At 45.4% G+C, this 288,358-nt stretch overlaps 2 protein-coding genes across 3 annotated transcripts; both read right to left on the reverse strand.

Annotated features, from left to right (window-relative positions):
- Positions 1-14,871: 14,871 nt before the first annotated feature.
- On the reverse strand, positions 14,872-187,846 carry RBFOX2 (RNA binding fox-1 homolog 2). Its single transcript, XM_042792194.1, is given in 15 exon segments — positions 14,872-17,668; positions 18,837-18,909; positions 19,866-19,954; positions 27,555-27,594; positions 32,951-32,984; positions 32,987-33,082; positions 34,197-34,289; positions 34,506-34,559; positions 36,935-36,995; positions 39,779-39,871; positions 49,223-49,276; positions 62,838-62,984; positions 73,421-73,645; positions 149,695-149,745; positions 187,354-187,846. Coding segments are annotated over 15 exon segments (1,365 nt in total). The 5' UTR covers positions 187,564-187,846; the 3' UTR covers positions 14,872-17,623.
- A 14,800-nt stretch (positions 187,847-202,646) lies between these two features.
- Positions 202,647-277,769, reverse strand: MYH9 (myosin heavy chain 9). Of its 2 annotated transcripts, XM_042792024.1 has the most exons (42): positions 277,624-277,769; positions 276,424-276,512; positions 261,481-261,834; positions 255,709-255,865; positions 245,392-245,419; positions 241,648-241,741; positions 236,287-236,379; positions 235,523-235,586; positions 234,860-234,958; positions 233,855-233,998; positions 231,519-231,614; positions 230,271-230,389; positions 229,024-229,176; positions 227,000-227,173; positions 225,988-226,161; positions 225,305-225,419; positions 222,806-222,999; positions 222,366-222,487; positions 221,920-221,989; positions 220,802-220,962; positions 219,947-220,055; positions 218,871-219,002; positions 218,016-218,222; positions 217,350-217,487; positions 216,725-216,848; positions 215,730-215,901; positions 214,938-215,150; positions 214,347-214,491; positions 213,601-213,807; positions 212,506-212,610; positions 211,136-211,288; positions 210,525-210,773; positions 209,720-209,932; positions 208,797-209,009; positions 208,281-208,442; positions 207,456-207,584; positions 207,023-207,111; positions 206,703-206,826; positions 205,423-205,631; positions 204,875-204,983; positions 204,364-204,536; positions 202,647-204,182 (listed from the first exon to the last, which is right to left on the reverse strand). In XM_042792024.1, the coding sequence occupies exons 3-42, from the start codon at positions 261,811-261,813 to the stop codon at positions 204,065-204,067; spliced, it is 5,883 nt and encodes a 1,960-aa protein (XP_042647958.1). In that variant the 5' UTR covers positions 261,814-261,834; positions 276,424-276,512; positions 277,624-277,769; the 3' UTR covers positions 202,647-204,064. The 2 variants fall into 2 exon arrangements, with proteins under 2 accessions (XP_042647958.1, XP_042647957.1); XM_042792023.1 differs by lacking the exon at positions 276,424-276,512.
- Positions 277,770-288,358: the final 10,589 nt, after the last annotated feature.

Raw genomic sequence — 288,358 nt, forward strand, 5'->3', positions numbered from 1 at the left:
AAGTGTGTAGGAGAGAATCAGCCCCCCAGGGGAAAGGAACAAAGCAGCGGAGCTGCTGGCAGAGAGGCGATGCCAAGCCGGGCTGCTGGCTCCCTCTGGAGAGAGGGATTTCCAGCCTGAGGAACAAAGCTATGGATACTTCCTCCGAAGCACGTTGCACTGGCTGGTATTAACATTTCAGGCATTACATACAAAACTGCCCTGGAAAGAAAAATCGACATGCAAGCGTATGAGCTCCTAAGTCTGGTCACTGGCCAAACAGCTCACCACAGCGGTGAGACACTGGGCAAGCAGGGAGAGGAGAGCTCTACCGTGTCCAAAGCAAGATGATTTATCAGCACGCCCGCAGGACCTGCCTTGCAGGACATCCGCACTATTGTGAAAGATGCTGCACACTGAGAGGGAGGGGGGAGATGCAAATCTGTAGAAAACACTGAGAGGGGAGAGCGAGATGCCAGCTTTAGTGTAAGCCAAGGCCTTAATCGCTCTACTCCAAATTATAACTCTAGGACTGGGCAAGCTCATGCACCCAGCTAGCCTTTCTGAGCAGATTATCACCGCCAGCGGGTGCAGAAATGCACAGCGTGAAGAACCAGCACCTAATCCCTGCTCCTGCAGTCAGTCAGAGCATCTCGTTCATCATTATTTGATCGTATAGGATAACCTGAGCAGATACAATAAGACAACAGCGTGAGCAGCGGCTTAGCAACTACGACTAACTACTGCAGGCAGCATATTTTAGCTTGGCTTTAGGCATTCTGACAGGAAACTACATAACCAAAAGCCATCACAGGTGAGAAGGTGAAGAAAAAGGAGAAGGGCCACCCCTTGGCAGGGGCGAGACAGTGAGGTTATTTATAAAACAGCCAGTGAATATGTGTCTTATTTATACAGGATGAGAAAAATAAAAGCCTCTACTGCTAGTACAAAGTTATCTTATGTTGAGTGGGATCATTTAATAACATACAATTGCTTCGTGCAGATTAAGACAGAAGTAATAAGAAGGAAGGTGGTGCTCTGAGGCAGAGTTCCCCTGGCGCTGAATTCAGGTCTACAGGGAAGCTCTCACTTGCAGACACTCCCGAAATCAAATCCCCAAACCTCAGACCATTTTCCCTAGCAGCTTGGCTACCTGCTGTGGCCTTTGAAGGAATATTTTAGGTTTCCATTTGAATCTTCATCCTCCCTACTTGCCTTTAACGTCTCTCTAGTTTATTCTCCACACAGCCACAAACTTTGGAGTTCCCTGCCCTGGTTAACATGCAAAGAAGCGTCCCCCCGTTCTTCGCGGGGCAGGATGCGAACCCCAGCGGCGACTGCCCGTGCGCGTCGCTGGGAGCCGGGGATCCCTGGGGCAGCCGCGCCGCTGGCCGCTGGCCTGCTCCCCGACCTAGGGCGGGACCTGGAGGTCGGGGTTCAGGAGTAGATTAAGGGTTAGAAGACCTGCCTCGGGACCAGAGCCGGGAACAAGGTCGCCTGTGAAACGTTTTCATCCGAAAGCGAAATCAAACCGTGTGAACCCCTGATGCAACACACTGCCAGGATGTCAGGAGGCTTTTGGCTTGCCAGGAACCTAAAAGAAATATTTTCAGCCTCAGCAAGGTTGACATCAACATTTTATTTCTCTTTTTCCCCGCTATAAACTCAGAAGTGAACCAGAAGCCACGGTTTCGGCCATCTCAGGAGTGAAATTACAACGGCAGCGAATGCTTTTTAAGTGCCCCAGTGAAGCATGAAACTTGCTCCTTCTTTTCTGCCTTTGCTCACGTGTGCATGCACGATCGGCCTCCCTCTGCAAGAGCATGACTTCCAGGGCTCTTGCGGCAGGAAAACATTAAACCGCAGATGCCTCCGGCACTGCCACAGTACACAGGGGCTGCATCACACCCGCATGGGGGGCACCCAGCCAGCCCCCTTGGGCCGGGGCCTCGGTGGCTCCGCAGGAACGAGAGCCCAGCGCGGGAGACAGCGCTGAGGAGCCCAGCCAGCTGGGGAGAGGTTGGGCTGAAGACCTTTCCCTCACCTCCACACGCACAGCTGCAATACCCCCAGCGTGTCCTGGCTTAGAAACTAACAGAGCAGATCCCCGCAGCGATGAACCCAGGGCAAAAAAGAAATGGAGGGGTATTTTGTGAAGGCTAAACACCCACGCCAGCTTTGCAGAAGCATTTTGCTCTGTAGCCGCATATTACCATCATGCTTAAGCAGCCTAATACTGACTTTTTGTTCATACTGTTTTTTTTTTTTTGTTTTTTTTAAAAAAAAGGCATTTGAAACAAAACAATCTAATTACAGAATAAATATTTAGCTTGAAATGAGCAGACAGACATTCAAAAGCATTTTCCGACATGACAGATGATCTGAAAGGATCTGTGCTGCGGGCATTGTACGCCGTTCAAACCCAATTTAAAAATACATGGCAGAGTAGCAAAAATAGACATGACCCTAAGCACAAACATCACCACACAGACAAACGTCTCCTGTAAAATGCCATCGGTGATTTGCATGGCAGCTGAGCCCAGCGGCAGTGCAGTAACGTTACCCACGTCCGCGGGTTGCTGCCGCGATAAACCCGTGCAAATATCACTGCAGCGACACGCGCACATTCCCACGGCGGGGCTTGCCCGGCTGCTCCAGTTTGGGGACCCCAAGCCGGGTCCCAGCCTTTCCTGAAAACCCAAGGGGAATTCCTGTCCCCTTATGCACATGACCTGACCTCCAACTCTTGGCGTCCTGGGAGAGGCCCAAAATGACTCTTGCTACCTCTGCCACATCTAAATTACCGTGACAGCCAAATGACAGGCGAGAGCCAGGTAGTGTGGGAAAAATAACCTTTTCACCCCTAAACACTGAGGAGCTCATGTCCAAGTGTTCACACCCTGGAGATGCTGAGGAGCAGCACCCCCGCCGCAGCTCCAGCTCCAAGCCCACACGGCGTGCCTGGAGACCCACCGACTCCAAACACTTTGGCTCAACCCCTGGTGCTCCTGAAGCAGCCCTGAGCTTGCAGCAGGAGGGGACGGAGGCACGACCCCCCGTGTTGGTGAAAGGGTTGGGAAACAGGAGCTCGAGGGCCGCACACCACCCGTGCCGGGGAAAACCAGCTGTGAGTGCCAGATCCCGTGCCAGGTCCCTAGGGGAGCGAAGGGCTACGAGCAGACGTGTGTTTGGCTCCGCATGGGAAGCACAGCCACAGGCACCACTTGGTGCAGTCTAGAGATGAGAGAGGTATGAGACACCCTTGCAGACCCAGCTCGCTACCCACATTCCACAGGTGGGAAACCAGCAGGGAACGTACGGGGTTAGATACAGAAGGAAAACCCTGAAGGAAGTAGCTCTGGGACAGAAAAATACAAGTGAGCAAATCACAGAAAACAAGAGTTGCCGTGCCTCCATCCTGGGAAAGACATTAACTAAGCAGCACAGTATCTCCACGAGGTCATCCTGACATCTAACGACCAACACATTTTGATATCAGAAATATACAAAATTGCGGCACTGGCAATGAAAACAGGAACGTCAATGGCTCCTTGCAGAAATGTTCTCCAGGGCACAAGTATCAATGAAGCCAACCTCAAGCGTGAGGAACTAGCTCCGTTTTTCGAATGGAAGTGATGGGCAGGAGGCACCAAGTGGCCATGTGAGTAGGAGGAGGTGATGCCTCCACCCAGAGGCCACAGCCTTTGCTCCATCAGTCCCTCCACACCAGCCTCCAGCCTCCTCCCCTCGGCTGTCACCAAGGCAAAGGGGGCTGTCCCTGCTCTCCTGTGCCTCAAGTTTGGGGTTAAACTTCACAGAACCCCTTCCTCTTGATCTCTCCTGGAGGCCCCAGTGCCAGGATGCTTCCCCAGGGCTACCCGGCCATGCTCGCCAGGCTGTGTGGTCCCTTCATCCTTTGGTCACCTATTTGACCTAATTTTTAGCATTAGAACCATGCTGGCAGTGCTTTGGTCTTCCAGATTACCCATCCCAGGGGCTAGTTCTGCTTGCATTAAGCTGTAATCAGACCATCAGCAGCCTAGATCTGAGACCGGGTCCTGGATTTGCTGCTCTTCGGTGGTCGGTGACTCTTGCAAGGCCAGAGAAGAGGAGAAGCCGGTCCCGTTCCTGGTGTGACTGCAGACCCTCAGCGATGCAGCGCAGCTCGGGAAATGGTGTTCCTGCACACGGAGAGCCAGGAGATCCCTGCGATATCACAGACCCAGGCACCATCCTACAGTTTTGGGAGGTGAGGGCTGATAACTCCAAGCTCTGGGGCTTCTCCAGACTGTTTGCAAAAACACTAGTGAGAGACAAGAGGTTTTAAAAAAATAAATTGTAAAATGAAGGGGAATAATAACTGTTTTGGGTAGAGGAATCCCAGAAACATCAAAGCCCTGATTGTCCTGGTGGGTAGGACACAGCTCCAGATGCTCAGGGCACTGACGAGTCCTGCAGCCACGTCCAGGCAACCCGCACACAGAGCAAGTCGAGAGGGGACGGTCTGTGTCCTGGGAGGCAGGCTAGACCCGGCTTTATTGGTCCTGGCTTCTCCTTTTAATTTTATCCACGTGAGCAGACTGTTAAAATACCACTCAAAATCTGCCTTTCTGCTTTTGCTGCCTTCATCCTGTCTGTTCAAAGCCCTGTCGTTCCTGTGGGTCATTCTTTTGGTCATATTCATGGCACATGGTTTCTCTGATTTAGAGGATGAAACAGTAGTCTTTAAAAGCACTCCTATTTTCCCCAAATCCTGGAGTGGCATTGAGGCCAGAAACATTTCTGGGCATGGCACTTGGCTCTGGGCGCTTTTGTCCTGTGGGGATTGCCTGGCTGCCAGAGGGCAGAAGCAAAAGGTTTGGAAAATCTAACTCGCCCTCCCTGAGCAGCTACCTACCAAAGGGCCAAGCAGCCAGGGGAGCGTAGCAGAGCTTAAAGCTCAGGACCTGACCATTTACAAAACAGAAGAGAGGAGATTCACCCATCACCTCTTCCCTCCTCCTGGCAACTCTCATTGTATTTTGGGCACGGATGCTCAGACTGGGTGCGGGTGAGTGATCTAGAAACACGTGGCCCCAGGAGATCTACGTAGCTGCAGTTGTGGGGCAGAGGCAATGTGGCGAGCAAAATCTCCAGGGTTCACTTGAAGGAAGTACTGTAGCAGGACCTGGTTGTTTTTCAAGACATGCTTTCCGCACGCGTCGGCTTGCCAGGATCTCAGCCTTGGCAGTGCCCACGAGGATCCCCCTCTGTGCCCTTGGGGCCTCTCAGCCGTGAGAGTCCTCAAGTAAGGGGACACGGAGCCATGGAAGGGCACCGGATAATCAAGAATCTTCCCGAGGAGATCTGAGCGTAAACCCACTGTGCATCTGCCCAGCTTTCAGGTAGGGCCGGGAGCTGCTGCCTCACAGGGAGAAGCTGGCACCGCAGCTCCATGGGACTGCCCCCCGTGCCATCAGCCGCCGGTGGGGAGAGGGATGCTCAGCCAAGGTGTTTCTCACAGGACCCCCTTATTTTTGTCGAGGTGTTTCATTCCTAGTGGAGAGGCTCGGGGAGAAAACAGCTGCCAGGGACTTGCAAGCAGGATGAGAGCATGCCAAAGACAGGCACGGCTCCAGAATACTAATTTGTTTTTCTACAAGTGGGTTTATTGCCCACATGGTAGGGAAGGAAGGGGGTTGTTGGTTGCCTTTTCTCAATATGAGAAACTGGGGGAGGGAGGCTTGCTGCTCACTCCCAGCCACAACTCAAACACTCCAAGTGCTTTTTCTCCCCCCAAATGAAAAACACCGAAACATGTGGGCAAAGAAGAATGGTGAACAAAGCTCGCTGCACACCAAGCAGCAATTCACCACCACCGAGATAAAATCTCCCCAGTTCCCTGCCGTGGTGTTGGGTCATACCCGGCCTGCAAGGCACGGAGGGTTTCCTGCAGGTGCCAAGATGTCCCACCTGAGGCACCTTCCAGGGGGGCTGGTGTGGCTCTGAGCACCCCAGGACATTGCTGGAAGCCATCAGGCCGTCACCGTTCCCACAAACTGAGCAGCTCCAGCTGGGCACAGACATGTACCTCCCCTGGAGTAGAATTCGGTTTCAGCCTCGTTTTTTTTTTTGTTTTCAGAGCACCGTTCCTCAGTGAAACACAACGCGCTTGAGCGCTTGAAGGCTCCAGGCTCAGCCAGACCAAAACCAGGAGGTCTGGCACCCCGTCCCCGTGGTTATTTACAGTCCCCCCTTAGCGCTAGGGCTGCCTTACAGCCACCTCCCGCACGCTGCTCCCCCGGGGGGATGACCGGAGCGAGCTCCCTTAGCTCTGCGTGCTGGGGTTTTGCCTGATTTCAGCATGAGAACGCTGGCTGATGGCAAAGAAGTGTTTCACCATGGCCCACGGCTCGCTGGTAACAGCAGGGGCCGGCGACTCACTGGCATTCAGGCCGCTCAGCAGAAAGGCCCCCGACACTTAACTCGTGCTGGTGTTGACAGGTCCCAACTCCGCATCGCCAGAGGTGTTTTATCCCACTAACAAGCCTGCGGGAACGGCATGTTTCACTCAAGTCTGCAGTTAGTCCAGGTATTTGTTCGGGTCCAAGCTATTTAAGAGCCCAGGGCTGAATAGATATGTTGCACAGCCACTCAGTGACCCGAATTGCCGAGCCGGGCTCTGCCTGGCCCCCCGGCCAGAGCTGACAGCCCTCTCAGCCAGAGCAGGACCTGGATCTTAACCAGGAATGAGTCGGCTTCACCACTAGCTGTCACCTCCATTGCTTCAGGGTTGTGTCACCACCCAGTTTGACCCTGAGGAGTTTTGTTATCGACTCGTCTCTCCAGGCCTCTGGCTGCAGCGGCTCTCGGCTCGGGGACAGTCACGACACAGCGTTAATGGCGAAACGAGGGGGGGTCAGACCCACTCCTGCACCACGAACCCCATCGCTGCTCCGCAGAGAAGAAACTAAGAGTGTCAGCCCCAGGTTACAGCCCCGTAGCCAGCTCAGCCCTCACCACCCCCCCCCCCGCCAAAGGCAAGAGTGCAAGCTCAGCAGCCACTGGCTTTTCCCCAACCCTAAACTTTTCATTTCCCCCCGCCCCAAACTTTTCATTCAGCCCCACCATGACACAGGCACGAAGCTTCCTACCGCCTGCACCAAGCTCTGCACGGGATGGTGCCGCTTTCCCCTTTTCCTTTCTCGCCCCACCAAGCCCCACAGCCGGGCGGGACGGCGGAGGAGGCAGCTCACCCCGGTGCCTGCCCACACTCGCGCTGGGGTGAGCAGAAAGCCCCCGAGGGCACGGGCACCTGCGGCCACCCTTCTGCGGGGGGGGGCCTGCCCCCGCGCTCAGCGAACGCGCGGGGACGGCCAGCGGCACCTCGCCCACGGGAGCCGCGCTCGGCCGCTTTCTGGAGGGCAGCTTCTCTTGCCGCAGAGGTGGCAGAACCAGGGTGCGCTGGCCAAAAAAAAAAAAAAAAGAAAAAAAAAAAGAAAAAGAAAAGCCCCGGTGTTTTGAATGCAGAGCGAGGTTTCCCAGCCTCCCAGCGGGGAGGACGGGCAATATCGTTGGAAGAATGAGAGAGGACTGCAGTGCTCTGCGGCAGAAGGGCTCCAGATGAGCGCAAAGGCTATTTCAATAAAACTGTAAACATGCCAGATCTGCTGTTGTTGCGGAGCTCCGTGAAATTGGTGATTTCTGAGCGGAGTTCAGCTGGGGGAGCTATAAAAAACAAAGTGACTTTGGGCTTCGACGCTTCCTCCTGACACACAAAAAGGTGATTTGTGATTCAAAAGAAGGAATTCATCATCAAAAGGAGCTGGGACAGAGCTCAGTGTTTACACATGGAGGAACAAGACAGGCACCCAGAGCGGATATATTTATACCAATCCATTAATAAAAGAAGCCAAGTCAACCATACCTTTGTGCTAAAGTTAGAGTGCAGCACCCAGCATGTCCTTAAAAAGGCAAGAAAGTTTCCGCAAACTGGGACAGCTGCTCCCGGTGCCGGCGCTGCGCATCCCCTCCCCGGCGCGCGGCAGCGGGGAAGGAGCCGAGCTCAGCGAGGCTTTTCCAGCGAGAAGGCTGACTCCTGGAGCCTGGTCGGGGCCGGTGGCCGCTGCATCCAAGTCGCCCAGAGGCCCCCTGCTCCACCTTCAGAGACCCGCAGAAGGCGACTGCCTTTTCGCGAAGCAAAAACTCTCTGGTTGCGTGTCTGGTACGCCCTTTGCTTCCCCGGCCACAGGGCTCGCACAAGCCGGGAGCCTTCGCCTCGGCTGCAGGAGAAGGCAGGAGGGCGTGCTGGCTGCAGCACGCTCGGCCCGGCCCCGTGGAGGAGGGCTGGGGTTGGTGGGGCTGCCTCCATCAGCCAGCAGAGGAAAGAGGAGCAGCCCCCCAGGGTTACGGGTTTGGGCTGTCGCTGAAGGGCCAGCGCGAGCCCGGGGTGACCAGGGAGTACCCAGGGCAGCGGATGGTCCAGCCCCAATGAATTTAGCAATAGGGTTGACCGGCACCAGTCGCTGGAAGCTCCTGCATTAGGGTTTGACACTTCTAAGTGCTTCAGAAATAATCGCAGGAAGTCCCTCAACCCACAGGGAAGGCTGGAGTTGTCTGGCTTCACCTCTCAAGCGCCAGGTCGTGTTACATCACTGCTTGGTAGGAAAGACCTAGAGAAGTCGGATCTTTGTTCCTTGCGAAGCGCTTCTAGAAAGCAGTTAGTTGTCCTCCTTCTTGACAAACAAACAGAGGAGCTCTCGCGGGTGTTTCCCCTCTCTGCCCCCCGAGCTCCAGCCCTTGAACCACGCTGGAAGCTCTTTGCTGAACCCCTCCCAGCCCATCCGGAGCCGCAGGAGCCAGCGCCGGGCGTGCTACGCCAGAAACGATCACGCTTCAGGCAAACCGAGGGCAACCACGAGAAACCGCATCTTGGCTGAAGCAAAGCGAAGCGCCTTGCCGTTTTCCTTCTCCACACCCCAGCGAAACAGCCCCAAGCGACAACCAACCCCGGCCCGTGCGGGGAAGGGAACAGGGCTGCGGGCAAGCGCAGGCCACCGGTCACCTCTCACCCCCCAGAACATCCCCCAGTGAAGTAGTTGGCGCTCCAGAATGCTTTACACCTCCAAGCTCGTGCCGAAGATGCCACAGTTACATGAACTTGACTGACCTCTGAGCAAAACGTGGGACTAGATGACCTCCACGGGTGCCTTCCAACTTGAATTATTCTACGACTTTGTCCTTTTCTGTATAAGGATAGAAATGCAGCGTGCAAATAACTCTCCCGCCCACACCAGCTGCTAAGCTCTCCTGCCAGAGGGATGCTCAGACCATCCCTAAACCAGGATAGTCAACAGCGGGCCAGCACCACAATCCTGAGAGCAGGTCAGCTTCGCCCCCGGCACGGGGATCAGGACTTCTTCCAGGGCTTTGGGGCTCAAATCTCCCGAAGCGGCTTGTCAGTGCCGGCCGAAGACCCAGCCTGAGTCAGCCAAACCTCGCCCTGAAGCTCTTCTGCCAATCCACTTTGAATTCACGAACGGTTTCAATCCGACCCGAACACTTCCCAGCAAACATTAGCATTTACTGACTAAACCCCCAGCAGGGCGAAGGCAGCCCCACGGCCCGGGGGCTCTCGGGCTGGAGCCCACGCCCCGGCTGTTACCAAACCCTCTCCCGAGCTTCTCCCTGGGTGCTACCCACACACGCCGCCACGGGCGCTGCGGCTTGCCATCGGCCGGGACTCATGTGATTTGCCTACTATTTATTATAATTACCTAACAGCTTATGGAAAGGGAACTGATTAAATCAGCAGCGCTCGTTTCCTTAGCCAACTCGCTGTGCATTCAAAGAACCCGTCTCAGCTTCCTCTGATGAGCTCTACTTCTGATAAACCCACACTGAGCAATTAAATAATATTACGACGACTTTAGTGACTTACTAGTAAATTCCAGAATGGGCCATTTCATGGCTTTGCCTTGACATGAAGGTAGGCTGGAAGACCTAGAGCACCTTGGCTTTCCTTGTGAAGCGTGCCTCTGCATTGCCTTCCTCCCAGAGCAGCAGAGTTTCATCGCGAGTGCTCTCCCGGTCTCACCCATGCAGAACCTCGTGACCAGCTCTTCCACAACAACTCCCCAGCCTTGATTTCCAGGCACCTCATTTTAGCAGTTACCGTTGAACAGTCTCTCGAGTTATTGTTAGAACGAAACGAGGATCATCTGACAGGAGCACATTGCAGCTCCTTGGTAAATAGCGGCAAGGAACGTTTCAGGAGCTCGCGTGCCTTCCTGCAGCGCTATCGCCAATCCGACCACCCGGGGACACACCTGATCCCACCCCTTTTGGCCCCAGCACCTTGCATTTCCAAAAGCAGTAAAGCCCCGCACCAGCCTCAACTCTACGAGGCGTATTTCGCTGCATCATTTTGCTCAGTTATCAGCTTCCATAATTACTTGCAAATTGGCCACAGGGATTTATTGTTATTTTTAGGATCGTTTCAGCGGAAAAGGCATCTGATTAGATGGATATATACTTGCACGACATCTTTCACTCGAGGATCTCTAAGCACTCCGTAGAATATGAATGAATTTCTCTGCTTGTCTGCAGTGATACTTCTTTTACAAGCAGGACAACAGGAGCAGTGATTAAAAGACATGTCCAAACTCCCAGAGGAAATTTATGCCGAGCACGGGAACACCGGCTTCCAGTTGTGTGTGTTAACTATTAAACCTGTGCTAACACGGACGGCGGGAGGTTGGCTACACAGGCATTAAAGAAAACGCTGCTACCGTAATTTGAAATGGTCGTCTCTCCTTCCACGCTAACGGGTTCAAGCACGGATTAGGCTTGGAGAGAGGGGGGAAAGAAAGAAAAAAAAAAAAAGAAAAAATGCTCCTTATCAAACACCAAACAAACAGCCCTTTTTTTGCTAATAAGCAGCAACGGGGAGAAGCGAAGGGCAGGGAAAGGCGCGGGGTGATGGAGAGCTTGGGGTATGAACAGGCAGGGCTGGGCTTTTGCCAGCGTGACTTGCCGAGGCTTCACCCTCTGTCACCGTTCGGCAGATCCCATCTCCCGCCTCGTCCTTCAACCCGGCTTCCCTCCCTCCTTTGCGCTTTGCCTGCCAGGGACACGCACCACCCGCAAAACGGGCCGAGAGGCACTGAAAAACAGACAACACGCGGGAGCCGGCAGACTGGTGTTTCTCTCTTTTATTTAAAAACAGTGCTTCATTACCATTTGCAAAGGGTTAGGAAGGGTTTCCCCCCCTTGCTTAGAGTTTATAAAAGCCAGCAACATGATCAATAATTTATACACATGGATAGTAATACAAAAAAAAGGAATAAAAGCTAAAGATCTAACTACTCCGACCTTCACAATTCCAGCTACTTGATAATAATAGGAATAACCCAATGAATACTGTATGGTCTGAAAGCTACTATACAATATGATACTTAACGAGGGAGGGCGGGAAGTTAGAGGCTGTCACAAAGCCCTGGGATGCAGATACTGCTTCTCCAGAGTCAGCAGGGAAATGGGACCCTGGGCAAGCGGCTCGGGCGTCCTAGGAAATGATCCAGGGGAAGGGAACGCATCCCGCTCGGGACACGTCCTGCTCCCCGGTGGTACCTGGCAATGGGAGGTGCTGGGGAGACGGCGTGAAGGGGCGAGTCCATCGCTGCCACCGGAGGTGCTGCGGCGTCTCAGCCTTGCACTGAAAATCTCCGAGTCTCAAGTAGATCAGCCTGTGAGGTCAGTAAAATACTCCACCAGCTCCGTGTCGCTCTACAGCCCTGGTTTTCATTTGCTATCAGCCCCAGGTTTTAGCTCCAGCTATGTACAAGCAGGATTTATCATATAAAAAAGAAGAAAAAAAAAAAGAAAAAGAAGAAAAAAAGGAAAAAAAAAGCAAAAAAAAGAAAAAACAAACAGAAAAGAAAAAACCCAAAACCAAATCATATCCCCTAGGGTAAAAGAGGATTATTTCGTCACTTGATAACGCAGCTAAATCAAGCTGCCAAAACTACAACACACGCGCACACACAAAATACTGTGAACAGAAAAAAAATTAGAAAAACAAGACCAAAACTGAAGACTACTAATGTGGGAAGCCCAATTTCTGTAAGGAATTCACTCCTCGGGGAAGCAACGAGCCCCTCCACCAGCAGAGAACTGGGAATCTGGCAGGATTTATTGACCCACTTCAGAACACGCACACACCAAAAAAAAAAAAAAAAAAAAAAAAAAAAGAATAAAAAAAGAAATAAAAACATTCCCAAGATGGACGAACGTTTTGCCGACCGGCAGCCCCAGTGGCTGTTCAGGTGGACGGCTCCAGGCCCCAGCAATCTCCTGGCAAAATCAGGGAAGGTTTTTAGCCGATGCCTCCTTGCTCTGCGGCGAGTTGGGGGGCAGCGTGGGGCGCCCGCCTCCCGGCCAGGCTGCCCGCTGGCAGCGCTCTCGGCCACGAGCTGCCTTCCAGGGTTAGCGGCGGCAACAGCGCCGGGCCTCGGACGTCCCGAGGGCCGGTGAGGCTGCCGTGGAGCTGCAGAGGGCCGGGGGCTAGCCGGGGGCTAGCGTGCCGGGGAGAAACGCCAGAGCCGACTTGAAAAGGGCCCCATTTCACGCTCTGGCTATCGAGACTCCTGCTTGCCTTGTGGACTGGAGTTTTCACTGTCGAAGAGAAGTTTACCGGGGTTGGAGGGCGGAGAGGGCAATCGGTAAGGTGGGGGTGGAGGGAAGGGGCTTTTCAGACATTAACATCACCAAAAATAGTGTTTTATGCAACAAAGAATCAAGTCTCACTGGTGTATACTACAAAATGTTTGACATTTTCCAAGAGCATGACAAAATAAAAACACAAAGAAGTTTACATTGGATGTTCATCTCGTTCACTAGGTCGGGGTTTGTCTCTTTTTTTTTTTTTTTTTCCCGCCCCCTCCTATTTTAAAACAGTGCAAACAGGTAACACACTTTAAAAAAAAAATCACCCCTCTGCACCAAGGACAGCATTCCCCCGACCCTGCCGGGCTGGAGGGCCGCGGGCAGCAAGCCGTCCACCACGCTGCCCGCCTGCTTTCCCTTTGGAGCTAGACTCAGCAAAAGCCCTCCCCAGAGCTGTCGTTTGGGTTTCCCTTTATTGAATTCCTAAGCGCTCCCCAAACCTGTTCTCTCCACTTGCTGCTTTTTTCAGGGGCCGGGACGGGCAGATGGACAGGGACGGCTTGGGGACAAGCGGGGGCAGGAACTGGGAGGCTCTGCTTTGTGTTCCCTGCCGCCGAAGCTCTGGGTGCTGGAACTGAAACCCCAGCAGCCTCTCTTTTTGGGCAAGGAAACGGTTTCTTTAAGCGTTTCACAACCAGCCCTCAAGCCAGCTATCCCGATAACCCTCCTCAGCTCTTGCTGGGGCCCTTCGCACCCACAGATCTCACGCTGGGCGGGAACAGAGGTTAAACTTTCACTGCACTTTAGGGACGGGGAAGTGAAGTCTAGAGTAGTGACAGGACTGCTCCACGGGGACCCCTGAGGATCACTGACTGAGCCCTGCCCCAAAAAACCACGGGTCTCCGACTCCTGAGCTTGAGCTCCCCCTCGGGTACCCAAACAGCCAAGCCACAGCTGTTTTAATACGTGGCCTTGTCTAGCTGAACTCGCGACACAGGAGCCACGTAACCACTTAACCTGGGGAAAGCTGGCGAGAGCGGGCTCCCACTGAGCTCCCTGGTGTCTCCAGGTCCCGTCACGGCTTTTCTCAGAAAAGCTAACCCACCTACAACAGTGCAGCCTCCCTAGCACGGGGACAGTGACAACAGTTTGTTAACGTGCTGGACATCAGTACAACTCATTCCCAGTAGAGAATATGCTATACCGGTAGAAGTCACCTTTGTACCAGCACAACTGTATCCATAAGGAAACACAGACCAGCACATTAAATAAATCAACTCTTCAATCTAAAGTTTTATTAGTATAATATCATGTGCTGGCCAGACCTATTGCAAGACAGTACAAACAGCAACACTTAAAGAAACATCTTTTCCTCTACATCGAGAGGAAACCCGGATGCCACCAGACTAGAAGGTGACAAACAGCAAGCTATTTGCCAGGCTGCCTGCACGGTTGCCCTCGGAAAGCCAAGCCCTGCTTCGCGAGGGACCTGTGACCGCAGACCCATCTGGGGACAAGCGCTAGCTGCCGTCGGTCAAATAAGCCAGGGCCCCAGTTTAATTCATTAAGTGTAATTAATTTTGCATAGGGAGATATAGGCTTTGTCCTCACTTCTTCAGAAGATGGATACAGCCACGACCTGGCTACCCTAAAAGCATCTCAAGCCAGTTCATAACGCATCCGTGTGAAAGCAGAGCCGTTTGCCAAGAGGGAAGAAAGGCCGAAGAGCTCTCCCACCACGGCACGACACTCGCTCGAGAAACCTCGCTGCAAAATTCCAGCTGGCGTGCAAGCTTCCAGAGACCTGGAAACCAGCGAGCTACCTCCAAACCCCCCAGCCACGCAAGCGTCCCGGCGTCCACGCTGCAGCTCGCTGCTGAGGGCAGGGAGCTGGGCTTATCAGCAAGGCGCCTCAGCGGGGATCTTGCAGCATGAACTACGGAGTCAAGGAGCCTGACAGGGAACCACCGGGCGCAGGCCGGGCTCGGATAGAGGAGGAATGGGGCTGGGTGGTCTAGAGCAGGCGTTACTCGGGAGACCCCGCGGCAGGGGACCACGGCCCCCGCAAAGGTTGGGCGCTTCTGCACTAAAACCCTCACACTCCTAAATCCCCTGGGGCGGGCTGAAGCTGCCGTGCATAGAACTCTGCTCAGAGGCAGGAACGGGGGGGGGGGGGGGGGGGGGGGGGGGGGGGGGGGGGGGGGGGGGGGGGGGGGGGGGGGGGGGGGGGGGGGGGGGTGGGGGGGGGGGGGGGGGGGGGGGGGGGGGGGGGGGGGGCTGGCCTCTCCTGACTGCCAGAGCGGCCAAAGTGTTAGGGCAGGGGGGGGAAAGATTGCAGGCGGCACTGCCAGGGCCGGGGAGGGCTCTCGGGGGGGGCCAACCCAGCTTTTCAGGAGCTGGGGTCAGGCCCAGCTGAACTGAACTGTCGGAAAGGGGCAGAGGGGCGAGCAGCCGCCGCTGCCGGGCTCTGCCCGCTGCGCTCCTCTCGCTGGCAGCCGGCAGACCCGCTGCGTGAGGAGCTGCCCGCGGCCCGGGGAAGGGACGGCCTCACTCGGCTCCTCGGCCCCCCCGGGGGCAGAGCCGAGTCCCGCAGAGGTTTTTTGCTGCATCTCGGCTCCAGAAGCCGCCTGGCTGCCCTGCGGTGGAAACGGCTCCCCTTGAATATGACGACTATTTCTACGCCGCAAGCCCTCCCTTCCCCTACCCCAACTCAGGCAGTAAAAGCCCCAAATATCCCGAGTCCCCTCATTTCCTAGATTTTGTGAAAGCCCCAACACCCTGTGCCCCCTCCCCATTTTCAAGCTAACTAAAATATTTATATACAAACAACAAAAAAAATTGTCATAACAGCAACAAACCAAACTTTGGCTTGGTGAAAAAAAAAAAAAAAAAAGTTAAAAACCAACAATAAAACCAGAAAAAAAAAAAAAACAGAAGGTGGCCAACAGGCTGGCAGTTTGGTGTCCCCTTTATCTAGCTATTCCTTCAGAGAATCGATAGCTTCAGGGTCTCTAGCTTAACTAATGGCTTCCCCATTCTTCCCACTTGAGGTGCCGCCTCTACACCCACAGAGAGGCTACGCTTATCCCTGGGGAAGAGCAAAAATTAAAAAAGACGCATGGTTGTGCGTGGCTGGGCCAGGACACCCCCCCCCCCCCGGGGATCTCTCCCTGTTGATGTTGCTTAGTGTTAAATGCAGGAGGTTTCCTATTCTGGTACCAGCAGCGGATGGAGAAGCAGGTGTAGGACAGGAGGCGGAGAGGCTCCACCGACAAACCCCCGCCCCAAGGAGCCCTCCTGGGGGGCAGCGGGCTCCCCCAGTACCAGTTGAGGGAGGCGAGGCGGCCTAATAAAACAGCGCTCCCACATTTCTCTGCCACATGGTTCGAGACCCTGCCCCTGATCACCAGGGGGGCACTGGGAGCCGGGTGGGGAGGTCTGGAGAGCAGCAACCCCCATCGCAGCACAGCATCGAAACGTGCTGGCTTTGAAACACAGCGAAGTCACTGTGCGTGCGAGCAGAAGGGAGCTGGTCTTGGGAGGCACGGAGCCCTCTCCTAAATAGGCTCGCTGCCTCCAAATCTTCTAATATGTAGTGTCTATATGGACTCAGCAGACCGAGTGCGCAGCTTGCTATGAGAGGCTGGGCCAAACAAACCCAGGGGCTCCAACGCAACTATGTAAGGGCCTGAAATCGCTGGTGGTGGGAAGTTCCTATGAATTCAGAGCTCGCGCTAGCTGCTTCTGCCTCCCCTTCACCTCCTGACAGAAACAAAACTACTTCAGGATCATGTTTAGAGATACGAAAGACCCTCTTCCCCCACACAAACCCACATGCCTGCCCCTCGCCTCAAGCAGCTTATACATGACTTGTTTTTCCTCACTCATGTTATTTGAAACAGATTACTTGCAGAAGTGCCTAAGCAGCTCAGGATGAGCAGGAGGAGAGACCTTGCACGCTGGACCTCGGGGCGCCCGAGCACGGCACAGATGCAGGGATCTTCTGCTAGTGTTCTTCCTCGCAAGGCTGCGTGAGCTTCACCTCCGCACGTTTAACCGCTTGCTGGCTGCAGCTGTCCGCAACAGAGGTATTCTGTGTGATGCTGCATTGCATCTGCGCTCCTCGAGGAAAGAAGGGGAGGAAAGGGACAGCAAGCAAGAAAGGTCTTGAAAAGGAGGAAGGAAAACTAAGATAATTACAGCCACCAGCAATGGACAACAATCAGCTAAAGTAAGTTGTGTGAGGGGGGATGGAAAGACCATCCTCGTCAAAAACTCCTTTCAAAGTCTTGTCCCCTGTACAGCAGGTAACAGCCAAAGTCTTTGGGCGGGTTGAAGAAATCTTCTCTTGCCAAGTCTAAAATCCTGACACTGCTGAAACTGTCCCAAACCTGTGCGCATCGGATGGTGATAAAAACAAGGAAAGTCTCTGCGTTTCTCCCGTTTCCAAATGTAAATGACTATTTCCCACCAGCATTTAGGTCCCAACCGCAGCCAAAGAGTGCTTCCTTCTGCAGACCAGAAACACGGCAGGTGGAGACTTCTCCCTCACGTCCTCCTGTCCCACAGGCACCAAGCACCAGACCCAGGGAAGTAACTCTGGCTGCGTGTTCCTGATCAATTGCATGATATCAGTATCTAACAGCTTTCCTTATCGCTAATTGCCTTTTCCGTGATTGGTAGGATAAGCTATGCACCAACATACAGACACGGAAATGCATTATTTTTACCACAGTTAAAAAAACCCCAAAAACGAAAACAAAAAAAAAAAAATGCACAATCTTTGGAACAAAAGAATTAAAGGCAGAAATTTAAAGAAAAAAAAAATACATATTCAAAGAACATAGTGAGGTATAAAAAAGTATTTTCTCTTTTTTTTTTTTTTTTGTTTTTGTTTTCCTCCTTGTCTTGCTATAGAGTTCCTCTACTAGTAAATATTGCAATAGCCAGGCCTCATGAACTGGGGGGGCTGTCCCACTTGCAGGGGGCTCACGTCACTTCAGTAGGGGGCAAATCGGCTGTAGCCACCTCGGTATAAACTCGCCTGTAGAAATTAAATGAGAGAAGAAGCGGTGGTTAGGAGAACTGTGGAAAAAAAAAAAAGAGGACAGCACTCAAATGCTCTCAGAAGGACTAACGGACACGTCCCGGCACTGACCCGCCACCATCAGCACCTCCAAGAAGCAAGAGAGGAGAACCTTGCCTGCAAAACCAAAGACAAGGCGCTCAGGAGGACGTGCTCATGGCCTGCCAGCTGGAGGTGAAGTCTGGCAAGCGTCGGTCGAAGGGAGTTCAGTACCAGCGAGCAGACTCATGAGTCTTAACCTCTGAGCCAGCTGTCCAGCCTATCTTTAGAGAGAGCAGAGACCAGGACTTCTAGGATGCTCCTCACCTCACCCAAGGTAAAGGTCTAAACTAGACACGATTGACCTGGTACCCTCGAAGTACCTGCCTTTCCTTCCTCGACCCTAAAGGGAATCCACGCAATGAGCTGAGGCTCAAACGGAGGTGCTACACTGCTGCTATCTATATTTAGGTGCCTTTTTCTCGGAAAGCGTTTGTATTCCAAGTCTTTGCAACAACACAGATACTGCGCTGGCTAGCAGATGGGCGAGCATGTGTTTTCAGCAAGCTGCTCCACTCGCCTCCCGTGGCAGCGTACCTCATTCCTGCCCTTGTGTAACTACTGCTGGCAGGCAGGACACCACATCCTTCCGCTAGTGGAAGAGGGAACCACGTGGAGCAGCTTTGCTGCAAGATGTCACGAGAACAACTTATTCCCTTGCTTCCCAGAACTAACTTCTTAACATGCAGCACGAGCCTTTCAAGTCAATGAAAATGGCAAGAAAGGGTGTCCTGCATCTCTAACTGTCGCTGATTTTTGCTCTATATATCACCTTGATACAGTTCTACCGACTGACTGGCAATGTTCTGGCCCCTGGCATTTCTGATCATTCTTCTACCGTCTCCTTTGTACTAGGTGATGTGCAAGACCAAGTAATAACTGTTTTCCTACAACTTGGCTCATTTGCTAGTACACACACACACACAAAAATATGAATGCAGAACAACTAGAAACCTGGCACTGCAGCTAAGGACCTCCTCCCCCAACAAAGTTTTTCTGGCTGAAGTTTCATTACCTGATACCCAGTCAACAGCTGCTCCCCACGCTGGAAATGAGAAAACAGCACAAGAAAGAAAATCCCACTTACCACAGCGCCAACTCCATAGCTAGCGGCAGGGGCAAGGGCGTGGTAAGGATCTGCTGTGTACACCCTGCCATAACTGAAGAGAGGGAGAAAAGATATAAAAAAAAAAAAAAAAAAAAAAAGAGTCACTTCAGAGGAGCAGAGAAACAGCTGTCTGACCGCAGGCAATGGAAGAAGCAGCATGCCCTTCTACACACATGTATGCATACATGCACACACATGCACGCAGGCAGCCCCTCTCTGCAGAGATGCTACGGGCATGCTGCCATGCATCGGTATGAGATGGGCGAGAGAACGGCCTGCAAGGAGGAATGTGGCAGAAGCCATGAGCTCGACCTGCAGGAAAAAGGTCAGCACCTTTGAAATGACAGCTAGTGCATCCCTTACCTCACGCGATGCAATTTGGGAGGAGAGCGATTGCTGGTGCTAGTGCTACTGGCACGGTGGAAAGCAGGGAGGGGTTCTCCAGAATGAGGAGGGAGTATCAACTTTCATGTCTCGCATGCGCTAGGGTTCAAACATGGCCTCACGGCACAAGAGATGAAAAAATCTGAAGGCGAGCACTCTGATGATGATAACCCTTTGCATCGACACGGAGCTGCGCGTTAAAAGCATCCTAGAGTACTGCACGAGCCGAGCGATTTCTACTTCATGGACGGGGAAAGAAATGCACCCAGTGCTCAAACCACCTGCCCAGAGCCACAGAGCAAGGAGCTAGCAAGACAAGCCAGGCCTTCTGACTCTGAGGCCGCAGCCGCGCCGCCTCCCTCCGTGCAGAGAATCACAAGGATAGGGAAGAGGCCAGGATTTGTGCCAGCTCACATACACCGGGGGGCAATACCGCCCGGCAGCAGCCAGACAGACCGTGCATTCGCGGCTTTCGTGTTGGGGCTGTGCATGCACGTGTGCGCGTGCGACTGCAAGTGAGACAAAGGAACGGGGAAAGAAGTAGGAGCACTGCCACGGATCAGTGCTCCTCGAATCCCTGAGCACAGCAAGCTAGCCCCCCGTGGACACCTCCCCCTTACATACCCATCGCTGTAAGCTGCTGCAGCGGCCGCAGCAGCCGTGGCTGCTGTTGCAGTAGCAGGCTGTGCGTATCTGTAGGCTGCGTATCCACCCTGCAGGAGAGAAGAGAACTGACTTTACAGATACCTGTCCACCCACGCAGGGCATAAAAAAGTAAAATTAAAAAAAAGTCACACACATCACAAGGAGAGGAAGTGTTTCAAACTGCATCAGCTCCCATGTTACGTCTATCACAAGCATCACCTGTTACCTCACGTATATTCCTTTCCTCTAAAGGACCAGGGAGCTCTTCCATTACCCCGTTTAGCAGAAGGAATAAACTAAAGCTAGCCTGAGTATGGTTATATCCCTGCAGGAAATTAAATTTGGCAGGGAGGAACTGAAAACCACAAGACGCTGAAATCTTGCGTGCAATGTAATTTTATGTCCCCCTCCTCTTATTCTTGGGGAAATTAGAGGTGGACACTTTCTGTAGAAAGGGGACCTTTTTAGAAAAGGGACCATTCAGAGAAATTCCCGCTTTTTTTCCCCCTCTATCTGCTTTTTAAGCCTGGAAAGCCCAAAAGGCTAGAATTTCACTTGGTCCAGATGCACAAAAGTATCAATAGCCAAGAGAAGCCAAAAAGCAGTTCAGGAAAAGATGGTCAAGTAAAGACAATCCCTGGTTGTTGCCAGCCCTGAGACCACCAAACTGACATCGATACCAACCAGACCATTCTCCCCTCCCTCCATCTAAGATGGAAATAGGTCGGGGGAAAATATGCCAGAACAGCCTGTATTGCTGCTGCATTTCTGCCCACGCCACACCTGTAGTAAAGGTCTTTAAAATGCTTACACTGACAAGAGGTAGTCACTAAAAACATACAGCTGGGCTGGCAAAACGTGACTCCCGACCCAGAGAAAGGGCTGTGAGTCCCCCCCGGCACTGCCACAAGGAGCTCCTGGGCAGAGGGAGACCTGGCTCAGCCAGGCGGCTCTGCAGACCCCGCAGGAGAGGAGGAGGGAGGCCAACCACCCTTCGGGCCAGGGGCAAAGGCTGCACGGCAGGCAGCAAAGAGGGCTCTGAAGCCCAGGTTAGATCTTCCCTTATTGTACATTTCTGAACGTGCTCTTGTTAACTTGGGGGGGGGGAACGGTAAATCAACTGTGGCTTTGATTAGCTAGAAACACAATGAACCATGTTATTTATTCCAGATTGCTGCTGGCTTTCCCCCACCCCCCTCAATTGACATTTCAGAGTTTGAAGGCCCAGAAGGCTGATTTATGCTCTTCACCTCCAGAACCAGCTCAGCACGCCTCTACCAGTTCCTCCCTTAAGAAGAGTACAAGGTCAGCTCTACTGCAGGACTGTGTGTTTGCTCAGCAGCGCTCAGTTTTGGGCTAGTTGGCTTTTAAATTAGAAGTAATGATTTCAAATTCATTTTGGTTGCTTTTGCCAGGCCTGCGTTAGGTCTACGAAGGCTAACGTGCTATCCAAAACATGCCTGGGGATCCTTTCCTACTCCAAGGGAGAGGGATTTACAACCTCTTCAATCTTCTTTTTAACAGAAGAAAAAGCAACACAGATCTGCAACTCTGAAACACCACCACGTTGCCTGAAAGAGAAGCCACGTTACAGTTTTGCCTTTTTAACACATCTAGTACTTTCAAACCCTGTATTTTGGATGACGGTTTGGGGAAGGTTTAGCTTGGCCTTGGCATGCTGTCACTGCACCGCCATGACCCCCACCTCCAAAACATGACAGAGATGAGAAGAATGAGGTGCAGCCTTAATCCAAATGAAACCTCCACTGAGCTCACCGAATCAAGACAAGACTCCATACCCGTATGTCATTGTGGTACCCCCTTACATTTAACAAGCTTCCTGAACTCTTGATGGGGTCTGTTGCTTGGGCACTGCGTACGAGGCGTTTTGCCTGGCTGTTATCCTCTGCAGGGCACCCAGCTTCAGTGTGCACCCAGCCTGCCACTCTGCCCCACACTCACCAGCCACATTTCAGATCAGAAGCCATTTCAAATGTGCCTGGCACATACTCTGAACATGACAGCAAGATGCAGTTTGAAACCAAAAAGGGTTATCATGTAATTCTCTTTTAACTCATGGTCTCTCGTAAAGGAAAACGAAACGAAACCAAAACAAAACAAAAAAAGAAAAGAAGAAGAAAAGAAAAGAAGGGTTGGAATCAGGTGTGGGAGGGGGAATGGCGTAACATTTATTAATCAAAATTAAAAACTAAGCATGCTGACATCTGGAGCTAGAACAACCAGCAAAGTCACCACGTTCAGACTCATATTGGCTAGTTCTATCCATCCCAGCATTCTCTTGGGACAGCAGTTCGCCCTAGGCTCTACCACAAGCTCAGTGAAGTACACAGCCTCAAGTACTAGAGCGTGCAGCCACAACAACCTGCTATTACGGAAACAGTCAGTCACCACTGGAGTTAACATTCCAACCTTAACGACTCCCGCAGCCTCCCGCCCTCACCCCCGGAATGGCTCCCACCCTAGCCCTGTCCCACACCACAATGTTAATAATTATAACAAGCAATAACCCATCTGTTATATCAGAGAAGGGAACAGAGACTCCACTGAGAGATTTAGAGCGGGATGTTAACATTTCTTCAGTCAACTGCACAACAAACAAAAAAAAACAGGAGAAATAATTCATTGGAGAAATGAAGTTAAGAAATAGCTGACATGTGTATTGCTTTTTAACCATGCACTGATGCAAAATTGAAGCTACTGTAATTTAAAAAAAAAAAAAAAAAAAAAAAAGAAAAAAAAAGTCACAGGATAGAGGTACACACGCACTGGCAGACCCGCTCTGTTCAAAGCGATCTGCAAATTCTACTTGTGTGTACTTCAAATAAAACCAAAAATGGGGATTATAATGGCCATGGTACGTTCCTGTCATAGGAGCAATGAGTGTGGACAGCTGGGGGATTTCTGACACAGGGATGTATTTAGCATGACCAGCAGGTCCAAATACACCAAAACAGGGTGAAGGAAAGAAGAGGAAAGTTGCAACTACTACTTGCTATTTCATAAATGCTTTCACCAAGCTCTGGGACCAGTACAGAGCAAAGGAGACACTGTGCAGGTTGCCTTACCCAGCTGATGCTCCTGTTCTCCATAACCCAGGAACCACCTATAGAATTCCATGAATGCGCCTAAAGCCCTGCTCAGCTTGCCCAATGCACCAGTTATTTTCTCCTGCTATTCCCGTTCACACACAACCTTAACTGGTATGCAGAGCTTAACTGTAGCCTCAGCTACATGGTCCTGCTACCTCTAGTGATTTCTGATGACACTCACTTCAGGAACTCTCGTACATATAAACTATAACAGAATAGAGCATCTTCAAACAACATAAACAGTCGTGTTTCCCAATAAAAGAAATAATAATTAAAAAAAAAAAAAAAGAAAAAAAGAAAAAAAAAAAGGCCCTTGCTAGCTGCACCACACTCCTCCAGTGCCATAGCCAAACTGCAACAGAAGACAACACTGAGTGGCATAGTGCCTGAAAGTCAGGACAGCCATGCAAGCTCCCACTCCATCTATTCAAGTGAAGTGATTCTACAGGGATACATTTACCCATCTAGGTTCAGTTTTTAAGATCTTCAGCCTCATCTCAAAAGAAATGACTGTGGCTGAACTTCTTGTGAAAATGTCAAGTCAGAGACGTTTCTATCAAAGGGACAGTTTCAATACCGTCGACAAGGAAACGGGGGAACTAAGGAAAAGGCTTCTGCATTTTTACTGGGCTGTAAGTAACAACCGAAAGGACTGTCTAAATCAAGACCGGTCCTTTCCAGTACATTCTTTTGGACTGCCTGGGGAGCATGCGAGAGAGATAAACAGAACCCTAAATTCTGCTTACTTGAATTCAAGCCTGCCTGTAAATATCCTGCCAGTGTTGCCAGGGCTGTGCTAAACCCCATTCCCCATGTGAATGTGTCGCACTTGAGCCTACAGATCTCAATTTTCAAACAACCATATTTGCTCAAGGTATTCATAAAAGTCCAAATTTAAAACGCCTCTTCTGTGATGTTATCGTCCTTGGCTTATCAAGGAAGCAAGAAAGTATTTTTTTTAAAAGGCCTTCTTTAACATTAGAGGGTAGCTTTTTCACTACTGTCACATATTCTCTGAAATAACACAAACATGGCAAAACAACATATACAGGAAGCTGCAATCCCAGCTAAAGCAGCATTCCAATTCCGAGCATGTTAATGTAGATAAATGAGTACTTTAGGACCACACAGTTCAGCTCAAAATAAGTCCATCTTCTCTTCCACTCTTCAGGTCCATATTAGGTGATCAATCCAACGAGAACATGAGGAAATCCAGAACTACAGCTTACTCTGGCAGTGTATCTTATGGTATAAGACCCCCTTTTCTTTTTCCCTTGCTGCCTTAGATGGGTGCACCAAGTGTGTTGCTGGCCCTCTTTACTCCAAAGAGCCTTTACGCCACTAGCACACAAGCATTTCTATACCCCTGGAAAAATGTGTAACTCGTGATTACCGCCTAGATACGTTTGACCACCTGCCACGTTTAGGCAGCAAGCCCAGATTTAGGATCTTTTGTTTGTCGTATCTCAAATGTGTCTTCTCCACCCCCAAACTGCCCTGTAACACAAGTTAAGAAGCAGAAAGGGCTAGAACCATTTCCAGTATTTCTGTATTAGAAGGGTGGCATATGTGCACCAGGAATGAGCATGAATGAATTAAAAGAGGTGACAGGACAACGGTGTCCATTGCAGCAGGTGCTTCTACATGGTAATGGGACAAGCATGACCTTGTTAACCCTTCCATTGAATTTACAGTCTTTTATTTTTTGGTTTTTAAATGAAATGCCACTCGGTGTGAAATCTGGACACACGCCGCCCTGCTACAGCAGGGGCTTGGATCACACGTGAGTCTGCGCTGCCCTAAAAAGCCTCTGTTCCCATCTCTAATGTGGTGCTGGAATGGTTAGTATAATTCAGTTTTTTCCACTGCAATCCACAATCTGATCGGTTGGCAGGTCACACTGGCACTCCTACCTGAGGTATTTTAGCGCTAATGATTGGTTCCTGTAAGACTATTCTATAACAGAACACAGGAAGAGCAGTTCAAAAAAACACAGCTGTGGAAAGAAACAATCATACAAACAGCCCGCGGCGGGGCTCACCAGCCTTTTCTTTCCAGTGGATGCAAGCACGCTTTTCACAGGCAGGAGCGGTCTTCGCACGGGTGGGTTTGTTTGGGTTTCCCCCCCGCCGCCCAGATTGACCCCATTGTAGAAGAAAGATAACCTTTCTTATGATCCGAAATGAAGCCCTCTGCATCCTGGGGCAGGTTGTTTTATGAATTCAGGTGTCTTGCCAGAGTGGGACGCATCCAACAAGAGATGGAATGCCTTCTTCACAGAAGAAATGGCTAGCAGGATGGTTGCCCCAGGAAAGAAAAAAGGAGTGAGGAAGAGGAGGAGGAGGAAAATGAGAAATCGATGCCTAGCACGTATGCAGAAAAAGCAGCCCAAGCTTGGGACACTTCCCCTTCATTGCCTACCACAACCACTCCCTGCCAGCTCAGCTCCTTCCCACCCTTCCTTGACACAACCCTACGGACTCAGAAGACGTCAGGGAACCTCAATCTGACCTTCCTCCCAGCCCTAACTGAAGTACCCCCTGCCATCCCTTCCACAGTCTGGACAAGCCTTTCACAGCCACCAGAGAGACAGAAGCACTGCAGTGCAAAGCACGACAAATCAGTGTGGCACAGAGACGCTGTAATCATTCCACCTGTGCCAAGCAAATTATCTGGAAGGGTAACTTCATGTTTGGATTAGGGTAACATTTTCCTGAGCCCCATCAGAGGGCTCAGGGCAGCAATAATATAGGAAAAAGCACCTTCATCTACCTGGATGAGTCCCTCCTTCCGTAGTCCTGCTTTCTGATAGTGAGACCAGGGCCACCAACAGCAAAGTCATCAGAAGTCCACCTAATGGTTCTAACCTGACTTGGGGACTTGGTTTTGTGTTACGTGATGCTACTGCACTGCAGCACCAAGTAGTTTATGGGGATTCTTCATTACTGGAGTCTCTGTCCTTAAAACACGTTAAATAAGCCTCTCCTACCAACCTGCAACGGAAGCTCTGAAGGAGCTTTCTCAAAAGAAATACGAGAAACCCTGGCCAGTCCTCCCTTTTCCATGCGACAGCCTCTTATATGCCATACTCCGAGGAGGTACAAAGCATTGCTCATTTGCTTGCTTACTCGCTGTAGCAAAGTCAGTGGTCTGTAAAGCTGGTGTTTTAGGCATTAGGCAGGAAAACCCATAACCCTCTGTAGTCCCTGACACAGTTTTATAAAGGAACACTTGACTAGGCAGATCAATTTTTGAAGGACTGCGCACACGACAGCAGGTGTAAGAATGAAGAAATGCACCCAATATCTCTATGCTCGGAGAGCCCATCTTCCAACTGCTGTAACTGTGTTGGGAAAAGCAACTTTACAAGACTTGACCCTCCACATAAGCCAACAAAATCCAAAAGCTAATTCCATCCATTACATTGAGTCTAATCCCAGGGACCTCTTTATAAAGTAGCACCTTCGGAGGAGCAGGGATGTGAAATCCATGCCGACAACTGTGCCAGTACCCTGTACAGAACTTCCCCAGCTCCAAAGAGCTACTACCTACAATGCCACAAAAGGGAACTCTGCTAGAGCTAGGCAGGCCACCAGCTGCGATGGCAGTAGTGGGCCTGAACGTTTTGGCTTTGAAAGGCATATTCCTACCGCAGCTGCTGTGCGAGAGCTCTCCGTTAGAGAGGAAACCACGGTTCTCGCTGGCCAGTCAGAATCCCTCCATCCGCAACCCAGGTCCACATACACAGGTGCCCTGGAGATTTGCAGTACAGACTGGCTGGGTACGACAAAGACAACGACAGGACAAAGTCTCCCGTGGTATCAGCGCTAATTCCCAGACAGGAGGAGGCCGCTGACTCTTCTGACTGAACATCTCCACATATTTGTACTTTACAATTCCCCAAAGAGGCAAGAGAATCTAGCCTGTTTAGGTAGCGTTTCTACCAGCAAAAGGAGATGTCAGTTTTCACTCTAGCATCTTGGTCTCCATTTTTAATCAGTCCCAGTGTCTTCCCCAAAGGGATAATCTCCACATCCCAGTGGCACACGAACATTTTTAAACATACAGCTTGCTCTGTTTAGCGTGGGCTGCACAAATCAAACACGAAAGGGCCCCAAGAGGGAAGAGAAAGGGGAGGGTGGAGGGGGAGAAGGAAAGGGAAGGTCTGAGGCTAAACCAGTCCTGTTATGTTTATATCCAAATTATGTAAACGAGAGAAGTGTTGAGAGAAATTTTAATTCACTAATCATCTCTCAGGTTGATTAGTAGCAGTGTGCATGTGGGGGACAGGACACCCAGTAAACTGACCCTGGCAATGATCAGGAAACCCAAAGGCTTAGGTCTTGCACCCAGGGGCAAGCGCAGTGACAGAGAAGCATGCTTGCATTCCTAAATATATAAATATATATATCCACAAGGAAGAAGAAAATTAAAGTAAATGATATTTAAAAAAACAAACAAAACCAAACAAACAAACCAAAAGGAAAAAAAAAAAAAAAAAAAAAAAAGGCTGGCTTGTCAGGGGTGGGGACGAGAAGGCTCCGGTGTGTGTACTTACATAGAGGTCAGCACCGTAAAATCCGTCCTGGTAAACCACACTGCAGAAAATCCACACAAAAACAAAAAAACAGAAAACAAAAAACAAAAGAACAGAAAACACATTCCGGTTATTGAGGACGGCAGCATGCACATGCGTTTTACACAGGCAGGTGATGTATGAATCCACAACCTGGGCTTTTGGCAGGAGCAAATCAGCGAGAGAATGTGTGTGCGCACGCACGCTAGACGGCTCCAAGTCATCTTCCATGGCATGCAAAGGGGAAGGGGCGGGCAGAGGGGGAGACAGTATGCAAAGGAGAGAGGGAGGGGGACCACCATCTTGTACAATAAAAATAGACTCAAAAAGATCTGATGTCCTGAAGAAGAGAAACAAGGGTTTAGAAACCTCCGCTCTGGTTATTCTCCTGGAATGATTTTAGTTACCCCCCTAAACACTTGGCTTCGTGAATGGGCTTGGGAAATCGAGGAGCCCCTCAGAAGGCATCTCACAGGGGCTGGAGTCACCTATGTCAGAAGCACTTTTCAAAGAGTTATGTACGATTACGTATTTTGAGCTTCACAGGGCTGCATGACTTTGTTTCTGACATCCATACATCACCTGCTTTCACCCTGCACATTAGACATGCGATAAGATTTGGCTGATCACACAAGCATGCAAAGTATTATTATTCAGCATCTTAAAGAACCGATGCAACACCTCAGGAAAACAAGTCAATCAACTCTGATCAAAGTAAACAGAGAAATGTAATTAAAAAGAAAAAACCAAAAATACCCACAATGCATTGCTTTCACAAGCAGAGATAATGAGCTAAAAAGGTTAGGTGACTGGTCCAAGGTCCGAGAATTGAAAGGTGCAGTGGGAGTCCCTGGTAGGAACGACCTATTCCGTAGCACAGAGGAGGAACTGGAAGGGTTTCCATGGGATGGTGCTTTTTCTGCTTTAAGCCATAGTTTTCTTTCTCTCAGAACTTCAAGCAGGGAAACTGTTAAACCGGAGCCTGGGGTTCCCAAAGAGCCACTCTTACCAGAGCATTCTCTAGCGTAAGACTACGCAGCTCGCTTTGGGGACAGGGGTCAGGGAAGGATGAGGAAGGAAGAGAGGGGATGCCCCCCCACCCATCTGAGTTCAATGTGTGCTTCATACTGAGGAATTTCCTCCTGCTTTGTCCTCTGAATAGCTCTGCAGAAACTCACTCAAGGCTTTAAAAAGCACTATAGCCCCACCGTTTGTGATGTTCATGGATCTGATGTGCATGACTTACCAGTAGCATTAAGGAAAAAGAAGGTATGGAACACTAGTGGTTTGGTTTTTTTGATTATCATTTTTTACTCATCAGATGGAACATGAAATGCTGCCAAGAGCCTGCCACCCTCAGACACCCACCTATTGTAAGACACGCACACACAAAAAAAGCCCAGCAGATCTTGCCAAAATTCTGCATGCTATTACTAAAAAATAAAATAAAATAAAATAAATCTGTTGCAGTGTTAGCTACTGCTTGAATAATTTAGTCTTGCTGTCTTCCCCAGGAAAAGTACACTCCATTCCCAATGGACAACGTTACTATGGTCTCCAAGAGCGCTGGGAGCAGATATGAAGATAGAGACCCTTGTTAGAGGAAGAGGGGAGCCACTTCAGCAGGGAGAAGCAGGCCGTAAGATCGTGTTTGTTGAAGCTAAATTTTTACAACCACATAACAAAGAATTTGGCTCCTGGGGCAGAGACTTACATTGCTGGGTTCTCTATCTAGGACCAGGAGTGTTTTAGCAGTGATACTCCACCTGCTCCTGCAGGAAAGGCAAACGCATGACAGAGGAAGTGACTGTTGGTTTATGAACAGGTTAGCAGTTTTAACAGTTATTCCGAGTACAATCAGTTGGAAGAATATAAGCATTACCACATTGGATCAGGCCACTAGTCCTGTAACTTAGAATCCTGTCAGCAGGAGATGCCAGCATCAACTCTCCAGAGAAAACTGCAAGGAACACTAATAACAGGTAAGACTACGACTTCCTGGGTGCAAACAACCAAGCACACGTGCATCCTCCGTCTCTCCTTCAGTTACGACTTGACTGACACCAACTGCCAGGGCTGAAATTTAGCAAGGTTTATTTATATGGTAGAATATCCATATTTGTGATTCTTAATGCTAGCGAAAACTGAGAGATTTCATTCATTTGAGAACCACAAAGACCGTTCTGGTTATGTAGACTGACCAGAAGCATAAAGCAGCCCAGCAGATCTCAGTGGCATCTGCAAAAAGCCTGCTAGCTGAGCTAAAACACATCCACAACAAAAATATGCTGGTTTTGTAAAGCAGCCATCATATCATTTAGGTGTACCAACAGTTGACTGTGTTGTAAAAGGAACCAAAAAACCACTCCAAACCCACAAAGCTCCCTACTGCATTCTATCTAGTCTGACTTTTATCTACTTTTGGCTTCGAGTCAGTGAAGCTTCTATATATTTACACTCGTAGACTAATTATTTTTTACTATGGTAAGCCTACTCCTCATATAGGTACTTAATGACCATGAACAAGTCAATGTCTAAGGTTTGAGAAATAAAATTGATCAAGCTTATTCAGTTTTGAGAGTTTTACAGTAGGCAAGGTTTTTTTCAGCCTGATTTAATTCTTACAGCTTTTAGTCTGAAGTGTAATTTGTCAGCATTCTTGTTTAGAAAGCATGGCTGCTACAAATCAGGGCAATATTCCAGTACAGGTTTTACTCATGCTATATATCAGAGGTTATAATGTCTCCTCACTTCCACTGAATGCCGCCTCGGTTATAAATTGAAGGTTACATTTGTATTCTGAGGTCAGGCTCAGGTGACTATCTAACATCCTCTCCAATGGTCTGAGCAATTGCTTTCGAAAGTGTGAATAGCCTTCCCTGGATAAATGTCCATGTCCATACATAAGCATGTACATTCCAGGTTGAGTTCTTGAAATAAATGTTAAAACTACTAAGAACGATATGATTTCTTGCACCTTCCTCTGGAGTATCCAGCACTAGATACTGCCAAAACTTACTCTAACCTGAATGGCCCTAAGGTCTGATCCAGTATGGCAATTCCAGTGAGTTTTTATTTATCTACATTCCGTATTTTTTTGAATTCTACTAAGCTCTCAAATGCAGTGATACCATTAAGTTTTATAACTTAAACACCACTGAGGTTTGTGAAAACCAATTCCTTCTACCAGGCCTGAGTTAACCTGCAGCTTTCCTTTACTGTCTTCTTCCACATTTCTCACTCTATCTTGATCACTCACGTGTTGCTGACTGGCCGTGTGGTGCCATCCTTCCACTGGCCAGGAAGAAAGCAACCGAGGCAGGGTAAGGTGTCAGGAATGTGTGCCTGCCCCTGACTCCATGGAGGTCAACTGTGCCCAGGTGAAGCGGTGGCTGTCCTACAGCTTACTGCAACATGGAACTAAATAGCACATTTTGTATGATTCCACGAGGAACCAGATTCTCACTACAAAATATCTTGCAGAGATCCACACTACGATGACAACAGAACACCAGAATTACTGATATCCCAGTGCTTGGGACTAGGGACAGTTCTAGGCCATTTGTGAACCTGCCTCGTTTACTGCTTCCCTGCAAACGTTTACTGGATAGTAGGCTGCCCATGAAGACATAAATCAGTCAACAGGGTCAGACAAACTCAGCATAACGTAAGTAAACACAGTCATGAGACAATATTTGGAAGGGATAATCATTGGAGCCTGGCTCATATTCCAAATGGGAATAAACCTTTTATATGGGACTCAGGCTGGATTTATATCAAAGACGAGCCTAGAGTCCCTCCCAGTGCACAGCTCGTGACAGCCTCCTGCTAGGAATGCTCCAGCTGTCACTCCCAGGGATGAAGACACATTCCCCTCCCCGGTGCAAGTATTTAATATTCTGCTAGACAGCAGCATTTAGCTCAGCTTTGCTTCTCTGTTTCACTGTGGAGCACTTCCTAATAAAACCTGACTGGGTCATTTTTAGAGCAACAGACAGGCAAGTTGCAGGTCAGAGGCTATGGTTAGAGGATATAGAATACAAACTGGGAGTGGTGGCAAAAAGAGGTGGATCCGAAAACAAAGAAGAAACACTCTGTTCAGAAGGCCAATGTGTTCAGACAAGAGGTTTCGTTTAAAGTGTTCTGGTGAATTAAATACAAACATTGCCAGATTTGCTGGAGAGCAGAGCTAGACGGATACATGATCACTGCAGCTCGCTTCCTTGAGCTCTACTTTAAATATCACACCAGACTCTAAAAAGAATGGGCCACAGTAGCTCTCACCACTTAATCTGCTACAGAAGGTACTGCAAGCTTATCCAGCATATATCAGGCCAGCTACTTGCACTGGTGTGTGTGGCTTCCACCTCCCTTTTTAATAAAAGACTTGTATTTATTTTCTTCCCTTTTGGGGCTAGTCTAAAGGAAAAAAGGGCCAGCCCACTTCTGTGTTGGAAGATTCATTCCTATTCCTATTCTTTCTGAAAATGTTGCCTGGAAAATATGGCAAGTAAAATTCCACAGACGGCAATATGAATAAAGCATCCTCAAAATCAGAAACAAAACAACAACAAAAAAAGACAGTCTGGAAGGGATTTCCTGATTCATCTGTCATTCCATCACACTTTTAAACAAACAAACAAAACCCCAAAACAAAACTCACACACAAACCTAGTTCCCTCTACTTTTAAGCAGCAGAACACTCTTTTGTAACTGCATCTATTCCACTATGTTACTAGTGAAAAGTCAGTGGGCAAAGAATGCTAAGGCCACCCATTCACCATTGCTTCATACAACAGTTTGAAGAATGCTGCACTTTCGGTCTCCCTATATCCCAAACACTCCCAGCTTTAAATTAATGGACTTGATTAATCTTTGTTTTAAACCTTTTTAAATCGTCTCCAACAAAGAAAGCAAATCCATTGTGGGTAACTGGCTCTTCTGTGTCCTACTGCCAGATGGTGAGGCATGAAGGTAATGGATAATATTCCTCATTCCTGGATATGAAAATGCAAATGGAGTGCAAAGAGCAGAACCTTTTCAGAAATTTTAAGACCTTCTCTCTTTGTGTCCTTCTCAGCAGCACTATAACATATTGGGTCAATAGTTGATGAATACCACGTAGACAAATTGAGAAATTATGAGAAGGAATCCACCAGCGCTTTAAGCTGTTGCGAGTACTGAAAATTGTTCCAGTCAAGAACTTAACACGGAAAAATTTAGATTTGCCCCTGCTGGATGCCATCGTGTGCAGAATGCTCTGGCACTAGCAATACCCTGACTCTCACCATCCAGACAATTTTAGTTATTTTTTGGTTAACCAATTAGCTATTTGACATGGTTGTGCAGAGCACTCTGCTCTCGTGACCAGTGCTTACCCTGGGTAGGCAGGGATGGCTGTGGGAGGTACGCCCGGACTGCCCCATACACTGTCCTTCCTCGGCCCCTCAGATGGGCTCCCCGAAACGCGGCTGCTGTGGTGGCTGCAGTTGGATAGGGGAAGCCTGGAACTGTAAAGACAGACAAGGTGGAGGGTGAAAAGGATCCGAGCTCCTGCCTGGAGAACCGTCTGCTTCAAAGTGACACAATAGCTCCACAGCGGTGGGACATTTTGCATCAATCCTGCAGAGGGGCATGCTTATAACCCAGCAAGCATCTGATACATACTTCCTGCTACACCATGGCCTTTGGGGGAGAGGGGTTGCAGAGAGGTTTGGCATGCAAGAGGTTAATGCTTTGGCATGCCTCACCCACCACAAACAGGGTACAAATCCCCCCGCCTTTTGACACCGCCATGCAGTCTGGTTAGAGTCTGAGAAGCGCAGAAAGTTACTATCAATGTAGCAGGCGGCTCTTCCAAAACTGCAGAGGCTCTTTAAAATAATTTGTCAAGAGGCCCTTAAAGTCAACCAACTTACATCAGTCTCTTCCCTCCTTTCCCCTCCCACTCTTTGCCACCCAATCCTCTGTATGTTCATTTTAAAGCCTGAAAGACAAGATAGCCCATATAACAGCAGCAGAAATTTCCCATAAAGTGCCAGTTTACTGAGAGCCCACCTTCATTTAACAAGAGTGACCAATGACTGGCTCCATACACAGCGGGGACTGCTCTATTATGGTTTACACTGGAGTAAACTGGCTCGTGATGAAACAATTGATGTTGAACCTCAAGAGGCATCTGCAAACCCGTAATAAACAGATACGGAGAGGGAAGGAGTCCCAGGGCGCAAACCCAACCCAACGTGCGTCCAGGTGCATGCCGCTAGGGGCCCTGCAGACTCGCGGTTCAGCAGCTTGTATAATATGTACTTTAGGGATTTGTCTGTGTGGTTTCTCTGATTTCAAAAGGGGGAGAGGCAGGGGAATGGCCTGTTCCTCAAACACCCCCTCCCCCTTGTTCTGCAGTCTCCCCATCACTCTGAAAGACTCATTCACCAGTACAGAAACACACTGCAGGTGAACCAGTTACAGCAACTGCACAGTATATGTTAGCTCAAAGTGAACTCATTCCCGACAAGACCCATCCTTTCAAGTATATATTATACAGACTGGAGAGAAGAAGGGTAACAGGTCATCATTAACTCAAGCACAGTAACAACACAGGGGCCAACGGGGGCTACTTACTGATTAAAGGAATGTAAGTGTTAATACCCCCCCTTCCTGACAGGGGCACTGCGGCGTCATTGCCCAGCGAGACATCTGCTTGAAAGCTGGATGCTAATTTAATTTAAAAAAAAGAATAAAGAAAAAACAAAACCAAAACGAAACAAAAAAAACACACACACAAAAAAAAAAAACAAAAACAAAACAACAAAATAAAACAAAAAAAAAAACAAAAACATATAAAGGTTATAAAGAAACAGCAGATTGAGAACATAAACAAACACCACTGCAGTTAAATGGCAGAAGTGGAAGTGTCTACTTAAGCTCTACCTGCATATAACTCAGGGCCGTACACCGCTCCAACCACAGGACTCAACTTCCAACCTGAAACAACAAAGACTGCAGTGAATGCCAAAATCTACACCAAGAGAAGGAGCGGGCAGCGTGGGTAGGGGGAACGGTCTCCTGCATGCGCCCCAGATTCACATGCACAGCTCTTGCCAATTTCTGCTTCGCCTCAATCCCCCTTGGTGTAGATGGAGGCCAACTGCCTTTTTTCTAATGTCAAGTTCTGGGTACAGGTCGCTGTATCGGCGAGAACAGCAAGACATCAGCTGATCCGCAGCACGGCAGAGGCGCCGCTGAGGGAATGCCAACTACCTTATATGCATATTCGCCACGAGCCCCGCGCGACCCTGCACGAACCTGGCTGCCAGCTCCTCCAGCTCCTCCCTGCTTTCACCAGAAATGCTGCGGATCCAAAACCTCTCTAAAGCCACCAGCCCAGACTGTCATCCCGGGCAAGTCAAATTGATAGCCTTGAATTCTCAACACACCCTTCCGCCTTATTTGCTAGGGATCTGCTAAAAAGCAACAGTGTCTGAATTTCCTCGTTAGCTGAGTTACATGACTACGGTGCAGAAAAGCAATACAGCCTATTCACTTCACATTTCTCCTCTCTGTTATTTAGTATTTCCTGTCTTCTTTACGCTGCTTTTCAGGCGAAAGCCCTCCCAGAAAATTGATTTTAGTATCATCTGGATAATTGGCAAGAACTGCAAATCTTCAACATAAAACCTACAACAGAACAGTGCTTAAAGTAGTCACCACTGGGGTACGAGAACAAACATGTTTCCAGTCAAATCTAGAAACCTATTTGTCCTCCCCACCGCCTTTCTACTGGGGGAGAGAAGGGGTGCAAAGCTAACAACATCATCTGGGGCTGGCTTCCACAAAGCTTTCCTTTAAGGAAAGATCTCAGCTGTTCAGCTAGCTATCACACAGGTATTTTTATTTAAATAAACCCATACCCTTCCTTTGTCTCGATGCTCTTACTGCACTCTAACCAGCCACTACTGCACCTCTCACCAGCCCAGAAACCATACGAACAACTCCGTGAACTGCAGCACATCAACAGCACCCCTTCATCTGCTGGCAGAGTACCAGTGAGAGATCCAATGCATGCTCCCTCCACGAGACTGGGCACGATGCCGCTGCGCTGCCCACCTTGATGGCCAAATACTCAAGTGAGTGGTGGCAATGAGGGGACTGGGATCAACCTTCAAGTTCAATAGCAGTCCTATGACCACTCGTCAGTATGCCTTAAGCCTGGCCTAATACTAAATACTTTTGCATAGCTTTAAAGCTGGCTTTAAATTGATGGCTGCGTAAGCAAAATATTCCTGTTACCACGGTTTCACAAGTCAATCAAGTTTTGTTACCAAATAGTCATACGCATTCTCTGCCCTTGTCTTTAGGGCAACCTGACATGGCTGTGCTGCCTTTTGCTACAAAATCTCCTGGGTTCCTTTCAGACTCTGAGATCCAGAATCCCAGTCTTTCTGCCTGGCCCTGTTTCCTTAGTTCTGTAACCGAAGGGAGATTTATTTGTCAGGAGCAACGCAACAAGTCAGTAGCAGAGCTGCAAATAAAATACGGATCTTCTGACTTCTGCGTCTTATGTTGTAATCAAAACGGATTATCACACTAGCAATTACCTATATGCAGCTTCCTGCCTTGTGGAAGCTGTTTGGGGACATTTTCAGACCAGAAAGAACTTTTCTGCCTGTTTCAGGACAACGACTCGGATTTAAAATCTCTATCAAAGCAGCATTCAGTTCTGCTGAGAGAAGAACGACTTTTTATGCTATATATGCCAATGCAATAAAATTACTGCACAGGCGGAACCACCAAGATATCCTGCTTAAACAGGATTGTTCATTACCCAAACAACTTGGTCTTTCTCTATTCAGGTTCACTGGAAAACGACTGAACACAGGCAGAGTCTGTAACAAAAGTGAACAAACAAGCAGCGCAATGCCTCTGCTTTCCCGGCTGCTTGGGGACAGCTGTACTTTTACAGTTAGAACCTAAAATGAGACATGTCCAATTATGTATCTTACACTGAGCTTCTGCATTTATATTTAGGTATTTACATGATGGCAATGAGACTCGGGAGTACTCTACATCCCATTGTACAGCAAGAGCTTGCAGTAGTCACAGGCCACCCATCAGTCCTTGGCTTCTTTACCCAGCTTGGCCATGTCGGGCATGTGGCTACTCCTCTCTGTCCCCACTTCTCCATCTATAAAAATGGTATTCTTCCACACACACCGAAGGGTTATACTGAAGAATAATTAGGGGTTGTGGGGTTTTCTGGGTTTCTCTGGGGGTTTGCTCCTGAGGAGAGGTCATGACTTTTCCCTTTTGTCTTTCTTCAAACCTTTCACCTCACCATTAGTACAAACAGTCTCTCTTACCATTTGCGTAAGGTGTGACCATCTTCTTATTGGTCATCACTCGCGCAGTGGCGTTGTTAACCTAAAAGTAAGAAAGGGGAGGGGGGGGGGGAAGGGAAGGAAGCATAGGACATTAGGGAAAACAGTGGAAAACTCAGATACCACACACACACACACACACACACTATACTTCTCTGAGCAAAAAAAAATTAAACAACTAATTTTACAAGAATGCAATATTTAAATTACTTTTAACAATTGCCATTTAATTATAAAAGTTACAGCTAAATGTGGCACTTTAAAATTATGCATTAAACAAAAGGCCAACGAGAGTAAAGTGCAGATTCTCCACCACCCTGCCACCCCTTGGCACATGCTTATTCTCAGCTCATTGATCGAAAGGGCAAAACTTCGGGACGTTTTGTCCAGGTTCTGTTCGAGAGGCACCGATCACTTCTGCAGCCCAGAGCAGGGGAACTGAACCAAGTGATGCACAAGCTGACTCATTTCTCAAGCTCACCGGTGGGACTGGGGCCCAGCAGGTTGCTGACAGGCATACGTTTTGTATAGAAAAAGGTAGCTTGGAGTCCATCAGCTTTAGATCTCAACTCTCAAGGCTGAAGGAGATTTCTGGAATGCCACCAAGCATTTGGACGGTCTACGTTCATCAATTTCCTCCCCATCATTTTCAAATCTTTTTTCCAGATTATTTTTATCTTGTCCCAAATCTCATGGAGCGAAAAGAAGAAACACGTAGCAGTAGACCTGGGTGTTTTTCTGGTTTTATTATGCCCTCCACCCTCTTTACAGAGCTCTGCATAGTTCCAAGCGGTTTGATTGCTCAAGCAAGTGGGGTGTTACCACAGAGATGGTGCTGATAAAGAAAAGATGGACCAGTTTGGAAGCCAAGTTACTGCAGCCCCGTGTCAGACAGCCTCAAAGTTCTTGCAAGGAGGGTGAAGTCTTTATACAACACCAGTAATTTATCAAAACCCATGCCAAATGGGAATTGAGGCCAGGGTGAAGGAAAAAAGAAAAAACAAAAACCAAACAACAAAGGCTATAAAAATAAAAGTTGCCTTGGGCCCTTGAGACTTATGGATGTGAGTGTACGCAGGGTGGGGAAGTCTGGAGCTACATTTTACTTTCGTTTCAGCCCCAAAACAATAGAAACATTACACATTTAAAAAGAAAGAATGGGAAACAACAATGATGAGACTGAGAGCATGCAGTTAAACACACACAGATAAAAGAAAAAAAAAACCAAAAACAAAAACAACCCCACAATTGATTCTGAGGGTGGGGAGGGGAGGAGGGAGGAGAAAGGGTCTCACAGACAATCATTAAGATGGAGCGAGTGCCTGAAATCAGCTGCTACAGCAAAGTGCAACACAAGCACTTAAAGGAAAAAATTGCCAGAACCGATCAGAAACCACCAGTCAGCAAAGAGACCAACAGCTGCATTTAACTGAGTAAAGAAATAAACTGGGGAGGGGAGGAGAGAGAGAAGAAAAAGAGAGAAAACAAACAGTAACAGCTACAAACAGGTCTCAGAAAGAGAGAGCAGCAGAAAGAAGGGGCAGGAGAGAGAAGAGGAAATGGGTGCATTAATAAAAACCAGCCAAACTGGAGTTCAGTAACTCTGAGTAAGATGTGCAAGGGGAAATCACCATGAAGTCAGTAATCAAACAGCTCAGACTGCTACAAAACGATATGTACATCCAAAGTCCAGGCGGCATTACTCAACAGCATTGAAAATAAAAGGGGAAGAAGGGGGAAGGAGGTGGGTGGGGACAACAAGTCAAATCACATTTCGTAGTGTTAATGTGAGATGGCAGATGGAATTTTTTTCTTTCTTAATTTTTGTTTTTTATTTTTTGTAATTTTAAGAAAAAATAAAAAAAAAAAAAAGAAAAAAAGCTTCTTCTCTAGCGCTTTTGTTTCACTTACCGCCAACTCGTACCATCGCCAGCATTGTGTATAGTTACCATGGAAAGAGTGAGTCAAGTGAAGGGCCCTAAACGCTAAACCATCGAAAAGGGAAATAAAAAAACAACAAAAAAAAAGGCAAAATATGCAGACATCTTACTCAAAACGGTGGCTTTTTTTTGTTTTAATATTTGTACTTTTTTTTTTTTTTTTTCCTTTTTAAAAGAAAGGAGGAGAGAGGGAAGACGCCAGTTAGCCTTCACCACAGTGGGACACCGAACTGGTCAACACCAGGCATGCCCAATATATGGCCATGTTGGCCAGCCAACATTAACCCTTCACTCCCCCGCGGTGAGAGCTACAAACTTTAAGGATTAGCTTTCACCGAGCTGACTCTGGACCACGTGCAGGTCAGGAAACCAGCGCTGGGTATAGCACAGCCCACTCAGGCTTCTGCCCCGTGTCTCCCCTCCCCTCCCACCATGGGCATCATCTCACACTTGCGTGGAGGAGAACTGGCCTCGAAGGAAAGAGGGGATACTGGGTGGCCCCCTGCTTTCTTTTTTGGATACCGAGTTAGAAGTTGGACAGTACTCTTTCAGTTAGTTTTATTCAGGCCTGGTAACAGGAAATCGGAGCCTCACAAACTGAAGCAAAGGAAAAATCAAGACAGCAGAAGGGCAAAAATTTGGAGTGGGTGGGAAAAAAACTTAATAAAGAAGAAAGAAAAGAAAAAAATACCCAAAACAACAATAAAAATATTCTGTAAGGGGTGTAAACTTTTATACATTTCAGTGCAGGGAAGTGAAGGACACAGACACAAACACACACGCACACACGAGACAGGGATCCAAATGTGAAATAAGTGAGGCAAGACACAAAAAGAAATCAAAAGAATAAATATAAAGAAGAAATTGAATTACTGAAGACATGCACCTCGATTTTACGGCCCTCTACCACGGTGCCGTGTAATTTCTCCCTGGCCCTGTCTGCATCAGCACTATTCTCGAAAGTTACGAACCCGAATCCCTGCATGCAGCGGGAGAAGGGGGGAAAACATGCACATCGTTATATATTGAAATACTGATCTCTAGGTAAATAGAGAAAAAATATCACAGTATGAAATCGACATCAGCACAACTCAGCAATAAACTCCTAGAGTCACATTGTTGGTTCATGCATGTTTCATAAATGAAAGAAATTAAATTTGATAAAATAAAGGAACTGTAATCATAATAAGAATAATAAAGAGTAATTAAAAAAAACAGGAAAAAAACCCAAACAAACAAAAAAAAAACCCAAACAAAAAAAAAAAAACAAAACAAAAAAAAAAACATAAAAGCAATTGAGGCCAGACCAAAAAGAAGTACAAAGTTACTCGAGACAATTTTTTTGTTGTTGTTTTTTGGTGTTTTTTTTGTTTAAAAACACATTTAGTGCCTCTGACATAGGCAAGCTGGTCAAGCCCAAGCAGGGCTTCTCTCCCCTCTGCTAATTAACACACATGCTTTGCAGGACCCCCCCACCCGCCCCGGACAGTACAGGACATCGACACTGAGCAGCACTTCGTTCTCTTGAGAAACTGCTACGAGAGCGAGCAGCGATCTGAGTTCACGCCTGGCACCAGGAATTCTGCGAAGCTTTGGGCAAATCAAACACTGAACCTTGCTTTTCCCACCTGTAAAACGGAGACAATAATAATTACCTACCTTAGAAAACTGTTGAGAGGAAGGGCTGTTTTGTAAAGCATCCCTTGTAAGGTCTTCGGGGCACAGCTCATGTCTACTCCTATGCCTGTAACTTCCCTAATAACGCATGGGGCCTTGAAAGGAAGCAGGGCTTCTAGGTGGCACCATCAAATAAACATTACTTAACATGAAGATTTAGAGTATCACATACTCTAGTTTCAAAATTTTTCCTGTCTGTGAGCACTGTGTTGGACTTGAGTGTAAATCTAAACACCCACCTACCGATTCATCGGTAAAGGCCGGTTTTGTCTGACACCGCTGGCCCCGCTGCTCCCTCCCACCCTGCCACCCCCCATCTTACTTGGCTTTGTTCTGAGATGGCAACCTCTGCGCCGGGGAGAGCAAACAAATCTAGGCCTTGAAGCTTCAGAAAAATTGACATGCCCTGCCTGGAGCAACCACAAAGGCTCGAGGACTACTGAAAATGCCTCTTTAGTTAGATGAATTTAGGGTTACCGCATCCATGCCCATCCCACATGCTCGTACTGCTGCCAACTCATGCGGTCACGTAACGGGGCAGGGTAAGAGATCATGCTTCCTTCCATGGAGATGAGTGCAGTGACATTAAACCAGAGCCAACATGACTAAGTGAATTAGGATTTTAACTAGTAACGGATGGTACCTTACCACATACAATGTGATGTGACAGCCTTCATGCCATTACAGAGAGTGGGGCCAAACAAAAAACGTTGTTGCCTTCTGCTTTTAGGGTATCTGAAGAACAGGAGTAACTGGCTCCTGTGGCTTGGTGTAAAGCAAATACTGATTTAACGTGCAGAGAGTAATCTCTGCGGGCTCTGATACCCTCAGGAGCGGAAGAACAAAGCTTGCATTTGAGGCAATGGAAACTCCTGATATCAACCGGAGAGTGATGTAAGTGATCTACAGCTGTGCTTTGTCAGGAAAAAGGCATGCTAGCCCTGCGGCCCCCTCCGTGCAGCTCGGGCTCAGTATGTAGGGACTGGACCCAAAGAAGAAAGAAAAAAAAAAAAAAAAAAAAAAAAAAAAAAGCATCTTGATTTCTAAGCACTGTTAGTAGCAAGACACAAGCCATCATTCTTCAAGTGCTTTTTAAAGGTCTTTGCAATACTAATCTTAAAAAGCCCAAGCCGTTTGCACATGCTGGCCTTTATCATCCACAGCTAGGTTTCCAGCACAAAACTGTTACACACTTGTAAAATGCAAGGTTTTTTTTCTTTCTTTCTTTCTTTTTTCCCCCCTGAATAGCAATAATAAAAGAACTGAGCCAAGTACTGCAATGTTGAGATCAACAAGAGCGCTCCTTTGGGCTCCAACCCAATAATCTAAAGCTTCAGATAATTTCATTTCTCCAGCTATAAATAAAAAGCTATATAAATAACAAACTGATGCCTTTTTTCAGAAAAGCATAAAAGTTTTCTGTTTAAATGAATTAAAATTGGAGCTACAAATGATAGGGGCTAATAAAACAGCCCAACCACACCATATAACTCTCAAATGTTGCAGGGAAACAGGGGGGATTGTGGGGAGTATAATAGCAAAGCTGATTATGAAGGGAAAGGGTATCGTGTCTGCTTCAAAGAACCCCCACAGAGAAAGGCAAGACTGAGAAATAGAGCAACACCCTTCCCTCTGGTTCTCTATAATGGGGAAAAAGCATCTTTAAAAGGTTGGGGGAGGAGAGGAGGTAAAGACTGCAATAGGAATCTCTATTTCCCTCTTCTCTTTTTACATTAAAAATTTCTGTTTGTTCTAGACAAGCCTGTGGAGACTGAATAAAATTTATGTCTTTGGTGATGATGTGAACTGAAAGCTGGAGAGCAGAGGGAAGGTAATTTTTCAGACATTAATCTGTTCAGGCTAGAACCAAATGAAGACTGTTTTAATTCACATTTGTTTGCAATTAGTGAAGTCTGTATGGGATTTTAAAAACCACATTACCATTAAATATTTTTAAATTGATTAGGAATTTGCAATATTTTTAATAAGTTAACTTAAGGTAGGGCACAATCCACATGCAGACTATATGAAAATAATTAACAATGTGAATTACAACAGAATTAAACTGATTCTGAACAACATAACTAATTAACCACAATTTTTGTTTTATTGACAGATCAGTCTTTAGCTTGTGCAACTCTCGTTGTTGAGAACCATTTAATGTCAATGCTGAATTAATGCTTTACATAGTTGACTACGGCAGAGTCAGAATTTGTGTCCCCTTGGTTTGTCGTCTTAATGCATCTCTTAGACATTCAGATTTTCATCAGGAAAATAGGTGAGCCACGCTTGACATTTTTGTTATTTCTAAGTTTAAAAACTAGCAATTATATATAACATATTTTTGATGTGGCAGAGGAAAAAAGCACATACATATATTTTTTATTCCTTCTCACAGATGACCTGTAAAGAATAGGGATTAATTTGTACCTAAATACATATACCACAACTCTCAGTTTTCCCTCCCAAGGTTGTCTTGCCCTTGAAAAAAAAAAAAAAGGAAGGGGAAAAAAAAAAAAAAAGAGGTGACAGATGTCCAATATTTTACTAGCTTCACTTTAAACTGAGTTGCTCCATAGTAGTAGGTATGGAGCCAGAAGAAGGGAAGATACAACCCTGGGTACAAAAAGACTTCAGTTTTCTAAAATTTAATTACACAAACAGCTTGGGCTTAATAATGTTGTTGTTATAACAAGGCTGAAATTTTCAACAGGTCCTCTCTACCAGCAACTTCTCCCAAGCAGAACATCAGTTTAAGCCTCAGTGTACCCAGCAAACATGAAATAACCCCAGCAAACATTTTTAGGACTGGTGAGTAATTTGCAGTGCCAGACTAACCCCCTTTTTTTACCCAAAGGTTTATTCAAAGGGCCTGAAGAGACCGAGTAACTGCCACCCTTTTAGTCTGGCCTCAGACTCTGCAATAAATAACAAGCAACATGATGAGCAGTGAAAAAAAAAAAAAAATGTATATATATAGTATTTGAACGTTTCCATCTCTGAAGAATGAGAAAGAAAATTTACCATGTAACCGTAAAGGGAGAAATCAAAAGCAGACGGTTCTCCTGGGTGTGGCCAGAACACAGAAATTAAACAAAAAACAACAACAAAAAATAAAGTAAAATAAAAAAAAAAAGAAAATAAAACCAAAGGAAACTAAACAGAGCCCCTTGAAATCCATGCATTGTTAACCCTTCATTTGTCATGGAGTTTAGACCAGTCACCTCAGCAGCAGCGTCTTTGCCTTGTACCACTGGAGCACACAGCCAGCAACCGGCCTTGCCGTCATCTGCTGCTGTGCTTGTTTTTAACCAGGTTTTTGCTTCCCCCCCCCCCACCCCCCATTTCCATAATAAACAAACTCTTAGGAGCCTGAAAAAATGGCCAAGGAGACAGCAGTTTAGGCTACCTGTTTCCAAGGCATTTGGAGGGAGTAGGAGGGTTTCAGCTACAATCCACCTGAGATGAGCAGGGCTGAATACACCGACACAAACACAGCACGGAATTCCGAAACGCGTTCTTGAAGTTACACACGCAGATGCACGCTTTAAATTGGTGAGGGAATTGACATAAACCAAGCCGCCACCATTTCAGCAGCTCTTCCAGCGCCTCCCCCTGCCTCCGTGCCGCACTTTGAGTGCATTAAGGCACATACGCATAAATCGCCCCTCCGCACACCTGGGCAACCTGGTGAATCAGATGCAGGAGTTAATCTGGCTAAAAAAAAAAAAAAAAAAAAAATGTCTTCAAAAAAAAAAAAAAACCAAAACCAAAACCAAACCCACCGCTGCAGGGGTATTTTTTAAACCAGATCATTTTTATCCCAGTCCAGCCTGTTGCGTTGCTCCACTGCCGGTCCCTCCTGCAACACCGAGGAGGGGGCACAGGCTGGGAGGGAGCAGCGCCGCTGCCCAGCCAGAGCTCGCGGCTTCAGGGCAGCTCCTGCCAGCTCGGGTCAGGGGCTTCACAGCCCCACGTCGTCCTCGGCTGTGTGCCCCCTCCTCCTGCCCCCAATCCATCATGGATCTCCCTGTGTGGCCTGGAAGGTCAGCTAGCTAAACTGGCAGAAGACAAGCTCGTTTCTCTCTCTTGCTCTCTCCCTGCTGCATCAGTTCTTTGCTAATTTAGCACCCGGGATTCAACTCCCTACGCAGTGAAACGAGCACTGCTGGGAAGGTGCTTCCACGGGAGTGGTAAATCAACTTATACTATCAAGCCATCAACTTCAGCCTTAATTACTCACGTTCAAATAAACCAGTTCAGCCTATGGACTAATTTAACTCGTTAGTTTAGTACTGCAGAGTTGAAGGCATAAAACTGTACTTCACTGAACTAGGATAAAGAGACACAGGTCATGTCTCCTTCATGCCACTGGCAATCATAAAGGGATCTGGTGACCTGAGAAAGCAATGCTGGTCTCTGGTACTTAATTTGTTATTTGCGTTAATATCACTATTTGTATTTCTGGCTCAACTGATGACATCTGAACAAAAATTATGAAAATAGAATTAAAATAAAAACAAGACCTCTAATTTTTAATTTTATCTAGTAAGAGGTCATATCTATTTCACTGAGTGGAAACTAAGTCCAGAACAAGAGTGGATCAACTCAAAGCACCTAATCCATTCAAAGAAGAAATAAATGCACACGAAAAAGTACCATCTTTTAGGCACAGTTATCAAAACCTAAATTCATGTTCTTATCTTACCCTACAGCTAACTGCAAACATATAAACCCCCTAAGTGTTTTCACACATCTTTCTGCAGAGGTTTTTAGTTAGCACAGGTTTACTTCTAGAACTCCACTCACCAACAGATGCAATTTCTTTGTGAAGACAAGATGTAAGCTCCTATACAACCATTTTTTTTTTTAATTAAATACAAAGAGCTCCTAGACACTTCAGTCCTATACAAGAACTTGGAGATCCGGGTCTTCCAAGTGGAAGGCAGTGAGGGATGTAAACTTACACTATCCTGAAACCACAAGCTTGCAATCCGCACTAACACGAACTCTTACCATTTACAAATTTAGGGGGGAAAAAAAATAAAAAGGCAAAAAGCTTCTTCAGCCAAGATTTTGCTGTGCACTTACGCACACTTGGTCTCTGAAAGTCACCGAGGGCACATCTTGGAATGCCACACGGTACGCAGCTGCTGAGCCAAGAGCCTGGATTCCCTTCCCCTGCAGCTTTACGAATGCCACAGGGTACTCAGTATGCAGGCAGACTGCATTAATTCTGCAAATACATCCACTTGTTCGGTTCGGCACAACAGTGCCAAAATATGCATCTAGAGGATGCATCTCCCCTAACAAAAGGAGCAGGAATCCTCTCTCTCTACCTCCTCTGGAGGCGTTTTATTCATGGTTCAGTGAAGTGCACGGCAAACTGCAACCATGAGCAGAATGCTATTTAAAGGCACTTATACAGGTCAGAACTAGAAATATAATGGTAAACAGGATAAATGAAACAGCTAGTTTCCTGGAAGCAAACAAAAAACCCCAAACACATCAAGGGAAGACCGATGTCATTCCACTGAACAAGAATAAACCAAAATTAAATTAAAGGGATGTTTAAAATTTGTATCTCATACGTAGCAAAGCATTATCAGCGTCAAGTCTACCAGGGTCCATATAGTCCTACTAAACAGATTGAATCTGGGCAGAAATCAAGTTGGGAAACAAGAATTCACATTGATTTGAGAGGAGAAACAGCAAAACTAATTATTAACTGTCTCCTACTCTGCTGTGATACAGAAAAATCAACAAATAACATTTCCTAAACCAAATGCAAGAACCTGAGGTATGAGTTGGCTTTGATGGACACACGCTGCTCTCTCTTTTGTCACCAAGCTTCCTAAACACACAGAGATCCTGAAGATGCAGCCAGTGTGATATAGTTCCCCCCCACACTGTTGAAGAAAACTGTCTGGTCATCTCAGATGGATTCAAAAGGAAGAATATAACCCACACACTTCCTCCAGTCCCTCCTACTGACCAGCACTGGAGCGATCCCAGCAGAGAGCTCCTGCCACGGCTCAGCAGGGACAAAGCGCTGCTCAACCCCATCGTAGGCTGGGTGGGGGCGAACCCAGGGCAGTTTGGGATTTAGCACTGTACCTTTCAAATAGTTACAAAACATATACACAAAACTCTACAACCCTTAGGAACCCAGGGAAAGGAAGGGAGCATTGAGAACACAGCACAAGGCAGGCAGCAGGAGCTTCTGCTTTCGGATTCCCAAGAGAGAGGAGGAGGAGAAGAGAGAGAGGTTTCATATCATTAGATTAGAATGGAAACCACAGGGCAGGAAAATGCATTCAGATTTTTTTCTTCCTAAGGTGGAGGAAGAACCCAAGAGCGAGTGAGTGGCCTCCAGAAAGATCCATTTCCTTTGCTTCACCATCAGATCACCAAACTGTTGTTTTTCCATTATTATGTGAATACCAGGTGCTTCGTGCAGCTACACCCCACTCAAACGCTGGGGCCTCCCATTTTCATGCTAAGCAGGAATAATCTTGCATTCTTTTTAAAACAGGAATTATTTTGGGTAGAGAAGGATGCAAAGATAACACAAAATTACTCATTGGGTGTTTTCTCATTCTGTTCAGATTCTGCCCCAACCCTCATATAGGCTATCAGTTTTGCAACTGCTTTTGCTGTAAGATGACAAAAAAGCAGTAGAAAACTGCATGGTCAAAGCCTGGAAGAACGTATCTTTGGATCACTTTTTTCATGTATTTATTAAGAGTAAATATTTGTCAAGGAACTCTTAAGCAATAATTTTTGTTTTAACTGAAAACCAGAAGCCTTGAGCTTTAATAACTGCGCAAGAAGGTACTTTTCATAGTCATAAGTCAAGCCTTCACAGAAAGCCTCCAACATTAGTGTTGCCTAGAAGGGAAAGGGCAGCCGTGGGTGTTTTATACAGGGCTGTATGGATGGGAGAGAGAGAGTGAAGTTCATGTGTGGAGGGGAAAACACTGTTCTGGAAAACACAGGCAGTGGGGGATGAAGGACAGAGCTCACCACTTGCCAGGCCAGTTATTTTTGTTCTTTCATTTGCAATTACATCCAAACAAGTAGGGATCTGATAGAGGCCAGAGGCTATTCCCAAAGGCAAACAGAAATTACTAAAATCAAGACTAATTCACAGATAGCTCTGGCCTATAAATATCAGAAGAACAGCAGAGGACAGAATAAATATTTACAAACTCAGCATAGCTGATTGTTTTGGTAAAGCGTATAGATTTTCATCCACACACGGAAATAAAACTCTTTAAGCAAGTCATATAGACATTTCCTTGTTCAGACTGTCTTATTAAAAAAAAAAAAAAAAAAAAAAAAAAAACACACCACAAAAAAAAACCCCAACATGGTATTAAAAGCACAAAGGATGGGGAGAGTGCTAACACTCATTTATTTTGTATACAGATCAACTGCTTTCTGGTTTCCAGCTAATACAGAGACTGAAGAATTTCAGAATGCATCTTGGGCAACATGGATGGAAATTTGCAGAGGGCTCTGAACATGAACGTACCCTGGAATATATGTTGAAGCAAAGAGGCCACCTTAAGACTGTGAACCTCAAATCCAAGCGAAAGGCATAGACTCTAAACCGAAACTGCTTAGCTGAATTGCAACTTCAAAATCTCTTGTGTGCATGCACACATGTGTGCACACGTGTGTGTGGGGGGAGGAGGGAAATTTTGTTTTAATTGAAAATGGGAATCTTAGCATTGATTAAGTCAAGCAGAGTATAGACATGCACTGTGCAAGCTTCCCCCATAGAGCTTTGGCAATGCACCTCGCTCCTGACCTGCACAACTCCCTGCTATTCCAAGTGCTGAACCTCCTGGGCAGAGAGAGAATCACATCAATTTGTCATTGTGGTGATACTGGTTACATGATGAGAACCAATTGCCAATTAGGACAAAGATCACTGAATCTCTCCGCAGCTGACCTAAGCAACATTTGAAATCTCATCTCCAGAGAAATAAATTACCATTAACCCTCAACAAAACCTCCCTCTTAATATATAAGATGAAAATAGGTGTGTGAATGCAAATTCAGTGGGGAGAGGCCCACATGGGGCAGGGCAAGTGGAATGAGGATGCTTATATTAAGCATCAAATATCTCAAACATGAAAGGTCAGTATCTCAGAAGTGCCCAGTAAGTCTGCAAACCAGCGTAAATAAAATCCTTTCACATATGAGATATGACAGTTTTTCTACAGAATTACTTTAATGCAATGAAAGTGGGGGGGGGGGGGGTTAGGCTTTGTTCTTACAGCCTCCCGTCACATAAAGCTGTTTTACCTTATCCTGCCTTCCCCACGGGGCACCCATTGCTAGTGCTTTGGGAAAGCGTTGGTATGAAGGCTCAAGTGACTGACTGCCTGTTTGTTCAAAAGGCTGGGGAACCTGATCCCACATTACAGACAGGAGTGTCTAGGAGCATTCGTACATGCTGCCCAGAAATGACCATGCTCAGAGTTTGGAGTCAAAGGGAACAGGAGACAGTCCCCAAAATAGCTTTTCCCTTCCCCCATCACACTAATTCCTGCTGATCTCTACAGAGTATATTCTCTAGGCAATGAACTGCCTTTTACTCTGCAATCAAAACAAGAGAAGCGGGTACAGGAACAGGACTTACCTTCGAGCCACGCTCATTAAAGATTATCTCTACATCAAGGATTTTGCCGAATTGCTGCAGAGAGACAAGGGGGGAAAAAAAGATTTATTTTTGGCAATCCATTTTTCTTACCTTTTAGGGGCTGGCTTAGTGCAAGAAGGGAGGTGAGAATATTTCCATTTCTAGCATACAGGTAAAGGCATAAAATCCCAATGACAAGACCCAGTTCTCTCAGGTTAGGACATGCAGATCCTCTTGGTCACAGATCCCAGGTTTTCTCTCAAAAGTCTAAAGGAAGAAAAACAATCTCCAGAAGAGTTTTAGGGATTTGAGGTGGCTTTCCACCCCCGCACCCCCCCCCCCCCAGCTTTTAATCTGAACAATTATTTCTTTCCTCATTCTACTATTTCATCTAAGACATGGTTATATGATTTCATCTCAGACATCTAACAACATTTCTCAGATGTAATTCTGCATTTCATCTTCCTCTTGAAGTGGCTATCACAAAGAGACTCTTAACAGTGATGATGTTCTTCTGGAAGGGATAGTCACAGAAGATTCCCAACCTCAGGGATTCCAAACCCTAATTCTCCTTCCCCACTGCTTTACTTCACAAATCTCCAAGCCTTCAAAGGAACGGACGGCATATTCAGAAACCATGATAATGGCCAACCCCCAGCAGTTCGCTTTCACAGAAATAAATCATTCAACTTCAACCTGTGACATACAGCAGGCTGTCGATAACCCATTCAACTTTGTCACGTATGATACACTTCTGACCTCTGCCTGGAGACCCCAAGGAGAGCAGGGCCCTGCTACGCTGCACTGTTTCAACAAATGGTTCCAAAGAGCTCCCTACTTAGCACAGAGTAAAAATGGGAAACAAGAGCTACAAACTCGAAAGGAGATCTACCACACGCTGTGGAACCATATACAGATCACCTCTTTCACCTCGGAACATATTAAAATGTTTTTATTGAACTGGCCAATCAAACCAGTAACCTATAGGTAAAAGCATCTCCACTTCAACAGAGCCCCGCAATGCTCTGTCCTCTGCAAGTGTCAATGTTGCATTTCCAAACTGGAGGTCTGCTCATCAGAGAGACAGGTCTAAGATCTTATTTTCAGGAGCATGTATACAGAGCAGTCTTCATTCTAGAGATGCAGACAAATGCTGTATCTGAGCGTTTTTCATACCCCATTCTTCACAAAAGCTTCAATCAACATGATTTTAATCTCATTGCTTGCAGAAGATTTAAAGTGGTAGCAAATGGAGGAAGCATCAACAGGAAAAGAAAGGATGATTTTACAGTTAGGAAAGATGATGACCACAGCCTCTGGGCACTGGGACACTCTCCACTTTGCCAAGGTGCTCTTAGTATAATATTTGTCTTTGTTGTTTTGTTGTTTTTTGGGTTTTTTTTTTTGTTTTTGTTTTTTTTGTGGGGTTTTTTTGTTTATTTGTTTGTTGTTGGGTTTTTTTTTTGTTTGTTTTTTTTTTGTTGTTGTTGTGTGGGTTTTTTTGTTTGTTTTTTTTGGGGTTTTTTTTTTGTTTGGTTGGTTGGTTGTTTTTTTTTTTTAATTAATATTTCCATTTGGTGTCAAAGGGGTATAATGTTCATTTTGCGGGTGCCCTGCCTGAAAGACTTGTGGCCAGATTTCCAAACATGGAACATCTACAACAGTGAGCCATGGTGGCTGAGGAAAAGCTCTGAATATGTAAAGCAGTAAAAAGCTATTAAGTCCCTAGAACAAGTATTCCACAACCGTCTTTAAGCAAACAAAACATTTCCAGCAATTTTAGCTATAGTTTCTGTCTGCTTCCATTCTTCATTCTTAAAAAGGAGATAGTTGTATTCTTTTACTAATGTTGGTTCACAGATGTTGTTTTTACTGTTCTATTGTTTAAGGACAATACTTGATCTTCTCTTCATCCCAAGAACAACTGAATTCACAATATCCCATGTTACACAAAGTTTGAATAATGCTAATGTAAACATGCGTCTTCCCTGAAACCTCAACATCCCAACAGTTTAGGCTTGATCCATGCTGGATCCTCTTTTGACCACTGCTGTGCCAATCACTGCTAAAATGCATTTTCTATTTCTATCCAATGCTTGGTGTGGGCTTGTCTATAAAGGAGATTAGCCGTTGATTGCTTTTTGTTGTCTTTGTTGCATATGGCTTGGGCACTGCCATGAAAGAAATCAGTCATGATTGCTTTCTTGGTAGACTATTTCAGTGTCATTACACGACAGGGGCTGAACCAATTTAACAGCTTGCAGCTGCCAAAGGGGTGTCCCTGCTCCCCAGTCCTTCCCTTGTCTGGTCTCACCAGCTTCCTAGGGCTGGCCACAGTTTTCATTCTCACCTGTAGTTAAACTGATACAGCTCACCAATCCCGCGAAAAACAAGCCCAACAAAAGGAATAAAGACAAAGTTTTTGACGATTTACTGCTCTGAAGTGGCTCAAAGGGTCAGGTGAGCATTAGGGCTCCAAGAAGCAAAAAGAAGTGGAAAGCAGCACAGCCTGCCCGAGAGCAGGATCCATCCCTGACAGATCAGCTCAGCTGCCTAGCCTTGCCACACATGCTGAAGCAGCCGGGCTCTTGATAAATGCAAATGCCAAAATTATTTTCAGAATCTTCAAAGCCATCAAAAATCACCCTTTCCTACTTCATTAGAATCATCTTGAAAGAGAACAAACTGTGCAGCTTCTGGTGCACAATTATGCTGTGCCATCTTCCCCTTTTTCCACACCCAGCTGGGCCTGGATCCTCGGGTATTACTGCCAGCACTGCCTGCCAGCCCTGCTCAGCTGAACTCACCGTGCAGGGTTTCCACACCGACAGGAAATCCTGTCTTGTGTGTTTAATTTCTTGTGGCAGACAAAAAGCTGGCGGTAATGCTGAATGCAAGTGATCTGACCTGGCTCCATGAGAGGCAGCAGGGCTGCCTCCCTGCCCTGTAGATGCTGGAGGTACATCGTTTCTTAGATGACGGAATTAAGATCACCAAATTACACGGTTGCAGCGAGCACAGGCTTGATGTCATCTGCCATGAGCTACCCATGCAAACAGCCCCAATCGCTTTTCCACCTGGGAGTCGCGAGTGTTTGAAGAAGCATGAGGGAAGAACCTGCTTGGGAGAAAGGGAAGAGACAACAGGGGCTAACTGCTGAACTGAGGTTTGCTGGGGAAGGGTTTCCTGCTCCGTGAAATTTCCTGGAAGAAAGCAGCATGGCCAAGAGGCAGGAGGGTGTGTGCTGGGCTCTTCAAGACTATGCTGTGGCTGTTGCCACAGCTGCTCTGAGAGCTAACACCACAGCTCTTGTCCTCACTGCTGCAATGGTTACAGCAGGTCCAGCACTGGAGGCACTTTTTTTTTTTTTTTTTCGGTTTGTGTGCCAGAATTTTCCTGAAGAATGAAAGCATGAAAAAAGAACTAGTTCATTTTAACAGTTTATATCTCCTTCAAAGCTGAATCTAATTTAGTGGAACATAAAAAGGCACTTTGTTCTCTGATGGTGCTTCCCCTACCAAATGTCAACAGCCTACTGCAAACAATGGAAGTTTTAAGAGCTCCTTAGCAAAAGGTCACAATTTTTGTATGGAAAATGCTAGGCCGTCTAAATACAAGGGTCAACACCAAATGCCCCCGTAGTCATTTTTAAAAATCATGTATACAGGCATGTTTGTATTTTCCAGCAGACAGATGGTCTGGCCAAATAAAACAAGATCCATGCTTAGGTCATCCATGAAGACTAACCCTCTAATCTCTAACCTTGAAGACATGAGTCACTGTTCTCACAGACCTGATTCATTCACTCAATGATTACCAAGAATGTCTACTTACAACTCCGAACAGCAGCAGGGGAAAAAAAATCCTCAGCAGAGTTTACAGCCTCTGAAGAAGGCGTTACAGGACTACACATCTCAAATGTTCAGGTTGTGCAGGAAGCCTCCTCCATGAACTACTCATACACATGCCATATGATGGATACACACACACACACACACGTGGACCTTCAGTCATGCCACAGCACAGGAGCTACAGCATCTTGTTCTTAGTCCCTGGAGTGACCTTGTACCAGCTTTTAGTCATTTTTCTGTAAAGCAGGTAAATGAGAATCATCTCCCCTACAATGGTAGCAGGGGCTGTTGGAAACAACAGTGTTAAGAAACATAAAGATATTAACAGACATCAGCTATGACCAAAACCCAATTTTCTTGCTTGAATATGATGTACCTTACGATAGAGGCAAGGGCATTATACAAGGAAGGGTATGTGCATGCTGTGTGTTTCTTTCCACCCAGATGACATGAAGGCAGCAGACTTGCCAGCATAGGCCGTAACTATATTATATATAATAAATTTGAGAAATCTGGCACCAGAGAGCTTTTGCCTTCCAAGGCACTGACAGTTTGGTAGGGCCCCTCTGTATGCACTGTTCCAGCTGGCCCTGTCTCCCCTCCCTGTCTAGAGCTTTCAAAATAAGCTCCAAAGTGCGCCAGACAAACAACTTAACCCTAAAGATGAAACAACAGGGAGTACAAAGTTAATTCTCTAGAAATCATGCAACAACAAAAGGCAACATGAGCCACCATTCAACAGTATCACATCCCTACAAGAGAACTCTGTATGCCCAAGCAGCTTTGCACCGGCCCTATAAAATCCACTTCGGCAAACCTCGAAGATGCCAAACAGCCCATCCTCAAAGACGGCTGAAATTCAAAAGAGCCAGGAAACCAACCTTTTAGACAGGAAACCATTTCAGGTCCTCAGGATCGAAGTACATGAGCAAGACCATTTCACATGCAGGCTAGGTCCATGCTGCAGAGAGGTCTTTACCCTAGCTCCCAGCTCCATGGGATATACTTTCAGCTGAGAACAGCTGGCTCCACCGTAGCATGTATTAGCCAGTGCTTAGTTACAGCAGCATGGGGTCTGCCAGAACTGTGCTGCTATCACTGCATGAACTTCTTCACCTAAAGCTGGGTCACATCTCTTTGAAACAGTGGGGCCAACTCTGCTACGGCCAACCCTGTTCAGCCAAGCGAGACCAGTATGCTTTGCTGACAGTAAGATGGAAGCATCAAAGATTTATAAACCAAAGCACTACCATAGTTTACCAACTGAACAGACAGTAAACAAGCACCAAGCAGCCCTTATTAGGGTTGACCTGTCACCCAGCAAAACACGTTTTCTAAGAAACAAGACTTTAAAAGGAAGCCACACAAAGGGTACAGATTTCTAACAGGATTTACAGACCGCAGCCACCCCAGCAAACAAAGTTATGAGGAACATAGTTTTTCAGTCATTTGTTATCCTCTGACTCACAAATAAAAGATTTTCACACAAAACAAGGGAGATGGGAGTGAACAGTACCACAGGGTACTGTTCCAGAGATCTTAACACCAGGCCAGCTGCCAAGTCTATGCTTCTAGCTCCTGCCTTGTGCCACCCCAGAGGTGTGACTGCACTGTAACCTGGTACTGCTGCCACAGAAAAGGTACTTGGACCCATGCCCACAAAAGCAGCATACATTCAAAGCTCAGTTTGAGAGGACTCACACATGTAGACTGAATTAATATAAAACTGGGTTCTAAAAGACAACTCCACCTAATTTTACCCAGACCTTTTATGCAAGTAAATCCAGATACAGCACAGCACTGTTTCCCGAATGATGTTCAGACCACTCTCACTGCAGACTCTTCCAGCAACTCATATGAAAACCTAAACAAATCTTAGATAAAAGTGCGATCAAGCCATCCACTGCCTTCCACCAGACAGTCACTACTGAAGTTTTTATGTCCTGTGGCGTCAGCACGGAGTTTTTGCAGCACAACACAGACAGTACAATAGCTGCTGACAGCTGCAGCGGCACAAGTACCCCTGCGCAGAAGTACCACGGCCCCCGGCACAGCCATGCAGACAAAGCACAATGCTCAAACAACTCTGAGTGCACAAGTCACTGCCACAAGGTGACTCCTGAAATCACACTGGTAAAGCACATCAGGGTAAACAGCAAGTGCCCCTTCTAACTCTACCCATCAGCAGCAGGAATAAAGTCCTGCCTTGGGACCGGGCTGGAGCTCGCTCTCGTTGCGGGAAGAGCTTGGAAACGAGAATCGTCACAAATAGGCCAACCTTGTGTCAGAACGTTTGTTCTCCAGTACTGGCACACAGGACTTGTTACGTGTGATCAGTGGCCAGTACTATTCGGAGATGAAAAAGCTAAAATACACGGTGATATCCACATGGCAGGATTTCCTCCTTCAGATGCCCGATCCACTCAGAAGGCTGAGTCCCTTTCAGCACCTTTCCCACTGCTGTACTTCAGGCCCCGCTGCATCAACACCAGCTGGTCACAGCTTCTTGGTCTATCGTATTATTTACCTACTTTAATGCCTAATGTGCAGTTTTCTGCCATTGCCAATACTTGTGTATCATGAATTACTTGTGCATTTAAATTTTTCTACTGGCAAATACAGACCTAAAATTCTACCAAACTCTTGGTGAGAAAGAGCTGTAGTCTAGCTTGTTATTGCTTTAGCCTCAAACTATAGGCTCATGGAGGTGTTCTGCACTCTTGACATCAGAAAGAAGCTGGATGAGAAATTACATCCACTGAGATATTTTAGGATGTGCAAAGTGTCAAAATGTTTCCCCAGTGGCCAAGATCTGAAGGCTACAAGAGCTTCCAAAAATATCTGAGTTCCCAGAGCTGTGTTGCTTGGGTCATACAAAGCAGTGCCCTACTACAAACATACACCATAAAGAACCTCACAATAGAGATACGGATTCTGCTTAGAGAAGGTGAAGGGTAACAAAATTACCTGCTTTAAAATCTCATGTTAAAAAAAAAGTAGCTACCATTCTGCCACCTTTAATAAATGAAGTTATTAATAACTTCATTAGCTGAAAGTTATTAAAGGTGGCAGAATGGTCACCTTTTATATAAAACAGCTATTGTGCATTATTACTGCTGTAGCTGATAATGCACAAAACCCCTTTATCAACTGAGCTGATAATGTTCCCCACCAGAAGTAGTTAACAGCCTATGAGCAGCAGCCATAGAATGAGCATGGTGTAAAAAAGCCAACGTCTCCGTCTGAAGACAGAGCTTGAGAGAATTCACACCTGCACGGTGCTATCCCACCTTCATCTGCAATCATCGTCAACAAAGTCCTTATTTTTATCTTATACTATCTCCTTTTTTAAAAATAGTAGGAGATTCTTGAGCAAAGAGCATTTTACCACAGTAAATTCTGAGAAACGTCAATGCTGACTCCTCATACTGTTGCTCTCACAACCAGTAAGAAGGGTTTAGTGCACAGACTTCTGTACACACAACCAAAACGATCCACTTTGCTTGTATTTGTGGAGACAATTAATGGACCAGCTTGAGAACAGATGGATTTTCCTCTTGCAGGTGGTCCAACCTAGACTCCATCTGACCCAGGAGACTCTGAAGCCCGGAACCGACCAGACTATCCTGGCTAATTTTATACTGGGAGGAAAACTGCTTCTTGAAGCCTAAGGCTATCAGCCATGAGGTGTAAGCACAGACACTGTTGTAGCACCAATCTGAAAGGACTGGAAACACGTTGAGGGAAACATGAGCTTTTCTTCAGCCTACATGGTCCAGTAAGGATGGGGACAGCCTACCAGCAGTTAAGGACAAGACTATCATCATCATGTCAGAGTCCTTAACACACACCAGCCAAAGAATGTCCCCCAGAAATTGTGTAATAAGATTTCGAAAAGAGTTGCTAACTTGTTTTTAATGGTGATGGCAACTCTTCTACTCCCTAAGTTTTTCTATTGTTTAAATTAGCCTAAATGACTACGAAATTTTCTCTTATTTCAAGGTTAATTGTGTTAAATCTCAGCTTCCAACTGGAAAATCTTATTATGACTGTAAACAAGACCTAAAACCCCTATTAGTAAGTATCATCCATGCATAAGCACCTGTACAGAACAGACTTGTCATCTCCCAACCTCTCTTTAAAAAGCTGAGTAAAACATGTACCCAACACCTTCAACACAGCTAAAAAGCCACTCATCTTCCAAGCCCTAGATTTTCTTTTTTGCTCCTAAACTGATCTCAAAACTGAACAAAATTGTGCAGTCTTTTCAACGCTGAACATGAACAAGATCACATTCCTCTTTCAGCCTGATACGCCCCTTTGCATTGTTGAAGCAACTGTCTTCGACGATCACTAGTACTCTCCCCAATCAGGGTTTTCCAAAGAAGCTTTCCATCCTACAAGCACAGTCCAATTCCCAAATACTCAGTACTCTGCAATAAGCTGCATCAAACATGTTTTTGTTGGATTTACTGTCAGTTAACCAGGCATTTCAAGTCATTCTCTAACAGTAACATTTTATTTCTCTTTCTGCCTCCTCAAATAGTTCTTCAACTGAAAATCTTACCCGCAAGGTTTTAACAGCTCTGTCTCCATGGGTTGATACAGATACTGAACAGGACTGCAACTGAAACAGATCCCTGGGGAAACCGACACCAGAAATAGTCTTGATCACTGATGTCTCCCCAATAACTACTATTTTTTTTTTATTATCTATCATTAAAGAGGTCTCCAATCCCTCTAATGTGTGCTCTGTTTATTTGAGATAAATATTCTTTTTCTTAAAAATCAAAACTGGTCACTTGGATGAATTCAAATAGTTGAGAAAAGCTCAGCTATATCAGTACTGCTTTGTACAACCTTGTCAAAATAGACAGTATTTGTCTGAAAAGATGTATACTACCTTATACAAAGTCACACTGAATAGCTATTAAACCATCTCTTTAGATTCAAATGTTTTTTAAAACGTTCCAAAATTATTTTTATCTTGGACCAATATACGGGTAATTAGTTCGTAGCTCTTCGGGTCATCTCTCTCAATTTTATCAGTAGTGAATCCTGGTGGGCAGCATTCAAGCCTTCTGCAACTCCCCTAGCTTACAATAATTGGCTAAAAATTAACATTAATGAATAAAAGAGCTCCTTGCTTTCGCTATTATCTTTGGATTTACCTTACCTAGAGCTGCGTTTTTTTAATTATTAGCGAGCACTGTCACATCTTCCTTTGTTATACATTACATACAAAACTAGATATGGTACAAATACCCCCTGTTACATCATAAACACAGCAAGCTGAGGTTTTTTGCTGGGTTTTCTGTTTGATTTTTTGTGCTTTGTTTTGTTTTGTTTCTTTTTTTCCCCAAAACACAGAACTACTTCCTAATTTTATATTGGACCTACACCGAGATCTTTTCTGTTTGCATGTAAAAAATTGACACCTTCTCTGAATCCACATTACTTACATCTCTGTGATTAGCACATTTCCTTTCTCACCTGCTTACGTTTACAATTATATTCACTGTCATTTACTTCCTCCTCCTCTTCATCCTCGCATCCCTATATGCAGAATGCTTTGTGTTTTATTAACACAGTTTCAATGACTCTGGAATCATGCCTTTTTGGCCATCAGCATGATTTTGTTGAATACTTTACAGCTTCCATTAACACTTCCCTTTTAAAAGGTACCTTTCTGGGCAGTTATCCTGCCAATTGTTTAAACTCTAAAAAAAGACTCTTCTAAAGCTCCTTACGTTACTGCCTGATGCCATATTCTGTTTGGACAAAGTAAATACAGACAAATAACAATCACTGGTACCTAGGCAACCGTGGGATTTCAGGTCAGCTATTAACTCTTCTTTATCTGCTAGAACAAGGTCAACTATTGATTTATTCCACAGTGGGTGCAGAACTGCGTGCATTAAAAAATGACCTGTTCCTTCTAGAAGCTTTCTGGAGGTCTTTTTATTGGCATCATGAAATGCCAAGTAAATATTACCTGTTTTAAGCAGCCTATTTTATTTGTCTCCCTAGAAGAAGCATATACAGAAGGAAATGTTTGTTCCATTTCTGAGGATATCTCGGGGACCTGTTACAAACAATAGGTGAGAGATGGTTTGAAACCTGAATAACTTGAATTTGTCAGGAAATACTTATGTCTGCAGCTTTCACAAATGGTGAAGGTTTGGAAAGTGTTATGTAATATCCATTTAACCACACATGAGACAACACGTCTGAAGTCCACCTCTACTCAAGTCTGGACAAAAGCATTAGCTAATGTTTTGTGCCCCGGGACTGGGCTGACCTCTCACATGCTGTTCCATCCTCAGGGGACTACTTTACTCCCTCCCTACCATCACATTTATTTCTTCTTCCATGGCTTTGCTGTCTATCCAATTCCTCTCTTTGTACAGTAGCTTGGGAAAAATCACTCCAGGCTAGGATTTTGAGTCTCTCAGATATGACGTTGAGGAGATGTGACCTGACACACAGAAGGGAAAGGGAGAAGATGGGGGTTACAAGATAGCCACAGCTGAAGATTCAGACAACTATGTGTCCCCTGTAGGAGAAAGGATTGGTTTCAGTGAGTCACCCAAGGGAAAGCATCCCGATCTTGAAAAAGAAATAGGAGCAGGGAGGATTCAGAGAGAAACTCTCCTGCTTGAGGCTCTGAGCATGATGAGAAGCAGCACTGAGAGAAAGAGAGAGATGTGCAAGAACCACTGATTATTACACCTTGGCAAAGTAGTAAAGGTCTCTATTACAGGAAAATGGCACTTTTTTTGTTTTTAGTTTTGGTTTGTTTGTTTTTTTTTTTTTTTTTTGGTGCCCCAAAAGATGAATGCTCTTCTGATAGGCATACCTCTCAGCAGACACAGGGCCAGGTGAACTAGCAAAAGGTTTTATAGGGGATTTACCATTTGCCCCAGTTAAAATCGCATCACTCCACTGGAACTTGAGATGATGTTTAGAGAAAAAATAAACAAACAACAAATGACTTGGGGAACACCCAAACCCAACATATACAGCATATTTCCCCATTTCTATGTACAACAAGTGGCACCATATGGGCCCCCAAAGGGCAGGAAACCTTAATGCAAGCAATTAGGCTGCATTTTCTACAAGTCACTTTTCAGGACAGCAGTTCATTCAATTACCTGGGTCTCCCAAACTGCAAAGCAGAGTTAAGTGTCACCAGGACAGGGATGTTCTTGTCATTTCCACCTCATCCCCATCCCCCACACAAGGAGGAACAGCATCAAGGTGAACAAGTGTGAAAGGGCCCGGTCATCAAGCCAAGCACCTGTCCCAAGGGAAGGGGCAGCAACAACTTGGAACAATTTATGCAAGCCATGTAGCTCCCAGGAGAAGGGAGCAGCAGTAGCACAGAGCAGGACGTGCTAAATACAGACTGTAGCAGGTGGTCCAAGAACTGGCTGTGATTTCAGCAACCGGTTTATCCAAACCGGACGGAACTGCCTATCGTACAGCCCTGCAACAGCAAAAAGCAAGCTAAAAAACACAAAAGCATAACAGGCAACTGAGAGGATTCGGCAATCACAGATTGCCAGGAGATGAGTCTCACCCTGAAAACATTCCCACAGATGTCAAGAGTGTGACAATCTAATGTATGAACAACACGGAAGCAAAACCAGGCCGCTTGCAAGAGAATCACAGAACCATAATTCTGTCTGGGACCTAACTCCACGGGTCATTTAGTACAACCCCTACCAAAAGCAGATCTAATGAGATCTGGCTGGCCAGGCTGTGTCTAGTCAAGCCAGTCAAGGATGGAGGTTTCCACAACCTCTCTGGACCACATGTTCCACTATTTAACCACCCTCACAGTAATCACAAAAATTTCCCAATATCTAATTGCAATTCCCCACGTTCCAACTCGTGTTTGTTGTTTCTCAACTCATCATTATACACAACGAAAAAGAATCTGGCTACATCTTTCCTGTACCCTCAAAAATATCCACCTGTCCGCCCGGCCCCCTGCCTTTTCTTCTCCAAGCTGAAAAGGCCCGGATCTCAGGCTCTGCTCACATGCCATGTTCTCCAGCCCCCTGACCGTCTTAGTGGTGCCCACTGCGCTTGCTCCAGTATTTCACCTAGATGAAGTACACTTCTTACCCTGGAGAGCCCAAATTGGACCCAGTATTCCACGTGCAGTCCAGCAAGTGCTGAAGAGAGGGTGGATCACTTCCCTGGGCCGGCTGGCTACGCTCCCTAACACAGCCCAGGATATGGTGGGCTGCCTCTGCCGTGAGGACACACTGCTGCTTGTGTCCGACTTGCTGTCCATCAGGACCCCCAAATCTTTTACTGCAGAGCATCTTCCTAGAAAACAGAGCCCCAGACTGTATTGCTGCAGGGGTTATTCCATCTCAGATGAAAGGCTTGAAAACTCCCTCTTGGTGAGCATCTTAAGATTCCTATAAGCCCATTTCTCCAGCCTGGCCAGGTCCCTCTCAATAGCAGCCTTGCACTCCTGCATTTTGATCACTCCTCTCCATTTGGTCTCATCCACAAAATAGCTTCTTATGGACACTAAAAGCTTCAAGAACAAAGAGCAAAGATCTCTCACAATATATAGCAACTCGGACTCTTGCTGAAGACCATCAGTGACATTTTTAACATTTCTGTACACTCTGTACTGTCCAACCTATGAACAGGTAAGCCCAATTCTTCTCTCATTTATATCAATCTAAGCTTGAAGTCCATGAATTTGACACATTTACATACTGTAACACTACCTGCCTGTGAGAGTGTGTGTCTATGTGCATGCATACACACCCACAGAGATGGCTCAAGAGATGCAACAATTGAAACAGGAACACTGCAAGATTTTGCAGGAGCAGCTGGCTATGCAGTTAGGACCAAGGTACACACTCAAAGGCTAAGGTGATAAGAGGAAGCTTAGCTTTGGTCTTTCCTGACCTGCGTCCTTTGCACTGCATCTTAAACAGGCAGCAACATTTCAAGTCTGTTAGCTTTGTAAATAATAAGAAATATTTCTGAAGACTTTAAAAGGTGACATCAACCAAGGATTTTACCATCTTATCAACATGTCAAGGATTCCTGATGATGATATATAGAGAACTTCACTTGAAGGTTAGGTCATGAAGCATCTAACTCATTTATCAATGTGTCCACATAGAATGAGTCACCACCAGTACTCATGTGAACAAACTCTTCCTCAAAGAGCTTATAAAACGAGAATGATGAATAGCATACAAAGATTAAGGAAGACAAACTATTTGGTCAAAAGAAACAGAATGTATATCATAGACAATGCAAAATACCATCCGACTTGAACTAGCTTTTCCATGTGCAACAGCTAGTCGGCCAATTCCTTACAGCAATTTTTCACCACAGAAGTGGATCATGAGGAAAGACAAATATTTCAACAAGTTTCTAAGCAACTGAAAAAACAGTGCTTTGCAAGGGATATATTAAGTCAATGTTTAATCCTAGCCTTTACTGGGAAATAAGGTGAAGTTTGGGTGGTTTTTTTTTTCCCCCAAAACCAATTGTTAGGTTACGCCCAACATATTGATATGAACAACACAGTTATAAGCTTTTGTATGCATCTAGCAGCTGCGGTAAACACTACCAATTGTCCTAGTCCTGTAAATATTTTACAGTGTACTGACTGAATTGAGGGGAAAGGGCTTTTCCTTCACAATGAAAACAATAGCACCACATGTCCCATCTGTGGGGAAGAAGAATCTGCCATGTCTTAAAAGGTGCTGGTAACTTACCCCAAACATCTGCCGAAGGTCAGGATCTCGAAAGCGGAAGGGAATGTTAGACACATGAAGTCGTTTTGGAGTGGATTTGCTCTCGGTATTCTCACTGCTCTGTGTCTGTGATTGCTGTCCATCTGTCTGTGCCCCTCCTTCTGTCTGCTGAAATCAGAAAGACAAAAGTGTGTGCATGAATAGAAACCACACAAATTCCTTTCGTGTACTTTGTCTATCTCTTTTCAGGTATTAGTACTATACTTGCGATTGCGGTATCGGAGCACTTGACAACTATTTTGATAAAGCCAGTAATGCTTAACAATTGATCTGTTGTTCTTCCCCTCCCTTTCCATGAGTAAACAGTAATGAGATCTCAACCTCCCTCCTCCTCTCAGATCACCTTTTGGTTTAGTAGATTTGCCTTTGGTCCTCTTAAATTGCTTCTCTCTTTTCCCTTGTTCTTCCTCCCTTCAGCTGCTGCCATATGAAAGCTCTAATGAAGAGGCGGATCTTTCATATCCTGAAGCTGGGAGGTAGTACCGCCACTCTAATCTCATGTGGCAGGATGTTCATGCAATCATCAAAATCCCACAGCTGAAGTGTCAGCTCTTCACCGGGCCCATACCAGAAATGCATCCCCAGGCAAAACGGCATCTGCTCTGTCAAGCTCCCTTCAGAGAAACATTACCCCAAAAGATCTATAATTAAATGGTAAAATCCATATATGAACAGCTTACGGATGTCTTTGATTAACTTTTCTCGTACATTTAAAAGTCAGCCCAGGGACAGGAAACAGTCATTACCACTGCAGGATTTATCAAAATTCCAAGTGCTACTGTCTGCTACCAATTCCACACCAAAAACAAGGGAATTTGTTGCAGTGTTTCCACGCACTGACTGGTACTGTGAAGCCAGGTCAAGGGTGGGGGCCAGGCGTACTTAGGCACAGATAAAGTACAGCAAGAAGGCAGAGGAATAAGGGAGGCCAATGTGCCAGAGGAACGACCTAATGCCCCCACAGAGACGACAGGCAGGGGAGAGGAAAGAAAGAGAACCTCAGTCACTTGTCAAAAAGTGGTAAAATTTGAGCACAGCACTAAATATAAAGGAAGGGCCCCTTTGCAAAATGGCTTGACAAGAAAATGGTATTTTTTGCACTTTAGTCAGAAAAATTACCTCAGAAACTCAGAGCTACAGAACAAAGACTACAGTTTGACTGGTTTTATTGCTCTGTCCCTTTCCAAGGCAAGCATTGACAGACCAATGTATTCAAAAAGCACCTACCCACCCACTCCATCTCCTGCTGCTTGCCTCAGCTTCCTCGAAGTCATGCTTTGACCACCTGTGTGATGCACTTTCAAGTGTCATTTCATTTCTTTAGATGCCAGCCTGACTTCTTTAACCCATCAAGTGAAAAGTTCTACGAAAAGGCAAGGACTGTGTAATTGCTAGATGCTAGACTTAGCCTTTTTTAGGCACCTTCAAGAACACACACAGGCCTTAAAACTAAAGATTTAAGAGTAGGAGGTTTTTTTATTCTTTGGGGGCCTTCCCCTCTTCCCCTTCTGCCCCCACTCCCCCTCAATTTTAAATGCACAATCTGTGTACCAAAGAGGAAAGAAGTCACAGGGGAGTTGCCTACGCTGACTCCCCAACCACTGACAACTTGCTAGACTGCTCTGTGCATCATTCAATATACGACACATCACGAATATTTGCAAAGAAACATCTCTCCACAGATGAACTAAACTGGCAACATTAAGAGAGCTTCTTCTGGCCACAAATGTCTCTTACAGACATGACCTTGAACTTATTTATTGGTTATAAAGCACTAACAGGAGCAAGCAAACAATAAGCACTGAGGTCTTGTCATGCTGAACAAACCAGTGGCAGCTTTCCATTTTATTTTAGTAGGACTCCACAGGCAGCACAAAAAATATTTGATCTGATTAATATAAATTAAGCTGTGATAGGAAGAAAGGAGATACTGCCCTGCAAGTATCTCTGCTCCCCGGAGCCATGCAACTCTCTAGAGTAGCCTAACAGGATAAAACATTTTTATTTGACTAAGACTCATCCATTCCCCAAATATCAAATTTTCAAGAACAACCTCTGAAACTTCCCTTTGATTGTATCATATATTGCTTCCCTGAGTTCCTCCTCCTCTCCTATACTCACTCCTATGACCAAATCTATCTCCAAACATCCACAGAGTGCACCCTAGGGGAAGAATCAATGCAGCTGGCTTACAATTAAATCACACTATGCTATTTGGTGGTTTTATTTTTATGACTCCATCAGAGTCCTTTGCTCCTCGGGGCAAATCTGTCCAAGAAGTACCAAACACAGGGTAGACCATCACCACATCACACAATGTCTGCAAGTAAGTGATCCAAAATAACTCCTCAAAATCATCAACACCCCTGCTAAAATGGATCTCTACAAGCCATTTTAGAGCCCTGATACTGCAATTTGCCAAATTGCATGCTTTCTGTGTCTCTGCATGGAGCTGGCAAGTAAGCAAACACCCATGCACACAGGTGCATCCTCAAACACACAAACGTGCATCTTCTGCAGTGTGAATGAGGAAAGGCACAGATTCTGAACTGTGACGGCACAAATATTTTAGTCTTTCAGTTCACATATAGGTTGCACAGGGCTGGATCTGCCATTTCCACAGGGGAGGAAGCCGGGAGGTCATTTGCACTCCTCTCCCACCTGTCTGTTCACAGGCAGAGGGCAGAACTCCTTTCTTACCAAGGGTGCAATGTATCATGTACAGTGGCCTGCTCAAAACCACTCACAGCTGTTCCTGCATATGGCTGAGTGCTGCTGCCTCACAAGAGTCATTTTGCAGAACGTGAGAGATGTACAATAAGGGAAAGGCTTCAAAGAGAAGAAACAATAGTAAGAACAGGGAATCTCAGTCCACTCTTACCTTTCTGACTACACTAAGAGTCTCCAAATGCTTTCCAGGCTCTCACATATTCTGTTCTTCAGCAGTAGTTTAACATTAAATATCTTTTCTCTCTAGATTCTGTAGCTCCCTCATTTCTACCATCCATGGCCCTAAGGTAAGATTTGAACTTTCAGCCACTGTAACATTATCTCAATACATTTGTCTAGGGCCACACATTCAGCTACAACATAAATGAAAGAAAGTCTCCTCAGATCTTGCCTTGTTTCCCCCCCCCCCCCCCCCCCCGTCCTTTTATAGTTACTCCTTGTCTTGATTCATTAGGAAGGAGATGAAAGGAAGGGCCTGGAGCCTGTTCTCAGACAGCACATAATGCAGACTGGTAACAGCACTACCCTGACCAAGCCAGGTGATAAAAGCCCACATTTCACTGAGTGCCCACTCCCCATCCTGACTCCCTCTGTACACCAAGTTTCAGCTCCTTCCTTCTGGCCTCACATCAACCCTTCGACAGAGAACCACCGGCCCTCTCCCTCTGCTGCAGATAGCAGTTCAGCTCGGAAGGGAGCTAATACATGTTCTCCAGGTCCCAGTGCCTGTCATCAGGCAACACAGAGACATGCTGCAGCAAAGATCCTGCGTTTAGAAACAGTATTGGATCCACATTACCTCCTCAGCATAGTCTGTGCAACATACGCTTATGCAGGTGATAATGTCACTGACGCCTGCACATGCAAGCTCTGAGCTCTGCTCAAGGTCACAGAGAAATGCATCAGAGCTTTAGACATGCGCAATATGTGCTTCGCTTTTAACTACTTGCTGCCTGTGCCCCTGTGCCAGCTCCTCCCTTACACCCCTCTGCAGTAAGGAAACCCCAAGCGAGAAGAGGCAACTGCAAGAAGAAGTGTGGACACGTGCACATTTGCACGTAAAAAGGGCGAATGACACCAGGCAACACGAGGCTGTTCTGGAAGGTTTAGGGGCAGCTCTACAACCACCTTCCCGCTTCTTGACTATGCTCTTCTGTCCTAAAGCAGCTGGTGAACAAGCAATTGCTGAGGATTTCTCCTCGGTGGGAGGGAGGCAGGGGCCCCAGTGCCACCGGAGCTCCAAGCAGATCTCCATCTGCATGGCCAGACAGAGGGCTACCTCCCCGACGAGCCAGACAAACAGCAATGCTACAGGCCAACACAGACTCTATTAATACTCAGCACATTCTGTTTCCATCTCCCACTTGCTTCAGGTCCAAGTTATAGAAAAGCAAAAAAACAACCCCCCGTCCTCTCTCCCAGGAAGCAGGCGGTCCAAAATGCTGTGAATCATAATGAGGAGGTTAAGAGCCATAAATCACTGCAAAGAAAATATTTACAAAATACAAACTGTAACTAATAACTATATTTAAAAGGGGACTTGGGTGGCTTACAAAATCTGGGAGACAGACTGTGCTCACTCCACTGCTTCTAGACCAGTCTTGGATCCAAAAAAAAAACCCAAAACGAAACCACCCCATAAAAAAAAATCCTGTTTGTATCAAGAGCTTGAGGAACTGTTTAGAGATAAGGACTGAAAGCTGTAACTGGCAAAAGGCCACCTTCCCACTGCAAACAAGAGTGCAGACCATGTGGGAAGATCTCTAACTTCTAGTGAAGAACCTGTGTCAAAACAACCAGTCACCCACCAATGAACAGATACCCACTCAGCAGGTTTGGTGGAGAAACAAGTGAAAAATCAGGCACTACACACAAAACCCCTCTCCTGCCCCACCACACTCTACCAAAGCAGGACTGAGCTCCTACACATTCAAGAGCAAAGGGCATGGGAACTTCTGCTGCTTAAACAACACTTGTTTAGCAGACAGAAGACCACAGGTCTAATAATCACCTTTCAACAGCAGTAAATATAATTTTAAAATTACATCCATGTACTTGATTTTGCAGAGATGCCAGCAGTGTTATATTAAAAAAAAAAAAAAAACTTGGGCTACGCTATAGGCACAATTAACAATGTGCCCAAGTACTCTGTATGACAAAAAGCAGACAAAACAAATTGCTAAGGACGTACGAATAACTTCTGCTAGGCTTTTAACTATTTTCAATATACTCAGATTAATTCAGGGCATTTTTTTCTGATTGTTAGTTACCTGTTTTCAGACATACCGAAGCTTGAGCCATTTTGTTCACTTTCCTCATTAAAGATATACCCCATCTGAATATGAACATAGGAATCTAACATAGGAAACTTTGCTACCTATCCTGCACAACAAAGACATCTCTGATGTGTCAGATAATATTTTCCATGTAGTGATGTTTAAAATTACTTTGTTTTTCTGAGCAGTGTGTTTTTATAGGTGCCTTTTTTTTTTTTTTTTTTGCCTCTCTCATTTTCAAAGTGGTGAAATGAAGCCCCCTGAAAGGCCTATTCTGCTGGTCACGATGTCAAAAGTTTTGTGAGCAGTTCCAGGCCATTCCTCACCCAGCAGGGATACCCTGACAAGGTAGAGGAGGCAGCAAGGTTTCCTGAGCTAGTGCTCACCCCTGGAACGCTCCATTGACAGTAGCACAACAGCCATCACACAATGACAAAGATCCATCCAGCCCACTGTCTTCTTTCTGACAGCAGCCAAATCTGTGGCATCTTTGGAAGGACATAAGAACGGGGCAAACGTTTAGTGACTTTTCTCAAGCACAGCCTCCAGCAAACTGAGCCAGTTGATGTCTCAACTTCCAAAGCATCCTAGGGACAGAAGCTCCAATGCTAAATTCTTCATCATATGGAAAAAAATAAGAAACAAAAGCCTGTTTTTTCCATACGTGGCACACAATTATTTCCTGCGGGTATTCTAGTAAGTGAAAATGGGAAAGTTCCCCATTCTATTTCCCATACCATTCAATACTCTATGTACTTGTCATATGCCTTCATTTGTATCAGTTCTTTTTGTAAGTGAAGATTTCATTTCTTCTCATAAAGAGCCTGCTACATCCCTTTCATCATCACTATTATCCTTCCCTGTACTACTTCCAGATCTGCTATAACCTTTGAGAGATATGCAGAAGTACCGCAGCTATATACTCTAACGTAATGACATTTGCTGATTTGTTTCTCTCTCAAAATCATTTTTAAATCTGCCTCACTAAACACAGGTCTACAAGTGCTGACAATAATCTGCCTCATACTCAAAATAATAAAATAATCTGCCTCATACTGAAAGCAAATTCCCGATGTTAAATGTCAGTTTGCTGCCTCGAGACAGCAATTTCCAAGCTGAGGTGGCCAAACAATTGGCAGCTAACTACTTATCTGAAGCTACTTCTTCCTCATGTCTACCTGCTCAGCAGTATCAGAAGACAAGCGAGGATATTCATTAAACATATTCTTCACCTGAAATACCACACATGAGCAATTGCTTTAATTACTGAAGTGATGAAAAATAATTACAGAGAAAAATTCCGCAATCTCAGACTAGGCAAGAAATACCCGAGGGAAAGTGATCATTATAACATCATCCATGTGTTACAGAAGTCAGTCGAGGAACCTTGGTGCCACTGGCTCCCTTCTTTCCAAACCCTTGCTAAATGTATGGGGCACACCCAGACGACCGAGCAGCTTCCCATCTTGCTTCTGAACTCGATACGTAGGGGTCCCCCACCACCGATGTGTCTCCTTTAAGAAATCAGAAAGTCAATATCCCTTCATGTTATAGCAGATGAATTAAAGATGTTTCAGTATGGCACATCAAGAAGCAGAGGCACAATGCTCTGTAATTAAATAATGCTTTATATTGGTTCACGACAACCTAACACCAAGGCGACAGCACCTGCCATTTTCATGCAAAGTAATTTACATAAACTTATTCCTCTACTTCTATACCTCCAGCTGCATTCCATAATTTATACAGACACACAAATTCTTCCCTCTGACATTAACAAGAGAAACGAGTTGAATAATCAGCTCACAGTATTAAGTGCATTGCGTTTACTATCAAGCAACCTTTTTTAGTTCAGCAGATGATTAATCTTCCCTCCATGGGTAGAGTACCAGGAGATGCAAAGAGCTGACAATTGCTCTCGGCTTCTGGCCATGCACTCCACACGCGTACCTTGCAACAACAGCATTTGCTGGATCCCTGCAAGAGCTGCTCTAATTCATTAACCCAGCAAAAGAATTGGACAGCTTTCTGCCAGGTCAGTGAATTAAAGAGGCTCACGTAAGGAATGCCAGAGCCAGTAAACAGGAGTGGGAGTTTGCGCTTGGAGCCAGATCTCTCCTTTCTGACAGCAGTGAATCTTTAGATCAGCTCAGCTGCCAGAGGTACTGCAGCCTAATTAGCATCTCCTCTTGCAGCTATCTGTGCTGGCTGTCTCCATTAGGGGTAAGCACGCTAATGTAAACCAAGCAGGGGGAAGAAACCAGGTGACCCAGCACCACAGAAAGTGAAATGCAGAGCATCAAGGGCTTAAGAGGCAGCCTGCAACAGGCAGACTGAGTAGGCCAAATATGGTCTGGTACCTCAGTCTATTTTTAATCTGGGTCTTTCAGCTGTGCTTTGGGACAGTATCAAGAGAAAGGACAGATGCTTGGAGATGAAGATCAGGAGACCCACATGCCAGGCAACAAACAAAGCCCCACAAATGAGGCTTGATCCTAAAATAAAGATTCCAAAATATTAAGCTGTTTGTATTATACCACCTAGTGTGCCAATTTGTTTTCCATGCCCCTGCTTTGAGAGCTTTAAATGCTTTCCACTACACTCAGACCTCTACAACCAAGCTTGTCCTCAGCTGATGACACCAACCAGGCATTCCCCTTTGCTCAGGGCTCTTAGACTACGTAGGAAGGCATGGACTTTGATCCTCAAAGTTTATTTTACTTACATTCACTGCTGACGTTTGACCTCAGGCTTCCAGACCACTGTCTGTTGAATCAGACTGAATGATCTGAGATTAGAGATGGTGTCTGACTTGCCTGCCAGAATCTGTCAAGTTTCTAAGAAAAGGTGCTCCTACCCAGGGTGTTAGGGACCTCGTTACACTGCTGCGTAACATCTTGCTGACCAGATGAAACTCCCCTTTCCGTGAGGGACCTTTAAGTCACCCCATATTCTCTGCTACTTTTGCAATTATCCTAAAGGCTACCAGCCAGAAAAGCAGGAAAGCTATCTGAGCACACCTTTTGCTATCTTGCTCTGTCCTGTCAACTGAACCAAGTACGGGCCTTGTTCTTAAAAGCAAGGAGAGGCCTTATCTGTCTGGGTGAAGGAATTTCTGAATCATCCCATGGGAGCACAGGCTTCAAGTCAACAGCTAAAAAATCCACCAGCTGTTCGGTCTGGGGTATCGCTTTCACACACATGACAGCAGCTGCGCTTGTCAGTCGCAGTAATGGGAGGGAAGGATCATGCATCACCCACGATGACTTTTTGCTCTGTTAAAGTTAGCTTTGTTGTTTGAGCAAGGCAACAAAATGGTGAAAGGAAAAGCACAGCAGTCTAGTCCACATGGACTGAACACGTACGTCAAACAAGTAATAACCCTCGTATGTGACGGACAAGATGCTTGATGTTAGCTGTAGACATTCAACTGAAATAACCAACCCGTTCTGCTCTATTTTAGTAGCATGCTTTAGCTTGAGTAACTACTGAGCCTTCTTCCTTCCTCGAGTTCCTACAACATTAATCAGTGTTCTGAGAAGGAGAAAGTTACAAGCAATTACATCCCAAAGCAGCTCAGAGAATCAAAATAGCTTCATACGGAAGGAGTCCTAGACAGAAAGATAAAGGGACTCAGAAGATCCAGGACCCTGTGCCCGTGAAAGCCTGGCATGTGCAAAACCCTCAGCTGAGGCGCCTTCCCCCTCCCCCTGGATTTCTTCGTGTGCCACCAGCTGGGATCCTCCGGGTTTGATCAGTCCCAGCCATAGCAGCCGCAGCAAAGCGCTCGTCCGCACCCTTACCCTTTCCCAGGTAGCTGTGGTCTGCGAGACCAGCTCTGCACACTCAGTTCACACATATTTAACCACGTCAAATGGTCAGACCAGACGTGCCCACCTCTTTCCAACAGCCAGTACAAGCGTTGCGTGTTATTCAGCCTGTTTCTCAGATAACCCCTGCCAGCCAGGCTCCCTCCACAGCCTCCTGGCAACACCGCTGCCTCCCAGCAACGTTTCTACCCTCGCCCAGATGGGCTCCTCGTCCCTCCTCTCAGGCTAGCCGGCCTTCCCGCGCGCTGTGGGCTCCCCTCAGAGCCGGCACTAGTTGACAAAACACAGAGCTCGACCCTGCAGCACCACAGAGATGGCTCCTAATATGGAAGAGGAGCAGGAGGGTTGGCAAGAGCTTGCATCCAAGGTCAAGGCTCGCATCATTTCCACTTGAAAGAAACGCCCTTAAGCTCTGGGCAAGGATGGGAACAGCAGAAAAAAAAAACATGGCAAAAGCCATTGTCCTGTCTTATGCCCTGTTCGCAGCTCTCCCATCCAGCCAGCAGTGCTCGAGGTAGCTGTTTGCTGGAGATGGGCAGCCCAGATCTTACAGGTTGGAACAACATCGGACAATCTGATACTAAAATGACTATTTGCATTTCTGCACACTGCTCTAGGTTTTATTTCCAGCCTGATCTTTTCTCATCTACATCTCTGTTTGCCGAGTAAGGCACGTGAAGTTCCTTTTACGCACTGTGCTTTTACGGGGTTTGTACTCTTTTTCTTCTTCAAGATGATGAAGTTGCCGCGTTCTCAGGATGAACTCAAAGATAATCTTGTCAAAGCCATAACCAGCGGTGTCATCCGTGCAGCCAGTGCCCACCAGAGAAGGAGCAGAAGCGGCGCGTGCCGGGAACCACGCACTCTCGAGTTGGCACTATCAGTTCTTCCAACCATTGGCGTTGAATTCACTCAGCACTTACTGGGGGAAAAATAACCTCTACAAGCCAAACACCCAACTACAAGTAAAACTGAAAGCATTAACAGATTAAGTCTGCCCCTGAGCGCCAAATGCTCTCACCATAAGGCTCTTTATTAGGAAGTTAAGTCTTAACAAGTGGCTTAAAGGGTGGATAAAGCTTTTCCTGGGATAATCTGCCAGCATGCTGCCCAGTGCCAGTTCCAGGCCATGTGAAGAAGAAAGCAAAAACGTGTAAGGTGAAAATAGTTGTCTGGCAACTGAGTGTCCGGTACCTGAGAGGTCCTCTCCTATCTTTGCCCCCTGAAGCTCCCTGCCATCTTCAGGAAGTCAAAGAAAAGTATTTTCTACTCTGCTAGTTTCCTGAAAAAATAACCACATTGGGATTACACCTACAACGCATGCGCTCACCCTAATCCTTTGTACCGTCAACCTTCCAGAATTTGCCTCCATCACATTCATTTGAATCATTCACCGATTAACACAAGGTAATTAACACTTTTGTAAAGGACTGTCTTTGGACAATGCCACCATAGTAAAAATACCATGATCCCAAGTACTACTGCTCTTTGCAGACACCTGTTTATGAGAGGAACACGCACAATGGGAAAGACAGGAAACCTCGTAATGCAAGGCCAGAAGCTATGCTTTGTTTGTAATTCTTGCCTTTCCAAGTCTACCGCTGCTTTGCCGCACACTCTTAATAAACAGTCAGCAATCTAATCAACGGCGGCTTCTTCCCAAAGCACGGTGCTGCTCTGCTGCCCCTGCACCCCCCTCTGCACTTACTGCAAGAGATCCGTTCTGCGTGCTGGCCGTGTTCGTGCTCTGCTCTCCGTGCGGCTGCGTGCTTCCGTAGAGTGTCAGATTGTGCTCGCTGGTCTGGCCTGCATAGTCCTGAGTGTGTGGCACCCCGTACTCTGCGGGAATCCCGTTCTGTGGGGGTGGCGGAAATGGGATTGTGGTGAATGGCTGCACCATTGCATCAGGAGTTGCTGCTGGCTCCTGGTTACCCTGAAGAAAGGGAAAAGGAGGAAACAGCTTTATACTACAGAAAAGAGATCAAAACATCAGTCTGAGAAATGATACACACACGTGTTTATGTGACTACCCCACCCACAGCCACCACAATATGGGAGTCTTCTATCATATTCTCTATCAAAAAGAGCATGCCGCTCTCCTCTGAGCCATGACACTGTTTTCTTAATCTTTTCTGGGCAACTTTCTCACTACTGGGTGGCATATGGAGACCAAATCACGGGGCTTGCAAATTGCAAACCCCTGTAATCTCACACAAGGGCTTTATGCACAGTAAGGCATTATTTTCGAAGGGGGAAGAGACACTGAAACATTGGAACGGAGGACGAAACACAGACAGAAGAACAGAGGTTTTTAATATGCCTAGAAGTACCCTATCTGGGTCCATCTCCTCCAGTCTGGTCCTCATGGCTCTGCTCACAAGCAAGCATATCGTGTGGTTCAGAGCACGCTCTTCTCTGTTGTGTTACAGTGGGAGAAAAGTAGTCAAACTAATTTTAAAACTGATCTATGCAGCAGCCCCTCTTTTGCTCCGGCAGCACTGAGTACAGAGCACGGGTGCTCAAGTACCAGCTGCTGAAACATCCATTTGTTTTGTGCTGACTCTGCAGAGACACCGAAGAGCTGTGGGACCTGAGCTGAGAACACAAGCCTGGAGCACGCTCACTCTCTCCCCAGTCCTGAGCATCACTACCACCACACAAGGCATTAATTACTCACTCCTCCCTCATCTTAGGGTATCCCACAGAGGCCTCTGTGCTAGGACAGTACTTTTTAGCAGCTTTTAGCACTGCCTTAGATGTAGCTGACACCAACCGGGTGACTCAGAAACAGACAGCTGACCATGCAAAAGATGTCCCCGAAAGTTGGTAAAAAAATCTACCCCATCATGCCTGAAAACCACCCAAAGCAAACATGAAAGCATGCAGTCCTGCCGCCGCTGCAGGGGTCTCACTGAGGGGGAGGCAGGGAGCTGCATTCAGACACCTGGGACGAAGGAGAACAGCCTTGACATTGAAACCCAACCCTGGGAAGCCCAGGGTGCTGTACTGCTCCTACTCCTTCCACCGCCACAGCAGGGAAAAAAAAAAAAAAATTCCATGGAAGAGATTTATGATAGGAGGGCTGTTTGATTTATGTGTGTGTCACCAGACTAATCCTGATTTTAAATTTTGGCTGCTGTTCCAGCCCTAGGTCCTCCCCCACAAAGCCCAGAGGTGCTCGAGCCTATTCTGACACCAGCATGCTTAAATCAGTGGCGTAAAAGAGAAGCAGACATTATCCTATGGATAGGAAAAGCGGAGTGGGAATTACCAAGCAGCCTTTCAGCAGAGAGCATGCAGAGGCTGACGGACCTCCAGTGAAGCCGGACAAACCTTTTCAGTCCCTTTATCAGCCTACCTGCAGTTTTCTCTTCCGGGCGAAGGAAACAATGATAAATGCAGAGCACCTCCAGCCAGCACTGGGTCATTCAGACACTGGCTGAATCCCAAATTTGCTGTGACATTAGTCTATCTGGTCTGCCTCCCCTGGGGGCCACGTGGCCATGCGCTCCCCGCAGCTGGGGAGGAGAGGGAAGGGCATTCAATACCACTTAGCGGAGCTGAGCTGCAGCCGTGGCCCGCGCCGAACGACAGACGGTTTCATTAACTAAAGTCCAGCCGCTGCAAAGCCTCGCTGCCTGCACAAACACAGAACTCCGCAGCCTTATCTGAGAAAGAAAAAAATTCAGGCAAGCACGCCAGCCACGGCCAGCGCTCAGTTCCTTGCACACACTCCCCAGGGCCGCTGCAGCCCTGCGTCGCGTGCTGACAGCTCTGCGGAGGTTTTTCACGCACCCAGCGCCTTTTCGGAAAGCAGGACAGAGTGGTGGTGGTGGCTGTTGTTGTTCCCTCAAAGGGGAGGTCAGCTCCACCAACCCTCCCCTTCTGCTCACTCCTTTGCCATTCACAGCTTCAAAGTAAGGAGCTTTGGCCTCAACCTAAACCACCATCAAAACCTGCAGGGCAAATTTTATAAAATGAGAGGGAGGAGGAGCTGAGCGATGGCTATCCCACTGCAACCCAGGTATCAGCAACCCCGCCACTCACCCACTCAGACTAGTTGCCCCCTGTCACGACAGCTCTACTCCATCCGCATACTGCCTCCTTTTCAAGCTTTTTCACTTACAATATTTCATTATATCCATTTGTCTGTGTGCTTCCACACAGTCCACATTGCCTGTGTGTTTCTTGTGTTTAAAATAAGAGCTAAATATGAAACCGATTTTTTTTTTTTTTTTTTTTAAATTTCAAAAATTGGTAGGATAACCCCAGGGTAGATGCAGTAACAGAAACTATTTCAAATTTTCTTAGAACAAGCTAGATTTACAAGCTGGTATTCCTTCCCCCGATAGGAGGAAGAGAATGCTAATTAGCCACAAACAAAACCTATTCCTGCCATCCTCTCAACAGCGCAGGGCTGCTCCCCAAAGGACATACTCCAGCATTTTGTTTAATCTCACTCTTACACTACTTAAAATGCCAGCCCATAAACCTTACATAATCTTATTTTCAACGTTTTTACCCCTCAGTTAATACTGTTCCTTCCAGTTTAAATGTATTTCACCCTTTTAAATATTTTCTCTCCCTTCTTCAATTATCTACAAATGCTTGAAAGATTAAAAATGCTTTCTCTCCCTTCTGTTGCTTGTGGCATTTTGATAATACGTATTTATTGAGCTTAAGCACACTTCACAAGCCAAAATATCCTGGTAACTTTACTACTTCTCTCTGATCTCCCTAAGATTTTGAAATAAGGGATTTCTGGTGCAGAATTAAATGTTTTTAATACCACTGCCACTTTTGCCCGCGCACCCCCCCCCATCTCACTGACATGCAAAAATTATATCTTTTATTACAAATTTATCCTTAATTTAATGTCTCAGGTTATCTGTAGATCTATCACCATTATGCTCCTCCAGGTTTCATTATCCCACGGAATATCTATACTTCAAATTATTTTCCTCTTGATATGATTATATACATGTGTCCAGTCTTAATTTTTTTTTTTTTTAATTTTCATTTCCTTTGATGCTTTAGAATAACTTTTTTTTTTCCTGTTTCCAACAGTATCTACAGAAAAGGATTCCTGATGAGATCTCTGCAGGTTTCATGGCATACTTATACCCTGCAAACCCATAGGAGACTCTGCCTCTCCTGTTATTCCACCAAATTTCAACATTTACACAACACTTCATATTTTCAAGAACTAACATAGAAAAAAAAAAAAAAAAAATCCCGCTTATCTTCAAACATAGAACCTGAACTCCTTTCCCTACTTCTAACCCAGCAGGGGAAATCCTGCAGTCAGAGGCACTGCTTTGCCCACTCCTCAGGAAGTACAAAGAACATGGAGAAAACCCCAAACTTCCTGGTGAAGGTACATACGTAGGAGGAGAGACTCCACTGAAAGTATTTCGTCTATCCAATCTTGGCAACATGTCTCACTGCATTGCCAGTCCTGCCTGTTTTAGCTCATGAAATCCTCTTGAACTCAAATGCAACAGCATACTGAGATGGATACATCCAAGAGTAGTCACCATCCCCAAACACATGCGAGGATGCCATCGCTAGGAAAGCCTAGCTACAGGTCCCCACAAGAACTATTGCCATCTTCAACTTGTGAGATGGCATGAAATAAATCTTAACTAATGTTCAGGAGCAGAGACACGCTTTTCTCAGCCACGATGCAGAGTGGCTGGCAGTCTCCAGGAGGGGAGCTTGAGGGACGCTTGGCTGCAGGAATAATTTCAGCAGTTCCAGGTTAACTGATTCCCTCCATGAGTTTGTGCTGCCGTGCACCGACCGTGCTATTTGCCATCCCACGCTCATCAAACTGGGAAAGGCTGTTCAGTGCAACTGGAACTCAATGTATTTAACACACTCGTTAAAAAAAGGAAGAGACTTCAGTACAATATATGGTAGCCTACGTATTTCACAGAAAACCAGCAATTCCTCTGTTTTCTATTTATTCTGTTGCTCTGCTCCCACAGAAATCACTCATCCACATCAGGTAGGAATTCAAAGCAGCTCCCCTCTTGCAAAATGTTGACATCTGATTCATCAGCACCCAAGCCCTCAGGGCACAAGAGGGATACAGGATACCCATCTGGTCTCCTTTTGCGGGCCCTTATTCTCAGCCCTACAAGGGTCCAGTCACGTCCCTGCACATGCCAACTTCCCTCCTTAAATCGGGGTTTTGCCTACACAGCTCTGTACAAACCCATCCCACATTTTGTTTTTTAAAAAAAAAAATTAGCTAAATTGGTGAAAAATCCCACACGAGAGCACATTTCTAGGAGTTTACACAGGTTTAACTTAATTAACAAACTTTATAGCTCCAAGCTAAGCAGAGAAATGGTAAGTAACCACACGTAGAGATACCTTGCAGAAGGGTGGGAGCTGTGGATGACATCTCAATAAGGAGCAACTGGTTCAGCAAACGCGACATAGGGTGAATTCTTTCAGCAGACAGCAGGTGGTGATCCAAGATCACGGCACTGGAGCGCCAAGAACGAACACCAGAAATGCACACAAAGGCCTCTTACTTCCATGAAACTGTCAAAGACCAGTCTATTTTGTGAAGGGCTGGTTTTGTTTTACTCATTATAGAAACGGGTGTCATTACAGGGATATGAAAGGAGTCTTACAGCAATGCAGCTCCAGATCCCTTCTGTATTGGTATGCCATAATACACATAGATATTAAAGCATAACCAATCAAATAAAAATTATAATCCTGGTAAAGCTAAACTGGTACAATTTCTGTAGAGACATTTCCATGCAAATTGATACAAGGTGAACAGTCTATGCCATCCATAACCCAACTGCAAGTCGTAAGCATCAGAGAAAGGTGCAGAGAAATGCTACAGCATGTAAACATCAAATATATCTCTTACATCTGCCTTTCAACTCTGGTAACCCCCAAATTATTGGGATAGATGTGAGTATGTGCTTATTAGTGGAGTTTCTAACAGGTATGCCTTCACTGAATTCCTTTATGAAACCTTGAAGCCACTGACTTGCAGCTGACAGAGACAATTAACCTGTTTGTGAAGATCGGTTGTGTTCCAGGCTACATCTGCTGCTCTCTGCGCTAACCTAATCCCTTTCATAAACAGCAATAACGGCTGTAGCTCGCAACCATTCGACCTGGAGCTGCTGCCTGCCCTCAGCTCTCCTCATGAAAGGGATCCTTGTGAGCAAGGAAGATGCGGGGACTGCGCTGTCCCTCCCTCCAACGCAGGTCACAGCCTCCTGTCCGAGCGGCTAACGTGACACACGGCTCCAGCAGAAGAGGCCAAGCTCTGCTCCCCAGCTCTACGCAGACAGGAGAGAAAGGGCCTGCCACACAACACTGCTGCCCAGCAGCAAAAGAATAATAAGGAACATGGGCTGGTTGGTGTTCCCCCCCCCCCCCCATTCTCACAGCTGAACACAAATTAAGGCTGCTGTAGCACGCTCCCCTTCCCAGCCCCTTCCAGCACAGCCTCCCCCCTCCCAGGGCTCCTCCTGCAGAAGCCCCGGTGGGACTTGCGCTCTCAGCCACCGTTCCAGGGGGTCTCTGCTGCCATCCCACCTCCCGCTGCGTGCTCCTGCCCCTTCTCCCCTGCCAGTCAGTCACTGTGGCCTCTGCTGAGCCATTTCAGCACGTATCCCAGGAAAAAAAAAAAAAAGACTAGCTTTTTATTGTCAGGTTAGTTTTGCTCCCAGTTAAGAGTGCTGAAATGGGTTGCAAGGAGCTGGAGAACTGGAGCCAGAAAGGAGAGGGGGTGGAGAAGCTGGGGAGGGAAGGGCCATGGGCACCAGCACTCGGATGAGCTCAGGCTGCCGGGGAGCCACAGTCTTCGGCATGCATTAACCCTCTCCCCAGGCAATCCCACAATTTGTCTGCTGAAAACAAACATATCAGCAAGAAATTTCTTCACAAATGGCAATAGATACAAAGCAGCATGACGGATGCTCCAAGACCCACCAGGAACTCGAACATTATCCCCTCCAGAAGACCACGGGCCAGGGCATTACCCTAGAGATAAACCCTAACCTGCCCTGGTAGCTCTCACAGCACTTGGAACCTAAGCCTTGACTTTAAAAATTGTGCTTTTGCTCTTCAGGGTCATGGAGATACTAAAACACAAGGCAAAGTGACATACAGGGTGATGAAGTTATGGCTTTCCAACGCCCCAGTCATGCCAAGAGTGACTTGGCCATGTGAACCCTGCAGGTGCCCACAAACGCCATACAAGCTCTTTATGCAAAAACACAATAATACTTTCTCTGTCACAGCCATTTCATTAAGGATTAGTTTCTGAATGGGAAGAGTGGGTAAAATGCCTATGGAAAGGAAGTTTGGAGCTGAAAAGGATATATGTAAAGGGTATAACCATCTTGTACTCTTCATCTTTGTACAGACCTGTTCCTGGATTCAGAGGGGTACATGACCCTAACCTGACACCCACAGTTCACGCTACAAAAGCATTTCTGTTACTCTAGAGAGCAAGACCGGCACGTCTGGCTGGCTGGTGACCCAGAACGATAAAATCAACACTCTTTTCCTTGATGTGGGTTGATCAAAAAAGCACCTTGAAGAGGAACACAGTAATAAAGAGGTTTTGTATTTCATCTGTATGTCTAGAGCTTGATCTTCATTTGATCTATGACATATTGGGGTAACAGAAAAGGATGCTGGACTTTGACTCTACTACTGTGGGCACAAGAGCAATTCCTTCTGAATCCTCCCAAAAGCAGCACTCTATGTATAGGTAGTTTTGCAAATGTTTGGTGGAGTTTTATGCTAGCTTTGTTAAAAGAGAGGAAAGTTTATATGTGTGATTTTTTTACATATATATTTAAATCAGATGTAATGATTTTAGGCAATGGTTTTTGCATTGAATTAACTTAAGCCTAAATTAACCTTCCACCAGAAAGAAGGGGGGGTGGGGGAGTGGGAAATGCCTGCTCTCAAGCTTGCACCTAGCTAACCATTTAAAGGCATGTTTTCTTCAACTTCCTGGTGCAAGCTTGCACTAGACTATCTAATCTTGCCCTTCCTTCTCCTAGATATATAAAGCAAGGGAAGAAAAAGTTATCTTCCAATATACACTCTATCATTCCAGGCCACCAAAAACTGTTCTGTAAAATAAAACAGCTGGCCCTTTTTCTGTTGTTGTTGTTAAAAATGCATTTAGGTACTTCATGAAGAAGAAGTTCAAGTCCCTCTTTTGCAGGAAAGGATGAAAGAAAATTATAGTCTTATCTTGCTCTTATACACAGGAAGCACTCACTCATCCCCACGCTGTCATTATTTTCAGTAATGGTCAACTTTTGCTCTACCCCAATGCACAAACGCAGGCTCTCAGTGCTGAATGTGTACAAGCTTAATTAAAAAGCCCCTGGGCAACCTGCAAAGAGGCTTCCTGTTGGATATAGACAAAGCTTTAAAGATACACAACATGAATAAGGCCCAGAGCCACATCTATTTACCAGCCTGAAGCATACCTTTCAGATTTAAAAAAAAAAAGCTCTGAAATCTACATTATTCCCCATTCCAAAAAAAAAAAAAAAAAAAAAAAAAAAAAAAAAAAAAAAAAGAAAAGAAAAAAAATAGTTACATGTTACTGACACGAAGACGTCCCAACAAACGCTTTCAATCAATTCATGCTCTCTGGGGTTGATTAGAAAGAGAATTGTGCTTCAAGAGACAACATCGAGGTCTCAACATCTGTTTCCATTCCATATTAGGGTTTCCATTCCATATTAGGAACGAAACTACCTCAAAGAATTATTGGGAGAAAGGGGTGGGGGTGTGGAACAAAGGAAAGAAATCACCAGGATGGATACGTCCTCAGCAGCAAAGCCAGCAAGTAAGAGAAAGGCTCAGGCTCAATTTTTTTGTTCCACACCTACCCTGGCTGTGTTCCTCCCACCTCTGCAATATTCCAAGTGATTATTTTCCACTTCACATTCCTAGTCAAATGTTCTTGGGAAAAAGATTTCCGTAAGACAACTAGCTTTCAACAAATCAGTATGAAAATAAAGTCTCAAAATACTACAAAACTAGATTACGTTGATGCAGGAGGCACCCAGAGCTGCAGAAGCATCTCCCACAGGAGTGAGATTACTGTTGGGCAAAGAGGGTTAAGTTTCTTCTTTTGGCCCAGAGTTCAAATGAATCATAGCTAAGAAAACAGCGTGCTGCACATGTGCCACGTATGTTTAATCCAAGCTAACCACGATTAGCTTTTCAGCGGATTAGCAAACTGATCCTACTCACACTTGCATGACTGTGGATCCTTACGCAGGGAGGCAGCAGGAACCAGAGGCCAGTGGTGGGGAAGAAGCACGGTACCTGCTCTTTCAGGAGTGGTCCATGGGTGCATCAGAGCACCTAGGCACTCACGTACAAGACTAAAATGTCACAGAGGACCTGCCCGTGTTGCTTTGCTGCCTTACTCCTGACTGCTAATAAGTAAAAGAACAGCTGCAGAACATGGAAATATAACTGGGAAGAGAATCCCTCCCGGTCCCATGGTTAACTCTTGACCAGGCTGTCAGGGTAGCATCACAGCTACTGTCACCTCAGCTAATTCTGCAATCAGATTGCTCGCTTCAGACAGCTTTGTTTCAAGGAAGGTGGTAGCTCTCCAGGTGACATCGTATTTCTAAAAATCAGTATCTGCTTCTCCAACCCCAATCAGGTACCTGAACTGGACTGATAAGCAATTTTTCATCCCATGTCCTTGCTCTGCAAACGGACTACTGCCCTGTATCTACAAGCACATCAGCAAATCTCAGTGAGTGTGGAGAGTTATTCCTGCAACTTCAAGAATTCAAACTGCTTTCCCAAATGTTTAAATCCTCATGAAACTCATTCAGCCCCTTAGAAAGATTTGTGTCTACTTTAGTCACAGGAATTTTTCAAAGCTCTTACTGTGTGACACAGCTATCTGTAATAGACCCCCTCCAGATCTCTCTATATATCCAGCGCTCTTCTAGGAAGGATTTTGAAGATCCCTATTGGCATCAGGCTTCCCTGTCTCCCTCTCCCCGGCTGTGATGGGAATGAGCTGAAGGCGGTACTGAGCCGTGCAGAGGTGCTGCTCTGAGCAGACTTGGCTCCTGGAGGACAGACAAACCTCAAAGCCCTGTCAGGCAGCTTCACTTATACAGGACTTACACAGGCCCCTTCAACTCCCCCTGTTTCAGTGGCCAGGAGGAAAGTCCCCCTGCCTGCCTGCGCTAACTCCAGCACCTCACAGGGGAAAAAGCAGCCCTGCCTCCGCTGCCAGCGTAGGAGGAGGAGGAAGGGAGAAAGTGCTGGGAAGGGGAGAGCACATCTGGAATCAATTGGAGAGTGCTGAATGCCTCGGAAAGAACTGCAGAGCTGGCAGAAACCATAGCGAGGAGCCGTGCGTTTGGACGTGACTATGGAGCAAAGGTGGGGGACAAGAAGCATACAGCATGCTTAAACACAAAACCAGAGCTCCCCTTGGGGCTCTTTTTTTGAACGCAAGCCGCTAAACATCTCAGCCCTGTCGCATTTTCAACTGCCACTGGCCCAGCACGGCTACGGTCAGGATTCAGTACAGAAGACAGGGGACGAGATGCGCAGGCCTCCAGCAAACGGGACTCATCTGTGTCTCAAGGGCCAGGACTCAGTAACACAACAACAATATTGTATCAAGCTGCTCTCAGGGTGCGCGGCGGAGGAAATCTGTAACTGACTTGGCACACAATTGAGAACAGAAATTTGACCGTTTAAAAACGCAGATTTCTTCCCACAGTTACTTTCCATGCCAGCAACGCATTCTCCTATCTCCTGCTACTCACTTGTTCCAGGAGGAGTTTTCCATTTTCAAGGAAGCCTTCACTATGTGTCCTGGAAAGCAGATGTTCGGGAAAGGAGCAGAGGGTCATGGAGAAGCAACTCCCCAGTGTAGCAGCCTGGTACAAGGAATGACTACAGATGACTGGATAGGTTACCAACAAGTAGGATGAGGAAAGCACTGCTACTTTGGTATGTGGCCTCGGCCAGATGAAAAATAAAACACATGCTTTCGCATATGCATTTTAAAAAGAGAATTAAAAAACTCAAAAGGGAAGAGCCACAAAAAAGACCACAAGATTGGAAAAAGCCTGTACATGGCTGTACACCGAAAAACTTGAAGCATCCAATCTATTTTGCTTATAATTTAAAAAAAAAAAAAAAAAAATTAAGTGGCAACTGATTATTTTGTGGAAGTATATTAATGGTGTGGAAAAAAGAAAGTAGGCAGTAATAATATTTAATCTAATGAACAAAGGCATGAAGAAAACCAATAGCCAGAAGCTGAGTTTGATAAATTCAGCTCTGGTAAAAGACACCATTTTATTTTGTTTACTGATTTCTAAATGACAGTCATTAAGTCAGCTGGTGAGAAGGACTCGGCCCTTTCCACCTCTTCATGCCTTCTTGCTGAAAACATTATGTCATTCAAACAGAGGTACCTGAGCAAGACATAATGGCCTACAACATACATACGGTCAGAAGAGATGACTTAAAGCCAGATCTATAGGCCAATAACCTGGAAAGCTCAGAAGAGCTGGTGGAAATTGATGCACATAGATTAAAGCAGATTAAACTAAGCAGCAGACATATTTATAAGTTAAAAAATTTCACCTTATGGAGAGGAACAAGCTATTGAGAAGTACAGGTGCAATTCCGTGTATCGCCCAACACGATAAACTACCAACTGCCTTCAGAAGCAGCGGCTCTGCTTCCCTCTCCGGCTGTCGGGGGATCTAGTCATGCCACAGCCATAGCCAGAAAACTAATCCAAACAACAGTCATCTGTTTTGGTCATAAACTGAACTGTCTCACTTTATATCTGCCTAAGTACGATGCCCAAAGCGGTGAGGAGGCTGAACATATGGCCAGGGCAGAGAGACGAGGGGGACTATTCTTCTCACAGCAGCACGCAGTTACGCTACATTAAGCGCAACTTGAAAATGCACCTGAAAGCCACTTCATCCCAGAACAAGAGGTTACATGGATATTTAGCATATGTTATTGCCACTACCTGCTTCACTTATGCTTAATTTTTAGTGTCCCCGTGTAAGCCAGCATAAAGGTGGTTTATACACAGTGAATTTGTCAAGTACCTCAGGAAATATTTTCCCTTTGTTATAAAATCCCTTTAAAGCCTCTTTCCCCCAGGCCTTCCAGCTAACGTATGTTTACCAAATTCCTGCTGTAACCACGAACCAGCATAGACTTCTCCCCTACACAGGCCACCTGTAGGGCTCCAAGGTGAAGCCTGAGGTGAGCAGTGCATTTCACCACCTTTCAGATGGCTCCTCCGGGCCTGAGCATCCTTAATGCAGCTGCTGCAGCCCCCCATGCTGCTCTCCCTTCTCACCACCGCATCAATGCCTTGGTACAGAAAACACGCACAGGTTTAACAACAGTGATATACCAAGTATTTGCATGAAACGATTGTGTATTAGTGGCAGTCTCACTTTTAAACCGTTCTGTTTTGCTGAAGCTAAACTGATAAACCTTAAAAGCTAACTTGATATAAGAGCATCTCGTTTCAGCGGCATGCCTGTCAGCATCTGCATCTCCATTAATATGTTACTGCATCAGTTCTTGTGAAATTTACCCCCCCCCATAATTCCCAGCAGACCTCCACCTTCCACAGCCAAGTGCATTAAAGGTCTTTTTTTTCCCCTCTTCACTTTGTCTGTCTGCTCACACCTAAAGAAAGACAAGAGAACGGGCTACACAAAACTTAAAACCCTTTCAGCCAGTCGGTCTCCCCTTCTGTACATCCCCTTTCACGCACACAGTGTCAGGCTAAACAAAGCCGCTAGCTCCAGGATACAGGCCTGGAAAAAAAGCATTGGCATCTGGCAACCAAGAGCAGCAACCCAGCATACGAGCCTGAGAGCAAACACAAGTCTCTGGCACCAAGAGGAAACACCGAGACGTACGCCTGACTGCTCCTGTCAGTCTTGCAGTGGGGGAATGCCCGATTATTATTTTTTTTTAAAGCATATTTTTATCTTATTACTGAAAGGAAATGCCAGGGACTGCTGCAGCCCCTGTCCCTTGAGGCTCTGCTGCTGCCATCAGGCTGCACTGCCTTTGCAGTGATGAATATTTAAACAGGGCAATAAATATTTCAGAGTGCATTCATCCCAGTGAGAAGCCTACTAGCATAAGAGACATGAGACAACCACGCAAGGCCGGGGCCACTCCCTGTTTTGCCCCTCGGGCTCCCTTGTCACCTGCCCTCCCCTCAGCCCTCCTTCACTCCAGCCCTCAACGGGCACCTGAGAGCCTCAAATATTCATGAACACAGCTCCAGTTACTTTCCAAACAAGCAAAAACACTGTGAAAAAGTAAAAAGGTGCTCTGCTTTCCAGAGAGGTGCAGAGCACAGCTACTGCATGCTTTGCTTTCACCTCTTCTGGGGCCTCTGACATTTGGGTGTAGTGCTCACACCAGGGAGAAAATAATTTGCATTAAGATCCCACATTAAAAATCTTTTAATATTGCACCTTGGAAGAACAAAAAAACCAAGACCACCAAACCCAAAAGCTCAACCAGCACCCAGTCAAGCGGGAAAGCCTGTCTCTTCCCCTCCCATCTCCTTCCCTTAATTGCAGCAGTGCACTTACTTGGGCATTTCTTGGTTGCTAGCAGCTCTGCTGGGGTCTCTGTGGGATGCTAACAGATGAACACAACTTGGCCATCACTGGTACAAATAACATTGGCTAGAAAACTGGTTTAGGACATAACAGAAAATGCATGCATTTATTCAGCTATCATCTGCACGTTGTTCGTGTACTGGAGACTGTTTTCACTTTCATAGTGCTAAAAGCTTGGGTTTTTAACTAGGACCGTAGCTATGCTCTCACTTATAAAGGAACTTTTTTTAAAAAGACAATTTCAGGTGGTAACTAGAGTTTTGCAGTACATTTTAAAGGAAATTAAAATTACATAAGACACTTGTTCAGAAGCAAATTTATAGGGCCATAAAACCCATGGCCATGATCAAAAATGGACTTTGATATCAGCTTCCACTGCATATCTCACTAGATTCAAAAGACAGAAGATATTTGCTGGAGAACATATGGAGAAGCCTTCAGCAACCAATTAAGCCTTCTCTGAGTGAAGGGAAGCCAAGAAGACACCCTCATAAAGAGGAGCCAGCAGCCAAAGGGTTATCCTAATTGACAGGCACAAGCTAGCCTGCCCTGGCTAACTGAGCTGCAACGCAGCATCTCCTTTGCAGGTAAAGGCTGTAAATAATAGTATATATAAAAAGAGGCATCTCTTCCTTTCCTGGTGCCCACATTTTAAAAGATGATGGGAACTAAACTGCAATCTCAGTGTGTCACATGCTCTCAAAGATGCCTCTTGGACTGCACAAGAAGGCACTCCTTGTACCTGGATTCGGGCCCAGCTTCAGGTACAAGCTGGGCACCAAATGGTTCAGCCCTGTCACGGCCTGGGCACTGCAGGGCGTGTGCAAGGGTATGCGACAAGTCAGCAAGCTCTGCAGATGCACAGTCTCGGAATAAACTGCTAAATTGCCCTGCAGTCTCATTTCAGCTGCTTTTAGGCCTTTGAAGGGGAACAGGCAGGTCTTTGCTCTGCACAGAAAGGGCCGCGCAGCACCTCAGGAGTGAGCTTCCTACCGCAAGCCAGAGCTGCTGCTATTTCATCCACAGTCCTCACGGCCGAGGGAAGAGACCAAAGGCAACATCCGAGTGCTGCGCAGCCTGCTCAGGATGGCTGCTTCCCTATTAATGAAATTCTCTCTCATCCCCCTGCTCTATGGCACGAATTGGTTCCAAAGTGAAGTATTGAACTGTCAAACAGTAAAACCTCTCTCCAGACAGCATTTCAAGGAAGAGCGGCTGAATACTGAATACGTGGCTCAATCACCTGCCGCCACCCTCTGTCCTTTCTGACCGAAGGCTCCTAGAAGAGCAGCAGCATCCCTCCTTCAAGACTGGCCATCAGCCATGTCACCAAAAAGACGCTCTTTATATTAAAAATATAAAACAGCAGTCACCGCAGTGTAGTTCAGAGTGACAACAATCCCACTGCTTTGTCAGCGACAAGTCCTGGGCTTTTGTGTCTCTGCTCCTAACCAGCACTCCAACTGCCCTTTATATATCAATAAAACTGAAGGAATCCAGTCAGGAATCAGACCCAACCTGGCCCAAAAGCCACCTTGTACTTTCCTATCCTATTAACAGACCTCACGCACAGAAAAAGTAAAATATCCTGGAAGATGAGCAATTACCTCACCAAGCAATTTAGAGCAGGAGCCACCATTTTGCAGCAGACATCAAAATAACGAGTGCTCCTCTGCTGAGTGTGCAGCTCTATGTTATTCCCATGATGGGTTGCATACCCAACAGCACACTAATATGGAAAAAAACAGCATCTGATCCCAGGCAAAAATGAAAAGATAATGTTTGCTACAATACAAAAAGTGTTAGGAAGCAAAACAACATTTAAGCCTGTGGCTCCTGAGGACCTCTCATGACTCAGAAAATAAATGCAAACAGATGAAAAAGTTAATTTGGATCATATCAGCCCCACTGGCTTGAAAAGGGCAGAGCAGGCACCCTGGGGAGAGGGAGGGAAAGATTTGCCATAGATCAGGTTACTATCACTGACAGCTGACCTAAAACAGCACAAGATTTCAGCAGAGTCTGCCAGTTCTTCTAATTTTCAAAGGTGCAACTGCCTCCTTTAAGAGATGAGAGGCGTGAAATGCGTAACACTGTAACTGAGGTCAGGGAGGAAGGAGATCCTGCAGCACAAGTATACAAACAGCCAAGATGATAATCCTCACTGCTTTAGAATGAGCACGATTAACTGAAGACAAGAAGAAAGCAGAAGTGAATTGTTCCTTTGAAGATGTAAAAGTTTCAATCCGAAGCAATGAGGACATAAGGAACCAGAGTTGTTTCTCATCAGCCTGAAATTATTACATAGAGCAGACAGACAGACAGTTGCTCTGTCCTACAAACATGCTCCTTCAAAACAGATGTCCCTCTGCAGCCCAACACACTCTTGGCTTGGGAAGCCAGAGACCCAGCTTGCTGGATGGGCTCCACACAACCATCTCCCAGATGGGCCAGCAACAGCCCACAGACATACTTCATCACTGTCAAACCTGAGAAATGTTCTTCAGCACAAGCCCTCGGTACTTGGTTTTAACCTCATCTCATCTGAAGGGCCCTGAACCACGCCACTCTGCTGGAAGCAAAGGGTAAGCAACACTGAGAACTTACAGGACCAGCCAGGCACCGAACACAGGAACAAATCAGTGCTTCGTAACCTGTTTTTCTGTTCTGTGAGACTCTTTCCAACTTCACAAATCCAGTCTGGTAAAGCTTATCACAAACTAAGCATCGTTTGTGTCCTATCAAATCTTTAGGAAGAGTTAAGGTTCAAAAGTGGCCAGTGACAGCATGAGAAGTAGCCCACAGCAGCCAACATATTTATTGTTACCTGAAGTCCCTCTGCTTTGTTAGGCCTTCAAAATGCACTAGAAGGTTCACAGGAAGACAGACACATGAAAAATTTCCTTTAAATCATTTTATACCTTCCCCTCACATGCCCAGGCCTTTCCAGAATCCTAGAATATGACACCACGGGGTATGAGGACCACCTGCATTTTATAGCTGTGGTCAATCTTTGCTGATCACAGAGGGAATGGTTTGAGCAACTGCCTCCGGCTTTGTGCTCTGCTTCAGCTGGGTACTACCAACACCACACTCAATTAACGGCCTCATCTGCATGCATTTCAGCAACAGCAGGGCTAACACACCTGACCTCACACGGGTGCAAGGGAGCAGCTCACACAGGCACAGTCCCACCCCGCCTCACCCCAGCAGAAAATTGGGATGGACACAGCTGAGGCCAATTCCCAAACCACTTCACAGCTGGACTGACTGCAGGAGGCCTGGCCCCACACTAACACTCTTCTGCTAGGAGTGCCAGAATAGTAGTCAAGAGGCTCATCACAGCTCTGCATTTAAATCATGCCAATCAAATGCGGTTCTTTCCTGCCACCAGCTTCTTTTCTCCTAGATTTAGGCCAGACAGTATCTTAGAATAATGGTGACACACAGAGCCTCACAGCTAACCTAGAGGCCTACTACACTCTTGAAAGCCACTACAGTCCTCTATCAACCCCCTAGATAAATTTATCTTTACCCTCCTCCAAAACATTAAGAAATTCCTATTACTCAGCTCTAGCTATTCTTCTCTGTGTTACAAGTAACATAGCTCAGAGTTTCCTACCCGCCCACTAAAAAAAGCCACTTTGGCTTTCTGGATACTTCTGCTTTAAGCGGAGGTCTGGCTGGGAGACACGTTCTTGGCCGCGTGGCTGAGCTGCCAGGCAGGACCCCAGCACCCACTGGGCAGGGAGGTTTGGAGGGGACGGGCACGGGTCTCAACAGAGAAGCTCAAGCCTGCAGCCCCTGGTGCAGCTTTCGCCTGACTCCTGCACCACACTTGCAGTAACTCCTGCAGCTCGTGGTCAAAACCAATTAAAGAGTATTCCCAACAACAACAAATAAAGTCCCAAGAAATCACATTTGAGCTGAAAGGGACAGTAACATCACCACCTCTCACCTCCTCACAGCAGAGCTTGTTTCTAGAAGACCTTAATTTTGTTTATGGCCAAAGTTGCCATCGGGCTGCTCAAAGCTACAGTTTCAAACTTGATGGAAAACATGTCTTGGGGATCTTTAATCTGATTTAACCCGACTTATTTAGATTCATCTCACTGAATAAGACAAGGCATTTGGAAGTCTTGCTTTCTGATAGAGCATCAAGCTCTCCACAGCATTTTTTTCCGCCTTTCTAAAGTCCATTTTACCAGATAAATTCTCACACCCCTTGCAGCATTTTGACCGAAAGAAACTCTGAAGATCTGCAGTCCCTTGGAAAAGTTCTTAGGATGAGGGTTTGCAACTGGCTTTGGATGACCTAAATCCTTTCTGCCACCAAGAGGGTCAGTCCCTCCTTGACTGCACCTCTCCATCAGTCACCCTTAGCATATGCTCATTCGCAGTCTGTCACTAATGTCCCTGTGAAGGACACCTGGAGCAGGGAACACACAGCACAGATTGGCTCCATCACACGGTCTAAAGTGACCCCAAAAAAACATCACCACCTCACCACCCACCCCTACTGTACGAGGGACTCCTTGAAGTACTTTTCCTCCCCATCCCGCTACTTTAAGACAGGAGAGCGCTTCATCCTGGAACGGGGTGGAGGCAGACCAGAGAATGGGTTTGCAAAGCAAATTAAGAACGTTCAACAGCTTCATCACACACACAAAGAAAAGCAAGGGGAAAAGTTAAAGCAAACTAATGCACATTAAATATTTGAACACCAAGCAAAGCTAACATACCACAATACCTCACAGTCCAACCAACAATCAACAAATGGACTAATTCACTAATTTCACCAAATTACCACACTCTTCCTCCTCTACCTCCCGATTCAGGCTGGAAGGATACTTTCTAAGATAACACAGATCTAAAACTCTGCCTGTTGAAACTCTGAAATCCTTTCCCCTGCTGACCTATTTATCTCAACCACATTCTGCAAAGCAGGAAGGGACACACACTGCAAAACAAAAGCCTTTCTTACTTTTGCTCCCTAATATTCCTAAGTACTCTGCATAACTGTTCAGTTTTGATAACCTCCTTTCATATGCTGGAATAGCAAAAATAAGAAAAGCTATATAAGAACAACAAATCAGATTAAGGGTTTCACTCTTCATGACGGGTACATGAGACAAAGGAAGACTAGTACTATCCAAGAAATCCAAACTCCTCTCCAAGGCATTTCTAAATCAGCCTTTTTAAGTAATTTAAAGCAGGTTTTGCCATTAGGACTGGAGGGAGAGCGTAGGCTTCAGACAAGGAGCCTCAGTGAGATCCGATAGGTGAATGATGGTCTATGCACTGCATAGGTCAAACTCTGATTATCTAAATCTTGGTTAATCAAAAGCAATTATCTGAAAGTCAAATATGCCCTCCAAGTCAGATAGCTTGGCAAGACCGGAACTTACAAAGCACACAGAAATCCTAAACTCCACAGGACCACAACTGCAGAGACTATAAATTTTAAGCAGGATAATGGGGAAGACAGTTCAGAGGGTTTTAACCGTACTCAAGACTCCCAGCCTGAGGGCAGTCTTCAGAAGCAGCTAGAAGATTACACTCACAATTACTGGGACATTTTTGGTGTGTCCATGCACCCTCAGATTACAGGCTACTTGAAGTGCAATTCCAGCTAGGTATTTAGAGACTACTCAGGGTGAAAGTCTCCATTACAGGCAGAGCCAGGCTGGCTGATGCTTCCCACTGCAAGACCCCGTTTTCAGTTGTTTATAATTCTAAGAAGCCATTTGAACTGAGATTTTTTTCATGCTGTCTGCATTTGATTTTGGGGTTGGTAAGTTTTTTTGTTATTTCAGACGTATCAATCCAACCCAAGAAAGAAGTAGGGGAATATTTTTGTCTTGTTTATGATTAAGGAGGTGGGGGGAGGAAAAAAAAAAAAAAAAAAACAAAACAAAAGACACACACACAACAAACCACCCCACACAGTTTGAAAAGCCTATGAGGACTTCATATTCAACAGAAAAAAATGCATTTGAGGGGCCTATATTTAGCAACCATACAAAAAAGCCACCAAAATCTGACCAACGTTATAATAAAACTATGGGAAACTACAGTGCTTGTCTTACACTTTATCAACTAATCTGCTAGTAAAGCCATATGATGGTCCAAAAAGTCTACAAAGAAGAAAACAAATCCAGTATGCAAAACCTGCCAAAAAGTAAAGAACCAATCCGTTTTTTTATTTATCATGGAAAGAACAAACAGTGACAACGAGCTTTACGTTAAACATTAGGAAAGACTTAGCAATGCTCAGAAAGGAAAGGACTTGGATTGTCAAGGCTGGCAGTGGCATCGCAAATGCTTTTAAGGCAAGTTACTGGCCATCAGGAATTGTTTAGACATGCATGGTTTATTCTAACAGGTAACAAAGGCTCTTGAGGGTGGCTGGCAGTGCCACTCGCACCCCATTTTCTGTGATTTCATGCTCTTATTCAGGGCTCATCCACAGCTTCAAGGGAGATACCAGACATGTCTGATCCAGGCAGATCAATGACAGCAGGGATATGATCCATCTCCTGTACTTTGCACCATCCCATTCGTACTGATCAAGTAACATGGAGTAGCAGTTACCCACCTCAAATCCGAAGAGCCCAAGAAACAGATCTCAAGTGTAGTGGAAGGAAGGTAAATTGGGACAAGAAGCCTAAGCGCCAGCAGGACAGACTGAGTGATGGGGGGAAAAGGGATAGACAGACAAGTTTGCCTGCAAGAGGAGCAGAAAAAGCAAACTAAATGAGGAATGCAAGGAGTGGGTGGAGAAGTTAAAAAAGCATATGACAAGGAGACTGTAGTGAGGACAGGGAGGAGGAGGAGAAGCAGCAGAGAAAGAATAAGCAGGCCCAAAAATCAGCTGTGAAAGAACTGAAACGATTAAGGTGAAGACATAGTATGCCAAAACAGGATGACATATAACTGAAGAAGAATGGAGACAGGGACAACACGGACATGGACTTGCATGGGACAAGCTACTGACCAAGGGGTCATGAGGAGAGAGCGAGAAAACGACCCATCCATGATGGATGGCAGAGGTGAGACAGGAGAAGTCATGCAAGGATGGAAGAGAGGGGAAAACGTGCCTACTGGTGCACACTCCAAAAACCTACACCAGAGCCCAATATTGCAAAAAGTCCCCATTCCTCTGCTGTTAGCAAATACACAAAACCAACTGGCAAACACAGATCAAGCTGGCCTGCATAGAAAGTGACAGCTAATGACACATACGGTGTAAGTGGCAGAGGTCTGTGGGATGAATCTGGGACAGCCAACCCTGCTACTGATACTTGCAGAGGTCATCATGGTGCCACATATACTGGAGCTGATGGGGATGGGTGGAGGGTTGTCTGGTTTTCCTTTCCTTTCTTGTGGAAAAAAATAGCATGCAATCACGTGATTAAAGACTATCATAAATAGACACAGAAATAAAGAGAACAAATGAAGGTTTCTTTCCCAACTTAGAATATGGAAATACCCCGGAACGGAAGAGCCTTCCCATTACCATCTTGATAACTCTCAATTCAGTTTGTGAATAATATTGCTCAATGGACAGTTTTGCAAAGAAGAAAAAAAAAATCAGATATTTTAAACAAAGCACACTGTTGAACAGGCCCAGCATTTGTCCTATTTTCTTTTATATAGGCAAAGTGCACTATTTCTTCAAAAAGCTTTCACTTGAGCATTAACTGCTCTAGCTTCTGTGAACCCTACAAAACCAGCCTATACATCTCCAGCCCTCACTGATCATAGCACAAACTCCAGCAGCCCAGAAGAAAAACATCCTGCACAGCACAGGATCATAAATAACTCTACAGGAGCAAACCAAAATCTTTTAGTAGGGAAGTTAACATTTCTCTACTCTGATTCCAGAGACCATGTCAGATAGGAAGAATACCTGACTATATCCTTTTAAATAATATTTGAGAGCAGACTGAGGCAAATTAAACACCTTCTGCCTGGTTCTTAGACCTCCAAGGGACATCTGTTAGGGAACTCTGTGACTTTGCAGCTAGGAGACAGATAGCTTAAGGAATTCACTGCAAAGGGGTAGCTAACTGCACACATCATCTGCTGAAAAGGTATCTAAAACAGGAACACTGAGCATTTAAGCAGTTAAGAAGACCAGAATCCAGGTCTAAAACACATCAACCCTCCCACGGCAGCCCCCTTTCACACTGGTGTTAGAATTTTATGGTAGTAAGGCTGGTCAATACTAATTAAGTGCAACGGAGCCATCATGAATTAATAACCTGCAGGGAAAGACATTGCTGGTTTTAAGGGCTTCCCTTCTCAACCTTCAACTTTCACTATTTTTTCGTAGCTCACTACAACCTGTTCACTAATCCAAACACTTCACAAATTAATAGTTCTTAAAATAACAATAAAACGGTATGTTACATTTACACAGCCTCGTCATCCGAATATGACAGCATGTACTGTGGCAAACTTAGGCATCCTCATTTCTCAATTCCCAGGTACCCAGGGATAGTTACCTAGTCACCTGCAGAAGAAATGCATTAGGGAGCAGCGAGGTTATTTCTAGGACAGGGACTTAAGGAAATGGCACTGCTGTATCAGGTTCCCTTTTACATCCCCATCCTGCCTAGGCAACACTGAATGTGGCCTCTGCCATCCCAAGGCTGCTCTGCAAGTGCCTACAGCGGTTCGCTTCTACTCCAACGCATCTGAAAGTGCTCAGCAAAGGTGGTAAAGAGAAAAGGACTTTAAAAAACACTCGCTGGGTTCTGACAGGCCCCAGTGATTTTTAAGCCCTTAAGCATAAGCCCTTCTCAACCAGCAGTTAAATCTCTTAAGTATCACGACAGTTACAGACACAACCCATGGGTCGACCTCAAGCAGCCACGTCCTTCTAACAGGGAAAGTAAGCCACACATCCATCTTTCAATTCCCAGGGGAGATTCTCCTGGAAAAGTGACTGACCAGGATTCCTCTCACACAAACCTCCACTGCTGACATGGTGTCTGCAGCGATAAAACAAAGTCCTAAGACAAACAGTAGAAATGAAGCAAAAAACTTGAGGATAGGCATAGGCACAGTATCAGGTACCACGTAAACAAGCACCGCTTTTCAAACGGCAAAGAAAGGGGAAGAGCACAAGGCTGTGTGGACAGCGAGCAATCCCTTTCAGACAGCTCATGGAAGTTTGCAAGGGTAACACCAAACCAAGAAGCAAATGGCAAAGACACTTGGCCCGAAAGGGAGACGCAGTCCTCGAGGCAAGGAAAGGGAACAGGGGAATAGTGGTAGCTCCTGAGAAATGTCAGAGAGCAAAAAAGGGAGCCTTCTACTATGCATAGAACAAGTTTTTTTGTTTGGTTTGGTTTTTTTGTTTGTTTTTTTTTTTTGTTTTTTGTTTTTGTTTTGTTTTGTTTTGTTTTTAAATTTTCTTAATTTATTTCTTTTAGAGGGGCAGGGGAATCCTGCATCCAGCTTGCCTGGAGGGGAACAGAACCTAAAGCGGACATAAGGGGATGGGAGGGGGGAGGCTGTTCTGGGACTCTGTCTCCCTTGCAGACAGTTCAAACAAAGGAGGACGGTCTCCTATAATGGGATGTATTGTACATTTTTAGCTAGCACAAGGTGGCTGTCGTGACAGGGCTCCCCGTCTCCTGGCTTCCCCCCTCCTCCAAATACACACCCCCCTCCATGATCCCAACATGGAGTGCAGACAAAGATCCATTTTATCACATCATTACTGTAAGGGGAGGTAGAGAAAGATATGGAAAGGGAATGAGGCAGAGGAACGAAAAGGAGACAGAGAGGCCTTTAATGAGTCAGCCGCTGCTCTGATTTAAATAAGATCTCCATTTAAGGAGCTCTGCGTTTGGTTGTGTGTGGTTTTTTTTTTTTTTTAATTAAAAAAAAAAAATCACTGACTGAGTGAGCAACTTTTGGCTGCACAAGGTTGTCTCACAGCTACAGACTGGGTCTGGGACGGAAAGGGTTATGGAAGGGGGAAGGGAAAGGGAAGAAAACCTCTGGAAAAAATGAGGCTGCTTGCTGGTTCATTTTAACAAGGACATAAATTAGTCTCAAAGCCACAAACGCCATCACCTCCCTGAGCCCTGGGCAGAGCGTAGCAAGCCAAACACGTGCCAAGATAAACGGCGCTAGCTGGAGCCTCCGAGGGGTGCTGGGGGGTACAAGAGGGGGCATGCTGGCAGGCAGGGCAGCAAAGATGCTTCAAATGGTGCCACAAAATGGAGACTAGTGATCCTACAGCTGCACAAAAGGGGACCTCCATGCCTACACCCGCATCAAAAGCTGGGAACTCAAGACAGAGAAAGAGCAAAAACGGGGTGCTGCAATTGGAAAACAGCAGCTCTCTCTGGTCTGGCTTTAATTACCACGAGCAGCCCTTCCTCCTCCTCTTCCCATCTTGGAAGAAGGCCCGCCAGCAGGCAGCAGCCCAGGTGAAAGGCTTCACTGCCGGCAGCAGGGAGGGGAGCAGACAATGGCGGGGGGATTCATTACAAAGGCACACATCCATCCATCCATCCACGCACACACACACATGCTCGCTCGGAACTGCCGGCTGCCACATGGGCTGGCAGGACTCCTTAAGGAGGCAGCAGCTCCCTTCCCACTCTCCGAGATGCTCGACACCTTCCCCCCCTCTCCCAGCCCTGATGGGAAACAGATTCTGAGGAAAACGCCAGCAAGGCACTGGGCTGTCCAAGAAAGGGAGGGCTTTGTGCTCCACGCAAGCCAGCAACCTCACCATGCACCACACGGAGAAAAAGCCCTTTAGCATATAATTCCCATCCACCGAAGACTCTTTCTTTTATCTGCAATTAGCACATGATGTACTGGGCCTCGTTTAACACTCATTTTCACTGATTTAGGATTAAGGGGGATAAGACCAGAGTACTTTCTCTTAATGAATCTGAGCTCTTGCTCTCATTAGCAATTTTGGTTTCCTCTTTTTCAAGCCCATTTCTACATTCCAACATCTCCCGTTTCTTCTCATCACTGTTTCTAGTCTTCCCACCCCACACACTCCCGTTTATTTTGTTTTACCAGCCCCTCACGCCTATACAGAGACTGATCTCACAGATTTCCAAGGAGGATGGGTGAGCTCGCTCCCTAAAACATAACAGAACCCAGACCAGGCAGGCAGTGTTGTCTGGAGACTGAACCAGATGATGGTAGCAGCGCTGAAGTCATTCAGCGGCAATTACCAGCTTAACATACCAACAACATTTACTTTCCATAAATGAGACAGAGCCCCCGTGAAATACATTCACAGGTTGTAAGGCCACTCCACTGCTTCGAATAGCACTGCAGAACAACGTGGCTGGCGATACTGTCCTGGAACATGCCACGCTCCTTCAGCCCCACACTGCCAAACCTGCAGTGAAGTACCAAGGACCAGCCTAGCAAGACAAATGCTCCCCCTGCAAGGAGCAGCACTATGCTACAGCTGAACTCACCTGTGCTGTCTTCCCCAACTCTGAATAAAAGGGCTATCCAGCGTTCATTCGGAGATCCTAACAGTTCAAGCTCTCCTCCCCTACTGGTTATTTTAATGTGCATCTACTTCAGGATCAGCACGCAAATATATAGCGCAAATCCTGCAAACCTATCCTAGGTAGTACATACTCTTAAACCAGCCATAATTCAAGGTCAACCAATACTAATAATGCATGGTTTGATGCCTCCTTTCTCACACCAATAAATTAACCATTTCTGTGGAAGACAGATTTCCCCAAAGTCTATTAGAATATCCCAAACCTTTAAACGAGTTTATCTTCCCCTGTTCCAGATCGTGCTCCAGCAGAATCCCATCCTTCCCAGCTCCACACATCTCCAAGCCAACTGGCTTGCGCTTCTGGGTGCTCGGTCCTAAGCACACACACTACACACTCTTGTGCACTGGTGACCCAGGCACCTTTCTGCACCGCACAGACACGGGCTATGTGCCTAACGGCTGTGGCTGAGCGCACGCTGCGATACAAGGCTGTGCAGAACAACTCTGTGAAATGTGCACAAGCCAATCTGCAGCTTAGGGACATACACCCCCATCTAACCAGGCACACTCTGAGCACGCAGCAATACACGAATGGACACTGACTGCAGAGACACAGCTTTTCAGCATCATTCGCTAAACTAAATATAGGTACAGAAAGCCTCAGGAGATTTCTGCAGAGCTCTTCTGTCTCAAAACAGAAAGCCTTGGTCCAGATAAAAAGGAATCAGTAATGGAAGGGACTAAATAGCAGAAGCAGAAAGTGGGGCTTGGGAGCCTGAGAAGATATCTTAAAAGTGGACAGAGACCTATTTTTCAGCCACTAACAATCAATGTGAGATGAGACATGGAGACAGGGTCAAAGCGGGTGTCACTTCTTGCAGCAGATTCATTCCAAGCCAGGCACCCATGAAAGTGCTGCCCCTTGCAGTGGGACACACGGGATCTTGGTAGAAGCTAATGAAGGGGGATTCAGCCAGGGCTAAGGAAAGCCAAGAAGACAGTATGCATCTAGTCTAAAAACCTGCAAAGCGCGACAGAAAAACAGCACTTATGAAACACAGATTTGAAGAAAAGTTCCTTCTGAGAGTCCTTCCCTCCACCCCCTTTGGGAATATCCCCCAAAGGTTTCCAGCTCCGCAAGGCACTGCGGGGGCATTATATAATGCCTAACTCCAAAGGATTCCAGCTCTGTGATGCTGCTCTCCTCCTCCTCCATTTGCCCCCTCCCTCCCGTGGCGACTTACAGATGCCATGCCAAAAAGAAGAAAGAAAGAAAGAAAAGAAAAAAGAAAAAAAAAAAAAGAAAGAAATCCAAATAACATATAGCAGCCTTAAAAGGCGAGCACTGGCTGATAAAATACCCTGTGCGAGGTGGGGAAAACGTGATGGCCCTGGCAGCTGGGTGCGCTCCCCAGGAAACGTCAGCCGCTCTCCCTCGGGAAGACACGGGCAAGCCCCACGCCGCCCCACGCCTGCAGCTACCTACGAGGGCTGCCCAGCCCTCACCGTGCCCGGCAGCCGGATGGAGAAACGGCTGGGAAGACCTTTGCCTTCGTGCCTGGCCGCGATCGGTCGTTCAAAAGACGGTTTTAGCTCAGCTCGGGAGCCGGGGCACCCGCACCCCCCTCCTCACGCATCTCTTCTCCCTAGCCCTAGCCAGGCTGCTCCGGGCAGGGGGGGACCCGCAGGATCCCCTTCCCCAAAGCGCCCAACCTGGGTCCCCAAGCGCGGCGGGGGGCTCCCTCCCCCCCCCCCCCCAGCGCCCGGCAGAGGCGACGCGGAGCCGCGGCCACCCCGGCGGGAGGCGACGGGGCAGCCCCGCACCGCTCCGCACCGCTCCGCACCGCTCCGCACCCCCGCCCAGACAAAGCCGGGCGGGCAGCCGCCGCGGCGCGGCACCGGCAGCCCGGCCCGCCCGCCAGCCTTACCTGAGTTACCATTTTCTTTTTCTCCATAAACCAAAATGGGGGAGCCCGGCCGCGGGGGAGGAAGGGGGGGGGGGGGGGGGGGGAGAGGGGAGAAATTAAAAAAAAAAAATAATAATAATAAAAAAAGAAAAAGAGCACAAAGCCAACCAACCGACCAAAAAAACAAAGAGAGAAAAAATAAAATTTAAAAAAAAAAAAAAAAAAAAAGGCAAGCAGCAGCCCCGTGGAGGCGGGCGGCGGCGGGTGCCTGCGCTGCGCTGCCTCGCCGGCGCGGTGCCCCCAGAGCCTTTTTCCTCCCTTTCTTCTCCCGTGTTCCTCCCTTTCTTCCCCCTCCCTCCCTCCCTCCCTCCCGCCCGCCGCTCCCCCCGCCGCCCCCCCGGCTCAGCCAGATGGCTGCGGGAAGCACCGCCCCGAATGCCGAAGGTAATTAATGCGAGCCGGGACCGCCCCCGCCGCGCCCCGGCCCCCCCCCCCCCCGCGGCTCTCCCCCTCTTGCTGCCCTCCGGGATACAACCCCCCCCCCCAATCCCTCCCCCCCCGCTCCGGGAACGAAGGGGCTCGGCGGAGCCCGGAGACAAAAGCGAAGGTGGCCCCGCTCCGCGCTGCTGCCGTCCCCCCCCCCCCCCCCCCCGTGGAGCCCGGGGCGAGGGGCAGCAGCGCCCGGCGGGAGGATGCTCGGGAGACAGCTGTCAGTTTTGCACAGACCTCCCCTCCTGCTACAAAGGGGAGCACGCGTGGGTGCCACGGTGCGGCGGATGAACCGGAAGCACTATCCGTGCCAGGATCTGCATTTCTTTCATCATAAAAACTGGAGACCGCTGGACTCCTTCCCAGCTTGCCTTTTTTTTTTTTTTTTTCCCCCCCCCCCCTCCCATTTATCTTCAGTAAGCATCTGGCCCTTAACACCTGAGCACGCCATGGTTGGCAGCGTTTGTTCTCCCGGCAACCCCGTAAAACACACTGATCTAGTGCTACCCCATTTGGCAGACGGGATCCAAGACGCTCTGATTTATTTTTCCCAACACTGCACCCACGGAAACCCACGGACACTGCTGAGCGCCGGTCTGCCAATCCCTCCGTTAGACAAGAGGACTGTGCTGATGCTCCAGCACTCGTGACATGGAGATAAAACCAGCTCAGGCAAGTTGCCCCTCTGATGTATCTCTTCTTGACACCTGGTACCAAAGAGACATCCCAGGCTTTAGCAGCAGAAATGCCAAATTACAGTGCAGTACCACCCTGCATCTCCATGTGTTCTCCTTTGCATGAATATGCCCAGTTATAATTTACACTGAAATTAAAAAACAAATAAATAAACAAACAAACAAACAAAAAAGCCTGCTGGTTTTGCTTCACGGGCTTCTGCTACTGTGCTGCTCTCCAGGCAGCCCATGCTAACCCACAGTGCTTTTCAGTTTCTGAATTTCGCTCACTGCAAACTGACCTCTGGCTCCCTCCCTCCCTCCCTCCCCCTTTCCCTCTGAATTCAGCAGAATGCCAGCAGGAGCGCTCATCCCAGCCCAGTTTGCTCCTCCGGTGTGAAAATCCTGAGACCAAGATACCAACAAGCCCCGACGTCCCACCCGTGCTGTCCCACGCGACCACGGAGCCGACGCTGGTGTGGGGTCCTCTGGGCAGGAGCCAGCCTCCACAGCTGCAGCCCACAGGGCTCCGAGTCCACGTTTTTCCAAGTTATCTCACCCTCTCCGCTACCTTGCATTTTACGATACTACAGATTTACAGGCAATATTGCAAGACCAGGGAAAGTATTGGATTTTTTTGTTTTCCCCTCCCCTACTACAAACCTGCGATTGTGGAGGATGATTCTGGGTCAAGTGTAAATTCCTTTTCAAAGCAGCAATAAACACAGTGAATCCCTTATACCTTTGCCATGACAAAGCACTGGGTTGCAGCAACATACATCTCATTCACCAGACCTCTGAAAATCGCTCGGGATAATCTCCTTACTCTCTCTATTTAAATTAACTGTTGCATTCACGCAGTGTCCTCTGTGCTGTAGGGTGGCAACTTCTTGTCCCAGATCTAGGGCTGTAGCACAGACTTTCAGGACAGAGAAGTGCTACCATCACCCACCACTGTTAACCAGGATAGCATAATTTCTAATCCATTGTGGCCTTTACCTTAGGAACCTCTAGAAATACTTGCCACCAGAAAGAATCCGCTAAGGAAAAAGAGGTGCCCAGCCACACACTGAACCCCCACTTGCACTGCCTCCCACCACCCAGTTGCTACAACTCCTTTGCTCAGGTGCCAGCAGAGTGGGAATTCCCTTCAGTGCCATCTACTGCTGGTCTCTCCCTTTCATCTCCATTGTAGGCCAGAAAGCAACTCCTCCCCCGTGCTTGGAATATATCCACCTTTACTCCTGTTTAGTCAAAGCAAAGACCCAATTTCCAATGGATGTGCTCAGGCAACAAGAAACACACGTCTGCAGGAGCTCCAATTGCCACAAAACCAGCTGAAAATGGACATCTGATACAGAGTTTCAAAAACTTCAAGACTACCATGGAAAACAGGATCAGCATTGATAACACCTGAGATCTTAGTTGTCTTGGACTCTACCAGAGCCCACAAAGCAACACCTGATAATGAACAAGGCTGATAAGATTCATCGGTGAATCGATGCAACTCACCTCTCCTCACTGAGGGCTGAGGGTTCAGATGACATCTCACGGCCAAGAGAAGTAAGTTTGGTGAGCCTCCACTTAGCTTTTCCTACGTACAAGTCATGGAACCGCTGCCCAATTTACCATCACCATTTGCCACCCTCTACTGAGGAAAACCAAAGACTCAAACTGCAGAACATGCTGCTGAAAACAACAGAGAAGGCACAAGTAGAGCTGAAGGTTGGAAGCCTGAAGAACATACAGCTGCGAGCCATGAGATCATCCCTTCCTACTTACTGCATTTATTCAAAAAGCAACGTATTCAGAACAGCTCTAGATGCCAATACTTATGGGTTCTCATGACTTCTCATGCATCACAGGCACATATGCGTTGAAACTTCATTACCAAGCTGTAGAAGTAGCATTCTAAAATAACTATGGGCAAATTTAACTAGTCTGCCTCTGCAGTGCCAGGGCACAACTTATCATGCCAGGCAAAGCTCATCGCTCCCACCTGAGCACGTCTCTGCCACTTTTACATTCTGGTTCTGTGTTCACACGAATGTACAATGATGGGGTTTGGTTAGCTCCTACCATTCAAATCCTAACAGAAAACAAGCCGGAGAACTAGGTTTACACAGCAGGCAACAGGACAAGGCCATTGTCATCACACTGGTGAGAGCACAGGTGAAGAACTAACCTCTAGTTCGACTAAGTGATCTACGTGTATGCCTTCAAATGCTTGGGTTAGTTTAACACTCATAAGGCTCGCGGAAATTGAGAAAGAAGAGAAAGCCACAAGTTCTCTGCTTTCAGTGAGTTTCAAGATTTGTTTTCCTTTTGCTTTTGCTACGCCTATAATTCCCCTTTGCTGCTAGGGGAAAAAGCAAGCGCAGCCTTCGATTTTAACATCCCATTACCTGCATTTCTGTGCTGGCTCAAGTTTAGATGGAGCAAACCTGCCAGCTGGATCAAGGCCAGAGGGAGGGAAAAAAAAAAGTTTCAAGTGCAAAGAACCAATTTATCAGGAACAAATCTTAACAACTAAAAGACACACTTCTGCTGGTGGATTCTATTCATGTGCGTAATAAAACCCCTGGTACAAGGTAACCTAACAAAATACTCTTTAGCGGCTATCTGATGTATCTCAGGGTAGATAATCTGCAACTGCTAGTCTACATTTCACGTTTTCTGGATAAATTTGGTGCCTGTGAGGACAAGGAATGCTGACACTGAATAGCCAAGGACTGTGCAGAGAACATCATCTTTCACTTGGCTCCAAAAGTATTTGAGCCTGACCCACGGCCTCTGGCTTCTCCAAGACTCCACACGCTGGGCCAGCAAATCTCACGTGTGTGCCAAATATAGCCCCCTCCCCCAGCGGCGGCTGCAGGGCAGGCTTCGCCCTGCCCCGAGCGCTGCGCTCAAACCCACCCAATTCCTCTCGCCCCACACATCCTCGCTGGACCTCCAAAAGCAAAAAAAAAAATGTCAACCGAGACTTTGTTGGAGGTTTCACGGGTGCCTTTAGAGGAGGGAGGAGGAAAAATAGGTGAGAAGCCACTCTGGGTGGCTTGCCATCCCTGCAGGACGGACTGCAGTCACGCGTCCAAGTCACACGCGCCCGGACAACGCAGTAAGGCACACAACAACATACTAGTTTGCAGCGCACGGCACTGCTGTCAGCTCAACACCCCCTAATGAGAAAAAAAAAAAAAAAAAGAAAAAAGAATAAAAAAGCCAAAAAAAAAAAAGCGCAAACCAAAACACACAAGTCTCAAACAAGACAGACCTTGGAGCTAAAGTGTCCAATGGTACTGTTCATGTGCAGGAGCCTCAGAGCCCTCCACAGACCCTCCAGGCTGCCGAGGCCTGGGACGGACCAAGCCAAGGAGCCCAGCACAGAAGCAGTGTCCTTCTACAAAATCAACACGTAAACTCCAGTTCTGCCCCAAGAACATACAGATCAAACTCCAAGACTCTATCAAGTTGCCACCGTCCTTTTGCTTACCTGGACAACTGGGTATTGGTAATCCATACAATACACACCATACATAGCCAAAGATCCTCCAGCTAAAGGCCAAATGGACACAGGACTAGAAGCTTCAAACCCGAGTCTCCGTCTTTCAGCCTTGTGGGAAGGACTCTGGCAGCCCCGCGCAGTGCTTGGCTCGGGCCTCTGGGGCCACTCAGGTTGACACTAGCTCAGCTGAAAATAAAAAGGAGCTGCCTGGTTCAGCTCAGCTCAGCCCCTCTCTTCTGGGATCCAGCAGAGCAGCACTCAAACCATAGGCGGCAGAGGCTCCTAAAATTAGAAATCCCCTATTGAAAATGGCCCTGCCAGCCTCAACTGAGGAGCGTCCTGCAACTCCCGGGCAGCAAAGAGAGGGACTGCCAGGAAGAGGGGGACACAGGATCTTCGCAGCCACCGCCACTGGGGATGGGAGGAAGCAAACAGCATTTAGGATCAGAAAAGAGCATATGTTCTGGGCTCTAGGTGCGTCAGCGGGAACACTCCCAATCCAGGACAGGGAAAAACATATGGGACTGTTCCTCCCCCACCCCTGTACCCTTCTTGCTGTCCTCGGCAGGGACAGGTGCTGGGATTAGCGTAGTAAAACCCTTTGGTGTCAGGGAGGGAAGGAGAGAGAGGGGAGAAGCCACACTGATACCTCGCGCTGAAGGGATCTCTTTCACAAGGGAGTATGTGCTCGTATCGTTTAACGCCTCTCCCTCCCTCCCTCCCTCCGCACTTGAGGCAGGCAGGGACAGCTGCCGGAACCGGGGCTGGCGGGGGGAGCCAGGCCCCGGGGGTGGCCCCCACCACCCCAACCTTGGGCCGGTGCGTTGCCCCCCTCAGCTGTTCCAGTTAAACTGGGGCTGGGGGGGATTAACTCCGCTGCAGGGGACGGGGAGCAGCGGGGAGAAAGGGGCGAGGCTGGGCAGGGCCAGTTGTTGTGCCCGTTTTAGGAAGCCTGTCCGCCCTGTTCCCAGGGAGGAATCCGTTCCCTGACCGACGGGGACAGATGGGGAGCTGCCGGGACAGAGGTTGGCAGGCTCACCCCGCCGGCCCTGCGTGCCGGGCGCATTACCCGACACCCGAGAGCCCGCTGCTGATTCTTAGAAGCCCCACCGTAGCTGGGGGGGGGGGGGGGGGGGGGCAACCTCCCATTCGCATGAGGTTTCACCCATCACTACGCCCAGCTGCGCCAGGTTGATGCCAGCCCGAACCTGGGCTCCCAAAGAGTTAAAAGCCCAAATCCACAAAAGATTCCCACCTGCCTCCAAAGGATAGCAGTGATAAAACCCCTTATTCCAAGGTTTCAAAAATAAGGGTGTTAACCCAAGATCAAGCCCAAGAAGGGCTATCCAAATTTTTCCTCTTCCCCCCTCCTCCCATTTTCAATGCATACAGTCGGGTATTTTTGCATTTCTAATCTTTAACTTTTCTGTACTGCACCACTAAATAGCTGCCTCAGCCTAGCTCTGGGGCAGCTGCCTTTCCATCATTACTGACAATTTCCTCCCACTCAGAAAGAGTTAAGATTTTTTTTTTTTTCCCCCAAGAGGTTAAATACATGGATCATTATCCAGCACAATCTGCATGCTTGGCACTTTGTAATTTAGGTAAGGGGTGCCTAATCCGCAGCCCTCTGACCCACCCAGCCAGGCAGGACAGCTCTTGGCTCATCCTCTGCCCTCGCTGCCCTTTCTTTCTGAGACGCCTCGGAAAAGGACAGCCAGGAGCTGGGTGAGTGGTTGCAGCAGCTGCCGCCCTCTCTCATCATCTTTCCTAAGGCCACGGGGATGCTTCTTCCTTACAAAAGGAGCATGGCCAATTTGGGGAGTATAAAGCATGACATTTTCTACATCCTAAAAAAAAAAAAAAAAAAAAAAAAAGTTTCTATAGCCATTGTTTCTGTGTGAAGATTTGCACAAAGACAGAAATTAATTACCCGTAAATGGGAAAGCAGCTATGCTTCTAGATCTCTTCACTGGGGAAAAAGGATGAGGCTCCCACAATGAACTTCCATCTCGTTCTGCCTCTGGCCAGTTTATTTCACCTCGGACCCAAACTAGCTTTCTGGAGCTCACACCATGCCTCCTCTCCCTCACCTTCAGAGGGCTGTTTGGCCATCTCTCAAGCACTCCTCCCACAAGCCCTGCTTTGGGGCTCAGATAATATCTGACTTCCTCTGAAAGACCACTAATTTTTTTTTTTTTTTCCCCCCCTTCTCCTTTCTGTAACTACACATCCAGTAGGTGCTTGCCCTTCATTCTTTTGCATAGCTTTTCACTATGCACTCAGGCAATTTGGTATCTCCAATAACATCTTTTTATGAAAAGGCATTAATTTATAAAAACCCAGTCTTTTCCACAGCCTGTTTTTGCTACTCCATGTAACTGCCCCAGGTTTTTAAATCCAAATCCTGAAGTTTAAAACCTGACATTTTTTTCACAATCCAATTCTTGTCATTTCTTAGTGTGGTTATCTTACTGTCTATAAATAACCATCAAATGGACAAAACAAAACAAGGAGGGAGAGAAGGGAGCATCACCCAAGCTCCTCTGTTGTTTTAACTACAGATCCAGATAGAACTGTCATGCTTTAAAGTTTCTGATGCAGATTTAAGTACTCTGCTTTAACCAGCATTAAGATACTGGGTGACATTTCGGTAACAAAGCATCACACTTCCTATGTCCCACAAAAAATTAAATTTCAAAAACTAGTTTTAAACTTGTATGTGCCAAGATGGATACAGCAGGACTTTATTGACCAGTAATAAACAACTGAATTTTCTGCAAGGCTGGCCATAATGGCTGGTTTACTACTGCACACTGATGTACAAATATTAGTCAAATATAAGATGGCGCTGCACTCCATAATTTTATTTTGAGATAAAGGCTCAACTGCATTACCATATAACCTGCTATGCACATGCATTTCCAGTAACACAAGTTAGGTAGCTGTTATAAAATCATAGCCTTGTTCCTGCAAATGCTTAGACATATGAATAATTTTTAAATTACAGAAATATTAAGACTGGAAAAGAACTCCTGACACATAGAATCAGATCAACTGCTATCATATAACATCATGTAATCTTTTAACAAAATTTCTCATGCTACATCTTAAAACTGGGTTTTGCAGCTACACAACCCCGGCCAAAACGCTGCTCTAGAACAGCACTCCCCAGCAGCTGGGATCTGCGGGTGTCTCCAGCTTCACGTTATTCCTGAGCAATTTCTGTTTGTTCTTGTGCCAGTGCTGTCCTCTGGCTTAACCATATTTTCTCTTTCTCTTACAATTAACCTTCCCCACGTATCCCCCCTTCTACTCATCTAAACAAGCAGCTGTTCCAGCCTTTTGTCACACAACGGGCTCGCTATTCCTCAAGCTCTGGAAGCCCTTTCTTGCACCTGATCTAGTCTGTGCTAATTTTACTACTTTTTTTTTTTTAAAAAAAAAAAAAAAAGACATTACCCAAAACAACAATGTTAGCTCCTAAGCAGTCGCTAAACTGCATCTTCTCTAGCCTCATTAGTACTTTCCTCTGTAGCATCACACCCGATTCTGTAGGACCCGCCTACAGTAAGCCACGTCATCCCATTAAGAAAAATGTATGTTACCAAGTTAAGAAAATTGGTTATCTTAAGAACAGACACCCTGATATGGCACAACCCTATTTCGGTGGATTTGTGTTGCCTTTTGCCACATTTTTCATCTGTGTCTAAGCCTTTAATTAATATTTTTGTGTCAGCATACAGCTGAGGTGTCGTGGTTTGAGGTCGGGACCAACAGGTCTGTATTTACCCGTATCATCCCCCACCACCGATAGGGCTATTACACTTTCCGTTCTCCAAACATACAGCACTTCTGATTTGATAGACTAAAACTTGTATCGCACCTGCAACCTCGTGAATCAGTTCTTTCACTTTCAGGAATGGGTACCTCCCTCCCCCGGGGAACCCTGCTCCTCGGCCCAGCCTGCACACACGAGGGGCTTGGAAAACGTGGTTGCTTCTATGGTATGTTCATGCCTGTCACCCCCCCACCTTGCCCTCGCTCCCATGATCAACTCTACTCTCAACGACAACAAAGATTCATTCAATTCTGTGATCACAAAAGTATCCTCGTTAACTACCCTATCCCCAACTCTAAGTGGCCCCACATCTTCCCTTCTCTCTAACTGTATTTTGAGAAACTGTCACCCATTTCCTTAGCAACATTTGAAAGGTTTAACTCAGCCTGATTTCTGGCAGTTCTCATTTAGTCCCTACTGACTTTAAAAGGCACAGCAATCTCTGCTGATAAATTCTCTTTTTGCACCTCACAGCCTTTATAAGGTGATTATGCCTCGAGTTAGGCTGAAGTTTCTTCTTACAAGTTTTTTCCCCTTTCTTTATATCATCAAGAATTTGTATCCAAAGTACCTCTAATAAAAAAACCCCCACCAACAACAAAGAAAAAACCCAAACCACACACTTCTACATTCAAGTCTGAGTTTTCAATCCAGTTCACTGACATCATTAAATATTTTGCTTCATGTATCGAAGTCTGTATCACCATCACCCCATCCAAAGGTGGGGACATGGAGGCTTCTAAACAGCTTGTTTTGCTGTAATCATCATAGCACCAATAATTCACTCACTGTCTCAACAACAGGTGATGCTGCTACAGTGACAAAATCTTTTGACCCCATTATTATTAGTGGCATTTGTTCTCCAAGCTATATCTAAGAAATTACAGCTTCTCACACCAATTTGTCTCTCTAATGGTACTGGGAGTAATATCATTTCAGAGCCTCAAGTTTGTATCCGAATCCAGTCCTATGTGGGATTACAGCAGACTCACAGTACTCCCTCTGGGATCTCTTTTACCATTCTTCTCCACAGCAATTTTGACCAGAAACAGATCCTGCATTATCAGTATTACTCTTCTTTCTTCTTTACAGTCTACTGCATTCAATACAGCCTATCACCTTTTGCATCTACCCTATCTGAACCACACATAATCTTGAATGCATGTTAAAGCCATGATTGCTATTCTTGCAGATTGATATTATCCCTATAATATCCAGTTTCATGTTCTGCACCAGTAGCTCTGGTTCCTCTACTTGTTATTTCTAATGCCAGGAGCCTGACAAAAGCCTTGATATGTTTGTGTATTTACCAATCACACAGCTCCCAGCTCCCTCAACTGAGAGTATCACCCATCCAGTTACTGCTGAATTTTATTATTCTTTTTATAACTTTGAATTTTATTGTTTTCCATCTTCTACCTACCCACTGCTTTGCCCAGAGATACTGTTTTACATGCTACTGTAGCAGCATTTACCTAATTTTCCTCTTTCTGTATACTAAGCAAGGCATGGAGATTACACAAGTTTTTTCCAACATTCTCAAAACCCAGTATTTTGCTTCACATGCACTGCTTTCTTTGATGTCTGAAGACTGAGGTGCATTTTTGGAAAATGCAAGACCACAAGCCCTGGGCTTTGCTTTGCCTCCTTTCTTCAGACTGCTTATAACAAGAATGCTAAATCACAATTACTAGTACAGCTATATGAACATAAGCTAGCTATAGTCTCCCTATGCCTGAAGTGCAATCATGGTGGTTCCAGACATTTTCTATGTACATTTTTTTTTTTTAATTGCTAAAAACTGTGGTATTGTGAGGACATAGCAATCTAGCATGGAGTCTTGAAATACTTCCATGCTGCACAGTCATTACACCGCATTGATCTTTACTAAGGAAATTACATCAACAGTTTCATTTTATAAACTGAATTTATAAAATCTTTAGTATAATTCTCTGTTCTCCAGACAAATTAATCCAAGCCTTATCTAGTTACTCCCACTAAAGAGCTCTTACCTCCGCTGATTCTAACTCTTCATCGCTAGAAGCCTGGCTGATGCTCTTCCTCTCACCCACCAAAAATGGCATCTTTAACAATTAGCCAATCACTACATCTGCTAAACTGGGTCATCAGGGATCTGATGAGCAGCTTACAATATGTCTCTGCTTTTTAAAGACTGATGTAAATGTAGGAAACATGCCAGCAAGCAAGGATGCATTTTCTGGCTGGGTATGTACTGATTTCCATAGCAGCTAAATAGATCAAGCAGCTCAGCCAGCTCATACCGGTGTTAGACAAACAGCACACAGTACCAACGTTACATCTTCAGAGCTGTAAGAGATTCTCATTCTCCACCAAAGCAAGTCCCATGTCCTGAAAACAAAGGTGGCTTTCACTCACTCTAGGTGAGAACTTACATTGGAAAGCTGTCATTCCTCTACAGGGCTACCTTTTCTGGGCTGTATTGCTTGGTTGGTTTGAATAGGTGTAACATTTTTCAAAAAGCTGCATGATTTTTTTTTTCTTCCCAGTTTTAATATAACCAACGACTGGAAAAATTACGTATGATCTAGTTGTTATTTTGACCCTTAAATCATTAGCGATTCAGTGGAGAGGACAAACTCAGGCAGAGCATGCACAGGAAAGCCCAATATTCCAAAACAGCAAGCAAAAGCAAAGATGATGACAAATAGGTGACTGCATAAATTCCTTTTCCTCACATTTCATAAACCTGGCAATTTTACATAGGTGTCCTGATCTCAAGAGCAAGAAGATCTGGTGGTGGATCAGACAGGCAGGAGAGAGAATAACTCAGCACCAAGTCAGTGCGTTATTTGCGAGTGAAACATGTTAAGCATGCAAATGCTGAAGATCAGGAACGAGATGCATTAAGCAGCAATGGAGCCAGCAGTTCTGGGGGATGTGGAGTAGAAGCAGAAGCAAATGAGAGCGTGTTGGATTAGTGTAATAAGGACAACACAGGAATGAATCTGAACACATTGGTAAAACCGTAGGAGCCACTGCTTGCCTGAACCCAGTCTGATTAGTTAGTCTACTGATTCCTCGTGTTCATTAGGATTAATGTTGCTAAAAGACATTAGCACAAATGAAATTATCAAAAATACACTTTGAATCCAAGAAAACTAAAATCCCTCTGGCAAAATGCCTAAGAAGCCAGAAGCTAGAGAAAGCAGCAAATACCAGGTTATGTGTTGCAGAGAAGATAGCCCCATCACACCCACTGCTTCTGCCAAGGAAATACCTCAGGCAGACAATGGAACCTCAGTCATTACACATTCTAGTTTTCATGGGTAAAATTCACAATTTCAAGAAAATTTAGGAGAGAAAAATACCAGAGACGATATTTAGTAAAATGGAAGTTCTGAAACAGCTCCCAGTCATGTCATCTCCCCTCAAAGTGCTGGAGATGTCCCTTTTCAATCTTCTGCGACACATTCTCCATTCGCAAGGCAATTTACTTCTGAGTGACAGAGTTTGCTTGCGTCTGCCTCTACCACTCTAAACACTCCCCAACCAAGCTTTGTAGCCCTGACACTGATCTAAAGTGGCTTAACAGTGAGGCACCGTGCATGCTCTGAACTATGGACATAAGATACCTGCATCCTGTTACCGCCCTCAGCTCTTCACTGCATCATCTACACATAGCTATTAAATATTAATGGTTTGTCTAGACTGGAAAACTAGCACAGTTTTAAAAAGCAATTACAAACACACAGCATAAAAGGACAGGTCAGAATTAAAAATAATTACTATTTAAGTACCACTTACTTTCAAAGCCTTGACAAATTCTGCTTTAGGGAAGGACACAGAAAACAGGGGCAACGCAAGGATACCACATTGGTCTGCTAAAGCAGCACATTGCAAGATCTTTGTTTGCTGGACGACTGGCTTGTTTTGTTTTGTTGAGATTTCTTACGGCCATCCAGTGGAATGGTAGCATTAGCAAACTCCAGAAACCTGCAGACCAAGCCAGGACTCGTGAAATCACAAGTCTGTATCTTCCTCAACCAGAAACCATGCTCTCTTGAGTACCCGAGCTATGCAGTCACAGCTGTCGAGAGAGACAAAGACTCTTGGTGAAATTGCAGGAGAGTAAAGACTCCTGATCCTGAAGTTAGATCTGTGTAGACAGAGTATTCCTGAGATTGGAAGTACAGATTCTGCCCACACAATTTCACCTGCCGGACAAGGACTCGGGAGTCAATTCAGGCAAAACTCAGATGGCCTAAAGTCTGTCTCTGGAATTATTACAAAGGAAAAAATGTAAGGCAGCGATGAACACTCATCTGAAGTTTGAAAAATCCTCTGTCAAAAGACTGTGCTCCCAGAACCAAGGTTTTATGCACAAAGCTAGCTAATGAGCTGGCTCCTAGGAAAGCAGCTTTAACAGAACAATAACTCACAAAAATGTATTAGTGATTAAGTTGCAAAATAAAGCTGGCGGCAGTCTGGATATACCAGCAGCATACAGAAAACACAACTTCAATTTTCATTTCTACCCCAGCCCATTGCTTTACAAGCATTAAAAAACAGGTTTTAATTATGCTACCTTGAGAAAACTTCAGCACACCTGAATACAACATGCGACAAGTCCAAAAGGATCTTCTAAACTCAGACAGGCTTCATTGCCTTAGTTATTACCAGAGGCACAGTATAAAGGGGGAAAAGAAAGTATACACAGATTTTCCAGAAAAAAAAAAAAAAAAAAGAATCCGTGTGTTGGGCCTGGGCCTCCTTTCAAGGAGAACTCTAAGTGCTTGGCACTGCTTCAGGAAGAAAGTAAGTGTACTTTTGGGCTAAGCCTTTTGGCAAAGAAGGTGATTGTAGCACAGCTTTCTTTTGGGACCACTTGTATATGCACTGATCTTGGTAATGCTACATGTCCATCAAAATGCTTTTTGCCTCTTACATGAAAAACAAAAAGGTGTCCAGATGCAGAATTTCAACATCAAAGAAGAGAAGGCATTTTCTCTTGGTAGTTTACACATTACATGACAGCCATGCTGCCTTTCTATATTCCTTTGGGGGCAGCAGAGAAAGGGGAAACAAAAAGAACAGAATTAAGGCAGTTTTCCTTCACTACAGAGGCTGCTAGATCTGTCGGCTCGCTCCAGAACCTCAGTCAGAGAAAAGCTGTGCCCGTTTTGTGTCTCATACTCCCACTTGGTTTTTCACTTAACAAGCAGCAGTAGTTCAATTAGCTGATCCTTAAGGGGACAACAGGGAGATCCAAAAAAGACTTGACTCTTCTATGAAACACGGCAGCTTAAGCCTGAGCATTTCTCTAGATCTATGCTAAGCCTACAAAAATTAAGGTTCATTCCTTAATTAAAGAACTATCTTCCTAAGAATAAATATTATTAAAAGTCACCAGATGGTAGTATCAGAGGTACTCTCACCAAGTATTTTTAATTGAATGAATCACAAACTGGGGCTAGACTGCACTGGCGATTTCCCTAGTAGTGTAAGTTACCTCGGCCCCACCAGCCACTCGCCGTGGGGCCGTTGGTGATACCACGCTCATGCACAGGCTACCCCAGCAAATGCTCGCAGGATAAACCACTCTCGCCAAGGGTTTGAGCTAACACGTTTCACCTCGCCTTTGCCTGGGGTGAAGGGAGCACATGATCAACTATCGCCGAGCATTTCAGAACGTGGCCATGCCTTACTCATCCAGCTGAGTGTTCGCTCCCTAACGGAGACGGTTTTGGTATGGATTTTCCTCCCCACCTCGCCTCCCGGCTTATCAAATTGCTCCCACGTGACAAACTAAAATAGAAAAAGGTACTTGTTCCAAGTTAAAGAGTGGCCACACAATAAATTACACTAGTATCGACTTAAGTTTATCCCTACCTTAGAGCGGTATGGCTTCCCAGCTACACAAACAAAAGCAGAATTTGGGGGAAAGGTTTCCATGGGCAGCATTTTGTTCTTCTGACACAGGAGCAAAGGCATTCCCTGCCCAACTTGGTTCAACTAGAAGAGCAGAGCAGCTGCCCACACACTGTAACCGTGCAAGCAAGACTCAAAACATGTCACAAATATTAAACTAAACTCTTAGTTGAATGGAAGTAAAAGAGAAATAAGCAGGCAGCACAGCCTACATGAGATAGCTGTGTCTGAGACTGAATTACTGGCAGGGACTGAGGAATTGGAAAACATCACGCAGGCAGGACCTTTAGCTGCCGCAACAGCAGGTCACCAAAGAAATATCAGGAAATCATTTGGAAACAGTTTCGGCGTGGCAGTATACAGAATATGACACCTTCAGCATAAATCTGCAAAGACAATGTCATAATAGAAGAATTACACCTGTCCGTTAATTTCTGTAGGCCTCAGTTCAAAATCTTGCTTGCCTGCTAAGCTTCAGATGATGAATCCTGCCTTTTCCCCCATTCCCATAAAAAAAAAAAAAAATAATCCCACACTCAGGCAGCTCAAAAGAGATTCAAGAGCAAAATACCAGAAGCGCTGCAGTTAAGAGTTCGGTGCATTTGCTGAGTGCACAGAAAGGATCCAGAAATAGCACGCAAAGCTGAGGTTTGGCAAGAATGATACAGTTTACCCTGAAAGAGCAAAGTCAGACACGCTAAATGAATGGTGACAGCAGCAAGTCATGATTTAATGTAGGGAATGACCCCAGGGACTACTCTTGTTGGGGCAGAGGTGCTAGTTATTGCTGTGTCCCTCCTCCAGTGGTTTTAGTGAAGTAGAAGTCTGTGGTGGTGAACAGAAGAGGTATGTTGAGACTATGACAGCTTTTAGGCAAGAGGTAGTCCTCGCATCGCTTTCTGCTTCAGTCTAAGACAAAAGTAGTGAAAGGCAGCAAACACCTATATATTGTTTGTTTAGGTAAAAAAAAAAAAAAAAAAAAAAAAAACAAAAAGCAACCAAACCCACCTATTTCTGAGAAAGCAGGAATGATCAGAATTCTGGACATCTTTTTCTTCTCACAAAGTCCCAAGATGTGGGCACAGAGGTCTGCTATGGGCAAATAAGCTAACTGCTACCCACACTTCTCCCCAGAAGCCAATAGGACTGAATAAAGCCTGACACTGCTCAGTCCAAAAGCCTTTCCTGCAGGCTAGCTTCAACTCCCAGCAAATTCTAAAACAAGCCACAGCAGCTGAAATCCCTGGACAACAACCACCAAGGGCTTTCTCCTGTTTCACCATCTGCATGATCGAGATACTTGCTCTTTTCAGCAGCTTTCTGTGACCTCTACAAAAAAATTCACACATGTTAATTCACCCCAGTTTGCCACTATCTGCATCCTCTGTCCCAAAACCAGGAAACCTTAAGATGGTTTCCTGGCTCCCATGAAAACCCTTATCTCTTGTTTTCTGTCACCATCAAGAAATCTCCACCACAGACTTGGCTCAAGTTCTCTGGACATCTTTCCAGTTACTCTGCAGGGGGCTACTCACTTCACGGTAATAGGACTACCAATGCAAAAATTAACTGCAACCCCTCTGCATTAGCGGCTTGGATATCAGCAGCACTCAAACTTCAGTCTCTATGGCTTAATGGGTCTCTTAGCATGAATTTAAAAGAACCACTTATCTCAGGCTAGAGATTCATGCGTAGGCCGGAGTTAAAGTAGGGCAATATTTAAGCTGCATCTCAAACTCACATTGTAATGAAGCAAAAACTGCAACTTCAAGCTCTGAAGGGACACAGCAGGCACACCTCCTGCAACTGCTCTGAATTAGATAGCTTCTGAGAAACTTGTGTGAATCTTGAAAATCTGTAGCTTCACAGCCTGCGACTGAACTGCTTTAGCAGGCAGGTCCAGCTGCAGCATCCTCCTTCACGTACATTACGGGGTCCTCAGTACGGTGCTGGGAATGAGACCCTTTTCTGCAGCAGAGGAACACGGGAGATGCGCAAACCCTGCAGGAAGCAAAACTTCAGAATGGCAGATTGCCAAAAACATCTCTGGGCAAAATGAAGAAAAACCATCACTGCCACCCAACTGCCCCAGATGGGCTGCAAGAGAGCAGGAAAATATATAACTGCCATCAAGACGAAAACAAAGAAAATGATGGCCACATGAAAAAAAAAAAAAAAAAACAAAAAAAAAAAAAAAAAAAAAAAAAAACAAACAAAAAACCAACACCACGCTTTCTGCACATTCTGTTCCTGACTTACCTTCTCTACAATTACGGGACATATCTAATAACAGCCGCTAGAAATCCAGCTGTCACATTTTGATAGTTCACGGATTGCCCACATAGATCTAATTACTTTGGCCAGTCCACATGCCTAAAACCTCATGCGGGCATGGCCATTCCTCAGCCTTGCCCCACCAGAGGTCTGGAGAGTGGAAGCAAGAGCCACACTGGAATGATCAGATGTTTTCTGAAGCCACCAAGGTCAAAGTAAAGGGACAAGAAGAAGGGAAACAGCTGCTCTAGCAATAGAGACAACAGAATGCTTAAAAACCTAGAAAAAGAATTAAACGAACTAATGAGCCATAGTTGGCTAAGGAACCACAGGTCAAGGAAGAGATAATTCCTCAGTGGGGGCAGAGGTGAAGAAGGGGAGCAGCTCTCCCATGTCAGGGCAGAGAGGGACCAAGTTAACAGTTCCACAGCGGAGCTGTGGCACGGAAAGTAGAGAGAAAGGGACATACCAAGAGAAGAGGTGATTTATTCTGGGATTTTAGGGCTGGAATAAGCAGTAGAAGATGAACAAAAGCGAATGTCTGTGGTGGATCCGAACAGGAGACAGGGGTGGGATGGCAATGCCACAGGGTTTGTTCTGTTATTGGGTTGGTTTGTTTTAAAAGGAAGTTAACAGAAAAACACCAGCAGCTTAAAATGCTCCAAGCATACAGCCTGCCACTCCTCCTGGGTTATGACAAAAATTCCCGCCCTGTAATGAGAAGGGCTTCTTGGGATCCAGCAGCCCTCCGACTCTTCACCCCCAGCTGGGGGGCCGAGGGGGTTCCCATATCAGTGGCTCAGCAGCACGGAGCTCCCCACGCTGGCACCGGCCGCCTGCCCAATTCAGACCTGTAATCTCCCTCGACTTTGATTTAATGCAGCAATTACTGGTAATGTGGTTTGAAGGAGATAAATGCCCAGTACAGGGCTGGCTGGCACTGACGCTCATTCCGCTCATGATGCGAGAACAGTTTTAATTAAAATCCCCTTTATGATAAAGGAGCTGCTTGACTGGATATTTCTGTGCAGCCCTGATACAGAGCCTCCTCCAAAGCGGATTAGAAATCAAAGTTTCCCCCTTCTCGCTACTGGCAACACACAAAAATAGGGAACACAGTCACCATGTCACCCCTCTGCAATTTCCTTAACCCTAGAATTGCCGGGGAAATGCCCTTGTTTGCTTAAAAGCAATTGCCACCTCTTGTCACGGCTCTAAATGTTTTCCGAAAATTAAGCATGTGAGCTGCTTTAATTAGAATAAACGCATCCAGACAGCTCATCCTCTGTGATCCAAAACCGGTTTCCCCTCTATCTGGTTTAAAAGGGAATCAGCTTGGCTACTTCTATAGCAGACCTATCCCTACAGCCTGCATTCTGGCAAGGAGGGAAATCAGACCCATGGTACTTTGGCAAGATTGTAGAAAGCTGGGATCTGGCTGAAAGGCTGGAAAAGCAGAAGCCTCTGCTGGGTGAGGCAGAGCAACACGGACAGGGAAGAGTGAAGGAGAAGCACTGCAAGATAAAGGCATAAAATTTGGCAGAGCAGTCAGGATCCCAGCACAGACATGTTCCAGAAATGATCTGTCAGCTCTTGATCGAGTTACAGCAAATGTAGCTGCAATTTTGGGTTGGTTTTCTTCTTTACAGTATAGGAAATACCAGAGATGAATACATTAAGCACAGCTAGTTTCTATTATTGCAAGTGCCAGGAGCAGATTGTCACAGTGAGAAATTGGCCCTGTGCATTACACAGAAAAGGCAGCACTGGGTTTGGAGGCCTGCAGACAGTGCAATGTGAAGATAAAGAGCCTCAAGTCTGAATGCGCATTATTCCTCTCCTTAAGCCATCGAACACACATAAACATAAAAAGGCTGATTTAAGCAGCTGAATGTCACCTTCAGAATGTATCTGTGGACCATAGGACTACTCAAGTCTTGTCTCAGGACCCCCCCCTTTTCAGATTGTTTGCCTCGTCACCTTAGGAGTGCTCCATATTCCCTAACACTGTCTTCTCCTCCATGGCCCTCAGTGACAGAGTCAATGGGACTCTGTTCCAAAAAAGCTTTTTCTTTAAAATAGGAAAGCAATTTGAAAGTGGCTCTCACGTTCTATGATTCCCCGGTCCCTTCACGCAGCACAACATCAAACAATGGATGAAAAAAAAAAGAAAAATTCTGAACGGAACCAGAAGGGATTTGGCACAACCGCTTGACTAGGTGACTCTGGCGGTCTGGTGTCTGCTGCTTCAGACTCCTGCAAAGGCTGACGAGGCACCACGGTAATGGTGAAACCAGCCTATGGGAGCACCTTGCTCCTCAACAGGATGAACACAGGGTAAAAACACTAGGTCAGAGACGGCAACATGAAGATTTGATGCGGTTTTGCTGGCCCACAAGGGAAAAAAAACGAAACCAAAAAAGGCCTGGTATAATTAACAAGATTAAAGGGGGATTTAGGATCAGGACAGAAAAGCAACGGGCCAGATTGATCCTTACAGGATTAAAGCTGGAATCCTACTAAGAGTCCAGTGGTTGAGAGATCAACGCAATGTAATGGGATTAAATCAACATCAGCTTTTGTTTCTACACAACTGAACCCCCAGTGCCTGTGCTTTTACCGCCTTGGATAAGCAGCGGAAAAGGTGACTGGTACCTACAGACAACCGGCGTGCGGGTCAGTCAGGCACTTCCCCCTTCAGCCCCCTCACAGCAGAGGAGCAATAGGTACTGCTGCTTTCAGAAACAAGGGCCGAAAAAAAAAAAAATGTGGTTTATAACAAATTGTCCAAATAGCCAAGAAAGCTGAAGATTTACCGAAGTCCGTGTTCCAGCCAGCTCTAAATTTATTGGTATCAAGTGTGATGGGATCACCCCAAGGACTGACGGATGGGAAAGCCAGGAGGACAGTCCCAGCTGCATTCAGACATGCTGTCGACGGGCAATTGGATTTTGATATTGTCTCTTGCTGGCGAGGAACAAAGGACGCAGTCTACTCTGCGGAACATATCAGCAAACACATTTAAGACAAATTGTCGCATGTCCCCGTTGCACAACAATATCCAAGAATTACAAAAGTGAAAAAAGCCTCTTTCAGCATGTATCATTTGCATTACAGCTGGTGCAACACATGCAGGCCAGCTGCACCTCTATTCCCCTGCCCCGAAGTTTCCAAAGCTTGCCGGTAATTTGAGTTAGTAGTGGGGGGGAGGGAAGGAGGGAAACAAGACAAGGCACTTGGTTCTTTCTAGATATGTAGACTATTTTTAAAGTTTTTATTCTTGTAGGAGAGAAAAACATGCATGTTTAAATGAGAGGGTATCCATCACCACCGTGCTCAGCTGAAGAAGGAAGGGGTGTTTATTGCACACCTGTTCGCAACAGCCAAACAGCTGCACCGGGGAGCAACACTCTCCATGCAAGGAAAGAGCATTAAAGCATCTCGTATTTCTACAGCACTTCTGAATCCTAAAGGTGTTTAAAACCAGCAGTTACACATACACTATATATGCTCCAGCAAAGTTTTTGCTGCAGAAGAAAAATTTCCCCAACACTACAATTGTGAAATGCAGATACAGCCCATTTCCTAAAAGGTGCCAGAAATCAATAGTCTCACCTATGCTGAATGTGCTTCTCCTTTTCAGCTGGTTGCACCAAAAAAAAAAAAAAAAAAAAAAAAAAAGAGTAATCGGCATTCACTGCTTCTCTCCTCACTCAAGCAGCAGCCAAAATCTCACTGTAATAAATCGGGGGTGGGGAATAACTGAAACTACTGCTGGATCCAACAGGCCTGTGAGCAAAGCTGCTCTGCAGTCTTACTGAGGGGGTCCTGATGGAGCTACATACCCCACCAATGCTGTCAAATAAACTTTGCCACCTTCCCGAGAGATGCCTCCTCTTTACTCAGAAGGGTTCTCCATCCAGAAGGTACGTCACGGATGCAAGCAGACATCACCGTAGCAATTGAGGGTGGGATGAAAAAGGAGGCCGTTACAAAAGAAATTAAAAGAACAGCAACAGGCTAATCACACTGCACGTTTTCCAATTTTTAGCCATGAATATATATACTTGAATTTCAGCGTTTTTCTGCATTTAAACTTTGTTTCAACACTGGATGATTTATAAATTAAAAAAACAGTACAGAGCAGTGTTCTAGTATCATCCTATGCCAGCTCCTTAAAGCACAATGAATAATAATCCCTAAGAATATCTTCAAAAATTGTCATCTGGTCAAAATATTTTCACTTCATGTCTTAATGTCCAAGATTCAATCAGAGCATTGTGTGGGGGACAACATGTTTCATTTGAGGCAGGAGGAAAACTAACTGTCTTTGCCCTGGATTCGGCTACAGGCCCAAGAACCATCTGGTAAAAAACCAGCCAGAGCATTGTGCAGGCAGTATATTAGTCATGAGACGTAGGACTCTGAGAACAATGAAACCTAAAGTTAAGGGACAGAGGAGGGAAACTTAATTACTTGCTTAAGCTTCTTCACAGCTTTGAGGAATCTTTAACAGTTTCAGCAAAAGAATTTAGCACCAGAGGGCACAAAGCACATCCTCAATTGATTTCTTAATTTTCTCCAAGCCTGTTTTCTCTTCCAGCACGGAACTATCTGCACTGGTCCATCAGCACAGCCTGCCTTTCTGATGCACAGCCAACAGGATACATCGTATCACCCTCGGTACAGGGTACCATCCAGAGCCACAACACTGAGGATACAGACCACAGATCCTCCTCCAAACTGACAACTCCCTGAAGAAAACATTTTGTCTGACCCCACAACCTGACTCAAACTCCTGCTATACCCAGTAGCCCTTGTTGAAGGACAAAGGGATCTCTTCCAGCTAACTGCACAAGCCATCCAATCATACTTTTGGTTAAACATGAACACATACACAGTTGATAACCTAGTGACTGCTTAGAGCTGTGGCAAAAACGACATCCAAATTCAGATCCGCTCAATGTTATAGGAAACATATATACATATATATATGTTTCCTATAACATCACCATAACCTTGGGGGCTAGGACAAGGGTAAAGTTCTGGCACTGCTGGAATTCAGATTTGCAAATAAGCACCATGGGAAGTGCAGGAAACACAGATGTTCAGTCTCAAATTGCTATTATCTGTGCTCTTCCTCAAGCTTTCAGCTGGAAACCAGGAAGGATGAGGTTTATTCTCTGATGGTTTATTCTCTTCCTTCCAAGATAAACAGGCTGTTTGGTGAAAAACTAACTTAAACAGGACCCGGTCCCTGTCAATCTCCCAAGACTTGGACAGGCTTACAGCAAACAGAGTCCCCGGTGCTCACCACTGTTTGGACAGGTGGGAATAGAGCAGTCAGGCAGAAGAGCCACTGGAGAAATTCACACCAACTCAGCCAGCCTACATCCCTTTAATTCTTTTGTTTAGACTCATCAGGGAAAGAAATTCCTGAATGTGATGGCAATGTGCTGGATGCTGATTTTACCTCATTTTATACTAACCAAATGTAGCCTACAGAATAGATCATCCTGATCCCAAATCTCCCTTCTCTGCAGCCAGTACCTTAATTTGAAATGCCTTCTCTTTTTGAACTGCAGTGGGCTTTCTTGCCTCGGTAGTGACCTTGGCATCTTCCAGGATTACAGGCTTGCAGGAACACAGAACTGGAAAAGATCACCTGGATTATCAAATCTCTAGTCCTCTAATAACACAGGCAGTCACATTATATAATCTCTTTCATAAACTCTTCTTTCTCTGTTTCCCAAATCTCCAAACCGAAAACCCTAGATGCAAATAGATGCAAGTTGCTTTGTCACACTAACCCCCAGGGGAACGCAATGCAGACATCCCCAAACCAGCTGTGCACAGAGCAGCTCGGGTGTGGAAGCAGTGTAACCAGGTTCACGAGGTGCTGCACCGGAGCTAATAAGCCTTATCGAGCAGCAGAACTCATTATCTCAGTTGCAGCGCCGGACAAACATAACTATATTACTTCTGGATTCAAGCTGCTCCATATGCATGCCACAGTATGGCACCGAGGGGACCTGCAGGCTGAGGAATCAGCTTACAGGCTACTAGCTCAGGGATTTTTGCATGAGCTCCATTTTATGATTTCCCAGGGCTTTCCTGCTCTGGAGCAAGCAACCAAAAAATCAGTGTTTACATTAACGTGAAATGCCTTTTACCATATTCACAGAAATTCATCCAGACCTGGCCTCTAACATGCATTGTGGAAAAACTCCCTGCACCCTCACGGCCACAGTCTCCCAGAGGTTACCACATCTGAACCTCCCTTAGCGTTGACCACCCCGTGCGTGTACTTTTCGCGCACAGCAACTGCACGCTCTCCATCCCGTCAGAGCTTCAGTTGATGGGTGACGTGTTTATTTGCCATTCCAACCAAACAGGTTCCAGCCAAAGACCTACAGGCACAGCCAGACTTCCCCAGCAATAGCTGCCCCAAGCTTGGCACCAGAACAGAGCAGGGAGGCCGTTTTCCCCGGACAGCCACTTGCTTTGCTGCTATCAAACACAGGCTTTGAAAGCCACGCCATAATGACCACACTTTTCACTGGCAGTAGCTACCTCTCATGAAAAAAAACCCAAACAAATAATAGAAAGATATGGTGTGAGGAAGAGCACGTTGCTAAGACCCAAGTTTGGCAGCAGAGTTGGGTTTCCAATCCCTTGGTGGTAAAGCTGATGAGCTCTGAGCCTAGAGGGAAAAATTATTCCCGTGAATGCAAAGAGAAGCTTTTAAGTGACAAAAAAGCAAGTAAAAGGCAGGTCAGGAAGAAAACCAACAAAAAAAATATTTCAAAATTAGCTTGGCAAGCTTACTAGCACTATTCTTGCTGTATGGTAGATAATTAGTAGGTCTAGGTAAGATCTTCACTTTCACAGGGCTCTAGAGAAAAAAAATAATTTCTAGCTGCAATAGGCAGCCAGCCCTCTCACAAACACTCAGCATGTACTCTGTACGTGGCTGTGAGAAATGAGGAAATTATCTATACCTGCTATAATCTGAGATCAGAGCCATGAATCCAGTGCTTTCCTACCAGAAGCCTAGCAACAGCATGGACCTCCCCTGCCTTGGTCCCTCCTGCCTTTGACAGTTTCAGCTGTCTTTGAGCACAGGAGAAGGATGGTTGATAAATTGCTTGCTAGGGCTGCTGCCCCTTCCTTTCAACCTTTCTTGTAACAACAGACCTCCAACAAGGCAACATTCATACATGCAACTCTCAGAACACATCATGCTCTTTAGAAAATACTTGGAATGAAATGACTCTAGATTATATCTTATGACTCACAGTACACAAAGATTCATCTGCTCATAAATGAAAAAAACAGGGCTTTCTTATCCAGAAAAGGGTTGAACACTTTTCCCACACTCAAACCACTCCGCTCCTAGCCGTCGCCAGCAGAACACCTGCCCCCATGTTGTCAGTACACACCTCCCTCCAAGCAAACACCCTCTTGCCTTCATAGCCCAGATTACTCTGTGTCCCATCCAGGGAACTGATGACTAGGAGCCCAGACAGCTATGGGCAAGTGGGGCTGAGTGACAGAAGAGACAAAGTAGATTTAGATGGTCCCCTACGACCAAAATACTCATCTGCAAAAACAGAACTCCTAGATGCATCTCCTTTACGCAAGGCAAAGTACCCACCTTGAGTTTCAACACTGACGATCAGATGTATGCACTCAAATAGTTTGCAACATCGGAAAGACTATCATACTGTCTCTGCTTCAGAAAGACTTTATACAACTGCATCCTACACAATAAAAGTGTTAAGATAAATAGTCTCTCATGATATTTAGTGGCACAGCTAGTCTGCCGCCTTCACTTCCCTCACAATGCCAAGCATTAGGTCACCACGACAGATATTTTAAGTTTCCCACTCTCCAGCTCTCCACAACCCACAATCCCCTGCAGTCTACAAGGCCCTCATTTAAGAGGATCCTGCAACAAGTTTCACCTGAGGGAATACAGTTCAGCAAGCAGGAATGTCAGTCAGAACCAAGGCTACACTACCACTTCATTTCAGAGGGAGCATTATAATCCGGGACTGTGATGCTGCAGGTAGACTGTACTTTTGGGTTCAGTACCCACACCATACTACAGCTGCACAGGAAGGTGTGTTCTTTTCATTATTTGTCAAATGTGACAGCATTCAATACGGCACAATCTCTTCAAGGAAGATAATTCTGTAACGTACACCCCTGAGGGGGGGAGAAACATTATGGTTGCTGTGGGAACCTTAATTCTGGATTTCAGGTCTTGCATATTTTAAACCTCGAATTTAACATTGCATTAATGTAGCTTCATGCATTGAATTAAGGAATGACTCAGTACAAATCTCCATGCACCTACTGAAGTCCTGACGTTCCAAGGACAAGAGGCACAGAACTGAAAAAACACAGCACAGGGATCAAGAAGGGAACGGGGAGGAACCTGTGAGCAGGGAAGCAAGAAACCAGCACAGCCAAGGCACAGCAAACCCCACATCAAACCAGATCTGTCACTCGGGGCTCCTTGTTCTCAGCACTAAGGGTTATGTAGCCCGTCAGGATAAAAAGAGCTTAAAGCAGAAACAAAAATGGGCATGGAGGAAAAGGTTCCTGAAAGGACTGAGGAGGGGAAGATTCCCCGAAAGTAGTAGGATAACCTGTACTGAGGAGGGAAAGATCATATCCAGATAGCACAAATTCACTAATTCTTTTTAATTATCATGGCACGATGCCTGGATGATGCCCTCAAAACCCCTTCAGCTATTCAAGCTTTTAACATTTATTTCCCCCACTCCTCTGGAGTTTAACTGCGATGCAAGCGCAGCAACAGCGCTGCCCAAAGTTCAGGGTGCAGGCAGAAGCAGCAGTCCACGGAGGGGTACTGGTCTTCGCCCGTCGGCAAGCATCCCAAAACTCAATCCTCTCCTAAGAATCCAAGGAAGAACGCTTTACCTTTTGGGCCAAAGCCGGTCTTTACGCAGAGTAACAGGGTAACTAACACCTCTGCTTTGTACCACAGTGCTCACGCACCCCTGGGCAGCGGCAAGAGGCGAGACGGGGGGCAACTCCCCTCAGCTCCCACACTCACCAGCATCCTCCACGCTCCAGCCGGGTAAGGAACATCTCCATTGTTTACTGCTTATCTAAAATCACCAGCAGCATGGCTGAATTACTTCTCCTCTCACCCCGCCCACCAAACCAAGAACAAATCTTAGCTGAGCCACAGGGGCCTGCCCGGCCTTTCTCGCTAAAAACCAGCACCCCCGATTTGGGGTCAAAACCAGCACCCCCCCAATTTGGGGTCCCTCAGGCCAGGCAGCGGGGCCGGGGGCAGAGCAGAGAAGGTGGACGTGCCTGCCAGCAGGGCCTGCTGGACAAAACCAGGCAAGTGTGCATACCCCAGCGCAGAATCAAGTTACCCTGCAACAAAGATTGTGTGTGTGTGTGTGTGTGTGTGTGCAAAGGAGGGGAAGTCAAATCCTTCTGCCTGCGTTCCAAGGCTCGCTTTGTTGCTAAAATAAACCACTGTTTGTTCCTGGGAGTGATGGGGAGCCTGACTCTAAAAGCAGCGGCAGTGAGAGCCCCCACCTTCAGAGTTATGAGGAGATTTCTTAAAAAAACAAACAAACAACAAAAACAAACAAACAAAAAACTGAACAAAATCTTGGGAACTGAATACTCTTCACCTCGCATACCTAGGTAAGGATCCCAAGGGCAAACTGCTGATCTCAAGGGTGCCCGGGAGCAGACAAAACTACACATAGACGACTAACTGAGCAGCCTAACAGCTGACTGCTCCAGAGGAAATTCCAGTTCTTGCTCAAAGCCTGAAAATATAAATGCTTCTATATATGCTTTTACTTTGCTTGCTTGATCTATATAACACTTTACACATGTTTTTCCTTACATTATTTTCCATACTCCACCAGAAACTCAAGTAACCGTGCCACTTCTGGAAAAACAACTCTGCATCCAACTTTTGCTGAAACAGCTTCTCCCCCCCAACCTCAAAGCCCCAAATTGCAAAACTATCTATTCACTCCCTGCTCCTCTCTTAACCTTCAGTGACTAGAGAACCCCTGCAGCAGCACTCCTCCACTAACTGGGATGTCTCTCAGTAACACCAAAATCCCGTAAAGCAGAGGCACATGGGAACAATCTTATGCATGAAAAAAAAAAAAAAAATATATATATATATATATAGGTCTCACAGATGGCAGACAGTGAGAAGCATTATACCAAAAATTTTGTCTCTGAGGCACCTGTCCAGAACTTCTCTCCAGAGGAACTTACAACCACAGGAAAAGCCTGCTCAATACCCAGTTAACAGAGTACTCGCTCTAAATATTATTTTTTACAAGGAAAAACTACAGCCCGCTGTGTGTAGAGCCTGCAGAGACCTAAGTCCAACATCGAAGGCCGCTCACATTAGTGCAGAGTCCTTCAGCTTTCCATTCCTTATATGTGCAAAGTGTGCAAGCCCTCACACACGCTTCTCTACTCACCCAGAGGTACATCATGTTAAGCCTGGGTCCTTCAAACCCAGCAGTGAGATGATCCGGCAACGCAAGAGGCACTTCAGTAAGACTGTCGAAACCGAGGTTGGTGGTTTGTGGTTTTTTTGGTGGTGTTTTGTTTTTTGTTTTGTTTTGTTTTTAAAAAAAAAAAAAAGAAAAAAATCCGAACGGCTCAGTTTGAGGCTTAGAAAGCGTCTCGCCTCCTCCACCCCCCTCCTCCAGCTCTGGCTGCTCTGCGCTCTTCTCTCGCACTTAATCTCTCCCTGGGAGTTCCCAGCCCCGTGTGTCTGTACTGGCGTGCACAGCACACACTCTGCATTCGCCTCCAGGGAATTTCTCTCTGTCATTCTGCTTCTAAAAACACAATCTCGGCCTCACAAGATTCTTGCAAGAGGCAGGGATGGGTGGGGTTAGTAATAAATGCAGCCGGGCTCCCATCACCCGAGCGTGCTTACTTTAGAAAAGGGATCTTTAGACATGAATGAGGCAGAGCGTTGTGCTCCAAAGTCACTGGGGGGAGGACCCGTTTCCCCCCAACCCGCTAATTGCTTCTCCAAGGAATCATCTGCAGATGCAGGAGTCGTGCACAGTGCCATAGGCAGGTTCTGCACGTCTTCATCTACCCTATTAGTCAACACCCAAAATTTGGTCACAATTCAGTAGCTGTATTTAATCATTAACCACTAACAGGCACGGAGGAGCACAACTACAGGGATCCTGAAGCTAAGGAGAAAATCAGTGGTGTGGCAGCCAGCCTGGAGCTCCCGCAGGAGAAACCGCCACTGTCGGCATGAGCTGGGGAAGAGAAGCGACTCACAGATCAAGGGGTTAATCTGCTTTCACAGGTGGCTCTGCATGAGTATTTTACAGACTTGCATATTGCTAAAGGGAAAGCAGCAGCTGGCTCGGGTTCCTCCCAGTGTATCGGGTTCCCACTTGCCCGGACGCAGCTTCCCCCCCAAATCTGACTGGGGCGAGCACCCTCACAGCCTTGCGCTCCCAGCCTGCTCCAATTTCAGGTTTGTAAAGCTCTGCCAGTGGGACGGCAGTCCCAGCAAAGGCGCACAGAGCAAAAGGCACTCTCGCCCCAGCTACCTCGACAAGCTCCAGCAAGCCCTTCCCCGCACGAGCAAATCCTCGTCCCATCCCCCATGCCTGATGCCACAGGACAAGTGTCACCTCTCATCTCATTAATCAGCTAAACCGCTCTTCCAAACTAGGAAAACGGGTTTCTCGCCCCCTTCCCTTCCCACCTCAAAATGAAGACTTGACTTCCCTCCCTGGGCTCCAAATGCGAAGTTAAAATTGGCCTCTTTTCAAACAGGAGAAAAAATATATATATATAAAAAAAAAAATGTTTTCATTGAGGCACTGGTCTCCTTGGAAATGAGTTTCGAAGAAATATTTTTATCTCAGATATAGAAATGGTGCTCTTTCACGTATCCCCTCTTCTCCCTTTACTTAGAGATGACTCAAACACAATCCGTGGGGCTCAGAGCAAGGCAAGCAGCCATGCAGCCTGCCACGCTCCACCCACAAGCCAAGCCCTGTCTACGTGGGATGACAAATGGATGTGCCTCCCGCGGCAGCGAGCGCGGGCATCCCAGGCGAGCTCCGGGCTCCCCGGGCTCCCCTTGCCCCCAGCAGCCCGCAAACGCATCCCAGGCCAGGCTTGTCCCAGCAAGCAGGCGGGATGCTGGCGAGCCCTAAGGAAATACGTGACCGTTGTGTTCCCGCATAAAAACCTGGAGAAAAGGCTTATCATCTCGACCGCGATATAGCAGCCACGGGGATGCACTCATTAAGAGACAGGCAGGACGTCACTTGGCTTTCCAGCCAGGAAAACCCCAACCCTGCTGCTCAGGGGAAGGAGCGGGAGCCACAGGTCGGGAAGCTCGGACATCACAAGGTTGTTCAACGTTTTTTTTTTCTCAGGCCTCCCATCTGCTCTCACCTTTCGGCACGATGGGTCAGGTCAAGAGGCTGAAAAGCAGTGTTCCTAAAAATAACTTACTGGACCAAAGCCTACTCACCTGAGTCTCCAAAGAGTAAAGCATATGATCCATAAACCTGTTCTCAAATGCTCCAAGAGAAGCAAAACAGCAGCAAGGGTGACATTTGCATCACAGTTAGACACTTCAGTTAACATTTCGGCAGCAGGGTCACACTAGCAGTAGCTACTAGTTCAGCCAGCCTGCAGACTCAGGCAGACCCTTCTGCACCAAATAACCTTGATGGTATTTTTCAAGGTTTTCTTCTGATCCAGAATCACAGTCCAAAAATGATCCATCATTTTAGTGGAAGCTGAGATTCCTTGTGTGCAGAGGAGAAAGTGAGAAGACGCATGGACCAGGTGAGCAAATGCAAATAAATCCTACTTTGTACATATTTCCATAAAAGACTTGAAAAAGATGAGTGCTTAAAACTAAGCTGAAGTGATTAACAAGCTCCCTAATAAATAAAAAAAAAAAAAAAGGAAAAAAATTCTCCCCCTTCTTCCCCAAGCTCTCTTATCCTTTAGGCCACTCTTCCACAGGAGAGAAAAGAAAAACTTGCAGGATAAAGCTGTTCCTTAATTTCAACAACTAAGACTCATTACAAACCATCCCATCAACTCCACAGTTGGACAGATCGCATTCAACCTCCAAAGCAAAACAAGACCTCTGAACCCTCCTCGTATCACTGAAATACTGGCTCAGAATTCAATTACCACTGTTGCTACTAGGCCACCACCTCTCCACAGAAGGTATACGAGAAGATTACTGAGAGCAGCAGACTTCTGGTGATGAAATACCCTCATCCTGGAGCGCTTTTTGATGAACTGCAAGAGCAGGTTTCTCAACACTCAATATTCTCAAGCAACAAGAGGGAATAATCGGTCAGGAAATGATGCTGCGGGATGCCTCTAGAGGCACTGCTGCTCTGATTCAACAGAGCTGCTGCTACCCAGAGGTTCAAACCAACACTAAGAATATGAAGTGCATGTCCTAGACCATCCACAGTTGCAAACAAGACAGTACCGGTGGCTGTGGGGTAACCATGTTAGCCTCAGATTATAAGCAAGAAAGATTTACTTGGCCAATAAAATTATGCAAGGGGGAAGGGAGAGAACTACATGAGCTATTAGGCCTTCTTTAAATTTTTATTCAGATTATATAGATTTTCAACTACATTAGCTGGTATGTGAAAGATATAAATAGAAGACATAATTTTTTCTGGAAAATTTATTCTAAGAAAACACAAAATATTCTGTAACTAGCAAGAGGACAACAGTATGTTAATGAGTCTAATTCCAGAAAAAGACAGACATGGCTAAAACAGGCTTCTGAAACAGGTAGCTAGGATCCTCTGCAAATGCTTTGTCTTAATCTTAACAATGGTGCTTTACAGGATATATGTCGGGGAACTTGGAAGGCTGCTGTGTGTGGAAATACACATGATCTCTTAGGGATCTTTCATGTCTCAAAAAGGATTAAAAGCAGAAAGAAAAAGATTTTAAAATATATACCAAATTAAGAGAAAAATGTTCAGAGCTGTAGCCTAGTGAAACATTGGTCCCTCTTCTCTGGTGGGAGGCTGTTGTGTAAATCAAAGTGAAAGGGGAAGAAAGCAGTTTGCAAAGATATTAATGCTTGTTAGAGAGGTAAAGAAGGTCTTAGCAAGTAACAAAAGGGGAAAAAGAAAAAAGGGAGCAAATAATTACCTATCTAATGTTGTATCAAGGTATTTGGCAAAATAAGAGGCACTGTTAAAACAGAAAAAAAAAAAATCCACCTGCTTCTGTAACAGTATCAAAAGCCTTAATTATACATAAGAATAATTCTGGCTTCTCAGTTATGTGCATAAATTCAATCCAAAAATACTGCTAGTACATAAATTTCAAATAAGCCAAATGCTTAAAAAAAAAAAAAATTTACAAAAAGTTCTACCTTATTTAGGAAAGATCTGAGTGGGCAAACAGGGAATGGGTATGGCACAGTTTCAAAATGACCTTATCCATTTCTAGCTGATTGTGTCTCAGAGGCATATGATTTCAAATGCTCATGGATTAACATTCTAGCAGATAAAGCTCAAGACAGGGTATGAGCTGGTGTGCCTGCCACACGCTACTGAAATCACGTTAGATAGCAGGCAGGATGAGGCTAGCTAAGCACCTCTTCATAACCGAAAAAAAAAAACCCTCTGATCACCAGGAATTTCACAGTGACACTTGCAGGAGACATTGGGGGGCTAATGCCAAAGAACACCCTCAAAATTTCCAAATACAGAAAACAATTTCTTAGTTCAAGAAGTGTTACATTGAAAACAACCAATTCCGTATTAGATTCCATCTTGACAGTAAAGAGCAATCAATCGTAAAAATATAAATTAGTGGTAGCTTAGGTAAAAATGATTGTGACAGTTGCTTTTGGATATATGGAGGGGGAATAGAGACCAAAGCAGTCTATCTACGTACAGACTCTGAATTTATCTAGAACCTGAAGCAAATTGGCATATCTTTCCAGGACAGAGAAATTGCTTATTGGGCTTTCCCATCACATCCCCAGTTTTGAACACTTGTATATAGTCTAGAAAGTGAAAAAAAAAAATAAATAAAAAAAAGCTGAGAAAAGGAAATAGAAAGGAAATTATGAAGGGAAAAAATAAAATTTACAAGGGAATCCTAACAACAGGAGGCAAAATCCACAGCCAAAGCTGGAAGATGATAATGAGTTTTTTAAAGCTTCTCAAGAATAGAAACCCCAGCAATTGCATCGACCTGCTACTACAGGGAAAAGGTAGAAACATCCCCAATACTAAAGAGCCAAAGTATTCAATATGTATTTCTGTTCTATTTTTGGAGAAAAGTCAGCTGTTGCAGTCTGTGATAACAAAATGCTTTCCATTCCAGCAGTAACTAAGGAAGATGTTCGAACAGCTACCCAACAAACAGCACTGTCATTCTCTTATCTAGCTCGAGCTTACAAACAGAAGGGACGTAACCAAATAACAAGGGAGTTTTGACCAAACTACAGCTGTGAACATATTCAGATGTGGGCACTTGGGAGGGCCTGCAGTGACCTGCATTTGCAGCTCTAATAAGCTCTAACTACAGCACCAACACTGAACTTGCTGAAAGGCCAAAAGTACAACTGTGATGCAATGACATCCCCAAATGCAGGTGTTTGTTGGAGCCCGTCTTATTAAAGCCCTGCTGCTGTTAGCTAAGCTCAGCCAAAAGCTTATACCTCTGTCAACACCAGAAGACTGCATCAAGAAAGCAGTGCTACCAGTAAAGCCACTAATACCAATTTTCGCAGCATCTGAATTTTCCTAGAAGCATCCAGGTTGGAACTCTTCCACTAATGAGAGCTAAAATAACATCCCAGTGCCGAGTAAAGCGAAAAATGAAGCGGGCTCTGATAACGGAAGGTTTGCAGAACAAAGATGCAGGTGGAAGGCCTCAGGTAGGGGAGCACAAATTAAATTGTGCAGCTGAACGTATCCAGGAGAGTGTTGGGATACATGAATGTAAAATACTGATCATAAAAATATCTACTCCTGATGTTTAATAAGGCTTCCTGGCAATCTGTCCTGTAAAACAAAACTATAAAATAGTTTTTAAAAACAGCCTGAACTCTAAAATAAGATTAAATTCTTTTACAGTTAATAAATGCTATGGAACCTTTGAGTTCCTCTTCACTGCACAGTCTTCCTTGGCTGAAAAGTGGGAGAGGAGGTATTCTGTGCTTGGGGCAGGTTGAAGAGTGAAATTTCATTTCAAACCAAAGGAAAACAGTTGTTCTTCACAGCCAAGAGCCAGACCAAGCTTTTACATTCTATGCAAAGGCTGGATTCAGACAGAGGATGAAGACTGGACCATTGTCCCAGCACAATAAACACTTCAAGAACCATCTACAAAAGGTCTGACTGGAGATGGGAAGGCAGACATGCTCTGTGGTGCTCAGAGGCAAGTTTCTCCAACTCAGTGGCTGCTTTCCACAACTTCTCTGACTCCAGCAGAACACCCCAGCAAGAGAACAGGGGAATTGGACTCACACAAGCTGTGGGGTTTGGGCATGCCTCATGTCTTGGTTTTTTATTTGGTTTGGTTGGTTGATTTTTGTTGTGGTTTTATTTAAAAAAAAAATATATATATATTAGAGATGGGGCTCGGAGCTACCTGGGGAGAGGCACAGAAGGCAGCCCTGAGCACACATGCAGTTCCTATGGAGATAAGATGATCTTCTTTGAGGCTGATTTACTCCTTTGGGTGCCACTGGAGACTACCTTGATGGCAGAGTACTGCTCATTTGTGAAGACTCCCTCTGCTCAGGATCCTGGTATTATCTCTGATTATCAGAATTTCTGAACCACAAGGTAGATTTCCTCTCAACATCCAAAAGGACTCCAGGAAGCCTCTTTCTGCATTATCCTGTTTGTGAAAGGAAGCAAGAATACAAAGCGCATACAATAAATCACCCAGAAAAATATCACAATCCCTTTTGGATGTTTTGCCAAGCAAATAAGCCAAGCACTGGCATACTACAAGAAAAAAAAACATTTCGTTATAGAGCAACCCATTTCATTACTGGAAAACTGGATTCCCTATTCTCCTGCAGACATGGTTCGGCTATGCAGCAAGAGGCTTCTGAAAAGGGATTACCTATTTAAAAGCAAACTATCAAGGGCTAGTTTATCTCCCAGAAAAAGCAGAAAGCCTGAAACAATAAAACACCTTGACATGCAAACAAAACCAACAACTTTCAGGGACTGTCCTGCTAGTGACTTCACAAAGTAATTAAATTTAAGTCCTTAAATAAACTCCAGGAGGTCTCAATTCACAGGCCTATTGTTCAAGCACGTAGCAAAAAAAGGAAATGGGTACCAAGAAAAGCTTTTTAGACTTTGTTTGGGGCTTTCCTCTCCTCACGAGTATGCTCAAGAGCAGTGTTCTGGAAGGCACTGTCAATCCTTCAAGAGAACCACAATAAGCTCAGTAACTAGGAAAGGTACTTTGCTGAAAATGGGATCCCAGACAAAAATACACTTTTAAATTAAAACCAAACAACATCCACATCAACAAAACTAAATTGTGAAGCCAGAGAATTCAAAGTTAAACATTCAAGAACATGCAAACATTAAGATGTAAGGAATTCTTACAGCTGCAGTATACTGATTTGGGCATTCATCTACAGTAACAAAATGGCCATGCAACCACTCTCAGGATACAGCAAACATGAGTTTGGGTAGGCAAGTGGGAATTTCCATGAGTTACACCTGTCAGCCTTACTATGGTAGAACAGGACTGAAGTCTGCAATCCTCCAGTACCTTCTGAGGAGAAGCTAGCAAGCCTAAGATCGACAGAAGAAAAAGCATCTCTGCAGCTGTGTTGCCACCCCAGGCTTGATTTTCAAGCTGTATCTTCTCCATTCTCTCACACCTGGATCTAGTCCATACTGAATTGGCATATAGCAGATACATTTAGATACTTGTAAGAGGGGATCGGAATAAGGTCTAACACTGGTATTCACACCTTTATTATTTTTTGAAGTTTAGATAACCAATGGCTGCCTTAATATCTTCACAGTAATGCCTAGTATCTCCCTTCGATTTTTCCATGAAGTAGCTGGAAGTACTACACAGCAAACTCCAGCAAAACTCCATTTTTAGTGTCAAATCAAGAGTACAATACCCAGTTGAACTGATAAAGGGCAGAAAGATTCTCTATGCTGTAAGACTTGTTTGCCAGTGCTAAAGAGGGTATTTATTTGGTTGTGGATTTTGAAGAGGAAGTCATAGGTTTTAAAATGCAACTCAGCTCCTACATCAACAACTTATCTCTTTACAATCCGCAAGGGAAGCTCTACCAAAGGATGAACTGATGGTGTCCAAGTGTTATCCTATGCAAGGTGGCAGGCGAGAAACTTGCCAAATGCCTCATCAGTGGAGCTACAGCAACATTACACTATTTTTTTGTCTGTGTCAAGAGGCTGTAACACATCAGCAGTTCATCAGCACGGCAACAACCCAGCAAATTAAGAAAGGATATGAAGATGGAAGTATTGCAGCAGTGGGGAAAGGAGAAGGCAGAGTGTAGCTCTCTTCCCTGGACCACACAGAGGTTTATTAATATGCTGAAACTTTGGCTTAGGCCTGCTGTTGATAAAGGGGAATACAGATGGCAAACAACACCATTCTGCAGAAAGGGACTCCTTCTGGCTTGTTTGTGCAAAGGAAGGTTAACAATGTTAGTGAGTTATTCAGGAAGTAATGGATACCCTCTTGCCCTGAGCAAATTCCTTTTCAATAACAGTAGTAATTTCCTAGGCAATACAACTGTATCAAGCTATAATGGCTACTATATTTATCTACAGAGGCCCTGTACTGCTGGGATCTAATTTACTACAGCGTAGAAAGCAGTTTACAAATCCTGGGATAGTAAAGTTGCTAGAGACAGGAATAAAATTGTCCTGTATCACTTGGTTTGAAGAGTGGGTTTTAACATCCCTTTTAAGAGTATAAAGTGCATTCTCTCCAACTCAGAAAGACTCAAAGACTAATAAACCCCAGAAGTAGACCTACGAGATGGAAGAAATCAGCTTAACAAATATTACATTGTGCATTTTTTTTTATCCTTGTCACAGCTGCTTTATTTCTTCTTTTATTCAAGTAACATTCTTTCATTTGACACTCTGAGAAGAAAAATAATCCATGACATTACCTAAAAGCCTTATGTACCTAATGAAGAGAAAACAGCTGAATGCCTGAAATACAGCTTCAGTATGAGAAATGGCACAAGGATACAATCAGCAAAGAAGAAAGGAATGACTCCAGCTAATGAAGAGGTAACACCAATAAACACTGAATGACGTCTCCTGAGAAACAACAAAACTAAATTGCTAAAAGACTTTGGTGGAACACAACATCAACCTGTGATAAGTAAGAGTGGGTGGCAAGAGACCAGACACAGATGTCAGGGGACTGCAGATACTTCCATTACGTAACAGTAGTAAGAAAATCCAGGCGAAATCACCATTAACAGAACTAAAAGCAAAATATTTCAACAGGAGTATTGGCAGTTGTCAAACCACATAAAGGAACAGCAGGCTGTTCAAATGCAAAAGGCATTAATAAAGCATAAGACAAGAAGCATAAATTGATATCAAATACAGAGGAAGATTTCTAGAGGACAAAAATGCTACTGGAAAAATTTAGTTAGAGAATACAATATCCCCAAACTTCAATTCACAATGATCAGCAAAGGTCAGTTGTCAGAAAAGCAATTCTGCTTCTGATCTCATTCCGAGCAAAGCAGTCCTTAACCATACCTGCGTCATCACCATCTAGCTGGATTATTCTCATGGCTGCTGCAAACAGCAACCTCCAACTGGTTCCTCAGCAAATTATGAGCGTAAGACAATATAGAAAAGCATGTATATGTAAAGACTAACTGCACTACTTTTTTCTTGCTTTATAAGCAAAAGTAGTCCATTCTTCAAAGTCTTTTAAGTGTATATATTTAGTATGGGACTTCCAAGAAGGCAGAGTACAGACAGCTACCTACATCTTTTAACAGGGCATTTTGCCATTCTGCAGATCTCACACACAGCGAGTACTGGAAACACCCAGAGTGTGTAACATGGGATGTTCCAACAAATTCAGATGTATTTCTTGGCACTTATGTCAAGTGACATACTTGATTCCGGAGGATTTTTGGCTCTCATAGGAGCAGACCAGCTATAGATCTGGTCTTCAGCATCACTCCAGTCTCTGGGGTGCAAACATACTGTGACTCTCAAACACCTTCAGCTGAAATCATATTAAAGCTGTTCCACCTCCCCTTCTTTCCCCCACAACTTGCCATGACAAAACAGAAAAAAAAAAAAAAATTCAAAAAACAATCCACGAACAACAACAACAACAAAAACAACAGTACTGTAAATTCAATTCTGATGCCTTTTCCAATCAAATCCTGGCAAAATTAGACTCCTCCATTAGAGACTGATTGCAACTTCCTTACTCTTCCCATCCCCTTCTAAGACAGACAAATTGAACGAGTAGCAGTTCCCTCACACTCAGTTTAGATGAGATGAATGGTATGAGGTAACTACGGCCACTCAACATGTGCAGTTACTGAGCCCTGGGTCCTACACTCTCATTTGATCTTAATCCAAATTTAAACTTTGAAATGTAGCCATACTGCCTGACAACTATTGTAACTAGAGAAAGTACTCACTTTGATAACAAAGCAACCAGCAACAATGTATCAAGTTCCTCCCTGTCCCCATATTCCCAGAAAGCAACAGTGACCAGAACAATCTTTTTTCATCCTTGTGTGACCTGAAGAATGCATGTTTCCTTTCAGATAAAGGCCTTGCTATGGTTATCTAATGCTAATGTCACTACAAACTGGATTAGAGACGCCCAGAAACCTCAAAATATGTACATGGATAGTCAGCTGTATCCTAATTCTAAGTCTGAAGGAAATCAAATGCTCCAAATTGTGCCTAATGTAGTTAAGTTTGCCCTTTAGGTAGGATAGACCAGTAAGAACATATTACACAGTGATTAGATTAATTCTTGAGTGAAATTCAGAGGGCTGGCTCTATCTGTCTATTGTGCCAGTATATTTCAAATTATTTCTGAGACTATCACTCTTCCCATGCTCTGCTCCACAGCAGCAGCTGCTCAAGAAATACAGCAGTTCTCTGTCTGGGGTGAAGTTGGCAGCAACTGGGGACAACACTGCTGTCAGAGTTCAGCTCCCAGTTCTGAAATGCCATTCTACTGGAAATACCAAAGAGCCTAAATCCGGCTACATATATCGCGGGATGTAAAATATCTCTATCTCAGCTTTCAACAGAAAGCTCCAGAGTCTCATGACATTTACTCCTTTGGCCCCTGTCAGTCTTTCTCCAGACCCTGCAAAGGATTGGAGCTAGCTGCCATAAATGGTTGGAAAACAAGATGTTCTCCAAGCACTTGGAACTGAGGAGCACTGTTTTAGCTTAGGGAGACCATGGCAAGGAGCCAGAGTGACAGGTGCCCCAGAAATAGAGCTGACGATCAAACCACTGCCAACATTAGCCACCACTGTTCCCTTGACCTGTAAGGAAGTGGACTCCCCAGTGCACCGGGAACAAGGGACCAGAAAAGGTGAGGATGTGTTTGATGGCAGTACCTGAAGTCTCTCCTCAATAAAATCCAACCGTGAAGGAATTTCAAGGGGTTTCCTCAGATCCAGTCCTAGTGGTCAACTTTTATTAGGCCTGGCAGGAAGCACAGCTCAATGCTGCCATGACATCAGAGTGCAGCTCATCGCAATCCACAGGCACCAAAAGAGTTAAAAACGCAGATTCCTGCTAAAACTGCCAAGAGCTACAAACCTTCTCCTGTGTGGGCGGCAGCAGCAACTAAATCCACTCCCCAACAATTGGCTGGCCTGAGGAAAGAGAGGCGGGAAGAGACAGGTCATGGGGGACAGCCCCCCCCCAAGTAAATAGCAGCACAGCATCTGCTCAGGTTTTCAGCTAAAATTGGTGAGACAGTTCTCTTCATTTCATCACCAGTCTCTCGAGACAGCAGCCTCTGACCTTTATCAGGAAGAGCACCCTTGTCCTCTAATCACAGACTTCCTGGAAAACGCAATCTAGCCAGCAATTAATTCAGAATGCAGTTTTAAAAAAAAAAAAAAAAAAAGCTTCCTAACATCAAATTACCACTGCAAGGTTTTTAAATACATATCCCCACCACCACCAAAATGGCAAAAGAATTCAAGCATGTTCTCACAAGCAATTTCGCTCCCACTAGCATTATTTAACAGCACTTATTAAGAAGATTTTCTCATCTCTCCCCCCACCAAAAAAAAACTGTCCCCCCCCAACTCTTGTTTTGCAGACATTGCCTGCAGCAGCATAGCTTCTTACTGTGAAAGCTTCAACACAGGTGTGCAGAGCGTGACCTGGGCAGAATTACATGTGCCATTTCCACTGGGAAATCTAAGAGACTTATTAAGCCAGGACAGTGCCGATTAATCTACTAATGGAATGAATCAAAAGTGTGTTCCTGGCCCTTTCCCTTTCACATCCCAAAGCCTCGGGGGAGCTGAAACCATCTGGCAAATGCCTGCTCCGAGCAACATTATGCTACTGCTGGAAATACCTCTCCCTTAATATTGAGAAGAATGAAACCATCTTCTATCCTGCAGCTATTCTCAGGAGCATCTGCGTAGCTTGCTGAGGTAGCCTGCTTGCACAGAGCATCCTTCCCCAGCCAATGCAGAGCTGCTCACTCACCATGCAGGAGAAGTCAGCAGAACAGAAAGCCATCCCATTCATTTACTCGGGGTCCTGCTGAAGCGGCCGGCACAAGCGGGGTGGTGAAGCAGTAACCGTACTCGGTGTAACGCACACAGGCTGCCCTCCCACAGCAGATCCCAACCACAGGCAGGCAGAAGCACGCTCCCTGCTCAGACTGAGGAAATGCTCCTGCCGAATTCTGTCTTTCCCTCATGCAACGGGAGTTGCAGGTAGAGTAGCAAGGAGGTGTTTATGTTAATTTAAAAATAAAAAAATAAGAATAAAAAAACATAGCTCCTCTAGGCAAGCTCGAAATGGAGATCTGGTCAGAGAGCTTAAAGGGAAATCAAGATATCAGGCAGCTCCAAGGTTCATACATGATACATGTTATTACTGTGAGACAGAGGGAAGGACTGACTCAGAGATGCTGAACACCCCGCACCCTTTGAGTAATAAGCAATCTCAGGAAGAAACAGAGCTATGAGGCAGCTGTCACAAAGAAAAGATCTCTGGCACTTTTAAGATCATACAGCAGCAGAGGAGCCTCCTATCTTACAATTTAAACACACATACACAAAAAAAAAAAAGTGAAAGGCCCTAGACAACAGCAGTCATACAGCTGTAGAATTATGTAGATGGCAACAACCGGTTTTTGACTGTCACAGAATAACATAAGTACAGGACAGGGGAGACAAGAGGTCCTCTGTGCTCAGAGGCAGCACAGAGCATGTTTAGACAAATATCCATCAGGGATTGCCTAACTTGTTATTACAGACTCCTAGAAACAGGAACTCCTGTCCCATAAATTACCATTCCAGTGTTTCACTACATTGAATTAGGAAATGTTGTTTTACCCCATAATATCCAATTTAAGCCTTCCCTGATGCAAATTAAGCTGCCCTCAATGGACATAGTAAATAATCAATCGCCATCCTCCTTACTTCTCTACTCTTCCTTTGTTTAAAGAAGGAGCAAGGTCGATATTCTCCTCCTATCTTAGGCTCTCTGAGCCTCCTTTTCTTGTTGTTCCCTGGACTTTTTCCAGGTTCTGCCTGTATCTTTCTTGAAGTGCCTAAAACTAAGTACAGTGCTCCGCTCACTGTGCTGAGCTCTGAAGAATAACTACCTTCTGCAGTTACTCGACACACCTGGAAATGCATTCCAGGTTTTCAAGATCACAAAAATGAGCACCACATACCCAGTGTGTTATCTCTTACTACCCCAGATCTTTCCTTCAGTATTACTGCTTAGCCAGGTATTCTCTGCTTTATATTGTCTATGCAGTTCCTTTTGTTAACACAGCTTGGATTTGTTTAATTTGTGGATTTCAAGACATTTCTACAATTTACTGTGATCATTCTGACATCTAATCCTACCTTTCAAAGGCTGCCAGCCCCTCTGCATACATATATTCAGTCACTATTGCATTACCCTGATGTTTGATGAACAGTACAGAAGAGCAGAGCAGGCAGGGCAGACCATGTTAATACTCCAGATCACACACACAGGGAAAAGCATGATATAATTACTTCAGATATGGTTTTCCAATGAGGTGTTCAGTCTTTTCCTTAATTTCACCTTTCATTTGCCTAGTTTATGTGAAGGTCATGAGGGACTAGGTCCAAAGCCCGTAGCTTTCTCCATCTGCCAGGCCTGCTGCCATGTCAGAGGAGAAAATTAAATTGATCTGACATGATTGGTCCTTAAAAATTAGCAATGTATGTCTGTTGTTGCCTTAATTTCCCTTAGTAAAGGATCTGACCATAAGCATCTAATCTTTTTCAGCATCCTTCCAGGTTCTGTAACTACACTGACCGGTTTTATTTGCTGGGATCTCTAGCCTCCTTCAAACAAAACAAAACAAAACAAAACGGATGGAAGAATAATATTTATTCATACACACAGACTCCTTTCATTTGCTTGAAAGCTGTGAGAGTTCATGAGATGCAGAATACACACTGGAGACGATGGATTTCTCAAACACAGCGTTTTTCCTCCTAAAGGAGGACATCTCTGAACCCTCACCGTCAGCACGTGTCCATCTTGCACTGCCCTCTAAGCAGAAGCGCTGCGGTGCAGCACACACGCCTTTTGATAAAACAAGCTTGGGGCAGGAGCCCGCTCAAGCTGGGAAAAGCACTAGAGACTGCCTAGAGCTCAGGCTCCCCTCTAAAACCAACTCTGTTATCAGCACTCCTCCTCAAAAATCCCTCCTGTATTTCCCCTCTGCTCACCCCTGAGACATTCTGGAACAGAGCGAATACTGGCTTTACAAAAACCTTTCCCTTCTGGAAGAATCAAATGGCAAAGCAGGCCCGGTGGAGGGGCGGCAGGCTCTGTCTCTGGCCTCCCTGGATGCTCCCCGTGCTGAGTTTAGGAAGTGACACATCCTCTCCACAGCCCTCTGAACAGAACTCCCCTTGTCAAGGACGGCCGTTCCAGAAACTTAAGAAAAGTCCCCCCCAAACCGCCCGCGGGTCGCAGGAGGCCGAACCCCTTTCCCTCCCTCTCTCCCTACGGCTTCAGCCCTCCCCCGCCCTAGGGCCACGGCCAGGGGCAGGACCTCAGGGGCTCGCCGCGGGGAGGAAGGCGAGGCGGCCGCCCCGGGCCGGGCCCCCGCGCTGGCGGGGCGGGGCGGTGAGCGCTGGCCGTGCGCCGGCTGCCCTCTCCCGGCAGCCCGCCGCCAGAGCGGCCCGGCCCCGCCACCGGCCCCACCGGCACCCCCCCGGCCCCACCGGCACCCCCCGGCCCCACCGGCACCCCCCGGCCCCACCGGCACCCCGCCGGCCCCACCGGCCCCACCGGCACCCCCCCCGGCCCCACCGGCACCCCCCGGCCCCACCGGCACCCCCCCCGGCCCCACCGACACCCCCCGGCCCCACCGACACCCCCCGGCCCCACCGAGCTCTCCGGGGCCCACGCCGGGGCAGGCCCCGAAGGCCAAACCGGAGCAGCCGAGCCCCCGCCACGCCGCAGCGGCGCGTTCCGAAAGGCCGCCAGCGGCTCCCGTTGGCATTTATGGGTATCTAGAAATAACTTTTGCAAAGTTATTCTAATCATCCTTCAGGGGGGAAAAAAATTACTAAATGCACACAAACCACTTATATGCTCTTCTCTTCTTTTTGTTCGTTTGGGGTTTTTTTTTCCTTCCAGTTAAAATCCTCACCCATGCAATGACAGTGCAGCTGGGCAAGCTGAGGACCCCAAGCCCCCGCCCCCCATCTCACACCTGAGAGCTTTAAAACCACTTCGGTTTCAAGTTAGCTGTGCACAGAACTTTTTCCCCATAAAACATACCTTAAGCAGGGGACTCGCTGCCGCAGGATGCTGCAGCTGCCAAAAATTTAGACACCATTTAGACAAATTAAATAAAGAAAAATCTATCACAGGTGACTTTTTAAAAAAAAAAAAAAATCTTCAGCCAGGAAATCCCAAAGCCATGGGATTGTTTCAAGAGTACGGAGGAGAGGAAGTATCACCAAATCTTGGCCGTGCTCCTTCTGCTTTAAGTGCTTGCTATTAGACACTGTCAAAGCCAAAACACTGGAAGGCAGAGACCTTCTGTCTGACCCAGAATAGCTGCTTTCATGTCCTCAACAGGATATATAATATCCATCAACAGGCTGTTTTCTCTACACTGTTTGGTTTTGGTCTTTCAACCAATCATTTTACAGACTCCTTCTAACACGTGCCACACTCTCTAGCATTTGTATAATCATTGAGAAGGAAAACCTAAACAAGATGCTGTCCCTCTTGCCAAAGTAACTGAGGGGCTTGAGAGCTTCCAAGACTCTTACAGACATCAGGTAACACCTCAACTGTCAAAAAGTACATCGCAGGAGGAAAAGTGGTCTCCTGGTCCTCTCCCAAGGATGACTCACATCTCCTCTCTTTAACCCCAAGCAGAGATGAAAAATTGCTTGAATCAGAGGACTCAAACATGAAAGGAATTTGTATGACATCACCCAGCCCATTTCCTGCCAACGCCTTACAACCCCAGAGCTTTGGCCGGACTATTCATCAGCAAGGTAATCGTTACTTCCCTTGAGAAGATGTTTATAGGACTGAAGGAGCTTATTGTCAGGAAGTCTTCCCATGTATCTGAACTAGATGTGCTCCTTAACTACTTCTTTGCATATAACTTTTCTCCACGTGGTTATTTCTTCTCTCGTTATAGAGTAACAGCATGGCACGAACTGGTATGGAGCTTGCTGGAGGTGCTCACGAAAAGTTTTCAAGGTTCCGTAAGGTCAGGGCTCCTTGCCTTGTATTCAGAGAGGCTAAAAAGGCAACGGATATGCAGGAAAAGGGAAATAAAGATACAGCCAGAGTGATCTGTTTGCAAGACACCGTACTTCCTGCATTATTCGAGTTTCGATGGTAGGAAATCAGCTAAACAGAAAGGAAAGGAAAGATTTGGGGGAACGTGGCCGATACAGGCACAGTGACTTGGTTCAGAGTAAAATTTCAGAAAACAGGTTTATAACAAGCTCAGTTATTTAGTGGTGCAAGCATTATAATTTTTTCTAATCCCGAATTTTTCCTGCAGTTTTAGTGATGTAGTCTGGCACTGATTAAACAAGGAACCACTTCTTCGTGCTTCAAATGGTCAACCAAGCATCTTACCAAGACAGTTCTAGATTCAGGGGAGAAGTATTACTAGATTAGTCTCAGTGGATCTTTCTCTCTCCTCTTCCAACTCATCTTTGATTGTTTGAATTTCAGTCTGTAACCAACTCCTTCAGTTTTTAGCTAAACACTCTGCTCTGTTTTCCTTCTCAGAGATCATGATTTACATTGCTTTTAACTCAACTCTCTCCACTCTATCAGCACTTTTTTACCTTCTGAATGTGCTGAGATTTATAAGCAGTGTTGGATGCAATCCGGTAAAGGTTTTCCAAACTCCTCCCCTCCTGCAGTGACAAATGACTTTCCATAACACATTCTAACTGTTCCACATCCTTCACGGTTTAGGTTCTAAACAGTCACCCTCTCAGCAGTTATCCCACTAGACTCCCCCTTGAACCCCTCTGCATGCAGCTGCCTCACAGATGCTTCCCATCTCCTAAATACGCTGGACATTTCTGCCCAGACTGCATTCTCTAAAGTGAAGCTCATTATTTTCAATGGGACACTGCAGTTAGGTCAGTAACAGAAAATCCATTTGGTCCTGCCTAGTACAGAGTGGAAACATTTCACTGCTTGCCTGAAGAGAGTCTGTAGAAGCCATGAAGCTGTAGATTTGGCAGTCTTAACCCTAATTCACCTCATTTTAAACTTAAGGAAAATGTTCAGAGCAGTTTCCCCTCATTAGCTTGGTCCCATCGCAAATTTTGGTCTATTTGCTTTCAAGCAAAGAGGTACTCCTCAGAAGCACCAGGAACAAACACCAAGCCTGGTCTTATCCATTTTACTTGAAGGACCTCAGACGCTTCCTGATCTTTGTCCTGGCTATTTATTCAAGGAGGAAGGTGTTCAAAAACTTTGTTTAAGGCCTTTCTAGCACCTCCCTCTGTCCCTCAGTTTAAGCATTTGTATTAAACACACTATTCAAACCAAAAGTGTAAGCAACAAACCAAAAAAATCAGAAACAACCCTCCTTTCTAGCTCCTGAATAACTTAACATTTCCACGGCCACAATCTCACCGGTTATGGAGCCAGTCAGCATGCACACTATACAGTTTATTGTCACGGTCAGTTACAAAGTAGGAAAACAAATTAAAAATCAAAACACTTTTGAGGAACACTACTTACAGATTTAAACTCTTGAGACAGGGAGTCTTTGTTCTAAGACACTGAAGAGACTGTGGCTGGTGCTATCATGGTACAAATAAAAACAAACGTGGCCAAACCATTTTCCTCCAGAAGGTCACTTTTTATTTGTTTTATGACAACAGCATCGCAGTCTGTTAATACTAAAACAAGAGATTTTTGTGGATATCCTAATCCATACTGAACCACTCAGCTGCTAATCAAGTTGGGGCAATATCCCCAAATTCACACGTCATCCACATGACTAAGATAGGTGAAGGAGCCTCAGACCACACGGACAAGAGGACAGAGGTTCCCTCCTCTGAACTCTCTGCCGAGATACCGCTACTTGCTGCAGAGAGACCACCGAGAGGAGCAGCCACCACCGGGGGAGCAGCAGTGCCTCTGTACAGCCGGCTCCAACGGGAAGCCTGGTGACCTGCTGTCCTACCTCCCCATGAGAGCTCATGCACACCCTTCACATCTCAGGATGAAGAGCTTCCTTGCTGAGCTCCCCACATCAGGATGGACTGGGCAAAGAAAACAAACAGGGGGAAAAAAAAAGCAACAGGGGAGGCTTCCTGTTCTCACAGACTGCCACCACTGCTGTTCAGTTCACCCAGACCAGCTTGTGGCCCGAGGGAGGGGAGTGCACACAGCTGCCTGTTGCCTATAATGCCCCAACAAATACTCCAAAGCAGCAAGTGAGTAAAGACCCGGGGGAACAGGCTGACAATTGGAGAGGATTTAACAGCATTTCACCTTAAGCTTGAACTCAAACTGAGGGGATAGAGATAAAGCTGTTCCTAGCAGTTGCCATGGGCACCCATGCTACCTTGGGCTGAAATCTCATCTACATACATGAGAACAACAGGTCAGGCCTGGTGAGTGCTCAAATGGAAAACCAGCCACCGAAATTAAGCTGTTGAAGGAAGTGTCACTTGTAATAGGTGACGATGTTTCCACCACATTAGTACCGAGCCAATGGTCCAGTTTGATTTAAGAATTGTACTCATGGAAGTACAAGCTTTTAAAAGAGGCTTCAAACCAACATAGTAACCTGTTGTGATAGCTGAGGATCACTTTCCATAACAGAAGAGGTGTAATAGCTCCAACATCCTGACCCAGTTCTGGTGCGTGCAATTACCTCCTGCTTCCACAAACTCTCTCTCCTCTCTTCCCTTCAGTGGCAGCTAAACAAGGTGATCTTGCTCATTTTGCTTCCTGTTGGAGAACAAAATTATTCTGTGCAGCTGCCAAATTCTGCCACAGAAGTGCTAGTATTCATCACTCAAATTTCAAATATCATGTCTAATACATATGGACATGAAAAGCACTAGAGCAATATGACATGGGCCTTGGCTGTACATAAAATAAGCTGGCACAGTTAGCATGGAATAGCTTTCTGGAAGCAGAGTATTAATTCTTGATGAGTTTGTCTATATGTAAAAGTGGTATCAGTATAGCCGTACTAGTCATTTTCCATGTTGAGACCAACCTCAGAACTGTTTGTCACAGCTTGGGAAATGAAGCAAGAAAGTCTTGGTTCACTGCATTTTAGGCAGGTGCTCGTGTTACGAAAAAAGAAACACTGTTTTGTTGGCAGGCCCAACAGAGGGATAAAGAACTGAATAGTCCCCAGAGAATAAGCTCTCCTCACCAAAAGACTTAAGACTTGGTTCTCATCACTGTTAACAATGTTACAGTAACACTTCCCTTATTTTCCCTTTACTGAGGGCTTCATCCCTGCCATCAGCCTAGCTTTGGGGAAAAGGAGGGGCACCCTGCCATTCCTCTATGTGCATTAGACATCCACAGAGCAAACCTTGATTTCTTGAGAATCCCAGAGCGCTCTCCAGGTCCTTACATGGCTGTAATGTAGACCCAGCAGTGCAACACCAGCAACAGAAAGCCTTCTCTTTTTAGGCAAACTTACACCGCAATGATTTAGCTAACATGCTCCCCAGGCCCTGTCACCACCGAAAGTTCAGTAAGCCAGCGCTCTGGCAGGGCAGGTGAGGAATGAGGGGGGCTGCGCAACAACCCAAAACTCTGGGCTATCATAAAGCAATCACACAACACCAGAATAAAGAGGAACACAGCCTCAACATGAACCCATCTCATTTGCCTCAGTGCCACGTCCCATGCATGATGATGACAGAATGCTTAAATATTTGGGAAAGGATTCAAAATAAACTTCATACTGTAGACCCTAAAGATTCCCAAATGGCCAAAGTGAGGACTCAAACCAATCACACATTTCCACTGGTAGGAAGAAAGACTACAATAGTCTGGAACATCTGGGTATGATTTAACCACTAGAGGGTGTAAAAACAGCACAGTGAAAGGTTTGCAGCCAGCAATTAACAGCACTTTAGAGCTTGAAAGAGCAAAAAGGAGATACAAACAAGTGAAGGAGTAGGATGCTATGTCAGGTGAAAGAAAGCGTAAATTGCATCCACAGAACTTCTGGCAGGACTACTGTGGTCACATGATGAGAAACCTTAAAAATAAAGCTCTGCTTTGATACTTCTGCTAAGGTAAAAAGCACAGTACAAGCATTTACAGTAAAGAACTGCAACAGGAAACAGCAAGATACAGAGACTTACACTCACCAGATCAATCCAGCTCCTAATCTGAGAAAATACAACACAATTGCTCCTGCATCTCGTAATTGCTATACATATTCCCACACCACTTCCTTCCTCCTTCCCCGGTACAGAAAGGCAGGTGATGGATCAGCCATTGCTGTCTCTCCCACACCAGCCCCAGTCTGTGGCAACAGAAGACTTCTTTCTCTGCTGCTATCATGTTAGAGGCTCCCAATCAGATTAGCTAAAAGCCTTGAAACCTCATTAGTGAAAACAGACCTGAATTTAAGCTGCTTCAGGGCCAAAAGCAAGACAGAAGGACAAACACTTACCACAGATCAAGATGTTACTGAGAACAGGGTGGCGGGGGAGGGGGGGGGGAGAGGGAAGGGGGGAAGAGCCAAAAAAAGATTTTTACAAGTATTTGTTAAAATGAAAACTCCAGAGTTAAACCGAAGCTGCTTGTCCACTAAGAAATTTCCATAAAGCTATCTGCCATCTGAAATACATATGCACACTTGCTAATATACATTACTGCCCATGCTCACCCGTACAGAGCCCTCCAGGGCTGCCCAGGCTGTAATTCCCATTTCACGCCCTGGCTGCTGTACAGCTTCCCAGGCCCATCTCTGCTGATCTGGTGACCTGCCAGCAACGGCAGTTCTGGACTTTCAGACCAGAAGAGTTATTGAAGAATGAGAAAGAGCAAACCTGTGAAGTGGGACATACTGGTAGTCACCAAAATGAAACACCCAAAGACACCCAAAACCACCCCTAAATGGGTACAGTGAAGTGCAAAATAAGGTGTAGAGGGTGCCACCAGAATGGAAAAACCAAAAGCAAATATGAACCGCTTTAAGGATCTGTGACTGCCTCTCAACCTAGCATAACTTACTTAGCCTGGATAGAATAGGAACACAAGTCTCACAGCATCCCAGCGCGTAATATTTATTTGTGCTAGTTAACAGTTTAATATATCCCAGTAGACATTCTGAATAATTTCCTCCTATATGGAGATTCATAGATGCAGCAGAAGCACCAAAGATTTGAGCTCTTCAGTTGCTGAGTTTTCACTATGCTACACTTCCTTCATAAAAACATCTCCCCTTAAGCTGTTGCTACATCTACCCAGTCCTCATCAAGATATGATGAAAATCACTTTCTTTATATAGCAGTATCTGAGAGTATTCAAGAATTTTTTTTTGGTTTTGTTATTTGCTCATTACTGAAATATGCTGCATTATTGATTTTTCCGTGCGTATTAATTTCCTGTTACACTAGTTCCTACTCTGCTTTGCAGTAGCACTGCAGAACACTGAAAAAAGACCTTCATTCTAAGACGGGATATTTAATGTGTGACAGTGGTATCTTACAACCCATTAAATTTCATTTGTTCCAAAGCATCTCCTCCTTCCGTCACACAAATTCATCAACTGGGATTTCTCTGTCTTCTGCTAGGAGGCAAGAGAATGCTTACAGATGTGATGCACTGAACAGTATAATTTTTACTACTGCAGAAGGAGAACATCCTGAGTAAAAGCAAGGGGCAGGGACCCTGCAGGACTTGAAAGGAAGGCAACAGAAGTGCACAAATACTAGTAACAAACCAATGGGACATCTCATTCCCTACTCCACCAGCAAAGCAGACTCTCACAAAAACTCAGTGTTGTTTTGCTCCCCAGATGCTAGAATTACAGCAGTAAGTATAAAGCAGGGCCAAGCATGCACTGGCACTTGAACATCTACGTTCATTATCACTGAGGAGATACAGTGGGAGCTTAGGACAGGGATTCTAAGTTACAATGTTTTTAAGAATAATTGTTGGTAATGTGGATCATGTTTAACCCCTTACCAGGCACATTGCCACATACTGCTGCAGGCCATAAAAAACATTCAGTTTACCACATATATCTCTAGCAGCATTCCACAATAGAACAAAACAAATTCCACTCCGTAACAGGACAGCCAGGAAGCTGTCAAACAAAACATCCATAAGTGTACAGAGACGCGTGCACACACATTTACTGCAATCAGACTCTTACTTGATTGTCTCTCGCTGGGTATCCATGATAACCTGAAGTCAGAGGCTCGTTCTGCAAGACAAGAAAATGAAGAGCAAATGTAGTAGTTACAAGGAATAGAAACCAAGGAATTATACGTCTGTCTTAGCTCAGCCAAAAACAAGAACCTGCATGAAATGGGGGAAGAATGAGCTAAGATTAAAGTATTCTGCTAACTTCCTATTTTCCATGTAAGCCAAAACACCTAAAATTCATTTTCAACTGCACATAACAAGTTGTGCAGAAGCAAAAGAAAAAAAGAAAAAGAAATCAAAGCCATAAAATAGGCATAAACTAATCCTACTTTACCCCCTGTAATTTCAGTTGTGTATAATTTTTGTAATTTTCCAAAGAATTTTTATATGCAAGCTTCATTTACCATCATGAAAACTGAACAAAACAGAACATAAAATTACAGAAGCTACTGCCCACCTTGCCCAGTCTTGAATAAATGTTTCCCTAAACATTAGCAATAAAAGCATCAATTTTCTCCTTTTCAAGACTGTACTAACAGTTTAACATGAACTTAAAAAGCAGTCGGTGTAACTTCAAACACCCCTGTAAGCCTGAGCAATGCCTCAAACACTCCCAACAGGAAATCAATCCTCTAGACTTTCTTCCTTCACCCCAGAAGGGACTCCCAAGCCTACACATTTTGTGTTACTGGCAACCCCATCACCCTGCTCTGCAGAAATATATATATCTCATGAATCTCCAACACTTCTGGAGTTTCTCCATGAAACTCCCAGACTCATCTCTACTTTAGCAGTGCAGTGGGGATTAAGACAACATACTTCACAATACTTCCTAAATGTTTATTTCTGTTACTCTCCCTCCAACACCTCCTATTCGAAATGGGGAGAGGGCACTCACACACACACCCCCTGCATCCATCTTTCTCTCTGGGTGGAGGATAAATTAAACCAGACAAGCCCTGTAACAATTCCACCCTGGTGCCCTTGTGCACTCAGAAGCAACTCCCAGCAGAACACCAGGAGGAAGAAAGGAGGCAGCCACCCTCCACAATCAGTTTTTAAGTCTACCTCTTGTTACAACTTATGAGGAAGAACTCCTAAATCAGCCCTGCACTTTCTCCAGCAGCTCTTAGTGAGAGAAAGGAAGAGACCCAAACAGGAAGACCCTGACAAAACACAGCAAAACAATCCCAAATTGTCAAAAGCAAAGACATTTTGGGCATGAAGCTGACCAAGATGTACAATGGATGTCAGAAAGAGTTTTTGTTGAAATGTTTTGGCCTTTGTGATGGGATATTTGTGTTAAACAGGCCAGCTCCTACCAGAGAAAGGCCTTCTGCCCTACACAGGGCATGTGGCCCCTGGCACAATTTCACAGTTTACATAAGAACACAACTTCTGCTAAAAAGCCAGGTGCTAATATTTCAATACAGTGACAAGCAATGCTATTTTAAATTTGTATTCATCCTCCCTCTCTTCCTCTTTACCTCAAATCTGCCCATGGGATTCTCCATGGAAACTTGCCAGGAAACATCCAGCCTCTCATGCTAAAGCTACAGTAGCATTCACAGTATGAGAGTTTTAAGGACAACAAAACTTCTGGCTGCCAGTTTTTGGGGATTAAGAGTAATTAATTATGTTGACCACCCTGTGAGTACATTCTTCTCAAATACTAATAGCCAGCAAACAGGTAAAGCACGGAACGCCATAAATACCGAAGCAGAAGGAAAAACACAGAAGTTGAAAGCAGCAAGTGGAGACTGACAGCACCACCCAAAGCTTTTGGGTTTTAACTGTGAACTTAACTTAAAAACAAGCAACATAACGACGAAAATGCATGGCTAGTACTTTTCTCCCCCCTATGCAAGTACAAATTTTAAGCAAGTACTGTGATTGTTTCTCCCACACTCTACAGTTTAGCAACTTAGACATAAGCGCCATGAACATCTACCTTGTATCAGGAGATTTGGTCTTCTGAAGACCATTCTGAAGACCTGAAGACCATTCCAGGCACGCTTATAACAGTACTTACACACACCTCTGCAAGTTCAGTACTTCAAATACACTTGTGTACCAGCCTCTCTCAACACTTTGTAAGCCACAAAGATTTCCACACAGAGAATAAAGAATAAATGGAGATACTACAAATATGGGCAGTGAATGCAAGCAGGAAGTTATAATGAAGAAAGGAAACAGAAATCATTATTTTGAGGATCATGTTCTTCACATCAGGGACCAACAAAAGGGACTGCCACCACAAGGCTGTGAAGGAAAAGAGACAAACTTTGTGGGACTTCCAGAAGTCAAAGGACCTGGATGCCAGAAATCACCTCTAGAAACAAAATGGTTTCATAAGTAGAAGCAAATCACAGGAGTGTGAAAAGGAAGAGAAAGATGATTACAGAGATCTGAGGACAGTCCACAGTATGCAAGAGGTCTGAAAGAAACAAATTGAGTGGAAAGGGGAGGGGGGGCGGCAGGAAAAAAAAAAAAATACACACCAAAAAACCAACACCATACAGCCAGCAGTCTCCACTTTGTTTTTTTGGAAGACAAACACCACAAATCGCAAGCTAAAAATGTTTGAGGGATATGATTGCATCAGAAGGTAAAAGAAGAGGTGAAAGAGGTTACATTAGGAAAAGCAGAGGTTAGCAAGAGGGTAGCAGCTGGAACACTGGAGTCACAAAAAGGCCAAAGATATCTCTGCCTTTAATACAGCAGCACTACCACCAAGGACTGAACTCTGCAAAATCCCCGCTGTGCGTATCATTGCTCTAATTGAACGTAACTCTCCAGGAGAAGGCAGGAAGCGCCTAGGGAAACCGTCCCCCGCCAATAATCTCCAGTGCTGCCAATTTTACAGGTCACTAATGGTGAATCTGGGGCCTGCTGCATGATTATTCCATACGGAGTTTGCTTTTGTTGAAAACTAAATGGAGCAAGAAGTGAAAGTGTTAAACTCCTACAACTGGAACAGGACAGTCCAGCAACACCCAGACAGAAATATCCTGTTAGTTAGCGGGTGATTTAAGGCAGCAGAGGCTGGGAATACAGCTCAATCTCCTTGTCTGCCTGCACACACACAAAACTAATCTCACAAAATGGAAGTGAAAAGAGAGAGAGGGAAGGTTTGACACAGATAAATACCCTGCTCACAAACACAGAGGGATTTTGTCTTCTGGTAGCAGCCTGGTGGGAGAGGGAATCCCCAGATAACTCCATCTCTCTCACAGCTCCCTCCTGCCAATTACATTTCTCTTTCAATACCAACATGTAACCAGACATTCGTAAAGAAATTGAGTTAGGCAGCGCTAGCCTGCAAAATCAAATCAACCTGACACTGGGATGGTTCATTACTTTGTTTATCACTGAAAGGCATTTCTCGGGTACTTGCGATTTGCTTAGCATGAGGAGGGGGAAAAAAAAAAAAAAAAAAAAAAAACAAAACAAAACCAAAACAACACAGAAGCTAATACAGTACATCGGATTTCTGCAACACACATTGTGCTTTTATGCAAACTGTATCGAGTATCTCACGCATGGGCTTCCACACTTCCGTAGGATGTGACAGCGTTGCGGTTGTACCCCAGTTACAGTCTCTGTGCCAGCCAACTGGATGAAATTCACAACTCAGTCAAAGCCACTAAACCTTTAACCTAACCTCTTTACTTGGGATTTTCCCCCTTCTTTAATTTCCTGGCCTTACCAACACAAGTTCTTTTCCATTGGCATTTGCAATGGTAAGGTCTGCTACAAACTGCAAGCCACAGGTACCTTCATGGGTCACCAGGTAAACACAGTACAGCCATTTGCAGATGACTGAAGAGCAAAGCAGATGCTCCTGCACTAGCAGAATAGTCAGCCTTTCGGGTCATTGGTTTTTTTGACACCTCTCAAAAAATTTCAAAAGTTGCTGAATTAGACACATCTTGAAAACATGAGGAATTGTCAACAAACCTGGACACCAGTCAGAAGCAATCAACTCTGCAGGTGCCATTAACTTATGAGAGGGCACAGAGGACTGGAGTACAGTCAGCCTTCTGGAGGAAACAGTCATGGTGGCAACACATGATGGAAAGTCTGAAAGTCCTCTTACCCCTTTCTTAAAAATAAAACTAAATTTTAGCTTAAAGAGGCAATAATTCTCTTTGATCTAACTTGATCCCAGAAGAAATTAATTTCATGTCACACTCGCCATTTTTCCAGGCACAACAATCAGTGAGGCTTGATTAGCAATTGTTTCTTGACAGCCAAACTAAACCTAAAGCCTGCAGATTAAAACTGCTGGTAGAAACTGTTGGCTTAATGAGTTCATCCATATTTCCCCAGCTGGAGAATCAATTCTTGCTGAATCCAGGCTTCAATTTGAAGTGCTGAGTCCTTTCGGTTGCAAAGATAACCTCAGAAACATGACCAAGCAATCTCTTCCCCAGATCTGCAGCATGCCTGTTTTCCTGATGATGCTGGGAAAAGTGGAGTGAAGTTAATGCAATTCTTTTGAGTTTCACAACTGCCTCTTGGGTTCTGAACAACAGCAGCAAAACCAATGCAAGAACAGCTCATCTGTCTCTGCTCCAGCTGCCCCGAGAGTTAGCAGCAGCACAGCAGCCTGGTGGCTTTGACAGAAGTGGCAAGGGAGAGCCCCAGGTCCGGAAAGCCAGAAACCCCTGGACTACACAGAGCAATGAAATGAAGGCAACAAATTATTTGTTCCTCCCAAAATCAAAATGGGATTTTGAAGTGGTGAGATAGCACAAGCTACACATTTATCAGAGACTTGTACTGCACAAACAGAAGCTACTTTTCTAGAACACAGAGTAAGACGTTTACCCCCGAAAAAGGTTAAAAACTGGCAACTAAGCTATTAATCGGAAAGTGACAGTTGCTAAAAAGTAAAGCTCATGGGCCAGACAGAAATCCCAGCACTGTTCACCACAGCCCTGTGGTTTCAACATCTCTTTTGCTTTAGTGCTTCCATAGCAGGAAAGACAGAAACCCTGTGCTGGGGGAGGCAGGGTGTGTTCTTGAAAAAGGCTTTTTAGTATTTTAACTGTGGCAGAGCACTAGTAAAACTGTAAATGCCTTGACCTTATTATCAGCTACCAAGAAAATAGGTAATTCTTCAACAGACCCTTACTTGCACAAATTATTTCATATAAACAAAATGGAAATATCTGTTTCTTTGTCCGAGTGAACCTGATGCATTCAGTCTGCCTTCTCAATTGTGTGCGCCATCTTCCTACCCCAAATTGTCTGTGGATAAAATTAATGGAAAAAGCAGCATCTAAGGCTGAATTACCAATTATTAATGAAAAACTGAAGTAGTTTTTAAATGGATCTTAATGTCACCCTTCTCCCTCGATACTTACCCTAATTTGACATATAGCTCTTGCTAATCACTCTGCAGTTTCAATAACTGCATCTATAGTGCGGGACGCTTCCCTTCGGCTGTCTTCACTTTCAATTAAACTCGTTTCTCGGCTTTGGCCAGTTTCCAGACACGCAGACATCATCTAGCAAAGGACTTCCATTTATTTGCTTCCTTGTTAGTGTCCTGATACCAACAACATGATTTTCTGGACGCAAGTAACAGGACTGACATTTTACTCCTTATCAATCTTTTTTTTTTTTTTTTTAGAGTGTATTTGGGGATTAAAAGCCTGAGATTTTGATAAAAGGCGCCACCCCAAGTACTCTGCGAGCCGCTGCCCTTGACGGCTGGGAAGATGCATGCCAGCTAGCACGGCCCTGGCTTCCCACACCCACCCGAAGTACCGAGGCCGCTTCTTGAGGGACAGAAGAACAGGAGCGGTGTGGCCGCCAGCGCGGCGGTGTGGCCACCAGCGCGGCGCTCCGGCCACCAGCGGGCCTGACGCCGGCCGCTGCCCCTGTGGGAGCAGGGAAGTGCCCACAGGCTTCCCCACTCCAGGGCCTGGAGGCCGGGGCCTGGCACAGGCCGGGATGGAGGCCCATCCGGCCCCTCTTCCTTCCTGGAATTCTGGCCCCGTTGCTGCAGCGGCAGCAGCCTCTGGCCTGTCCCCCACCCCCACCACTCCAGGTTTCCCCTTCTCCTAAAAATATCACGGTTTTCAGCAGGAATCGCACAACATCAGGCGCATGGGACAGGAGAGCTCCTGTGCCGGGTCCCCGCCGCCTCGCAGGGCTCCGGATTCCCCACGGTGCGCGGCCTCTCACCGGCTCCAGCCCCCCAGCGCAAGGGGGTCCCGGTTCTGGGTGCCTGCACCCGCCTCAAGGCTTTGCAAGCCCGTGGCTCTCCAAAACCGAACGCCTGTCTCTGCAGAGGGGACACAGTACCCCACAGCCCGCCATGGAGCCTGCAGGCCCTCCTCTCGGCCATCGTTCATGGGCAGGGCCCCGCTTGAGGGAGGCCAGGCCCACCAGAGGCCCCCCGGGCGGGAAGCCCGGTGACACAGTAAAGACGAGAAAGGAAGGTGATGTCAGATTAATAAAAATAGCCTTCTGTCCTGACCAGAGTTTGAATCGTTTGGAGCAATTAGCTAGGGAAGCCCAGAAGGTGGCCAGCAAGACAGAACAGGGCAGCTTTGGGGGATGCTGTTTCCCTGTTGAACAGAACCCTGGTGAAGCCACCCAAATGTGCCAGTGCAATTTTCTGTGTTTGAAATACATATTGACTTAACTCCAACCTCCTGGTACCTCTGTTCCGTGAAAACCCTATGTATACTGCAGGAACGATAACTGGTTGGTAACAAAAGCTGCAGAACAGAATACACACAAAGGTATGTCTGACCAAACCACACAGAAAGATGGTATTTAAATTTTCAGGTCTATTAAAAAATTCAGTATGCAACAAGTTTACAAATGCACACTCAGGTTTTAAGCTGACAGCATCCATATGAAGTTACAATACCGATGTCTAATTTTGCAGAGAGAAGGGGGACTTTCACACACAGAAAACACTTCCACCTCTAAAATGGAAGAGCTAAAAATTGAAGTATTTTACAGAGATTCTTTACAACAACGCAGATTCCTTCTGGACTTCAGGTTTGGTATTTTTTTTTTTTTTTTTTAAATAAAGTAGCTTTCTAGAGGTCAGATGGAACTTTCTACCAACTGGGTTTTTCATTTTCCAGATCAGCTAAGGGGTGTTTTCAGCTTCTGAAACAGATGCGGTTTTACTAATTTAATGTAATTTAAACATGCAAAACACACTTTTTTGGGGATTTCATATGTCAGCATCCTCATACTGCTCTGGGCATAAAAGAAATACAGCCTGCCTCCGCTGATCCATAACCTACATTGGCAACAATAGATCCAGTGCGAGTTAAAGCCCCTGGGAATACTGTGCACAGTGTGACGTCTATGATCTAGCAAATACAAGGACACTCTGCATACACAGAAGTCAATAACACACAATATTGATTTCCCTCCTCTTCTACGAGGCAGAAACATTTTAAAATGGCAGCTCATCTTCACTTCCACTCTTACTCAACAGGAACAGGACAGGGCTCACAACAAAGCTTTAAACCCAGCACTGGGGGCAACTTTGGATGCCGTAATGGTTACATGGGGCTGAGGAAGCATTTCACACATAATTCATGCTAAGCCACTCATTACAGGGCAACATGCTCACGGCATGAAAATCCAGCTTGCTCAAACATGATGGCTACAAGCTTTCACAAGGTGAAGAGGACTAGAGAGTTTTGCCTTAGCAGACAGCTTCATTGCTTCTGCTTTCTCAAAAAACAGGAGGGAGAATATGGGAAAGAACAGGACAAGGGAGATGGCAGACCTCAGATCCAGAAGGGAAGTCAGTTGATCACAAGCTTCTTGGCTGATTTTACAGCTATTCGGAGGCTGTTGCTCAAAGGCTAAAAGGAAGTAAGAGTACTTCTACTTTACAGAATGAAATTATAATTGTTGTATTACCTGCAGAAGAGAAGCTTGAAACTAATTTGTTGGTTGAGTGTAAAGAGGCTGTGATATAAAATCAAACCTGCTTTGCTTTTAGGGAAATTGGCACGAAAAAAGAGATAGATGCACGACAGCACATGATTCAGACCAAATCATGCTGTATACCAAGTGCTGCAGGCAAATAGGTGCAAGAGAAATTTTCTGTGCCCTGGACATGCTGGCCTGATTGCATAAGCCGCCCTAGTTAAAGAAATTATTTTCCCAGGTTCACATTACAAACCAGCTTCCCCTTCCCAAAAGGGATAATTTCTTTGAGCAGTCTAGCCAAATGCAGTTTCATCTCTGGGGCACTGCAAGTGTCCACAGCCGGCCTGAGAAAGGAGAGAAGCAAAGCAAGCAGGCTGACAGGCTGGAGCTGTGATGGCAAAGGGTTAAAAAGCCCAGAGAAGGGAGAAAGCACAGGGCTTGGGGCACAGGGTGAAGAAAAGGCAGGCTTCAGGAGCGCCTCAGCAGCCAGGGCTGTTTCTGATTAAGCCTGCAGGATTGTGGAGCTGCACAGGAAACGCTGAGGGGGGAAGCAGGAGGGGGGGCTGGGGGTCTTGGCCACCGCCATCCCAAACACACTAGAAATCTTTGTGTTCTAGCAGCACCATCTGGAAACAGTTAGAGAGAAACAACTCCCAGGCCTTCCCTCCCAAAATAAAAAAAAAAAAAAAAAAATCCACTTTTAAGACCATTAAGCTTGGCCTCTTCATCCCCCTCCTGGAAAGCTCCTCTCCCTGCAACAGCAGGGAACAAAAGGGCATCTATAAAAGAGAACGAACCCCCTTGAGTGCTGTGAGGGTGACTTGCACAGCATGGCAGCTCCCTCTTCTCACAAGGGGCATCCCAAAGAGGCATCACAAAGGACAGAGAAAGACCAAACCCTTTGCCTCCTGGGCAGCACACTGCTTCAGAAGCAGCACTGATGAAAGCATCCAGGGCATTAATTGCACCTAGTAAGACCAAGATGGGAAAAACATGGACAGCGAGTCATTCTGTAGCTAGAATATCCCCAGATGGGAGCCATGCATGTTGAAGGTTCACCCTAAATTTTGGCTCCTTGGAAACCTTAATTTCTGTGCCATAAATCAGCGCACGGATGTGAGAGAACCCACGCCAGCAGAGACGAATATTCCAGACACACGCAAGAGATTTAATTATGTTCTTAAGAGGACAGAAAGACCACGATGCAAAGCACGTCATCATGGTGATGCTCCCCTCCTATCTCAGAGGTACCAAGAATCAGAAGAGTGACAGATCCAGCCATTTCCAACCCCTGAGAGAGCTCCTTCCGATTAGGATTGGACAGCCCATTAGTGCCTCAGAACATGTCCTGGAGACAAAGAGGGCGTCTGTCTCCAAAATGCCATTCACCAGTATTTTAAAGGGGAAAAGAAGAGGTCATGACTGTTGAATTTTATCAGAATAAATCCCCATGTAACAGTTTATTAGAGAGGTACTCTCCTTTGCAAGGGCTGTTATCTCCACAACGAAGTAAAGCCTGGAGGGCTTTTACCCTGCCCTCCTTGCCTTTACCTTCATTCACCTCTCCCACACACATTGGTATTTTTCAGGGTTTTTCTTCTAATTAGACAGCCGAGTTCTGCACACTTGCCTACAAAAATGTAAAAACATATCAAAACAAAATCAAAGCTAACCTTTCAACATTCCAATTAAGCAATTACATATGAAAAGTAAAATGAGTGATATTCCTGCTATAACGCAATGGCATTCCACTACAGAAAACATGCCTTTGCTTTTCTTCTTACATCCACCGTGTAACTGAGTGCCATCTCTTTATGGGCCACATGGATGAGATGTGGCCACATGCCAAGGCCCTCTACAACCAGAGTGCAATTCATAAAAACGTAAAAAGTCTTAAAATAACACGTTTTCTCAGCCATTAACCAAGGACTCCTTGGAATCCACTTCTGTTAGACAAACCCCCCCACTGCTCCTGTGAAGCTAGCTATTGCTAAACATGATAACCTCGAGATGCCAGCATGGTAGCTGTGGTCACACCTCTCTCTACTGAGTATATGAAAAGACAGAAATCCTGCCTAAGCTACCAGAAATACCCACTTTAGACAAACCGTCCAGCACGGCAGTCTATAGCTGATGCCCCAACCCAGCCAAATAACATGCTGGAGGAATGAAGCATCCCTGTGCAGGCAATAGTCACAGCTAGAAAGGGGTTAAAACAGGGAGGAAAGGAGCACTAATCAAAGAATCTCCTTCCCTCCCAAAGGAGGAACACCTCTGCTCTGGAATAGTTTTGAGAGGAGTTTCAGTGCATGCTTTGTTCTGGAATTTTAAAAGAAAGAAAGAAAGACAGACCTGCGCTTTATTTGGAAGGGTGCATCCAAGAAGTTAGGAGCGTGCTCTGCAAAGAGAGGAAGATTCAAAACAAAACACCACCCAACCCAGCTATGGGGACAAAATGAGGCATTTACAGCAAGTAACTGCTTCCATTTCATTGCGCACAGAAGCAAGGCAAGGCACTCTGAAGGCGTTTCTAAGAAAGATCGTGTTACTGTGGAGAGCAAAATTATCCAGCAAGGTATCTGTAAATGGTCTGAATTCTTCAGTTTGGCCCAGGAGTTCTAGCCCTGCTTATAAGGGCAAAGCTGCTGCTGTATTCTACCCAAAAGGGTCAAGAACTTTATGAATTAACAGGAAAATAAAGTGAGAGACTGCCAGCGATCTCAGGCATTGGATATCTTTACACTACTGTTCATCCTGTGTTTAAATACAGCCATTAACCACAAAAATAAGATTGCAATTAAACAGCTAGAGGTCATAGGAACACATCAGGCCTGTGAAAGGTGAAGACAGGTGACAGATCCTTGTGGTGCCTGCAGCATTAAAGCGCCGGGCTGCTGCACCCCAGAGGCACCTGGGAGGCTGCAAGACCTGGGTCTGCCCAACAGGTAGGACACAGTCACAGTTCTTGCCTACAGCGTCCCACAAGCCTGCAATTACCAGCTTTAGGTTTAGCTAAAGCCTGGGAAGTCCTCAGAAACAGAAGACAACCTCCTTACAGAGCCTCAGTTCCACCCTATTGTCTTTACAGATAGTCTGAAGCCACTGGAAAAAAAGACCCACACCTCCCCCCGCTGCCCCAGGAGGTCTCAAAACCCCCGGATTGCACATTCCTGCCAGCACCACACAAAAGCAGCAAAGCCCCCCTCCCTGACCTGCCTGCAAGACAATGTAATAAACAAGCCACCCTACCAGCGCTGGAACTAACCGAAACTAGTTCCTCACAGATTTGTACCCTCTGCCCCCCCGCCTGCCTCCCGCAGCTCTAACCACTGGCCCCCTCGCCGTGGCCTCCCCCACGCTCCCGCAGGGCAGAGGGGAGCACACGCCGCGCTACCGCCAGACCAACGCGTCCACCTGCTCCACGCGGAGTGCGCAATCCACAACTCCCGACCACCAGCCCCTCCCCGTGGGGCACTTGTTTGCATCTCTCCCCGCCTCCACCCCATAACCATTTTTCACAAAGCTTTTAGGAAGGCGATAGCATTACAATTCTACCAGCTTTTAAAATACGACTAAAATTACCGCTCGGTTTGTAAGTATGCATGCGTGGGAAGGGATTGTCACAGCACATTCACCTAAAGCTTGTTTCCTTCACGATTCAGACTAAAAACCTCTTCTGCCTGCAATCCCTGGAGGCTGCTTTGCATTAAGAAGTTCCATTTCTCTCCCTGAGCCTACAGATGAAATGCAGAACAGAAGAGATCTAAAAACACTCGGCTCTTGAAATTACAGCATCGTGTATCTTCCTATGCGGCACATTCACAGATGAAGGAAACAAAAAAGGGAGCCACCCTCACTGAACACACAAACATCTTAAATTAGGTACAGAGAAACTAGCAGCGTAGCAAACTCCTGAACTGAAGCAGACCAAAGGCACCGTGGCAAACAGCAGATGAGAGGGCCAGTCAAAGCTTCAAACCACGCCAAAGCACCACTTGCCTTTTTTATGTCTCAAAGTTTCTTGTAAATCTAGCCAACATTTTTATTCAAAGTCCTAGACAGTTGCAACCTTATAAATTAAGTTCTAGTTGCTCCTTCCTTCTGCACACTTAGTAACAACTGCTCGGCCCAAGTATAAAGAAATTCAAACTCAACTCCCTTGAGCTACACAGTGATACAAACCTTTTAAGAGCATGGATTTTACAGTCAGATTAAGCCAGCCTCAAAAATCACACTGCTAAAGGGAATTGCCCTGTTTTTCCCCATCCTGCTCCCAAGTGTGCATCCCTACCTCATCTCTTGCATGCGCAGTACAGATCACAGAAGAACACAGTAAATCAGATCAGCTTGCTGATCCTCCTGGAAACTAATCCCTCAAAAAGGAGGAGGATTAGCTTCATGAACAAAGGTGGTTACGGGCCACGTAATCCCTAACACCTGTACATGGGAGGGTGTAGGACCACATGGTTGGAGTCAGGGAGAAGGCAGGGCTCCTCTTTTCAATGAGAGCATAGTCTTAGATCAGCTTAAATCAATGATGAAAACTGCAACAACGTGAGCTTTGCTGACAAGTCGCCTCCTTAGAAACTATCAATCCTTGACCTCCATGCATTTCAGAGCCTTTTACACAGGCATCTTTAACACGGCTTTAAGATTCAGAGTTTTTACTTCCTTGAAGAATTGATCAAAAGAAACATCAAGCAGTCATCTGAAAGAAAGTCTTATTTCTGATCACATTTCACGGCTTCCCTTCCTCATGCCAAAACGTCTCCAATACTGTATGGTCTAACCAGATACTCATATTTTTCTCCTTTGTTCATCCCTCAGAAGCAGGGAGCAGCTCAAGTCTGCTGCTGCTCTACCAAAAGACCGGAGCTGCTTAAGTAAGTTTTCATGAGCAAAGGGATACTCTATAGATAGTAGTCATAAGTACCCAAAACCAATTAATTATTTAGAGCTGGGAGAATCCAGGAAGGAGAATGCATTTTTATCAAGAAAATCTACCCACACTTGGTAGCTAGTTTTCAGATGGGTAATTGGGAATGACCTATAAAAACAGGTGCCCATTTCCCCACCCCCCACCCCCCCCACTGAATTTGCCAAAACACACATAAACCCCTTCTGTTTTCAATGCTTTGGATTTGTGACCTCCATGACTTTCAGACAAAAAGCACTGCTCTTCACTACAAGGCCCATACACCAATCACAAAGAGATCCCAAGGATTTGTCAAGACCAACCACAGAAGTATTGGCTGGCACCAATTCTGGGGTGGGTGTTGGTGGTAGAATGAGGCACGCAGAATAATTCACTGCTAGGCATACTAAAAGTATGCATCCTCTGTCATCAGAGCTATCCATATTTTAGAAATGTTCCTGCTTCTCAGCCTGATGCTACAGCCTTCAGTAAGAAGATCTGCACACATTCAGGAGCTGAGAGACTCTACCTCAGCTTGGAATATGACCTGGCTTCAATGATTCATGCTTTCATCACCACTCAGCTGGACTGCAGCATGGTGACAATGACAGCACAAAACTTCAGATTTTAGGATACTCCAAATCACACAGAAATCGGGGCTGACAATTTCATGCCCTGAACCACTGCAGTTCTCTGTACAAATGGCTAGGCAGATCTCAGGGTAAACATTTACACAGGTCATACTGCAAAACACACTATTCTTGAAGCCAAGAAGCGTTGCAAACCATCACACCCATGAGTGGCAGGCACATGCTTGCTTTAAATCCTCCCGAAAAGGGAAAATAAATACATAAATAAATGAAAAGGAAAAAAGGCAAAACCTCTCTCCTACATTAAAAAAGTGAACTGAAATATTCAAAAACTAATCTTGAAGGAGCATATATTGCTTTTCCTAAAGAGGACAGGAAAGACCAAACATGATCTCATTATATTAGTCACATTGCTTAATGCATTACAAGAAAGCACTCAAACTATGACCGCAGAAGATAACGTTGTGTACGTATATAAAATATACATTTGTGCACATATATTACACATATCTATAAATGAACCTGATCAAAACTGAAATGTAACAGACCCCTAAACTTTCTAGGCAATGGCCAACACCAGTGGGGATTCTGCAGCACTAAAACTTTCACAGAAAGGAAGAAAGGCCTAGGAAAGTTGCTGGACTTGCAGTGCATCTTCCTAGTGCCAAAAATCAAGTCTTGAGGCACCAACACTACCACCTGCAGTGTATAAACGTTTGTGTCAAAATGAAGCTTGTAGTCCTCCCAGGTGAAAAAGCCAACCTCCCAAATCCCATCCCATATGAAGACAGCATTGCATCAGTCAGAGTCTATTGAAAGATAGTGCTGGTGCCCAGAGGTTTACTTGCAGCTTTAAAGCAGCAGCAGGAAAAAAAAAAAAAAAAAAAAAAATAAAAGATGCTGGAATTACACACAGATGCTGTTGCTGCATGGGAAAGCTGTTATCAACCACACAGAAAGGCACTGTACAGATTCAGGACAGAAGGGTTGAACACATGTAAATCACAGACTGAATAAGACTGCTTCTCTCCCCCACTGTTCCTCAATCAGTTCAGGAGGATGAGGGAAGAATCTGGAAATCTGCTCTCTTCTGGAAACAGTGAAAAATCTCCTGGGGTAAGAAAAAAAAGAGGGAAGGAAGAATACAAAGTTTACCCTTTCTCTTGATGCCGTTGCTAAAGCCAAAACAGGTATGAATGAGAAGCTCCAAAACTTAAAATCCCTGCTACACAAAGATAATACAAAAGCGTATGGCCTCAGACTCTGGTGATGGCAATTCCAGCTCTCTCCTGCATCTTAGAAGCCACGTATTACAATAAGGCTTAGCCTCTCAATTGATTCCGTGTAGGCCCTGCCATTCATGAGTCCCTGTCCACAAGCTTTTGCATTTACTTGTGGAGGGGCTGAATGCTTTTGTCCACATCAGAAATACATCTGCAAGCTCTGCGTGCTAATGGAAAAAGCACAGCTCCAGACACTCCTGGTTACTGCATGACCACCACTGCAGGCTTCACACCTTTGATACTTCTCTTCTTTCCACTCATCCAACTTTAAAAGCAGTAGGAGGAAGCTTGTTTTAGACTTTACCCTTTCCTCTGTTCACATGGAATATGACACTTCTCTCCTGCTGGTATGAAGGACAAAACAGGTGATTTTATCCTCTGTTCCCCTCCTTCTAGCCCTTTTTCATTCAGTAACTAGTCAGTGCACATGTACACATGCAATGATCCAGGCTTTCCTGGGGTTTGTTTTGCTTCTCTCTCTGTTGAATCACTTCAAGTCCCCTCTGCTGCTTGCTGCAGAGAAGCCACAGCAAGCAATACTGCAGCCATCACTTCCGAGGTAATGGCATCCTCCATTGCTCCAGGCATAAGAGTCAAAGGGGGGAATAGGAGGACAGCACATCCTCCCAACCCTGGGTTGCCCATCACAGCCACACAATGCAAACTGAGACCAGGGAGACAATCAGCGACTCTGAAAGGCTTTGACTTTGGCTGAAGGGACGATGTTCAGTAGGAAAAGCTTTCCACTGGTTAGCAGAAAGGTACACCCCTCCAGTATTTGCACTGGTGTGAAATGACTGGGTTTCCTCACTGGAAGGGAGCTCTGTTCCCTCCAGCATCTGTCAGACCCAAGGGACCCCTTAGCACTTTATCAAACACTAAAGTCCCAGAGGGCTGTAACAGCACAGGATTTCAAACAAAACCAACAACAACAATAAAAAAAAGCCAACCCCTGACACTTTATACTCAGTTGTTTACATATCGCCTCTGCCATAGAAATCAGTTTTTTTGTGGGAAATTATTGGTCACAGTTCTGATTATTAACCCTCTTTCGCTCATCAGATACACTAGTTTTTAAACATCAACATAACTACTAAACAAAAATTCAATCCAATGTCAAGGCTGATTTATTCATCAAAATCACCAGGAGGAGATTCTGGACAAAGAGGACAAGACAAAGAAAGAGCTGATTTACATCATCCAATTAGAAGTGAAAAAACACTCCTCTGTGCAGCCAGGAGGAGGACCTGAAACTCCATCCGACCCCATCAACCAGGACCAGAGAGCACTCTGGTCAAAGGAAGCGTCCCCAGGGACCAGCCACCTGCTGTAATTGCTTAAAAAAGAAAATACAGAGGAACAAAGCAGAGGATCAACACAACAAAGGTGGTATCAAACATACGCCCAGAAGTTCTCGAAAAGACAAGTGACAAGCTCCTCCGAAAGTATAAAATGTGCCCTCGGTATGAGTTGTGGTAACGTGAACAGCAGAGTTCTTTTAAACGTTTAACAAAAAAAATTACTCAGATTAGTAAGACTAACATCATAGGCAAATGGTTTCCATTAGAATAATGAAGGAAACATTATTCTCAGAAAATGTGAAACATGATTGCTTTTTAGCACAACCATCCCTGAAAACTCAGGATGTGGAAAAGAGAACCTCAAATTGTGTGTTAAGATATAAAGACGTGGTTCACAGAGAAATCCACGCCATGAAGATGAAATACAGATAGGAGACCGTACCAGATACCACATATGGAGAGATGGTAGAAAAAAAAATTAAGACCCAGGAGCCCAGGCAGACTTCGGCACGGCTGCAAGGCAGAGCCAGATACAAACACACACGAACCTGCCAACAACCCTTCGAGCAGCAAAAGGGCTGGCGCCCACCTACATCGGGGACGGAAAGACCACAGGGCAACGCAGCCTCACACCAACCCACGGCTACAAAACTCCAGGGCGAGCCTGGTGCAGGCAGCCGCCCCCCGAACCACACACGGTGTGGGGTGCCCCCGGGGCAGGCGCAGCAACGAATTCGTCACCGGGTGCTGGCAGGGTGCCCCCGACGTGGGGAATTCAATAGGAACAGCAGGCCGAGCAGGAGTGAATAATTCAAGCGCTCCGCTCGCTTACACCGCGCGCGGAGGAAAGGCGAAGCCGGCTCGCATCGCCTTCAGCCACCCCGCGCGCTTACGTCCGGGGTCAAAGCGGGGAGCCAGCGGGCGAGCCGCACAGGGGTGGGCAAGCCCCCCCGCCGCCTGGCAAGGCCGCCGGCTCGCCGAACCGGGCCACTCCGGCAGGGGCCGGCGAGCCCTGCCTGCTCTTGCCACACCAGCGGGAGCGGAGCGCCGACGCGCTACACAGCGCCGCTTGTTCCCCTCGCACACAGCTCCCTGTGTCCCGCCGGGAAGGAAAAGCCACCGGGAGGGTCATGTGCTCCCCATCAGCCCAGCTCCCGAAGCTCAAAGCAGAAGAGGACAGTGGTTAATCTCTCGCAGGCACCTCTCTGCCCTAGGAAAGGCTAGCGTTAGACTAGTCTACCAAAAATAGGAAAAGCTGGGGAGGGGGGAAAAAATAGAGATATGGGAAGACAATAAAAAAAAAAGTGTTGGGGATATGAAAAATGTTAACCTTCAAAGCGACAGGGTTACTGACTCAACATTGCATCATGCAGCAGAGGAAACAGCTTTTGGAAAAAAATCCTCCGTACCGGTCAGCAATGCCTACTGATGACCAGGAGCACACAGGAACACTGGAGAGAGTCTGTCTCCTCCACCCAGAATGAGAACAGACACTGATTACAACTCAGCACACTCCAGAAACACAATTTCTTCTTGCCACCACTAGGAATGGGAAAATCTCATGAAGAACAGAAAGTATCTCTGGATTTCTTTCCTCCTCTTCCCACAAAAACACATGTGATGCTGAAACTGTTCTGCCAGACCTTGAGTCTTGAGGCCAGAAGAGACCTGGCAGATCAACCCAATGTTCTGGGTGCTCCCATTTTTAAGGCATGCCTCCCCCAGCACATGCTGCAACACGGCAAAAATGCCTCTAGCACGTAACAAGTGTGCTACCTCCTCCTCCAGTACATCAGCTAGCTTTGCCTCGAGACCAGTTATCCCACGTTATCCCACCAGCCAGAACAGACACACACCGAATTGGCCAGGGGATGAACAAACAGCAGCTACAGCAGCCGACGGCAAGGCGCAGCGCCTCATCGCATACCGGGCAGCTGATAACAGCACTGAGTCAGTCTTCACCATGAGGAATTGTCCCCCAGTTTCTGCTCTCAAGGACTTTCCCAGCGACTGATTCACCGCTGAGCACTTCACAAGGCAGCAGCGCCAGCCCTGTCCCAGCGAGATGTACTTCCCAGGCATCGCTCGACGGCTCATGGACACACTCAAGAAAACGGCGTGTGTGATGGCACTGGACAAGGCTAAGCAGATGGAGGTAGATTGGGTCCACTGTGCTCAGTAGGAGCCCCAGGGGGAAAAAAAAAATACCTCATTTTGCTATCTACTTCTTTTCCTGCACAGGCAGACGGACAGGGCATGCTATCCTAAGCACAGATGTCTGTCCCATTACGGATCTCCCCGGGGCCTGCCAGGACTTACACTGTAGTTCAGCAAACAAAGAATCCCAAATGCTCACAAGCCTGGGCAACAGCAGCAGCTTCTTTATATTTGCTGCATTTTTTTATATTTTGAAAATTTTTTTTTGACACTCTGCTGACTGTCACAAAGGTAATGTTTGGAATGTACAAATCTGCACCAAAAACTGTGCAGAGAGCAAACCTTAACAACTATATTTTAGCTGAATACAAACTGAGTACAGGGCATATTTAGATTAAGCCTTTTGACACTTCGTATCATACTGTAGAAACGCCTGCAAACCAGTAGCTCTTCATTTGTAAACAGAGGTGGGACAAGAGAGAGGGGAAAGAGGAGCATGAAGTCCCTCTCAGTCTAAATCTCTAGTTCCTTTTAACAAACAGGAATTACTGCCTCATTTGATTTAGTGCTAGTACTTAAAACCAAATCAGATTTGGCGAGAGGAAAATAAAGCTACTGACTCCTGACATTTGCAACTTCGAGTACATTAGACCAGCTCCTCCATTTATATTTAGGATACTGGTAAAGAAAGCAGCAGTCTCTAATTAAACAGATGCAGTATAATCTTTTCTGAGCGATCAAACGCACCAGAAACCTTCCTCTTCCTGGTGCCACGGCTCCCTGGGAAGCCAGGCTCTCGCACGCTGCGGAAACCATCCCAGCCGAGTGAGTCACCACTGCTATCCCAGTGGGGCCCGATCCGGAGGGCAGCTGGAAACAGCTGCTGGGAGATCAACTGAAACGGGGAGAGAAATTCAGACAAGGTCCCGATTTCGCCTGTTCCAAGAAGATTGTTTCAGTCTTCTCACTTTGTCTGGACTACAAGCCTCCCCTAGATGCCTCCTGGGATTGTCTCCCCATCAAAGGGGACCACGACCATCATTTTAGCTTCACTGACACCATGATAGACTCCAGAAGCCAGAAGAAACTTAAAAATTACACGCCTCTTTTTGGCCAGGGAGGGCCTCCTGGAAGAGCTTCTGTGCAGCGAGGTCTTAGGCCATTTTCTAGCACAGGAAAAAAGGAAAGTAGCACAAATTGGAGGGGAGAGAGGATTGCAATTTGGGGGTGCAGGGCTCTGTCAAACACTGCCAGTTTTTGGTATCCCTGATTTTTCACAGAAGCTACAGATTTGCAGCTCTCACCTACTTCCCCAACTCAAATATTTCAAGGAATTTATTGATTTCCTACAAGCTCCTCACTATAAAGCATTCCCTGTTTTTCTCATGTTTTCATCGGGCACAAACAGTGCTGGCACTGCTTGGGCACAAGCTGACCAAATTCAGTGAAAAAAGATGAAGGATGTAACTTCCCCCTAGCTTGAAATTCAGTATGAAAAGCATGAAAATACAGCATCTTCCATATGACCGCATGACACCTGCAGATACACAGGGGTCTACACACAGGTGCATAATCAATATGGCTTGGCCTTCCACTGGCACAGCAGCACACAGAACCAGTGACGCATCCTGAAACGTAGCTGACCTCAGTTTTCATAACCAATCCTCCTCACTCCAAGAAAATTGGAACTATTTTATATCACGACCTTCAACCTACAGGAAACTGCAAAGTAAGAGCAGAGAAAGAATATTTACAGAGAGGAAACAGCTGGAAAGGGGCCAGATGAGTATCTTCAACGTGTATAAAGTTTTCCAGCTCCCCATTTCAGTTCCTGGACCAGCTGAGAGTCACCCAGCAGCACTGCGCTGCGCCCAGCTGCAAACGTGAATCTCAACCCCGAGACTCCCCTTGACAATCAAAGGAAGGGTGGGAATCTCTCAATGAGCCTGCCCAGGAGGTGGAAATACGGCATATTTGGCCAAACCTCATTACAGGACATCTCCGGCCTTTCTCTCCTCTGCTGCTTGCTCACTGCGACAGCCGATCTATCAGTCATGCAGCTCATCAGCACACAGTCGCCTGTCCCCCCCTGCCCACATCGTACGCTCCCCAGCATGCAGCAGTAATTGCCTTTCCTATTAGCCCACAGCAACAACAGCTGCCATGGCAACTAGCAATGATTTTAATAAGTTTGGTCTGTTTTCAAGGGCAGCACACGCGTGCCGGCACACGAATGCATTGCGGACGCACGCAGAGGGGAAGGAGGGCCTGCCGTCAGCTACAAAGGCAGAGTTGAGAATGCAGTTCGTCGGAGAAGCTGCAGGCCAACAAATGTTTATCCCCCTCCTCTACAGGAGGAGAGGACAACTGCTCACTTCTAAAGCCATGTGTGTTTGAAAGGTCCACAGTGACATGGCAGTAAGAAACATGCAAAGGGCTCTCCCTGCAAGAGCTACAGATGCTGCCCAGGTGACAGAAGTGACATGAGGCTGTACTGTGGGTACAGTGTGCCATGTCAGCGTACTCACCGCTGCTCTCCGCACCACAGAGATGGGCACAGCAAGAGCTCGACACTAGCTTCCCTCTCAAAGGGGCAGCAGAGGCAACCCAGTTCTTTAACAGCTTTTCTTCCTACAACACTACCAGAGTCTCCTCTCAGGTCATTGCCTAAGTCTCCTGGGCTTCAGAAAGTCAGTATGGAGTTATTGGTTTAAAAAAAAAAAAAAAAAAAAAAAAAAATATTCAGTATTAAGGAGAAAAGTTTTGCCATTGTTGCTGCATGAACACACAGAAAAATCCTGCTGATCTCCTGCTTTGCTTTATTTTAGTGCCTCAACATCTGGGGTTACCCTTCATGGTGTCAGCTACAAGCATCTCCCTCCTCCCAACTGCACCCACGGGCAGGACCTTCCCAGCACCTGCACCCTTCCAGCACGCCGCAGCCCCCCAGGACACCCTGACTGCCCACGCAGCGGCTGGTGCCCCGTGTCCCTTGCTCCCAGCACAACAGCACAGAGGTCAGGCCTGCAGTACCTCAGGCTAATCCACAGATCAGTTTAAACTACCGTGGAAAATGCAGTTGCTGCATACCAAGAACAAAGTTGTGCATTACGGATAAACTACTCCAACACCTGACGGGATCCAAAAGGAACGCTCCCACACCCTTCCCCAAACAAACAGCGGGTTCACAAGCCATCCTCTTTTTTTTAAACATGACCTAGCAGGCAGACAGCCACAACGTCCACCACCGTGGAGTCAGCTGGATTTAGTGATAAACTTCTCTTTGACATGACTCATTTTCTATGAGATCACAAAAAAGAAACTCAGAGGCAAATGGAGAGCAGAGGGAAAGGATCATTTCCTTCAGCAGCTGTTTACCATCAGATCAGCTTAGCCTCCAGGTAAGGTTTCACACCACGCACCCCAACACAGGGAGTCACTACACAGGGGCTGTGCCTACTGTAGATACCCCACAGACATAAGCCTTTGGTGGCCCAGAGCAAAGGGCTGTTATCAATGAGACCAACCCACATCAGGCAGCCTAACACTGCTTAACCCAGTAGTACCAATACAACATTTGCAAGGCATAAATTTAATTCTACTTTTTTTTTTCCAAAAGTCTTTTGAAGGTTTGGCTTAATCAGCTGTTTGTCATCCACTCATCAGCTGCTACTGTCTGCTATAGGAACTGCACCAATATCTGTAAACTCCACACAAAAAAACCTGAAGCAAGCGAGCGAAGCAAGCACAGCATGGTGAAGCCCAGATTTCTAAATCAGCTGCAAGGCTTAGCACACAGTATCATCCCAGTCTCACAAGCTACACAGACTCATGGAAAAGGGCTTTAAAAAAAAAAAAGAGAAATCTATACAGCCTTTTCCACTATACCATGTATTTTGCACAAGCCTAAAGAAAGTATGAAACCCCTTTAACAACAGGACGCAGATCCATATGTGTATTTAATTTTAAGTGAATTTTGGTGCTAGGGAAGTATGCTGTAGTTAAAATACTGCAGAGGGTACCTTCTGTTAACACAGCAAGTGGATGCAGCACGAGATGGTAGCAGGGTGCAGCTCACCACACATTCCCAACACCCTCCAAGGACCACCCTTAGATGGAGTGAGCTACGATTAGGCAAGGAGGCCACCTAGCTCAAACTAGGAGAGGAAGGGTGGCCCGCTGAACCCAGCACTCTGAGATTTCCCAGGTGACCTGGTGGAGTTGTTTCATTCCTCTGTGCGTTACCTCGCACCACACTTCTTCCTAACATGAATGCTATGCAATTACATGCATTAGGACTTAAGAAGGGCTCAAATCCGTGATAATGGAGGCTAGGCTAAAGAATACAGGGATATTTAACCGCTAAAAACAAAGGATTAAATCTATAAACAGGAACCAAGAGATCTGTTTTGATTCCTGTAATGCTATCTGCCTTGAACAAACTCTGCAGATACATGAATCTCTGGCTAGCCCATACATGACAAAAACCCTCACACTACCTAACTCACTCGAGTGACTAAACCACGCTGGAAGTGGTGGAGGAAAAGGACTTCTGGGAACATTCTCTATTCCCTTCGTCCAACACCTGAACTGTGACTGTGAACCTCTCTCCCAAGCAATGACACTACTTCATTTTGCTGTACATCCCCCCCCTTTCCAAGCAGCATTTCAAAACAACGCTCCACCCTTGCCAGATTCATTGCTGCCCAGGGGGTTCAATACAGCAGCAATGAATTGACCAGTCTTGTTAATTTAATTCAGCTATATGGGAAATCTGTAAACAGAAGCAGAAGCCATGACATTACTATCAGAGGGCTTTGAACACAGCACTGTATAATTTGCTGTTGGTTATCACTGCTAGCCATGCAAGGAAGAACAAACTTTCCTACAGGACATTTTATATTTTTACTGTTTAAGCTCTTCCAGGTGAGAAGAAAGTTTCCTACAGGCACATCTTTTTTCTACCCCAACGATTAAGCTTCACAAATAACATGCTGAATTAGCATTTGACAAGACACACTTCCAGCAACTCCAACGCAGGGCTAATTTCACAGTAGCAGGAGGTGAAAGTCGCCCTCGAGTCACCCAGGCAGGCAGCATCGCCTGCCCTGGCTCTGCTGGAACGGAGCAGTCTTTGGGAGATGAGTGGTTCCAAATCCCATCCTCCCTTCCCACTGCAATCCTACTTCCACAGCGCATCTGTTCGAACTCAACCCATAGAAAATTAATTGAATTTTTTTCCAGCAACTTCATGGAGATAGTTGCTTCCATGACGAGCACTATGCAGTAACCATCTGTAGATAAACAGATCATCTGGGGAGTGAAGCTAACTATCCAACAGCCTCTGCACTCCAGGACAATACATACAAGATAGAAAAATACTTAGCTAGGAATTAAAGTTGAGAAGTGACCTATTAAGATGCTCTCCACTACTCAGTGTGACTGCATTCATCATCAAAATCCTGCCCAGGAAGTCAGAGGCAGAGAAACCCTCACAAAGGTAGGAATTCACCCATGGAAGGGGAACAATGCCACTTGTTTACTCCTGCCCAAAGGGCCCAGAGATTTAGGGATTGTCTTTAAAATCCTATTCTGGAAAGGAAAGTAAGAACTGCTAATCCCAAAACCAACCAGACATCTACAAACCTCTGAATCTTAATTGCAAACTCCCAAGAATTCAGGCATCAAGAAATTTGTGACCTAGAATAAGAAATTGCTTAGGAGAATGGACATAAAAATTGTATTTCAGACTAACCCTGAGGGCCAATTAAACCACACAAGCCAAACAAAACACGTGATAGTACAGTGCCATCAAGCCTGGTCAGTTTGTCCATTGTACTACACCTTTTCCCGAGTATTTGCATCGTATCTTCATCAAGCACCAAATCCAAGAGAAGCAACCCCACTTAATACCTTACAACAGATATGAGAGTCAAAGCATAGAGGTTTTATGCTTATAGAGTACACAGTTCATACAGGAGCTTGCTAACACTTTGTCAGCAACTGTAACAAAATAGCTGAAACCAGGCATTTTGGAAAATTTCACTGCACGAAGGAGTCAAAACCACCCACACCCTGCTACACCTCCTCAGGATGGTCAGGGAAAGGCACCACTTTGGGCAGACTGTCACCACGTTTATGTGGTAGCCAGAGGGTTCCTCATTTGGAAGGGACAGGACCACTCTCCCCAATTTGCCTGCAACCCCCACACCAACAAACACTAAAACCCAACAGAAACATTTTTACCCTAGGATGAACCAGACCTAGTGAAGCACTATCCATTCTCCATCTACATGTTAAAATATGCAGATTGACTAGTCTTTTCCCTATATATAGAGATGTCTCTGATTTTCAGGTGCCAGCATGGTAAGGAAGGAGGACCAGATCACTAAAGGCAAAAAATAGTGGCTGGTGCAGAAAGGATGGAACAAATACAGAAAGGATGAACAAATGCTGTATCGAATGCTGCACTGCAAAGCAAGCCAATCTCTCCATCAAACTCTAACAGAACTGCCAAACCCTGCCCCACGAAGCTACCAAGTCTGTGAGCTACTTCTATGGTAAATGCTTGCAGTAATCATGAGTTCCAAAAAATGAAACAAACACCAAGTTTAAAAAAAAAAAAAAAAAACACGCAAAAAAAATATCTTCCTGTTTTCACTGGAAAGGTCATGCCTATTTAAGGAAACCTTCCCAAGCAACATGGACATGCTCCATCTACATCCATCAACTAACAGCCCAGAGTTAAGTGTAATCACTCACCACAAAATTCCTAGTCCTTAAAGGAGTTGTGGTCCAAGCTTCGAGTCCTGGCATGCAAAGCAGTCATGAATATCTGATACCACTCAAAACAAAAGCATCGACTCATTGACCAGCAGAGGAGTAATCCTTACTCATCCCTTTAAGCACTGAATAATAGGAGGAAAGCACACAAAAAAGTCTCACAGCACCTTCCCCATGGGAAACACCCATCCCCAGGGGAACCTGTACATTGGTCACAGTCTGGCTGAAAGACACACTCAGACACATTCTCAACCCTATAGACAGATAGGTTTCTGAACAGAATACGAAGCATCAAGAATTCTTAGCGGTGCTAATTTGTGATGTATCAACAAAGAAATGCTGTTTTTCCAAATCTTCAGTATTTGGCACTGACCACATGATGCTCCTGTTAAAAGACGACAGAAGAGATCGGGCAAGATGGTGAAATGCAGCAAGTCTTTTCTGGATGGATGCAATCAGTGGGCACAGGCACACACAAAAACCAGACCTGATTACAAGCATTATTTCAATTTCCTGGCATAGCCACACACAGACATATATACAGACACAGATATCAGATAATTGGTCAGACCCAAATGCCAGTCTCCGTCTCATTCACCACATCCAAGTCGATCACAACTGTCCAGTTCTTGGACAACACTAGCTCACAGGTCAGAAGTGGGCACTGGAAAAAGGGTTGGACAAATGCTGTGCTGGTTTTAGCTGGGATAGAGTTTATGTTCTTCATAGTAGTTGTATAGGGCTATGTTTTGGGTCTCTGCTGAAAACAGTGTTGATAATTCAGGGATGTTTTAGTTACTGCTGAGCTGCCACACACAGAGTCAAGGCCTTTTCTGCCCCTCACCCCACCCCACCAGTGAGGAGGCTGGGGGTGCACAAGAAATTGGGAGGGGACACAGCCAAGACAGACGACCCCAACTGACCAAAGGGATATTTCATACTATCTGACATGCTCAGCATATAAAGCTGGGGGTAGAAGGAGGAAATGTTTGGAGTAATGGCATTTGTCTTCCCAAGTGTCCTGGGTTTGAGGTGCTCAAACCATGACACCAAGTAACAGTTACACATGATGGAGCCCAGCTGTCCTGGGGATGGCTGAGTACCTGCCTGCCGATGGGAGGTGATGAATGAATTCCTTGTCTTGCTTTGCTTGCATTCATGGCTTTTGCTTTAAACTGTCTTTATCTCAGTCCACAATTTTTCTCACTTTTACTCTTCTGATTCTCTCCCCCATCCCACAGTGGGGGGGCAAGGGGAGGGTAGTGAGTGAGCAGCTGTGCAGTACCTAGTTGCCAGCTGCGGTTAAATCATGACAGATGGAAACACCACAAAAAGTTAAGTCCCACTGTAACCTTTATTTGAAAATTGAAATCCAGTTGGTCCATTTCTTTTTTCTCTTCCCCTTCTCTTCTCTGAAACACAGCTCCTATCAGCACCTCGACTGCCGGTGCCAGGCTGGACGTTCAAAGGGAAGGTCCCCTCTACACATCACACAACTGATGCTATGTGGAATAAGTGGGGTTGCACTGATCACACAGCCAGCTGTTGCTAAGTAGCACTTATCCTAAATTAAGGATTTTTTTTGTTTCCCATGCTCTGCCAGGTGTACAAGAAGCTGGGAGGGTGCATATTCATGGGCCACAATGCCTTCAGAGATACACTTGCTCCAGCGTGGCCTTACCCACAGCCACAGTCCCTTCAGAAGCAAACCTGCTCCAACATGGCCCTACCCACGGCTGCAGTCCCTCCGGGGGTGTACCTGCTCTGTTGTGGGCTTATCCACAGCCACACGCTCCGAGATGCCACATGCTCTGAGGTGTCACCCACTTTCTCTGGCTCATGGTTGACATTTAACCACTACATAGACCGTACCGCTCACGAATGCTGCTATCACCTCCTGCTGAATCCATCTCACCCTGGCAAACGAGGGCCTTGCCTCCACCATTTGTGACTGCGACCTCTCAGCTAAGCTCTCACAACAGGAGGCACTTGGCATGTAGACCACCACTCTTAGGGAAATCTAACTAGCCCGGCAAGTCAGAAGTTTACAAGAAGTGCTTAGGTATAAAGGTCACAGAGAAAAAAATGTTAGATCCAGCTGGTGACATTAGCAGATGCCAGGTCTCCACAGGATTCATGTGAGTGCTGGAGAGGTCTCCAGTCTCACCTCCTTCCCTCACTTCAAGGCAACAAGCGCTCCTAGAATACATGCTGAGGCACAGAGAAGGCATTTCCAGGTTGGTCATTATCTCCTCTTGAGAAAAAGCAGTGGGATGGGGTGGTTTTTTCTCTCCCCTATGGCTTTATACTACTCCCAGTGTTGTAGTCTGACAGTCCTGGCAACAAGGTAGGGCATTCCAGTCCAAAATGCTGGTCTTGTTCTCCAGGGCTCTCTGCAGATGACAGAGCCCTAGCCATACAGCACATTTCTGGTCCTCAACTCTTCTCAGCACTGTACTCAGCTAAGAAGAAGAGAACAGATCCAAACAACATGCAGAAGCAATACAAAGCAGGCAGTGAAGGGATGCATCAGAGACACGTTATTCAACAAGCAAAAGAAAGGAGATATCAAGTCCATGATCACCGAACTACTTTTCACCCAAGACACCCAAATCCCAAGTAGCAGGATTGTTTTGCAGCCAAAATGCATCAGAAAGCCTCCCCAGCAAAATGTGCCTTAACTTGCCTCCCTCCCCTCCCTGCTAACCCCACAAGCACCCACACTGAGAACTGTGTCCCCAGGAAGGGAGAGAGCTGCCAGTCCCACACATAGCCAGTGTGGGGAGGAGGTCGGGAGCCAGTTCCTGCCCTTCCTGTCCACACCACAGCTTTCTGCTTGCTGACAGACCAAAATATGATTTTAACTCAAGAGACAAGGTAGCTACATTTGCTCCCGAAATAGCATTTCAATTGCAAAAGTCAAGGGCTGTGGATTAAAAAACACCTGCTACAGCTACCCATGCAACTTCCATTCTGTTTCCTCATGTGTAGGGATATTACAAGAAGTCAGGCTTATGTGCTATTTTTTTCCTGACTCCTGCTTTATTCAAGCCGAGGAAGTGCTGTGTTCTGAGCTGGAAAAACAGCTGCAGAAACCAAAAGGTTTGTGGTTTTGTAATTAAAGACAGGTGATATCCCTTCTACTTAAAAAGTTAGACTTCAAATCTCATCTTCCAAGTAAGGTTTTGCTACAATGATGACCAAGTTACTTAGTTCAAGCTTTTCCACTGTTTAAGATGAAGACATCACTATGCATTTGCCCAGCATGACACACGTAAGGATCAGCCCGTGGAAGTGGTGGGTATTCATACATACAGTGAAAGCTGCAGAGCGCTGTAGATCAAGTATTTAAACATTACCAAAACCCCATCAGCTACAATAAAAAAATAAATCAGGTTGTAGATGTCAATGGGATTTTTGCAAAACTGGTCTTAGCACCAGTACCTCAATTCCCCATTTCTACAGTAAGAGATAACATACCTTTTCTACCTCTCAGGAAAACTGCAAAAATAAGATCATTAGTATCCATGAAGTACCCACACTACAGTGGTGAGTACCATAGAAGAGACCATTAATAGTTCTGTATTCAGTGAAAAGTTTAGATTATCTGCACTAAATTCAGTTTGGGGTCACACATGAGATGAAAAGGAAGAAATGAAATATTGAATAGCTCTCAGTCCAAAGCCTGACCTCACACCCATTTTAACTGATAACAAAACTCCTGCTACATTTAATAGAGCCTCAGAGTTATCCGATGCACTTACGGAGATGAAGTCATCCCTAAAAACATCAAATGTATGACCACATAATTGAGAACTCACACGGTGCTTTCTTGTCACATCCTACTGTTGGGCACTTGCCAGGTACGAGCTTTGGCCCTTACCATGCTGGATGCACCATATATTAAATCTCCCCGGGTCACAGCCCACTGCAGCACTGGTTTTCACTCTGGCACGTTCTCTGTTTCCTCATCCCTTTGCATCGAGGAGGCAGCACCCAGCAGCTTCAGACCACCCAGGACAAACACCAACTCCCACACCAGCGCTGTAGGGTAACACACCTCTTCCCAAAACTGAAGCATTGAGGGTATTCTGCGTTTACACACACTTTAACTTCTGCTCCTGGACAAAACAAATAACAGGATGGGCAGGAGCTTCAGAAGTCAACTGATTTCTCCTACAGGCTGCCCAAGAGACATTCAGATCTCAGCAAACCAGCAGAAGTGATGCATACACTTTACTGCCTCAGTTTCCTCCACAATCCAGATCATTCCTGAGGCCAACATCATACATACCCCCTGCTTCCCACTCTCATAGATCCCACCAGTCTCAGGACATCTGCCCATACCATGCTGACAGCTTCCACCTCCTTCAGGAGGCCCCATGGTTCAGTCTGCTATGGCAACACCACAGCCTAGGTTTCCTTTCCTGAAGGAACAATTTGGATCTCCCCAGGTTGTTTGGCTGGTCCCACTCATGGGAGCAGAAAGAGCATCACTTAAAAAGAATCATCTTGAATCCCAAGAAACACCCCAGGTCGCTCCACATCTGACCTTCAAAAAGAAGTGGTGCCTACCAAAACATACTCCATCCTAGTCGACCTTCTCTCTAAGTCTACACAGGGCTTTTAACATGAAACAAGGATAGGAAAGAGGCCTCCTATGGACCTTCTCTCCAGGACAGGAGAGTACAAAGAGTAATGGAGAAACCCTTTAGTGCACACACTTCCTCTCATTCCTCCTTCCCACAAAAAGGAAGCAAAGCCACAGAACAGAAGAGATGGCTCAGAAGCACCACCTCGCAGTGGCTGCTCCAAGAGTCACGCCTGGCTACGCTGCCTGCAGAACCGGGACCCCAGGGAGAAGACACCCAGCCCCGCAGCAGGGCAGAGCCCAGCCTTCCCCCCAACTCACCCGCCTGAGGAGGGCAAGCGGGCCGGAGGAGAGGTGACCTTCCCACCTCTCTTTGGGTAAGGGAACGGCTACCACAAGCAGCAAATTATAGGCCTAGGATCCCAGCTACAGCCTCTCCTCAGCCCACGCAGCACTAAATCAAGGCTTTTAAATGACGCTTTGGTGGGATTTTCTTCCCAGGCATCGCCCCCAACAGTGACAACCACCCCAAGTGTCTGCAAGAATCTCCTACAGAAATAGCAGGGAAAAAAGCTGTGCAGAAAGCCTCAGCTAAAAGAGTACACTCCAGTCTCCTGAAGAAACCTGAGCTGGATCCAGATCCCAGGGCCTCAAAGGCCTCTGGGGAGAATATTTTGATATTTGCAACACACAGAAATGCCACATAAGGTTGCTTCTTTAGCCTCTCTATTCAAGGAAATTGAGCTATGTACAGTCAAAGGGTGAAAAGTGATGAAATGTTGGGTGTTTTTTTCTCCCCTTAAATGGTGCAGACTCTTCCCCACCTCTATGCTAATACTTGCATTATTGCTGAGGCAATTACAAGCAGATAAAACCCAATAAAACCCAAGAATGTGGTACAGAAAAAGCAACAGTTGCTTCCAGCTCATGCTCGTTGAAGCAAGCATCCAATTGCACAACAAACTCTCCTAGACAAACACAAGCAACAGTCCCGGGAACACACAGCCACTTCAAAAACATGCCAGGCTGAATCCCACTGTCCTACCCAAGAGATGCAAGTAAAAGATCTCATGACCTCTTTTCTAATTGTTATGAATCACAAGTACACTTTGCCCACACTCCAAAGGTTAGGAGGTAGGAATGGTATAGCTGATTGAACACCAATGTTGTACCAGCAGAGCTGGCAGAAACTGTCAAAGTTTCCTGCTCTGCCCAAGCTGATGCTGGATACAGCCCAAGTTCAGCTGTTGCCCCTCATTAAACAAGGGGGCTTTCGTATAAAACCTTTCCTACTTTGCAGCTACTTAAATACATCATATCATTGCTAAGGAGTTAGCATCCCATTTCCTTCAGTCCAGCAAGAAAGCTGCTAGGGGTGGTTTTGATCGATGATGTATGTAGGCATGACAAACCAAACAAGAAAGAGACTGGAATGGTTCACAAGCCTCTTCCCAAACACCCTGGAAATCCTCCAGGGCTGAGAAGGCAGGTTAGAAACTTCAACCTACAATGGACCCTTCTCAGCAAAGCCCAGCAGACAGCAAAGCTCTCCTGGGGGAGAGGTGCCCCAGCACGGCTCAGCAGGACAGCCTGGCAGAGCCCTGCCCAGGAGCGCTGCTGTGCCAGACGGTGGCACAGTCCAAGCCTGGTGAGGACTGCTTCGCACAGCCCTGCCCATGGTTGGGCTTGGCTCCTACAAACATCTCAAATTCAACCTGGAAAAAAGGAGATGCGCTCAGGAGAGTGAAGCGGGGGGGGGGGGGGGAAGCATGCTGGGGAAAATACATACGCATCTTTCAAACTAGCATTTTCTGGAATTTAGAAAAGATTGTTGGCAAAATTAAATTTACTGGAGGGCAAAGGGAGTTAAGGCCCAAAATGCAGTCAAGCAGCTCTAATCCGTAAATGTTGGGATTATCCCATGACAGCTTCACTCCAGTGTCCACTCAATACCACTGTAAAATGTAGATCAACAGAATGCTTCAATGAACTGGAACTCGTTACCTCTAATTGCTTCTTTCACTCCACTTCTGGATGTTCCTCTGATCCCCCAGTCACCACATTTCAAAAGCACACACACACACAAGGTCAAGTAATAACTGAGATGGGTAAATTAAATAAGAGGTTTCTGGCTGACCAAAACACCTGCCCTCCTCTTTTGCTTCATATGAACACTAAGGTTTGGCCCATACCACGAGACAAGTCAGCCGCATAGAGTATTAAGTTTTAAAACATCTTCAGCTGACATGATCCCTCACATTTTCCAAAGGGGCAGAGGTTCCTGTGCATCAAACCAAAGGCTGCTAGCAACAGGCTTTATTTTTCCAAGCTAACAGGGGTATGGCCTTCAGCAGCAGTCTCCAGAGAGCTGCAGACCACACACAGAATCCAGTTTAGGTCTGCCTTGACTTCGGTTTGGTTTCTCTACCGCTAGTGCAAACGAAGCAGGGTTTTTTTATTTATTTTATTTTATTTAATTTTACAGCTGCCTCCTTTGCATCTCCTGCATTCTGGTATTCCTGCTGCAACCAGCCTCACCACAGCAGAGCCACTGAAAGCCCTCAGTGCAGCCATGATAAAGCATGAAGCTAGCACAGCAACACAGCTGCTAAACCTTCAGTGACCAGCACTTCTTTGAGACAGTCTTGAAAACAGGGGTGTGAATCCCTGATGTAAAAGGGCGAGGTGGGAGCCCTGCTTGCTAGGGAGGAAAAGACAACTAAGGGCATTTCATCAGGATGTGCCTCGGAGAGAGGCACGCTGCTCCAAATTCAGCTAGGTGGGCAACCTTTTCAAAATGCAAGGAAGAGTCCAGACTTTCTGCAAAATGCCAGCGTGCTTGTGTTTCTAAATGGGAATTCTAAAAAGGGAAAATAAAAAGCATATGTCTACAGCTGGTACGCATACGCAGAAGGAAAACATCTCCATTAGAGCCAGACCTCTGTTCAGCTTCCAACCTCACAACCACGGCCATCACCTTTAAACACAAACCTCTGAAATCCAAAGAGAAATACCGACAGAGCCTGGAGGGGTAACTAAAGCATCCAGAATACTTTACTTGGGCTTCCCATTTTCCTGAATATGGCAAGAAAATAGCCAACATTAAAGAGCTCTCAGCATCTCTAAAATTCCAACTTTCAGTCTGTTTGCCAAACGTTTCCTTTGAACTGGAGACTACCTAAGTCTTCCCAGACTGTGTCAGGTCTAACTCATAATACTCAAATATTTAAAGAAAAAAAAAAAAAAAAAAGGACAAAAGGACAAAAGAAAACAGAGAAATAACAACAAACTTAAAGGCGATTAATTATGTCTCATCACATCAGCAATAGTCTGTCCAAACAGCATCCCAGGAAACCCCATTCTGGATCCAAGTCAGGGGTCAGCTTCTAAAAATTGTAATTTCATTTCTTTTCTAGAATATCACACAGTTCCTGTATTGCTCTGCATCTCTTTATGAAGATGGCTATGCCATGAATAATAAGAGGGAAGAAAAAGCCAACCTGATTACACAGCCTTTCCATAATTTACTGGCACTAGATGTTCTCTTCTGTAAGATTCAAAAACGTGGATTTCCATGGGGTCCCCCACAGCACCTAGGCAGTTATTCACCAGTCCCTTCTCAGGTCAGCCCTCTTAACTTGTAAAACCCAAACCTGCCTTTGGAAATTATCAGCAGATTGATTTCTTGCCCTCCTCTGGAGGGCCACAAACGGGCCATAGTTTGAACGAGGACACTGGTTGTCATGAAGCACCAGCAATGTCCCCTCTCTCCCCTTTCTGTGGCACGCTGCCGTTCAAAGTTTCCAGTCTCCGTGCTGGAAGGAGTCGAGCTGGTAGAGGATGTTACCGACCATCATCTGGCTTGCGGTAGGAAGAGAAACCACGGACTTTCTTGCAGAGCAAAGACTTATTGTCTATTACATCATTATTTAGTCACAGGGGACTGATCTCAACACCGCTAGTCATCTTTATGAACCCTAGGCAGACATGCCTGAATGACAACATAAAGTCACCACTCATCACTGCCACTAAAAGTTTACGTGGACTGGATGAGACACAGACCACAGCAGCATTAAGTGTCTTCCCTGATCAGTTAGCCACGCTCACGCTTGCAGAAGAGTAATTCCCCCAAATACTCAGGGATACCGAGCACACAAGTCATTTCTGAAACAGGAACAAGGATCAGCTCTGTTCACACCCTGCATCTAATTCCAACCACAATTACCCCTAGGTATAGTTTTAATTCACTAACCAGCCTACACCCCATAAAAAAGTTAAATTAAAATTCAGCTTGGGGACCAAATGAGGAGTTAACCTATTCAACCCCGTGCAAAGCAACTTGAAGATATTTTAATAACTTTCTTCAGCCGTGTAAGCTGGCTGGCTGGCTGGCACACCACTAGCACCTCGATGGGCAAGACAAACACAGCACACTGGAATTACACCCTTGTCTGCAGCTCCCAAGAGAAAGGAGGGACACTTCCTAGGTAGCCACAACATTTCTCATCTTTCATCATGTGAGGAACAGAGGAGGAGAGAGATTATTGCAAGGGTACTTTCTTTTCCATCTGTGCAGCAGTCAACCTCTTCTGACAAGCAGCAAATACAGCTGCATCAACAACCGCATTTCAGCGCAGTTTCACAAGTGACTTAAGCCAATATAACTCTTTTTTTTTTTTTTTTTTTTCCCTCTGTTGGGGACTATTTTTACCCAGATCAGCAAGCTGATCCAAATGATTCAACTCATCCAAGCCAGCAGAGAGCAAGCTAGTTCCTAGTTAGTATTTATACAGTTAAAAAGCAGCAGTACCTTTGGGGCCTTTCACTTCCAAAGCTTACAAACATATCCAAATACTTCCAGGAGACATTCCTGGCTGGTGGCGTTTGATTTTTGCCACTTATTGACCAGCAGGAGCTAAAAAGCAGCAGTTTGTGTGGGACCTTTTCCTCCCACGCCACGATTAACTGAAATATGCCCCAGAAGCAAATAGCAGCCATGATCCGATTTGTCCCAATCCCAACTCAAGCAGCTTTATACCACCCTCCTAACAAGATCAGCACTGGCCAAACACCATTTATCCGGTCTGATCAAAGATGGATTAGATAATGAAACCCTAACTGCATAAGCTGTCTGAGCATGCTGGCCTGAGACAGCAGAAAACAAGAAGCCCAGTAAATTTAAGGGCTACTTTAAGCTTTAAGGTATACTTTGCTCCACATTCTTAATAACTGGCTACTATCTTATCTTTCTATAGGCTAGTTTTTATATTTCATGTTAACAGACCCCCAAAAATGCTATTAGTTTTACAGTTGCACTAGTAGTTTCAACAGCTAAATGATTTATTACAGCATTACAAGCCGTGTTCATATCCTGAACTATCAGTAGGTAGGGCTTATGCAAAGAAGAAACCGTGGCGAGCACAGCACCCCAGGACTCCTCACTACCAGCCCAGAGACACGAGGTCACCAAGTTTACACAGCAACAGCCTGTGGCTCTGGAACAGGAAGTAGAAAATTGACAGGATCTGCAGGAAAAACAAGGTACAACAGTTGCTGGTGTTATTTCCAGCTTCCAGAAAGTCTCTAATAAATATGGGGGGGGTGGGGGGGGGGGGGGGGGGTGGGGGGGAGGAAGAGGAAAAAAAAAAAAAAGAAAAAAGAAATCAAAGAATAGGCTCTTTATTCCTCTTGTAAGCATTACATACAGTTAAACATAGAGAATTTATTAAAAGAGGCCGCTATTCTAAAATGAGGTACATCAAAAAAGTATGTTCACTATCTGAACAGAAATCCACATGAAAGGCAATCCTGTGTTTTGACTTTTAGGTAAAAAGACACTGAATTTTCCAAACATTAAAGAACACATTTTTCCTAGCTCTGATTTTATTTTTAAGTCTGGCTTCAAATTTGGTGTTTCTTGCTTACAACCATGAGAAGATTCTCCAAATAAATAATCCTAGAATGGTTTGGGTTGGAAAGGACCTTAAAGATCATCTGGTTCCAACCCTGCTGCCATGGGCAGGGAAACTTTTCACTAGACCAGGCTCCTCAAAGCCCCGTCCAACCTGGCCTTGAACCCTTCCAGGGAGGGGGCAGCCACAGCTTCCCTGGGCAACCTTTTCCAGCGTCTCACCACCCTCACAGCGAACAAATAAACCACACTCTTTAACAGTAAAAATGTCAAGGGAAACTTCTGGACAGAATGGTATGTGTGTGTGCATATATATATATATATACACACGTATGTTTGGTTTCATCTTTTATACCGAAAAGAATGAAAAATCTTTTCCATATATACACATAAGGAAAGATTAAACTTATGCTAAGAATACCAAGTAACTACAGTATGGGGGTCCCAATCTGAAGAGTAGTTACACTGACTATAAACACACTTAACTTTAAAATTGAACTCTACTAGTTGCACTTCTCCACCTAGTTTCTCCACTGTTTGCCAGCATTTCATATGGAAACAAAACCCAACTTTCTGCGAAGAACCACCATTGGTCCCTACCACCCTTCCCACCGGTATTACACATTGCTGTGCACGCACACTGTCATAGCGCCGTGGTTGAATGCTGCAATCTTAGTACCTTGTAATACTCATTGAACAGACATCAAAATGCCTTCCTCAATGTAGATATAGAGGGAAGCCTCTTATGTATACAGAAATTGTACTTGTCTGCAGTAAAAAAAATAAAATTTTAAGACAGTTTTGTTAAACCAGTTCAAGTTCCTTCCTGGGCAATTTTCAGTTGATTTGCCACTGGTTTATACCAACACCAACCAGTTTAACCACTAACAGCTGGTAAACTGGTGCATCTCCTGCAGCTACACAGGACTTGTGCCTGGGTTTGACTCCAAAGAGCTGGAAGACTTTCTTATCACCACGTTCATGCACTCATTCATAACTCCTAGCAAGACACAACGTATAAGCACTCCTTCAACGCTGAGCATCTTTCTCCTCGCAATTATACACATTGTCTGAGTCATACTTGACACCTACATGTGGGAGAAGATACTACTTCAAGGAATAAAAGAGCACGGTGAGGTTTTCGCTGGCCCTTGAGGGAGCACAAGCGGCAGCACTTGGGTGCGAAGCGCTAGCCTACATCAACACGCTGGGGAAAAAGCAGTGTTGTGAGGCGGAGAGATCACCGTGAAAAGCTGAACACCAAACAGAACCACAAACAAAACCTTCCTGCTGCAAGATGTTTAAAAAAAAAAGTCTTGAGCATGCAAACCGGGGACAGCCTGGGAAATAAAAAGGGAAGATCGTTGTCCAGCATTTGGCACCTAGAGGAGCAGCACGTTGGAGAGGACAGGATGCTCCCGTTGGAAACTATCAGCAGCGCTTAGCAAGCCAAGGAAAGGTGAGAACAGAAACAAGTTCAGGGGAATAAATCCCACTGCTTCCAAAGAGCTCCGATAGACTCGTCACAAGAAACGGAAGCAAAAAAAGGCCACCACACTTGCCATAATAAAACAATCCCGTACAACACCCAGACAAAGGAAAGCAGAAATACCTCGGCGGCATCACCCCACAAACACAAAAGCGAACACACCTGGGAAGAGCAACGTTTTGGGCGGCGATCAAAACGCGCTGCTGGCGGAAGACGCCAGGAACGCGGGATCCCGTCGGCAGCCCCCGTGCCGACCCCCAGGACGCCCACCCGACGCCCCACGGCCCCTCCCCACGCAGCACCCGCGATTTCCCCCGGCCGGCTTACCAGTCCCAAGGCGGCCCCCCGCCCCACCCCGGTGCCCCCCTGCCCAGCCCCGTCACCCGCGGCCTCCCCGGCGGTGCCCGGAGCCAGCGCCGGCTCCCTGAGGGCCGCGGCCTCGCGCCGCCGCCGCCGCCCCACGTGCCGGGCAGCGCCCCGGGACCGCCCGCCCCGGGCCGGGGACCCGCTCCCCACCACCACCAACCACCACCTCCCCCGCCGCTTCCCGCGCTGCTCCCAGCGGGGGGAAAGGGCCGCACGCAACGCGCTGGATCCCCCCCCCCGAGACGAGACGAGACGAAACGAAACGCGGCCCGGCCCGGCCCGGTCGCCCCCCCCCGCCCAGCCCCGGTGCGGGGAAGCCGGCGAGGAGGGCCCGCCCGGCCCGGCCCTGCCCGCTACCTGCATGCCGCCGCCGTCGGCCTCCGCCTCCGTCCGCAGCCGCTTGCTGTGGCCGCCCTCAGCGCCGTCCCCACCGGGCATGGGCTGCTCCAGCTCCGGCTCCCGCTTCACGCCGCGGGCGGCCCCCCCGCCGCCACCGCCGCCGGCCAGGAGCTGCGGCTGTGGCTGCTGCTGCTGCTGCTGCTGCGGGGGCTGGCCGCCCTCCGCCATCCGCGCCGCCGGAGCCCCGGCCGCCCCCCGCCGCGATCGCCCCGCTCTGTCACCGCGACGCCCGGCGCTGCTGGAGGAGGAGGAGGAGGAGGAGGAGAAGAGCGAGGAGGGCGAGCCCCGCGCCGCGACCGGAGCAGCGGGCGCGGCGGGCTCCGACCCTCCGGAGCGCCTCGGTCACGGGCTCGGCGGCGGCCGGGGAGGGGCCGAAGCCCCTCGTCAATCTCCGGAAACGCCGGCCGGGCCGCCGGAGCCGCGCGACCCCCCGCTCGGCAACCTTCGGCGGTGGGCGGGGCGGTGGGCGGGGAGGTGGGCGGGGCGGGGCGCGAGCCGCCCAGCAGCACGGCGCGGCGGGAAATGGCCGCCCGCCCGCCCGCCGGGCCCTGCCGCCGCACCGGAGCCCGCCCAGCCCCGCTCCCGGGCTTGCCCCGTTTCCCCCCCCCCCCCCCCCCCGCGGCCTGGGCTGGGCCGAGCGGGGGGCTGCAGCTCTGCGAGCGGCTGCGGAAGGCGGCCTAGTCCCTGCCTGCTCCTTGACGGCGCCGGTTTGCAGCGGGGCCGCGTCCCCCGAGGCTGCGTGGATGGGGGGGGGGGGGGGGGGGGGGGCGCCGGTGCAGCTTTTGAAGGGACCGCGGTGGGTGCGGGGCTGGGGCAGCCACGGTGCCCGCAGGGGTGCAGAGCCGCCCACCCCAGCCCCCGCCACTGGCACAGCTTCCCGTCCCCGCTCCCTCACGGTTTTTTTTCGGAGCGATGCTTCCGCGGCGCTGCTTGTAAGGAGCAGTCGTGAACTGAGGGGGAATCTGGGGTGATGGGGGCTGACTTGATCCCCTAATTCAGGAGCATCCGGCTTCTGGGGATGAGCTGCCCAACTCGGAACCTGACGCTCCCCCAGCCCAGCACAACCACCCATCGCGCGTGGCGTGTGTCCTTTCTGGCCTTTCCCTGGCTCCCTCCGTGCTGTTGGCCCCAGGGCTCACCTCACAGCCTCCCTCTGCATCTGATTTCTTGAGAAAGGGGGTGATCAGCTTTCCCCCTTCCTAACAGCCTCCGTGGGTTTCTCCCGCGTTTTTATATACAGCTCCTCATTCGTTCTGCTGCAGATGACTTCCAACCAGATGGAGACAACCGTCTTACAATAACCCGAGGGCTGTTCATCAGCCCTTTTGTGTGTCTCCACGTTTTTGATCTTGAGAAACAAATTTGGGATCCTCAACAGAAACATGAAGTGGATTTCATTACGCAGCTGCTGCCTGGTAGCACCAAGGACAATGTCTGCTCTAGGACAAGGAACGCACGGGCAGCCTGCACTGTCCTGAAAGTAGTCTGGAAGCCGTGGCAACTTGATGGAGAACTAATCTGCAGATCATAACACAAATCTGCAGTTGGCTTTATTACGGGATGGGAATGGCATTCTTCCTCTGCCTGCCAAGACTTTGGAGGAAAAGGAGAAAACCAGGAATGGAGGTGGTCATTGTGAGTCAACGCACATAGGAGGAAGCCCTTCTTGACTGCCTAACAAAGCCTGCGGACCAGTTAGGTTATCCTGGTGTGTCTTTACACATCTGCTGATCTTCATGAAATGATAGAGCCTTTGGTTTTGAGTGACAGTTACAATACATGACTCCAGTCTTCCCTTACACCACATTTTTCCTGTGTCAAAAATAGTTTTCAAGGCCACGTTAAAAGCTATTTTAAGTGGTATGTTTTGTGCTGAGGTGCCAGCTTGTCTCCTCCAGTGACGGGGAAAATCTCCTTTTTTCAAAATGATTACAAATCCCCATGGAGTGGCAGGTACCCAGAGGACAATTACATGCAGCTTTTGTCTGCTCACCCACCAAGGGTAAACACGTGTCTCATTCGTCTTGACTGGGTTTGATCAAATGCGCCAGACTGTCAAACAACATTGAAGGAACGTGTTCAGTCCACTCTTGGCTTGAAAAGAAGCTGAGATTCTCGTGACTTGGATGCTACTCGTTCAGAGGAAAGCAGCGTTTCTGCATTTGTCTTTGTCCTAATTTTAATGAGGGGTTCTAGATGAAGAGTACAGGTTAAGATGTTGCCCGTGGGGTGTTGCAGAAGGCTTCAACCTGCAGATGAGTTAGGAGGAAACAGTTGGGAGACAAATCTGTGCACTTGGGAGCGCCCCTCAGGCTCTGATCTAGGCATCTGTCTGATACTCCCCCTGAGGGACACCGAAAGAAGGAGTTGCTCTACAGTGCCCAGCTTCACTTTCTCTTACTCTTCCCCTAGCCCCATTTCCACCATCTCCTGCCGTGCAGGTGCCAAAGCTGCTGCCAGTTCCCGCTCGCATCCTGCGTTCGCGTGGCCTGCGCCGCAGAGCGGTGCCCCGGGAGAGCTGGCGGAGCCGTAGGCTGGTCCCTTGGCGAGGCGTTTTTGGCTGGCCGTGGTCTGCACCCTGCCAGCGGAGCAGCCGGGGCTGCCGCAGAGCGCAGAGCACCCTCGGTCATGGCGCGGGTGAAAAGAGCTGAGGCTGGGCACTGCGCCCTCCCTGCCAAACTGACCTGCCGTTGCCGCCGCCACACTCCATGCTATTGTTTGCTTTCTGTCATTACTGCCTTGGTATTTCATACTATTATTTCTCTAGCTTTTTCCATTTCCTCTTAAAAAAGATGAATGAGTCAATCTTCACGGTACGCTTGTGGGATAGGTATTATCTCCATTTAACAGATGGAATATGAGGCATTCCTGAAGTCACAAAAAAGCTTTTGAGCTGGGACTACAATCTTAATCCCTTGATTTCCTTTCACACAACCCAGCTGCCTTCTAGGTATTTGTATGTGACATCTGAGACATACTAAACAGACAGCTGACTCCTCCATTAACCCTTCCGCTGCCGCACAGCGCTCCTGCCAAAAGCTCCCATGCGCCATGCTTTTATGGACAAGTTTGCAGAGCGCTCACCAGCGCTTTGACAGATCAAGAAGAGGCAACTATAAGAAACGTTTTACTTCCAGAGAGCTCTCGGAAGCTGGTATGAAGACTATATCTTTCCGAACAGCTTCATATCATTTTAGAGTAAAGCTGTGGGGTTTTTTTTCCGGCCCCCTAGAAAGACACGCTCTGAAGGGATTCTTTGAAGGAACATGTGCTGGTTATCCCACTGGGCTGGAGATCAGGCGGCGTCAGGATGCCAGGTCTGAAACGTCTATGGAAGTACAAAGAACTGAGTCCCAGGACGTGCGCGGGTGGAGGAGAGGCAATGACTCACGCAGGTTCTAAGGCACAGGCATGAAGTGAGGCACAAACTTGGCTGTTAGTCTTTGACCCGAAGGCACAGAAATCATTAGAAGACAGTTCAAAGCAAATCTCTCCTCTCCACCCCTACAACTGGTAACGATTTCATGCTGCTTCCACCATCTACACATGATGTCTCATCCTGCTGACCAGCTCCCTCTTGCCCTCGCAGCCTCCCGCAGCTTTGCCCCTCTCCTTCCCGGTGGATTCAGTCCCTTTGCTGAGCAGGTCAGGGGAGGTTCAACTCCTTGCCCAACCCTGCTCACTTCTGCTGTTTCTGTCCTGCCAGCCAAGCTCCTGGAGCCAAATTCTCTTCCTCCTGACAGCAGTACTCCCACAGGCAATGAAGTGCCATCAAGGTAAAGTTTCAGCCCTGCACTTTGGTCCCGGTTTCGCAGGAAGCAGCGATGGAGCCTTCCGCAGCAACGAGCGTGGGTAAATGTTTCTCCTTGCTTATCTCGGGCCAGCTCTTTGCTACAAAATTGTATTAACAGAAGCTGCCTTTTCTTGTCTACAATTAGGACACAGCCAAAAATACATAACCTAAGTCAACAAAACCCAAAGGCCTTGTCACGTGGCATAAAGCCTCTGCCAGAAAGATGCCAGTCCCCAAAGCAGTGGCAGGAGGCCAATGTCAATATGTCACTCTGACGCAAGGGTGCTGGCAGCTGTCAGTCAGTGGGTCAGCACCCACAGTGCACCCGGTCTTTTCCCAGTGCCACCCCCTGCGACGAGGACACCTGGCTTCAGCAAACGCCACCGCGCACCTCGGCGCGCCGGCAGAGCGGCACTGTCAGCAGCTGGGAATCAACCAGAGAGCTCGCAGCAAAACTTCCCCGGCTCATTTTCTTGCCGGCTCCGAGCATCGCTGCAGCCGATTTATCGTTGCTAATTGCTGCTTGGTCTGTGGTTCAGTGAGGTTTCGTCGCGTACAGAAGTTGTGCCACTTCAGGTGTACCGAGGCTGCTAAAGCAGTACGACACCTGCAGTGCAGATGCACTTATCTGCATATATGCAGTTAGCATAAAGATGCCATCCGCCTGCACCGCTTATGCCTGGAAGGGTGGGGAATAAAGTAGGTCCTTCAGCACCTCTAATATGAAGGAGCTTCCCACTCTATCCCCAAAATATGGAATAAGAGGGAACTGTGTGAAGAGCATGTCTGGGAAACAAAAGGTCTTTTGCTTTCCTGTTGAGACAGTGAGGCTGACCAGCTCAGGAGAAATAGCGTGAGCCACGGAGGTACCGCAGGGAGTCCATGGGGACGCAGACCAGAAGAAAAAAAAAAAAAACAACAAAACATCTGCTCTCCCCCACCCTCTGGGTGCCAGAGATCAAGAAACAGGGAAATACCTGGCATTTATTCCCCTCGGCTGCCTGTCGTGACTGAACAAGAGGTTGTTGGAGACTGGAGTCTACGTCAACGGGGCAGCAGTGACAGCTGTTGGTGCAGGCCACCGCCAGCCTGGCTGGAGCCACAGCCCCTGCATCAATACATCCCCGGCCATGCCTCCGAAGTACCTCGGGGCTCTGCCACCTTCTCCTCTCTCAGACGTGAGTCTGTGGCAGCCGGGTGGACAGGACGTTATTATTCAGCCCACGTGGGCGCCCAGACCAACAGGCGGTACAAATCATCACTTGCAACTCCTCGTTTCCAAATAGGCTGGAGGCTGCGCAGCCCGGGAAGGGCAAGCGCCCCGCCGGAGGCCGCGGTCGTTCCTGGTGTAACAGGCAGACGGAGCGAAGGGCAAAGCAAAACACCCGCTGTGGTGGCTGGGCACGTCACGCGAACAGAACGGGTGTTGTCGCGTAACTCCTGTTCACTTTCAGGGAAGCACCCTATTTATTAGGGCCCCGCAGCCACAACTCATTTTACTACGTGGCTGGTCTCTGGAGTCGAGGCTGTTTCTTTCTCCCTAATCGGTTTATTGAAAAACATCTGAAAGTGCATGGTTATACACAAAATGCCAAACTAAGCTGGTCCCTAACACAACTCGACTAACAAGAGCAGCCATCTCCCAGGGCAGGGAATAGCTTGCAGATATTTTCTACAGTGATCCCTGTATCACCTTTCACTTCTGTGACTGATGCAGGGATAAAGAAAGAGCGTGCGGTTGAAGCAGGCCCACACCCTGATGTCTCCCAGCTGTTCAAGCCTTCCCTGGAGACAGCCGCCGTCTGTGCGAATTACAACAGAATGAATTACGCCTCGGGATCCGAGCCACAGGAGCGTTTCCAGGATTGCTCCAGCTTTTTGCTATTCCAAACATTTTGCAGGCCCCTCCCCTTCTGCTGCCAAAGTTTCAGCTCTTTGTGTCCTCTGCGCTCGCAGAGTTTTCCAGTTCCATTCCTCATATTTTCCTTGGTCTCGGCTTTCAACTGAAATTTCCACGTGTCCAGTCGTACTTATTCAACTTTCCAGATCGCAACCCATACATTATGGATGACTCCACCTGCTGGCTGTTCAGTAGGGCAGCATTCGTCTCAGAGGGGCTATGAGACACGTAGGACTTATGGAAGAATCATCACAAAATCGTGCCCTTAGATTCTATGTTCGCTGCAAAAGATTATCAGTTTTCCTTTGCACAGAAAAGTGCTATGTGAATTTATGATACCGATAATACCAATAAGCACTTGCAGTCTGATTTTACCCTTTCATGATGCTATTTGTTGCTGATACAGCACACACTTCAAGATTTGAAAACATAGTTCTTCTTTTTTAATGTGATTTTTCCACTCTAGAAATAGTTGCTGCCTCTTTGGCTTCAGATCCAAATTAGAAAACGGCAATAAAGCACAATAAATATTCAGTATACGAGCCAAGAAGATACTTTCAAAGTCAGGCAAAGCCCAGTTTGTAAAGAAAATCCCCCCGTATGTGCTACATCTGCATAAATACTAAGAGTTTGCATAAAAACCTGATGTGTGCACGGACACAAAGGCAGCTAGGTCGAAAGAACTGACTCTGGCAGAGCGCAAAGAAATCCTTTTCTTGTGATTCAGCGTGACATTTAAGCACTTGCTTAACTTTAAGCATGAGAAATATCATTGCAATCAATGAGGTTATTGACACACTTCTGGACAAGGCAAGTACTCCGGTGCCGGGCTGAGTCTGGGCTGTGCAAGTTGCAGGCAGGGGAAGCTGCCTACATCTGTCCCGGAACATGTCCATCTGCTCTGCCAGTTGCCAGTACTCCCTTATCGCCAAGAAACTGGAATTATTTTGAATGCAGTTTGTAGCCCCCCACTGAAAAAAAAAAGGCAAACCCTCTCTCCCAGAGTCATCTGAAACCCAGACAACACAAAATCCACTACAGGAAATATAAATGCCTCATGCAATTTTATAGGTGGCTGGAGGGTGCCAAGTTTGCTAGCCCACACAATAGGTTGCAGATTTCTCTGCAGAAAACAAAAAACTGGGAAAAAAAAAAAAAAAAAAAAAAAAAAGGTGTGGTGGGGAGGCTGGACTGCAGCTCTTCTCGGTGCTCTCTTCAGCTTCAGCTGTGGCTGCTGGCAAGAAGGGGCTGCTAATCCCGCAGTCTGCAGCAATCAGAAACACAGCCATATTTAGTCATGTTTTCGAGCAGGGCTACGGAGTCAAACCAAACTGAAACGTTACCAGCCCATGCAAAATTCAGAAGGGGATAGCCACAGCCCTGCCAAGCCGATGATAAAACCGTGGTGGGAATCCCTGCCTGAATGACACTGAAGCTGGCCGGGGACAGCAGCCCTGCACCGTGAGGTCCGGCTCATCCAGAAATCGGCTGTATGACTCAGAATTACCACCGCCGTGCTGGCCCCACTCCCTCCAGAGGCTTGCCTCCAACTTTGTTAATACCACTTTTCTTCACCCAAGTTGCACTCAGATGGGGTTAGGATGGTTTGGGTAACATGGGTTAAATATGGAATGGGGAAGTTGCCATAGTGTCCCAAGTACGTGCTATAAATTCAGGCAATTTAGGGCGGAGGGGAAAGTTGGAAGAAATCTGAGCGAGTTAGTCAGCAGTGGGAAGGCACAGATAGGGCACCCAAATAAATGTAATTGCGGTACCAGGCTATAAGCATGTCATTCTGGACGAGTCACTTTAGTTTTATCTCCTGGACTCGCTGACACTGATTTTTAAAGACACAGTATCTTTTCCTCCCCTTGATTCCCGTTCTCCAGCCATCGGCCTGTTTGGGTGCCTCAGCTGTACATCTCTTACCCTAATACACTTACCAAATACACTTTGTATTTGATCTCAACACTGAGTTTCCTCAGCTTGCAGTATGTATTTAGAGGTGAATTACAATATCCGTGTGAGGGACTTTATCCTGGATAACATCCACATTCTATTTAATGCAAACTTATACACATGCATCTGTTTACACCCATATATAAGCTTGTATGTACATGTGCACACACACACACGCCCCCCCCTGCACACACATACACGTAAGGGTTTAGGAAAGCCTCAGCACTGATCTTTTCTAGTCCTTCTGGGCGCTGCTCCGTGCACACAGGCTGCTCGCCCCTCACCGGGGCCTCTCCCGGGGCCTCCAACAGCCCCAGCTGCCCATCCCACCGGTTTGGGGGGTGCTCTGTGTTCCCCCCCCCCCCATGCAGGGCATCAGGCACCGGGTCCCAGGGGAGCCCCTGGGATCCTGCTGTTAGAAGGCCACCAGGGATTTGGGAGCACGTCCTCGACTTGCAGCCTCCTGAGCAGCTCGTCGCTGGCCCGGACTGAACCCAAGCCTGGATTTGGGGAGTGGGGGGTGGCCGCCCCCCACTCCCTCGCCAGCATCCCCCGTGCCTGCTCCAGCCAGCCGGCCCTTTGGAGGTCGCTCCCCACCCCACATCCCCCAGCCCTCCGCTTTTGTGGTTTTTCTTTTCTGCAGCAGGAACTTTCCCTTGGGAGCCGTCAGTAGGGGGAAGGAGAAGGAGGAGAAACGAGAGCCAGAGGTTCAGACTGTGAACAGGCACGAACTCACCCCTCCTCTGCCAAAACCTCACTGAAGGCTCCGGAGCTACCAGGAGCACGAGCCTACAAGCCGAGAGCTCGCTGCCCTGCCTCTGCTCAGCCCTCTTCTTCTTCCCCAGCGTTCACCGAGGTCTCTGCAGCGTACCCAAAATCCCTCCACAGCACGCCCAAAATCCCTGCTCGTGCTGCCTGCGGCCATCCTGTGTCACCGAGCCCAGAGCTCTGCTAGCCCAGACATCACACCAGGTAATCCCTGCCATAAATTGCTCGAGCTCCAACTAAAAAACCACCGTTAAAGCGGTTTTCATCTCCTCTACTTGTACAGGGCAGCTGCTTTGGAATTAGTTTACAGCAAAGCTCTCCATTTAATACAAAGCTATCATCAAGCCATTACTTGGTTCTGAAAAAGTTCACCTCACGCTCTCAGCTCTGTGCTGGGATGAAACGCCAGCTTAAGTCACAGCACCGAGCCAGTCAGAAACAGGCCAAAAACCCATTACCGGCTGAAATAAACTTCCCCCGTGTGCTTTAATACTGGTAGGCTAGCTGGGAGGGGGGGGATCCCCGACCCGCAGAAACCAGCCCCCGCTGCAGCGTGCAGCCGGCAATCACATTTCGTCCCGGCGCTGACAAATTCCTTTTGCGCTTCCTCCGTGCCGCCGAGCGCAGCACGCTCGCCTGGGAGAGCAGATTATAATCAAGCTCAGCAGGGCTCATAATCAGCACAGGTAAGTACACATCGCATCTCGCTCCGCTTCTGGAACAAGTAAGGTGACCCCTTTCCGCCGGCTGTATTGGTGATAATTCATCCCCTTCCGCTGGTTTTTGACCCACCAGAAATTTTCTCAGCTGAAACCATTCTTCACGAGATTTCTGAGGTGCTTAATTTTTAAACACATCCCAGTCCATCAGTCACAGATCTTATTCTCCATCCACAATTTCCACATCATCCTCTAAGGCTGTAATTTAGCAATAGGACCCTACCAGCTCCACATGTTCCCAAATTTTATCTGACAGCTTCTGCTTAAGCCTATGCCCAGCTGCAGACAAGGGTGTGAGCATTCGGTAAAGGCAGGTTTTATATTTTCACCACTGGTCTTTCTCCCATCAATGTTTGTTTGTTCATTTCTTTCCCTTTTTTTTTTTTTTTTTAATAAAGAGGACAGAAGTTCAAATTGCAGAGCAGAAATTGCCACAAGCACTTCTTATTTTCTGTGAAATGTTGTGCTACGACTGGCTCTGGCATCAAAGCATTTGCTGGGTAGTTCCAAGAGGAGAGGAGAAAGAATGAAAAAAAAAAAAAAAAAAAAGAGAAAAGAGAGTAAATATTTTATCTATTCACTGCTCAGCAAAACCAGAAAGCAGTAGCATCAAAACCACATGAGAGCAGTCGCCATCCTGGCCCAGTAGCTGCCCAAGTTACCAAGAAGGGCTGTGTGGGCTGCAACCAGGGGGGAGGAAAGGCAGCACCCAAAAGCTTAAGCAAGTAAAGGGAATGAATTATGACGAAGAAAAACTTTCCTGTCTGCGCAGCCCATTGCTGCGGCTTGCTTTGCTCTCACCTGGCGGTTTAAACACGACGGGCTCGCCCTGCCCTGTGTGCAGAGGGGTCCCCAGCTTCAGGCACGACGCCGGGCGGGTACGGCGGGGGGAGCGGGGCAGCCGGGATCATCTCGGGTGAAGGAACTGGGGGGGGGGGCCTTACACCCCAGGCCTGACCCCCAGCCTAAGCCCCTCGTTTTTTTTGTGACAGCAGCGGGGTTACCTGCACGCTTAGAGGCAGGGGCCCCACTGAGCCGCCGGGAGCGTGGCTGGGACCGGCCGCAGGGATGTCGGGGAGGCTCTAACCTGTGCTGGGGGAAACTGGGCGCCGAAGGGAGCTGAGAGCTCTTCTGGTCGGGCCCGGGCTGGGTGAGGGTCCCACCAGCCCACCGCGGTTCCCAGGGAGCGCTCTCTGCCTTGGCGGGACGGGGCTGTTCAAAACTCAGCTTGAGCCCAGAGCCGGGCGCAAACACGGCCCCCTGGAGCTGTTGGTGCTCGGGGGGGGGGGGGACTCGACCGGGCGCCCGGCCACAGGGCAGAGCTCAGCCCCCTGCTTCGCCTGCTGCGGGGAACACCGGGAAGCGCGGCCGAAGGCACGGCGCACCCTTCGTGGGGTGTATTGGCCCCTGCAAGAGCCGGGCAGGAGGGTTCCCTGCTTCTGAAATACACCAGCGCCGGGCTCAACCCCACGCCCCGGCAAGCTGGGCTGCGGCCGAGAGGTGCCCCGTGGGCTCCCACCCGGGCACCCCTCACCCTCCTGCAGCACAGGAGGAGAGCACCGGCCTTTCCAGCCCCGGCTCTTCCCGCCACGGTGCTTGCTGCCGGGTGTTTCCTTCCTCCACCCCAGCAGTCAGGAAAGGCCTTGTCCGACCAGGGAAACTGGAGTCGGCTGCCTGTAGCCAGGCTCCTGCCCGCCCCACCGCTCGCTGATGGAGAAGTGGGTCTGGGGAGCCCCCCGCCAGCATCACCCCACCACCACCTCCCGGGTATCTCCCTTGCCTGCCAATACAGATCAGCTTTCCCAGGAAACGAAGGAGCCCAGCTCGCGGTTGATGTTTGGTATGAAAGTCCCGTGACAGTTTATTTTAATCGTCTTGCTGCTTTTAATAGCCCGTGGCAGTGTCGTGAGGCAGCCTCTCCTGCTGGGTGAGCCGTAGGTACTGTGGCCCTGCGGAGAGCAGGCGTCCTGTAGCACAGCTCGCAGAGGTGCTGGGGGGATGCCGAGGGAAAATTTGGGGGGGGGGGTCTGCTCTGTCAGATCCTGGACAGCTGAGCGGGGACCAAGACCTTGAAATCTCGCTTTGGAGAGAGGCTATTTCCAGACTATCCTGCGTGATAAACCTGGGTGCAGCTCCGTCCGTGCTGTGCCCCACGTCCACGCAGTGGGTGCCCCCCTCCTCTCTCCATCACACACCTCTCTGCTCCCAGGTTATGAGAAAGGGGCTACAGAGAAGCTGCAACCCAATCGCCACAGTTCTCTCCCTAACCCTCAGTCATCCGCTGCCCAAAGCAAACGAGTCAGGTCCCTTCCCGGGGACGTGCTGCCGGGCTCTGCTCATCCTCAGTGTGTGTCCCCCCCAAAAAAGCTACGCCAGGGCCGTGTTACGCCCGGTGACGGGAGGCCCAGCCCTGCAGGCCACGCCACAGGCGGTGCTGCACCCTCCGCTGCCGGAGAGCCTGCGCCGGTCCCAGCCGTGCCCTGACGTGTCCGTCGGTGGCAGCGGGGACACGTGCCCTGCACCACTCAGCCCCACAAATCCAGGCGCGGGTCCCCAGCCGCCCCGCCGGCTTCTCTAGTCAAACAACTCCGGTTTTCTCACCTTCTGCCCGGGGAAGCGGCGCAGGCAACCGACCTCCAGCGTAGGTGAGGTTTTACTCTTGGTGTAGATTTCCCCCTACGCTGCAGAGATACCGTACGTTACCCTCCGGCAGGAGGGGCCTGCCATCCCTCCTCTGAACCAAACTCCTTGGCTGCAGCAGAGCGGTGAGCGCTTCCCTTAGCAAAGGAGAAGGGTTGGGGAGCAGATAAGCTCCCTTCAGCTTCACAGCAAGGGCCTGAGTAAACACGGGCAGCACAACCCTGGCGCCTTTCCTCATGTGGGGTCCCACTGCAATTTCTTAACTGCAGATCCTTGCTGGAGCGTAAGTCATCTCCTTGAAGTCGCCTCCCAGAAACTTCCCAGGTGAGAAGGAGATGGTGAGCCAGGCTTCGAGCAAAAGCTGATCAAGAGCTTTATCTGTGCCTTACCCAGAAGGACACAATCAGGGCGAGACAGCTGGGTGCCTCGACCTTCCGAAAACGATGAGCTGGCTCACTGCAAGCTGCGCAACGTGCGATCCCGACAACAGCAGAAAGGATCAAAAGCCTGCACAGCAAATTGGGCCGCGTGCTACCTCATTAAAAGCTCTGCTGCAGAACCTGCTGCAGATCCTAGCGACAACATTAGCACTTCTTATGCAAGCCGAGAACCTCGCCTGAGACTGGAGCTGGTCTCTCCTCCAGAGATGAGCTCCTTGCACCTGCACCAGCTGCAGGGGAAGCTTTGGGAAGCAAAAACAGTGTCTGAAAGAGTCGGCTCCAACTGAGGATGAATTTGGCAGCATGGGGCACAGTGCACGCAGCCCCCGTGCCCCTCTCAGCCACCGGTGGGGAAGTGCTGAGAAGGAAACGAAACAAGCTTTCAACACATGCTCGCAGGCCACAGGGCAGCCCGGGTCCATCCAGCAGCCTGCAGGGTCGGGAAGTTTCGCCGGGGTCCTCTCAAGCCCCAGGGACAGCCCAGGATTGAGAGAAGAGTTCTGGGAGGGAAGAGCCTGGGCTAAGAGGAAGGATGTTTCCCTTGCTGTGGCACCAGGAGCGATCAGCGCCAGGAGTTTGGGGGAGGAAAAGTGAAAGGTGGGCTCAGATCTGATAGGATGCTGTTTCTTTATAAAGCAACCCAGGGAGATGTTTCCCTGGATACAGTGAGAAATAAGAGCAGGAAGCAAATTTCTTCGATCACAGCTCTAAGGGTTTGCTTTTTCCTCACACCCCCCCCCCCCCCCTCCTTTTATTTCTCCATCAAGTCATCCCTTCACCCACAACGCTGGTGTAGGCTGCCCTGCGGGGCCGGCAGGTCAGCGCATCTCTTGGCTATACAGTTCAGCATCTCGCTGCTTCTAGGCAGGTCTCTCAGCCGACCACCCCCAGCCCACTCCACCACTACTTCGTCTCCAGTGAGGACTTCTCTGGCCACAGAGCCCCACTTTAGCCATGGCTTTACACAAGATCAGCGATCTGAGTGATGGCTCCTCTCCTAAAAAGGAGCCTAAGGAAGCAACCCGTTTATCCTGAGCGATACACCCTGCCCTAACTCCCTCTTCCATGAGATGCTGCACGTTTTCCATCAAAAGCCGATTAAGGCTGTAGCGAACGAAGCCATCCACAGTACAATTCCAGATTAACTAGCAGCACACGACCGCTTTACGAGTAGCATGCCAGTGCCAGGCCAGCCCCTCCGTCATCATCAGTTCCCCGTTTCCTGCCTCGTTGTTCCTGAGAGGCCGGGGAGCTGAGCAATAGCGAAACCTCCAGGGCAGACCTCTCCCGGGGCACGCGTGCACCCAGGCAGCACCGCGTCCCCGGCCGCCCTCAGGTGAGGGGAGAAGGCAGCCCCCCTTCAGCGCTCCTCCTGCACGAGCGAGTGACTGCCCAGTCCAAAGCATGACCGTTCTTTCACCTCATCGACTTTCGAGTGGCCTTCTCTGCACATTTTATCCGAATTGAAAGCACCCCAGCCTGGCCCTCCCCAGGCTCGGTGAAGGGAGTTGCCCCACCGCGGGGAGCCGGCTTGAGAAGGGACTCCAGCACCCCTGCACCCCTCCTCTCACGGGCCAGGCCGTCGTTGCTCGAGGCATTTCACGTTTTCCTCTTCCTCCTGCTGTGCTGCTGCTCAGCTGTTTGTTTTGCTCAGCCACATCGGCTCAAAACTGTAGTAAGGACAGGAGAGTCACAAGTTTAGGACAGGAGGAGTTTGTTTCGTTGTTTTTTTTTTTTTTTCCTCCTTTTCCTTCTGCTTTTGCTCCCACTGCTGGAGCATCAGGGAAATGAAAAACTAGGTACACAGAGACAGCAGTTATCTACTAGCATTAGCTGTTTGTCCTGGAACTGGGAATACTATCACCGTCTGTGCTTGGAGACAAGGTTCTAAAGGACGTGCCCCGGCCAAGTTTGGATCTGGGCTCGTCAGGGAAAGCAACGCAGCTGGAATCTTGCCAGCAGGGTTGGGACAAAGCCCCTCCAGAACAGCCTGAGTCGCCTCCAGGACTGGGCTGGGCTTCCAGACGGGCCCCAGAGGCGGCGGGGATGGGGGGGGGGGACCCACACCAGCTCCAGAGCTCCCTCCCTGCGCCAAGCACCACGGGCCAGGCTGCGGATCCGCGCGGGTGGATGCTCCCGGACAGGACAGACCAACAATCGCTACTTGAAATGCCCCCAGGGCCTGAGCTCCCTGCTCCCTGGGTGGGCTGCAGCAGCCTGCATTTTTAGTTTCAGATGGCTCACGCCGCTGCCGGGAGGCAGGGAAGGCCGAGGTTTCCCCACAGTAGCTCCCTCCACCCCCAGCGCCCACCCCTGAGGCGTCCCAGCAACACGGGCCGGTTCCATCTGCCCCCCAGGGTCTGACCCAACCCCAACTCCTCACTCTTTCTCATCAAACCCGAAATCTCTGCCGCCCGGGGATGCGAGGGTACAAGTATCAGGTGCTGGTGTCGCACTCCAGCTTTTTGCGCCGTGGCTGTAAGCGCCCCAACGCCTGAGCACCTGGGGCAGTACAAGGGGCCGCAGGCCAGAGGATGGACACAGCCTGAGTTTCCTGATTCAATTTCTAGCAAAAATGAAACAAAAAGTAATTTCCGGGGGCCAAGCTGGAAGATGAGTGAAAGGCAGTTTTGCCAAAGTATTGCTGAAGTAGACTTTCTAGACATGCATCTCACCTCCTCCACTAACGTTACCTTCCAGTGACTGCAAATAAAAGCGAAGGGAGTTTGTTTGCAGAGTTGCTCGTTACAGACTCGGAAATACCACCTTCAGGCCAAGACCAGAACTAGCTCGGCTCCCGTTCCCAGCCTCCTGTGTTGAAATGGGTAGGTCCCTGCACGCACGCCAACAAGGCGCTTTGTCTTCCCTCCCAAATCCCAGCGGGCACGGCCAGCGGCCCCCCCGGCACTGCCGGCGCCCGACTGCAGCCACAGGGAGCCCCCCTGGGCGGGGAGGGGGCTGCGGTGCTGCTGGCAGGACAGGGTCGTCACGGCACCGAGGGGAGGAGGGAACGGCAACGCACGCACAGGGGCTGCAGCACATGGATAATCTTTATTGGTAACATCAGTGGAGCACCAGTAAACCATTACTGACTGTAGTGGTGACACGCAGCTGAGGCACATGCTAAGGCACTTTTATTATATATATATATAAAAAAAAAAAAAAAAATTTAATTTTTTTTTTTTGTGACAGCAATCGGGACACGAGGCTCCTGCATTTAGAGCGCTTCAGGCATACAGTATGGTGCTTCATATTTAATTATTTTTACTTTGCTCATAAGTAGGTCTAAATGCAGCATATACAATATGGTTAAGAATACAGGTAAATCCAGCAACCAGTGTACGGTGTAGAAAAGTAAAGACTATCTATATATAACCATGGTCCCAATAGAAAGGCAGTGATAAAGACCTTTATTTTTTTTTCTTAATTACTTATTACGAGAGATACAAAGGCCTTACATATATCTGTGCAGATTAAAGGGTTTTTAATATACTCTTAGTCAATGGTGCACAATAACTAACCCCAACCCCTGGTTACAGAGCAGGTGCAAGAGGCTTGGACATGTCAATGAAAGAGGGATTTCCTTCCCCTTATCCCCACCCTCTGCCCACTACCCTATTAAATTCCTCTAGATTCCATCTATTACTATTAAATATATTTGGTCCCCCAGAGATTCTCAGACATTGTTCCGCTTCCCCGGCCTGTCATTAACTACTGGTCCACACTCCTTTAGATGAAACCGCTCAGAGGCAGAGACACTAACAGGACATCATTGCACTTCAGAGATCTGTCCAGACAGTAAGAAGAAGGGGAGGGGGGGGCGGGAAAGACAACTTTGGCAAGTCCTCCAGGTAACAGGTCCTAAGAGGAGCTTCCCTCTTCACCCCTCCCTGGAAACATGGGAAAGAAGAGAGGGCAAATTGCCATGGCCAAAGCACACCGTTTTTCCTGAAACTGCTCCCAAACCGTGTGGGTGGGCAGATTAAAAGAGGCAGAAGTCTGAGGTCACTGAACATGATTGCCGAAAGCAAACAAAGAGGGAGGGGAAAGAATACGGGAAGGAGCTTCCCTGCAGCTAGAATCGAAGACGAAAGGAGATTTACAGCAAAAAAAAAAATAATCTTTCCCTAACCCCCACTCCCTCCCAACTGTGTAAGATTTCACCAGCAGACGTGGCACGGACAGTTCTACAGGCCTCTGTAGCGGCCAGACTGCCGGTCGGATTTCAGAGCCCCGACTCTTTGGCATTAAATACAAAGAGGATTAGGAAACTGGAAAGAGGAGGAAACTAGGAACACAGATGCCCGATGGCTCCAGATACACAGAGCTGGGCTTGCTCTGCAGATCCCCAGCCAATTTAGGAGGAGAGGGTTTGCTGAAAGTCCAAGGGAAGAGGGGGAGGGTGGATGGGTCAACTCCACCACGTGTAACCTGGGCCAAACGGGAGGCCTTATTCAGTAGCTTTGGCATCACCGGCATCTGCCTTGCCGTCCACTTCCTCGTCGGAGCACTCTCCTGCACCCTTCCTGACCATTCGACGTGTCACGACAAACGGCAGGTCCCCGCGCCTAGGGAAGGACGGACAGCACGTCAGCAACGCCAGCTCGGGGTTTCGCCGGGCTCGCCAGACAGGGCAGGCTCTGCAGAGGGGTACGGAAGCGCCCGACCACGCCGCCGGCTGCGGGCAGTTACTGCAAGGCAACCCGGACCGCCTGCCAGGGTACCGCCGCGCGGAACGCTCCGCCTCACCTGAGTTTGCTCTTCAGGGAACTGACTTCCCTATTCATTGCATCGGCTGTCTCAGTGGCATCCTCCAGCTCGCGCTGGAGCTTCCTACGGGACGCGTTGGCTCGCTGGGCCTCCTCTTCTGCTTCCTCGAGCTGGCGTTTCAGCTGCTTCAAGCGTATGTTCGCCTTGTCCGCCTGGGCGGGGCAGGGGAAGAAGAGACATCAAGGTTTCCCCCACGCCACGGCACAGCAGTTAGAGCGACAAAAAGCAGTTTCCGAAAGCCCTCTCTGCCTTTTCTGAAGGGAGCTGCCTAGGACTCGACAGCTCCAAGTTTTTCCCTCAAAAGCATTACATTTTCATCCGTGTCGCCTTGTAATTATCACAGCGAGGGAAGAGAAACCCCTCGGAAGGTTAATGCTAGAGCCGTCTTACATGCAGATGATGCCTGGATCATAGAAGGGAAATCCTCCCACCAGAAGAACCTCCCCCCCCCCACACACCCTCCCAGGGCTGCAGGTAACTAGACACACACCTGATCTTTGAATTGCTCAGCGTTACGCCTCTCATCATCCACCTGCAGCAAGATGTCTTTCAGCTTCTTCTCGGCGCGGCGCACCTGCTTGCTGGCAGCCTGGCGCTCCCTACACAGAAATACAGCGACGCTCAGGCACGAGCTTATCCCCCGTTGTCCCCCACGAGACGATGCAAACTTGGGCGAGTTAGAAACAAGGAGGATAACAAAAGTCCTCCTAACTTCGAAAAAAAAAAAAAAGGGGATGGGAGGCAATGTTGCCCAGAAGCGACCGAAAGGCACTGATGTCACACGGATGTGACCCTTCCTGAAGCTACAGTGGCAGCAAGTGTATCACAGCTGCAGTTTTAGGAGTGGTGTCATCTGCAAGAAGCTAGAAGTCACTACAGTCCAAACCAAGGAAGGTTTGCCAAGATCTTACTTCAGTACTACTCAGTATACCTAGGATGAAGCCCTCACGTGAACAAATCAGAATTTGTTCAGAAGAGCTTAAAATGCCAGAGTAGGTGGAGGCTTGTAAAACAGACTGAGTTTCTACTAGGACATACTTTGTCTCCATGTCCAACTGCTCTTCCAGTTGCGCTATCTTTGCTTCCAGTGCCGTGATGGTAGCCTTGTACTTGGACTTCACTGCACTCTCCATCTCCTGCAGTTTAAGCTTAAGCTCCTTGTTCTGGCGCTCCATCTGCTGGCGAGCGTTCTCGTTCTTCTGAGCGTTGCTGCGCTCGGCATTCAGGTCGGCATTCATCTGATCAATCTGCAGAGGAAAGAAGCACGCGGCATATTGAGCGCTCCAGCCCGAAAGGCTGATTTATTTCCTCAGACACCTGCTGACACGCAAAGAAAAAGGACCCTCGGGGTGAGCCGAATGCCTGGAAGAACTCTGATGCAAAGGGAGCTGTCTGTAGGCAGGGCGCTTCTCAAAATATCTCAGTTTACCCAGATTTTCAAAGTAATTCTTTGAATAACAGGCTTATCAACCTCCTCTTAGGGCTAAATTTGCCAATTATGTTACAACGCTCGCTGGGGTGAAGGCCACGGTTTGGCACTTAACAGAGTAATTATCAGTCTTAGTGAATTACAAAAATCCTGAGGCAAGTGGATCCAATATGTGTGCTTTACTAAGTTACCCTTTATTTGCTGTCTGTCTGCTTCCACTACCAAGAAGCAGTTTAACAATACTGACTTTCAAAAATGAAAGGGCAAGAACTCAGCCCACTTCCAAATCAGGGCTCAAGCTGACAGTCAACCAAGCAGAGAACTATGCTCTCATCCTCCGGGGTGAACACGCCGTTTGGAGAACCATCAGCCTAGCTCCTTGGCTTTGGAGCGCTAAGAAAACAACACGCCCGACTCTCAAAGTCAGGCAGATAAAATATGGCAGAGAACAGGCAGATTAAGATCGTGGTTTCTATAGCAGCCTAACAAATTCCATATGGTTAGTCCATTTGAAGCAGCATAGAACTGGCAGAAAAGTCATTTTCCAAACACACTGTGGCACTTTTCACTATGCCAAGTTGGAGCAGCACGCTGAAGATCATCTTTCTCATAATCCCTTAAAACAGGAAAAAGAAACCCCTCCCAGTCCTTTTTAGAAACTTGGGAGATTGTTCCACGTACCCAACCCTTTAAATGATCAAAACCAGCGAGGTAACGCGAGCCCACGTGACTGCCCACCCCATTTGCTCTAGCGTGGTATGCAGGTGGCTCATCTCGCTTGCACCTACAGGCCTCTGAGGGGCTGCACTGTACACGGAGCAGCCGCCGGCATTACTGACAACTGACAGACTAGAGAGCCCCAGCTGGCGCCCACAGCCTGAACAGGTACCTGAAGATTTGCCTTCTTGAGCCGGTCATTGATTATCTCTGTGTTGCCCTGTTCTTCTTCCAACTCCTCCTCCAGCTGTGCTATCCGGGCCTCCAGGCGCCTCTTTTCCTCCATGGCCAATGCTCTGTAGAACACGGAAGTATTAGCGTACTGTTGGCGGCCTTAAGGTCTTGGGGAAAACTCACCACTTGTAATTTTACAAAGCAAGCTCGGTTTTTCAAGAGCAGAGAGGATACACTGCAGTCTGCAGAAAAAATAACAGCCTGCAAAGTATTTTCTCAAACCAGCTCCTCCACCCTTAACCAGGGAACATTACTCACCCTTTACCACTGTTGTTGGCAATTTCATCAGCCAGCTCATCCCTTTCTTGCTGGGCCTGGCGCTTGGCACGCTCAGCAGCTGCAAGTTCCTGGAATGAAAACGAGACGGTCAGTGATCCAATGGGAAGCTACCAATTAATGCAGCAGAGGAAAAAGTAGTTACTGGTAATGGGTGGTATGGTCTCTAGCTAGATCCAGACTTAATTATAAGTCATGGTCTGCTCCCCTCCCACCCCACAGCTTCCTTTGTTTTGCACACTCCTGTCACCGCTGTCGAGAAAGGGCCAAATTCTGCATTTTAAAGAGGACTCTGTATTTGAGCAGGGCAAAAAGTACAAAAGAAAGGAAATAACCACTCCGGCTTAGACTGCTACACTCAGTTCTTGGCCAAAGAAAAGGAACAAGCCCTTGACTTGCATGCATATTCCATTACCTCTTGCAATTGGATCATCTCTGCCTCCATGCTCTTCAACTTTTTCTCATTTTCTTTGGCCTGTGCCAAGATCTCTTCTCTGGAAGTACGTGTGTCCTCCAGTTCCCGCATGTAATCCTTCATTTGTGCCTGGAAAAGAGGGAACAAAAAAAGGATGAATTTCAGAGCATCCACATTAACAAATGGGGTTTGTTTATCTTATGGGAAGTACAGAGAGGGCAAATGGAGACAGGGATTCACTAATCTTCAGCTACCAGAAAAGGTTGCTGTAAAAAGGAGTGATCCTTTTCCCGTTTCACAAGTAACGAGGAGAAATAGTAATGGAAGCAAACGGGAATGCTTAAATTGCAGGAAAAAAGAAAATTTGTCAGGTGTAGGGAGAGGGGGAAGGGAGGGTCCGGGAAGCTTTCTAGTGGAGCAATGTAATGAACAGTCTCAGGAGGATTTGGAATTTTTCCCTAAGAACAGATGAGGCAAATACCTGTAGGAATTACCAAGGCATAACAGAACTGTCTTGGTGCAGGGGGAGGCCTAAGTGATTTTTCCAGTCCCTCTAGCTTTGCAGCTCCATAATCCTTTCCAAAACCACTGACATGAGGCAAGCACTAGAGTGGACTTTCCCTACAGCTTGTCTCCCAGTAGTTAAACAGGCAGGTTGGGGTTAGAAGGACATTTGAAATGCCAACAAATCTTTGGCAGTAAAACGCTACAAGGTTCTGCTGCTCTTCTGACACTGAAGCAAGGCTCCCATCAGGTGAAATCTTGTATGCCATCCCCCCGGGTAAATGCTCTACACTGACGGCTAAAACAGCTGCAGCATCTCACCTGCAATTTGCGGAGCTGCTTGATGGCTTCTTCACGATTCTTGTTAGCAGTGTCTATATGGCCCTCCAAATCCTTCAGGTCCATCTCTAGCTTCTTCCTGGCAGCCACAGCCATGGAGCGCTGTTTCCGTTCGTCTTCCAACTCCACCTCCATCTCCCGTACCTGTATGGGGAAATACAGGCATCAGCGTTTCAGCCCCTTGATTTCCCAACAGGCTCTTTTCGCATCCTCCTTTCAAACTGCACACAAGTGCAAGCATGTGACTTGTTTTCATTCTTCCTGGCGGGGGATGGGGCTAACATTCCTCACTAATAAAGCCACACGGGTTCCTCTGATAGACAAAGGCCGGTTGAACAGCCATGCACACGAGGGGGAAAGCCTTTCACAGCTTCGCTGCGCTGCCTGGAGAGCTACCGTTAACCCGAATCTGTGGACTGGCACCGTCTGTCTCACCACCTTTGGACACAAGTGCCTTTGTGTACGGAACGCTTTCGGGATTTACAGAGCCCTTCTTACTTGTCTAATCAGCTGTTTCTTCTTCTCTTCATTCTGTTCATCACGGCCCTGGAGATCCCGGTCAAACTGCGCCTTCATGGCCTGTTGGTTCACTTCTAGCCGCAGTTTGGCATCCTCTGTGGCCTGGAGTTCATCCTCCAACTCTTCCAGCTGTGTCTTCATCTCCTCCACCTGCTGCTCCAGGGCTCGTTTAGCCTTCTCCAGCTCGTGGACCTACAGCACAGCACCACACAGGAGGTTTCCTCAAAGAGTGCAGACAATTTCTCCTATCCTAACAGCAAAAAGGTCTAAGAACAGCCGTTCACATAAGACAGGGTAAAAGAACACCGCATCTGTCCCCTGGATTAGGGCAGAGGTGCCCCCGAAAGCCAGCTGCTCACATGCCTGCAAGCTGCCAGTAGGAATCACAACCACCTATTAGTTATGGTCATCTACGTGTGGTGGTGAGGAGAAAAAGAAAAGCACCTGTTAGCCCAGTCCTGGCCTACTGCAGAGTTATCAGAGCTGGACACCTCTGGTTCTGACAGAATTCAAGAAAATACTTTTAGCCTCTGAATTTTTTCTTTTCCTGCCTGCTTATCATAACATTTTTTTGGCTTGAAATATTGGGGTTACTGTCTTCCATTGCCCGGCTAATTCCTGTATTTTACGCATCAGGCCCACATCATACCTTCATCTCTGTCACAACGGCATCAGTTCATTTTCAGTTTGTCACTACCTTGTTTGGGTCATTTCCAGGCTCTTCCAACCCATCTTTCCCACTTACTAATGTAATACAAATCTAACATTCACAAACTCACAATGTGTCCGGTATTCTCTACTACATTCCTCTGTGTTCACACCAGCATAAGCTTTTGCAGTATTAAACTAACAGTATCACCCGTATGACATTTCCTGCCCAGATATTTTAACTTCATACTTACACTTTTCCCAACATCATCCTTGGAACTCATCAGGTCTTCCATCTCCGCGCGGAACTGCTTATTGATTCGCTCCAGCTCAGCTTTCTGCTCTATGGCTTCTTCCAGGGCTCTGGCCAGGGAGAGGGCCTTAGTCTCCTTCTCACGGGCTTCTGCCTCAGCACGGTCCCGTTCTTCTGCGTACTTGGCAGAGATGTTCTTCTCCTCTGCCAATAGCTACAAGAGCACAGCAACAGTATTCTGAGAAATTACTGACAACTTTCTAACAAGGTAAACACGCACCTTTTCGTTACCGCCTTCTTAATAGTGTTCTGCCATGGATAGAAGGAACCAAGAAAAGGCAACTTCCAAGAATGAAGCATGCCATCCGACCTTTAATAACTGTGCTGACACCAAATGAACAAACTTCTGACTCTCTAGGCCTCCAACTTTCTCTCAAAGATGATCTGCAAACAACACTTTGAACTTGATCTCGATATAAATGTTACCTCTTCGGGAAAAGGAGCATCACGAAACTTCTTATGCGTGGAACAGAATTCATTTACTTCTATTAAGCGTATTTCTCCACTCTATATGCTATGCCTTAGTTAGAAATAAATACACATTCTCCGAGCTGCATTGCTTAGGTATTTCTTAAAGCAGACCTGTGAATAAGGGCAGGGTGGATGGGGCTTTGAGCAACCTGGTCTAGTGGAAGATATCCCTGCCCTTGGAACTAGATGATCTTTAAGGTCCCCTCCTACCCAAACTTATTCTATGGTTCTATAATAAGGTTCACGTACTGAATGCCCAGTGACCGAAGTCATACCTGATCAAACTTCTTCTGCTTCTTCTCTAGGTTGGAAACGATCTGCCGCTGATGATCCAGGTCCACAGTGAGGTCATCCAGCTCTTGCTGCAGGCGGGTCTTTGTTTTTTCCAGCTTGTCATACGCAGCTGTCTTCTCTTCATAACGCTGGCTCAAGCCTTCCAAGTCCTTCTGCAGCTTCTTCCTGGCTTCCTCTGCTGACTCAAGGCAGCCCAGGCCATCGTCCATCTTCTTCTTTGCATCTGTCGCCTGAAGGAGAGACAAGATTGCACGTGAAGCCACGCCACAGATAACGCTGTATGTAGTTTACTGGCACCAGAAGCTGAGGAAATACAGCTGCTCAATTCTGCAGATACACTCCCTCCTCAGATAATACCGTATGACTGAATTCCCAAAGGAATTCTTGGACAGACATCTGCAAGCAGTTCACATGATTATCATCAAAGACACCTTCATTTCCTCTCTCACCCAAACCAGCAGGATCTCCCTTTCCCAGGAAAGGTTCTGTTATGAGAAGTCAATTCTGCATTTAGGTTTTACTTCCCTCAGGACAGACCTGCACTTACGCTTCCTCTCAAAAGTCACTGGTTTATGAGATGCAGACTCTGTACCTGTTGCTGAAGAATAGAGATCTGTTTCTCTAGGTTTCTCTTTGTCTCCTCTTCTTCTTCCAGTTGCTCTTTGAAAGTGTTCTTCTCATCCTCCATTTGCTTCAACTTAGTGCTGAGGCTTAGTTTGAGGCGAGTCTCCTCCTGCAGCAGCTCCTATAAAGCAAACACCCCAGTGGAATTCAGCACCACTCCTTGGCTTTAAAGGCTCACAATCCTCACCCACTCTCTCCAGTATGAGTACTTTTGAAGTTGAGTTTAAGTATGTACCATATTTCACAGATAAGACAATGGAAAACAGAATTTAAATAATTGTCTTCTGGTGAGAACAAAATATTCAGAAGAGTCCTATTCTCTCATACACTCTAATGATTAAAGTACACAACTTCACTACACAAGCCATCCATAGTCCTTCCTGGAATCCTCTGAGCAGCACAAAAGGCATGAGAACCTTTCCCAACAACAGCGTGACTGTACTCTGCTACACGACTTTCTCATAGTTGTGTATCAAAGAAACAGACAACAGGATAAAATGATTTAGCATGGTTAAAAACAACATTGGTCTTAACAGAATTGTAAGCCACCGGTCATTTAACAGCAACATTTTCCAACTTAAGTTGCCAGTGCTTGAACTGAAGGATCTGTAGAGACTAGTAAGGCCAGTCTTCAACCCAGCGCATAGTTTTTTTGTATTGTGCACTATCCTTGAGTCTGCTTTTTAAAAAGCAGACTAGTAAGTAGACAGGACATCAGTGACTGTTCAAGGTTACTTAGTATCTGAGGTTTGGCTTGCTCTTCCTTTCCCTTCCAACCTTCCCCTTGGTACTCCATGCTTTACGGAGAGAGTCATAGTCTATTAACTGTAAACGGTTGTTTTATCCCAAAGTATAAGACTAAGCATGATTTTTTCCTGAAAAAATACCAAATTATTCGAATCTATCACTGCCCCAACATCCACTGGGAAATAACATTTTCTTCTTAACTTTACAAATTTACTGGAAATCACACACACGCAAAAACCCTGACAAATACTGACTACGAAGACCTCAAACAAGAACCTAGCATTCCAGTGCAGTTCTGGCACTAAAGAGCTCTCAAGTAGAAAGGTGATAGAGGAAGATTCTAAATCTAAGACAGGGAAAGCTACATATGTTCCACATACTGAGGAAGCAGAAGGAAGATAAACAGCTTGTTTCTGTAGGAATGCTCTCGATAACACGTAATATAAGCCCTTAGCACAAACAGCCAGACCCAATCCTTTGATATAACCAGTATTTAATGGTGTCCAGAGTGATTTCTCACTTTAAGAATTAACTGACATAACTGACACCGGCTGCACCACACGCAGATGCCTTGGCTTCCAAAGCTCTCACCTGTGTATCCTGAAGCTGTGATTCCAGAGCAGAGAAGTCCTTTGCTAATTTGATTGATTTGCTGTCAGACTGGTTCAAAAGACCCGTCACATTGTCCAGCTCAACCTGAAGGAGAGATCAGAGTAGCAGTTATTAAATACATCAGCAAAAACAAAGCCAGGAACAGGTGAGTAACTACGAGACCCAAAAGTGAAAATCGAGACACCTCTCAACAGTAGGGCATGTGTGTAGTCTTCAGGAGACTGAATGCATCCTTTCTAAAGTCCCAGGGATGAAATATGAGAAGTCAAAAAGAGATTTTTACTTGGGATCATCTCTGTTGCAAGAGCCTTCTGGCTTTGGTTGTTTTGGGTTTGTTTTTTTTTGTTTTTTTTTTTAAGGTCTATAGGATTTTAGACAGCCTGGCAATAATTTTAAAAGCTTCTATTAAATTAATTGTTCTATTTTATACTATCTGCTTCAGGACTATATCCAGAGTCTCAAAATTACATTCTCACACTCCAAAAAATAGTGCACACACCAATAATGCTCAGCTTTTAATGACAACCCTCCATAAAGGAGAAAGCAGAAGACAATGCTCTGTGTAAGTCAAAGGGATTTGTTGCTTCCCTGAAGAAAGAAGAGGAAAATCTGAAATTTCCACACCACCTTTGAGCCACCCCTCATCACCATCAACCACATTACAAAGCTTCAAGATACTGTCTTCCAGATTAGTTACCCAATCATCAGCCCAGCTTTGTGCCACTCTAAGCCTACAAACAGCTGCACGTTTACAGAACTGTACTGTACAGACCGCTGCATGCTGAAGCTGAGCAGACATGCTAACACTCTGAGGCTTAAAAAATGGCAACTGATTACTTCACCTCCTCAGGGTTGCTCATGATAAGCGACAGCAATCCAAATGTCCTGCCCTGGCAACGAGTTAAGGAGCTTGCACAGTCCTTGGGCAGCAAACTGTGGATTTGCTTTTTGTAGGAAACTTTACCCTCAAGAGGAACAAGATTTTTGAACTAGCTATGAGGAGATACCATCCTACCACCTTCTCTCTCTAGCCCTGGGCTGAATCAGAAGCTAAGGAAAGCCCATGCCACTCACCTGCAATTTGTTAACCCTCTCAGCCAGTTCAGTTTTCACTCTTTCACCTTCTGTAAATTTCACCTGCAGTTCTTGGAGCTGAGCATCTACTTTTTTCCGCTTGTGCTCAGCATCCCCTTTGCCCTGCAGAAGAACCTTCACCTCATTGGACAGTTCAGCCCTCTCACTTTCCAGAGCTTGTTTTGCTTTTTCAAGATTTGCTTTCACCTGAAGAGGGAAAAAAAAAAAACACAGGAAAACCCCTTAGACTTTAGATACGGCAGAATCCTTCCACTGAGCACGTTTTTTTTTTCCCTCAACGAGCAAGCTAATGTTGCATGTTTAGCAGTTAAGCTGTAGACTGTTTACTCAGAAAAAGCACCCAATTTGAACAGCATGTTACTAATAAGCAGGAGACAATTTAACAAATCAGACAAAAACAACAATACAGGAGATAGTCTCGCACCATCAGATTTCCAAATTAAAGACTGCACAAGTCAACAAGGGCTAGCAGTGAAAAGAACATCTTGACTATGCAATATAACACGCGTGATGGGGAAAAAAAAAAAAAGGAATGCAACTATTTAAAACAACTTCATACATGCTTCATAGTGAAAAATGATCTACCAAGGGAAGAAGAGCACATTATCAGAAGCCTAGTATCATGAACACTTCATGTTCTTCTGCTGCTTTAAGACATGGTCATAGAGCAGCTGTCATGTCAGGGAGGTTCACTGCTTTGGCCTTGTGTTTCCTGTTCCACATACCCGTTTGGTTTGTTCTAACTGCTCTGCCAGCTCTTCAATAGCCTGTGAATGTTTCTGCCTCATCTCTTGGATTTGAGCCTCATGAGTCTTCGCCTCATCTTCAAGGGTCTTCTTCAAAACCGTTACTTCTTGTTCTCTCTTTGACCTGCAAAATTCATAAATTCCATTTAGATGCCAAGGAGAGAATCAAGCAGATGTGTACATCCACCAACAGCATCTCTAATGCGGAAAAATACCAAGGTCCATTCAGCCCTACAAGCTATAAAGACATTTTTCAAAGTTAGAACTTAGCATTGCACCCTCCTTAGGTGCAAGCTGGCAGCATTACTTTCAGGCTAAGTAGTAATAGCCTGAAAGTATGAATGTTTCAGGGGTATCACTAACACAGTGGTAAGGGAGCAAATTAGCTTTCTTGTACCACGTGAGGTAACTGCAGTCTTGACTACAGTTTGCACACTACCTCCTTCTGCAGTCAATGAGGCTGCTAGCCAGCCTACCCCGATAAAGGCAAAAACTTGATTTGATAAGAGACTGGATGTGGAAATATCTATTAAAGAAGTCAAAACCAAAACCAATACAAGTTGGAGTTACCTGAGCTCTTGCTGAGCAGCTGTAGAATCTAGTGTATCTTCTAGCTCTGTTTTCAATGCTTCTAGTTCTTCTCCCAGATCCCGCTTCTGTTTTTCAGCTTTATTCCTGAATGCTCTCTCTGACTCCAGGTCTTCCTGTAGTTCAGTGATCTGGGATTCAAGTTCTCTGATCTTCTTCAGGGCCATGTTCTTCTGAGCTGCCTCTTCTTCCACCCTGTGTTCAACATAGGGTTTTGGTCAGAGACAGATTTAAACCATACGTAAATTAAAACCACCTGTCCTATCAAGAATAATCAAGGAAAAAGCTGGTATTGGTCACCTCTACAATATTACATTCAAACTTTGATCCATACATCATGTACAAATTCTAAGTTCTATTTCCCAATACTTGAGAATGATCACTTACCTTAAAGAAGGGGACAGAGAGAAACTGACAACAGAAGAAAGCAGAAAAAGCACCAATTTACCTTGGAAATTGGGGACTTTACTGGACAGATGAATACAACAACTACCAGAGAGTCACTGTGTTGCCACTACTTTTTAACCCCCTGCAAAATCTTACTGCTCCAGTGAAACACGTGCAGTGCACAGTACATTCACAGTCTAGCTCTGTACAGAGAATGTGGCAGTGAGCAGCAGCCAATGAACTCTCATGTCAGGGACATGGATCTTGATCCACAGGCTGAAATACAACAGCCACAGATTCCATTTAGTCCCTATTCCAAAGTGAAACGAGACAAGAAATACTTCCCCCAACCTGGTGGTCTTTGAACCCCGCAGGTCAGGTTCTCACCTAGCTAAGGCTGCCTGCAGCTCCTCTTCCTTCTTGGCCAACTGCATTTTGAGTTCTGCAATCTGAGCCTGCAGCTCAGCAATCTGGTCATGCAGATCACTGGAGTCCCCTTCAAGCTTTCGACGAGTCTTTTCCAATTCTTGCCTCTGCTTTTCTTCACGTCGCAGACGTTCTGATGGAGATGGGGACACATTAAGTTACACGAATGACACATACTTGAAGAATGTTGTATGAGCAGAGAAAATAAAGCAATCTAAGCAATAGTTTCTTTCCTAACAATACAACTGTCCAAACTGGAGCTGGAGTGCACTACTCTGTCAGGACCCATACATACAACTGCTCCTGCATTTTGCCCTCAAAACATAAATGGGTAATTTGTCTTTCCTTCATCTTACAGCCAAACCTCCTCGCCCCCCTTTCACTGTAACAAACAATGCCAGTCTCTCCCAACACCCACACCACCCAGGCATGAGCACTCATTAAGTGATGCTGAACACAATGTCTGCTCTCCCCTTACTAAAACTAAATAGGCTGGCTCCTGCTGTGTTAACCTGGGCTGTCTCCAGATGAAGTGCCTCTAGCTTGAACTCTGAAGAACTTGTGCAAACAGGATAGCAGAAACAGCACTAACCCGGACAGGTTGATGCTGCTGGAAGTAGAAAAGTGGAGACACTTCCACAGGAGGAGAAGAAAGAAAACCAGCCTCTCTTCTCCATTGGCCTGCTGCTTTGGAGAGGATTTTTATTTAGATCGAGGGCTCAGCTGACAAGGCACATAACCTTCAGCCAGCCACTGAACAGCTCTATTAAACGAATCGATAGCATACACACTATAGACTCATTTTTAACCCCTCAGAAACTGTAGAGGACTACAACTCTAGAAATGAAATTGAAGTTCAGCAAATTTTAACAAGAAACCACCTAAAGCTAAGCAGGCATGTCCTTTACAGGATCTGCCTTTAAAAAACAAACAAACAAACAAACAAACCAAACCACCTTCAAGGTCTGTGATCATGGCCTCATGCTTATTCTTGAGTTTGGCTAAGCTCTTAGATTTCTCCTCTTCCTCTGTCAGGTTTGTTGTAAATTCAGACATTCTGTCTTCTAACAGTTTCTTTTCCTGCAGAGTTGAGAAGGCAGCATGAAAGCAGTTGCTGGAATTACAAGATATTTTTCCAGATCTTACTGTGCTTAAAGATGTCAATGTCATGAGTGCCTACTCCTGCTACAAGGAAACTTGAAATAAAAGAAATCCTTTCAGTAGTATAGGTAGCATTCAATTAAATGGTTACTTGAAGATTTGTATTTGATAGCCCTTTCAAAGCTGAAAGGGAAGTCTGTTTATGAAGTAGCTTGACACTGTTTAGCATAACAATATATCAGAAAACATTTGCTCATGAATCGTTATTTAGTCAAGGCTATTTGAATATAATACAGTACTGACTTGTAAGGAATACAGGCAGGCAGCTAATTTCAAAAATTCAGGCCAGAGTTGTCAAAGACAAGATTGAATTAATTCATAAGTTTCCTTGTAATATGGGAAGGGTCAGCCTTTGCTGGGCGGCTCCGGGAGAAACACCTCTGCATCTTGAACCTGTGTCAGAAGCTGCAGGAGCCTTACCTTAGCCAATTTGAGATTCTGATCTTCCAGAACTATCACATCTTCTTCCAGTTTCTTCAATTTGGCCTCTGTGGTCACTTTTTCTAGCTGCAACTTCTGCCTTGCACTTTCCTCTTCTTCAAGCTGCTCCTCTAGCTCCTTCACAACACCCACAGAAAAGCAAAGCATTTGTCAGTGCTGCTCTACTAATTAGTGTAACAGCACAGTAGAAATACTAGAACTTGGAAGGTTTCTCTACCTTTCCTTCAAGATATTATTAGTACTTTCCAGAAGTGACATCTCTATCATGACTTAGTGCAACATACTGTGTTCTAACAAACAAGTTTTCTAGCAGAATAAACAATGCTGTTTTGCAAAGAATGATGCTACCGTTCCTAAAACAGCTTGTTTAAACAAAGACTTGTCTAATTATTTGATAAGTGGCCATCATCATCATCTTCAAGAATGAAGCAGCTCGTGCCAGATGACTGACTGAACCCCTCAGGCTCAGCAGCAGAATTGCTGTGATCACTGTGTTCTATTGCTATTTCCACAGATAGATTTTTCTATGCTTTTTTTTTTTTTTGTTCTCTCTCTCTCCCATTTCCCTCCAAGCTGAGACAAAAGAACCATCCTAACCCCTATTATCCTCTTTACTGCCAAGAGACAGCATTCCTAAGGCACTACCTGGATGTTCTGCTGCATTTTCTTCTTTTCAGCCTGCAGATGTTGACACCGTTCTTCCTCTTCCTCCACCCTTGCTTCCAGGTCATGACATATCTCCTCCAGCTCTTGTTTCTTGGCTGTCAGGCGGGCTCTTATCTCCTCAGCTTCAGCACAGAGTTCAGTTTCTGCTTGCAACTGTTCCTGCAGCTGCATCTTCTCTGCCATTAGCTACATTGGACACAAAGCCAGACATAAGATGAGCTCCAATTTACCAAAGCACTTAGCAATCTGTGTTAAATGAAGTTATGTGCTCCTGTGTTCCACAGTTAGTCTTAAACACTGCAACAGTCTTCTGCTGCTAATCAAAAGCTAAATATCAAAACATAGCTTTTAAGTGTTTGTTCTCCTTCACAAACCATGCACTGCAACCATATGTTACATTAGCCTTAACCAATTTCTCAAGACCATATCCATCTGAAATAAGGAGACTGTCTAGCTTTCCCCTGCAAAAGTAGGGGAATAATTATCAGCCCTACAGAAGAACAATCCTGCTGCCACCTTCTGTGTTCCAAACAAAAATGATTCCATCAATGATGAGGTTGAATTCAACCAGCTTGCTACAATACTCAGCCAAAGGAGACTTCACATAATGGCTGTAGAAGGGCAATAGGTGGTCACTGTGCAAAATGACCTGCTAGAGGAACTGAGGTGGGAAGACCACCAAAGGAAATTGAATGAGCTGGCAGGCAAGTCACGTATTTCAACAAGTTGGAATCCTGCAACTTCTGCATTAGACCAATAAAACAAAGGAGGTGCTCTCAAGGAGTTGGCCAGGTGAGAGAAAATGACTTTTACACATAAAATTTGCAAACTCACCTGGGCCTGGAAGGTCTCCATCTCACTCAGTCTATTTTCTGCAGCTAGCTGCTTCTCCTTGACCTTTATTAGTTCTTCTTCCTTGGCCATCATCTCCTCTTCCTGTCTGCTTACTTGCAGAAGGGGCTTCACCTGAAAAGGAAACCAAGGGAATGAGACGTGCACGAGGAACAAGGAAAACATGAATAAACGCTCTTGTATTTGGTAAGTACTGAATAAAACAACATTTTAGATAAGTGTCATAACTGAAGGACTGACCAATTGTTTTGTTGTGAACCCTGGGAGGATCACAGAGGACTAGATATCACCTGCTCTGCCAGTAACACACTTTCTGCCTGCCCAACTTTTCCTCCAGGATGGGATGCATCAGAAAAGGGTTGGGTAAATTCCAGACCCTCAAGGGCTAAATAGTAATAGCAGAAGAATAAAAAAGTTGCCATACAGTGGGGAAATTCACAGGTAGGTCAATATAAACAAAAACCAACACCCATCTCTGTGTTCTCAGATCAAAAACCCTTAAAAGCCATGTCACGGGAAAGAGAAGTTTAAACTCTGCTCTCAACTCTCGTTTAGCTGCAAAGTCTCATGGACAAAAAGACAGAAATCCCATACATTTAGAAGAGAAACCATTTCTTCATGGGTTGTCTTTATAAAAGTAAAATATCTATAATTCTAACAGCAAGATCAGACCTCAGTGCTTTTCCTTTGTTCTTATGAGGATGGCTTGCCATCTCTTATCAACAATTTTTGTCTAGCTAAATTGACTAACCATATCATAAGTGATTCTCTGAAGTGCCATATCACCAAAACAAGCGATCCTCTTACTCTTCTTAGGCATAAAGCATTAAAAGATGATTGCTGCTTTTCTACAACGTTACTTGGATATAGCCTTGCACTTGGTTTATGCAGGCATACTGCATAGCTATAAAATATGCTATGATATCCTCTGCCTAAATGAATCAAGGCGTAGTTGCAAGCCAGCCCGACCGTAGAGGAGGTGGGTTTTGTGCTCTGGTTCAACCAGAGAAATTGAAATGGGAGCCAAACCGTCAAAATTGCAAAGGGGAAAATATTACCTTGGTGAACAACCTCCACCATTGCCAGTTCCGCAGTTTCAAATAGGCAGCACAGTTCCTCTGAAGCACTTTCATGGCTGTCAATTGCTGCTGGCGCTTGGCAAAGGCTCTGCAAGGTAAGTGGAGGTCAGACAAAGGAACCCACAGTGGCACACAATTCTCTTCACCAAGCCCTTTCTTAGATACCTCTAAATTTTAGCTTTAGAAGGTTCCCTCCTAAAAAAACCATCCAGCAAAATATCCAGTAAAATTTCTCTATCTTTTAAGTCTTTTGTGCTCAGGAAAGAGTGGTTATCTTTTCCTTTGTTTAATTTCTTATTTATTAGATAAGAAATTTCTTATTTAATAAAGTTTTTCCCTAATGTCTTCTAATCTGAAAAGCCTCAATATCTTAACTTCAAAAAAGGGAGATCTGAAACACAGGTGTGTTTTCCTGCCAATCTGAGAGGTGCTACTTTTGTTTTTAGAACTGTACCATTTGCAGTCCTACCTAATAACTTAAGAGACATCCTACACCTCCGGGACAAGTACTGTACTAAGATCTTTTCATTTTCACGTTTGCAGTTTGAGGCACTTCTGTCAAAAACTCTGCCTGCTGCACAGTATTCCTATAGAGAAGAATAGACTTTATTGCTCTGGTAGTATGTGGGATAGCACCACACAGAGTTTCTTGAAGATGCCAGAAGTCCAGCGTGACAGAGATCAGAAAACCCTAAAACACCATCAACATTATACACAAATCATGGCCTTTCTGACCAAAAATAATTTCTAGTCATCTTTTTTTGAAGAGAAACCTGTACCTGAATGGGAGAAATATAAATGTCTATAATGTACTTCACAAAATATGGTCCTTACTTTCTGGCCAGGTAGCCTCTGCAGCATGCTTGGAAGCCAATAATGACATCTGTGATCTTCAGGTCTCTCTCTTCTTCAAGATGAGCAAGAACTCCAGCTCTGAAAAACACTTTACTCTGTCCAATGCGGTAAAGGTTGGAATCCAGCTCCAATGCTTTGATCTAAAATGAGAGAGAGAAGAATTCATCTCCTGCAAAGACTGCTTCATGTGAAAATCACAAAATGTATTTGTGTGCCATGGCTGTAAGATACCCCTTTCCCTACCATGAGCCACTCAGGCCAACCAAAGTAGTTGCTAGCTCCCAATAAAGTCCTGTCCCAATTAGAGGAGTTGAAGCTCAGCCAAGCACAGCATGAAATGGAGGTAACCAGAGACAGAAAACATGATAGAAAGCATTGTTTAATACACCACCACATCAAGTAACCAGAACTACAAGGATGCTGTGAGGACCATATGCCCAGTCCCAAGAGCCCTCTTCTTTTCCTAAAGGAAACAGATCTGTTGATCCAAGCTATCTATTTTTTCCCAGTCCTAATCTTTGTCAGAAAAAGGCGCTTCAACCAGCTTTCCTGTCCTTTGAAGGATTTGCTGTCAACACTTACACTAGGTTAAGAGGAATATGGTAGAAAGACAGAAAAAGGGGAATCCCTCACAGTCAAATTCAGTTCAGTCTCCCCTAGTCTTCAAGCTACAGAGCCAAAGCTTTCCCTTCGAAGCAGACAATTCTGCAGAAATTAATTGGAGCCTTCACTGAAAGCGTTTGTCATCGGCAGGCCATTACAGAAAGTTTGAAGTTCACACTTTAATCATGTGCTAAAGGTAATATTAATGCTTCTAAGCATTTTGATTCCATGATACTGCTGGCATCTCACAGTGTATGCACCTGTGGGAACAGAAAGATCCTCTTTGCCTAGGATTATCAAATCTCATGCTAGTCAAAAGCCTCCATCTGCAAAGCCAAGAGAAAGCTTTTTGTATCCTCATTCTCTCAGACAAAACATTTGACTTTGGAATTTTGGTCTGTGAATATAAGATATATTTAACATGCACAACTCCAATTTCCAAACCACACCCATAAAGTTTATTCTCTTCAAGTAGAGTTTCTGGGATGTCTTACCATCAGCACGCAAGCCTGCTTTCCATCCATAAATCCTTTGGGAATAGCATTTGGAGTTAAGATTTCGTATCTGAAAAGGTTAAAGAATTAGACTAGTTACACAAGTATATGTGGAAACAACAAACAAAAATATCAGTAATTCATTCCTATGCCGTTATGAGTTTGACAGTTTATGGCCTTGTTAGAAGAAAAAAAAAATGCATCTCTAGACAACAGAGTCTTAGCAGCAGTCTTAGATAGGGTCCTCTATGCCTCACCTCAACTATACAGTTACTGGAGAAGTCAAAGATGCTCTTGGGAGGCTTTGTGCCAGAGAATACCAAGGGACAGATGTGCTGCCTTCGAAAACAGTGGCAATTTGGTTGCAATAAAATACTTCAATTTTTGCACTTCTGTCTTAACTTTGCCAGGACAAAGACTCCTTCAGATTATTTTCTAGGGCTTACCTTTGCCTGAATTCCTGGAATACAACTCTGTTGGGGAAACCTTGACGACAAATACGGATTCCCTCCAGCACTCCATTACACCGAAGCTGGTCAAGGACCAAGTGGGGATCTAGTTTTCCAGCCTGGTGAGGAAAAGTATATTTTATAAATACCACCAGCTTCTACAAAAGGGGCTTACCCCCTTGCTTCTTCCTTTTTTTGTAGAGCAGTCAGTTCTCTCTTTTCGAGTTAGAAGCAATGGGAAGCTTTTATGCCACCTTAACAAGAACTGCAAAGATCAGGCTCCAGAATTTTGGTAAGTATTTATTTATTTAGGATGACCTTAAAAAGATAACCTGAGAAAACAGGACCTCTTTAAGACCTCTTGCAAAACCTGACAAAAGATAGCAACCCAGCCACACGCCCCAAGAAGCCCATGTAAGACTTATAACTGACTTTACCTTCTTCTCATGGTTGGGGATAATGCAACGGACAAAGTTGGGGTTGGTGTTCCTCAAGGTAGCCATCAGTTTAGCAAGCTGTTCTTTATAGAGTTGTCCCACTGTTCGGAACATGCCCTTCCTTGTTTTAAAGGCCCCTGGCAATGCTGTATCTGACATACCAGCTACCTGATCCAGCCCAACAATACGGTCAACTAGAGAGAGCACAAGAAAGAGTGTTAAAATTCTGCCACAAACAAAGGAAGCATTGGAACATACAAAGAACATCTGGGTAGAACAGGATAAATGAGAGCAGCTGCAGGATCCTTTTTGCTTCATCTCTACACAGATGTCGATTCCTGTACAGAATTTGTGCAGGGATAGGAGCAGGAAGGAAAAAAAAGCAACAGCTCACTATAGGAAGTTTGAGTGATGGAGTCAAACTTACTTCCAAACATATTCTACTGATGCTCTGGATGGCAGCTCTGGAAGAGCAATCTAGAAGTGAGTTTCAGATGCTTCTACTTGCTGAGGTTACAAATGAAATACAACAAACCACGAGTTCTAGCTGCTAGCCCAGCAGAGTCAACTACTGGTTAACTCTGACGCAGAAGGGGCCACAGTTAGAGAAAAAAGCCCAGCTTCACTCTTGCATTAGGCAGAACTGCCATGGCCGGTGATCAGAAAAGCTGTATCTACTTGTAAACTGTACAAACATGGTAAAAGGCATGGCAGAAACCAAACCTCAAGATACCACTGTTTGAGTTATTTCTGGAGTACAAGTATTCTATGACAGAGACACGAACAATACCACTAGGAGAAAGTCAGAACTCCCTGCCCCAACAGTTTCTCCGTTATGCCACAGTGACATCCAAGCACTGATGAAGCTATCGCCTTGACGGGTGGACTCCATAGATCCTTTTTTTTTCAATAGAAGCCACCTAGATCTGAGAGTAGCAGGGGCAAGAAGAAACTAAAGCATTACTTTTTCCCATTGCTGTTCTACATGGAGATAAAAAAATTCACTCACCCAACCAAAACTACACCCCCAATACATTTTAATTAAGGGCTTCAAGCTGCTACTTCACTTTATCTTTAGTGGCTGGCTGATGCCTACACTCAGGCTCCCAATCTTCACTTCAGAAAATATATCAACTTGTGCTTAACTGTCTTCCGATTAAAAAAGCTACCAAGAGAAACCCCTACCAAAGAAGGAACAAGAAAGGATACTCTGATTCACAGCTAATATTTGTTTAGAACTGCTCAGTTCTAGAGCAGCTGTTAGAATAGGGTCAAGGTTGTCTTATCATAAAAGAAAAGAAGGTTATGTTACTAGATGACATCACAGGGAAATCCACAGAAGCGTGTCCCAGATTGCAGCTGGAACAATCCTCTTAAAAATCTTGAGCCCTGCAATCTACATCAAGATAGGAAAAAGGACAGTCACTTGCAACAGAAGATCCAGCTAAGAACAATGAATGAAACTGATGAGCTGTGGTTCAGTTGACATTTCAAGTCCAAAAGGAGTCTCACACAGCAAAGGCCTTGTTAGGCACTAGTTCCTTTACCAAGCTAACTTTCTTTTAAATGATCAGCAGCTGAAGTCAAATCCCAATACTAGAATCAATGTCAAACTGGATTTCAGTTTAAACGCAGTCCTTCCAAATCTTGCAAGAAATACAGCCTTGCTAGCTCTACATTCAAACAGTTGTCAGGGATTTGCTTTTAGCTGTTCCTATGGAAGTCTTGCAAGAGCAACCTTTAGCACCTGACTGTGACCATATTTTTCTTGTATCCACTCGCAAGGTGAATTTTGCTTTTGTTTTAAAGTCCATGAGGAGCTACTAGCACAAAGCAGAGGAAATGAACAAGAAAGACAAGCAGGTATGACAAAGGGACAAAGAGAAGTTAACGGAAGCATTTCTTGCATGGTTCTAGGATGCATTACACACATGACACAACAGCTGGGTTTCTCAGTCACCTGGTTCTAGATGAAGAATAGGAAAGTGTTGATAGAAATAGGCTCTCTGAACGTTCTGCATCTCTGCAACAGACAGAGACGTCAAAGAAAACCCACCACAGAAAGTGACAGCAACAGTAAGACTCAAAACCAGATAAACCCAGGGAAGATAGAGTAAAATACCGAACAACACTGCAGAAAGAACACACTAGTTGCAGGACTGAAAACATAGATTTAGCCTCAGAGAGTATTGCAGCTATGCAAGCTGCTGGGACATAATGGTGCGTTCATATTTTATCCTGGCATTATTGGTTTCAAGAAATAATTGCTATATATGCAGCAAGCTTAACATAAGTTGATGCAAGTGAACCTTTCTCTTGAGTTACAGTGAACTTTTCATGAAATACCATGATCAAAGGATGTTCCAGATAATGCTCACCTTGGTGGCTTAGTCTTCAGGGAAAAAAAAGCAACACAGCTCATTACAGACTTTTGATCATCAAACAAACTCTTCCACATAAAACAAGAGAAAACAAATGAGATTAAGTTTAATTACATACCATCTTTCCACAGCTCAGACACAAACTTATCCGACGACTGGTGGAGAAGAGTAGCAATGTTATCATTCAGCGGATCCATGTTCTTCATCAGCCATTCATCTGCTTTATAATCCACCTGGAGAAGATAAACACATCAAGAAACTTGGGGGAGATTTTCTGCAGCACAAGATGCAACAAGATCCGGTAAAGTCTATAAAAGTAGCACTGAGGTTTGCACAATCAACAACAGGTTACATAATCATTCCTGGATTTGCCATCTAAGCAAGCATACCTACAAATTTCAAACCCTAACAAACAGCAGCATGTTCTGTTCTGTCAGTAAAGGAAATGGATTTGCAATGCTAGTTTGCACCACCCAGAGTGCGACACAAAAAACTGCATCATCATTTTTGCTGCTGAAGTCTTGATGCAAGGTGTCTGAAAAGTACCTCCAATCTCAGCAAATCACCAAGAACAAATCTGAATTGCTGTCAGTTTGACACATCTTCAATTACACGTATATAACTTGCGGGCAAATCCCCTTAAGCCCTGTAAGGTCTACAGCAATGAAACTTCGTGAAATCCTCTACTGGTTTCCCACAGGCAGCCATTTTGCTAAGTAGCCATTTCTAAGAAATAGTGGTCAAGCATTAGAAAATACAGCAGACATTTCAACGTTCACATTTTAGCTACCAATTATTTACCTTGCCAGCATAATGTATGATACAGAAGTCAGCTTTGTCTTTCAGCTGTTTTGGCTTTTGAAATTTGGGGTGGGTGCCTTGTTCTTGTACAACTTTTTCCACAAAACTTTTATCTGTTGCTTTTGGGAACCAGCACTCTTCATCCAGCAGAGCCAGTATACCAGGAGGCCCAGCCTTAAAGAAAGGAAACATCAAAACATCATTAAATACATAACTACACCGATAATGAACACCTTTAGATGTCTATGGGGAGGGAGGGGGGAAAAAAAAAAAAAAAAAAAAAAAAAGGATGCCTAAACCTAATCCCCATCACATTCACATTCACCTGTTGTGTGGTATCAGTTCAACTACTTCCGTACTAATAGAAATCATCAATAATTCCTCAAAATCCTCATCTGAATTCTGAGCGTTTTTATGAGAAGGTCTCTTCCATGACATTTGTTATTTGTCTAGGTTGTTTTACGCGGAAAACAAAAAATCTTTTTAATAGAAAGAACATTGTCACACTGTTCTCCAAATATCCAGGTGTCTAAATGCTGGAGACCATATCAGAATATTTCACAAACTAGTCCTTACTCTTGGAACGTCTACTATTAAATTAATACATTTCCAAGCTTCATTAGAGCAGAAAGAAAGCAAGAGATTCACAGCTTCTCATCACACTTATAGTTAAGTAAGAAAATTCACGCTACTTACAGCAAGCCACACATACATCTGCTAGCACCATGCAGATCTACATGAATGAAGACAATTTTGTGAGAGGAAAGAGTGGCTGACTAGGTCTATTTTCATGCAATATTTCCCATAGAACTGATACTATCAGATTTATTGGTGACATACTTTCAGACAAAGAGCAAACGTTTTCACTTCTGCTTCTAAGCATACCACAGTGTCATTACAGGATTACAAAACCCAGAAAGCTAGTTTCCAGTCTACAGGTAGAGGTTATGTGCTCAATGACAAAATTAGCGCAGACACCTCTTACTGCTCGATGGTAGAACAAGCAGCTTACCGGCTTCTCTATGAGGTCAATGCAGGGCTGCAGATCCAGGCCAAAGTCAATGAAATTCCACTCTATGCCCTCCCTCTGGTACTCCTCTTGCTCCAGAATGAACATGGTGTGGTTAAAGAGCTGCTGCAACTTTTCATTTGTGTAGTTAATACACAACTGCTCAAAGGAGTTCAGCTAATGAAGAAGAAGGTAGAGAGATGTTTGAACAGTTGCTTTTGAAGACACACCTACTATCCTCTTAGCACTAAAGATCACATCTATAGTTCAGGAATTTAAGCTAATGTCCTGTGTGGGGTGGACAGCCCTTTGTCAGTAACCCCATTAATTTATGAACTGCCTCTCCTGTCACGTGGACACGGCATCAGTGCTGCAATCCCTAGGGAAGTTCATGCACATTGCTCCTCAGACTTTGCCAAAGAATGTTTAGTTGGGAACAGCAGAAGAATTACTGCAGCTACTTAACCTTGGAGCAGAAAAGGCTCCAGTTTTCTCACAAACTCAGAGCTGGCAAGTCCTTTTCATAGGAAGATGACATAACAGAAGCCTGAAGACAAATTCCTAAAAGCATGTGGACTGGAAAGTCCCTACTGAATCCTCATATATAAAATGAGAGCAAGGAAAGTGGGAAATTCCTTCAATATCTCCAAATTTCTTCAAACTGTAAGGACAAGGTTAATAACCCACAGTGCATTTTCATGTTAGACCCCACTAAATATAATGCAGCTGCTGAAGAGAATGGTCCTGTTCTACTTCCTCCATGTTTCAGAAATTCCTAACCATGTATTTCCACTCCCCTCCTTTTCATGAGATCCAGCAACCATGAAAGCAAAGGTAGACTGATCAGAGAGGGGGAAAAAAAACAAAAACAAAACAAAAAAAAAACCCAAAACACAAACAAAACCAAACTTTTCTGTGTTTTAGTTTTCCATTTCACGAATAAATTGTTCCAATTCACTTTGCAGCTCCACATGAGACAGAACCAACATAGCACGGGTTGATAGGAGGTGCCTGGCTGGGATAATGGCAGGATAGTTCTTTTCTGAAGGCAGCATGTGGTTGCTTCAGACTAAGTATAATGCAAAGCCACATTCTAAAATTGTTGTTTCATGGACATAACGTTTTGGCCTAACAGTTCACTGCCACCTGTAGAGGGAGCTCCCACTCCCCCTTCTTTTCCATTTCTCCCTCAACTTTCCTTCAGCTCTTCCTCTCCTACATTTATCTTGCATCAGTTTTTATGCTCGGATTCCCCCCTGCAGACTGATTCAATTATAAAACACCCTAAGAAAGTATTTTCCACAGGGCTAGAGGTGAACAGTACAAGCAGTTGCAGCCAGGAACAGCAGAGGGGAAAAGGAGCAAGTTCACTCCTTTTCCACGTCAAGAAGCTGCTATTAAATCTGTTTAGCTGTATGTGAAACCACATTCTGATCCCCGATTTTCAGGCTTTTTGAAGAAAGGTGTGCACATAGGTCAGAATTTATGTTGGATCTTATTTGGTCTACCCTGTCTTCGTCTTTTTCAAAATTCATCAGCAGGAAGAAACATTTCTAACAATTTTTAATGACACTAATAGGTTTCAGTGGGCCATCCCTTAAATGATTTGGGACAGACTAAACGGACATAAAATTTTAAGTCCAATGATGATCCATAACTCTACATGACATTTTAACAAGACTTTTTTGTATGTTAGCAAACCCTTAAGGTGTGAGCTATAACGAATCAAGGACACTTGGAACTATAAAATTAAAATTACTTGAATGCACATATCAAAAAGGATATAAGCACCAGAATATGCAGCAATGAGATAAAACATTTGCAGAATACATAAAATACTAAAGAACGAACTACTGAAGTTATTAACTAGCTCATCTGACAGTTCACATCAGCCGAGGTCTCAAATAACAAAAGTGGAATATACATCCTTTCCAAAACTATACCGTTCTTTTCCAGTTTTAAAGAGATTTCCTTCAGCGGTCTTTGCCCCATGGTGAACTGATGAGTGCAAGGACCTGACATCTTACCTCAAAAATCTCAAAGCCAGCAATATCAAGGATTCCAATGAAGGACGCACCCTGTCGCTTGGTCTTATCCAATGCCTTATTGATACGCATAACCAGCCACCGGAACATACGTTCGTAAGTGGCTTTAGCCAGCGCTTCAATGGCAAAGTCAGCCTAAACAGAAAAAAGACAAAATATCAGGAGTTACATTAAAATCCAAAGGAAGGCTCAGGTTACACTGCTTCGGCATCTGATGGCCCAACTGTAGTCTGGGATTCTCTCTCCACCACTAAACTCACTGAACAAGGCTCATTTCAGAGGTTATTCCCAATAAAGAGTAGATGGAACAGCGATACTCCATAAACAAGACAAAGAATTTATCTTAAATTAGTGTGTCAAAGACAAAATTCAGGACCCTGACTGTTGGAAAAACCAATGTCTGGTGTTCAAGGAAGAAAAATTATGCCCAGTCACCTCCAAAGACTATAGTAACATAGCAAGTTTCATAGGCCCAAAGAAAAGCATTTAAATTCTTTTGTAATTTAGAATTTGTGAAGCCAAATCCCTCCCTCCCATGCCATTACCCTACATGTGATTGACACAAAAATACTATGTATACTAAGAAATTAAATATTAGAATGGAAAGGCAGCTTGTGACTATTTCTAGGCTTCACTCTCTTCCTAATCCCCTCCATGTTATAGGGGCACGTTTGTTTACACTTCATAAAGAAGCCATGCAATGAGTAAGAGCAGGGGCTTTGCTCCATTCAGGAGGCCACTAGCTCCTAGGTCAGGTTTCATTTACAGGACGACCTGATTCAAGAACGTTATAAAATTTACAATCAGTTTCAAGAGTCAGCAGCAAATTCTTAACCCCTGGTAGCTGACCTACTCAAAAATGGTGCTTTCTCTGTTACAGCAACGTGAAAATGTCATCCTTGCACTGAAGAAACTTACTCTCTCGGGTCAGCCAGTCACCAAAACTAGGGGAGTTGTGTTCTCTTTGGTAGTGGTGTTTGGTTTTGTTTTTTTTTTTTTTTTTTTTTCCTTTCTTTCAAATGAAAGTGCTACAGGGGCAGAGTGATTTCTATCTTTATACAGATCAAGTGAACAAATGCTAGAAGCAGTACGTATGCTACATTATTCAAGTGTGATTGCCATACACTGCAGTCATAAAGGTGGTTAATGAACAGTACAAAAACCTTTGTTAGCTTTGTGGCAGCAAGATTAAAGACTAAAGCACTAGTTCGTTTTTAAAGAATGCCTACCTGCTCTTTGGTCTGAGCTTTTTGGACATAATCTCGTCCAACTTTGATGCGAGGAGTCAAGATACCTCTAGTGAAATCTGTCACATTGATACCCAAAAGGTGAGACACTTTCTGAGCAGCTAAAGACAGTAAGAGGAAACAACAAAGATATTAATGTTTTTCTTGGTTTTCCTCACAGAAAGCAAGAAAAGGAAGTAAAACATTCTTGTAACTGCCTTCCCAAGAGAGTCATGAAAGAGGCTTATAAAAAACATTAAATGGAGAACAGGTTGATGAGACAAAGAAAGGTATCTTCAAAACCAGAAAAATCCCCAAAAAGCTCTTGCAACCCATACTACTAGTTTCTCTAGAAGCCATGAGAGTAAATTTGAAGCAATTCTCTCACACCACTAAGTCACAACACAGAAGCTTTAGAAATTTCATAGTCTGTCTGTAATCAATTTAAAGATACATCAAGTAATGGATTTCTTAATCAAGTTAATTGTTCTGTCTTCATTTACTGATTAGTCTTAGAGGCAAGTCTGTATTTCACATTCAAGATCCAAAACCCAAATGGTTTACTCTCCTCTTCGAAATGCCATTTAGAGCATATTTTTCATAATAATAATAGCCAAAAATAGAAACACTTAAATTAGTAACCTCTTATATTTCTGCAGTACATCTATAATGAAAGTCTAAGAATTAAGTCTTCCAACAGATAGTCTTCTATTATGTAAAACATTGTACTGTTTACAAATGCAACAACAGGCAGTGCAATTAAAATATGTACACGTACTTTATACACACCACAAAACTCTCCACCCTAATCTTAGTTACACATCTACCTACAAAGTCAGCAAAGAACATTCCTTAAAGTCTGATAATAGAGGTTTGTAGGAGCAGTCATTCCTAGCTTGGCTAACACACACACACACACACACACTCTACATATTCCAGTAGAGTAACCCTTTTCATCTGGTCATCACATGGACTTCCCACCTAGCCCTGTCACAAGAACAGTGACACATTCCTGCCCATGGGTGGCTGCAAACACATGCCTAGCAAAACAGTACCTATTTGTATGAAGGAACATGTCAGCTCCTTTGACAAATAATTCACCTTTTAGAAAAACAGGACTCCAACATTCCCCACATACTGTACGGTATTATCCCAGTTGCAAGCACTTCCTGTAGGCTTTTTTCTGCATTTTGCTTTGGGCAGTGGCACAGGGTGGGGGGGGCGGGTGAGGAGGGGGAGGAGATTGGTTACCTGTATTGTCAGGCATGGAGGCTTGGTCTGTATTACGCTCCTTCTTGAAGACTATGTTGCCAAGTTGAAGAACACCTGAGATAACCTTCAACAGACCTTTTAAAATAATAATAATAACTTAGTGTTAGACATCACCAAAAGCCCTGACATGCCCCAGTTACCTTTCCTGACATGGTAATGGGGCCCTTCTCAACATCCCAAAGACCTTCCTGGAATTTGTCAAAAACACCACGAGTAATTCCTCTGTATGACTCCCATTCAGGACACAGGACTTTCCCTGTCCCTCCTGTGCAAGACTACACAGCCTGGGAATGTCCTCGTTCCCAACACCACTACCGTAAAGTGGGAGACAGGACTGAGCGTAATGCACCACACTACAACATCTGTATTTTTTGATAAAACATTTGTTCTCTGTTAGAGGGCCAAACTCACTATCTTCCTCAATGACTACTGTTAAGTACAGGAAAGAGACAGTTATTAAGAGTACAAACCAATTAAGAGAAGGAAGATTTTGTTCCTTTAACCCTGTATCACTTTCAGCTCCCTGACCAAGGCCTGTAGTTCATATGGACAAACATTATAATCTATGGGTAGCAGGATGCGGGCGAAAGTGCCTGTACCATAACTATTACTAATTACATGCTGAGGCACCCCACCCATTGCTAATGATGTAGTCATACTCTTCAAATGGTGCACGTCACAAAAGCAGCATCAGATGCTGGGGCTGGAAAGACATTTTTCAATGCCAGGGCATCAACTCAATTTTGACTGTATCAGTTGAAGCTCATTGCATAACAGCTTCCAGTTGCCTTGAGCAAAGTAAACTGCCAGTCACTTGCAAAGGCAATCTCGTACCAAAGATTTATTCGTCTGCTAATTTCTACCTGTTACAGAAACATGTTTTAAAACAATATCCTTTTGATAGCAGAGTGAACAAAGGCTCCATATATGCTACATCAGGACTAACCGAAAAGAAACATGTATGTTCCTAGTGGTATGTTATGAAATTCAGTGGTTTGGCAGCTGAATTTGGAGTCCTGGCACTTGGACAGACAGCTTATTTTGATGTTGTCTCACAAAGGAAGATAGCTAGTGTTTAGACTTTACATCAAAACTAAGCAAGCCTACCATCCAGCCAGCTATCATACGCATTATTCTTCTAAGCATATAAGGAACATTAATACACTTCACACTTCAAAGAGCAAGTGCAAAACACTAAAGCTATCTCTGCTGTAGTGGCACCAATAGTTCATCTGTGTGACAGCGAAGACATGCCCTAGAGCATACATTAAAAACACAACTCAAAAAAATTAGCATAGCAGAACATCCCGAGAGTAAATTAGGCTGCCAATTCTTTTATTTGGTTTAGGCAAATTTCTCTTCACCTTCATATAGCAGTTTCAGATGATTCAGGATATCAAGAAGTGTATTAGACTGTGGATAACAACAGCGTGGATTTATAGCAGACTGGACTGTGAAGAGCAATAGTTAAGGCACAGGCCCATATTCCCTACGGCCACAAGAGCTGCAGCCTGCAGCAAAGGAGATGGTGACCTCAAAACACCACAGATGTTTGCTTCAGTGTAGAAGAAAAACAGTCCCAGTTTTAGAAGACCGTATACATTTAGAAACAGATTTTGCAGAACACTGGTTCCCAGCCAGTGAGGCAGATCATGAATGAGACAGCACAGAGCTCTGGTGAATACATATCACTGCACTTTGTGCTGGCTGCATGCAATTCTAGCTTCACTGTCACAGTACTGTGCTCCCAGAATCAGACAATATTAATTTCTGATCAGCAGTTCAGTGTTAAGCTGGAAAGAAAGGCACTATGACCAGGCCATTCTCAAAGTACTAATCCAGCAGTGGTTGAATTAGATACTTTAAAGCCACTGCTTAGGGATAGGGGGAGCACACAAGCCGTGCATTGCACAATAGAACGAGGGGATTCTTGTATCTTGGATGTGTTATTCATAAACTGGATGTATAGCCCTCAGATTGGGAGCAAAAACAGCAAGCAGAAGCATGTTTTCATTAGCTGCTTGATTTCTAACATTTACTGTATAAACTAAAACCTTGCTAGTAGATACTGAGGAAGGTCACTCCAAAGCCACTAAGTTTATTACTTGCACACTATTCACTGGGGGGGAGCGGGGGGGGGGGGGGGGGGGGGGAAGAGGAAAATGGACATCAGCCAAAAAAAAAACCAACTTATAAAAAAAACCAAAAACAAAAACAACCAAATCAAAACAAGAAAACAAAAAAAATCTCTTGAGAGATATGATCTGTTCCCTCTTTCATTTCCTTGTATTTCAGGCCCTTCAGATGATTCATACCTATCTGCTCCTCATCTGGAATGCCCATGATCTTCATTGCCTCCATGGTCTCCTGAAACATATCTTTGTCTTGCTGACCCGGGATTGTAACATGCCCATTGGAAAGGAAGCGATATTTGTTGTAAGGCTCCAGCAGCAGATCAGCTTAGGAAAGAATTGAGAAAGAAGTTACTATGGATTTTTCTTTTCTTTTTTTTTTTTTAAATGGACAACAAGCTACCACTGAGATCAAATCTCTGACTTGCATATGCTAGCAGGTGCTGGATGAATCTGGGATTAAGCCCAGTTTTACTGCGTGCTGTACATTTCATGTATTTTAGATAAAACTGGGAGGTTTTCTGCCTTATTTCCTCCTATTCCTTCCTCCGAACTACTCCACCAAAGCCATGTCAATCATTATGCCCTAAATCTGTAAAAAGTAGGGATTAACTTGAAAGGAAATCTGCCTTTCATTTCAGACACCTCATTTGTTTCAAGTCTGGTGAAAGTTAATATATAACTCTTGAAACAGTAGCAATTAGGAGATCCTTCCTCCAGATCAATTTGCAGCTCTTCTACAACATGGGCCCTGATTACTAAGCTGAGCTATTAATGCCAGGTGTGCTAGGATCCCAGACTTCTAGAGCTGTTTAGGTGCTAGCAGCTTTGCTTCACTTATTGAAAGAGTGAGTACACCACAGTAGGACCATTCCTGCACTAGAAGGGTTTACGTCATGCTAGACGAGACTAAACATGGGACAGTGATTTAGATAAGGAAGGGCGTAGAGTCATTGCTGGCAAGGAGACAAGTGCAGGAAGGAACCAGAGAAGCAAGTTTTCAGGAACTGAGAAGTGCAGGGGGAGGGCAGAGGGATGTATGAATGTACGGACAAGTGGAGGAGGGGTGGCCATATCTAAAAGGCTGAGCCAAGAAACTATGAAGGAACAGGTCCTAGCCTACAAGGGGTTTGGACCTTCTGTTGTTGTGATGAAGGAACTACATAACTACAACATAATCATACTTACTCTTCAAATGCTCCCCTGCCCCAGACAGCAGGTAGTAAAAGATGTGGAAGGTTCTCTCCTCTTTGGCTTGACGAATTGCACGTGACTTCTCCAGCAGATCTTCAGAGAGTCAAGGCATACGGTAGGACATACAAATCACTTCCTATTCTATGGCAGGAGAAAAAAAACCCTCATACCACCTGATGTTCTCCTCATGCCAATTAACAGGGGTACTGATTTAGCAATCATCAGTCAACAACCCACTGAGCTTCTGGTCTCAGTTCTGCCAGCCTCAGAATGATGGCTATAAGAGAGACTTAACTGGAAAAGAAACATCCATCCATCCGTTCATCCATCCCCTACTCAGCCTGGACAGAAGCGAGAATGGTTTATGAAATTTCAAAGCTATTAATCTTATCACAGTTTATGCTTCCATTTCAGCCTCCTTAAGATCAGAATTTATTCAGTCATAAAATATTTCCCCCATGATCACAAAAGTCACAAAACACTAAATGAATAAACAGGAGACTACAACAGTAATCCTGCTAGCATACATTTAAGTGCTTCCTACCACTTTCTCAACCAGACAATCAGAAAGTTGGTTGTGAAGAGATTGCTAGGTACCATTATTGTCATCTCTATGACCTTTAACTTCTCCTTTTCAAGTGATTCTAGAAAGGATACAGGTCTCGATATTGGCTCCAACAATGTAGCCATTGACATCAAAGTTGATTCTGATGAACTTGCCCTAAGAGGGAGATAATAGCATTAAAATTAGTATTCATTCTATCTGGTAACAGCAGTAAGCAGCAAAGGTAAACCTTCTCTTTTTAATACAAGAAAGGAAATTCAGAACAGGTCAGGCAGGTTTTAGGCAAAACATAAGGTCAGCCAATAGGCAATGCCTGCTGATCACAGCAGCGATTTAACAAACACGATACCAAACACTTGCAGACACTTCTGACATTCAGACAGCCTAAGATTCAAATTCAGGATGTTCCAGCCTAGATTTCCCACAACCAGGGTCCCTTTGGTTTCAGGTGCTATACGATTTAGACAGTTCCACCACCCTCAATGTTAGCTTCAACCATTTTCATTTACTCCAGCTCTAGCTCCCCCATCTGCCTCTCAGATGCTGGCCACTGGTCTCCAGAGCAAGCAAAACAAGGACCAGTATTTGCTCTCCAGGATAAAACTGACTGAAAAAAAACTTAGAATAAAAATTGGCATAGATAATCCCGGTACAGGATCAGGTGCCTTCCTTCCAAAGACTTATCAGGTCTGTTCTGGATAATTCACTGAATGAAATTCACTTCCCAGATTAATTTGAAGGAAGTCACTTTACAGACAGTTGTCTTATCCCTGACAGCAATTCACCCAAAAGCAGACCAAGCCTTCCCTTTGAAAAGCGTAGAATACTGGCACCCATGCTGGATAGTAATACTCACAAATCTTGAGGAGTTGTCATTTTTTACTGTCTTGGCATTTCCAAAGGCCTCCAGGATGGGATTAGCCTGTAACAACTGTCTCTCCAGTTCTCCCTAGAGAGAAATCAGAAATAAATAAAGTAGGTAGTGGTTCACTGCATTGACCTTGGGTCTAACCAGCGCTGAAGTTTCAATTCACACTAGCTTGGCATCTGCTGTAGAGAAGCCATATTAAACCTTAGGAGATGATCCCTTAAACCTTCAAAGGAGACTCATTAGTTATCTGGGTAAAACAGAAACATTCACAAATATGCCTTATTCCCTTCCTCAACGTAAGGGCACACCAGTGCTGTTTTTCTGTTAACAAGAAGCCCTCCAAAGCCACTCGGCCACAACATCCCACAGACTTCCCAGGATCAAAGCAAAACACCACACCATCCAAGATCAGGCCCTCATCCCAGGAGTGTCTTGCCACCTAGGTTAGAAGACTGAGGGAAATCCTGTCTTGCTACTGCAAGACAGCCCTGATTTCTGCTAGTAGTAGGTTAAGAGGTCAGTCTGAAAAGGTCTAATGTTTTAAAAAAAAACAAAACCAAAAACAAACCTAATCCCCAAAATCCCCAAAAGGTTTCACTAAGAGTCTACATCTTCCAGAATACAAACAAGCAAAAACCTCCTTTGTAAGAAGGCACACAAAAAAAGAGAATTAGTGGTATCCCACAAGCTGCATGATCGCCTGTGTTCTGCTGCTATATTCACACACTCCTCCCCTCAAGGAACATAAAATGCTGGAGCTTTAGAAAAACTAAATTTGAAACCTTTATCCCTGCCAAGTGCTAGAATATTGGAGCATATACACCTTTCCCTGCAGGCTCTAGATATATCCCTGGCTGCTTTTAAAAATTACTTGTCCTCTGTGCTAAAAGCATGGAGCTCTATATATTTCAAGATCACCTAAAAAAGCTTCTAGAGACAGAAAGTGACAGTTAAGATTAATGTTTCTCTTTTTAGCAGTTACCAGCAAGTACTCAAGACTTCCTGTGCATAACAGATGGAAATGAAGTTTGATTCACGAGAACTGGAATTTATGGGCAAATTATTTAAGGGTATTTCTAAAGGAAAACTGTTCCCATTCATTCTCAAAGTGCATTATAAAAGTGATTAGTCCTTACACAGTCTCTCTAAAAAAACATGCAATAAAAAATAGGAAGATACATGAGAAACTGTACAAAGAACTACAAGCCTTTATCTTACTTCCACAATCACCTCACTTCATGCTTGCCAAGCGCAAGGCCAAACAAGACCCTCAGTCCCTGTACAACTGCACGAATACAGAAGGGGCAGCTGCTGCAAACGCTTTCATTCGCAGTCAAGTATACAACAAGGGAGGTTAGCCCTGGGAAGGGATCTTGAGCTGGGACATCTGCTCTCTCACAACAGAGCCAGCACGTGGCTTTGTAAGGATAAAACCTTGAAATTAGGGTTCAGTCCTTGTGACTGCCACACAGTTTCATTTCCCCTCCTCTTCTGGCACGTGTACTGAAGTTGGAACACTCTTCCCTCACCCCATTCCTCCTCCCCATCCTGCAGTGAAGTCCTAGGCCTTTGTGACTGCAATCTGTTACTATGCAAGTGAGAGATGTCAGCAACATAGCATTTCAACACAACTATGGAACAAGGAGGGAAGAGATAAAAAAGCACCCTTTTTTTTTCCTCTAAACAGAAGTCAGGCTTTGACATCAAATCTATTTTATTTATTTTACTAAAAATAAAACTAAGGTCATACTTAGCTACACAAAGAGCAAAAGTTTATAGAAATCCATACTACAGACCCTCCTGCTATTTAGTACCTCTGAAAGAAAGTGTCATTAGTGTCAAGTAAGTGTTGGTAAACTGTAGTTTAGAGATTATTAGGTCTATTGAACCACCAAGGTAGAAATATACATAGAGAACGACAACTCAGGCTCACAGCAATATAAAGCTGTGGGGTAAGGAAAACACTAAAGAGCTGATCAAGTCAGCTCCTCTCATGACTTGCCTTAGCACCATGATACAGTGAGAAGATCAAGCTCCCAGCATGTCATGGCAATGGCACATAGGGCTAAGTGGCTGCGATTACTGCAATGTATCCATTCCTTACTGTACACTGTCCTTGTTTAAAAAGACAATTTCATTATCTTCAAAATTTTAAAGAAGTTTTTGGGTGGAGTTCGCTGGTTTTGTTTTTTTTTTTTTTTTTTACCTTAAATTTTGATGGTCACCTTTCACTGAAGGAAAAGACTTCATTATTATTATTATACAATGGGTAATCCTGCAAAGCAAAACCAGTACAACACAAAGCTGTCCATCCATCACAAGCTTTCCAGAAATTCTAAAGTTCCTATCATTAAGACGCTGCCAATTTTCTGACACCTCTAATTGCCATTCCTTGACCTGAAACAAATTTCTTTAATACCTGGCATGCATTTGAAGTGTGTACAATATTCCTGTTGAAAACAAGCAGTAACAGCCAGTGGATCTGTTAGCCTGCGGTTGGGCAGAACACATTCTTCAGGACACTCTCCTCCTACTGCTCTGAAGTTACACCACCAATTTAAAGCAACTAAAATCCTTAACATCTATTTTGTATGAGATGCAAAAAATTCAGAGTACACTTTTTGGAATTATTTCTATGCAAGGTAGACGTTTTGCCAGCCATTTATTCTTCAGGACGTATGGTGAAAGGCATCTAGAAATCATAGCTAGCTTTAACAGCATGCAATTTAAAAAACTAGAAGATGAGGGAGGGTGTTTGGGGTTTTTTGTTTGTATTGGTGTGGGGTTTTGTTTTGTTTTTTACACTTTAAGGATTTGCTTTTGTATTCTTCTCTGCAGTCATGTGAAAGAATCTCACATAACTGAATTCCAGCAACAGTGGATTGGATGGGGAAGGGAGAAAGATCATCAGTAACCTAACCTTTATTGCAAATATTTAAGCAATAAGTAAGTAGCACCCATAAATTTCTGATTAGCTGCAAACATTCTCATCTTGAAAAAACTATTACATAAGTAGTCAGTAGAGAAGAAGAGACTAAACATGGGACAACATCAATTTCCATAAAGTTTCATCAAATGAAAAAAAAGTGTTTATGTAATTAGATTCAGTAGGCCCAAAAAGCAGCCTTAATGTGCTTAGTAGTCACACCATGCAGCTAGAAGCTATTTAGCTGAACATACTAATGCATTGATCTTGGTGCAAGGTGCCACTACCTCCAAAACCAGAGAGCTAGAATTGAAGAAAATGCTTTGTAAATCTGATTTTGCTCTGATACTTTGAAAAACGGGGATTTACATCCCAAACTTCTAATAGGTGATAGCCAAGAAACCTCTCTCATAGATAAAGCACCACTACTTTCTATATTGTCAAAGGTTAAGTTCCGTGCCTAGTCTTGCAGTATAAAGGTTTGACACTATCACATTCTACCTAAAGAATAAGAATCTGTCATGACTGGTATACGTGAAATCCTCAAAAATTTTAATGTATTCATCTTTACAAACCCTTATAATCTGGTTCCATGTTTAAGGTTTGTAAAGAATTGTTACACAGAGCACTCACTACTAACTAACATTCAAAGACTCTAGCTCTAAATCCTCTCTGGTAAGACCAGTGCTCCTGTTTAGTCACAAGACAGGAGCAAAATGTGATCTGCAGGACTTTTCGGGAGAATCAAAATTCAGGGTACGGGGAAAAAAAACAAAACAAAACAAATTTGGGCAAATCACCAGCCAATCCAACTTAGGACTGTCTTATTCTCTTAAGTGGACTGACCGTCCTGCTTCGGTAGTTGAAATTTTGCTCACGGATAAGTAGTGGAAGAATACTTAACTCAACCCCATGATTCTATTTTCCACACTTAAGAAAAAAAAGAAAAAGAAAAAAAAAGGAGAATGTTTCTAAATACAGCTACTGACAGACCATGGAAAAAGCCTTCATATGTCTGAAAGTTTGGCACATAGAAAGTTTTTTTTTGGTTGGATTCCAGAAATTACTTATTACTATGTGTGCGCACACTCATAGCATGCCTGTGTGCAGAGATGCCTTCTTATTCATATATTCTACACACATATAAGACACACCTACACATTAAGCTACTACGGGAAAACTCTTCTGTAGAGATACAGCAGACACACTTGGCATCCAGCTTGCATTACACAGCTCACCAGTGAACATTTCCAACGTGTTCAGCTCTGGCTAACAAGCTCACAGACGTGGAACATCCTGTCTGCAGGGCAGCCTTCCCCCAAACCTTTCTTTGCAACCTGCAGCCACATCTCACTGCAGGGAATAGAAAGCTAACCACCTAACTATATTTATCTTACTGGGAACACCACACGAATGAGACACTTATGGTTCTAGGAAAGTCCTATTGCCCTGGAGGAATACTTCTTGAATGGTCTATCTGGGAAAAAAATCCTGCAAGAAAAACCTTAAATGCAAACTAGTATTGAGTACAGAACACAAGTATTCTTGATAGTACTTTAGTCTCCAATTGAACATCCTCACAAAAAAAGATTACTGTGCACCACACACAAAAAAAAAATAAAATTGTGAATTGTCTATGGATTTGTTTTAGCTGCAGAAAGTGATATTGGTGTGGAGTGAAAAGCTGCTCAAAAAAATCACACAATGGGACAGAAAACGCATTCCTGGTGCAGAACGTGCAGTAAACGTGCAGCTCACCTACGAGGATACAACTGACGAATTCGGCAATAGTCCATCGGGGGAGAGGGAGGGGGAAAAAAATATAAGTGAGACATCTTTAAAGTCCTCCCACCATCACCACCACCCTCCTTTCACGTGCTGCAAATACTTGGCAGTTTTCTACCCTTTTATTGTTTTTCTACAATTTCAAAGTTTCCAGCCAATGTCCACTAGCCTATAGCTGTATTCTCCAGTTTTGAGACAGGGTATATATGTTATAGCCAAACCTAATCTATAAAGGTACAGAAGAAAGGAGACAACTCCTCCGCGGAAGGACCAGTTTTAAACTGCCTAGTCCAGTTTTAAGAATACATCCATGTGAAGAGTTCAGTGAGGGTGATGCTTCATTTATAGTGTCTCTTGCCCATGCACTTGCCCACAAATCCAAGAGGTTGTGGATGAGTTTATCCCCACTGTAGCTCCACTGAATTCAAAGGAGTTATGATTTAGAACAATATTTCCTGGCTTGCAACTTCTGACAAACTTTTATTGTTTCATAGTTCACTGGCCTCCTCAGTCCCCTGATAGATGTTAGTATCTAGGCTTTTATTAAGCAATATGGCTTTTACAAACATCAGCCAATATATATTTATTGTCCAAAGTCAGCACAGCAATAAAGCATCATTAAACCTAGGTCTTACCTGGTCTTTTTTAGACTTGTGTGAGGAAGCAACATGAGCCAGATATTGAATGACCTTCTTGGTGTTCTCTGTTTTACCAGCTCCCGATTCACCTCTGTAAAGAAAATCTGCAATTCATTCCCAAACAAGACGTAGGGGGACATATGCATATTTCTAACCCCAAAAGGGCTTCAGAGCTCCTTAACTGCATTCTGGACATTGCAGCATCTCCCTCAAAACTAAGAAAAAAAAAATTGTACTGGTAAGCTGTAGCAGTGTAACTGGACTGCAGGCTAGCCCTCAGCCAGTTTGCCTGGCTGGATGAGTGCATAGAGGAAGGAAGGCAATAAAGAACTATGCTTTCCAGTCACTTAGATACAAAGATTGCCAGATGGCTGAGGAATAATTCGGAGACTGCTGTAGAGGTAGCGGTGAAAGGTAGTGAAGCGAGTCTTTCCAAAAGGAAGCCTCCCAATTGCAAGAATAAACATACCAATTCCTTAAGCAGAACTGAGGGCCAACCAATTCTGCTGTGTCTGGATGAGAAACTTCTGTATCGAGAGTATCTGTTACTGTATCAGCCTCATCAGTATGAATGTACTTAAGCATAACAGCTGCATCAAATCTGAAGGACTTCTCAAAGTCTTTTCCATTGACAAAGCTGTATTTCTTTATGAATTTGAGCACAGGGGCTGTTTCAAAACGTCCCTTCCTCTCCACTTACGAAAATTATTATGCAGAAAGGATTATTTAGCTTCATCAGGGGCCCACCTTAAATGCCTCTATGCAAATGCACGTGGACATGGAACAAACAAGAGGAGTTAGAGATGTGTGCATGCCTGCAGGGCTACGATCTTATTGGCATCACAGAGACGTGGTGGGATGGCTCCTATGACTGGAGTGTTGGAATTGAAGGACACAGGCTCTTGATGAAGGACAGGCAGGGGAGACAAGGAGCAGGGGTCGCACTCTATGTCAGTGACCAGCTGAAGTGCATGGAGCTCCGCCTGGGGATGGATGAGGAGCTGACCAAGAGCTTGTGGGTCAGGATCAAAGGGAGGGCAGGGACAGTAGATGTTATAGTGGGGGTGTGCTACAGGCCACCCCACCGGGAAGACTGAGTGGATGAGGCCCTCTATAGACAGATGGGAGCAGCCTCACGTGCACAAACCCTGGTCCTCGCCGGGGACTTCAACCACCCCAATATCTGTTGGAGGGACAACACAGCAGGACATATGAAATCCAGAAGGTTCCTGGAATGCACTGATGATAACTTCCTTCTCTAAGTGATAGAGGAGCCAACGAGGAGAGGTGCTATGCTGGACCTTGTTCTCACCAACAAGAAGGGATTAGTGAGGAATGTGAAGTTCAAGGGCAGCCTTGCCTGTGGTAACCATGAAATAGTGGCGTTCAAGATCTCCTTAGGGCAGTAAGGAGGGCGCACAGCAAGCTACCTTGGGCTCCAGGAGAGCAGATTTTGGCCTCTTCAGGGATGTGCCTGGTAGACACCATGGGATAAAGATCTGAAGGGAAGAGGGGCCCAAAGAAGCTGGTTAATATTCAAGGATCACCTCCTCCAAGCTCAGGAACGATATGTGCTAACAAAGAAGAAGTAAGGTAAGAATGCCAGGAGGCCTGCATGGATGAACAAACTGCTCCTGGACAAGCTCAAATATAAAAAAGAAGCCTACACAGGGTGGAAGCAAGGACAGATAGCCTGGAAGGAATACAGAGAAGTTGTCCAAGCAGCCAAAGATCAGGTTAGGAAGGCCAGAGGCCTGTTAGAATTAAGTCTGGTCAGGGACGTCAAGGGCGACAAGAAAAGCTTCTATAGGTACATCAGTGATAAAAGAAAGACTAGGAAAAAAGTGGGCCCTCTCCAGAAAGCAATGGGAGACCTTGTTACCCGGGATACAGAGAAGGCTGAGGTACTCAATTTCTTTGCCTCAGTCTTCACTGGCAAGTGCTCCAGCCACACTGCCCAAGTCGCAGCAGGCAAAGGCAGGGACTGAGAGAATAAAGAACTTCTCGCTACAGGAGAAGCTCAGGTTCGAGACAATCTAAGGAACCTGAAGGTGCACAGGACTGTGGGACCTGATGAGATGCATCCACGGGTCCTGAGGGAACAGGATAAAGTGGCTGAGCCACTATCCATCCTATTTGAGAAGTCATGGCAATCTGGTGAAGTTCTTACTGACTAGAAAAGGGGAAACATAACTCCCATTTTTAAAAAGGCAAAAAAAGGAAAACCTGGAGAACCTACAGGCCAGTCATTCTTACTTCTGTGCCCAGCAAGATCTTAGAGCAGATTCTCCTGGAAACTATGCTAGAGCACATGGAAAATAAGGAGGTGACTGATGACAGCCAACATGGCTTCACTAAGGGCAAATCATGCCTGACAAATCTGGTGGCCTTCTACAGTGGGGTTACAGCGTCGGTGAATAGGGAAAGAGCAACTGACATCACCTGCCTGGACTTGGGCAAAGCATTTGACCCTGTCCCACACAACATCCTGGTCTCTAAATAGGAGAGGCATGGATTTAGTGGATGGACCACTCGGTGGGTAAGGAATTGGCTGGATGGTTGCACTCAGAAGAGTTGCGGTCAATGGCTCGATATCCAAGTGGAGAGCAGTGACAAGCGTTGTATTGGGACCGGCACTGTTTAGCATCTTTGTTGGTGACAGGGACAGTGGGATTGAGTGCACTTTCAGCAGGTTTGCCGATGACACCCAGCTGTGTGGTGCAGTCAACATACCAGAGGGCAGGGATGCCATCCAGAAGAACCTTGACAGGCTTGAGAGGTGGGCCCATGCAAACCTCATGAAGATCAACAAGACCAAGTGCAAGGTCCTGCACATGGGTCGAGGCAACCTCAAGCACAAATACAGGCTGAGCGATGAGCAGAATTTGAGCAGCCCTGCGGAGGACTTGGGGGTATTAGTGGATGAAAAACTGACTGTGAGCCAGCAACATGCGCTCGCAGCCCAGAAAGCCAACTATATCCTGGGCTACAGTAAGAGAAGTGCGTCCACTAGGCTGAGGGAGGTGATTCTCCCCCTCTACTCCACTCTCATGAGATCCCACCTAGCATACTGTGTCCAGCTCTGGGGCCCCTCAGCATAATGACATGGACCTGCTCAAGCAGCTCCAGAGGAGGTCACAAAAATCATCAGGAGGCTGAAGCACCTTCCTTATGAGGACAGGCTGAGAGAGTTGGGGTTGTTGAGCTTGGAGAAGAGGAGGCTCCAGGAAGACCTTATAGTGGCCTTCCAGTACTTAAAGGGGGCCTACAGGAAAGATGGGGAGGGACTCTATCAGAGACTGTAGTGATAGGGCAAAGAGTAACAGTTTTAAGCTGAAAGAGGGTAGATTTAGATTAGATATTAGGAAGAAATTATTTACTGTGAGGGTGGTGAGACACTGGCACGGGTTGCCCAGAGAAGCTGTGGCTGCCTCCTCCCTGGAAGGGTTCAAGGTCAGGTTGGATGGAGCTTTGAGCAACCTGGTCTAGTGGAAGGTGTCCCTGCCCATGGCAGGAAGGTTGGACCCAGATGATCTTTAAGGTCCCTTCCAACCCAAACCGTTCTATGATTAAATACATATTGGAGGAACAATAGTGGGACCTTCCTTGAATCTCCATTATTACCTGATTTACTGAGCCTACTCCCAGCACTTACAATTAAGACAGAAGACAGTCCTCCAACCAAGAATTTCAACACACAAACTTTGACAACCAGACAAGCTGACAACTGTAAATACTCACGTGCAAAGGATGGACTGATCCTCTCGATCTAGAACAAAATTTTTAAAAAAAGTAGTCAGACTAAGACTCTAAAATTAAATTTCTGTGACAAAATAAAATCAACACCAAAGACAAAACCAGGAACTAGTAAACTCTGACAAGTAACATCAGAAATATGGCTAGGTAACCCCTTCTCTGGCTACAGACCCCAACTTCCCACCCTATGCCAAAGTATAACAGCACCATAGCAATTTAGTTTTCTTTATCCAGAAAGAATATTGTTTGCATTAGAATTTTTCTACAAACAATACAGAAGTCTCCCACTGAACATTTCTTTATCACAGAACTACAGTTTGATGTACATCTACTTGTTCTTCAGCTCCCCTCCTCCCCATTACATTGGGCCCATACTGACTTACAAAAGTTATCAGCAGAGCAATGGAAATGGAAAGAAGAGGGGGAGGGATGTGGTACAGCAACCATTACAAATTCCAAAGTGCCAAATACATCAGAGGCTTTCACCCCCAAAAGAAACACTGGAAGCTCAGTGAGAAATTTTTGTTACTCATTTTGTACAGAATGGACTTGAAAACTACAACGCTGAGCAGCAGCCTAAGTCCCATACAGCTGCTGTGTTTGTGACACCACCCCCTATTGTATTAACACAGCAGCTGGTGACAGTAGAAAACTTTTCTTTTTCATGTTGACATAGCAGTAGACATACTAATTCCTGTGTTCAATTCACAGCTGTGAATAGTATCTTTCCAGCTACAGAACTTACTTCACCCAGCCTATCCGCCACTATCCTCTCCCACATCTTGAACCTCCTTTCAGCTACGATTCCACTTCCTCATACACAGTCCTGACGAGTCCCTCCACAATGCCTTCATCCCACCGCTCCTCCACCACTTCTGTGTGAACACACTCCCCTATTTCTGCCTTGGTTTCACCTTTCATCCATTCCTCCACCCTGTGTCCACCCCCTAGTCTGCCTCCTATTCCTCCCCCATGCCACCTGGAACCAGGTGGGAGCACTGGGCAGACTGGAGTGCCTATGCCTACACCACAACAGCCTTTGTAGCCTGTAGTCATCACAGGGGCAGTGAGACCTGTTCAGGCATGGAACAGACTTGGGCACGGCAAGTCATTCACAGAGAGTCCACAAGAGCTACTGAGGCACTCACAGAACAGCCTGTGCCACCAAACTCAAAACAGCCATTAATTCGTACGCTGTCCATTTGGCTGTGGTTTTCGGGTTTTGTTTTAGTTGGGTTTTTTTGCTCAAGACTAAGACCAGAGGACTATCAGATCATCCAGGCTGAGGACTCCAGTAACACAGCAGTTAGATTTCATCCAGTTACTGTCATTGTTTCCTTTTTCCATGATGAGCACCAACTTTGTGTTGCACTGAAGTCTAATCTCTAAAGCAAGAGAAAGCAAGCTGGAAGGATCCATGAGCATACAATTCACCGGATTGCTGCAATTTATTTCAGCAATTGGTAACCTTCATCAGCACGTTTATGGATGTGAATGGCTCCATATTTTAGCTATTTATTCTTTCTATTCCTTCCTCTGGCAGCTCCAGTAGCACCCAAGTGCATTCAGTATTCTCCCCACCAGAGAGTACTTAAATGATATAATTGAGTCACCATTCAAGTTGTTTTGTGCAAGATAAAGCCTTCCCTAATTACAGCTCAATCTCTTTATAGTCAGATAGAGTTCAAGTACCTGAAACCACTTTCTATACCCTTAAACACTACTGCTGCAAGTGAATTTAGCATTGCAGTCCTAACATCATGAATGCCATATTCATCAAGTAAAATCTCCTATAAACTCAGTTTATAAAGACAGAAGTATATCTAGTCTTTGGACACATTTTCATGGAATAAAGCAAGCAGGTAAACTCGCTAAATTTGAGATTCCAGCTTTCCTTAAATTATTCTGAAATGAATAATAGAAACATTAGGTTCACACACTACAGATAGGCAGCTCCTGCTCTAAAGCTTCTTTACTGGAAACCGATCGTACGCAGATGAGCACAAAAAACTAGAGGAAAACAATCTGCTTTATCCCTGTTAATACTGTTGTCAGAAAGAGCCGATCAGCCCTAAGACTGGAAAGAAGCAAGCAGAAGAAAATCATCACTTAAATGCTTTTGGCCCAGCCAACTCTTAAGCATCCGAAACTAGATACTGCAGCTTTATTAGCATTGCATATTAATTTTGAAAAGCTTTGAGTTTTATTCATTGCCCTTAAGACACGCACCCCTTTTGCTGAGGGACAGGCTAAGAGATGTTAGCCAGCTCTGAAGGCCCCACCCGTTCAAGGTTCCCAATGGGTCAAGGGCTCAGCAGGCGCACGCCAGCCCTCTGCATGACTGGGCACTGAGGGTGGATCAGGGGAATAACTAATGACTCATTTAATGATTGCCTAAGGAAACGTATTATTTGGTAGTGGGACACCTGGGTGCAATTCTCTATCACAAAGCAGCTATGTGAAAGGACACGCTTGTGCCTCTGAGTAACAACTGACTTTGGAAAGCTTAACTAGAAACAAGCAGCCCACTTGCCCTAGAAAAGGTTATATTCGCATTCAGGTACTACAGAGGTTCTTCTAAGAGGCCAATCTGAAAGAAAGATAAAACAAAAGCAAAACATAACTCTAAGGAAGGTGCTCCTTGTTCCCGGTAGCCAGCTCTGGTCTTGGCACTGAGCTGGAGCCCAAACATGGAGTCCCAAGCAGTTGAACGGCACACGCCTTCCTATTCCCTCTTCTCCAGGAGGAGAGATCCTTGTCTCAGCAAAAAAACCATCATTAAGCAGACAGGTAAACCGACTGCCCCACAGAAACAGAGATGATCAACATCAGATAATACTAACAAGCTATTTGGCACCGAACACTTTGATCATGACAAGTTTTGTCACACTTAGTTGAGAAGCTCTTTTCGAGCCTCATTCCAATGAGGCAAGGTAACAACAGCACCCTGGAGTGACCCGAGGAAGTCCCAAAGGGGCAAGCACAGGATTTTTCCATGCCTTAACACAGAGCAAGGTGTCGAAAGGTGCTCAGGCAGGAAAAGTCACAGACAGTGTTCAAAATCCTCTCAGGCACTGCATTTTCCTCCCCCAACATACTTTCCTGGTGGCCTGCTGCAGCTGTGTTAGTCACCTCTGTTTTAAGCCAGCAGGAACGTACCTGCGAGTGCAGGCAAGTCACCGGCAGCGAGCAGACAGGGCCATAAAAGGCAACATTCCAGCTGGCAATCTGGGGGAAATTCTTTCCCAGGACTGCACAGCAGCAGCCATTGGGATAGCTGGAATTCTTCTAATTGTGTACAGACAGACAACTCGAATAATGTGTTGAGCAACAGGAAACTGGAGCCGACCAAAGGGCCAAAGAGCTAACACGTACAAAAGCGTAACTCTCAGATATGCTTCCAATTAAGAATTGCTTTAAATGCCAATGTTCATTCTCCATACAATACTGACTTGTGCCACCACGAATCAGAATTCAGTTGCCCAGACAAGAGGCCACCTCCACTGCTGTTTTCTAAAGGATCATTCAACATGGGCGTACTGCACAACTTCAGTCAGCACTTGCCTTTACTTCATTGTCAGTTGTGCAAGCAACCTACTCAGCAAAAGAGAATGTGCTGGGTACCATAAACTCAGTTGCTTATAATAACACAATCAAGAAACGCCTGATTAAAAGAAATCTGCATCTGCTTTTCAATCCCAGAGTCACTTATTAAAAACAATCCAGAATAACAACTCATTAGTTAATTATAGCAACAATTCTGTATTTCAGACCAGCTGGCAAGGAAAGCTTTTTATCTAGGCTCTTCTTTAGCTCTCATCGCCATAGTATTCAAGTGATCATAAGAAGCAGCAGCCTCAAACATCCAGAAATTCAGGAAGTAAAGCATCCTTCAAATTTAAGCTATACAGCAGTATTGTACAATCAGATCAGTACATTCATTTTACTATGTAAGAAATCCTAATATCTAACTCATTCTTGACTTTCTTCAGTCCAAAAATAAAAGACTGCATTTTAGACTGCTTCCATGCCCTGTGGCATACGTTAAAAACGTAATTAAACCAAAATTTGTTTTCACAAGGGAGATATCTTGTACATAAAAAGTATTCTTTTTATAGCCAAGTATTCTACTGCAAAACAACAAATCTGAATGAATGCTGAACTACTGTGGTTGAATGTATTGGCATAACTGATAAATTAAGAGGTCCAAATTAATTTTGGTTTTAGTTCTTTTGGGATGGTAGAAGAAAAAAGTTGGGAGGCTAGAAAAGAACACGCAATTTAAGCTCCACATCTCAGTTACAGAACATCCTAGCAGGCCTTTATCACCCACTTCCTCTGCATGAGTGACTCCAGCTTCAAGCCCGTTCATCTCCATAAAAGGAGAAGTAATATAGCATTCACACGATGGTGACATCATCTCTCCAGCTAAGAGGAAGTGTAGCTGAAAGGCAAAGGCTTGGCTTGCAGTCCCTTGCCTATAGCTGACTCATTAAGGCCAAAAGCTTAACCATAGCTAGATGGTACCACCCACCTCCTAACCACGGAGCGTCTGGCAGAACCGAGCAGCCTGACCCTCCAGGTTTCCATTACTAGACCGCTCCCCTCGCATCACGGTGAATGCCGGTAGCCCAGCTTAGGCAACTGGCTGGCTGGCCAAGCTAGGCAGTTGACCTAAAGGAAGAATTAAGTCTTAAATGCACCTAAGCACTTCAACTATGCAGTAGTTTCAGTACCTCAGCCGCTCCTCAAACGTCTCTTCTGACCTCAACCTCATCTTACAACCAGTGTCCTTCCCTCAGGGCTCTCACACAGGAGGAACCCCAGGCACCTGGCACACTGTGCTACTCAGAACAACCCCACTGGCATAAAATCTAATCAAATAGGTTCACTGTGATGCTGTAACTTACAGGTTGGTTTGGGCAGGATCAAAAACTCTCCACGGGAACACCGGAACAGAATCTGAGAGCCTGTTTCTGCATTATCATTTAAGGCATGTGTTATACAGAAGTTTCAAAATGCTACTAACCTATCGTCAAGTGAAAAAGAAAAAAAATCAAATCAAGGACAAACATAGCATATCAAAGAGAGCTCTCAACAATAGAACTTCAAGATGCAAAAAAGGAGAAAAATCACTTGAGTTGGCAGGAACACTGCAATGGCAAGATTCAGCCTTGCATTATCTGAAGTCTGAAGACAGTCATGAGAAGAAGAGTAAGCTTCATTTCAAAAAATGAAAAATATCCTGTGTGAAATGCAAATATTTATTTCCCCAAGCCACTTTTGGACTAAAGCCCATACCCCTTCCTCTAGCATTCCTTAGCTGAATCTGGAGATAGCAAAACAGGAAAACAAGTTAGGCTGTAATTTTAGGTTACACAAATGTTTATGAAGTTCTGACAGGAAAGAAAAGCTGGTATACAGCCTGCAAAAGCTCAGGCAGCTCATGAAACTGAAACAGTGAACTGCAGGGAGACTGACAGCAAGGGCTGAACCATTACGTAAGTAACTGCCAGAGAGATCCTGCTCTGGTTTACAGGAATGAAGCAAAAAGGGTGTGGTAACTACTAAAAAACAAGTGGGCAACGGACTCTTTTTTAGCTCCTTGTTCTATTGAAAAACCGCATTTCGAGACACAGATTTTGAGATCTACATTTAGAAATATCAAGTGATTCAAAGCATGTAAAACATTTCTTAAGAAAATCAGAAACTGTGTACATCTTTTCTTGCCATTTGTATACAAACACAATCAAAATGAAACATCCTCCATAATTAGTATCCAAACTTAATGTTGCCTTTTGCATCAGAAATTTAGAGAAATCTTGGAAACAAACTAGTGAAACCACAGGCTATATTCTTTTGGATTTAGTGGAAACAGAACTTGACCTTTACATGCAACTTGAAAGAGACATCTGTGCCTCTACATAACTAAACAGCTCTGTCAATCAAGTATCCCTGAATTGATAAGCGCACACAGATTACTGTCGAGAAAATAAAGATGCACTCTGGGACAGTGCAATATATACTACAGCATAGCAGACCAATGCTAAGAAACAAGCAGAGAAAGAAGACTTGAGACCAAGGAAGTTAGAAGTTTTCTATTAGCTCGGAAACTGAAGAAATATGTAAACATCTAAGAATTACAAATAAAATACTTCGAGGTCATGTTCTACAGAAGCAGATCTAGAGGATCTTGTGTTTCTACATCTAGTGGATCACGCATTTCTTGTGAAAATGACAGCTAGGCCAGAGGTGCATGTGAAGATCTACAACAGCAAGTGGTTTGTCTCACAATAGCTAACACTGTTTCCTCCCTCAATATAACAAGGCCAATAAAAATAATGAAGTTACTATGCTTCAGAACTTTTATTTTAAATACCAGACCCAGAGACTACCTAACTCCCCAGTGAATATCAGCAAGGTGCTGGCTGCACAGGCTCCTTTGCAGACTAATCCATCAAGGGCAACAAGGGTTTAATTGCTGCACAATGATTTTAAGAGTTTTGTTCAGTGAAGAATTAGGAACCCTACACTAATATGCAGAGAAACTGGACGAGAAAGGAGGTACGAGTACATTCGTTAGCAACGTGCTGTCTATTCCTTCTCCTACTTCCCTCTTAGTTGAGCAGGTTGAGCTTTGGAGACCTGAATAACCACACTTATCTAGCCTATTACAGAAGTTTCAGATGCTGGCATTAAAAGAGCCATCACATTTCAGACACCAATGAAATTTCTAGCTTCTATCAGTATTTGACATAGAAAATTCCCTATACGTGTTCCAAATAGACAAACAAGTGATATTTAAGAGTGTTAAAATATGCTTTTCTAGATAGATCCACTGGAGATTATGAATTGAGGAAAAGAATGTACCCCTCCAGTGTACATCTGTTGCAATATAATAATGACTTGTTTGCTCAAGACACCACCCCACTTGCAGGCACTGTGCTTCAATCACCAGCACCAGAAAAGTAATTCTTCTGAAAGCAGTCAGACCTGGGACTTCTGGCATCCAGGTTACCCAGGAAACAGAACCATTAAGACAAATGGTTGTTTTCTCTGAAAACAAAAATGTTACAATTTTTTCAGAGTTCTGCTCTTGATGCACAGCAAGTTTCTCCAAGTACCGTGCAGCGAAAAAAAATGTTTTCATCCCATTTGTGAGTCTTTATGTCTTGGGCCGGAGAAAGGAGGAAAAAGGAAAAAAAAGTCACTTTGAACACCTTCTCCTTCATGTTATTGCTTCAGGGAAGTACTTCTGGTGAAATTTAACAAAAAGCAATTTAACCTCTTGGAATGTATAAATGCCACACGACACTTTTGTGGATGGAATAACCAGCGTAGACACAAAAAGGGGACTAAGCTCACACATACTGCATCAGCATAGATGCCTGAAAAGGGTTAAATAGTTTCTGGATTAGAGGTCTCATCTTCCTCTCCCTTCCCAATTCCCTTCCTGATGAACGCCCCTTTGAATGGCCTGCTTAGTAAGAATACCATACATTGACTGAAAGCTAGAAAAAAAAATTCAGAGTCCAAATCAATTAACACACAAGGCTTTTCCGCTCTGTCAGCTTAAGAGATAACTATACCCCAGGCTGACAGAAGTCAGTCAACAGCTTGCTATCCTTCTCCAGACCATGAAGGATTCCCAGTCTTCAGGGCTCTGAAAGTAACCTAGGGAAGGCAGCCTAATCCTAAATGCCTCCGGCTCATGTAGAGCACCAGACCCTTTCATCCTCTATTCTCTGTACAGATTCCTGCCATACCACTGGCTGCTGCACCAAGCCTCCCCCACGGCTAAGCAAAACTGAGAAACTGGAATAGGAATGTTGCTTTCCATTGCCCTAGAGGCTAGCCAGGACCAGAGACACTGCAACAGCCTACTCACCTTCACTCCTACTAGCAGACATCGGAATGCTACTGTTACCCTTTGCAATAAGGAAATAAGGCAGCAAATAACCCTAAAACAATCTCTAGGGTTCTTGCTAGCACACATATGCACATGTGAAGCAACACGCACACAAAAAGCTTTCCAAACCTAGTTAAACAGGTCAAAGCAGACTAGTTCAACAGCTAACTGGATTGATATTCACATCCAACAAGTGTTCCAAAAAGTCAGTGACAAGGTATCTCAAACCAGGCAAAGAAGAGCTAGGGTAAGCCTCTAGACAGTCAATGCTGCTGAGAACATTGCATAGCTAGAATTGTTCTGGGAAAGGTAAACACTCCAGCAGAACTCATAGCAGCTTTCCCATGCTAGGAAAACAGAGGCAGGGCTGTCATTCTTTAGCTCTGTACAGCAAAGCAATTCAAGTCCGGGAATTCTGAGTTTTAGACATCACTCAATCAGCGGTCTGACAGAGACACTTTCTCCTTTCAAAACAAAATACCCATATAGATTAATCACTAGCTCTGAACCACCGTCAGATCAGCGAAGGTCACCTGTCCCTTGTTGCAGCATTGCAGCTGTCTGCATATCCACTGCCACATGCTGATATACCTGGAAGGGATGAAGGACAAGATGCATGCATGTGCAGTTCCAAATGTTCTCTATAGAGGGAAAAGGACTTCTTCAGTCTCCTTGCAGCAGTGACAATGAAACTGTTTCTGATTCTATGTAGAAAATATTTAAGGAACAACGAATCTGGTAGGGTCAGGTCAATAGCTGGTTTAAGAAAAATGTATGTTGGTACTTGAGCTCACAAGGAGTGGGCAAGGGAGAGAAGGAAGTAATAAAGAAGCAAAATAGTGATAAGAGGTTTGTGGACAACCATGCTGGCACATACAGTATAGGCGGTGCATCTGTCCTTGTCCTTCATGGCAGATCCAGTCTTTGTCTGAAGGTACTGAGGTCCTGTATAGGTCCAGGTTCACAGGTTTTTTTCCTCTGGATATAGCATTCATTTCAGAGTAACACATCAGTAGTATAGCTGTATTTCTTCAAGAGCTGCCACATCTTCAATGAATTGCCACCAGTACCTTGCCACCAGTCCACTGCAGTACACCTGTATAGCTCACCCCTCCCCACCCAAGGATTTTACAACTATAGATCCACCACGTTAGCTCTCCCATGTGCTCTGCTCTGCATGGCACCACACTGAGCAACCTCTCAGCATTCTCCACATGTAAAGTTTGTTCAAAGCCACTAACACAGGTAAGCAAAAGGAATTTTTCTTGCTCTCTTGCCACTCTGGGCAACCATATTGTGATAGTCCTCCTATGCTTAGAGGTGCGCGTGGTAGTGAGGGCAGGGGAAAAGCAGAACTCTAAAACTGAGTCCAATTAGAACTTTAAAGCATGATTTTATTATATTTGGCCTTTGTTCAAAAAATGAGGTTAATGACAAGACCTATAAGAGACAAAAACCTTAATCATTGCTAGTCATCAGAAAATAAAGGAATAATCCAATTCATACAAGCCATGCCAAATCAAACTGTCCATTATATCATTTAAATCCTACAAAGCATGCCTCTTAATATAACCCAGCTACAAACACGAAGGAAAGCACAAAATACCTCCATAAAAGAACACTCTCCAAGCATCCCAAACACAAGCACTGACTCTGTGAAAGTCCTCCTCTCAGAAGGGGGCATATGCACAGGACGGTCGGAGCTCTATATTTAAAAGTCCTCAAGTGACAACAAGCAGCAGAAAATATATATGTTTCTTTACTTTTCATTTGTATATATGGGGATAAAAAAAAAAAAAAGGTCCATTTGCTTGCTTTCTTTTATTCTACAAAAAGCCAACAGATGTATTTAGTATTGCCTGGTAGTAAAGTTTTATTCTTAACAGAATAGGAATGTAACCCACAACTCCTGATCAGTAAAACTACCACTGACCATCACACTTCAAAATGCAGGTTATACTAAGCTTGCTTCACCCAACCAAACTGTATGACTGGATGTTAAATACTTTTGTTAAAAGCCTCTACAATCAATATACATACTTGCTCATCCACAGCTATCGTTCCACAGGCTTATCATCAGAAAGGAAAGTTCTCTACCTCAGTTCTCCCTGCCTGCCTCTCCAAACCCCATGCATTCACACAGTCTGTTCTTTACGTCAAGTTTAACTCTTGCCAATCTCTTTATAAGGTTCTTCAATCTACAGGAGCAGAAGCAAGCTATTCACCTGAACACAAAAGCTGGTACCACATTGGTGTCAATCCTCTGTAAGCAAGGACAGAGGGGGCAACAATAATACCTTTTGACAGCAGGGAGTTGTTGTTCTCCTACAGTGTTTTGACTACAACCCTGATTTGTGATTTCAACAAGAGTCATTATCTCAGTCAGCACTCACCTTGCATCATACTCCTGTAGGCTGTGTCTGTGATGGCATAGATATGAGGGGGCATCTCATGTCTCTTTTTGCCTTTGTACATCTCCACTATTTCTTCTGAGTATATGGGCAGGTTCTTGTAAGGATTGATTACCACGCAGAACAGGCCTGAGTAGGTCTGGAAAGAAAACACCCCAACAAATACAGACGGGAATTAAAAATGTTGCATACTTGCACATTTTAGCAGTGTATTACTTGGAAAAACAAACAAACCAACCAGTCCTTTTTAAAGTGTGTCTTCCAGTGATGTCACGTGGGACGCTTCCCACTAGCAATGTCAGAATATCAGCAACAGCTAAAGTCACATCAACTTGACTAGTACTCAACCTTTCCAAGTATGCACAGAGCATCAGCTCACACATTAGTCACACTGGTATCAAAATGGCCTGCTCCCTAGCTCATAGCAGTCCACTAGGACTGGCTTTTCTTCCTTTCACAGTTCCTATATTTAAGTGTCCATTTCATTATATAAAGTAGGTGCTCAGCTCCTAGAAACACGCATTTTATGATGTTCTGCCTCATGTTTCCTACGGATTTATCCAGTAATTCCATTGGATAAATCCACTACAACATAATAAAACTTCAAGTCAAAACAGTTACTAGAGGAAAAATAAGACCAGTATAATCCTTAGAGGTTTTCAAGACCACTGGAAGTCAGTGCTGACCCTGCTCTGAACAGAAAGTTGGATTAGATGGCCTCCTAAAGACCCTTCCACGGTTCATAATGTAGCAAGTATAACTAACACTAGATTCAAACCTGTAAGGTCATTAATGTAGTATAGTTCTGAACTAGTCAATATAGAAAACAATTCTAAAGTATTTCATGCTCAGAGTCAGCAATATTTGCCAAAATTTACTTCTAATTCATCTCAAATGGTTAACTCACTGATCTGTGAAAGCGAACCTCAGTTTCTCAGTTGGCTTCTAATGGCTTAAATTCTACAGTTCTAATGGAAGACAACTATCAAAATACTTCTAGTGACGTTCCTTAAAAGAAAAAAAAAAATCTTTGAGATTTGAATACCTAAAAAAACCCCCCTAACATTTTACTTGCAAAGGGAATAGGAGGGGCAGAGGCTTCTTCCTAGACATTTTAAGAATAGCATTCCAAGCCTTGCTCCTGGGGTTTAGAGCTACCATAGTTCCCTGTCAAATTTTAGAGGCAGCTGTTTGAAACATCTGGAGAGGAGTAGCTTTCTACAGCAGCTTGAAGTGCTACCAGAGAGACTACATTTGGCATTTTTTTTACTTCTGTTGCTCCCATGTCTTCTATTGTTTGCTCAATGAAGGGTGCTTCAGAGTGGTAAGTAGTTCTCCACAATGAACGTAGAGAGTACTTGATCAGATTTAGCTTCTTTAGCTAAAGGTAAGGATTAGACTACAGTGATCAGAAGGGTGAAAGTAGCATCTACTACACAGTTTACTGTCTTATATCTGAATTTTCCTATATGCTGGCTTAACATTAAGTAATTAGCCCACTCTTATATGCAGCAGATTCAGATACAACTTTCACCCTATGTCCCCCAGAGAGCAAAATTTTTATAGGTAATTAAGGTTCCTTTTCCATACCCCACTATAAATTACCAGGATATGTTTCCAGACCTACTTTTTTTTTTTTTTTTAATTATTTAATATTTGAGGAATATTTGAATATCTTACAGAAAATACTACATCTCTTTTCAAAGTGGAAAGCTATGAAAGATGGCTAAAAACCTTTTAGCATAGGACTTCTAAAGTTCCAGGAAACTAAGCTTCAGTGAGACAGTCTAGTCAGGTTAGGTTTGAGGTAGTGCTTGAAAGGAACAGTTTAAGGATTTTGCAGAAACCAGCTTGACAATGCTAGTTCCTTTTGCCCCAGCTTAGATCTCCATCACGTCAGACAGTACTTGTTCAGCACAGAATAGCAGCTGAAAGACTGGGTCATGCTTTCCTGACTTTTGACTACACTAGTGGAAGACGGTGTAGGACCGAGGCAGCAAGGGGTGGACTCAAGAATAGCATGTTCACAGTACACACAGTACACCTTTCCCTTATACTGGCATGGACATAACTGACATGGGAGTCAACTAAACTTTTAAAATAAAAGCGGTAATTTTATCAGAGTTCTGGAAAACAAGCAAACAAAACCCCTCCAGGCTGCCAGTTCCAGCTGTCTGCGTTAGCAACCATCTTGCCTCAAATCCCATGGCAGCAGTAACATGCACGTGGTAATTTAAGGAAGATGCCCTATATAGTCCCTGTTTCTACCCCTCCACCCCAACAAAATTGTAACCCAACCAAACCTACCTCTCCTTTGAAGATGTTAATAAAGCTAAATGCCTGGTTGCTGCTTTTGGGGGATAAGAAGTGAGAGCAAAAGGGAAGTGGTAGCAAGTACTGTCGTTATATTCCACAATGAATGCAAAGTTTTATTGTCTGTATTTGTGAGACTTTTTATGGCCATGTTTGCTGACAAATTGGAATTGTCACTTTTCAAGTAAGAATAATGTAAAGGTCTGAAGCTGGACTGAAGCAACTGAGGCAGTCTTACAGACGGGAGCATCAGTTTAAAAAACAGAAGGCATTAATTTCAATTAGAGTGATGAAGCCATGACGAAAGTATGCAGGAAGAAGCCATCACCTTCTTCAAGCATTCTGGTTGCCAGGAGAAATACCTAAGGGAAGTTTCCTTGCAATATAACGATCTCAGACAGATGTGTGAGGTGATGTTTTTGTCTAATAAAGATATTCAACTAATCATGGTTGGGATAGGCAACTGAGCAAGACCACTATGTCACAACTGCTGGTCAAGCACACTGACAAAGTTTTATATGGGAAGCAAGTTGAATTATATTGAGCAGAAGCTGTCAGCCCTACCACAAGTTAAACAAAAGTCATCTTCATCTTATTAAAGTGTAAGTAAAGACTTATATGCATAACTCCCTGAACTGAACCCTAGGCTCCAATTGAAAGGCTACACTATTGTAAGTATAGCTGGCTTGGAAATCTGTACTTTGTTTCAGACATTACTATCTCAAAACAGAATTCTGGCATTACCTTCCGCTATTTCAAGTGACACTAGTGAGACACTCTGGAACTAGTTTTATTTTTCTAACTGCTAAACTAGCTCTGAAGAGCTAAAAGGACTGTCTGCAGCATGGCACAAAACCAAAAGCATCAGAAAGTTTATTTTCCAGCAACTGTTAACTTCAACAAAATAAATGAAACATGTAAAGTTGAGTTTTGAGTTTCACACTGAGTACAAACAAGGCAGTTCAGGTAAGCAACACAGAAAGTGAAAATTATCTTCTGGTAAAGCATTCTGGATAGAAGGAGTTAATACAAAAGCCAGTCTACCAGCAAGTCACCTCAGTACAGAACCAATCAGCACATGGAAACAGCAAACTGGTGTCAGACTCAAGCTCTTAGTTCCTGAAATGTTTGACACTCGCAGCTCAAAATTTGTCTGCATGAGCCATAAGATTTCCCTCTTCCTTTTACAGGATGGGTAGACAGAAAAATAAATTAAAAAAAAAAACAAAAACAAAAAAACCCCACCCACACAGCCCCGCTGGCAAAGAAGAGAGAATGGACAAGAGCAGAACTAAATTATACTCATTATCTTTCCAGAGACATTTATGCTACAAATACATTGCATGTATTCTGTTTCTTCAAGAGGATTAATAATCAAGTAACAGCCACTCCAATGAAAGTATTTTAAGCCTCCCCATTAATCTCCTGACTTTGCTGAGAACTGCTGACAGGTGAGATCAGTCCATTTCACAAGTGCACAGAAACAGTTTTGGCAAGACTATGATTCTGTAATAGAGAATTACTATGCCAGGTTTACCTAGGTGAAGGGTGTGGGGATTTTTTTAATACCTCTTACAATCCAATTAAAAGAACTGAATTTATTACAGTCAGAGACTATGTCTGAAATTTCAGAGGATATCTTGCAAGATATGTGAAACAGCCCATTGCATTGTGTGCAACAGACTTTGAGATGCTGTTGAATTATTTTCAACGACTTATTACATAACCTAGCAATGTTTCCTGTTCTAAAAATGTTACACGTGATCTTGCATGTCCTATACTAAGATTCTTCCCCCCGAGAATACATTCTGACCAACAGTCAAGGGAATTATTGACTACACAGAATAATCAACTGCATCAACCTCCAATCGCATTAGCTCTCAAAATTTTGAGATCAGATCATGGGAGTCAAATTAAATTTATATCAGCTTTGCATCCTTCAGATGTTCTCTGATAATTTCTGCAAGAGTTGTCTATATGCCTTCGTGCCACTCTAGAAGAGCAGTGGTCACAGCACTATCCAGCGTTAAGGATTTCTAGCTTGTGTTCATGCTCGTTAACTTAGAAGGTAACAGTTCACAAGGGTTTTTACCCAAGATGGGTAGCTAGGGTAAATTCCTGCTATGTGGTGTCTTAGATACCACCAGCCCCTGTTAGGGCAGAAGAGATCATCTTTAGCTTGCCACATATGATGACTACATAAAAGACTATATCCCTACAGATATAATGAAGTAGTAAGCATTCAAAAAAACCCCAAAACATACAGATAGATATTGCAGAAAGTTTTTACTTACATTGTCTTCATTTGACAAGAGAGGCAGCTTTTGGGTTTTGGCAGCATAAAAAGTGGGGCGAAGGGAAATCTATACAGGTTTTCTTCAAGGACTGTATTAATATACATGTTTACATATGAAATTTATTATTTAATACATTTTATTTTAATATATCTTCTACTGTGAAGAAGATTTCATATTGCCTAAGATCACTCAACATCCGGCATGTCTACATCCCCCAGGATTCCATCTCAGGCAGTCCCATTTTAATTCTGTAAACAGAGGCTAGTCTGAGAATAAATAATCCAAGAAGCACTAGTTCCTGTTTTAACCAGTCACTGCACCCAAATTTTACATTACTGCTGAGTTTAATCATAGGGGCATATAGTAGAGGCTATCATGACCAACATGTCCTGGCTAAACAGAGGCTCCATGAAGAGGAAAATCAGCAGGAAACTGAAGAACCAGGTCAAGGTTCCAAATTCACCTTCCCAATGTTTCCCTGTTTATTGATTTAGGTATTCAGGGAAGTAGTTGCTGCATGCTTCATTGGGTATGACCATTGGTCCCATAAATTGTATGTCATTTCCACAGCAATAAGAAGCAGGAATCTCTGCTCTTGTCCATTTTGGGGTAGAAAGAAAAGGAGGTATTTCCTATCTGTAAGCACATGCAGGCACATACATGTCTTCTCTAGTAACACACCCCGAAATCCAGAATTTTTGTAACACAAGAAGCTTGGCATTAGCATTCCTTCCCACTGAAGCTCCAGACATGGGAAAATGCAATTCCGATGTTAGCTATATTAGGACTGTGTTTTTATTATTATTTGGTTCAGATCAGATCAGACTCCCTGTTCACCACTTCTCAAGTGCTCTCACTTCTTGCTAAAAGAAAGTTAAATGGCATTCAAAACGTCCTGCAAACAAAGACATTAAAATGTTAAAGACAGATTTACCACAGCATTCCTTGAAAGCTCTGACATTAACTATGGGGGGATTGGCATAGTTTAGTGAAAAAATTTTAAGTAGAGGGAAGAAGCTAAGTCACATGACAGTTGCGTACAGGGGCAATGAAAGGTTAACATACACATTTAGAAGTGGTTACAGTAAGTTCACATACTGTGTAATTGTCATGGAACCTTACCCCAATATACAAGATTACTTACATAGATCAGTCCCGAGTAGTATCTCTCCTTCAAGTTGTGAAGCACAGAAGCCTCATTCAGGCATGTCAGCTCCGCCATATCTTCCACTTTAGAGAATTTGGGGGGGTTCATCTTCTGGATGTCATCCTTATTTATTTTCACTTTCTTTCCATTCTCTGCCAGTTCCACGATGGCCTCATCTCCTACTTCTTCCTTCAGGCTAGCTGCCTCAAACCCATTCTTCTCTGAGGGAACCCATACCAGCTTCTTAGCTGCCCAGTCAGCCTGAGTCAAGGGGTTATTAATGATGTTTTTGTCCACATAAAGGTACTTATCTGCATCTCTTTGCGACATCGTGTTTTAGAATTTGGGGACCTGCAAAAAGAGAGGGGACGGGGGGGGAAAAAGGTATTTTTAAAGCCTGAAGTTGCCTTGTAAATTCCTAGAGGCAGACAGGCACATGCTAAGTACTCTGAGGTCCTGCTCATCAGAACATGCCTCCCCCTCCTTTAGTTTCACGTTAGTAAGCACTGGTAAGCTGTCAAACTTCCAATAAGGTCAACATTTTGCTTGCCAAGAGGATGAAAAAAACCCAAACCCAACAAACTAGGCAAGCAGTTTAAAAAAAAAAAAAAAAAAAAAAAAAACAACAAAAAAAAAAAACAACACCATAACCCAAAACAAACCTACAACAAAACACTGACCCTTAAGCATTTGCAAGCCATTATTCGGCAGAAAAGAGAAAGAACATTAAAGTGGCAAGCATCAAACAATTCGTAAGAAGTGCCAATACTCATAGCATCAGATACTATGTCAGTAACGCTGGAATCAAGATTAGCCCTTCACTGCTCTACTTGGTAGAGATATTAGCTCAGAACTACAATCATAAATGTTTAATCAACACTTTTACTTCCTATCTCCTTGTTCTGATAGGCTATGAATCAAACACCACAACTTCTTAGAAATGCTACATACCAGTTTAGACAATGCATGAGACACAGTTTGCTTCTAAAGGACATCATCAAAAATTTGGGGCCACCAGTTAAGATTGACACTAGATACTTTCCATCAGTCAGTAGCAACACCCAGTCCACCAGTTTCTTTTTTCTAGATAACATTCAATAGCAAAATACCTTTAAGAGGGTAACAGAATAAACCTGCAGTCAGAAAGTTTTACAGCCAAAAATCCTCTATAGGGATCCTTCTGTGAAGCTGTGGTCAGGTAGAGGAGAGAGTACTACACCTACAAAAGGCAGATTTAGGCAGCATGCTTAGAAAATGGCACCCTAGATTTAGTGCTTCATCAAAACCAGAACACTACCACCAGGGATTTTTCCAGTTTATAAGGCAGCAATTTTATTGGTGTCATTCAGAAATCCTTTCAATCAGAAGAAAGGACTGGATGCATCAAGGCTCATTAGCCATGTAACAGCAGCCTCTTTACAAGGTCCCATAAACATTACTTCTTGGATCCCTCCTCACAAAGATATCAGTGTCCTCAATATATGTTTTTTATAACTTGGATAGAAGCTATCACCCAAAGAGCAGGAAACGAAAATATCAATATTCATGTCATGGAAGGCTGTCAGGATCTACAGGGATAACTTTTCTACAGAACATACCCATGTTTACAGACCACACTGCAAATCAAATAGGTGAAGTCTGACTATAGATACTGCAGATAAAAAGGTACTGAGAGTAGGACAGAAGCAGTTCAATCCCTGAAATACTCAGAGAGCAACAACAGATGTTGAGTTCCAGCATCAGAAAGCAGTGAATGATGCCAGAAAAACATCAGCTATAATGATGATGGGCACAAATGCCCACACCAGTCATTTGTAAGCATGTAGCTAAATTCCTTTCAACAAATGTATCACTGTAGGTGGTATGCAACTTTGTGCCAGGGATTGTATGGATAGCTGTACTCTATAAATAATCGTCACCTTTAGCTTGAGTTTAAAAATCTTTGTCTTAAGCCTTACAGTATACACTGAGCAGCTATCCCACACTTTACCTCATCTCTCCTTCCCCATAAAGTCACTGACACTTCCACCTCAATCACCACAACGGTGATTCTCAAAGAAACTCCTCCTCTCTGGCTTTTCATATTTTTATTTAAAATCTGGATTTTATTGGGTACGCGAAGAAAATATTTGTTGCAGAGATAAGATGTAGCAATCGGGAAGCTGCTATGAAAAATTTGAGCTGTCAAGAGCTCCAAGAGCACCCTGTAACATCTAGCCTGACAGAGTATGTAGGAAATAAAGACTAACAATTCAACAAAAGATACTGAGATTCCATGTCATTGCAGAGTATCATGTGCAGGTTGTGGTCAAAGGGTTAAAAAAAAGGGAGTGAAGGGAAGGAGGTGAAAAGGAAAAAAAATAATAATAAAAAAAAGGAAATAAATATTCAATTGTGTTCAGAGTTGTATCAGGTTTGGCAAGGCAACAGCTGTGCTCTACCCTCCATTACACAGTTTCCTGCCGATGCAACTCCCAGAATCTAACCAGTTGCCTTTTTTGGCTATAATCAAGCAGGACACAGAGGCAGTATGCTTCAGCTAAATTCAGTTTCATCATTTCCTGAGGAATCCTAAGTAACCAGCCATCTGAAGTGTCCTACATTACACTGAGACATATTCCTTACTTCCCTACTGTTAGAGTACATGCATTCAATACACCTTGGAGATTTATTCTGGAGTAAAAACTAATATATTTCTTATCCAAAAAGAGCAAGAGTACATGAAATCTTTCAAGGGGTATCACCCAGCCAATTCTAGATCTGAAGAGAACAAAGGAAAGAAAACAGCTACAGAGAGGTTAATCAAATTCCTCACAGGAGGAAAACCCCAAGTTATCTTGCGCACAGCAAGACGACATTCTTCAGCCAGTGAGGGATCATTCTATAGCATCTTCCCTCTTTATTACTAGGACTGAAAACAACTTTCACAGTAAGAAGAGAAATAGCCTAACACATCTATTCTAAAATCTCACCAAACGCTAAGTGCTTATGCCAGTACTACCATATAGTGAGAAGATTCAAAGATGGTCTGCACCTCAAACTTCAGACTTGAAAATTCCCCTGCAGCAAACAGCCTTACTATCACTGTCTCAAACTAGTCTTCATATGCTCCAGAACAGAATCATCAGGTACTAGAACTAAAAAACTGGAGGATCATGCTAAGATAACATGACATTAGTGCTATTCTCTAGGCTGACTTCTAACCCACAGGGCCTCTAAACTAGCAATACCACAAACCAACCATTAATTTGCCTTCTCCACAAGAACAGTACCAGAAGAATCAGATTCAGCAAGTTCCATTTCATGGGCTCTGAAACTTATCTTCCTAGCTTACGCTGTATTTCACTGGGCATTTCTAAAAACCCCTTAAAAGTGGTCAAGGAAGTAAGCCCAGTAAGCTCTTGCAGCAACTCATAACAAATGCAAGTCATTACCATTTTAGGAACAAATTAGGAAGCAATTTGTTTGCCTGGTACTTTGCATTTTGGGTGTAGATAATTATGTGGGGCAAGGACATTTATCTTTGCATGGCTATTGTGCAACTGTCAGACGAGAATACCGTTAACAATATTCTTTTTGATGTAACACCAGTCTATAGGTTAGACCAAAAAAATACAGAAGGAAGACAGACCATCCTTGTTTTGAGTTTAAATGCCTCCTTCCTAGTATTGTTTCCAAAAATGAAATACTACAGTCACTTCTCTGTTAACCCGGTATGTTCCCTTATTGTGGTTCGTAGCAGTCTGAGGAACAGGCTAGTCAAACGTTGCTTGTTTTCCATTATTTCAGGTGCCAAAAGCCATTCTTTTGCTATTTAGCTAACTACATAGTGGTCAGAAACATGCCACACAGTTACAAACGGAAGCAAAGCGATCCTGAATAGATTGGGACCAGGGCATTAATATGTAGTCCAACCTTTAAAAAAAATTTCAAGAGCAATTTACATACATATTTCCCTGCAGATTCTTTTGAGATGAACAAATTAAACACTGGCTTTAAGTTAAGATGCCATGCATTCCCTCTGAACTAGGCAGAATTACCAAAACTCTAATTTCAATACAATGATATGGACAGAAGTTTGCCTTAGCCTCCCACAATTTCATAGCCTTAAGGCTTGAATTACAAGACATTTCACACACTCCTCTACCTACTTAAAGCATCAAGTGCTTCCCAAAAACCTGGAAACAAACATCTTGTCTGGCTCGGAAAGGTTTAAAAGATGCCTCTGCTGTAAGGTCCCTTCCTTTCAATTACATTGTTTTGCAACTGCTAAAAGCATAGAACATTATCTCTTTGCAATTTAATTTTCCAGAACTATTTGTATTTCCCACTCCCAACATTTACTTTGTCAGCAGCCACAGAATTGTTTCTGGGACTGAGCCACTGATCAATCAGATGAGCATGGGCTATGCTAAACTATCGAGGTAATGGCTGAAGTAGAAATAGAATTAATATATTCGGAAGAGCCTTAATGGCAACAGTTAAAGCACCACACTTGCCAACAAGTATTAGAGCACCAGCTAGGCAAGGAAAGCCCTTCTAGTCTGAGTTATCTGAACCACCATTAAAGTAGGGATTCTCGCACTGCTCTTTTTAGGCTTCAGTCTCATTATTAGCAAAGATGCATTACTACATTGGAATAGAGAGCTTTAATCACAAAGTATTTTCTGCTTTCACGAATTATGAGAAGTTTGTGAAATACCAGGCTATAGAGAACATAAAATGGCCAGCTACGTGTACTGCATACTTGCTGATTCAGATCACTGTTTCGGAACTTTGCTGTAAGACTGAACCTGTGTGAAAAGAGACATATATGGGTAATTACTATTAGTTTTCTTCTGCTTCATCTCCACCTGTAAAGCACTGTTCTAAAAAACTTTGTGATTTCACATTAAATGATCCCCCCACATGGTTTATCTCATGGCCTTTATACTAGCAGCACAAGAAGAACTACCCTAAAGATCAGGGTCACAAACAGTACGAACAATAAATAGCAAACACGTTTAGACTGAAACAAGTTAATTTCCCTTTATTTATACAGTTCACATTTTAAAAGTATTTCAGGAACACAATTCTCGTGCCGTTTTCCAAACTGGCTTACCTTTAGCAGGTTGTAAGAGAACTGCATACAAGACAAAAGGCCCTTTCACAGAACAAAAAAAATGTATACCATTTCTAAAGGCAAGACAAGACTTTTACTCTAAAAATTACAGCACTACTGGTCACTTACAGTCCCATTTCAGTTACAACTAAATTGTCCTTGGTGAAGAAACCTGTTAATACACAGCTTTTAAAAAATAATCTGAGAAGCAGCTAATGATTCAACCTAAGTATGGTCAGTAACGTTCATATGACGGGAATCCTTATTAAGCGTACAATCTGAACAGCTAATACCTGCATTATTTTTGCACACTCAACTATTTCACTTTCCCCAGTTAGCTGAATACAGTTCATCAAATCAACAGAAATAGTTGCATTAAGTGCAGCTAGAAAGCACAGTAAGCAGACTTTAGTGGCCAGACTGCCTACAGTGACCATGAACTGACAACATTAAAAACAAAACCTAACCCACCAAAAAAACCTCCTTATAATTCCCTAGTATTCACTAAGAAACTGTATAAGATCTCATCTGTTTAGGACATATAAAGCTGACACTTCACAGCTCCATGTGCCAGGATGTTTATGGGAAAGAAAACTGCAAAGTTTGTTAGCACCAACTGCTCCAATTGGTAACCCCTATATAAACACTGAAGTCTGAATCGCTAGGGCGAGAAATGAATCGTGAGGGGGAGAGAAAGGGAAGGGGAAAAGCTGGCAGGAGGCTGAACTGATGGACTGATTGTATCTGCTTGTTTCTCAAGTTCAGGATATTGTGACACACCAGTGCTTGATGCTTCAGACTGAACTCAAGGATCGTGAATTTCAGTTATCCCACTAGAGAATACAACATCAGGCAAGTACACAAGTTTGCAATTAATACTGCCCCTGCAGATAGCCCCCAAGCTGAAGGCATTCAGCTACACGTACCCTTTTTGTTCAGAATGCCGTGCTGCCACGCAGACTCATTTCTTCTAGTTCAGCTTTATTTGGGATTCATAATGATTGCTATTAGGCTTACTGGAGTTCACTGCTTTCCTCTCTAGTCACAGTCTGACGCACACAATGCATTGTTGAAAGATTTATTTCACAACTGGAATGCAGATTGCTGGCAATTATTGTTGCATATTCAGTTTGACTGTAGTGCTGCCCAGACTTGCCAGCTACCATGTTTATTACTGTAAGTTAAACTCAAGGTAGAACACTAAAGTACCTTCTCTGCGTGCACAGGGCTCCAAGAATCAAGAAGGAATCTAATTATCTAATGTATAAATAATACCTGTATTACACAAAAGTGATCTACTGACCAGACTACATGTAAGACTGGAGAAAAAAGTTGAATGGTATTCTATATCTTTCAGATGGCCTAGAGGTACCTGGCATGCATCCTCAGAACGACGAACATGGAAGAAACGTTTCTCAGCTTCTGTGTGTCCAGCTCTCTTCATCAGCTGTCAAGCACTACTTTCTGGTATGTGTGAAGCAGCACTGTCATATTCTACTGTAGCAGCTGACACAGGAGGTTTGCTCGGTGAAGCTGGGACTTTCCATGGCAAATTGCAAAGGCCATAAAGCCATATATATACAAGACACTGTCCTTACATGCCACTTAAGTCACCTTTTCTCTCCACTGGGTTCAGATGAATGGCAAAATTAGGAGAACAGAAGCCACAAGCACAGCACATGTAGATGTAGCTTAAATCAATGCCAATCTGAAGAGGCCAGTTTTGGTACCAAAGAGTGAAAATGGGATAGTGCAGGTTCCACCATGGATTATACAAGCACAGAAACGATTCTGGGCAACCACAATGCATACCATAAAGAAGTTAACCACTACAGATTATGGACAAATATGGCCAGGCATAGCTACCCTAAATTAATGCTAGGGAGGGTACACTTGCCCCTATTTTGATTGCACCTTCTCAGATCAGTAAGACAAAGACACATTACCATGTGCATGGCACCAATAAAATTAATCAGTCTATGAAGCCTGTGCACATTGTTTAAACACACCAAACACTGTTTTAGGGAGGGGGAGGGTAGCCTTCTGTTGATTTCAAGTCCAGCCTTTAGTATGACAAAGCTAGGCTGGCTGCCACCCAACCCCATTCACTTTGAATAAATATTCAAAGTTTACAATCCTGCATAATACACTTTCTGCAACTGTTGTTTCTCATTAGTGTGCATACAGTACATGCCTTCTCAGCAGAGGAGAGAATTCCTCTTCCAGAGACAGTGTGCCCACAAGGAAAACATTCCAGGGGGAGAACACATTCTTCGTGACCACTCAGCAAAGTAATCCCACTTAAGGAGACAGCTGTAGTTCAGAAAACTACAGCCCATCCCTGCTGTTCAAGCTGTTTTGCTGCAAGACTTGTTTTCAGGAGGCATAATGGACTGCAAAAGTTCTGATCAGGCATGCAGAATTCCCTAGGGACATTGCATGAGAGAGGGAGGCAGAGCTTGGAAAGTTTCAGCCTGTCCTCGTTATCTCAGGGTCACTTTTCATCCCTTTCCTAATATTCTGATTTAAGGCTACAAGGATATCTGCCAAGAACTCTTTGGGGCACTGAAGTGTAGGGTAGCTCTTCCAATACACACTTCTATATCAATTAGCATTCCCTATCATCTTTGTCCAAGTTTCATTTCATTGCAAGAGAGAACAAGGAATAAAACAGTTACACCTAAATACAGAGAAGAAAAATACAGTTCTGGTTTACTCTTCTAGAGACAAATATTTAGCATGTATGTGAGTAACAAATTCATCTTACAGGAGCAATTATTCTTGCTTACGTTAAGTGCAAAATTGCTTTGATCTCAGCATCAGTAATACTAATTTTCTTCCAGCTCATATTGGAAAGAACCAAGAATCAGTGCAAATACATCTGGCAAATCCTTTTAAAAAAGATTATTTTTACAATGCAGTGGGGAACCAAGTTTCTCTAGACACTTACAGCTCAACCTATTGTGCCAAACTACAACCATGTACAAACAGCTTTCTGCTATATCTCAGATTTTTATTCTTGTTTCAAATAGTGCTGTTCCACCATTAAGAGCAGCTATGGAGATGGTAGGCAAAAACCCTGGCACAGAGAAATCTACCACCTTTACAGGGTCCAAGTTTGATTCTCAACTCTCCTAGGTATACATACAGATTCGTTAAGAGGACCTCCCTCTGTTCACATGAAGGTGATCTTGGAGGTGGGGGGCAGGAGGAGAGCGACTCTTTCCAAACATGAGGACAACAACAACTCCTACACTGAAGTAAAAGCTCCACAGCCTTAAGATCTAGGATGCATAAGGAAGGTAGATTGCAAACAACCTTGTAGAGAATAAATATTAAGTTCAGGATGGTCTGAAGAACTTTGAAATGTTCCAATTGCGACATTTCCCTATTGTGTTCAAGGTCTTGCACAGCTTTGTGGCTCCTTACTTAGCTATCCACTATAACCAACGTTCTAGAGAAAGCTCCTGGTGCAGCAGAGTGCACAAGGAACGCTTGCCTGGTCTCTACACCTCAGCTGCACACTTGTTTTATGGTTAGCTTGTTCCTTTCCTGACCTGTGCTCTCCTCCCTACATGTCAAATACATCAGTCTTTTAAAAGGAACAGCATTAGGCTTCTCTTATTTTAGAATTCACCGAACCATGCCCTCCTGTCTGGATCTCTTGATTTTTGTATTAAAGGAGATGGATGGACTCCTCCTTCAATCTGCAACAAGTAAAAGCAAGGGCACTTTGAAGTAGGAGCCTAGTCTGAACTGTTAGAATCCTGGCTATATGGCATGTAAAATTTTCTCTATTCTGGCATTACAGGAAAAGACATTTTTGGAGAAAAGGAAAATTGTCCCCTTCCAACAGGAGACTGACATACTATGCCATTCCACAGGCCCAATAAGAGAAGGCAAATACAATTTGGAAGTTTCCAGCAAAGTTTCTTTCTGACATAACAGGATAAAAAAACATGAGGAAACATTGACCGCAGAGTAGCAGAACTGTTTCACATGTTTCCACAATAGTTGACAACATTCTCCACAACCACACACACTACAGTGCTGCGATGGTGAGGCCCTGGCCCAGGGTGCCCAGAGCAGCTGTGGGTGCCCCCTCCCTGGAAGGGTTCAAGGCCAGGTTGGACGGGGCTGGGAGCAACCTGGGCTGGGGGAAGGGGGCCCTGCCTGGGGCAGGGGGGGTGGGACTTTAAGGACCCTACCAACCCAAACCATCTGGTGATTCCATTATATTATTCTCCTTATCTACACGAGCAAGAGCTGAACCATTAGTGCGGTTGGACTTTTTCCTAATAGAATGGGTATAATACAGGACGGTAGTATTTATCAGTGAAATCTACATCAAGTTTTTAGAACATTAAAGAACTAAAATCTACCTATATCATTCTAGCCATTAGGAAAAAACATTTACCATGTAAAAAGATTAATTCCCACTATGTGAAAGGAAGAAGATAAACTGACTGTGCACACATATATGCCAGTGCTATGCAGACAATTTTTAGAAGTTACACCAGTTTGTCCAATAAATTGGCAATCCCTTTTTTAAAGAAAAAATAGTAATAGCACATCTTCCTCATCATATTTGCGTGTTCTCATTTTACATTTCCCATCATATACTGCGTTAAACTTCAAGCTCAAGTTCATATATGTAGAACTTCCATGTGGGAAGGGCCATTAAAACAATTCAGAATAATTTACTGCGTAATCAAAGGTCAAAAACTTTAGTATCTGCTATAAACATTCATACTGCAGTATAACCCAGATGATAAAAGCTAAGTGGAACTGATTTGAGTCACAAATCTTAAGCCTCAGTTTAGAGTTTTTATGCATGTGGAGAAATCTTATTTTGTACTTATGCTCCTCGAAGAAAGAAAAACCCCCTTAGTCAGTCAGCAGACATGTCTACCTGAAACAAGACAGTTTCAAGTATACAATTACTTAATTACTGTAAATAGTCTACCATATACCTGTATCCATACTCCCACACCCATTTCTTTAAACAATTCTGTAAGTTCTGAATATATTTTACTTGATGTCAAAAATAGATAAAAACACCTCTGTCTCTGAACAACAAAAACAAAGACATCTGAACAACATCTATGAAGAATAAAACACATTAAGAGGTATACCGCTAAAATAATGAAATTCCACTAATACAAAAAAAAAGTATTTATTGGACTACTTCAGATACATTTGCAGGTAAAAAGTAACTAAAATTGTTGTTCTAGATAGCTACCTGCAATCAGCATTTATTAACTAAACTGCCTGTTTCTGGATCCTTTCATCTCAAATACCTTGATCTGGATACCTTCTGATCTGTTCTGCTAATTGTTAAACGTACAGCTACCCACCCCCCCCAACCACCCAAAAAAAGGAAGAAAAAAAAACAAAGAAAAATGTCAATACCTTTCTCTACATTTTAAATTATGAATGACATGGCCAAAACAGAAGCCAGAGAGTATTTTTCTTCATCAACATTAAAAAAAAAAAAAAAAAAAAAATCAGAAGTCAATTTACTTCATCAACCAACTAGTTCCAAGTGCCTAGCCAGGAAATTTCTCCTCCAGCTCGCTGGTGTGACTTCAGATTTACATTCGGTATTTATTGCCAAGTTCTTACATTTAAGCATCTTATATTTGCTCAAATATGCCTAAATCCTAAAACAGACTATCAAATTAAGAAAAAGTATCAGTGAAAATTAATTTGTACGCACATGTTTCAGAACCGTTTATCAATTCTGATCACAGCAGGACTGGAATCTCTTTCAGTAAATGGTAAGCAGACCAACAATGTTACAGTCCCTGACAAAAAGGGTTTACTGACTAAAAATTTACCTACAGACTGATACAACAGTTGTTTTAAGTCAGTCACATTTAGAGAAAAAGACAGAATCAACTGAAAATAATTTTTTATTGACATTTTTCTGTAGGTTTCCATTTTTTTTTCCTTGGACACTTAAGTCAACTCTAAGTATGTCAGTAAAACTAGCTGGATTGTTATGTTAGCCACAACCGACTTTAACCAAAGTCAAACCTATTGCACCTCCAAGGTTGATTAAAAGAGCCTAAATTCAAATAAACTGGTGAAGTCTTGACCTTAAAAGAAAAACACAGATGAATGTGCTCTCATCATTACAAACAATAAAAAGGGAAGTAAACGATTACAAGAGCATGCTTTAAATCTTAGATTTTAAACAGGAAGCTGCCCAACGGGGGAAAAAAAAAAAAAAAAAAATCTGACTGCACAGGACTGTCAAAGTTGAGCTGTAAAATTTCTCTAAATCTCTTTTCTTACAAGTCTGAACGCCTACTTTGCTTTCATTCAAATCAGAGCTCCAGTTCTGCATTGAGGCATATATCACAATGGATTTCCTGCCGAGACTCATTAAAATGGTAGTTCTTGATGAATGGAAGTATTCATCAGTTAAGGAGACTTTATGATACAGATTTCCAAGTCTCCCTCAACACATATTAATTATTATCTGAGTTTACTGAAATCACTCATCCATGTGGTTTTATTTACTACTCTCAGTAGAGTCAGCATACATACATTAGGAGAAATTTAAATTTCTAGTCATGAAGACAAGCAGAATCCAAACCCTATGTACAAAACTCCAGAGGCATAAATTTCATAAAGAGGTCATGGAGTCAAACCATACTATGCAGAGTTGTATTTCATTACACCTCTTTGCATCCAACAGCAATGCATTTGTAATACTTCTATAAGCAATAATTTGCACTAGACAAGTATGCTAGATCAATTTTACAGTTTCCACTTCGCTATGTCTAAAAAGGACATGACTTAGCAGTACTAGCTTCAGAAGTAATGTACAATGAAATCAATCACAGTTCCATCACTGGAAAACTGTAGACACTACTTTTTCTTTAGACTCTTTAGGATGCTCAGAAAGGCAACATATTGTGCTAAATGGCCAAGGGGCCATTAACTGAAAACAGGGACTAGTCCCTTATGCTGAATATGACTGGGTTGGAACGAGGTCAGAAGATGTTAAGCCACGACAGCAGCCTATGATTGCAAGACGAATCGGTGTTGAGATTATTACTTCAAGTACTCTGGACAAGTTCTCACAGCCGCTAAAGAAAAAAGTGAAGCGGATAAACCATAATTAAGATGAACTTGTAAACTGATGCATTTCATTTAGTTGGACAACACCCATTTGCATTAGCTTCCAGGGCAGAAGTTACATTTGTGTTTTTGTCTCATCATACTCCATTTAAATCGGGTTGCTAGTTTCCATCTCTTTCTACACTAGGAAACTCAATTAGAACCATGGTATGCTTAAACTGAAAAGAAATTTAAGGTACAAGGTCACCAAGCCACCACTAAACTAGAGCAATTGCCAGCAAAAACAATGCCGCTGTAGGCAATCCTATGCTATTATAGTTTTGTTCCAACCCACAGAAGACTTAACGTCAAGCACACAATTTCTCTACTTAGCATGCAAAGAGCTATGCCTCAATTACAAATGAAGAAAACAAAGACTAATAAGATATTTATACAAAAAAAAAAATAAAATCAAAGACAGAAATGGATGTTAGAGGGCACCGAGTGCATTGAGTCAAATGAACAACAACATATTAAATCATACACTCAGGATTAAAGTTTTGGACACCTTTTAGTAGGTGTGCACACTAACTCTGAGGCTCTAAAATGCACTTTAATCATCAGTTAGCTTCAGCACGTTACCCAATAACCTGAAGTTACCATGCAACAAAGCAGATGTAGTACACAGGGTTGAGGGATAAGACAACCTTAACTTTGACTTCCCCTTTCAGTAAACTTTGCATTAACCAGATGAGTTCCTGTATCTCCAGGGGGCCCACTTATAACCTCACTCTATTATAGTCACACCAATTCATAAGTGACATAAATGTGGGCAAGACACAGGCCTAGGGAATGGGGGTAGATGCAGAAGATTCAGCAGAATCAGCTCAGAAATCACAATACCTGTGACATGTGTCTATCCAGTATCCTGGTGATTAACAGAACAAAACCCAATTTTTTGAGTACAGACAGACTAATCTCCCAGTACTACCAAAGTATATTTTCATGTAGTTAGTAGCCATGCTGGTACACATACACTCCCTTGTACCTGCATGTGAACAGTCTGACAGAGGACTTGCCTGTGAATTATTAGTTATTATACTTTTAGTACATTATTTTTCAAGACCTGCCAAGATAATAATGGTTCATGTTTTCAAAATAGTGCATTGCAGTGGTAAATGTAAGTCTCCACTTTTGTAGTATAAGTATTTGCAGTGCCAAGTACTGTTGTAAAGAGATTTAAGCACCTGTGGCATCTGACTCCACTGCAGTTTTCAACTCAAAGATGAGCATTAGAGCTACCACCCATCACACAGTTTGAACATCCTCCAACATTTTTCATAATACCAAAATGATGTGCTGTACAACATAGATTATTTCAGCATCCTGAGTGAGAAATTCTTCTAATCTCCTTCCTACAACTCTACTGGACAGTAATTTTATTCTTTTTTATTATTACTATTACTCATTCGTTCCTGATTCATTTAAAATATTATGGTGTAGCTCTCACAACCTATTTGTCTTCTTCAAACATTCTGAAGCATATCAAAATCCATCTAGAAGAAATAATGAAAAAAAGCTTATTCTTTCTTTTTTTCTTCAGATGAAAATATCACCCTGGCAACTTGAAACAAAAAAAGAAAAAATAATCCCAGAACCATGGTAGAAATACCCTAACAGACTATGCAAACAAAGTCCAATAAAAGTTTCTACATCCATTCTTCTGGGACAAACAGAATCTGACTATTTAGCCTTCCTGTTTATACAGAAACAGCCACATGCTACCCAGCAGAGCAAACTTTGAGGTCGAAGTATCTTTTCCAGAGAACTTTGAAAATCAGATCTTGGCTATATAAGTCAAGCATACAAGAGATGACACCACTATTACAAAAAGAACCATGTAACTCACCAGCTTGGTGCTGGTCATACTCACTTTGAGGTTCCACATCAGTAAATATGAGAAGTTCAGACCCTCCTTTCTATCCACTACTAGCAATTTTGCAGCTACCTTAGAGTTACTGAAAATTTTGCCTGTCTACCTCCAGAAGGATAGTGCACATACTATGGATAAGTGCAACAAATAAAGCTATCAAGAACACGTCAATTTAAACAGTTCCACCTGACATGGAGCGTCACAGAACAGTTACATGGTATCACTCTAGTTATTTTTACAAGGTCAGATCAGCAGCACAATCTTGTGTTTATACAGTTTTGGCAATTGTGATTAACAACTTCAAAACTCTTTTGTGCTAAAGGCAACTCCACTTACACTTATCAATTGCCTCCCCCTCATTACAACTTTCTAGTTAACAAAAATATTTGCTTATCTCATTTAAACTCTGGGAGAGAGTGCTACAGTTGCAGACAGTGCATCTATGAGTCAATACATATCTGCACCACAATTTGCCGTTTTTAATGGAATGCCATGGATAAGTGAACTTAGCCACATTGTTACCTAGTGACTAATTTCAAAAGCATCTTTACACAAGCAGTAACTTATTAGAATGCTGTTACTCTGGAGTTAAAACTTTACCATATCTAGCCTTATGGACAGGAGATGTATGTGAGAGTTAAGGATGTGTAATTAAATCTTTCAAGCCATGGTTCAACAGCCTCCATGCAAATTAACTTATATTTCCTTATAGTGTAGGGCAGAGGCACAGAAATCATAGTCTATGGGCCAAAGTCCATCTATTACATTATCTCTTCAAGTTTGAAACAGAAATTTCTTATGCACTACTTAAGAGATTACTCTGTTAAGGACAGACCTGCTCACTTAGAAAAAAAGCTTAGGTTCTTAGTCCACTCTGACGGAGTGCAGCTCAGAACATCATGACAGAGGATACGGAAGAAAAACCTATAGAAGAAGAAAGATGAAGAGCACAAGCAGTGTTTTGAGAGATAAAAAGGAAGAAGGAACGGAACCGTAAGGTGGGAGAAAAAAAAAAGGGGGGGGGGGGGGTTGTTTGTGGGATAAAAGGAAGAAAGGAACCATAAAATAAAAAAAAAAAAAAGGGAATTTAATAGGTTCTGCATAAAGAGCTTCCCCACCAATGCAGTTTACTTCTGAAAAATTCCCCTTTATTACCAGAAGCATCTTACTGTTTTAAAACTCATTTCACCCTGTGTTTAGGCAAATTAAGAGCAATCCTTATTAAACCCACTGGGCACACACCACCCTCGGGGGCTATGAAACTCGTTACTTTCCACACCTACCGTAGCCAGGTTGGTAACGCTATCCCTAAAAGCCGGAGAACTTCTCCGACTCGGTTGGAGGCGATGCCTGAAAGCACAAGCTATCTGCAAGAGTTTTCTTCCCTGCAAGCTTCATCTTGCCCTGTCACTCCCTCCTCCCTCTCTCCTGGCTTCACTGCACAGACCAAACCGAATGAGGAAGTCGAGATCTGAGGGCGGAAGCCAAGCCCACTGCAATGTCTGCAGGAGGATTGTCAGCCTGTGACTCAGGCTACAGCCCTGACAGCTGCCAAACGGTCCCTACCTTCCCCTACCCGTTACTTCCAAAGGACGGACACTGAAACGCGAGGGGGGGGGGGAAGAGGAGGGAGACGCGCCGGCGGGAGGGGAAGAGAGGGACGGTCCGGTGGAAAAAGAGCGCGAATAACGCCACCCCACCTCCGAGGCGGCCGGTTTGCAGGGCGTGGAGGGAGGAGAGAGGCAGCTCCCCGGGCAATAACGCAGCCGTGCGGCGGCACCCACACCCCCCCAAGGAGCTGGGGGGGAGAGGGGAGGGGGGGATACGGGAGGCTCCGAGGGCACGGCGGCTCGGCGGGCTGCCCCGCCGCCCGGCTCCGCGGGGAAAGCGGCGGACGGGCAGCGGGAGAGCGGCTCCCTCTCGCCCGGCCGGACAAAGAGGCGCGAAACCCGCGAAGGGAGGGGAGGGGGGGGGGAGCGCGGCGCCGAGGGGGGTTACAACCCGGGGCCACCCGCGCACGCCCCACCGGCTTCACCTGAGCCCGGCTACGGCGGAGGAAGGGAAACGCCGCGGCGGCGGCGGCGGCTGCGCTCCTCGCGGCGAGAGTGGCGTCCTCACGCTGCCAGCTCCTCCCGCAGGCACCGCGACCGCCTCCCGCTCGCCGGCACTGCGAGCCGCCCGGCCGGGAGGAGCCGCTGCGGCCCAGCGACGCCGCCGGCCCGCCCCCCTCCCCTCCCGGCCAGCCAATGACGGCGCAGGCTGCGGAGAGCTGACGGCCGCCGCCGCCAGTAGGGAGCCGGCCGCGGGGCGGGGGCGAACCGGGGAGGAAGCGGCCAAGCCGTTGAAGGGGAAGGGGGGGGGGGCGGCGCCTCGCGCCCTCGGCCGCTAAAAACGCCCGGGCGTGCGTGGAGTCCCCGCCCCCTCGGCGGGCCGGGTCGGCCCTGCACCAGCCGCCCGGAGGGTTCGGGAGGGGGCGAGCGGCTCACCCCGGCCTCCCGCTGCCGGGCACGGGGCCGTGCCGAGCTTCCCCTACCCCACCCTCCCCCCCCCGGCTCCCCCGTTCCCTTCCCCCCCCCCCGCCCGGGTCGAGCCGTGCCAAGCCGCTCCCACAACCCCCCGCGCCAGCCCAGCCCCACAATGCGCCGCGCCGGGTGGGCACCGGCGCCGGTGGCGGCCTCGGCCCCTCCGGGAGCGCCGGCCCCTGCGTGGCCCCGGGGCTGGGGGAAGGGAACCCGGGGTCACCCTCCGGTAGCAAGGTGATGGGCTGCGGCCCTGTCCTCCAGGGGCTGTGCCAGAAGTCCTTGGAAATGGGGGGGGGGGGGGGGGGGGAGAATCCTCACCCGGTCAAGAAGTCCCCCCCTTAACTGTGCCTGTGTTAAAAGAGGCGTGAAGTTGATTTTAAAAGACATGCCAAAACAGTAGAGGTGGTGTAATTCTGCTTCGTATTTACTACAGCGCTCTTCAAGGCTGAACTTCAGAACGAGTAAAAGAATGAAGAAGTAGCTAAGATGCAAGACAGAAGTCCTTCTGAGGAGTACGGCGCACAGAAGTCCCTATGTGAGATCCAGCTATGCAGATGAGGCTTACTGCACATTTTACAAGCATGCAGAAGTACAAGGCTCCCTCCCTTTGGGGTTTCCTGCTTTCTGCCAAGGGGGCAGATTTGCAGATGTAGGTGCCAGTGATGGAAAATGCAAGGTGAAATTTACCGATGACAATATCAAAGTTAGGGGTGGAAGAGTCAAATGAAGTGAAAGAGACTTGAATAATGAGAGGGGTTAGCGGAGAAGTGTCTAGGGTAAGCACCTCTTGTCCAAGTGAAACACTTCAGGCTTGGAAAGATTCACTGCAGCAGCTTGGAAACAGTGGTAGACCTTTGTATCCCAAGACACAAAAGGCACAGGGAGAAAATCACTGAAGGTTTGTACAGCTAAGTATAGGGGATACAGAGGTGTCATTGTTAAAGGCAGAGATGAGAAGTGTAAATACAGGTACAAAACAGAGATGAGAATTTAATTCTGCAGCGGGAAGGGAATGTAGAGGATAGGTCTTCACTAGCTAGTACATCAAGGCAGAAAATGAAAGTAAGCTGGAATTGTGACAACCAGATACCTACATAACCAGGTACATGAGAGGGTGAAACAGTCTGCAGTATCCCGTGACTCAGTTTGATCCATGAAAAAAAGTGACCAACATATGGAAAGGATATTTACTGGTTGAACAACAGGGGTTTAAATTCTCCCACAAAAATGAAGCAGAATGAAAATAGTGGCAGTAACTACCTATATCAAAAGCTTTATAAGAACAAGAGAGGCTGCCTCTTCAACCAAGGGACTGAGAAAGAAAAGTGAAGGAAAGGCATCAGTATCAAGTCTAAATAAAGCTTTTAAAGGAGAAAATTAGCAGATCTTAGCTGGGAAAGCAAATACAAAAGGCAGAGTGAACTGATAGCAGTAGTAATATGGGAAATAATAGATAACTGCAAGCATGAAATACAGACATAGAGTTGTTTTTGAAGAACATGGTACTGGGCAATTACATTTTTTCATTCTAATTTTTATAACGTTCATATGTACTATGCTCTTCCTGATGCTAAGGTTTAAGTCTAAGGTCAGGCTGGACTGACTTCTTAAGGTTTGGCATTTTTTTTCTTTTTTTTTTTTTTAACGTAAGAACTTGGTCCCACTCCTGTTTAATCACTATCAAAACTTGCTCGATGACTTCAGCAGTAAATATCAAAACTGAGTTCAGAACAAAGATTGCTGCAGGTTTATGCCATCCTTTGCCTTACCAAAAAGTGTATCCCACCCCTTCTGAAAACTCTGTGTATTTCTCTCATGGTCAAATTTGTAGATGTGCAGTAGTTGAGGCAAGTCAGATTTGAAATGTCTGTTTTTCGTAGCTTGATTACCTTAAAAATAAATCTGGTGGCAGGAAGTTACCCAGGAAAGGAGACACACCTCAGAGAGAAACAAATATGACTAAAAAAGCTAGCATACTAATGCTATACATCTGTTACTTTCTACAAATTAACAGCATGTTTATTTGGATCCTTCTGATCAACTTCACTTGCATTTTTCATCAATGTTTGCAAGCCAGCATCCTTTGGAAGAACAAACCTGTAATGGTCATTGGATTCTGAAAAACATCATCTCAACAGCAGACAGATTTACCAGTTTGGTGGGAGTAAATTAATGGTCCTGTAGTATTTCTAGAGGGGAAAAAAAATACTAAGCAGTGAGCATCCAGAGATGCCTCTTCAATTTGCCAACCTTAACTGCAGATCAAACAAATGCCCACTTTGCTGAAGTACAGTGTTTTTTCCTACACTGGTCCAATCCAAAACAATTTGCCTTAAGTTTCTTGGGAAACAGCAATCCGTGGGAGAAGCTTTCACTTCTGTGATCAACAATAAATGCAGGGATGTTTGATTTCTATATCTGGCAAACAGGTAATGTGGCTAAATTAATTTTGGTGAATAATTTCCAGTGCTTTGAGAGGCAGAAGGAATCTCTTCCAAAACTAGTTTCTTACTGAAAAACCTGAGTGAAATAAGAAGAGTGACAGAGACAAAAGGTGTTTACTTCATTGAAGAAGTCACATTGCTAAATGCTAACCACAGTGGCTTTAGACAGAAACCGCACGTGTACAGATCCGAAGAATGTCACAATCTGGTATTGCTAAGGAGCCTGAGCTCTGCTTTTGCAAAAGCCGGAAACATCAGTAGCTTCAGTCCAGATTCATAATTAGAATTTCTCAAAAAAAGCAACTCTGGAGTGGCTTTAATATGTACACCCATACAAAGCAGCAGCTATAAATGTATATATATGCATGAGAACTTGAAGGGTTTTCACGTACAAAAGGAAATGCCTCTTTGGAGGTGAGTCTGTAGAAGAAAGCTGCATCTGTCTGTGGACTTCATGCCTATGACCTCTGAACAACTTGAAATTTGTCTGCAATTTAGGCACCATCTATTAGCACATAACTTCCTTTTCCCCTTATACAGATTCTTTACTGTTCTGCTCCAGTAAGAAATGCCAACTCCAAACAGTAAGAAATGCAGAAGGTGGGAAACCATGAACTACAGATGTAGAAGGAGTGAAAGCAAGTGATGTTTCCACTGCAGGGTCAGAGCTTACAAATTTAGTGACTAACCATTTAAGCCCAAGTTCTAGCTCTGTTCATGCAAATGCCAGCAGCAGCAGCTGACATAAAAGCTGCGCTGGACCACAGTAAGGGAAATGTGGCCCAGTAACCTGCCTCAGAAACAGCCAGTAGCAGATGTTAGGAGGAGAGTAGCCCTTTCTTTTTTACAGAATTATGTTACCCTTAGCATGACTATCCAACTCCTGGCATGGCTGTGGAAAAGGTATGGCTTAACTGGCTCATTTTCATGTGTCGGGGTGTGATTCCATCATGCCCCCTTCAGCGAAGCTGGTTTAAGATGATGTCTATTCTCCCACTAGCAGTTTGTTCCTAGTGCTCTGTCATAGATTGCCACTGCTCCAGTGGTGCTGATGCAGATGTTTCAAAAGCCATATTGTAAACTGGATCACATGAAGTAGAGTTAAAAAGAAGGTTAAGAAAAAAGATCAGTTCACTGATCTAGTTTATAGGCCCACAGAGAGATGCATCAGCACAACTGAAGGGATTACACTGAGGCACTGTGACAGGAGTCTTTCAAATTGACTTTGCTGATGGAGAAGACTGGGGAGGAGCCGTACCTGGCATACTCTAGCATTTAAAACAGTTATTCTACTTTTCACCTCTCCCCAACCCTCCACCCACACAGTCCTGTGCAGACAACCTGCTGAACTCCTGCCCCCTCATTGTGGTTCTTGCTTCAGCTTTAGTAAAAGAACATGGTTTTACTTTCTTAACACATCATTGACAAGAGTTGCAGCTGAAAAACAAAGCTTTTTCATGCAGCATCTCTGCTAGTTTGGGATATCATTCAAAGGCATAAATCTCTACCCATTGGTTGTGTAACGCAGTAAGTATATTTATCTTGTGCCAGAGGCCCTTCTTTCAGTAAAATGGGAGTGACACTATCTTGTAGAATGGACCTTTACTGGGGAAGCAGGTTATCAAATGGCTGTGCTCTGACTGAAGTCATGGACGTATTCTCAGAAACACACCTAAATGAAAACTTCTCTCTTGGGCAGAAGAAAACTCTTCTTGGAGCTTGCAAGTTCCTCCAAACCCTGAGATGAGGTTACAACTCCATTATACCCGGTTAGAGACACCACATTCCTGATCTGACATACTGAATATAATGGCCTAGAGGTTTTTACCTCCAAGGAATTCTACTGTAATCATCTCTACTATCTAAATGCAAGCATAATGCTAAACAACAGACATTTTTTAGTTCAGTATATCCCCTTCCTAGCCTTGTTTCCTCTTGCTGCTCAATGTTTTCTATTCAGCTTTAAATCCAGAGAAAGCTGGCCTCCAACACCATTATACAAAAGGGCCGACAGGAAGACATCCAGCATAAGTATCTTCAGCCCAAACCTAGTATTTGGAATCTGAGGGTTTTTTGCCTTGGTCCTACCCAGACTTGTCCAAAATGCCAGCAAAACAGATCCTGTTACCTGCTTTAAATAAGCAAGGCGACTCTTCCCTGCAGAAAACAAACATTTTCAAACAATCTGTTACAGTTTAGCTCATTTAGTGATAATTCAGTGAGTACTACTCATGTAATTTCAGGCTTGTCTGTCCTGGCCTCACAGCTCCCCTTTCAACAAGTTGCTAAGGATCCTTTATTAACATCTCAAATACCTCCTTTTCCCTCACCCTTTCTCAGAGGGGGTAAGAAATGCTTCAGATTCCTGAGTTTAGAAGGGCTTGGGGGCATTCTTCTTACTCAGCAGAGGATAAGCTGAAAGGAGAATAACATCCGTCCCCAGCCCCTCTGTCACTCTGCACCTGTCATGCTTGTGATGCTCAGGTAGCAAACATACTTGCCAGGCTTGTGTCAGATATTGATAAGGAAAACATACTTTAAAGCTATTGTCAAATCCATCCCAATGCTGTTTAACTGATCCTGATAAGTTAGGGCTGTGGAGAGCTTCACTTCTCTTTTCCTTCCGTAGGTCTCAAACTGGGCCATATTTTCACAGAACCAAGAATTCAGTAGCAGGGTGACTGTGCTATTTGGAAAGCAGGACTAAGCTCAGAGAATACATAAAGATTATAGTGTTTAACTACTTCACGATTTTTTTCATTGTTTTAATTAATTTCTAGCATCTGTTACCTTTAACAGACCTCTAAACAAAAGGCATCTAACTGGATGTTCACTTCCCTCTTCTTCCTCTCCCATCAGGAATTTAGTCTCTTTTTTAATTTTCCCCCTCCCTACAAAAACAAATGAGAGCACCCCTACTTTCAGCTTGCTGCCTTTCTTGAGGTTACTGTGTGAGCTTTTGCTCCGCTGATGGTGCCTCTCAGCTTACCTCATGTTTGCTGTTTGTTTTTGGGCTCAGCCTGCAATAGTAATCAAGGCCAAATATTTGCTCAAATGAAGTGGCTCTGTGGTTCTCATTCCAGGGAGCTGGCTGAGGACAAAGTGAAACTAGCTTGAAATATTCTAGTATGCCCAAGAGATGCTCGGAACAAGGGATTTTTCCAGTGCTGTAGAAAGTCATCCAGATTCTCATTGTAGCTTTGTTGTGGGAACTGCAGGGGAACTAACTCGTTTATAGCCTGCCACAATTAAAGACACCGCTTTTGTCTGCCAGAAACCAAAGCCCATCCAGTCAAAGCCAAACTTTGGGACCATTCTGTCAGGCTACAGCTAGAAAGGAGACTCAATGTGAAGTTACACAAGCGTTCGTTCTCCCTCTTCTGCAAGACTGAAGCCCACATTCTTCTGATAAGAGGAGGCTACATCCTTTGTGCTTGCAAGTCAGCGGCAGGTCTTACAAACACACCCACAGATTCTCAGCATAACATATTGCAAGCCCTGTGCGTCTGGAGCCAGTGCATGCTTTCCTCAACAACCCCCCGTTCATTTCTGCCAAGATTCCCTCCCACACTTGGGACTTCTTTCCTGCTCCCTTGAGAGCTTCCTCAGTTCTCCCAGCTCCTCCAGCCTCCCACTGTCAGTGTGGACTGCTCTGTGCAGCTTTGCCGGTCTGCTCTGCCTTCGGAAACATATGGGCCAGTGCAGGAAGCTGGGCACAAAGGAGATCCACGCGCTGGCCTTATTCTCAGCCCTGTATCTGGGTCAGGTGGATGGACCAGAAGCCTGAACTGACAGTGCTGGCACAGAAGGCAGAAAATTAGCTGGGACTTACTAAGGCGTTAGCTTTGCAGGATGTGAGAAAACACCAGCAGAGTTACATGAGGTGCCATCACTAGGAAACCACCTTTTAGCCGAGGTGCAGATGAGCTCCATCTAATGCAGGCACCTTCTTTCACATTTATCAGAGCATTGTTTCCTGGGATTATTCTGGAACAAAGAAAGCAACTTACTGGGCATTCTGCATGTTTGCATAACACACAGTTCCTGTCAAAAATCAATACCTCACTGAGGAGTAGCAGGCTACTGAGCTGCACAACTTCAGGCTAGCACCTACTCTGCAATATTTCTCAGCTACTAAGTGACAGGAAGGTGTTAGAGGAATCATCCACAGGACAGAAATGCTCAGGGGCTTCTTCTGAAATTCCTCTATGTGAGGTAGCATCTTGTGTTAGGGTGGGATGTAAGGAGTCCTGCAAGCACTGCTGCCTTCTGCACTGGCTCAGAAAAAAAAAAAAAAAAAAAACAAACAAAAAAAAACCAAACCAAAACAAACAAACAAATCAAACCAAACCAAAACAAGGTTGAAAGGTTTTTTGTGGAAGAGAATATTTGGACTTTGAGTTAGAGACCCAAGTGTAATACAAATCTAAAGCACAAAATAAGAAGATAGCCCTGCTCTCTTCTACCTAGTCAGTCAAGGCATTCAGCCCATGGTAAATCCTGTCATTCCCTCCATGTCATTTCTGTTTACACACGGAGTAAAAGTGCCTTTAAAACTCTCGCCACTCTACCATTCTCCTGATTACAGCTACATCCAACGCTGAACTTGAAACACACACCTGTACATAAGTTTGCAGCTAATTGCAAGACAGCACAGAGGCCTATAATTCTTTGACTCTTTATAGAGGAATGTACATGTATAAAAGCCTTTTGAATTTTCATAAGCCGCCCCTTAGATGTGGGATAGCAAAACACAAAAAGATGAAAACAAGATGCTCACCCGATGATTCAGCTTTCCTGCAAAGTTTCTTCTAACAGCCATCATAACCCTGAGAATAATCATCCCAGCCCCTTTTTCCTGTGGGCTAAAAACACTTCAGCGATGGGGATCATAATTTAAGTTTTTTGTTCCTACTAGGAATCCATGAGAAAGAGCTTTGCATTACATAGAGAAAAAAAGAATCATATGCAGGAAAAGAAGGTATGTGTATGTTTGGTGTGTTTTGGTTTTTTTTTTTTTTTTTTTTTACTTATTTAAGGAATGTTAAATCAGTTTTGGCTTTGCTAGGGGACATACCAGCTGTCTCCATGCTCTTTTTATTATGATCTCTCTTGTACCTTAATTGAGAAAGCAGGGTGTGGAAGTTTCAACAAAGGCTCCCCTTTGTAGTGTGTTAATTAGGCACAGGAGTTAACAAAGCCCCTCAGTTATAAACAATTACCTTTCCCCAGGCTTACTTTCATTTTCATGCTACCACATTTTTACTAATTTTCTATTAGTTTTCCAGAGTGGACAAGACTAATTTCTAAAATTAGTCTTCTAATTAGCAAAGAACAAAAAAAAACAAAAACAAAAACAAAACAACAACAAAAAAAACCCCTCACACCCAAGCAGGAAAATATGTAAAGCAGGAGGAAAAAAAATAGGTATAATTAGAAGCACTTAAAGATGCCTCTTTTTGTGCTTCTTCAGGATACAGGAGTCCAAGGTCTATTTCAGATCACTGTAAAGTCTCCTTTGAAATTGCAAATCTAGATTATGGTCCCCTGGAAGTGACTCTGGGTATAAATGCCTGGGGATGGGAAGGCATCTGATCTGGGTTTGTGTGCCCTGAAATGAGTGCTACCCTCACCCCTGCAGAAGGAGGAGACAGAGGAAAAGCAAGAGGGGCGGCAAGCTGCGATTCCTCCAGACCCTCTCCATCCATTCCATTTGCAAAGCAGAGTTTGCTTTAAAAAGGGGGACCTGCCTGGCCCACAGGACACCTTTTTTTGCCTGCCGGCGTGCCTCCTGGCCGCTCAGCCTGTGCTCAGACCCAGATACACCACAGCTGGGGAAGGGAGAGGCCTCTGCCCTGCCGCCTGCCAACGCGGCGCTTCGTCCTGATGGCAGTGACCTCACCTCTTTGCACCCAGCTGTCCCGAAGGCACCCTGGCCCCGGTACCCCTCCTGCTCCTCCCTCCGCCTCCCGGTGAGGGAAGGGAGAAACCCAGGGGCTTGGGGCAATCCTTCTGCCTCAAAAAGAGGCAATCCCAATGATGGAAAACTGTGCTAAAAAGGACAGCTGCCATCTTAATACTGAATGTTTTACGCCCCGCCTTGGCGTGACACCTTTCACGCTACTGCTCTCTAATCTCTGTTGAATTTCTGGAGAAAGGTCGAGCAAGGCACCTAAACCCACAGTATCAGGAGAAGCATGTTATGATTCAGCCTCCAGTCAGTGTCACACTTGGCACCTGTGATAGTGCTGTTTGCCCAAGACCTTTACAACGGAGAAGGCACCCAGATATTCAGGCATAGATGAGGAGCTACGTCTGCGTTCCCTGAAGGCTGCCTTTGTGTCCAAGGAGCTGCCCGGAAAGCAAGTGAGCGGTGTTTGTGTGGGGCTGAGGAAAGAGTAGCTCAAGCTACAATCCCAACAGGGTCTGTGTCTCCCTGGCCTGCCAGCAGACCTGGAAAAGACTGTCAAGGGGAAAACTCATAATTCTCAGTGGCAGCTTCCCAAGCTTAGCAGTTCTCATTGAGAACAACCTTGCCTCTCCTCTCTGGAAGAGACTGAGAATAGTCTAGTGAAGATATCTAGTGAAGATAGGCATTCCCCTCTTTGTTGCTGCACACCAAACCACAGTCCTCCTTTGTCGCTGTGTTGCAGTAGTCCAGAGTGATTCTCAAGCCAAGATCATCTGTTGCTTTCCTTGAAGAGCTTTCAAGCTCAAACAGACCAGACAAACTCGGTGTGCGAGAGCAATCAGAAGTGAAGAAAGGCTGAGACTGGCCCCAGTGCCTGTAGCAGGTCCCAGGCAGGAGCTGGGTACAAGATACTACCCTGACTGACCAGGCAAGTCAGGGAACCAAGGACCCCATGGCAGCACAGAGCTGCTTCACATAGGATGGAAAATGTTTAAATTGCTGTAGTTGGGGCCCACAGGAAACTTTTGGGAAGTGTGTGCTGGGTCTAAGACAGGAACCAAGAGAGTCAGTGTTTAAAATATGCACTGACAATGAATTGCTTCATTACCTAGAGAAAAATTGAGAGGGGGGGAAGGAGTAAAACTCAGCCACATCAGGAAACAGGCAAATAATTGTCTGACAGATACACCAGGTCTCCTGGCTGCTGGTCTAGGACTTTGCTGCTGCTCAGCCCACAGTGTCTTCCTCGTCTTCTTCCAGGAGGCAGCAAGGTCTCCTCTGCATTTAGGTGTTCCCCACGGGAACGCACTACATCCCAGAAAGGGCGATATGCCCTCAGGAGATCATTTTCCTAGAGAGAAGAGATGGGGGAGGGTGGCCACTTGAAGGCTCACATGCTAAGCGTAAGACGCAGAGGACAGCCTCCTCCCTCGGCACCCACAGCTGCCTCACCCCCTGTGTGCCCCCCACGTGCCTCAGGTCCCCCAGGGCCCTGCGGGGTGCAGGGGACCCCGCAAGAGAAGTGCCACAGCCACGCTGTCTGGTTAGGGCCAAGCTCAGCAAGGCGGTGCCACCCCTGCCTACGCGCCTGGTCAGCACAGCTCTTTCACCGTCGTGCGGTGTGAATCTCTCCTGCGGGTGCATCCTCTCCTGTGGGATCCCACACCCTGGCAAAGAAGCAACCAGAAGAGTCTTGCATAGGGCTGCTCACCATCTCTGCTAGTGTCTTGCTTTGCCCTGCTGTACTGTTCCTCTTTCTCCTCCTGCACCTTCCCCTGTACGTGCACTTCCAGTTGAAGAATGGAAGTGCCACCCTTCGCAGCAAGGAGACTTCTGGCCCGTGAGCTGCTGAAGAAAGGCACGCAGACATGTGAGCTGCTGCTCCCCTCCCAC

Source organism: Tyto alba, unplaced genomic scaffold (assembly GCF_018691265.1).
Source record: "Tyto alba isolate M040663 unplaced genomic scaffold, T.alba_DEE_v4.0 Super-Scaffold_2, whole genome shotgun sequence".
NCBI lineage: Eukaryota > Metazoa > Chordata > Aves > Strigiformes > Tytonidae > Tyto > Tyto alba.

What these genes read in the sequence shown, in the direction of transcription:
- MYH9 (XM_042792023.1), bottom strand. Translation starts at nt 261,813, where the DNA reads ATGTCGCAAAGAGATGCAGATAAGTACCTTTATGTGGACAAAAACATC. An exon ending in AGCAGGCTTGCGTGCTGATG is followed by an intron (nt 220,963 to 221,919) that starts GTAAGACATCCC and finishes CTCTCATTTTAG; the next exon opens with ATCAAAGCATTGGAGCTGGA. An exon ending in CAGTTGGACATGGAGACAAA is followed by an intron (nt 204,984 to 205,422) that starts GTATGTCCTAGT and finishes ATTTCTGTGTAG; the next exon opens with GGAGCGCCAGGCTGCCAGCA.